The following is a 263,871-nucleotide window of genomic DNA, read 5'->3' on the forward strand; positions in this document are numbered from 1 at the left end:
CCGGAATTCCACTGGGTGGCGCCAGAATACCCTGCCACTGGCGTTCATATCAATGACAACATACACCGCTACTGGCGTTCGGATAAGCTCATATGAGTGGGCGCTCTATACCTGCTACTACCGTCTATATGTACCACATAGCCACACATATGAGTGCCCTCACACCCTGCCACCTATACATATTATAAAAGTGGCTGCTTATATGAGTGCATCAGTGTCTTTCCCTCATATGAACTTTGTAGCGCCTTGCCACTCATATGAGCTCGTCCCCTCATATGAGCTCGGCGCTCGCCCCCCTCATATGAGCTCGCCCCCCTCATATGAGCTTGCCCCCTCATATGAGCTCGCCCCCTCATATGAGCTCGCCCCTCATATGAGCTCGCTCCCTCATATGAGCTCGCTCCCTCATATGAGCTCATCGGCGTCTCACCCCTCATATGAGCTTATTAATATCCCACCCTTAATATGAATGCACCAGCATTCCACAGCTCCCATTAGCACATCTGGGAACTGGCATACTCTATTGCATGCCTGTGTTTCTTTGCATGTATAGGTGCACCCATGCCAGAGCAATTCTTCAGCTTATCATATCACTGAGACACAGGAACTGTACTCTGAAAGGACAGGAAACTGCACCAGCTGTGCAACCGAAACAGACAGAATGGGTGCCCATTAGTTCCATTTTTATTCACACAATGCGCAAAGAGAGAGCAAGAAACCCATGATAGAAAGTGCAAGGCTCAAGCCGATCTCCGCAATCGGCAATTGACTCCCCCCGGGGGTCACCTCCGGGCCGGTAATTGACTCCCCCCGGGGGTCGATCTCCGAGTTTTTGATCACCTGTGTATCTCCGAGTTTTTGACCACCTGTGTACCTCCAACTTTTTGATTGCCTGTGTATATTGTCAGCCTTCATTACCAGACTGCCTGTATCTATTACCGAGTTTTTGGACATCTGTGTGTATTACTGCTTTCATTGCCGAGTTTTTGATTGCTGGTGCCTGTTACCGGTCCTCATTACCAACTTTTTGACTGCCTCAATCCATCACTGAGTCTTTGTTCGCCTCCAGCCTTTGACACCGAGTTTTTTATCACTGATATTGGTAATATTAGATGAGTTAGTATGCCTGTACTAAACACCCTCTCCCTAGGAAGTCACCCTTCACAGCTGCATGTGTTGATGGAAATTGACCAAGCTGTTTGCTGGATCAGGTAGTAGCATGCAAGAGCTGTGGGTGTGCAAATCTGGAGGGCAGTAGCTGCAAAAGTGAGGGAGTAATGGGGTATGATATTCTGAAATGACATACCAAACACAGACATGGGATGAGAGTGTATCACATCCCAGACACCTAGATATATTCACAGAGGATGATTTAAATGCAATGCAGGAGAGAGCGCACAGAAATCAGGATTTCTGATGAAGATACAAGATATGTGTGGAAAGTGGAAGTTCTGAGAAAACACAACATGCATAAGTTCATGTGCAGACATTATATCAACAGGCTATTTGCTGCATCACAATTGAGTACTATTGGGGTGCTCAGATCGGAATTTGCAAGCTTATCGGTGATGAGATGCATATGGGGCACCATATGTCATTATTTCATGACATACAGTATCCTGACACAGCATATGCTCCGATTAGAATGCAAAAACATGGAATAGAACGGGGTATAACATAGCTATCCAACGCAGAAAAGACCTTGAAGAACGGTTGAGAATCAGTGGAGATGTGCAAGGTGAGCCAGAAGTGTGGTTTATGCTGAATGTACTCTGACCTCGCTTTTCACTGCAACCACACTTCTGGCTCACCTTGCACATCTCCACTGATTCTCAACCGTTCTTCAAGGTCTTTTCTGCGTTGGATAGCTATGTTATACCCCGTTCTATTCCATGTTTTTGCATTCTAATCGGAGCATATGCTGTGTCAGGATACTGTATGTCATGAAATAATGACATATGGTGCCCCATATGCATCTCATCACCGATAAGCTTGCAAATTCCGATCTGAGCACCCCAATAGTACTCAATTGTGATGCAGCAAATAGCCTGTTGATATAATGTCTGCACATGAACTTATGCATGTTGTGTTTTCTCAGAACTTCCACTTTCCACACATATCTTGTATCTTCATCAGAAATCCTGATTTCTGTGCGCTCTCTCCTGCATTGCATTTAAATCATCCTCTGTGAATATATCTAGGTGTCTGGGATGTGATACACTCTCATCCCATGTCTGTGTTTGGTATGTCATTTCAGAATATCATACCCCATTACTCCCTCACTTTTGCAGCTACTGCCCTCCAGATTTGCACACCCACAGCTCTTGCATGCTACTACCTGATCCAGCAAACAGCTTGGTCAATTTCCATCAACACATGCAGCTGTGAAGGGTGACTTCCTAGGGAGAGGGTGTTTAGTACAGGCATACTAACTCATCTAATATTACCAATATCAGTGATAAAAAACTCGGTGTCAAAGGCTGGAGGCGAACAAAGACTCAGTGATGGATTGAGGCAGTCAAAAAGTTGGTAATGAGGACCGGTAACAGGCACCAGCAATCAAAAACTCGGCAATGAAAGCAGTAATACACACAGATGTCCAAAAACTCGGTAATAGATACAGGCAGTCTGGTAATGAAGGCTGACAATATACACAGGCAATCAAAAAGTTGGAGGTACACAGGTGGTCAAAAACTCGGAGATACACAGGTGATCAAAAACTCGGAGATCGACCCCCGGGGGGAGTCAATTACCGGCCCGGAGGTGACCCCCGGGGGGAGTCAATTGCCGATTGCGGAGATCGGCTTGAGCCTTGCACTTTCTATCATGGGTTTCTTGCTCTCTCTTTGCGCATTGTGTGAATAAAAATGGAACTAATGGGCACCCATTCTGTCTGTTTCGGTTGCACAGCTGGTGCAGTTTCCTGTCCTTTCAGAGTACAGTTCCTGTGTCTCAGTGATATGATAAGCTGAAGAATTGCTCTGGCATGGGTGCACCTATACATGCAAAGAAACACAGGCATGCAATAGAGTATGCCAGTTCCCAGATGTGCTAATGGGAGCTGTGGAATGCTGGTGCATTCATATTAAGGGTGGGATATTAATAAGCTCATATGAGGGGTGAGACGCCGATGAGCTCATATGAGGGGGCGAGCTCATATGAGGGGGCAAGCTCATATGAGGGGGGCGAGCTCATATGAGGGGGGCGAGCGCCGAGCTCATATGAGGGGACGAGCTCATATGAGTGGCAAGGCGCTACAAAGTTCATATGAGGGAAAGACACTGATGCACTCATATAAGCAGCCACTTTTATAATATGTATAGGTGGCAGGGTGTGAGGGCACTCATATGTGTGGCTATGTGGTACATATAGACGGTAGTAGCAGGTATAGAGCGCCCACTCATATGAGCTTATCCGAACGCCAGTAGCGGTGTATGTTGTCATTGATATGAACGCCAGTGGCAGGGTATTCTGTCGGCATGCGCTGGGAATTCGAGGGCGCACTCCGAGAGCGGCTGGGGTGTCTCCAGACGCCCAGCCCGATCTGCTCGCCAACGGACTTTGAGGCGGCACTAGACGACACCCTAGGGGCCATCTCGGCAACCATTGAGGAGTGCGTCCCTCTCACAAAGGAGCAACCCTACGTGCGGCGCTGGTGGTCAAAGGAGCTCGAGGAGATGCGCAAAGAGAAGGAGCGTCTCTCGCGCAAGGCTCACAAGCACAGGGGGAAGGCAAACCACCCCGCAACAACGGAGTACCACCGATTCCGGAACCGCTACACGGATCGCATCCGGTTGGCAAAGCGGGAGCACTGGACGACGTGGATCAGCGGCATAGATGCGGACACCATCTGGATCGCAAATCGTTACCTGCGCAAGGGCATCACGGACGGTAGCGCTCCACGTGTCCCGTCGCTCAAGTCCACTTCAGCCGACGGAGCCCCCTGCCTGCTCCACACCAACGAGGAGAAGGCGGCGGTGTTCCACAAGACCTTCTTCCTTCCCCCCGCTCCGCCACCGTCACTCCCGGAACCCTACCCTCCCCCCAAGTTCAAGTACCGTCCGATCACCCGGGAGCAGCTCCGCCACGCGATTGACGCCACGCACTCATACAAAGCAGCGGGCCCTGACGGCATCCCGAACGAGGTGTACAAGAACTGTGCCGATGCTCTGATCCCCTTCCTCCTCCCGCTCTTCCAGGCGACCTTCGACCTCAATTACTATCCCCAGAGGTGGCGCGAGTCGATCACTGTCGTACTGAAGAAGCCCGGAAAGTCCGACTACGCCTTGCCGAAGGCTTGGCGTCCAATCGCCCTCCTCAACTGCATCTCAAAGCTCCTTACAAAATGCGTTGCCGACGTCCTGCGATACGAGGCAGAGACACGGGGACTCGTGGCGAACTACCAGTTTGGGGGCAGGCCAGGGAGGACGACCTCCGACTCGCTCCACCTGCTCACAAAGAAGGTGAAGGACGCATGGCGACGGGGGAAGGTGATCTCTGCGCTCTTCCTAGACATCAAGTCTGCGTACCCAGCAGCTTCCCCCGAGCGCCTCTACCACAACATGCGCATGCGTGGCGTCCCCGAGGAGTATGTTGAATGGTTGCGGGTGAAGCTAGCGGGACGCACAACCACCATGGTCTTCGACGATTTCACATCGGACCCCTTCCCGATTGAGAGCGGGATCGATCAGGGATGCTCGGGCTCCGTCATCTTCTACATCTTCTACAATTCCGACCTCGTCGACACCGCAATCATCGACAACCAGGAGCTGTCCCCCGGGTGTATGGACGACGTCTACGTGCTAGCCGAAGGGGACGACTTCGAGGACGAGGGAGGAGATGGTGCGCACGACAGGTTGGATGAGGTGATGACCAGGGCGGGAGGGGGCTTCCAGTGGTCGCGGGACCACAACTCGGAGTTCTCCGTGGACAAATTCGGTGTCCTCAACTTCACGCGTCGCAGCGGGGCGGGCGTGGGGCCCCCACTCCGTCTACGACGCGGCCGCCTTCGACGAGACGACTTCCTCATTCCGGCCGCACCGCACCACCGCTTCCTTGGCGTCATCCTCGACCCTCGCCTCTCCTTCTCCTTCCACCTTGCCATGGTCATCGCAAAAGGGGCTGCGCTCCTCAACCTCTTCCGGCGCCTCGCCAAAGCCCGGTACGGATTCACGCCGGAGATGATGCGCCGGCTCTACCTCTGCGCAGTTCTCCCCGCCCTTCTCTACGCTCTCGACGTCTGGTTTACCCCCATTAGGGCGGTGGGCTGGAAGACGACACGACACGGCTCGGTGGGTATGGCGGAGGAGCTGGGCAAGATCCACCGTCGCTTCCTGCTCTTGATGACGGGAGGCATGCGGTCAACCCCGACAGCGGCGATGGAAGCCCACATGGATATTCTCCCGTTCCCTCTTCTTGCTGATCTCTTTTGCCACCGTGCTGCAGTGCGACTACGTACACTCCCCTCCTCACACCCACTCTACACCCCCGTCAGACTAGCTACAAGCCGATACATTAAACGCCACAGAACCCCCCTTTACGAGCTCTTCGACGCGTACACTGATCACCTTCCAGACAGAGACTCCATGGAGACCATCACCCCCGTCCGTCACCACCCTCGGTGGCGGGCGCATCATAGGATCAGCGTCAAGACGTCGAAGAAGGAGGCAACAAAGGACGAGGAACGGTGGGCCGCGCGCTCAGGCATTCGAGTCTACTCGGACGGTTCCGAGGTCGACGGCGGAGTGGGGGCGGCCGCAGTGCTGATTGTCCCAGGCAAACGCCCACGCATCCTCCGATACTTCCTCGGCCCCTCGCACACACACACAGTCCCGGAGGCGGAGGCGGTCGGCACCATCCTCGCCCTCGCCCTAATCCGCCAGGTCTGTCACCATGAGAAGCGCGCGTCGATCGCACTCGACGCGAAGGGGACGGTCGAGTCCTCCCTCAAGTCTGACTCTGGTGCGGGGAAGTACTTGCACGACATTTTTCACGCGGATTGGAGAGCACTACGAGCACGACACCCGTCACTTCGCCTCACGCTACGGTGGGTCCCCGGCCACGTCAATATCGAGGGCAACGAACTCGCCGACGAGGCGGCAAAAGAAGCAGCTGGGGGCCGCGCGTCACCCGAAAAACACCTCCCTCCCTCCCTTCACGAGCCCCTACCCGTCAGTTCGTCAAAGACGAAGCAGGTGTTTCGTGACCACCTCAAGGAGAAGGCGACGAAGGCATGGAAGGCGACGAAACGCGGCGCGGCGATGCAAAATGTGGACAAGTCCCTACCGTCCCGGTCCTTCCTAAAACTCATCAAACACCTCCTGCGCCGCCACGCGGTCGCACTCTTCCAGCTACGCACCGGCCACATCGCACTCAGAAAGCATCTCGCCACTACCACCCGGAAGGGCGGCGCCGCATGTCCCGTTTGCACAGAGGCGGATGAATCCGTCCGGCATTTCCTTCTGGAATGCCGTGCCTTCGAGCCGTGCCGCACCATCCACTTCGCCCCACTCGGCCGCAATGGGCGCACCCTCAAAAAACTGCTCGGCACACCGGAGGGCCTCATCCCCCTCTTCGGCTACCTGGAGGAGACGGAGCGCCTCCGCACGGTCTTTGGATCCCTTGCTCCACCGGAAACCCTGGCCGAGGCCCTCGAGGCGGAGAAGAAAAAGGAGGAGGCCGCTGCCGAACGACGCTGATCCCGATGGTCTCCCAAGGTAGGAGCATCCCGTCCACCGGCTTCGGCCTCCACTCTCCCCGAAGGTGTCCGCGTCGTCGAGCTCCCCCCTCCCCCTCCCATCCTCTCCCGGCTCACGTAGGCCATCTCTTTTCACCTCTCTCTATGCTCCTATCATCTCCTCCCTCGATACTCTTTCTATCTACTTCTCTCTACTATGCACTATGCCCCCACCTCTTCGTCTCTGTCCCTGCATCACGGTCCCGCTCTCATACTGTACATATGATACTTACCTTACACACATCTCAACCAGCTGCCCTCCGCAAGGGGCCCATCCTAGGCTAGCGCGGGTATCGCCCCCGCATCTCTCCCGCCCCCCGGGGCATCTGTGTAGTTGATGTCTGCCCCCCGAGTCGTGAACCCAGCCTGATGACCCCGTGGCCCAAGTGTAGCCCTTTGGCAAAGCTGTGCGAGTGTGGCGTGTACCCTTTCTCCAATGGCCATACGAGCTTGTACGAGTTTGTTCTTTGTAGTCATTAACAACACTCGTACGAGAAAATAAATGTAACACTTTGCTAACATTCGTACGACAATGCCATGTGTCAATGCCTCCTATAATGATTGGCGGCTGCCATCGCAGTCGGCGTGCCACATGCCACTGCCTGGCGGCCCTAACGGTAGGATATTCTAAGAAAGTACAGGAGCAGCAGTACGCAGTTGAGTGCTCCGTGATACGCATGTTTGAAGACTCACGCACCATTTTTCGCGAAGATATTGGCGAGTCGCCGTGGGTCTCGTACGAGTCGGCGCTCTGTCGCCGTCGGCAACACTCGTACGAGTCCACCCGATCGGCGGTGGAATTTGACGTGCCCGCGCGCATTGCACCGGTCGAAGGTGTGTGCTCCGTGATACGCATGTTTGAAGACTCACGCACCATTTTTCGCGAAGATATTGGCGAGTCGCCGTGGGTCTCGTACGAGTCGGCGCTCTGTCGCCGTCGGCAACACTCGTACGAGTCCACCCGATCGGTGGTGGAATTTGACGTGCCCGCGCGCATTGCACCGGTCGAAGGTGTGTGCTCCGTGATACGCGTGTTTGAAGACTCACGCACCATTTTTCGCGAAGATATTGGCGAGTCGCCGTGGGTCTCGTACGAGTCGGCGCTCTGTCGCCGTCGGCAACACTCGTACGAGTCCACCCGATCGGTGGTGGAATTTGACGTGCCCGCGCGCATTGCACCGGTCGAAGGTGTGTGCTCCGTGATACGCGTGTTTGAAGACTCACGCACCATTTTTCGCGAAGATATTGGCGAGTCGCCGTGGGTCTCGTACGAGTCGGCGCTCTGTCGCCGTCGGCAACACTCGTACGAGTCCACCCGATCGGTGGTGGAATTTGACGTGCCCGCGCGCATTGCACCGGTCGAAGGTGTGTGCTCCGTGATACGCGTGTTTGAAGACTCACGCACCATTTTTCGCGAAGATATTGGCGAGTCGCCGTGGGTCTCGTACGAGTCGGCGCTCTGTCGCCGTCGGCAACACTCGTACGAGTCCACCCGATCGGTGGTGGAATTTGACGTGCCCGCGCGCATTGCACCGGTCGAAGGTGTGTGCTCCGTGATACGCGTGTTTGAAGACTCACGCACCATTTTTCGCGAAGATATTGGCGAGTCGCCGTGGGTCTCGTACGAGTCGGCGCTCTGTCGCCGTCGGCAACACTCGTACGAGTCCACCCGATCGGTGGTGGAATTTGACGTGCCCGCGCGCATTGCACCGGTCGAAGGTGTGTGCTCCGTGATACGCATGTTTGAAGACTCACGCACCATTTTTCGCGAAGATATTGGCGAGTCGCTGTGGGTCTCGTACGAGTCGGCGCTCTGTCGCCGTCGGCAACACTCGTACGAGTCCACCCGATCGGCGGTGGAATTTGACGTGCCCGCGCGCATTGCATCGGTCGAAGGTGTGTGCTCCGTGATACGCATGTTTGAAGACTCACGCACCATTTTTCGCGAAGATATTGGCGAGTCGCTGTGGGTCTCGTACGAGTCGGCGCTCTGTCGCCGTCGGCAACATTCGTACGAGGCCACCCGATTGGCGGTGTTCATACTCCACAGGTATTGGGGTGGTACCACCATGTTCTAACAGGACCTTCCAGGGTGTTTCGAATGTCGGTATCATTATGAATCATACCATAAACACACTTGCTCTCAGGTTTCAACTTTTTCGCACTTATGCCATTCCGCCAGCATTTGTTACCGAACTTGCAATGGTTGCGTATGTGGTTGAGTGGATTGTTTGTACAGCTTACACCGCCAATTCGAGCGGGTTGCCAGTGTTAGCGCACCAAGCCAAAAGATGTGCAAGACGCTGCATTCAAGTGACAACTTGGCCATTCTTTACATTATGGATGGGTCTCGATATTTATCCCTCGCCTGGTGGAAAATTGCCGCGCTCTCATCCACCAATTGCTGCCACATCGCCGCCTGCCCGTTGGCGTAGCACGTGTGCCCTGGCAGATGCTTGGTCGCCTTAGCCCGCTCCTTCCAGTCCCTTTGGTGGCCCGAAAATGAGAGCACAGTGCAGTGCATCTCCAAGTCCAGAGCCTTCAGTTCTTCGCTCCACCGCGCCCTGCGGTGGTAGCCGCGGAACCACATGGACTTTTTGCCTGTTTCGTATTAGACCTATGGCATAAATATAGCAGGTGTGACCTTACTGAGGGTGTCGTATAATGGTGAGCCACCAACGTTTCCGGTAAAAGTCCAGATCCAGGAAGGGTGCTTGTTGCGAGCCCCGCGCAGTGTCGCTTCAACAATAGCAGTGTTCACTCCGAGGTCCGCACGTGCAATCTTCCGGTAAATGGACAGATCCACTTCTCTCTGGGCAAGGTCTTCGGTGCTGTCGTGGTCGTAGAGCCGGGTAAGGGCTGCTCGGGACAAGGTGTAGATTCTGACGTGCTTGGTCACCGTTTGATCGGCGACACTAATCTCGTTAAAAGATCGAAGGGATGCGCGAGTCGAGTTGGCGTTGCGGACGCCGGTGGCATAGATATAGGATTTAGTGTCGATCCCACGGCGAATGGCGTCAATGCAATCGTTCATCTCTGCTTTCCGAAGCTGCCGTTCGTAGTCAAGCAATCTTGTGAGCCCGTGTGTCTTAAGGTGCTCCACTCCTAGCGTTGATGGGAGGAGAATTGGGTGGTGTTCTGGGGCGCTGGTGTCGATTGGAATGGCATCGGTAGTCATATCATTGGAAGAGTAGTTCTCGAGGGTGTCCCATTCCGCTCCCAGGTTTTGTGGACCATCATAGGCGTCAACGATGGGGTAAGCCTGTGGAGAGAGAAAGACAGCGGCCTCGCGGTTAAAAGCTCGAATGTCGGCATGTAACCTTTGCCGTTGTTCAGCAATATTCAGCTTTGCATTGTCGTCGGAACGACGGCGGAGATTTCGGACGAGGCGTGAAATTACAACTCTGCGCATTTTTGGTCAGTCGTAAGCAATGAAGTACATTCTGGATGCGCCCAGGAATAATGGTGACGGGAAACGTGGGGCGCCCTCAGCTACCGAGCGCCCCCCATCGCCGATGGGGAGCGCCCGCGGCGAAGGGTGGATTTCATCGTCGATAAGGACCGCGGGTGTGGTCTCGTGAAAAATGTGATTTTGGTTCTCACCTGCGGCGGTCAATACTGAGTCCCCGGCCTATCCAAGATATTTCCGCAGGATTGGCATCATCAGGTAAGCTCGATAGCATCAAGTCCGCCTGCGTGCCCGCCAATGTCGGCACTAAAAAAGGGTTACCAATGCGCGACCAGATGGTAGTGGTGTCTCTCACAGGTATTCTTGACCGGATTAAAGATATCCATGGCAGCTGGGTCTGTTTTTCGTGCTTCGTTGGCGTGGTTCAGCTCTTCCTCCCACTCGCGGCGCTCATCGGCGGTGATCACTTGGTCAATTTCGCAGAAAGCCTTGCATGCAGCTCGATATTCTTGAACTGCAGATTTCCACCTTCGAAAGAGTGTAGATGCTGACCAAGCAATAAGCCCATTGACCAGATATGCTTCGCACATTGGGGCTCACCCATTCGCGTAAGCTTGATCCAATTCGAATCATTCATGTGGTCGTCCAGGACTTCACGTCGGTGAGATGCAGCCATGCCGCGAGTGCTGTCCCTGATGAAGTTAAGCGGCTTCCACAGTGATTCCAAGGTTTCTCCTGCTTGCATTCCTGCGCCCTTGATGAAGTTGAGTGAATACCTAGCGAAGCATTCCGGTTGATGCCCGTGAACGTGAAACTGGCCAATGGCCCAAAGGAAGGTGGCCGCAGCTGGGAGCTCCAGGAAGCTTGAGGCCTCGAACCTCTTGAACATGTGAATGTGATATTGGCATATTACGTCGTAGATGATGAGGTACGTCGCAAAGAATGGGAAGAACTTCATTGCAAAGCTTAGCGAGTAGTCCATGTTCCGTTGACTGCAGATCATCAGCAAAATTTCACAGGAGAATAGGAGATCCCACACACGCTTCGCCCTTCTGAAAATCCACAACAGTATGGGGGATGAAGAACTCGTGACGCGAACACGCTGCTGCGCCAATTCCAGTGGCGTCCAAATGGTCCTTCCCGCCAGTGTTTTCTTGCGTTGCACGGTGCTCGTTGCATGTCGCGGGTCCTGGTGGAATCTTTGCATGGAAAGCGTCAGGGTGACGTTCAAATGATTGTGGAAACGGCACGCACTTCTTTTTTTCTAGCAATGGCCTCAGCCAGATGCGCCTGGTATGGTCCCGGCTTCACCGTGAATACTTCGCCCTCCGCCAGTGAGATGTCGTCTCCAGGGTTCTTCATCCTCATGTGCTGTGCGCAAAAGTTGCCGTCTGACGCTATTGATGCTGGATATTCGAGTCTGCATTTGAACGAATTAGAGATCCGTGAACGCAAACTCCAAAGAAAATGCACCTCTCTGGACTCTCAGCCCAGCCAGGGGGCGTATTGATTCCGGGCTTCGGACATGCTGGACACACGACGGCTAATGCTCCCAACGGCAAGTTATCGAACGTGCTGCTCAAAGAGTGACCGAATCCTCGGTGCATTCTCCACTTGAGCACTCGGTACTGCCTAGATACCCTGAGAAGGGCCTTGTATCCGAGCTGAAATTGTGCCGAAAGTGAGCAAATGTCTCAGAGCAAGGCGGGCGAAATATCCACTCACCCGGATCCGTCCGTAAAACACTCCATCTGTAGCCCGACACAACTTCATGTGATAGCTCCACGGGGATGTTTTGCATTGTCGGTTTGTAAGCAGGAAATCGTCAAGGCAGGCCAAGGTGAACGCTGTCTTAGGACGCTTGATGGACCCAGGGTAGTACCCAAGAGAAAGCAGTTGCATTGCCTCAGAGGCCGCGTTTTCGCATTGGCAGAAGGTAAAAGCAAGTTTGTGGATGCCGTTTGTATGAACCACAGTGAGGATGCGTTCGCTTGAAAATGGTGGTATATTGATTTGGGGATCCGCAGTAGGAGGAGTCGGTATAAAATCGTCCTGGGTGTCTTCGATGAGCTCTTCTTCCTCATCGTCCCAGTCTGGATCGTCCTGGTACTGGTTGACTGTTGCATCAACGTCTTCGTCGGGCTCATCATCTGCGATCAAAAATGATTAGCCAACACGTTTTATAACATTACGATAACCGCATACCGCGTCCGTTGAGATCAGTCTCGCACCACGAACTCATAGTTAATGCTGGACACGGCCGGCCACCGTGTCCACAGTGAACCTGAAGTCGAAGTTCAAATAATGATGCGCGGCGCCAACAGCATTGGTTCCCATCCCAGCGATCGATTCGGTGATGAACGAGGCGAGTGTGCTCAACGCGGCAGCAATTCGAACAGAAGAGAGGACGACAGAGACAGGTTCGACACCTCCACATAGGAGCCCCACCGCATCTGCAGAATGTTTGCGGTGTCACTGGCTGGTGGTTCTCAAGCAGCGTATGGAGCATTTGGGGGCTTGAGACGCGAACTCCTCATGGTAGATTCGTTGTTTCTATGGTGCGTAAAGTCAGCATAAACAATTGAAAGCTTGCAAATAGTAAACCTTGTATGTAGCCTTTTGGCATCTCTGCGAAATCTCGACGTACTCCGGTGGGTGCCAATTCAACGGTTGATCTTCACCGGTGTGCGATGCAAGCTCGGGAGGGACATCTACTGCCAAGATTGTTTCTTCATGCTGTGGTAATGGGGAGAATCCGTTTGAGAGAACCCTGGCTTCGGAACGAACTTCTCAGGAGATATGTTAACTGGCCTTCGTGAGGAACGGCCAGCTCTACTTGTTTTTTTGACGGAAGTTGTGATGCTCTCAAAAACAAGTTGGCTAGGCGTGAAATCGCCTGAGGGGTACATTGGGCCTGCCGGTGGCTGAAAGTGAACAAGTGTGTGTAGCAGAGATTCAATGTTCAGAGTTCAGGATATGTTAGACTTGGGCACGGGGCAGCGGCCGGGGTGCGTGCGCCAGCATGAGGCTCGGGGATCTCGGACATCAGGAATGGTCAATTAGCGCTCATGATCCCACAGCAAGGGATTGTTGAGCCCTTTCTGTGAAGGCGACGTGGGGCATCATTTAGAATGACTGATCTCTCGTAAGGTTTCATGCTTGGGGCTGATGCATTTTATCGGTGTTCGGTGCCGATGAACGTTCTCGGTGTTCGGTTCCCACCGCGGCGATGCTTGTGGAGACATGTTGTTTCCGAGTGCTGCACGGCGACCTGGAAATGCGCATTGGTCTCAACGGCGTCACTCATGGGCATTCATTGCCTGCACAGGAGCGTCTGCATTTCACTACATGAGTGAATAATATTAATATTAGACTGGGCACGGGAGTACCAAATTAAGGTGCTGGGAACTTGGGGGTTACGTATGATGGGAGCGAATTAAATCGGCACCGCTGTAACCACATCCAAGAGCACTGGAGGTCCTAGTGCACACCTCAGCAGCCGTCCAGGGCGGAGATCAGCCAGGTTCGCTCCCAGCACCATGTGAACAGCAAGTGCGCGCTTCAAAACACATGCAAACAGTGCGGTGGCAGCCAAACGCTGTTGATTGGTACGAGATGGTTGCACCACCCCTCCATCCTCATACCCCTCATCCCTGCCAATATTACCGTCCTAACCATTTTCGAACCCCGTGGCCGCAAGACATGGCGACTCCGGCCATTCCCCATCTACTCGATGCGCAGTACCAATCCTTTGATCTCACGGTGGCAGAAGCTGACGCGCTTGGCACCAATGAGCAGCTGGTTCAGTGGAAGAATTCAGACAGGACTGGACGACAGAAAATGGAAGTGAACGCTGCCGAGGCACTCCTGGGCGCACGGGGAGTCGACCCTGCCACCCCATACATCGGGGGGTTTGTGGCGAAGGCGAGTGTTGCTGTGTGTCGAGATTTCACTCTGTTGACTTCCTTTCAGAAAGTGAAACAATTCTTTTCGAACCGCACTGCGGACCGCACTGAGGGTTCTCCGGCGTGGTCGTCCCTGCGAGCATCCACCGCATACCAACTCTTTGCCAAAGAACACAGCGAGGAGATCAAGGCCGCTATGGTGGGATCTGGTCCTGGCGCCTGGCAGACAGCTGCAGGAGACCTCTGGGTGGAGCACGAAGAAGAGCAGGAAGAGTATCGTAAAAGGCATCTGAAGCGAAGGTGGCACCGTTGACGCCAAAGCAGCAAAAAGAGTATGTTTTGATTGTTCCACACCACGCAACACTCACTGGTTTCCATTAGAAATGCAGAAAAGCACCTGCGGACTTCTGTGGACGAGTTCGTGCAGCATGCGTGGAGGTCATTTGGTGCAGCAGTGTTTGTCGTCACGGCCCGACCGGGAGATATCCCAAACAAGATCAAGGCGCACATGTAAGCACCTCGCAGTTATACTGGTTGCGATTGAGGGCCTGATGGGGTGCAGTGTCGACACTACTCAGTTCATCGAAGGCGCACCCCGACTCACAGAGCACGAGTCTTTCAACACGTCGACAATGAACGCAATCGCAGAGACCTTCCAGAAGATTGTCTGCTTGGGTGAGGAGGGCGACCGGTGAGCCTGTTGTTGCATTATACGAGCACCTGTTAATGGTGGAAACAGCTCCCCACCAAGTTAACGGGCGTCCTGGCAGCAAGAGAAGAAGAGTAGAGCGGTCATTGGTTCGCTTCCAGTGGCTTCAAGGCCTCCCTCTCATCTTCGTAGAGGAGAATGGGAAGCAGCTCGGGGCCCCCCGAATCGGTGAAGTAGTTCTCGATTACATCCGCATTCACTTGAGTACGTGTGCAGTGTTTTTCATATCAGGCATCCCTAACGACGCAGCAGGCTTGGCCTCCGGATGCGGTTACCTCCTCCCTGACGTGCCGTGGACCACCATGGGTGCTTCGCTCTCAGATTTCTTCCCTCATCAGTGGGTCACCAAGGGGTTCGTCGACACCTTCAAGTGCGTTACTTCAATGTCAGTCAAGGTCCTTCGCGAATGGATTCACCACGTGATGGAGCTCGAAGGACCTGCGATCCAGCAGGCTGTCGAGTCTGGTGATTCGGACGCCCCACTACCCAAGACAAAGTTTGACGTGCCGGCAGGTCGATTCCATCTTCTTCGTGGCCGTAAACCCTCTGCTCGTGCTCGCACCTCTGTATCCTATGTTGCGCTCGACATCATGGATGGCAACATCGAAACTAGGCAGCCAGCTCGAGCAAACAAGCGGAGGCGCGCCACCGCCAAGGCGAAGAAGCCCCGACAACCGCCGAAGAGGACCACATCCAAAAGGAAGGCCAAGGGCAAAGTCCGCGAGGGTGAAGCCGATCCAGACGAAATGGACCAGCTCGCGGACGATGAAGAGGCTGAGGAAGATGCCTGGAAGAACACTCTCGACACCGACGACGGCAGCGAAGACGACACCAGCTCTGACGACTGCAACTCTATCTCCAACGCCACTGCTGAAGACGTCCCTGTGCAAGAGTCCATCCCTGAGCAGGACTACGAGGGTGATGAGTACATTGAAATTGACGATTTTGTGGAAGCTCCTTCGGCGACGATCACAAACTGCCCCCTCACCCCTACCCTGGATCCTCTTGAACGCGCACCTAGCAACAGGGAGGCTCCGATGGACGTCCGTGTCGGAGATGAGTTTCGCTACCTGACCCAGCTCTGCTCGGAACCGCAGTGGCGTGACATGCTCAATAGAGTCAGTTCGGCGGTAAGCACTACATTGTTTCTATGAATGTTCTACGCCGCAGCTGACATCGGATTTCAGTTCTCCTCCAGAGCAATTGTTCACCCGAGACGCCCCGTGGAGTGGGCATACTGGCGCAACCGCACGGGTTATGTCACTGGCCGGATGTACCGGAATCTGACCGCGTACGGCAAGGCTCTGAAGTGGATCAAAGCACAGGCCGCCATCCGCAACCACGACCAACAGTCCGTTCAACGCTTCTGCCTCGCAGTCGGCCTACTGCACCGCGACATAGCACTGCGTTCGACTTTGGGCCCGAGACGAGCCACCTTCTCCGGACGATGACTTCCTCACACAGGTTCACGCATTCCTCGGCTTTGGCGCCGAGATCCTGGTACCTGACGGACAGTTCGCCCGTCGCATCGAAGAGCTTATGGATGCAGCTCAGGCCTTCATGCCGGACGGGTGGAGGGTTGAGCCCGTCAACCCGCTGGAGCGAGTGAAGGGCTCGAGCAGCCAGCGCGTGAAGACCGGCACACCGGCCAGCAAGCGCGACACGACCGGCGATGGACTAGCGCCTGCGACCGGCGATGGGCAGGCGCCCGCTACCGGCGATGGATTGGCGCCTGACAGCGCCACTGGCGACAAACACGGAGGAGCGGCCAAATCGATACCAGACCGGCTGCCCCTTCCTCTTCCGCCAGTTCGCAAGAGTGCAACGTCGAAGTCAAAGCTCAGCACAAAGGTTTTACCTACAATATTTCCCATAAACACAAGCTCACATTTCGCTTTGCAGCATGCGCCGCTTCGCCGAAGTGGGCGTCCCATCCATCTCACCAAGGCAGCCGTTGCCGCGAATCTTCGTCTTGCAAGCGCCGATCACGACACTTGAGACGAATTATTGACACTGGTGCAGAAGAGGCCCTGGTGTGGCCAGGCCACCGCGCTGCCTCTCCCGTACTTTCATGCCATCTTTGAAATTTACCGAACTGCGCTTCGTCGCGCGCCATTTCTTCCATGAATCTTATTATTTTCCTGAAATCTTATCTTCTCCTTGCGCTACGCTTTTGCACGCCCTCCCCAGAATTCTATCCATGTCGTTTGGAGTACTTAGTTCCCGTTTTGCGACTTCCATTCGGACTACTGCTATCGAGCATGCACAAATTATTCTACAGACCATGATACGTTGTTCCCCATCTTTGTGAATTACAACGAATGCACTGCGGTTTCGCGAAGAATCCGCATAACTAAGTTTTGGACTGTCTCCGATGGCGCCACAACATCGTCCTCATCACCCCAAATACCAACCATGTCTCGACGGTTGTACCAAGAGATAGCGATTCTCGTACCCTCGACCTCGGGAACGCCATGTTCCACAACGTTGGCCAAGACCAGCACCCCAGTGCCCGGCCTGTACGGAACGGAGTACCCGAGACTTTGAAGTCCGATATATGCGCCGTGTCCGTAATTTCCAAGGGTGACGAGGAGATCGTACCAATGGCGGAAGCTATTCACATCGCAATGGTAGGGAGTTTTTGGTTGAAGATCATCTGCAGGGCGATCCCTGTGACTGGCCAAGGAATTCCCTCTGGTAAGTTCGCCTGGAGATACTCGCCCACTTGCTTATGCTGGCTGGGGACGAGAATACGTAAGATGGCATCCAATATTGCGCCAATTCGAGTGATCGTTTGCAACCAGCCTTGGACTTGGCCTCATAGAAGTCTCGCGACTCGCGAACTTCACCGGTCTGCAAGTGTGGCATATGAGGTTTCACGTAGTGTCGAAAAACGCTCACACGTACGAACACGTCCTTCATCTGCGGAACTATCCCAAAGATGCCGCAACCTCCGTCTGCGTTCGAATTGAAGAACCCCTTGAATTTACGCCAGGAAGACGTCTGCATTGTGGGCTTGTCAAGAAATGTTTTAAGCTTTTTGGTGGCATCAAACAGGTCATTCTGTGGGTTTTATCAGGGACATCACCCATTCGAGTCGAAAATGTACACACATGACGGGCTGCTGACAACAGATCGGGGAGTGCCCAGACAAGTGGAACCTGATCGGCGTCGACAATCACGCGCCGCTGTGGATTGCATGGGGAATCCCGCAATCCGTCACCGCAGGGACTGGAAACTCGCGCTGCAGACGCGCTTGCTCCGAGTCTCTCACTACTCCATGGCCCTTGGGCAGGACGTTGATGTGTTCTGCTATCGTCCAATCCATCGAATCTATTTCCCAGTCAACATTCATCTGCCTTGTCAATACCGCACATGCGCACATTTGTTGTGGATCGCCTCTTCTATAGAGTCAACCGCGTGGATGCAGTCTTCGAATATCTTCACGTCGAGCGCTTCGGGACAATCAATCTCAGCCCCCTTTGTGGGCCGTCCTTGCAGCCTGCGACAGATGCGTCGTCCAAGGGCAGACTTCATGGTGGTATAAACTGTTTCTCGAAGTTTCAAAGCCTCAGTGTCATCCATGTCGGTACAGTGTGACGGTGAAGTGAACGAATGCGAGTGCAGCCGTGGTTGGATGCGACGAGTTGATCTCGCTTTGATAGCAAGATCCACGAGATCCGTGCTTCCGGTCACGCGCTGCAACCGCAGCACCGTAACTTTGCATTGCAGCCCGCATTCGCAGCCAATGATGGATCGCATGAGGGATTCTCGAATTCGCGTACATATACAAGTACAGGTAGTCTGCAATGCGTGCTCGTATAGTATAAACATTGTCACGTCCCATCTCTGTCTTGGGCCTCACCACCACCGGCCGGCACTGGCAGAGCACCCGTCCCGCCCGCTTCCGCGCGAGGTTGTGGTCGACTTAGCGGCGGCAACGGCGGCGACGTGCTCGTCCACATTGCAGCTACGCATTACCGGTCGAAGATCTCGAGGCGCCCTCCTCGCTTTGGAATCCGAATGAAGACGCTACGGATGTCGATCGCGATGCCGTGCTCGACCTGGACGGCGGCAGTGGCAGCGCAGAGCCCGAAGGTGATGGCGCGGCCGAGATTGAGGAGTGTCTGCTGGATCCCACTGAACGGGCGAGCTGCCCCTGCATGCCCATGCGTACTGCGACGGCAGGTCAGCATGAACCGGTGATGTTTTGAAATTCATACCTGACGGTGCGAACGGCGAGCGTGAAAACATAGATCCAGCCGCCTGAAATCCACCGCCGTGCGAGAAGAGGATCCCGTCCAGCTGGCCACGCATCTCAGCGACTTTGAGCTCGAGCTCTCGCGTCCTCGCAGCCTGGTCCTCGAGGCGGTTGAGGAGGATGTTGTAATCCCCACGGGAAACAAAATCCGCGTGGTTGGATGGCGCAATCCCGGCAAGGCTGCGGAGCTCCTCCACCGGATCTGTGGGAGAACATGCGTTGGCGGAACGTTGCGAAAATCTCGACCTGTTCACAAGAATGAACGTAGATCGACTGCGATAAGGAAAACTTACCAGGAGGCGGTGGTGCCTGATTATGCGGAGCCAGTGACTCGGGTGTCGGTTGAGGGCGCGCTGCAACACCTGCAGCATGCCGACGCTTCTTCGCCGGTGGCTTGGCGGCCACAAGGCCTTCGCCATCCGCATCCTCTTGTGGATCTGACGCGCATTAGCCTGTGAACAGCATCAACCCGGAGACTCAACGGCCAAACTTACCAGGGTTTTCTGCGCTGATGGGAGGTGGGGGCGCCCGCGAATTGTATGGATAGTTTTTCTGGCACGTCACGCAACGTTAGAATCTGGAGTTGGGAATGAAATCGAAGTGCTCACCCTTATGTAAACCTCATCGGGAAGGTTTTGGACAGGTTCCATATCGTCTCTGTGGAGTGAGTACGCGTCCGGGTTGCCGCGACCTTCTGTCTCTTTATCGCCAGAGCTTCCTCGGAATGCTTGTGATGTTCGCGCCACCACTCCTTGAACCAAGTCGGAACCAATGTTGTGTTCCCATCATAGCCCACACCGTCGATACGGGAATGGGGTTAGGGTAAATGTGCGGATTCGCCCATTGCACGGCGGCCTTATAGGCGCCGTAGCCTGGAGCGAAACCCTTCTTACTAGGCGAGAACTTGGAGAGATCGCACCCGACCGAGCCCCCTTTGCATCAATGGCAATTCCCCCCACTCACGGGGAAGAAGATGCAGTCGACGTCGGCCTCTCGGCAGTTCCTGCATCGCCAGTCATAGGGGTCCTTGTCGGTCTGTGCGGTAACGTGGTTAGACCAGTCTCAAGCAGCAGCGCATCCGACTGACCGGCCGTGGTGCCCGTGCGCACGGATAGAATCCTGGTGGGGGGTTGAATGGAGGAAAGAAATCTTCAGGTGGAACGTATGGCTCTGAGGTGTTCGAACGTTTTGCAGGATCGTCGGACGCCTCGCCAGCGGTGCCCAGACTTCCCTTACCAGTGGCAGACGCCTTCGACCGCGTCTGCCGCTGGTCAACATCTGACATCTCCGGGGAAGAGGCGCCGTTCGTAGCTGAGTTAAAGCATCAGCAGAATATCGCAGCATACGTTGCGCAGCTCAGAAGCACCCACATTCCTCTGAGGTGTTCGCAGGCGCCTCCCGATGCTTCCGCTTCTTCGTCTTTCTCCTTCGTCGCTTTTGGGGCGTAGGCTCGCTGCTACATCGCTCGTGGGACATGCTTGTTTGTCTGTATGAAAATGTAAGCACAATGCGCGATGAAAGACTGCCTCTATTGAACTGCTCACCACACGGGGGTTCAGGATCAACTATAATATCTTCCGCGTCCATGGATTCGTCGCCAGTCAATGCCTTTCGAGCTGCAGTGGCAAAGGTCGGCGGTATGCAGGACATGGGAAACGAGATTCGCACCGGAGATCGCCGATCGCGATTCGGCTGGTGGTTTCGAAAGGCGGTCGGCTGGAGGAATCACCGTGGACGAGGAGGTGACGGCAGCCTTGGACGAGGACGCCACGGCAGCCTTGGAGGAGGAGGGGACGGCAGCCTTCGATGAGGACGCGACGGTAGTTCGCGGTGTAACTGGCGACTGTTGAACGCCAAGCAATACGGAGACTGGAAAAAACTCACTGCATTCAATCCAGCTCTTTTTCTCCATGTCCTTCCACTCCAGGACGGGGACATCACCTTGATCGTTTGCCTCCAAACCAAAGTCGAAGCCGTATGCTTCCGCCGCCTCTGCGTTGCTGCTGAATTGTCGGATGTCCCAGAGACAGGGGACGTACGAGGAGTCGTGGAAACCCCTCTCCATCTCGTAGCAAGCGTAGAGGGCTCTGCTCGGAACGCTCTTGAAGCGTAAGCGTCCTTCGTAGAACACCCTGTGGACCTCACCAATGGCGAACTCCAACCATGGTGCCCATGTTGCGATGTTGGGGCAGTGGGGTGACGGGTTCTTCAACAACGCATAGTGTACTTGAGACGCCGCTTGAGCGAGTTCATGTTGTGTGACGGGGGGTCGTTGTGTTAGAGACATGGCAGGAGAGAGGGTGGAGAAACTGTCGGCGTCAATCGTCATCCCACCCGCCGTCTCATCGCCGATGATCTTCGTGGGAATCGATCGCGCCATGGGCATCAACTGGCACTCGGGCGCTTTGATGGCGTCGTGCTCAGAGCCGTATTACCGTCATTCAACGTCTCTGTTCTGCCCAAATGGAACCTCAAGGTCTCGCATTTATAGGTAAGCTTTGGCCAAACTTTTACGCATTTGTTCGCCTAAAGAACGTTTCAGCAGGTCCAACATCTGCATTAGGTGGTGGCATCGCACGCGTCGTTGGGAAGCGCCGTAACGTTGCTCATCGAGCATAGATCCGTTGCGGATTCCGAGCAACCAGGTTCTGGCCCACTCTCGGTTTGGGACTCGAAGACAATGCCGTCAACCGCCGCCAAACTTTTCATCCCTTCGCCGACTTGCACGTCGAACAACTCCTTAGCCGCGACTTCCACTCGGCTCCCAACCCACTTCCGTGGCAACCCGGCGCAAATTTGGACTATTCCCCGCACAAGCCGGATGCACCTGCTGATATCCCCCGTTGGGTTGCTCTCGTGGACCACTATTCGGCAACCACGGCCGTCACCCTGCCTCACATCACCACCTTTGGCCCAGAAACTCTTTCCGTGATCCATCCAGGGGCGCCATCCTCTCGGCTGCCTATATGGTTTGTAGAACTCTGGGTTTTGCTATCTGACGTTTACAGCATGCGTCGGGGATATCTACGCTCAAGAACGTGGGTGCTCCACATGTGCGACACTGGCGCGTGGCCTGTTGCGGAGTGCGAGGACGTCCTTCGCCACTTATCTTTCCTACCGGCCACAGACCACGTGTGGCGACACGCCGCACCCCGTCTCGCCTCGTCCAATCAATGGATCAACTCAGATGTCCTCGACCTCGTCGCAATTATGCTCAACTCCGAGATTCGTGAAACGCCTCTTCGAGGTGTCGCGTTCGTCCTTTCCCCCGGCGTTTCGGGCTACTCGGCGAAGAAGCTCGCGGAGAGGTTCTCGCGTTGGATTGTTCGCCGCGTCTTCCAAAAGGATGCGACGCTGTACATACCTTGGCACTTAGACTCCCATTGGATCACCGTCGTCTTTGACATCGCTCTTGGCATCATCAGGTATGCCGACTCAAAGCCGTTGTATAGCACCACCTTGCTTCCAAGCGCAAAGCGCAAGATGGGGAAGGTTTCGGCAGCCATCGACAGGGCGACTGGCAGGCCGGTCCGCATGTGGAAGTTCGACAGCAAGTCAATCGCTGCGAAGAGCAGAAAGACGACCATTCTTGCGGCGTCGCTGCGGCTTTTACCATTGCGCATCAGATATTCCCAGACCGCAGTCCGTGGCAGCCAGGCTTCCCGATCAGCTGCGGCTCAGCCTCCTTTTGCAGCTCTTGGCCGTGCGCCTCAGGTGCGTTCACTTTCTACCAACCCATCAAGTTCATGATACTCACGGCTGCCCCAAATACAGACGAACGAAGTGCATTCTAATTACGAGAGCATCTGGGAATGCTCCGACTTACCGCCTTCCACCAATGCGCCAACTCACTACCCTGCATCAGCCGCGTCGAACTCGCGTCTTGGACTCTCCTCACCGCCTCCACCAGCGCTTTCCCAAAATCTGCCCACGCACACAGACCTCAGCCCCCCACCACTGCTGTCCAGGGAGCTCGCCTCGAAGGACACAGACAACCAGCCAACGAACCATGGGGCAGCCCCACCACCGAAACATTCCACAAGTGCTCCCTTCTCCTCATCCCGCGGGGCGCCCCGACTCTAGCGACGCTCGAATGCCCGCCCTGCCATTCAGCGGACCCTCAACATCGACGCTCGACCGCCCGCCGTCTGCAAAGCTCTGGAGGCCCACGCCTGCGAGCCTAGATCATCCGTTCACGCCATTCAGCAGGTCTGTCCCGGCGAAGCTCGAACGGCCACCGCCACCATTCAGCAGCCTCTCATCGGCAACGCCCGACCGCCCAACGGCCTCGCTGGAAAGGCTTACGCCTGTGAAAGTTGAAAGACCGCCACCGCCGTTTGGTGCAGCCGCGGCTGTAGCACTCGACCGCACGCCCACGCCGTTCGGGAGGCCGCGCCGGTGCGGCTCCAGCGACCGCCACCGCCGTTGGATGCATACGCCTGCATCACTCGACCGCCCCACCCCGTTCGGGAGGGCTGCGTCGGTGAAGACCAACCCGCGCCGCTCAGCAGCACCTCCCCGGCGACGCTCGACCGCCTATCCACGCCGTTCGGGAGGGCCGCGCGGTGCGGCTCCAGCGACCGCCACCGCGTTGGATGCATATGCGCCGCATACTCGACCGCCCACCCACGCCGTTCGGAGGGCCGTCGGGAAGACAACCGCCGCCGCCAGCAGCACCCCCCGGCGACGCTCGCCGCCTTCCACGCCTTCGGGAGGCCGCGCCGGTGCGGCTCCAGCGACCGCCACTGCCGTTGGGTGCGTCCGCACCTGCAGAACTCGACCCTCCGCCCGCACCCTTTGGGAGAGCCCCACCGACTGCCTTGCGGTCGTTGGCGTGGTCTACTCTAGAGCGCTTCTCAACGAGCAGTATGCAGGACGCACTGCTGAATATCGAAGCACCACCTGCGCCGTTTAGAGAGCCGGCCATCAAGACGCGGCAGTTTTCATAGGGCTCTTTTATGCCCAGGTTGCGACGCGCGTCAGCTCACTTGGAGTCAGCACAGATGTAGGCGGTACGACCGCGAGCTTAAGCCGTACAAAAGAATCCCGATGAAGATTACTTGTTCCACGTTTCATGTATTTTACAAACCCTCTCACACTGCGCATCCTGCTCTTGACCGAGAATGACACCGTTTGCCATCGCGTGATAGATGTTTTGCAAGAAGCCCATCATAAACTCCGAAAGGCGGCCAATGGTAACAAGAGTAGTGTAGTGGTACCTTCCCAGAGCCAACTGGAAAGACTTGGCGATGTAGGCCGGAAAGTCTATCGGCGATCAAAGCCTACGCCGACCGCCCCTGACTCCATCGGCGGTGGTAGGCGCCCATTAGCCGACCGGCGTTACACCAACGCCGTTGAGAACCACTGGTCCTCCGCGCATTGGGGGATTTATTCAAAATTACTTCCTACCCCTGCACTCCCTCGTCAGTCCTCTAGTAGGGCGGTGTTCAATTCAATGCAGAAATGGGTTGAAAGAGTGCAAGAATTCAAAGATCACATATATTACTGCCGTCCATGTAGGAACGGTCGGTATCGCTCATCAAGAAATAACAGGCATCGAGTACAAGGGAGAGGTGGCGACAAAAGGGAGTGTTGGAAGAGGAGTGGCATAGGGAAACTCGCAAGTATCTGACGTGGCAGTGGATTGACAGGGGGTAAACTCAGCGCGATTGAAACTCCACGAAACATTGTCCAAGCAACTCATCTCGTAAAAACAGCTGATGAGTCCGGTTTTTAACACACCGCGTCCAGCACGTACAAGAGCTGAGCGATGACACTGTACGCTCGAGGTTGCACACTGCGGCCAACCTAGTGGTCTGCTTTCCCACCAGCGGTGCCGGATACATGTGAGGATGCTGCGAAATAACATATAAAGTCTGCACTCACCAGTGCCGAGATACAATTCGCCACTCTCCCTCGTGATTACCCACTCTTCAGACGCGCCGCGCTGTGGGTAGCGAGGCCCTCCTGGGACCATACCTACAACGCCGTGGCCCCTGAATGACTCCGCCGATGCACGCGAGTAGCGCGAGATGCCGGGGAGACGTGGAAAGGAGGACGGCGAGAGCCGTGAACCAGACCCCTGGCCGACGCCCGGCTCCAACGCCGACGCAACCGTCTGTGCCGCCATCAAGTTCGCTGACCCCGATGTGTCAGAGATGGGCAACACCAGAGACGCCGAGTGCGTTGAAGTTGAGGAAGAGGCCACGTGGGAGGCCTGAGCGGGATCCGAGACAGACGTGCCGAACGTCTCTGAGGCTGGCGGGACCGGGACCCCACAAGCGCGCCCAGCAGCCGCATCTCCGGTCGACGGGACCTCCGTGGAAGAGCTTTCTGGGATGGCAGCAGAAGGGGTGGGTGCTGACGCGTAAGTCTTCGGGAATCCAGTGGACCAGTGGGTGCATCCAGATGAGTTTGTTGTGGTGGGGGACATGGGGGGACGGGTGGCTGAGCGTGCGAAGCCAATGTCTGGATAAGGCCCTCGGTTTGTCGAAGGGCTGTATGCAAAGGTATCAGCGACGGGGATGAAATCCGCAGGACCAATATGGTGGAACCCACCACGAGAGGCCAGCTCATATTCGTCCTTGAACCCATCAATCTGAGTGTACACATAGGTGGCGCGGTCCCGGAGGTCGACGACAGATTCTTGAAGGTCCTCGAGCAAGAGGATCACTCTACCGTATACACAACAATGGCCATAGGGCCGCTCGTCGTCGGAGCCAGTCGGGGAACTACGTCGACTCACGGGTTCAAGAGGCAGTGGTTGACCGAGCGGCGAGGTGCCGGGGGGCCCATACCTGGGCTGGTAGGAGTGGGATGGGGGAACCGGGAGGGGCTGGCGGGAAGCCATCGGAGTTTGCTGTGTCGAGGTGTCGTAGGCGAATGGGATGGGCCGGCTATGAGCAGCAGGAAGAGGAGGTGGGGGAGCCGCCCGATCGCGGTTGCGCTCAGCGCCGATGGCAGGGGAGTCGGGCCCAGGGTCAGCCGGAGTCACGCTCACAGTGATTGTGAAAGGCATTGAGGGACGCCCAATGGAGGCGATTGACGAAGCCTGCATTGCGGTGACTACGAAGAGCTATGGGAAGTGGACGACATGGAGGGAAAAGAGAAACTCACAGATGGCAGCGAGGAGCAAGAAGCAGCGGGGTGGATGGATGCTCACTCGAGCCCAGTCACCCTTAAGTACGTGGCCCAGCTTCGGCACCTGTCTTGCTTCGGTGTCATGAGCAGCGTCCGCTCAGCGTGCGGTTTCTGAAGATGGCAGTATTGATTCCTGAAACCACGCACCTTCAACAGGATTGCTTCCATGACGGGCACCTTCCAATCAGGTATAGCCCTCAACACATAATCCCCGCTTTGTCTTTCTTGAAAGCAGCATGCTCCCAGGGGAGCAAAGCCCCCATCCGATACTGAGAAGTGGAGAACAGCCCTACACATGAAAGATAGAATGCAAAAATTCATGAGAGCTATCAGCGTGTGAAGAAATACGGTGGCGGGGCCCGCTCGCTGTCACCAACGACAACTGACGATGCGCTGAGAAGGTCCATCTGCATCCGATGCGATTCCAGGAAGCATACCATTTGAGCATCTGTCTAGCTGCAAACTTGTACCAAAATTTAGACATCTACAGGGCCCACTGGAGATCATGTCCGATAAGAGCCTGCGGGAGGCTAACAAGAGTCTGTGGTGAAATAGCGGACTGGTACGGGGACTTAGGAAATGGCAGCGCCGTCGAACATAGGGTGGGGTGGAGAACGGCACAGTCAATCATATAGCCGATTAACAGGAGACTTCGCTGTGAGAAGGGAAATGCAGTGCCCACAAACGGTAACCACGAGTGCACACGGCCAGCAGGCCCCGTACCTGAAACCTTGTTGCAGCTCACGGTCGGCAAAACCTTGACCAATGCAATGACGCATTAATCAAAGCCACATTTGGGCCCTCAGAAAAAATCATCAGGTTGGGGCAATACACAGTGGCGATGCCGACGCAGTCGAAGGACCGCTGATAACATCACAAGTTCGGAACTGCAGTGAGCGTATTGTTGTTCCTCTGCCCATCGCACAATGAACGCATCAACTAATATTTATCAGGTTTCCCGTTTCGCCTCGTACGAGCATTGCCCACACCTACATTCTCGTACGAACGCAGGTCTGTTCTACACACACCATCGCAGATTACGCACGGAATTGAATGCGTCTTTTATCTCTTCGCTCCGCGTGCGTTTTCGCATTCAATGAACTCATCAACTGGTATTTATCAGGTTTTCCATTTCGCCTCGTACGAGCATTGCCCACACCTACATTCTCGTACGAACGCAGGTCTGTTCTACACACACCATCGCAGATTACGCACAGAATTGAATGCGTCTTTTATCTCTTCGCTCCGCGTGCGTTTTCGCATTCAATGAACTCATCAACTGGTATTTATCAGGTTTTCCATTTCGCCTCGTACGAGCATTGCCCACACCTACATTCTCGTACGAACGCAGGTCTGTTCTACACACACCATCGCAGATTACGCACGGAATTGAATGCGTCTTTTATCTCTTCGCTCCGCGTGCGTTTTCGCATTCAATGAACTCATCAACTGGTATTTATCAGGTTTTCCATTTCGCCTCGTACGAGCATTGCCCACACCTACATTCTCGTACGAACGCAGGTCTGTTCTACAAACACCATCGCAGATTACGCACGGAATTGAATGCGTCTTTTATCTCTTCGCTCCGCGTGCGTTTTCGCATTCAATGAAAGTACCAGCTGATATTTATCAGGTTTTCAGTTTCACCTCGTACGATTGAACACTTAACGAATGCACCAGCGGTGTGGAGCCACAACACTGCCGACGCATCTGTAGGACTTACATCGAAAGGAGGGCCCCTGTGGCTTTGCATAATAACATGACAGTGACGGTCCTGATGCCATCATGACACATCAACGCTTTATTGGAAGATGAAGCCCCACATATTTGGTGGGATGGATTTAATTCGTACGAGCTTCTACAATTGGTACACAGAGTGCACTCGTACGAACTCGCATCACTGTTACAGATGCGGTACGCGGCACGTCGCATAGGCGTCGCCAAAGGCAACAGCACTGCCACTGAGTGGCCTGATCGCGTAGATTTAGACTTTGTACTGTACGCCTACCATAGGGCTCTGCCCTCGAGGGCGTTAAACGAGGACGACAAAAAAAAAAAAAAAAAAAAAAGACCGAAGGGCCGAGGGCGGTTGAAGAAAAGGCGGAGCGGGGGCGGGGACTTCGGTTTCGACAGGGAGGTGTACCGTGGGGACTACCCCGGGGAGGGATTGCTGCACGACATCGACACGCAGTGGGGCACGATGCCCTGGGGCGGCGCGATGGAGGTCTGTGGGTGGGGGAGCGATTGAGGCGCGTTTGGGTCGTGCTTCTCGTCTCGCTTCTTGTTTACCGGGGGCAGTGGGGGGGGGGGGGGGGGGGGGGGGCACAAATTACAATACTATATGAACAGGCCTACTCGTACAACATTTCGGGGTCCTCACGCAGGCAGTCCGCATCACCGTGGACGAAGAGGCGAACATCGGCCCACCAATCCCAAGGGAAGTCGTCATCGGCCCTCCATCTCCACGAACGCCCGAGCCAGCTCTGGTTGAGCGCAATCACCTTTGCGAGAGTCTCGCCGCCACATTCCTGTGTACAGAGGGCGACCATGCGCGGCAGGCCAGTCAGCTCCGCCTGAAAGATGTCCGTGATGTAGTAGAGGTTCAGCGCCTCGAGGTAGTAGCCCACCCTCATGCACGTCATCAGCAGCTCCACGATCGAGGTTTCCCTCTGGTCGACGTGCAGGAGCAGTGTGCGCAAGTTGCGGAGAGGGCGGAGCTGGCGAGCGATATCCTCCTAGATCCGTCACTTAGCTATGGGGTTTACGAAGGTCTGGCGCGTCGGATGAAGAGACGTACGAAAGCCCGCTTCGACTGACAACCCTTGCAATGGAGCGGCATACGATAGAGACCGAGGACGCGGAGCAGCGGGCACCCGCTCACCACGTAGGCGAGCAGTGCGCCCTCTGCTGAGTCGACCGTGTAGCCGAGCCCGAGAGACGTGAGCGACGCAAGGGGGCATTGGCGGAGGATTCGCTGCAGCTCCGCGGGCGGAAGCGCCACGTCTTTTCTGTGACAGCCAGCTCTCTGCTCGATGATATCATACTCCCACGTGGGCGGCCATTCGCGGAGAGAGAGGGTGCGGAGGGCGGGAGGGAGGCGTGACCAAAGGCCGTCTGCGGAGACGGGGTGCGTGACGAAGAGCTCTTCAAGCTCCGGCCAGGGAAAGGGGGCATCCGCCCAACTCTGGGGCCAGATAGGGTCGTTTTCGCCGCTTTGGAGGACGGAGAACTGGAGGTTGAGGGAGCGGAGGCGGGGCATGCGAGCGAGCGTCTCGATGATGGGGCGACCGATGGTTTCGGCCGGGGGAGGGAAGCCGTAGAGCCTAAGAGAGCGAAGTTGGGGCCAGTCGTGATTGCCCATGTCCCGCAGCGGTGCGTTCTCCACCGGGAGCTCCAGGACGTTCAGCGTCGCGTGAAAGGGAAGAACTATGGATTTGAGCAGGATGGCTTCGGACGTGTATTCTCGAGGTTCTTGACGCAAGTCGTCAAGAATGTGCCTGAATTCGGTGAGGCGTCCTTGAATTGTGAACCGTTCAGACCCCTGGCTGTGGCCGAGCGGATGGCAAAGAGTGCCCTTGACTTGCAAATGACGTAGCGTGGGGGTGTCGAGGATGGCGAGTATGATGGGCAAAGGAAGACCACAGACTTGGGGATCGAGCATCGACGGATCCAGTGCTGCACACATCGCGGTTAACGATGATCGAGTGGAGAGAGGGCATCCTCGAGGTAGCAAATCGCAAAGCTGCTGCTAGTGCCTGCTCTTCGACGATCCCGTTCTTTTGTTGAGCGGGAACGGACGGCCAGCCGTGGTGGCTCTCTATGCGCTCCACGCTGAAGAAGCCGGCACCGAGACTGAGCACGCTGCAGGGGGACGGGTGGGCGATGAATAAATTCGGCACAGAGTCGAGACTTACCGTACAAACGGCCAGAGTGATTGCGGAAGGAACCGGTCAGACCACCGGTAGATGAGGGGGAGCTCTCTGAACAAGAGGGGCATGCAGAGATCGCGCAACCACTTGCAAGTCCGCGAGAGGGGAAGGAGTTCGGAGGCACGGGCATCGCCGCGTTCGGATTGACGAACGTAAAACAAGACATCGATGAGGACATCGTTGTTCAAGGTGCGCAACGTTCCGTGCATAGGGGAGTGGTCTGACTAGTAGTAGGGGAGGGAGAGAGAGGAGAGAGAGAGATACATAAGCCGTCTACGCTAAGTAATACAAAGCTCCGGTCACATGGATTACCTAAGCGACCGCGACGGCTCGACCACAAACTCGAGCATGGTGACTATAAAGGTAAGTGGAGTAGTCGGACACGCAACCGAGGACGTATGTGCAGTAAACATGTGTAGAAGTACATAGTCGGAAACGTGGTCGTTAAAGACGGCAGCAGAACAAAGGAGTGACATAGTAAGGGGGTCGACGAGATGGACCAAGGAGTGACCCTACGGAATACCAGTGATTTGGACTGACATACTATGGCGTCGAAGAAATGGACGAAGAGGGGATGGGGAAAAGGCCGCAGGTATGGGGGTTTGCGAAATAGAGCTACACACCGAAACTGCTTTCACCCTGAGCCCAAACGTTTCAAAGTAGATTATGCCGTGATTTCAGGCTGGCCAAACCTGGAATACCGCTGCATAGTCACCGAAAAGGCGAGTAGAGCGTGGATGGAGAGACAGGGGTAACGAGGTTGGTGAATGCGGATACAGCCTGCGTGCAGAACAGAAGGGAGGGGGGTCGACGTTGCCAGCAAGGAGGAGACTAACGAAGACTCCAGTGGCCGGATTGTCGGTCCGGGCCACGCGTCTGGCTGGGTGCCGGGCGGGCCGCCCCATCGCCAACTGCACATGATCTTGCCCTCGCATCCCTCGATAAGGCCTCTCCTCGCCCCCATTCTTCTGAGACCTGGCACGGCGTGGGCTCCAGTGGGATCTAGGTCTTCGACTGAGCGTGGGTCTGAGGCGGACGACGACGAGGGCGTCATGACGGAGGTGGAGATCGAGGTGTAGTAGCAGTGGCGTGCGAGGTGTATGGGGAAGCGGACTGAGCTCCCTCCCCACGAGACTCTAGGACGAGGACGGGCAGTGAAGCCCGTTTTGGCGATGAATCTGCGGGCGAATTGGAGGAGAGGAGCATTAGTAGATTGTAATCACAACCCATCACCCACTAGTGAAGTACTTAAAAGCCACTGCAGCCACACCGCTACACCAACCTCTCCCTGACCATCTCGCACGCCCGCGCACGGTCGTCCATGACGCTCGACGCCCCCACCCACGCCATCTCCTTCTCGATCTCCGCCCCGACCCGATCGAACATATCCTTCGGGAACCCGCCCCGCGCGCTCTCCGCCGCGCTCACGTTCTCCCACCCCGCGCTCTCGAGGCTGACGATGTGCCCCGTCTGGCGCGAGCGCCGGTGGACGCCCTGCGAGACCGGCCGACGGAGGGCGTCGTAGATCTCGAGCGCCTCGGGCAGCGTCGCGCGCGAGACCCCGGGCTGGGAGAGGATCGTCGCGAGAATGAAGCCGTCCTATGGGCAGCGGTCAGCGTCAGAGAAGGGGATGGGGGGACGCGGAGCGAGAAGAACTTGCCTCGATGGCCTGACCGGCGCCGGACCCTTGGTTGGGCGTCATGGCGTGGGCCTGCGGTGTAAAGCAGATGGTCAGCATCACGGTGGGAGAGGGGCTGACCCGAGCGGCAGCACGTACCGCATCCCCAAGAAGCGCGACGCGACCCTTCACGTAGGTCGGCAGATAGCGAACCGTGTTCACCGCCCAGACTGACGGCTTCTCGATATTCTGAGATGAAACGAGCAGGGCGTGGTCGACATCAGCAGAGGCGGGTGCGCAAGAAGTCGTGGCGACTTGCCTTGGCGAGCAGTTGAACATCAGAGTCCCAGGTCGCATATTGCGCGGCGACTTCCTCTTGCGTCACTGGCGCACTCCACGGGCCTTCGTATGACTTTCCCTCACCATCAGGGATCCCGACGAATGCAGCTACGTTGATGAACTCTCCGCGCGAGACCGCGTAGGACATGAGGCTCTGATAGCGGCCGCGTCAGAGGATCCGACATAGCTATCAAATGGAATCGCTCACCTTGTGCTTGCCCACGTACTGAGGGGCCGCCCGTGATCGTTAATGACAAGTGCAACAATACCGCGGTGACACACTCACAATTATCGCGACGTGTCCGAGGTCCAACTTGGTGTTTTGAACCTGACCTGCGGGCACAAGGCCGCGGTACACGACCATTCCGGACCAGACAGGGTCGATCATCTCCCGCAACTCTTCCGCACGGACGCCCTCGGCTTCGTTCGCGAGCCCGGTGTACATGGTGTGTCGGACCGCAGACCGAATGCCGTCGCTTCCGAGAAGCAGGTCGCAGGTCGCCGTAGTACCGTCTTTGAAGGTGAGAGTGATCGGTTCGTCAATGAAGGCGGGCTCGGAGTAGGAGACAAGGCGTTTGGAAAAGTGAACGACCTTGTCCTTGTCCTTGACGTTGTCCACGAGGACCTTGTGGAGCTGAGATCGGTGGAAGGCGAACACTAGAGATACGGTGTGATCAGGAGGCAGTTCAAGCGCAGGAGGGTATAAAGTGCTCACTGTCGGCAGAGAAAGAATGAACGAACGGAGCGCCTTCCTCGTCACCCTTGTGATAGCGTAGGTGCAACGCGAGACCCGATGCAAGGGTAAGATACGAATGAACCGTCTCTGTAGCTGCCTCAAGTGCGCACCTTCCTTGTTCAGAGTGCCAGTCGCCTCGAGCAGCTGGTCCTCCAAGCCGATGTACCTGAGCACTTGCCAGACGCGAGGCCACATGGCGACGCCGGCCCCGATCTCGCCGAATTCGTGGGCGGCTTCGTATATGTCGATCTCATGGTCCGGGCAGTACTTTTGCAGGAAAATTGCGAGCAAAAGACCACCGAAGCCAGAGCCACTGCGTTCGAATAGTGAGCATGGATCATCTGGGTGCAGGCGGAAGGTAGCATACGCGATGGCGATACGGAGCTTCTGCGGGTTTTCGGAGGCAACCATGTTGTTGAGCGTTGTCGAGGTGGACGGTGAGGAAGTATGTGTTGAGTATGCTGAGAAGTTGGGTGTCCGTCCCGCTGGCCTTCATGCTTTATGCAAACGCAACGTCCGCTACTGCCCGTCCGCTTTTCCGGTGCTGATGAACTGCAGAGGAAAAAAGCGAGAAGGCGGCGGCGGAGGAATGTGAGCGTTGTGCAATCCTGCAGCGGGCAGGCTGTCGGGGCGTCAGCATCACTCATCTGCTTAGTGCAGGCGTTGAGTGCGCGGCATTGGTGGACACCGCAGAAGCAGAAGTCGCGCCCGCTGCTCGCGACGCTCGAGTCCGTCATGCCTCGTCCTTGCTCAGAGCGCGATGTCATCGGAGCGAAGCGAGACGCGTGGGAGCTCGTTCTGGGAAAGGGGGCGGAAGACACACCTTAACCCTAGACTCTTTGTCGCTGCGCACTGCGAGGTCGGCGCACATTCCTCTCCATTCTGCCACAACGAGTATCAGAGAGAGGTGAAGGCCACTATACTGCTGTGGTACCGGTATGCTCACAGATCTGTAGTACCCTGGACGACTTGTCCTCGTCTGCACCCCGCGTTCTTCCACGGTCAAACTCAACCGCTACTCGCACTCTCTCCCCGCCTGGCCATGTCCTCCGAAGCCCCTCGAGATGCGCACCAACGTCATCCGCCTTGCATGGCTACAACTTCTCGATGAGATCGTACCAAATTCGCTCGTCGACCCATACCTCGGAGCGCCGTTGGATCTGTCGAAAATCGAGATGAGAAGAGAATGGGGATGGTTCAACAGGTGCGTGCTCATATCTATCGCAGAACTACTGTCACCCTGACGGTGTGATCTATGCTCTTCCCATTGTAGAGCTAGACTCCAATCCACTCCTTGCTGAGGTGAACTCTAAGCTCCGGATATCGTGCTGCACAACGGTCGTGCGCGCAACGCCGGTTTCGAAGCGTACGCTCTCTGTCTGTCACCTTTCCGCAACTCGTCTCACGTGTAGTTCTTTCGTTCCTTCTCCTACGATAGTCCGCAACAAGTCGATGGATCAGTGGACATCCAGTATCACCGCTGCGGGGCATGGACGCGCTTTTCAAAACGATAGAGCCTGGCGACCTCGCGGCACTATCCCGCATGCGACTTGTCCCGTTTCGCAAAATGACCGAGGGATCGTCCGATGCGGGTTCGAGACACAGCCTTGAATAGAGAAGAGCAGAGAGCTTGCCGGACGGTGTGGTATGTAGTCATCTGCTGTTGTTCTGCCCGAAGTGATACGCATGCCCTTCCCCGGATAGTCCCCTACTGCCGTTTCGTGCCCGACTACCGTCACGATCCAGACAAACAAGATCTTGCTCGGGGAGGATGGGATGCGTCCGACCCAGACTCGAAGTAGCTCCAGCGAGTCAAAGACAAGAACATCAAATATACATCGCTTCCAAGGAATGAACGATGCCTAGTCGTATTAAAGTGTCGCATAACACCTTGTTTCTCGGTGTATAACCCGATCTATGGTGGTATTTTGCGCTGCCGTCGATCTCACCCGCATATTGTCACATCTGCACGTCGATGTGAATCAATCTGTATGCTACATACATAACCCAATCGTACGGCTCAACGGGCTTACAGTATGACTACACTGCTGGACCCTCACTGTATTGTACAAACGATCGCAAGGATTAAAGAGAAGATCGAAAGAGGCACTGAATCGCTACAGGTGTACCTGGTGCCCGTAGAACTCGTGTCAGTGTCGAACGAAACCATGTTGATGACGACGCAGACTTACCAAAAGTTCCGAATATTTGTGGGCGGTTCGGTCAAGCCATCTCCCTTTAGTGACGTTGCAAGTCTTGCTGGAGACACTCCTATTGCAGGCCATCAGTACGTTGCACAACCAACTTGCCAGTAACCTACTTACCAAAGCCTCATCCTTGACGACTGCGTATCCAACATCGATGTTGGGCGGATCCGAAATATCGAAGCCACTTTTCGACCGGCTCCCGGCCAGTGCCATCCCATTCTTGTGCTTTTGCACAACAAAAACGAAGGAGAGCGTCACGTCGTCTGGCACTACGCCAGGGAACAGCCGAGCGAGGATATTTGCGATACCAGAATCCTTCATGGAAGGCGTCTTACCGAGGGTCACCTGAAGGAGGGTGACGCGCTTGCCCGACTCTGATACCGCGAAGGCGTCAAAGCTTGCGTGAATTTTTTCCAACGGAACATGGAGCTCGTTACGAGTCTTGCTGATCGTGATGACCGACGTGGAATTGTCGAAGTAGCGAGGTTTTAGAGATTCCAGCGTGAACTTCTTCGTCGTGCTCAACATCTGGCAGGTGACATTCCGACCCGTCGCCAAGGTCCGCACAATGGTCATCGGCTCGAAGAAGTAGCCGGCGACGGCGTTGACAGCCGAGTACAGTTCCATCATGTCGTCTCGACGATGCGCCCTGAACTCGAGGAACTTCTCCACAGCCGCTTGCTTGAGCACAGGGGTAGGAACGTAGTGCGTGCAGGCTGGGCCGATGTTCGTCACTGGATTCTGCACGTTGTCCTTGAGCTCCAGCACGAAGTACCTGTGAAACCCAGAGGGAGGATCGACAAGGCCAGCTGGGTTTTGCAAGAATGCGACGAGACTGTTGACAGCTGCTAGGTCGGCAAGCTTGAGTTCGGGGAGTCCATGTTCTGGCCCTCCCAAGTCCGCCAGCAAGTCGCCTGAAATCCGCTGTACAAGGCGCGTGCATGAGCTGGGACACGGCCCAAGGATGGAGGAGAGCTCCAATGGAGTGTAGTACTCTGGGCCGCCAAAACTGACAAGACGTGAGCGTCCAAACATAGCAGGACTGTTAGTCACTCACGTCGACGCAAGAAATCTCAAGTCAACATCGCTCCAAACCTTCATGACATAGAATAGCGCACGCTTGTACTTCGCGAACTTCTTCCACAGGTCTGGCCGAGGGGAGGTGGCAAGGATGATGCGTATGGAGGCCGGCAATGTTATGACGACCTCGGGATCGACGACTGCATCAAGCAGAACTAGACTATTCCTCGGGATTCGGTAGATGCTGGAGGGTTCGATTGGCCGAACACCATTTCCCTCGAAGAGTATGAAGCAATTTTTGCTGATGCAGAACAAAATGGGGTTGTCGATCCTGTCGAACAGCCCTCGAAGCAGGGCATACATCAAAAAGAGAGATTTGCCTATCGGACGAGTGGTTAGCATCAGTCCTAAAAATGGCGCGGAACTGCGTGCCGATTCTGGGCTGCCCAAATATGACAAAATTCTCGGAAGAGCTCATGATGCACTTCCAAGCGGCTACGTACTCCTCACGAACGATGATGCTGCTGGGCGTCTTCTCATACCACGGGATAAGGGAGGCGATATCCTGACGAATACGAGATCCGTCGGCTTCAAAGGGATCCTGTTGGGGTTGCTGGCGGACCCGGAGGTGAAGTTCGGTCGCCCAGCTGTACGGGGTGACTGGAATGCATCACCGTGCCTCCGATTAGCCGTCAAACACCCCGCAGCAGCGGAACGGCTCACTTGGTGGAAGAATATAAACAACGAACACGACCACGTCCTCTCCCAGATCGGAGATATGCGCCTCGATTGAGTCACCCGGGTTCAGGAACTCACACAGCGCCTCGAGTCCCTGGTGTTTGATGTCGTCACTCAGCTGCACAATGCCAGGTGCTCCTAAGTATGGCTTGCGGAGCTAGCGGGCTTGTCAGTTCTCCGAGTGCAAGGAATAGATATGAGTAGAGTACCTTCTTCAACGATGCTCGTTCCCTCACCATCCGAGGTTCGCGCGCCAGAAACGCATCCAAGATCGAAAACACTTGAGCAGTGCGCGAGACGCCAAGGGAGATGAGCGCAACATCCCTGCCAGCTTCATACCTGTAAACCAATATGTTCTCCACGGTTATCGTTATCAGCAATGGGAATAAGCGGTAAATTAACTGCATACAGAAAGGTCCATCGCATCGTTCATGGGATTATCTTCCGGCGCAGCGAGAGAGAGAGAGAGAGGCGCTCATCCCTGAGTGCGGACGCGGAGGGTCATAGCACGTGCTTATGACGCCAGAGCGTGACTGAACCTTGTGTCCTTTCGTCCTCCCACATCGCGTCCATGGACGTACGCGTTGTTTCGACCCTCCCGCCTCCGCAGTGCTTTGGCACGGGGCGCATCCAGACAGGTCGTGGACGGCTGCCTCGTGCTCAGGAGGGCCCCTGCTACCAAGCTACTGTCACGCCCATCTCGTCTTTCCCGCTTGACTCTTTATGATTCGGCCTTGACACATGGCTTGGAATGTTGTTGGGCTCGTCGAGACAAGAGGAAAACAGGGATGACTCAGGTGCGTGTTCCTAGACGTGGCGGAGATGACTCCTGCTTAACGGTACTGCGTGCACTCCCAATGCAGAAACCCACTCCAATTCGCCACAAGTATTCGTTCCTGCTCGTATACACCGATACATGACTGCTCATGACCGATCATTTGGGTCGTGAACGCAATGTTCAGTCTATGCGTGTGCGTCGTTCTCATTTCGCCTTCCGTGACGCGTTTTACGCGTGGTTTCTGCGTTCAAAAAGCTGCGACAAACGATGCGCTTGTGGACGTCTCGCGCACGGCTCAGCGCGGTGAATTCCTTAGACACCACCTGTTCAAATCGGACCTTACCGCCGTCTGTCCTCTCGGGTGCAGACGTGTGGGTGGGCGCGTGGATTTTGTTCCAGTGTGCACAACACCTCAAACACTAGGTGTGAGTCCTCGCCCTGACGATTCTTTGGGTTAGCTAACATGCATACCCATAGATGGAAGATCGTCGATTTGACTCTGTGATTTTGTGACCGGTGGAAGCTCCTGGTGGTCTACATGACAGACGATGACGAAGAGCGCTCAGAAATAGACGTAGGGTCCTCGCGAATTCAAACGGAGCTGCACAACATAACACGCGAATATTCAGTTCATCGTCAGCCACTTGGTCTCACGCGGCGAGGCCGTCAGCTTTGCGGCGGCCGTCATGAACCCGGACGACGAAGGTCAGCAGCACGAAGGGCCATGGAGCGCCGCTGCGAGAGTCACAGAAGAAGTCACCGCGCATTTCTCGACACGAGCACCGACGTCCAGGCCATCGCCAAGGTTAGCAGCTCATCCTTCTCATGCGCACCTCCACGCCGACTCGGCTCCACTGTAGCACATAGAGGACTAGGGGCACACGCCATGACTCAAGTGTCCGGCGCCGGTCAGATTGTCGAGGTGGGTACCTTTCGCCTCGGTTCTCACTTGCCATGATCCTGGGGTAACGCGCGCGCTTCCCGCAGGACGTCCAGCGGTGCTCGCGTTAAATGCCTCAAGAGCTCGGAGATGTCGTGGGTGGGGCATTGGGACCGCATATGGGCGAACGTGCGAGATCGTTGGTGGAGTTCCACATAGGGTTGGATGACGTCTGCCTGTGCGTTCCTAAATATGCATTCTCGCGATGACGGTTGGCAGGTGAGACTGAGGTTACTTAGGGGCTGCCCACGGGTTCTAGTTTGCACTCCGACAACCAGTTTCTGCTGGCGCACCAGTCTGGTATTCGTCGTCACCATCTGCTGTTCCATCATGTCGTTGGAAGATGTGCCAATGTCGGATGCAACACAGATGGTATGCACTACTGGTCATGTCCTCGTACACTTTCACTCTGCTTATCACGTTCATTATGAAGCCCGTCCTCGTCTTCAAACACCTCCCTAATGGAACCATCGAGATCGCCCTCCTTCGTATCCCACCTTCGGAGAAAGTCACTGGAATGCTCGACGCTTTCTGGGCAAACCATTCCTATATACCGGTGGTGGGCGCATCCATTCGAAAGGTAACGTGGCACTTTAATCTGCTCGGCGTATTGCGTGAAGGAATCAAGTCCACCAGCTCCATAAGGCGCTCTCAGTCGGGTGGGACAACGCGTTGTATCTTGAGCAGACCATCAAATCCGAGGGGCTGGAACACGTATGCGCCCCATTGCACCCGGACGACCTCGTACGTCCATACATATCGAATTTGCCACCAAACGAGGCCGTCTTCATAGTCGATATACCCTCTACGCACTGTAAGCCACCTCGTCCAACACGGCTATCCTGAGTGCTTACCTGTGGCAGATGTCTCCGCCCCAGTCAGTATCGAAAGTCCAGCATCTCAAAACTGGGAGACCGCCATTCATCTCATGGTGCGTGTCAGGAAGGTGGATCCCTTCGAAGCGTTTGGGGGGTCCGGGGTGCGTGTTCGTCAGGACGTTCTCTCCGTCATGCAGCACACGATGTTCGATAAACCTGGGAGCCTAATCGTCCGCGAGGAGTACGTGAAACTGTGGGAGTCGATCATGTCACATCCGAAGGACAATTTCATCGTGTTTGGGCACCCGGGCATCGGTACGTGATGCAAAGTCATGCGATGAAGCGAGGCTCATAGGTTGTCTTACAGGGAAAACGCTGTTCCTCTACTACGCGCTTCTGCGAGGACTACGCGCGGGCCTCACCATTCTGTTCTGCGTCAGACCGAAGCGCTTCTTCCTTTTCGGAGACAAGGACGTCAAGGTCCTCGCATCGGACGATCTATCGGAGGTGCCGGAAAACGTTCTAGCACTCGTTGATGCCACGCTCGCCAAACCCCACGACTGGCTCGGCGAGATTCACTTCCGCGCCGTCCTCTCTACCTCCCGGAGACGAGCCTTGTGGAAGGACTTTGCGAAGTTTCGGAAGCCGCTCTTGTGGTGGGTCATGAGCTACTGGAGCTGGGAAGAAACAGGGTTGTTTGACGTCGGGTGAGTAGTTCGTTCTTCTCCCCTTGGTTAGACACTCACGTACCTCTAGTCGGACTCCTGAGGATGAAGCGTATTATTCTGCAGTTGAGCTCGCCTCTGTCTTTGGACCCTCACCTCGCGCGTTCATATCAAAACGTGTCCGCCGAGCCTCAGGCAACATACTCGAGGATATTCATGACGTTGGTTACCAGCTCCCTACAATACAGGTCGCCAACGATGCGTTGGTAGAAAGCTTTATGGGTTTCTTCGGTAATCCAGTCGGCATCGCCGAGGACATCTTTGGCTTCCATCGTTTCTTTCACCTGGCACTTCGGCACGACGCGAAGAACCCTCTGAGGGATATTGAAACTGCTTACATCTATCGCATTCCCACCCCACCCCTCTACGAACGCGCCGTCGCAGCGTTCGTGCGAGCCGATTTTCATGGCCAAGAGCACCGGCTCAAGACGATCTTCGACGTCCGCGCCTTTGATGCCTGGTGCGGGCTCTCACGCACCCCGGGCGAAGCCTCGAAAGCAACGTGATCGACGTTGCCGTCTAAGTCCGTACTTATCGATGTTGGCTATATGGTCATCCGGGATGATGCCTTCGTGCGTTTCTGCGGTATTTATGCGGCGTACTTATTGTCCTGCAGCAAGGTGTTCACCAGAAACTAAGGTTCGACCTAGCCTGTGTAGCTATACGTTTCCGCCGGTCCCAACGTGACTCTTTCCGGCGTACCATTGGTCCATTCTGTCAGCAAGCCTTGTTCGTTTCTGTTTGACGCGTTTCTGCATCGACCTCCACGTTCCGTTGTACCCTGTACTTCTTGTGTTCCCTGCTCCGTAAATTTCTCAGTCGTGTACAATATGAATCTGGCGTAGCGATAAAGCCAATGGACCACTTTGGGCGCGTTCTAGGAGTAGCGCAGGCTCGTTTCATCTATAATGACGAGATCCGCCTGGCCCCCATTTTTTGTAGTGATGAAAGGTCGGTGGCGCTGGATGGTTGGTTGCGTTGGAGGTCTTGCTCGCCCGTAATCCATAACCACGACTCTGATCCGAAAGCTATTTTGCAGCTTGTGCTCGTGTTCCTGAGGAGTACGACTGCAGCGTCTTCGTCTCCAGCGTGCTTGCTCTAATCATGAAGCTTCGTATCTCCGTAATCCCATTTTTGCTCTCGCCCACGTACGGTCGTGTTCCTCGGTGAGCGACCCCCACCGCCCTCATGTGTTCAGGTTATACTTGTTGCGCGCGTAGTAGGTCGACTGGTAGACGACCGAACATCAGTTCCTCCAAACGCATGTCGGGGGATAGCCGTGTGAGGAACCACCGCCGCCCCGGACAGTACCGGAACGAATCTGGAAGAGCAAAGCGAGAGAGCAGTGTATTCACAGTTATTAGCATGCATGATGAATATCGATACAGATGGTATGAACGCAAAGCGGTGGTATGCGAGACAACGAGCCCGCGCGGACGCCGCTGTCTCATGATGCCGACCCCTCCTCCACTTTCGCCTTCTTCTCCGAGTGCGCGTCGTCTTCGGCACCATCTTATGCTTTTCGCTTCCACGAGGGCAACGAAGCGCTTGCCATGGGCGGGGGCGCGGCGCGGTTCGCGTCCGTGTTCTTTTTCTTCTTCACGAGCCCGGTGAGATCGTTCGCCTCCGTTTGGACCCCACTCGGCGCTGCTGCAGATGACCCGGCGCTGAGCTCGCCTGGGCCGCCAGCTCGGGCGCGGACGCTGCCGACTCGTTCGGTGACGTTTTCAGCTCCTTCACCTATCGCGTTCCCTGTAAGCGTCATGCAACCACGACATGCGGAGAGACGGACCTTCAGAGCCAGGTCTTCACGCAGACCCTTGAGCTCCTTCTCTGCCTCCATCTGGCTCTTCGACATGCGCGAGACCGCGTCGTTGTCCTCCAGGGGAGCACCCGTCGCTTTGCCTTTGCCCTTGCCACCGCTGGCACCCGCCACGCGCGCCCTCGGACTTGACGAGACCCTGCCCGCTGAGCGCGACGCGCAGCTCCGCGAGCCGAGCCTCCTGTCGAGCGCGCGTTCGGTGTGGACGATGGAGTCCCCGAGGCGGCCTGCGGTGAGGTCGAGGACGATGCTCAGCTTGTAGTGCGCCTCTGCGATCTGGCGCGAGGACAGCGGGAGCAGGGGGTCCTTCAGCGCGAGCCCAGCCTCGTAGTCTGAGATCGCCTGTTCGAATTTTTCTGCGGGGGCGTGAATATCGGAGTGGAGGGGGCGGCGGTGGGGGCGGAAACGCGCACCTGTCTCGAGCGAGACGTCGCCGAGCGTGATGAAGACCTCGGCGAGCTTGAGATTGAGCTCATCGGACGGGTCCGGCCGCTTCTCGAATCCTCGGGCTCCGCGTCGTCGTCGTCCTCCTCCTCGACCGCCTTCTACGCAGCGCCGAATAGGTCCACCGCCTCATCCTCGCCGTCGCCCGAGAATGATAGAAAAGCACCACTGTTGCTCGCGTCTGAGGATTGGGACAGGGGCGAATATATGCGCACAAGAAAAGGCAGTCGGCGATGGGCCGCAAGACGCGAGGGGCAAGTTCGGTCACGCACCTTTGTCGTCCTCCACCGGCTCGTCGGGGTCCTGCTTGCCCAGCACGCCGGCCTGGGAGATGGCGTACTCCAGCAGTGCCTTTCCATACGCGAAGTACAGGTCCTCGCCGTGCTTCTTTGTGCTGCAGGGCGGGAGTGGTCAGGACCGGGGACGACGCGCTCCCGACGCCGAACTAGCGCGTCACTCACACGAGCTCCAGGGCGGACGTGTAATGCTCCACCGCCTGCTCGTATTTCTTGAGCGCGAAGGCGCGTTTGGCGTGTTCGACCGTCTCGTCGAGTGTCAAATCCTTCTCCGCAGCCGGCGCAGAGGCGGCGGGCTTGTCCGAGTCCCTGCGTTTCGGGAGAAGGGGGGCGGGTGTCAGCGAAGCGGTGTGCAGCATAGACCGAGCACGACGCAAGACATGGTGACGCAGGAGGGCGACGGGGTGTGTGAGTGGTGGTGACCGTGGTGGGCTGAGGCTGAGGGCAGGACGGCGACGCGCAGGACCGACGCAGCCGCCCGCGCTGGCCACCGCCAGAGGTGGCCCTTCGCCCCGGGCTTTCAAGTCCGCCCTAATCAGGCATTGCGCATGCGAACTGGACTTTTGCTGATATTTACAGCATCGGTGTGCTTACAGATCTGCAGCAACCTGGACGATTTGTTCTTGGCTTCCGCACCGCGCGTTCTTCCACCGTCAAACCCGACTGCTACTCCAATCCCCTCCCCGCCTGGCCAAGTTCGCCGAAACCCTGGGCTCGTGCCAAATACGCTGGTCGACCTGTTGGATCTGTCGAGATGAGAGGAGAATGGGAATGGTTCAACAGGTGCGTGCTCATACATGTATACCATGGCAGAACTACTGTCCTCTCTTCCAATTGTAGAGCCGGGCTCGCATCCAAAGAGACTGCCTCCCTGCCGAGATGAACTCTCAGCTCCAAATATCACACTCTCTGTCTGCCACCGTTGCGCAACGCGTCTCATGTGTGTCCGTAACAAGTTGATGGGTTAGTGGACATCTAGTATCACAGCTGCAGGGCATGAACGCGTCTTTCAAAGCGATGGAGCACGGGGACCTCGCGGCACTACCCCGCATACGACTTGTTCCCCTTAGCAAAATGACCAGGGGGTCGGTCGATGTGGGTGCGAGACACATCCTCGAATAGAGAAGAGCAGAGGGCTTGCCGGACGATACGGTAAGTGGTCATCTGCTGCTGTTCTGTTCAAAGTCATACACATACCCTTCCCATAGCTCCCCTACGACCTTCCATGCTCGACTGTCGTCAAGGTCGAATCTTGGGCTGGACGGAGCGTCGATGCGTCCGACTCAGACTCGAAGTAGTCCCAACGAGTCAAAGATAAGGACATTGAATGCACATCGCTTCCAAGAAATGGATAGACGTGCGTGCTTCTGTACAAGCGTCGTGCTCAAGTGGTCTGACACCCCACCCGTGCACAGAACGGCCTCATGGCCGCCACATTCCTCATGGGCCCGTCGCACCTCGGCGCACTCGCGGTATAGGATTAATACAGGATGCCTTCCCGCAGGACGTCCAGCCTTCACTGAGCAACTCAACATCCTCGAGCGGCTAGACGGTCTCAATCGCGGACAGCGTGAGCTGTGTGCGGCGCGTTTGAGGACCGCGAGATGGAGGCACCGCCTGGTCTTATTTAAATGTCGTAGAAAACCTTTGTTTGCCGGCGCATAACCCGGTCAAGTGGTTGTGGTGTTTCGTCTGCTTACCGTCACATCCGCATGTCAGGGTGAATCAATCGAGCACTGTATGCTACACACATAACCTAGTTGTATGGCTCAACGGGCTTACAATATTCGTGTTGTACAAACTTGAGAAAACGATCGCAATGAGAAGATCGAGAGAGAGGTACTGAATCCCTACAGGTGTGACTGGCGCTAGAGGACTCGTGTCAGTGTCAAACAAAGCTATGTTGATGACGACGCAGACCTACCAAAAGTTCCGAATATTTGTGGGCGGTTCGGTCAAGCCATCTCCCTTTAGTGACGTTCCATGTCTTGCTGAAGACACTCCTATTGCAGGCCATCAGTACGTTGCACAACCAACTTCGCAGTAGCCTACTTACCAAAGCCTCATCCTCGACGACCACGTATCCAACATCAATGTTGGGCGGATCCGAAATATCGAAGCCACTTTTCGACCGGCTCCCGGCCAGTGCCATCCCATTCTTGTGCTTTTGCACAACAAAAACGAAGGAGAGCGTCACGTCGTCTGGCACTACACCAGGGAACAGCCGAGCGAGGATATTTGCGATACCAGAATCCTTCATGGAAGGCCTCTTACCGAGGGTCACCTGAAGGAGGGTGACGCGCTTGCCCGACTCTGATACCGCGAAGGCGTCAAAGCTTGCGTCAATTTTTTCCAACGGAACATGGAGCTCGTTACGAGTCTTGCTGATCGTGATGACCGACGTGGAATTGTCGAAGTAGCGAGGTTTTAGAGATTCCAGCGTGAACTTCGTCTCGCTCAACATCTGGCAGGTGACATTCCGACCCGTCGCCAGGGTCCGCACAATGGCCATCGGCTCGAAGAAGTAGCCAGCGACGGCGTTGACAGCCGAGTACATTCCCATCATGTCGTCTCGACGCTGCGCCCTGAACTCGAGGAACTTTTCCACAGCCGCTTGCTTGAGCACAGGGGTAGGAATGGAGTGCGTGCAGGCTGAGTCGATGTTCGTCACTGGATTCCACACGTTGTCCTTGAGCTCCAGCACGAAGTACCTGTGAAACACAGAGGGAGGATCGACAAGGCCAGCTGGGTTTTGCAAGAATGTGACGAGGCTCCTAACAGCTGCTAGGTTGGCAAGCTTGAGTTCGGGGAGTGCCTGGTCCGGCCCTCCCAAGTCCGCCAGCAAGTCGCCTGAAGTCCGCTGTACAAGGCGTGTGCATGAACGGGGACACGGCCCAAAGATGGAGGAGAGCTCCAATGGAGTGTAGTACTCTGGCGGCCAACTGACAAGACGTGAGCGTCCAAACATAGCAGGACTGTTAGTCACTCACATCGATGCAAGAAATCTCAAGTCAACATCGCTCCAAACCTTCATGACATAGAATAGCGCACGCTTGTACTTCGCGAACTTCTTCCACAGGTCTGGCCGAGGGGAGGCGGCAAGGATGATGCGTATGGAGTTATCGAAGTACGTGAACAGGTGTTCGGGATTTTCGTATGAATCGAGCAGAACTAGAGTACCCCTTGGTATGCGACCGACATTCAAGACGTCGAATTGTCGGACTCCATTCTCCTCGAAAAGGCAGTATTCGCCACCAAAGATGCAGAACAAGATGGGTTGGCCGATCCTGTCGAACAGCCCTCGAAGCAGAGCATACATCAGAAAGAGAGATTTGCCTGTCGGACGAGCGGTTAGCATTAGTCCTAAAAATGGCGCGGAACTGCGTGCCGATTCTGGGCTGCCCAAATATGACAAAATTCTCGGAAGAGCTCATGATGCACTTCCAAGCGGCTACGTACTCCTCACGAACGATGATGCTGCTGGGCGTCTTCTCATACCACGGGATAAGGGAGGCGATATCCTGACGAATACGAGATCCGTCGGCTTCAAAGGGATCCTGTTGGGGCTGCTGGCGGACCCGGAGGTGAAGTTCGGTCGCCCAGCTGTACGGGGTGACTGGAGTGTGTCACCGTGCCTCCGATTAGCCGTCAAACACCCCGCAGCAGCGGAACGGCTCACTTGGTGGAAGAATGTAAACAACGAACACGCCCACGTCCTCTCCCGGATCGGGGACATGCGCCTCGATTGAATCACCCGGGTTCAGGAACTCACACAGCGCCTCGAGTCCCTGGCGTTTGATGTCGACCTTCAGCTGAGCCGTGCCGATCAACCCTGAGTATGGCTTGCGGAGCTGGCGGACTTGTTAGTCCACCGGATGCAATGAGTAAATGAAGGCAGTGTACCTTCTTCAACGATGCTCGTTCCCTCGCAATATCAGGTTCGTCCGCCAAAAATGCGTCCAAGATCGAAGACACTTGGGCAGTGCACGAGACCCTAAGGCAGATGGACTCTACAGCTCCACCAGATTCATGTCTGATAGCACAGATACGCTTCGCAGTTGTCGTTCTCAGCAACGGGAACACGCGGGAAAGTGTTTGCATACAGAAAGGTCCATCGCATTGTTCATGGGATTATCTTCCGGCGCAGCGAGAGAGAGAGAGAGAGAGAGAGGCGCTCATCCCTGAGTGTGGACGTGGAGGGTCATAGCACGTGCTTATGACGCCGGAGCGCGACTGAACCTTGTGTCCTTTCGTCCCACATCGCGTCCACGTGCGTACGCATTGCTTCGACCCACCCACCCCAGTGCTTTGGAACGGGGACAACCCGACGGGTCGCGAACAGCTCCCTCGCGCTGAGGAGTAGGCCGCTATGACCGTCTCGTCTTCCTCCGCCGACACCTTCAACGCAGAACGTTAAAAGAAACTGGTGTGGTTTGCAATATAGACGGTTATTGATTTGCCTGTTTCCTCTTTTGTTAAGTGGTACTGAACACATCCAAATGATCGTTTGACCATTGAGAAAGCCCACAATGCAGGGTCGGCAGCAGCAGCAACCTGACTGGAAGAGGAAAGCGAGACAGCAGTGTATTCAGTCATTAGGATGCGTGATGAATATCGATACAGATGGTATGAGCGCAAAGCGGTGGTATGCGAGACAACGAGCCCTCGCGGACGCCGCTGTCTCATGATACCGACCCCTCCTCCACTTTCGCCTTCTTCTCCGAGTGCGCGTCGCTCTCGGCACCGTCTTCTGCTTTCCGCTTCCCCGAGGACAATGAAGCGCTTGCAACGGGCGGGGGCGCGGCGCCGTTCGCGTCCGTGTTCTTCTTTTTCTTCTTCACGAGCCCGGTGAGGTCGTTCACCTCCGTTTTGACTGCACTCGGCGCTGCTGCAGATGACCGGGCGTTGAGCTCCTTGTCGAGCGCCTGGGCTGCCAGCTCGGGCGCGGACGCTGCCGACTCGTTCGGTGACGTTTTCAGCTCCTCCACCTTCAGAGCCAGGTCTTCACGCAAGCCGTTGAGCTCCTTCTCCTCCGCCTCCATCTGGCTCTTCGACATGCGCGAGACCGCGTCGTCGCCCTCCAAGGGAGCGCCCGTCGCTTTGCCCTTGCCCTTGCCGCCGCTGGCACCCGCCGCGCCCTCGGACTTGACGAGACCCTGGCCGCTGAGCGCGACGCGCAGCTCCGCGAGCCGCGCCTCGACGCTGTCGAGCGCGCGCTCCGCGTGGACGATGGAGTCCCCGAGGCGGCCCGCGGTGAGGTCGAGGACGATGCTCAGCTTGTAGTGCGCCTCTGCGATCTGGCGCGAGGACAGCGGGAGCAGGGGGTCCTTCAGCGCGAGGCCGGCCTCGTAGTCTGAGATCGCCTGTTCGAATTTTTCTGCGGGACGCGCGAGAGGACGTGAATATCGGGGTAGAGGGGGCGGCGGTGGGGGCGGAAACGCGCACCTGTCTCGAGCGAGACGTCGCCGAGCGTGATGAAGACCTCGGCGAGCTTGAGCTTGAGCTCGTCGGACGGGTCCGGCTGCTTCTCGAAGATGGCGCGTGCGAGGTCGAGGACCTCCCACGCGGCGTTGAAGTCGTCCTCGGGCTCTGCGTCGTCGTCGTCGTCGTCGTCTTCCTCGTCCTCTTCCGCCGCAGCGTCGGCCTCCTCGACAGCCTTCTGTGCAGCGCCGAAGAGGTCCACCGCCTCGTCCTCAGCATCGCCCGAGAACGACAGAAACGCGCCACTATTGCTCGCGTCTGAAAATGGGGACGGCACCGCATAGGGAGGCGAATGTATGCGCGCAAGAAAAGGCAGTTGGCGATGAGCCGCAAGACGCGGAGGGCAAGTTCGGGCACGCACCTTTGTCGTCCTCCACCGGCTCGTCGGGGTCCTGCTTGCCCAGCACGCCGGCCTGGGAAATGGCGTGCTCCAGCAATGCCTTTCCATACGCGAAGTACAGGTCCGCGGTCTCGAGCGCGTCCTCGCCGTGCTTCTTTGTGCTGCAGGGCGGGAGTGGTCAGGCCTTAGGACCGGGGACGACGCGCTCCCGACGCCGAGCTAGCGTGTCACTCACACGAGCTCCAGGGCGGACGCGTAGTGCTCCACCGCTTGCTCGTATTTCTTGAGCGCGAAGGCGCGTTTGGCGTGCTCGACCGTCTCGTCAAGTGTCAAATCCTTCTCCGCAGTGGGGGCAGAGGCGGCAGGCATGTCCGAGTCCCTGCGTTTCGGGGAAGAGGGGCGGGCGTCAGCGAAGCGGTGTGCAGCACAGACCGAGCACGACGCACGACATGGTGACGCAGGCGGGCGGCGGGGTGCGTGAGTGGTGGTGACCGTGGTGGGCTGAGCAGGCAAGACGCGCGGGCGGGTGGCGGGTGCCTCAGCCGGGACGCGTCCAAGACCGACGCAGCCGCCCGCGCTAGCGCCACCGCCCCCCAGTCTCGCGTCCTCACCGCCCACGTCGTCATCGCTGTCCCTCCCCTCCGCCGTCCCGCTCGCTGTTTCCCTCCGACCCCTCACCGTTGCAACCAGTCTCACTCCTGACCGCCCATGTCCGCAATTGGCAGCGTGTTCCTGGGCGATGTCCAGCGGCTCCGGCACCTCTCGACCTCGACCCCGCCCTCCTCACCGCCCCCGCACGGCGCCCCTGCTGCTCACACCTTCTCGGACGCGGACCTCGACATGGACGAGCGCGCCGAAGTCGGCGCCCGCCCCGCCGTGATTCCCGCGCACGCAAGCATGGTCGCGACCGCGGCCATCTCACCTGCGCTCGCGCTCGAGCTGCGCCTGCGCTGGCTCGAGACGCTCCTCTTCGGCGCGAAGCACGACGCGGGGGAGGCGGCGGGCGCGCAGCGCTCGGAGAAGGACAAGGAGAAGCTCAAGGATGGGGAGACCCTCGCCCGCCGCGCGGACGACCTCCAGCGCCGGATGAACGGCGTCGCGCAGAGCAGCGACGCCCTGAAGCGGTTCATGGACCGATGTGAGTGCCTGTGCCTTTCTTCCCTGTCCGTGGTTCGTAGCTCGCGATGGGGAGAGTGGATGCTGTACGGAGACGTTTCTTCCCGGGCACGTCGTGCATGTCGCACATTTGCATTGTCGTCCCGCAGGTGTACGGCATGCATATAGCCAGCTGTGGGCTGTAAGGATGTTCCGGGGATGCATGGTATCGAATGCTTTGTTATCGTTACTAGTATTACAACGCCTCCGTGGCCTTGTGGTTCGAGCGGACTACAAGGTGGCGGACGATTGCTTGTTTGGATCGATAGCCAGTTGGCATGGGATATCGCTCTGGTGCTACGGGGACAGATGTCGAGCCCGATACAGAAAAGACGTCGTACTTGTAACCTCATCGACGAGATCGCATGCGCATGGGCGGCATCGTTTCGTAAGGCTGTCATTTGCTTTCTTGATACATGACAATGCAACTTTCCCTCGCTCTTTCTCCGGAGACCTTCTGTCTGTTACCACCTGCGGTACGGTCTGGATCACAGCTGGTGGCCTGCGCATGCCAACTCGGGCTGTGTCTGTTGGCCGGTGAAGGGACCTCTAGATGAGAGCGAGACCGATGCATGTCATGTCTTGGGAAATGCGGCGAATTGCCACGGTGTTCCGCTCTTCTCGGTCGGCATGACGGAGTATCCGTCCGTCCGCCGCCGTGGCCAGTCATATGTCGGCTTGCCTTTCTGTCGTCGAATGAGCAAGTCGACATCAGTTCGGGATGCGTGGAAAACTGCGGCACATCATGTTGTTAGTATCTAAGATGCCCCATTCTGCGGTACCTGGGAGTGTAGTGGATTGTGCATGCCATCGTGCTGCTGTTCTCTTATACACGACTTCTATCCACGCAAATATTGTGTGTTCGCGATAACGCATGGGGTTTTCTCTGTTTGCACTCATCACATTCGCCTATGCTCGAGCCAATCCTAGTTGGGCGATCTAAATGGCCATGCGTAGACGATATCCCTACTCGCTGTCCGGTAGTTGATTTTCATCTATTGATACTAACGATATTCATGACAGATGAACAGTACGCGCACATGCTAACACCTGCGTTCGCATTGGCTGGAACTGTGAATCCCCCTACATACGACAACATGACATCCACGGAGTTGGAGGCCTTTCTTGCCGAAATGGAACCCGACATTCGCTCCGCAGAACGAGACCTGCGCGAGATTAATGCACTCGAAACAAAGGGAGTTACTGGAGCCGGGAAACTCGGCGATTACGAGGCGCTCCAGCCGAGACTGGAGGGATTGCTGAAAGCGCACGACGAAGACTTGCACACCGCGGCCGACCTGGAGAGACGGATAGCGCTTCTCATGGACCACTATGCTACTAGTGTGCGTCTGAGTACTGCCCAAACCTTACCGGAAACTGACCATCGTGCAGGTTGACACCCTTTCGGAGCTTTTCGTGTCCTGGGACGAAACGATCAGGGAGACGGAAGATGAGATTAATGAGCTCGACAAAGACCTGGATGAACGCCGTAAGCTGGGATACGAATGAGACGTCAGGAATGACACGGCGCTGCTGTGAGCTTGTTCGCTTTGATTTCCTTCGCCGCGCTCAAACATCCACAGCTTCCTGTATGCAACATGTCCTGTCAGCCGAGCAAGCCGCCATTCCTTACCTACGATTTACGCGTGGGAGTGAATCGCAGTGGAGCACCAATGGCGAACGCTCTCAACGCCAAGCTTCTCGTGTCAGACCGTCGGCAGGATCCTGCACCCGCTCCCCGTCGCAAGTAGTCCGCGGCCACGCCATGACGATCGCTGCGCACCACCATCAAGATCGCACCCCGCCGTGTTTCCCGTCCCCTCTGCGGCTCCATCATCGAGGTCCGGCTAGCGTGGTGGCAATTGGCCAGGTACGAACCCGCAAACGGTCGCGTTACGGACGCTCACCCGCTCTGCCTCCACAGTCGTCGCTCCCCTATCCGCGCGACAGAGCCCTAGACGGAGCACGGCGAACTCTAATCCACAATCTTGATGTGAAGCAATGCTGCTCCTGGTGCTTTTGTCCCGCTGTGACCCCCGTTCTCACGTCCGACGGACCGGAGATTGGCTGTTAGACGTGCTGGGAGTGCGTCTCGTGGACTGCTTCGGGTCGTTCGTGCATGGCGGGAGCTGCCGTAATCCCGTCAGGTCGCGCGCCCGAGTCGTCCGAGTCCTTCCAAGCAGGCCTCACTGAGTTCAATGAGGCGGTGCTCTCAGGCCGGCACAAGTCGCCGTTGTCGTGTCACGAGGCGCCCGTCCCAGCCGAGGGATAGAGTGTATATGGCCGGCACTGCGTGTGGCGAGAAAGGGATTGCGTGGATGTCTCTGTCTTGGAGGATGGGTGTCTGGTGCTCGCGGGAGCATGTGCAGGCCATGTGCAATGCACCGCCCGACCTATACCGGTCCGCCCGTGCTGGAGCGTATCCCGCATGCCGGCCCCGGCGCTGCTGTGTACGGCTCTTGGCCGGGCCCGCGAGGGCGCTCGCGTGCACGCAGGACGGAGGCAATGCGCTGGCGGCAATCGCCCTGGATCTTTGCAGAGGCGCCACGATCGAATGTCGTTGGGAAGAGCTGTGGCGAGAGGCAGCGCAGGCCGGCGTTTGGTCATCGAGCCATGCAGACATCGGGGGCTCGATACATATACTCCCCCTCGGACCCGTGCTCCTCCCACCACAATCCCCGACATGCTCCCCACCGACGACGACCGCCCCGCGACGACCAAGAACAACAACACACGGACACGGACGACGATGGGCCGCAGCAAGCGCGAGGTGCGTGGTGACCGGATATCCCTCCGACGACGCACTTACGCTTTGATGCAGTCGAGGCGGCCATTTGGCCGGCCCAAGACCCCACCTGGTCCGCAGGAGACCTTCGAGGGCTCCTTCCAAATCAACCCGGCCCAGACGCCGGAACCTGGCAGTTCGCATCACGCCCCGTCGCCCGCCCCTCCCGCCGCGGTCCAACGATCCATCTCCGCGCCCGTGCGCGGTACGTCACGGCGGCGGAGCGACGGCGCGGGCGCGGGCGCGGGCTCAAGTGCCGCCGCGCGACCGTCGCCAGTCGAGGAACGCCGCGCGAGCCAAGGGAGCGCCTCGCGCCCTGCACTGGTCGGCCGCATCGAGGTGGAGCGCGCCGAGGCCGCCCCGTCGCGGGCGGCGCGCCCCCCGCACCGGCCCTCCAACAGCCACCCAAGCATGCCAACGATGCTCGCCGCGGGAGGGGACTTCAGCAACCGCCGCCGCAGCAACTCGTCCACGGTGCTCTCGGGGCTGGCTTCTGTCAACGGGGTCCCGGGCTCTTGGCCAAGTCCGCAAGGGCGCCACGCGCAAGGCTTCTCTGGTTCTCTCCACTGGGGAGGGGTCGGAGGAGACACGCTGCTCTCCCCCGTCTCCTACACGCCCGGTACGAACTCGAGTGGGTCGATGTCGGTGGGGCGCGGGGGCACGGGCTACGGCGGACTGCCCTCGCCAACCCAGTCGTCGCTCACTCGTCTCACGTACTCCGGATCCTCACGATCTCGCTGCCGCTCTACTACGACCGTCGACACGGCTCTGGAGAATGCTCGCCACTGATGGACAACTCCTCTTGGGGCTGCCGTCGCCCTCCGCGCCCCACACACCGCTCTCACAACGCGGCACAAGCGTCCCTCCAAGCGTCATCTCTGATAGCTCGCCGTATTTGGACCTGCCGTTTGGTGATTTCTCGCCATCTGTCGCTCCAGCCGTCAATCAGCCCGGTGAGTGTCACGTTTCACGTCGCGACACCCCCGCGGCGAGGGCGTTGGTACCAGTATTGACACCGCTTGCCGCGCAGAGCCCCCATTGGACCTGTCGCCATTGAACCCACCGCTCGAGGTCTTCACTTCGGACGAACAATGGGCGACACACCGCGATGGCTGGCTCGCGGTCGGACGCCGGCACGCACGGGCTGTACCAGGCGCCGGCGGTCGCGCACTCAGGTACGCACCGCGCCGCGCCCGCGCCCGCCGAGGCCCGTCACGGATGTCGCTCACGCCCGCGCGCCGCCTCCGCCTCGCCTCCGCCTCCGCGTCGACGTCGACGTCCTCAGTGCCCGAGCTCGGCGCGTTCTACTTCCCGTCGGAGACGCAGGGCGGCGAGCCGTCGTACGCGTTCGGCGGTGCAAGCACGAGCGCCGGGCCCCCGCACAGCGCGCCGCCCGGGGTCGCGGGGGCGGCGACGAGGAGATCGACTTCGGCTTTGGCGACTTTGGCTTCGCGCTGGACCGCGGCTTTCCCTTCGACGGCGCTCCCGGGCTCGACTCCCTGGCGCTCCCGCCCATCCCCGGTCCGCCGTTCATGCACCAACCTCAGCCGCCGCACGCGCACCGGGACCCAATCCAGACGTACGCCCCGCCGTCGCGCCCCTCTCCCGTGCACGTGTCCACGTCGACTCGGCCGTCCCCTGGGCCTGGTGCTCGCTCCTCCGGCCGGCCGACTCGCGCCGCGCCGCGCCCCCACCCTAGTTGACTTGCCTCTGCGGGCCCGCTCGCCCCGGTTCCCGAACGTCCCTCGGCCTGTAGTCGACCTCGCCGCAACGCCCGACTGCTCCCGTTTCTCGCGCCTCGTCCCTCGCTCTGCGGCTCGCGTTCCCGCTTACCCTGTTTTCCCGCTTCCCTGTTCTGTCGAAAAGGACGCTTCCGGTTCAAGCCGTCTTCCCGCTCTCGCCGGGCCCTGCGCCGCCCCCTCTGCTCGGTCCCGCGCCTGCGTCTTTATTGCCTTCGTGTATATCTCTTATTCTCCGCCCCCGCTCTGCACCCTTAATGCTTCGCTTTGACTCCCCCTTCTTCTCCTTCTTCCTTCGTCCATATCTATCCCGCGGACGACGCCCCGCGACCGGACACACCTCTCTGTAGATACACCCTTGTCCTCGTTCACGCTCCGCCCACGACCGCACGAACTCTGGCCACGCACCCTCACACGTACCACACCGATACCCGCACCGATACCCCCCACGGCGTACTGCCTCGCAGGCGGGCTTGCTCCCAGTACTGTACCAACCCCCGCTGTAGATAACACCCCCGCTCCCTGCCTCGATCTCCGGCCTCACGCGAAACGAAAATATATACCTTGTAGATAATACCGCGGCCGCGTGCGGGGGATCATGGCCCCGGAAGGCGGCGACAAAAGTTTCAGAACGAGTATGGACTAATAGCGAACCACACGGCTATAGTAACTGTACAGTACGGTCACTAATTCGGCTCTTATTTCTCATGGCGCGCACATCGTAACATCGCGAATTTATCTCGCCGGCTGCACCTCGATCGGTCCTCGTGTTCCAAGTACGTGGCTGAAAGAGGCAGGGCCGGAGATGCCGGGGGCTGCGCGCGGTCGAACTATGCGGAGGACGGGGTTCCATCCTTCTGCTTCTGCGCATTGTGGTTTTGCCTCCCGGTGCGCCCCGGAGCTGCCGGGCATGGGTCGCGAGTCCGCCGCGAGAGGAGGGTGCGGGCTGTGGTCATGCGTGCCATGATGCTTTGTGTTCGTGTGCGCGAATTTCACATCGTACGTACGTTGTTCCGCGGTGCGTGAGCTCGAGAGCCCGGATCTGAACTGACGCGATGTCTAAGTACATGATAAGTGGATGACGTTCCGTAAGGAAATACGGAACTACGGACGCTCCGTAGTTCTCTAGACCGCTCGAAAGGGCAGTTCCGCCGAGATGCCGACGAGAAAGTGATACCCGAGGATCTCACTGTGGCTGCTGGAATAACAAGCGCCCAAAAGTCTGTGGAGGGGTCGGCACCCCCCTCGCAGAGCAAACAAGCCTCCCGAAAAGCTGTAGAGGCCTCTTGAAGGCCTATTTCGGACGGGAGGTAGTGATGTGGACCATTATTGGCGCCGACAAATCGACGACTGGACCTCAACGGACCTCCATGAGGTCTGGCTAAGGTCTCCGCGCGGTGGAGGCACTCCGTTGACGCCGGCTTGACGCCAGAGATCCCTCTCGTCGCTTAGCCTCGCTTAAAGCTCCGGAATTGCATTTACGGTCTAGTAAGAGCGGTCTGGCTTACGGACGTCATCCAGTGTCGGCTGCGGTAACGCGTTGAAGACTCCGGACGGGTGGGCATGCTGAGACTCTCTTGTACGGCGTTTTACGTTCTGAATCAAGTCATATCACTGCGCTGCTTCCTTTGCATTCTCCAAGTCTCGGCCTCACAGGCGTCCCCAGTAGACGGTGTTGCTGGATCCTTCCTCCCTCTCCCCCTCCCGGCCCCCTACTCGTAGAACGGCGCGGTCGCGGCCTCGAACCTCCGGTGCTTGTACCGCTTCTTGCCCTCGCCCATCCCAAACTCGCCCACGACGTGCCCCTCCGCGCCCTCGCTCCGCAGCACATACTTGTACGTCACGAGCCCCTCGAGCCCCACCGGCCCGCGCGCGTGGATGCGCCCGGTGCTGATCCCGACCTCCGTCCCGAACCCGTACCGGAAGCCGTCGGCGAAGCGCGTGCTCGCGTTCACGAACGTGCCCGCGGAGTCGACCCCGCGCACGAACGCGGACGCCGCCGCCGCGTCCTCCGCGACGACGCTGTCCGTGTGGTGCGACGAGTGCGCGTTCACGTGCGCGATCGCGGCCGCGAGCGAGCGCACGACGCGCACGGAGAGCGTGAGGGACAGGTGCTCGGTCGCGTACGCGTCCGCGGGCGCGGGGCGCGCGTGCGACGCGAGGTTCGCCGGGGCGGGCGCGAGCGCGTGCAGCGCGGCGAGCGAGGGCGCGTCGCAGAGCAGGGTGACGTCCGCGGCGAGGAGCGCGCGCGCGACGGCGGGCCAGATCGTGCCCACCGTGCTCTCGTGCAGGAGGAGCGTCTCGGCGGCGTTGCACGCCGCGGGGTAGTCGACCTGCGGGCGGGTGAGCGTTCGCGAAAGGCTTCCGGGGCGCGGGGGCCGTACCTTGGAGTCCACGACGACTCTGACCGCCTTCTTCAGGTCGGCTGAGGCGTCGATGTAGACGGCGCAGAGACCGTCGGCGTGCCCCATGACGGGGATGCGGGTGTTGTGTTGTATGTTGCGTACGAGGCTGTTGCTCCCGCGGGGGATGACGAGATCGATGTATTGGTCGAGCGCGAGGAGCGCGGAGACTTCTGCGCGGGTCTGGATCGCTTGGATGTACGTTGGTGGGAGCTGCGTCTTGGAGAGTGCTGTCTGGATGGCTTTCGAGAGCAGCTGGGTGGTTTCGTTGGATTCCTTCCCGCCCTTCAGGATGGCAGCGTTCCCTTTCCGAGAGTATCAGACGACGCGGAACAAAACACAGCGGCTTTCCTCACCGGATTTGATGGCCAAAGACGCGATGTTGACGACGACCTCTGGCCGAGCTTCGAAGATGACGAGGAGTGCGCCAATCGGGCACGACACCCGGTACAACTTCAGACCATCGTCCAGCTCAGACGCGTATGAGACGTTTCCCGTCGGATCAGGAAGAGCGGCGACGTCGGTGACGCCCTGGAGCATAGAGTCCCATTTGTCGCCTTTGGTGAGATCGAGGCGTTTGAGAAGGGCTGCGGACATCCGCCCTGCGTCCACCTCCGCCTGCGCAGCCTGACCAGGTTTCAGTCCCCACAGCCTCAAAGTGCACGGACAAACACTCACCTCGACATCTAGTCTGTTTGCGGCCAAAATGGCTTCCTTGGCCGCCTCGAGCTCCTTGCGGATCTCGTGAAGCGCTTGGACGCGCTCGGCAGTTGGGATCAGCTGCGACGCCTCAAAGGCCGCCTTCGCCGCCTTTGCGATGGATACTGCTGTTTCCTCTGAGTTCATAGTGGGAGTTGAACGTGCCGTGCTGCACAAGGGTTGAGTCCAAGCTCAAGAGCGTTGAACTTGACTCAGAGAACAAAACTTACGTCATCGATCTTGGATCTTATCTTATCTCACAGTTATTTCAGACAGATTCAGAGAGGCCCAGGCTGTTGCTTTACGAACTGTTATACTGGGTCAGCATCAACTAGAATAAGACACGCAGATGTTGCGCACCACATACGCCGATTGCCCAGACTGACCAGAGGGTGAAGGAAGACACGATAAGTTCGTGTTACAATGAGAGATACAAATGATACAATAAGGTGCATACATTGACGGCGACGGCGACGCATTCTAGAGGGGGGACAATCGCACATATAACTTACTGCAGGAGACCCGCGACCTCGTCCAGCCTGGCCTCTACCACCGCAATATCACCCATGAGCCGCTTGTACCGCCGCTCCATGTTGTCCAGGTCCCCGTACGACAGATCCCCGTCGACCCTGATCGACCGCGACTCCGACAACCCGCTCCTGTCGACGCCCCCGGTGCTGGTGCTCGACGCCGTCCCCGCCGTGCGCGGCGTCTTCAGCGTCTCCGTGAACGACGGCGAGAGCGAGCGCCGATCCGCGCGCAGCCTGCTCTGCCCGCTCGCGAGGAAGTAGGAGCCCGTCGGGGTCGCGCTCCGCCGCGAGAGCATCGACATCGCCGACCCGGGCCGCGGCGTCGGGCTCGGGCTCGGGGGCGCGTCCGAGTCGAACTCGGAGCTGGTGTCCTCGAGGAGGATCTCCTGCGTGAGGCCCGTCGCGTTCGCGCTCGCGCCCGTCGCGTTCGCCTGCGCCGCGGCGTCGAGCGCGCGCGACGACATGGAGAGGATCGACGCCCCGAGCATGCTCTCCGAGTTCGAGTGCGAGTGCGAGTGCGAGTGCGATTGCTGGGACGGCTGCTCCGAGCGGAACGACACGCCCGCGTCGCCGACGACGGCGACGGAGCGGTCGAAGCGGAGCTCCTTGAGCACGCTCGCGGCGCCCGAGCCCGTGCCGGAGCGCGAGCGCGAGCCGGAGCGCGGGTGGGCGAGGAGCACGCGCGGCTTGCGCCCGCTCTCGAGCACCTTCTTGCGCGCGCTCATCCCGACGCAGTCCACGAGCTGCTTCATCGCCTCCCGGTCGGACACGACGCGCCGCTGCGCCGTGCGCCGCACCGTGCTCGCGCGCGGCAGCGTCTGGAACGGGGTGAGCGCCGACGGCCGCACGGGCGTCGCGAACGGGTAGCGCGGGCCGACGGGCGTGCGCTGCACCTGCGCGGAGAGCTCGCCGAGCGGGGCGAAGAGGTGCGCGAGCGGGCGCGGGGTGCTGAGGTTCGCGCGGTGTGGGGGGCTTGTGCTCGTGGAGGGGTGGTCGAAGGCGTCTTTTGGGGGGCCCCAGGAGAAGCCGATGAAGGCGGCCAGGGGCTGCTCGCGGAGGATGGAACGGGTAGATCCATGAGAAGGAGTCATTTGGACGCCGGGGGAGACGCCTGGAGACCCGCTGGGGGCAGTCATAGGCGATGACGACTGGAAGAACATCGAGAAGGCGAAGGGTCGGGACTGGGATTCCTCGTGAGAAGCATTCTCGGCGGGGGCCGAGGGGACAACTGGAGTCGCGTAGGTGAACTGAGGCACGTGTAGGTCATCCGGCTTGGTCTCTGCAAGACAGAGTCAGTGACAAGAACATCGGAGAAGATGAGAACGCACTTAGGTGCAAGTCCTCAAACGCTCCCTCAGAGAAAAACGAATGGCTTTGGATTTCTTTGACATTGCATCGTCCCAAGCGCAGCTCAGGAGATGTTAACAGCCTGATGGTGAGATGTCAACGACTAGTCTGAAGAACCCCGTAGTCATCCCACCTGCGAAGCAGATCTTGGAGCTTGACTGACACGGGAGCAGACGCGTCAAATTTGAGGCTTCTCTGATAGGCACGGTATACACCTCGATCAATTATCGGACACAATGCAGACGAAGCACGACGACGTACATGGTGCTCTACGATTCGCGCATATGTATGCCGGATCTCTCTTGAGAAAAACGGTGCAACACCGTAAGCCATTTCGTAGATCATGGCACCCATGCTCCACCAGTCGGTCTCTCGACCGTATCCTCTCCCCTTGCGCGACTTGGAGGCAGACAAGCTTTCTTCATCGTCCATCTCCAGCGCAACAAGTGCCTCTTCGTGGGCTTGCAGGATCTCTGGGGAGATGTAGTCGCAGGTGCCGCACGGCACTTGACAGTGCTCGGGAGATATTGCTTGGCTCCCGTCCGCAGCGGGAGGAAGTAGTGGCGCGGTGGACCCGAAGTCGATGAGGCGGACATAGCCGGAGCTGTCGAGCACGAAGTTGTGCGGCTTGACATCACTATTGGATCAATGAGCGGAAGCGGCTGGGGGGAGGGGAGGGGAATGCGGACCGATGCGCAAAGCCCTGGGAATGGCACCAAGAGATCGCGCTCACTATCTGGGGAATCCACCACTTCAAGTCTGACTCGATAATCTTGCCGTCGTGAGGACTCGACTCCAGCACGTCCCACAGCGTCCCGCCTTCGATGTACTCCATGACGAGGTTGAGGTGCGTCGGGGTCTGGAAGGCGCAGAGGAGATGAGGAGCCCACCGAGACTCCATCTTACGAGCTTTGAGAAGGATATCTCGCTCGAATTGAGGGGAGCATTGCTGCAGACAGTCAGCAGGATAGAATCTACCTTAGGATATGTGATCACGCACCTCTCGAGTTCTCAGCGCAAAACGCTTTTCAGTCGACTTGCGGACATAGACACGGCCGTCGAACTTGCACGTAACGACGTCTATCTATTGAAGAAAGCGACAGGTCAATGAGAGCTCCCAGGTAAATCAAAGCAAGTAAGGGGAGCATATGTTGATGAAGTGGTCAGGATTCAAGACCGGAGATAAGTCGAGGCGTGCACTCTCTTTATGACCATTTCATGATGAGGGGAGACGCATATATGAGGAGAGGATGCACAGGAGGACAGATATGAGCATATAAAAATAAAAATAAAACTTACCACACCATACTGGCCGTATTCCAGTGTCCCGACAAGATCAAGGTCTTTGTCTGTGAACCGGAACTCATCCACTCGGATGGTTTTGGCTGAGCAGTCAGCCGTGCACACCAAGAAATCATCGCCCAAGATGCTCACCAGTCTTTCCAATCACGCTCTGCCCATGCATCAGCTGGTCCATCGCCACGGCCTCTCCGTCTTCTCCGTCGTTTGCGCCAATGAGAGAGCTGAGGCGACTCTTGCGTTCGTGCCATGGTAGAGACATTCGATCGGCATCAGGATAGAGAGCGCATATAGCAGCAAGCCTAAAGCATATACAAGAAGCAAGCCTCGGCGAAGAACGGCAAGGAGCGTAGAAAGATGGTGGATAGCAAGTCGCGAGGTGAGGTTGCGAGTCGGGCGCGAGGTGCCCAGTGCCCAGGCCCCACGCGTCGCGCTCCTGCGCGCCGATCACGTGCTCGTATCGGGTTACCTGGTAACCTCGTGACAGGTCAAATATTCTCTTGTTCTCGCTTCTCCACTACCGCGACAGGACGCATGAAAATGCATAGGAGCTGTTTGTTTTTGATGTTTGCAACCATCCTATTTCTCTCAAATGTGCTCGTATCACCTTTACCTCCGACCTTGCTGACTGACAGACCGCCTTGGAAGGATTTCCAGCAGGCCTGTTACTCCATCGACAGACGGACCAGGGACGGTGGCATCTTTTCGTGCGTCTACAGCGTGTTTGCTTGTGGCCGTGGTCACGGCGGTGCGTATCGGCGCGAATCGCTCTTCTGGACTCAGAGATGATTCGATACCAGAGGGCATGGGCGGAGGGCTGAGCTGTATTCGGGCTATCGGATTTCACACAGGTAAGCCGAGATGCTATCTTACGTACCATCGCTCACTTTCTCCGACAGACAGCGGACGGGCACTTTCGACTGTGCTGGAGATATTGTATGGAATCTTCACGAGCGCTCATGCTGCTCTCGCGGAAAACCTGGTCTCCTACACACTTCACTCCCTCAAAACTCCTCATACGGTTCAAACATAGAGATAACGGCTCGTGGACCTCCGCAGACTTGTTCATTCTTGCATGACAGAAACGACGTCAAGCGTCATTGGCCCGCCCAGAGTCCATCAATCATCCGGCTTCCGTCGCAGCCTCGAGGACTGCCTGCCAGCTCAAGCGCCCTGCGAGAACCTGTTGGCCTCATGGCATGTCCACACACGAGTTGCCCACTCGGCGACTATCCATACAGCGTAATTCCCTTTTTGGCCACATGTCAGGGGAATGTTTTGGAGCCATTTACACTGCAACAGGTCTTCCAGCGATCAGCACTCCTCCCGGACTTCGGCCGCTCTAAAAATGTGACTTTCGCGACCTGCGTCATGCAGCGCGCTGCGTTCGTTCAGTCGCAAACCCACTTCCTTCCATGGCCGGTCCTAAACAGACACCTTCTGGTCGCCTGGCAGTGGTGCCTCGCGTGGAGTCCATCGTCCCCTCCGCATCCAATCCCATGGTACGCACATCGTTCCGCACGCCGCGCTCCTCTACTCATTGCAGTTCAGTCTGCGCGACGACGCGTATCCTCGCGGGGTTCCGCCTCCGAAGGCATGCTCGTTCACTGGGGCGAGAGGATCTTTGGAAATCCAAAGCACTCCGTACGTTCATGTGCTCTTGCGCGTCGCGTTTACTTGCGCGCGCGATGTACTGTCGCCCTCACTGACATCCCTCCAGGCCACATCGAGCTCTGCTCATTCGCGTTCCGCGACCTCGCGCCCGTCGCGCGCGATAGCCCAGGCATCGCAGTCTGTTCCGCCGCTCACCGCGCGGTCGCGGTCGCTCCCCACGCAAATTGTCGCGGCGGATGCAGCTCCTGGCCATCCGCGCGCAGACCAGGCCACGCGAAGGACGGCGGCGTCATGCCCGTCCACTCCGTCGGTGCCCGCCACGGCTTCTCAGCCAGATCCCCCCACGCCGATTGCCCGTCCTTCTCCCGCTTCCGCCCGGCCCGCGCACGCGGCTGCCACGCTGCCAGCAGAGCGCCCGCGGCCCTCCCCGTCCACAACCCCTCCTCCACCAAAGCGGCAGAACGTCGAGCGGGAGGAAGCCTGTAAAGTCAAGTCCCTTTACGACCTCTCGGGAGACGACGGCACTCTCGACTGGGAGCTCGCCTTGCTTGAGGATCAGCGCGGGCGGTGAGTCCGCATGTTCGTGGGCCAGACTGCGTCTGCCGTGTGTCGATTCCCAAAAGGTTCCGTGCTAGGCACCGTCCGCGTACTGGGAGATGTGGCTAGCATCTTCCCGGCATGCCTTCCTGTTTTTACTCCACTCTCCCGACCATCCTCCGTCACGTCTCCCCTCGCCGTTCCATCTACGCTCTGCGGTATCGCACTACTGTACATAGTTCATCGCGCTCAGGACTTTGCTCGGACTTGTCGTCGGACTGTCATTAGCTGTCATAGTCCTTACACAGCTCGCTTTCCTGCATCTCCGTCTATCACCGTCGAACACTTTCGGTCCGTCCAGCGCGCTATCTCTCATCATGAGCCCACCATCACCGTAATCTGTACCAATCTTCGAGGCACGAGAAGGTTTCGCAGAAAGAACCTTTACCGCCATCCTGACCTGCGCAACGTGGTGGATCAACAACGCGGGCGTCTTCCGGTTCTTCTCTATCTCATCTCGAATCAGCGCGCCGATCGGAGACGATGACTAGTCTGGCCACCGTACAGCCACCGCGCTCGAGCAGAAGCCGCGACGGTCGCCGGGGCATCGATCGTGCGATCGTTCGATCGCTGCACGGCGAAACCCTCCTTGCCGTCGGTCTCGTCGGACTTTAGCGAGGCGTGGTGCCGCGTGCATCGTCGCGCTGGATGGGCGCGACTCGCGAGGTTTCGCTACCTCATGAGAGCCACGTGGTGGCCACGTTTGACGCAGGACAGAGGTTTGACCAGCGCTTTTCTTCATCAGTACTATATACATCACTATTACACATGGCGTGGAGTGAAAAGAGAGGAAAAAGTAGTGTACAAGCATCATCGACGAATGTACTTCTTTCAAGGCGATTTTTGTGATCGCACCGCAAAATAGCGCATTTCGATGCCACGTGAGCAGGCGTTCAGTAGGACATGACATCATCTTCACACGGCCATGGGATCGCCAGCGCGTCAGCACCGGCGCTCAAGGACACAGGCTTTTCCCTTCGTTCCGCCATCCTGGTGCGATCGGAGGTTTGCGGTGTCACCAGGTCTGTTCGAATACCTCTGTGGAATCTGGTGTCTTTGCCTCATTTCTTCACGTAGCACGCTCCTCTGAACGTCAAGTTGGCACTCATGACGGTGTCAACGCCGTCCTCAGGGGCAGCACGATTCAACTGAGGTGGAACCCTTCGTTGATCCTCATTTGGACGACCTCCAGAAAGCGCCGATGAGTTGTCTTGAACACCGCTGTGACAAACGCCTTCACGAGCCAATCATCATCAAGATCGCCCTTCCACCTTCCCACCTCCTGCTCAGCCACGTCGAGTGGATGAGCAAGCGCACTTCAACTGGGCGGCGATGCTAGGTTCGGAACTTGATGGTGCCAAGGACCATCGCTCTTTCCGGGCGCACTGCATCTGCCAGTCAGAACCTCCTACCGATCTGCAAAGTAGCCGTGCTAACAGTCCACGCAGCACAGCATGAGCGAGCGCTTCGCTAGGCTGTTTCCCCCTTTGGCATCAGCTTCTTCAGTACCCAAGGAGCCCCATCAGTGCTGAGTCGTCACATTTCCGGAGGTAACATTGAAGCGATGCAGGGCAAGTACTCAGGCCACAGTATGGGGGTGTTCCCTGCCAACGAACAGTATTTAGACAGGGCGACGGCCTTCGGGGCAGACCACCTCCGCGGTTCCCTGGTCTTCACTTCTCTCCCTCCCTCTTTCAAGGGACTTCCTTCCGGTGGGATTCCATTGGGATACTTCGCACGCGCCCGCCACTCAGTATACTTTGCAGCTATTCTACTTGCTGCAGTTACAGTTTTGCACTTTCAAGATGAAGTTTTGCACTAGTTTCATTTCCTGCATCCTTTCGACCGCGGCCCTCATCAGCGCCACCCCAATGGACCGTCTCCCGGGCATCAAGATGTTAACGAAGATGTCTTCGCGCTCCCCCGACGGTGCCGTATATTGTGCGTCCACCCTTATTCTCCATGACGTCGTGTTCTTATGACCATGGTAGTCCTCAACAACGACCCCGATGATGTTATGATCATCACCGCGAGCATTGACCGAAGTGGCTCTCTGGTATGTGAAATCCCCAAATGCCCTCTTATTAGTTGGTCAAACCTTGCTTTGCAGAGGTTGGATCGTGCCGTCGCTGCTGGTGGCCGTGGGCTTCACGGGAATAGCACGAATGGCATGATGGGGAACGATCCTCTCTTCTCCCAAGGCGCTATTGATGTCTCAATCAAGAAGAACGTGCTCGGGAACGTGAATGTGCGTCTCTCTGCTCCTCATGGTCTCCCGAAGATGCTCAAGGTGGTCATCACAGCCTGGCTCCAACACTGTGTCCCTCTTCCACATCGATCCGCGCAAGCCGACGAACATCACCCCTATCGGCTACCCCGTCTCAAGCGAGGGCGAGTTCCCCATCTCCGTCGCGTTCAACAGCGACGGCTCCCGCCTCTGCGTCCTGAACGGCGGGGCCGTCGACGGCGTCCACTGCTACACTGTCGATACCCAGAAGGGCCTCCTCCCGCTCCCGAACACGCTCCGCCCCATCGGCATCAACCAGACGACGCCCGCGTTCGCCGGCGCGACGCTCTCGCACGTCCTCTTCTCCGCGGACGACAGGACGCTCTTCGCGTCCTACAAGGGCCTCGACGCGAGCCGGCCCGGGTTCGTCGCCGCGTGGGCCGTCGCCGCGGACGGCGCGCTCTCCGCGCGCTACAGGACGATCCCGCTCCCGAACGGCGGCGTCGTCGGGTTCGGGATGGCGACCGTGCGCGGGCGGGACGCGCTCGTCGTCACCGACCCCGGCGTGGGCGTGCACGTGCTCGACCTCTCGGGCGCGAACCGCAGCTCGCTCGTCGCGCCCCCGGGGGAGACGGCGTCGTGCTGGGCGGCGTACTCGGAGCTCACGGGCTCGTACTACGCGACGGACGCGGGCGCGGCGGTCGTCCACGAGATCGCGGTCGACGGCGACCTGAACGCGAAGGTCATCGGCAACTTCAACCTCACCGCCATGGCGGGCCCGCTTGACTCGCAGACTGCTGTTGTCCGCAACAAGGCGTGAGTTTTTGGGCGTCTTGTGAGACGGTCGATGGGAGACTGACTGCTTGCTTCTTAGTTACCTGTATGTGCTCGCTCCCGGTGCCGGTGCCGTCGAGGTCCTTGCCCTTGAGGGTGTTGGTAAGGCCAAGCTCATGCGTTCTGTGGACATCATCGGCACTGCTCAAGCCGCCGGCTTGACTATCCGTGAGCAATTCCGATCCTTGCAGGTTTTCCGTTTGTTTAACTGACCGGATCTACAGAGAAATTCAACCTCCAGGGCATGGCCACTTATTACACGGCTGCTAACTAGGTGCATGATTCGATCGTGGTCTCTCCTGCGTACTGTTGCTCGCATACTGGACGCTCTTCTCGTTCAGTTCAATTTAGTATGTTGTGAGCTCCCAGGCGCTTGTATCAACCGTCTGGGAACCGCGGTGGTATTATTGAACGCTTGGTGGCTGGGCTATTTTGCGAAGCGAAGCAAATGTCACGCGTCCGAATGCATCTGGGAGCGTCGCGCAGCCCAACGGGTCGCTCCCCGCTCCCTCGCGCTCAGGTGCGCCTCCCGGAGATCGTCAACTTTGCTGTGACGTCTCCCCTCCGGGGGTAAAGCCAAATCTCCTTAGGACAACGAGATGATCGCTCTGAGTAAGTCGTTAGGTTTACGCCATCAGGCTAGCACCGTCCTCGGACTTATTACTGACCAAACCACTCAGCCCCATGTCTCTTCTCATCCGGAACGTTGTACGTACAAGTGGTGCGCAGATTCCTATGAAATATCCTTCAAATTCGCCGGAGGCTTGAAACGTGTAGCATGACTACCCGGGGTGTTGTCCTCTGGTGACTCTTCCGGTGATATCATGTCTGTGCCGTCTGGCGCAGGACGAGCGGTTCTGAGGCATGTGAGCCGCAAAGCCAAGATCGGCTTTAACGCTTCTTGACAGTCAGGATCAGAGAAGACTACCCAGACGGTGTTGGCCGCCGCACGAACTCCCTACCGGATTGATTCGGCTTCCCACCCGGCCGAGATGCACCTTGTGCGATTCGGGCGGACTTCGTGGCGCTCCGACGCCCTCGCGAGGCCATGCTCGCGCCCATGGGGTATAAAGAACCTCCCGAACGCCATCCAAACAGCAGCATCCTCTCCGCCGCCCACAAAACACGACCTTCGCCAGATGAAGTCCGTGTCCGCCACCCTCGCGCTCGCAATCGCCGCGCTCGCCGCCTCCGGTGCGTCTCCTCTCTCGCTCGCGCACACCCCGACCACGAACTGACCGCACACCTGCAACCTCCTTTTCCCACAGCTGCCGCGGGCCCCATCGAAGGTCGGGACATCATCACCAAGACGTTCACGTTTGACGGAACGACGACGGTCGAGACGATCACGTTCGACCCGCCGGGCTCTTTTCCCACCGGGGACGTCGCGGCGCTCGCGGCGCGCGACGTGATCACCACGACGGTCACCTTCGACGGGACGACGATCGTGGAGACGATCACCTTCGACCCTCCGGGGTCGTTCCCTACGGGGGCGCTCTGAGCGGGATGTCGATGTCGGAGGGGCAGTGGTTCAGGCTACAAGGCTAAGAAGGACAGGAGAGTGTAGGGTCTTAGAGTACTTGCGGGTTTGAGCAGGGTTGAGTCCAATGATGCCCGCGGAATGTTCGCGCATGAAATGTTCCACACATTGAGAACGGGCGGGCGGATTTGAAAGAGCGGCAAAAAGCTAGATATTAGAGCGGTGGTGGATTCTACTGTCCCGAATACAATGCTCGCCTGCGGCAGCACCCGTAAGTCATAAGGTAAAAGATCAAAGCAGTGCCGACCAGTCACTGGCTCCAGAGCTTCGTGATCGCAATCGTGAGGGGAAGCTCCTTGACGCGGAGCCAGTGCCAAAAGTCTGGTCCGATCCACCACCAGAAGGCGCCGAAGGCAGCCCCGCCAAGGTGGGCGTAGTGGTCGAGGAACCTGATGGGGGCATCAACAACCCGTCTACGCAGCAGGGGTCTCAGAGGGTACTCACCGCCATCCGCGGAGGACGCCAATGACGTCGAGCGCGACCATACCACAGACGCCAGTGGACATGGTGAAGGGCATCATCGGCAACAGCAGCAGGTAAATCTCCGAGTTCGGGTACGCGAGCGCAGTCATCGTCACGAGCGCATAGATCGCGCCCGAGGCGCCGAGGGAACCGGGTATCACGTCGCTTCCAGCCGCCGCGCGCGCGGATTCCGCGCCGCGTCTGCCGGCCAGTCTCGACCGGAGGCTAGAAAAGGCGGAAGTGGACGTGGACGTGGTTTCGGAGGCAGCGGTCTTGAGGCTCTTGAACACGCGCGCGAACGCGAAGCGTGTGTGCCCGACGTGGGACACCAAACTGGAGAACAATCCAGCTGTAAAGGGGTCAGCTTAGTGCTGGGAGCTCGCGGTCGCGATACTGACCTGAGATGAAGAGCGATAGGAGATGCCACTTGGATGACACTTCAGGTAGGGTGATACCGCCCTTGGTCTGGTTGGCCTTAGCCTGCTCCCATAGGTAGTAGGCGGCTGATGCGCCGAAGCTCCCAAGAACGAAGCAGTTGGCGGCGAGATGGAGGAAGCTTTCATGGCTGAGATACGAGCTGGTAAGTACTGGACGACGAAGAACCCTGGGTTCAAGTCGAGGGGAATCACAAAACTCACCTGAATGTGCTCGTGAGCATCGTGTACGACTTGCCTGACAGCGGAACGTGCACGAAAGCTCGGCGCATTAGCGCATTCCAACGCGGGACACGCCAGGCCAAGAACACGGCGACATTGACCGCCCCAATCGTCCAAGCCATACGCTTCCCTTCGGAGGCGTTGAGAATAGGCTGGAAGAGTTGCACATAGCCGTAAGAGATCAATGCTTTGACAGATTTAGGGAAGCCCTCGATGTCAGCCTTGAGCTTCGCCAAACCAGCAATCAAAACCTGTGGAAGCGCATATATCAGGGCGACAAAGACATCTGGCACCAAGATACCACTCACTTTGCCAAAGGCGCGATACTTCTGCGCAGCGATGGAATCCGAGGAGACGTTTTCCGACTGAAGCAGGACTTCCAAAGGTTTGTTGCGCAGCTTGATGAGCCACTCCGCCATCTCCAGGTTGGTAAGTTGCGCGCCGATGACAAGCGCGGTTACACTTCCGGCGATGGTGAACTAGAGGCATTGGGTGTGAGCACGCTGAGGTGACGGAACACGAGGAATGGCGGAAGCAGAGATACACGAGTGGTGAGGCTTCCTGCATGCCGTTCCTCCTTCTCCGCTCTCTAACGTGCAGCCGTGTGCGCCATGTCTTTCCAAGGGCCGATAAAACCCGTACGGTTCATCATAGAGAGTACTCACCAGCACCTGGTTGCGTATGTGTGAAGCCTCGCGCACGGCATCGGCGAAAGCTGGCAACGGCTGGGTTTTCGTGAGCTCTTTCCTGAACACAGGGACCGGGGGAGTGCTATGAGAAGTTGTGCGAGGAAAGCGAGGATGTGCGGTGAAGGAAAATGGGCGGCGCGGTGAGCGGCATGCTCGAGGAAGTGAGCGTAGAGTCCAAAGCATGCGTGCGTCTCCAGTGAGCAGAGGCGCGCAAGCTGCACCTCTTTACTCCTTCCCTCGACCTTGCGCCGACCGCTTGCGTATCCCCTCGGCCACGACGAGGGCACGCGTTCTACTACCATGTTCTTCTTCGTCTTCTTTCAACGCCCGCCTCCCACACAGACTGCTCCAGGGAAGCCCATTCTGATCACCCCGAAGGTCGCGAACGACTTGCGCACCGAAGACTTTCCGGGCGGAGAAGAGCTCTACTACGCGTGGTCGCTTGCCGGCCCCTCCCTGGACTCTGGCGCGGAACCGTACCCGTCGCTCGCCGCACCTCAAAAGCTCACAACGTGGAGGGCGGGAAACTACAAGGAGCTCCCCGTGCCGTTCCCACCCCGGGCCCACGATGGGCAGTCGTACCGGCTCCTGCTCACGACACGCCCCCATCCGCGCGCGCATATAATCAACCTGGCCGCGCGAGACGTCGGCTCGCGGCCGATGCCCGTCATGTCGATGCCGATCCGGCTCGACGGGCGTGCGCGGCCTGGCCAAGCGGAGAAGCAGCAGGAGATTGAGCGAGTGTACCGCGTGCCTCTGGGGCCGGACAAAGACGGGTTCTTGAAGATCCGCGAGCAGACGTCGTATGACCTGGACAAGGTATGTGTGTGTTCCCCGCGCCTGCGCGTCCGCCCGGCATGCTAATTGTGTAGGTCGGAGAGTAGAAAGTGTGGGATAGCGGCATCGGCCTCAGTTCTTGGCTCGTCGAGCTCGCGCATATAGCACCTGGAGAGGATGGACATTCCTTAGTGCAGCACGCGCGTGATGTCCTCCTGTCTCCGCACAAGCGAAATATCGTCGAGTTGGGTACGTCGTTTCGGGACTCTGACAATGTTATACTGACACTCTCCCAGGTGCGGGGACAGGGATAGTTTCCCTCACTCTCGGCGCGCTCAGATCTGCGCGTACAACAGATGATGAAGGTATTGTTTTGACAACAGATCTAGGTTCGTGCCTCCGTAACAAAATCGTCGTATTTGTGCTGAAATAAAGTACAGAGTCAGCGCTTCCGCTTCTCACTCTCAATGTCGCTGCCAACGACATGCTGTTCTCAGCGGGAACCCGACCACGGCCTTTACCGCTCGACTGGGACAACGACCTTCCCGAAGATGTACGTGCCATTGAGGGCGGTTTTGATGCGATCATCATGGCCGATGTGACATACAACACGTCCTCGTTTCCTGCCCTCGTCAAAACACTCTCCTCCTTGTTGCAACTCAGTCCTCTGGAACGGCGGCCCACGCTGATACTTGGGTACAAGGAGCGCGATCCCGATGAACGGGTGCTTTGGAATATGGCGAGGGATGTTGGGGTGATGCTCGAGAGAGTCGGCGAGAGAGCCGGAGCTGGGAGAGAACCAGTGGAGATCTGGGTGGGGAGGTGCGAGAAGCCAACATGAGTTTAGTAGATATCGAGTATTGACTTGTACTCACAGACTTGAGTGAGAATGCGTACGCGTGACCGTGTGTGATCGGAATGTGACCCCTTGTGTGACAAATCGTGTTTCGACGCGTCGTGCGCGACGCCGACGTGTTTGAGTTCACATTGCTTGCTACCCATCCACCATGGTCCGTGTTCCGCTCACCCAACGCCCACGCGATTTCGCGTACCTCCTCTTCTTTGCTGTAAGCACATATGTCTCCTGCGCGAGGTTCAAATTCTGACCTGCAATAGATCCACATCCCAGCCACATTGTTGATCGACCTCCAGTCCATCTACCCCAAAGCATGGGTTCCTGCAGCCATTGCTGCCTTGCCCAGATATTACGTGGATATGTCGGGAGATCCGCTCATCGGTAGCGCAATGGGATATTTTGGGCCCTCCCAGCAGCAGACATATGAGTGGTTGAGAGCCTTCATGTTTCTGGAAGCGTATGTGATGCCTTTCTAAATGCCTGCACAGTTCCACTAATGTCCCTCGAATCATACAGTGTTTTCCAACTTCCTACGTTTGTGCTGGGAATACGTGGTCTTTGGAAAGGTATGTACCTTTTGCGCATCCCCTCTGCTTCATCAGCTTAGCGGCTCCCGTCAAGGCTCCACCTCCATATATACACTCCTCCTGGTATACGCCGCTTCAACAGCAACAACCACCATCCCTTGCATCACCACCGTACTTTCTCTCCCCTCCGCTCCTGTTCCCATGCCAGGCGGAGTGTCCCTTACGTCAGAGCAACGGGTGCTGCTGCTCTCGAGCTATGTTCCCTTCTTCCTCGTCCCGTTCGTCATGGCCATCGACATGGCGATCCGGATACACAAGCGGCCTGCGCTCAGCACTGCTTCCCGGGAAGCAAACAAGAAGAAGTAGACCGACTTCAACTTCTACTCTCGATTCTTACCCTTGCCTACTCACCCACGCGACGTCAAGATGTACCATAGTGGTATATAGATACATGTGATGAGGCGCTCGCTGACGAATTTCATGAATAAGACACGAACTTGCTTTGAAGTTTTGCGAACCTCCGCGGTGAGGACGTTTCCGTCGTGAGGTGTGAGCGCCTTGCGCGCGCATTGACTATTCCCCTCCAGGACGAGCTCCCACGCACCCCGCTTCGCTCCGCGGTCGTGGTCGCAGCAAGGGGCTGAGCAAGCATGACATCATGTCTAGCGGATCCCGCGAGCAGCGGATGTGGCCCCTGCTTCTGCGGTGTCCGCCAATGCCGTACCATCAACGCCTGCGTCATGCGGATCAGCGACGCCGATACCGCGACAGCGTCTTGTCGTACCCTGGCTGCAGAGACGCGCTTTTGGTGGCACAGCGCTCACACGCCCCCGCGCCTGCCTTCTTGTTCTTTCTCCTCTACAGTTCATCAGCACCGGAAGGAACGGACGCGCAGTAGCAAACATCATCGGCATAAATGCATGAATGTCGGCGGGACGGACACCCAACTCAACATACTCAATACATACTTCCTCACCGTCCATCCCAACGCTCAACAACATGGTTCCCTCCGAAACCCCGCAGAAGCTCCGTATTGCCATCGCGTATGTTACCTTCCGCCTGCACCCAGATGATCCATGCTCACTATTCGAATGTAGTGGCTCAGGCTTCGGTGGTCTTTTGCTCGCAATCTTCCTGCAAAAGTACTGCCCCGACCACGAGATCGACATATACGAAGCCGCCCACGAATTCGGCGGGATTGGAGCCGGCGTCGCCGTGTGGCCTCGCTTCTGGCAAGTGCTCAGGTACATCGGCTTGGAGGACCAGCTGCTCGAGGCGACTGGCACTCTGAACAAGGAAGGTGCGCGCGTTAAGCAGCTACAGAGACGATTCGTTCGTATCTCACCCTTGCATCGGGTCTAGCGTTGCACCTACGCTATCACAAGGGTGACGAGGAAGGCGCTCCGCTCGTTCATTCTTTCTCTGCCGACAGTGAGCACTTTATACCCTCCTGCTCTCGAACTGCCTCCTGATCACGGCGTATCTCTAGTGTTCACCTTCCACCGGTCTCAGCTCCACAAGGTCCTCGTGGACAACGTCAAGGACAAGGACAAGATCGTTCACTTTTCCAAACGCCTTGTCTCCTACTCCGAGCCCGCCTCCGTTGATGAACCGATCACGCTCACCTTCAAAGACGGTACCACGGCGACCTGCGACCTGCTTCTCGGAAGCGACGGCATTCGGTCTGCGGTTCGACACACCATGTACACCGAGCTCGCGAACGAAGCCGAGGGCGCCCGTGCGGAAGAGCTGCGGGAGATGATCGATCCTGTCTGGTCCGGGGTGGTTGTGTACCGCGGCCTTGTGCCCGTAGATCAGCTCCAAAACACCAAGCTGGACCTCGGACACGTCGCGATAATTGTGAGTGTGTCACCGCAGTATTGTTACACTTGTCATTGACGATCACGGGCGGCTCCTCAGTACGCAGGCAAACACAAGGTGAGCGATTCCATTTGATAACCATGTCGAATCCTCTGACGGGGCTACTGCCAGTACCTCACCTCCTACGCGGTCTCGCGCGGAGAATTTATCAATGTGGCCGCACTCGTCGGGATCCCTGATGGGGAAGGGAAGCCGTACGAAGGCCCGTGGAGTGCTCCAGTGACGCAAGAGGAGGTCGCTGCGCAATATGCGACTTGGGACTCTGACGTGCAACAGCTCGTCAAGGTACGCCGCCATGATATCTCACACACCCGCCTCTTCTGAGGTCCGCCACGCCCTGCTCGTTTCATCTCAGCACATCGAGAAGCCGTCCATCTGGGCGGTGAACACGGTTCGCTACCTGCCGACCTACGTGAAAGGCCGCGTCGCGCTTCTCGGGGATGCGGTGTGTGCTGCTGCTCGGGTCGGCCCCCCTCCCACCGTGATGCTGACCATCTACTTACGCCGCAGGCCCACGCCATGACGCCCAACCAAGGGTCCGGCGCCGGTCAGGCCATCGAGGCAAGCTCTTCTCGCTCCATGTTCCCCCATCCCCCTCTCCGACGCTGACCGCTGTCTGTAGGACGGTTTCATTCTCGCGACGATCCTCTCCCAGCCCGGGGTCTCGCGCGCGACGCTGCCCGAAGCGCTCGAGGTCTACGACGCCCTCCGTCGGCCGGTCTCGCAGGACGTCCACCGGCGCTCGCGCCAGACGGGGCACACGATCAACCTCGAGCGCGCGGGGTGGGAGAACGTGAGCGCGGCGGAGAGCGCGCGGGGCGGGTTCCCGAAGGAGATGCTCGACCGGGTCGGGGCGGCGATCGAGGAGGAGATGGCGTGGGTGGGGGCGTCGAGCATCATGGACGACCATGCGCGGGCGTGCGAGATGGTCAGAGAGAGGTTGGTGTAGCGCCGTGCACGACCGCAGCGCGAGTCGTCGCTCCAATAACTCGATAGAAGTTTCGCACCGAACTAGGGGATGCGTGCTTTGTATATAATCCTCGTCCAATTCGCCCGCTAATTCATCACCAGAACAGGCTTCACTGCCCGTCCTCGTAGAGCCCCGTGGTGAGGGATCCCTCAGCCGGCTTCCTCACATACCCCGTGCGCCACTATACCTCGATCTCCACCTCCGTCACGATACCCTCGTTGTCGTCCGCCTCAGACCCACACACGGTCGAGGACTCCGCCCACTCGAGCTCCCACTCGAGCTCGCGCTGCGCCAGCGCCTCCAGGTCGGCCATCGCCCCCCACACGCCCTCCCCGTCGCCAGCTGCTCGAGCGCGTCCGGTCCGTCCGAGGCTGGCCAGGCGTGCCTCGCGGGCAGCTTCGGTCTCGGGGCGGCTGCCGAGGCGCCGCCGCGCCCCAGGTTCCTTGAGGGCAGCGCGCCGGCGGCCACAGCGCCCCTGCGTGGGCCCCGCGGGGACGCGGAGGCACGAGCGGCGCGCCTCGCGCTCGTGTCGGAGTCCATGTCGGGTTCGTCGGGGTCGTGGTAGTAGTAGAAGGCGGAGTCGTGTAGTTCTTGGCGGGTGACCGTCCAGTGCAGTGTGCAGACGATCTGAGCGCGCCGCGCTCGGCGCACAGATGCTCTGCGGGGCATGGTGGTTGAATGGAGGAGAAAAGAGACGCTTGCGTTGTAAGAAGTTAGCAGGCATGACGACGGCGAGGATAGTGAACTTGACGTACTTTACTGATGGAAGGGGAGGGACTCTGGATGCAAATTGAGGGTGAGGTGCGTCGAAGCATGGCTGAACCGCGCACTTTTAAGTAAGTATGGGGACACGGGGAAAGTCTTTCCGATGATATGGATGGCCATTGTCTTCTGGACGGAGACCACAAGTGTCCCAACTCGCTGTGGTGCGTCCGAGGGTATGTTTTCAATCCTAGTCTGAGCACGACCATGGTCGCTGCGCGGACCTTGCGCGGTACCTATTGCCCTTGATCGAGATGCACTGACCGAGATCTCATTGTCCTGGGACGGCCTCGGGCCCAAGCACGATCGCGCACAACGATCTGGCACGTAAGTGGAAGATGCCGGGAAGTAGCGCTCAGACGGCGTCCGGATCCGGTAGGCTCGATCATCCAGCCGTTCTCGTCGTGACCTCCTCTAACGGCTGGTCAAACTCGTAGGGGAGCCTCGCAGGAGACCCATAAAAGGCAATCACGTGATGTGCATGCCCTCCTCTCGCTCCACTCCCCCGCCCAAACGGGCATGTTGGGGCACGCCGCCCTCCCCAAGCCCCACGCGCGAGCTCGCGCGCGAGCCCAGGGTGTGCGCGAGTGCGCGGCTAGTCGCGCGGAGTGTCGCGCGCGCGTCGCGCCGCTCCTGTAGACCCAATGCCTCGCTCTCCTGGGCGATGTTCGTCCTGATTCCGACACAACCTCACAAGCGTCCTCTGGTGTGCACAAGTATGGCCTTGGGATATACCACCCATTCTGTCAGTGACAGTTCTCGTCAAATGTACATGCAGCACCGGCTACTACTATCCCAGCTTCACCGTGTTCCTTTTCCCTCATCAACTTGGATGTCTATGTACAAATATTCCTCATACATCGACACACTACGATCTCCTATGCTACGTTTTGAGCCGTCACGTACTGCAGCGCGACGAGTCGGGCGTCCATGTTCCATCTCTGGCGGCCCACCGCCAGGGAACTCTGCTCCCCGCACATCTGCCCGACGTTTACATCCTACACCCGCGCCGGGGGCGCAGTCCATGTCTGTCCGTAGAGCACCTAGATCATTGTACATCGCACCTTAACAGAATTAATACCACACTTTCAGTCATTTCAGTGTTCTATTGCCGCACTGCAGCCTGAGGGACCCGTCAGTGAGGCAAGCATTAGGTCTGCAGGAGCGGCGCGACGCGCGCGCGACTAGCCGCGCACTCGCGCACACCCTGGGCTCGCGCGCGAGCTCGCGCGTGGGGCTTGGGGAGGGCGGCGTGCCCCAACATGCCCGTTTGGGCGGGGGAGTGGAGCGAGAGGAGGGCATGCACATCACGTGATTGCCTTTTATGGGTCTCCTGCGAGGCTCCCCTACGAGTTTGACCAGCCGTTAGAGGAGGTCACGACGAGAACGGCTGGATGATCGAGCCTAGGATCCGGCACTGCTCGTCCTATGCCGCGTGATCCGACGTGGCTCCTTCCCAATCCGTCTCCCCCGTCGACCCTTCCATTGGACGTTGTCGCTGCCAGTCCGCCGATTGTTTTCTGGTGAGGTGTCCTATTGCCATACAGAAGTCCGAGCTGAACAAATTGGTCCAGTTGAAAGCACGGAGCCGCCCAGCCTCACGTATACTCAACACGCATCCTGCTCATGGCAAGTCGCTCGGTCAGGTCTCTCCATTCTCCAGCGATATGTTTTGATGGTTTGTACCAGCTGCGGACCCCATTTGTGCTCACAGAGAACCGGAAGGTGACCCATCGAGTCCATCCGCTCCCACGATATGGCTGATCGAACCCTGTGCCGCGAAATAAACCACCGATTTTGATGCCGCGTGCAGACGCCCACTTCCCTCTCGGACGAACAATGGGCATACCCTCGCACATCGTAATCAACGCCGAAGCCGCGTTCCCTCCCAAGGGCGTACTACATAAAGCGTATGCGCAGTAAAGCCCTTCGCACCAGATCTCCTGAGGACCTCCCCCGCTCCCGCAAAGAGAACATGACCCCCCAACCCCACCCCTGGCAGTCGCCTTACTCCACCATGCCGACCGCAGCATACAAAGTGAGTGCCACTGTGCCATCAATTCTGGCCACTTGTTGACCCATGCTGTGGTACTACCACAGTGGCTGCCCAAGCCCGCGGTCCTTGGGCCGCGTCGTCTTAACACCCGTCTCACCACCCTGCCCGCTCCGCACGACTCTGGAGAGTTCCACACCCACGGCGGCTCTCAGCCACTGACCTGGCGCGACTCTTGTCTCCCTTCCCTTCGCGCGCCATCGATGGCACGTGTGTCTGAAGGGCCGGGCCTTCCGTCTCCTGAGTCAGAAGTCACCGCGAGCACGTACACCGGCGCCATCACCGGAACAACCTACTACCAAGCCACCCAGGTCTCGCTCGCTACCTCCACCCGCAAGTCCGGTCCCCTGCGCCGCGGCACGCCTCACCCGGGCGCGCTCATCGCGAACGAGGTCGACGCGCCCGAGGGCTACTGGCTCGACAGCTTCGACGCCCCCGTCGTCGCCCTCGAGGACCTCACGGCCATCACGACGGCCCCCCTGCGCCCGGCGCTCGCTCTGCCGGCTCCAACCACCCCCTTCGCCAGCGTGCGCGCGCGCCCCGCGAAGGCCCCGAAGGGACCCCGTCTCCAGCGCTCGCGCTCCTCGAGCGGCTCGAGCGCGACCTCCGTCTTCTGGACGCCGGACTCCTCTCCCCTGTGCTCGCCTGTCGCGACCACCCCGACTTCGTTGGCGGACGGCCGCGCAGTCGCCTGCCCCACCACCTGCCCGGCGCCCGGCGCCATCCACCTCCCTCGTGCCGCGCCGTCGCGCCGCTCGCCTTGCGCGACATCGAACGTGCGCCGCAGCACCCCGGGCTACGAGGTCGTCGCGGGGCCCATTGCGGTCCGGGTCCCGATCGAGTTCGCGGCACCGCACCCGCGCCGCCTCCCGCCCGCATGGCTCTTTGATTAGTGGGCTAGTGGGCGTGGGTGTATAGGCCCATTGTCCCCCGTCCGTGTACTCTATCCATGCTGTCTCTTTGTTATCATCTCACATATCAATTATGCGTTATTTGCGCTTTATCTGTCCGTACGATGGAGATCGTGGTCCACATAATACCCGGATGCATTCCACTCGTCCAGTGATGCACACAGCCGGACCGGCAGTTGAAGTTGTCATTGTCGCTACAACTAGCCATGCTCCTACATACCACCATATCATTTCCGACCCACGAGCTCGTTGTTGCCTCGGTACAGATCTAGACTCCAGACACCCTGCCTCTGACCACTCCCGCCAGACTGAAGCGTCCAGAGCCCAGACCATGGCCGAATCGAAAGCCACCCTGTCCTGGGATCGCGTGCTCAAGCATCCAAGTCTCCTGGTAGCGGGAGGACTCAGTCCATCGGGCCGCTGGCAGGAGGCCGGCGCTACAATGCCTTGGCAGACAGTGGTTGGTAGACGGTGACGACACGGCAAGACGGGCGCCCCGTCCCAACTACTAAGCGCAGATCCCGGTATGTACACGTAAATAGACCCGCGCCGCCCCGGATTTGGTGTCCACCTCAGCGTGCCCTTGGCAATGAAGCCTCGGAGCTGAGTTGGACGAGCCGAATCCGAGCCGCGACTCGGCACGCCGTCCATCCTCCCCGCCCGCCGAGTCCTACACGGGCACAAGCTATAGCAAGACGGCCCGTTTCCACGTGGTTCGAGGGAGACCGCCGACTGGCAAATGAAGAAGCGACGGGGCGAGCGCAGCGTGGGCAAACCTTTGCTGCTATTTACACTTGTTGGCGCGCCGAACCCTCCCCGTCGAGCAACACTCGGGCGAAGAGACCCTCCCCCGTCCCCTCCCTCGCGGGGTGGACATAGGCAGAGAACGAGTCGACCGGCGAGGCTCAACGCGACCAAGCGCACGACCGCCGCGGCTACCGAGGGATTGCTCGGCAGACCTTGCCGATGTCAGGATCGGAATGGCACCTCGCCGCCGCATGCGGTCCGGCCAAACGAGTCCTCCATCCCTAAGCGAGGGCAGACAAAGGATGTCGTAACGGCGGCCGCGCAGTCCAATGGGAAAGGTGACTCGAAACCCTTGCGCCATCAGGCGCACGTTGTTCACTTTACGTCCAAGCGGCACTGTACCATATGTGCTATGTGCCCAAATTCAACTCTCTGGTCCCGGAGTCACCCTGAAGACAATGGTCTCCTCGAGAAGCCTGGGACCGCCCGCCCGCCCGACAGATGCGTGCATGGCTCGGCGTTTTTACGGCTCGTTACCTGGCACGCCTCGTCCGCTTGAAGAGTGTGAAGGGTCCGCCGGACGCCGGTCACGAGCGGGACTCGAGACACCTTCCGCGTTGCAAGTGAACTTCGGTGAGGTGTCCTCGTCGCACGTCCACCTCCCTCGCCCAGGGTTTCCGTCGGTGTGGACGAAGAGCCTCGTACAAAGGAGCGGACGGGCTGGCGTAAGGTCGCTGGACTGTACTGTCCAGCTGCAGGAAATCATCATGCACGATAGAAGTCCGGACGACCGCGCGCGCGTCCCCACGCACACCTGGTCGCCCCTGCTCTGCCGCTGGCACACGAACAGCACCACGACAACGGAGCTCGTGACGCAAAAAGACCACTCACCGCGTGCTGGGTATCCTTTGCGTCTCGACGTCGATTGCGAGATCGTGGGGCCGACGGGCCATGCGTGCAACGAGCTGAACTATACAATTACGCCGGGTATCCTCTCTGTGCGAGATGCGTACGCTAGGTACTACTGGAATCGATGCGTGGGATGTGCATCCACCAACCCAACCCTCTCCCTCTCCCGCGCTCCCGACTCCCTTCCAACGCTCGAACCCCGTCCCCGAGCCATCCCCGGACGTCTGCGCCGCGTCCCTATCCCAGACTTCTCCCTAGCTGTTCGAACCGTAACCGAAAACTGAAAGCAGTAGCAATGTGCGTATGCGCGCGAGGGGAAAGGAGCCATGGAGGCAAGTGAACCAGAACTATCGGGGAATGAGCGCGAGATGGGTCGGAGAATACATATAAACCGGAAAGGAGAGACTGAGGCTAGGTACTAAGAGACGAAGTCGTGGGGAAAAGAGCGTGACGGACGGAAGATGCATAGGCTAGGAGGAAGATACGAGGATGGAATGAAGACGAGACGCGTCAATGGGGACGTATCGCGGGACGGTGAGGCGCGACATGCAACCAACATGCAGCTGCGAAGAGCCCGATGCTCATATGAGCGACTGCTGCTGCTTCGATGCGTCCTGGCCACCGAGCCCGAGCCCGAACGGCCCACCGCCGAACGCGCCCATGGGCACGCCGGTAGGGTTTGTGCCTAGGGAGCCCAAACCACCGAACGACCCTGACGTCGCACCCGGAGCACTGCCCATAGGCGAGCTCATGAACGACGGGGTGGTCCCAGAGCCGAAGTTTCCTGTCAGGGCAGGCATCGAACCCGGGCTGGACGTCGCGGAGAACATGGTAGCGCGGAAGGGGTTCGCGCCGCCGAGCGTGCCTGTGGTTTGTGGGCGAAGGCCGACACCAAGTGACGAGGACGTGCCGAAGGAGCCCATGCCTGTTGGCTGGGAGTTGAGTCCCGGGAAGGAGGAGCCTCCTGAGGGAGCTCCGGTGGAGGTCGTGCTGGTAGTGGGTGGGGACGTTGGTGCACTTCCAGGGGTCGATGGTGCGGATGGAATGGGGGCAAGGACTCCAGGAGCGCGGCTCCGAAGGACGAGGAAGGTTTGAAAGCCTTCAGTCCACTAAATCCGGTCTGCTGGCGCGGAATTGGGGAGGTGCTGGAAGCCGAAGAGAAGGAGATGGATGGTGCGCCGCTCGCCGATGTTGCACCCGTGGGCTGGGATGATACGGAAGAGAAAAGTGTGTCCGAGAACGCGGAGCTCGTGATTGTGCTGGACGTCGGCTGAGAAGTGAGTGGACGTGTGAGTGACGATCCTGGGTTGGACGCGTTGGGCTTCGAGTCAAATGCAAACGATGACGCGATGCTTGAGATAACAGACGAAGACCCATTCACCCGGTACCAAGCGGCTGCGAGGTGCTGAAGCTGCTGTTGAAACCGCCGAATGCGCCAGTCTGTTGGGGCTGTTGCGCCTGCGCCTGCTGTGGTGCCTGCTGTTGCTGCGGCTGGTTGACTCCCATTGCAAGCTCCATAAGGGTGGGCACCCTCGGAACAGGCGGCGGAGGAGTGACGATCTGACCGAACGGATTCCTCGATCCGGTTTGATGCGTTTTCACACCTCCAGTGAGTGGTGGTGACGAAGACGTACCAGGGCCGGACAGCGGCGCGGTTGCTGAACGTGGTGGCACTGAGGTTCCATTGGTCATAGAGGGGAGCTGAGCAAAGGGCTGTGCGATGGACGGTGTTGGTGCGGCTGGAACGTTAGGTGCGTTGAGGAAGGGGAACGCCGGCTGACTGGGGTTGATAGCAGATAATGGCTGGGTCATGCCGGAGGGTTGGAATGGGCTGTTTCCCTGCACTTGCATCGGATTCTGCGGTTGTGGTGACGGCGAAGGCTGGGGCTGCATGGGGAAAGGGTTCGTGTTCTGCTGGGCGCCACCCATCTGCTGCGCTCCGAAGGGCGTAGCCGTGTTTTGTGGGAGAAGCATGCTCTGACGGAACGGGTTAGCACCAGTCATCTGGGGCTGAAGCATGCCAGTTGCTTGCGGCGCGAGGAAGGAGCCGAACGATGGATGTTGCTGAGGTTGCTGCTGCATCCCCATTCCGAACGGATTTGTACTACCCATCGGCATAACGGTGTGCTGCGGCATCAGGAAACCCGTCGCCTGCGGGTGCATTTGCATGCCCATTTGCATCTGCGGTTGACCGAAGGCTTGGGCCCCCAGCATCGCACCCGTCATCATGGGCTGCTGAAACGGGTTCTGCATTGCTTGCTGCTGGAAATACGAGGATGTTGGGCTATATGCGTGTCAGTTGTTGTTGATGGAGAAGCGACAATGGGTGATCACCTGTTGGTCTGTGGGTTGAACATCGTTTGCTGTTCTCCCTCGATTGCACTGAAGAAGTCGATCATCGCCTTCTGGCCAGGAGTCTTGTCACCACCACTCGAGGAGCTCGCTTCAGCGGCTGGGACTGCTGCTGGTGACGCTGGAAGATGATCCGTGTAAGACGAGGCAACGTCACATTAGACAGGCCACATACGCCGTTCTACAGGCTTGGGTGACGGCTTGATGCCTAACTTAGCGTTGCGCTCCGCAGAATCCTTCTGAGTCTTGTACTCTATCCGGTTTTGCTCGAAGTTAGAGTCATTCAGGTACTCTTCGAGTGAGCTTGCAAGGGAGACCGGCGCCTTCATCGAGATGAGAAGACGTGGAACTAGGGCGGCAGAGAAGACATACATGTCGTAGGTTGGGGATCGGGACGTTCAGTAGATTTTGCAGCTTCTTCGCCACGCCAAGGAACTCCACGACATGTTCCGTCTGCCTGCAGAAGTGCTTGTAGATGCTAAGGGCCTCTTGCGCGTCGATTCGCGACATCTCGAAGTAATGCTCGAGGACGTTGATGACACCCTCGTTGCATGCCTGGAAACAGATCAATAGATCTTTCACGAGCATGCGTAACGACGTGATGTTCAGCTCGTCTTCAAGGTCGTCCAGATAGAACTGTAAGGAATCGTGATCAGTGACAACTTTAGGAAGCGGGCATAGAAATGGATGCAGTAAACGTGCCCATATCACCGTTCGTACAAACGACGAGTGCATAACGCACCATACTCCGCCCAACAACCACCGCAGTGTATACATTCAACACGCATAGATCGACGCGATGACCGATGCTATGCACCATGAAGTTGTCGTCCGTACGTGCAGCGCGCATACGCAGCCGTTCCACAACGCAACGACGCGACCTCTCGAACCTTTGGTATGTCACGTCGCCAGGAACGGCGTTGGCTGTGACTGAATCCACGGCGCTAATCAGCGCATATATGCGCTGCAGAGGGCCGCCAGACCGCGCAATGGGACGACGCATGCAAAGTTCGCACCCTGATGGGAACGGTACTCACTCGGCATTCAACCAAGCCATCCACCATCCTCTGCACGATCTTCGTCTCGCGCAAGAGACCCTTCTCAACCGTCATCACCCGCAGCTTGCGCCCGGCCATGGTCTTGCTTCGCGAGAGGTTGCCATTCGAAGGCGGCGGCTGAGGCGAAGCTTTTCCACGTTTGCGAGAGCTGCCGTGGTCCGCATCCTCGTCAATGGCTGCGGAGTTGCGCATGTCACGGTTGTTCTCCGATTGGACACGAATGGCGTCATGCTTGAGCTCGCGGTAGGCGCGTATTCTGAGGTCGAGATACTTTGAGTAGTTCTGGAGGTTCTGGGGGGTGGAGTAGCCCTCCCATTGGGCCGTCGACACGTTGCGAAGCTTCAGCACGTCGGAGGATGAGAGATACTTGAGGATGTTGTCGGTGGCTCCGTTGCGGATCATGGTGTGAAGAACGATGAGTGCTTTGAACACGACCTGGAGAGAGAAACATTACAGGAGTTCGATGTCGACAGACGACAGACTCACAATGACGTTTGGTTCGCGGAAGCGAGGCGAAAGCGCATTGCAGACATCGTGAACCGCACCGTCCTCAGACCATGTCGCCGCAATGATTGGGTCGAGGTACTGAGAGATACGCCACGGTAAGCGGGGTAATGGTGGGAGACAACGGAGGACACACTTTAGCTTTCGGGGGTGCGGCTTTAGGCTTGCATGCGAGCTTGACCGTCTTCTCGAAGCTCGTCATGACTGAGGGACAAGAGGGGGAGTGGAGCAGGATAGTGTACACGGCGGTGGAGAGCCAGACGCGCTCAAGCGGCACTGGCTCACCAAGCGCCAGCGTGCACGAAGCGCCGTATTCCGAATCGGGCAGGTGGGCCGTTGGGTCCCCGGACCGCGGCGGGCTCGGCGGCGTGGAACGTGGCTGCGGAACGGCACGCGGCAATGCTCGAGACGGCATTGAAGCACTGTTAGATTTGGATCTCGTAACTCCCTGCATAACGTTTTGCACGCGCGTGCCAAGCTCGGGCAGGAACAGCTTGGGAACAGCTTATAGTAACCCTTATTACCTCCTTCTCTCTTACCACCCTCACCTCCGCGGTGTGCTCTCTGCCCCCGCTGTGTGGACCACATCCTCCATGTCCTTCCTTCCGTAAGCTGGCCTGTTCTGAGTGCTATATCGACCACATATACTCACTCCTCCGGCAGACGATACAAATCCGCTCGTTACTTCGCCGCAGCTGGAGCCGCCATCTTCGTTGTCGCGACCCTCTACTACATCCAGCCCGGGTCCCTCTCTCGCCCTCTCAATCGCGAATCCTCTTGGAGCTCTGGATCAAGTCCTTGGCAGCATCACAACGACGCCGCTTCATCAGCTCTATGGGACTCGCGAGCAAAGCAAGTCGTGGGATCATTCCGTCACAGCTACGGGGGCTACCTGAGGTACGCTGCGGGCTTCGATGAGCTCAAACCATTGAGTTTGCGGGCGATTAACAAGTGAGTACATGTGCTCGAGGTTCGCATTTACTCACCTTGATGTTCGGCATCAGCTTCAATGGTTGGAATGTGTCCATGTACGATTCACTGGATACCATGCTTCTCATGGGGCTGCACGAGGAGTTTTCCGACGCGCTATCCGTCATTGAAGACGCGGATTTCAGTGAGGTGAGTGTCTCTTCCGCTCCTGTGCAGCCCCATTACCTCCCCATCGCCATCCTCGAGTCTCTCCACGCTGTTGGATGCTGCGCGCGTGCGCAGCACTCCACTTCGTCCCAGAGTGCTCGGGCTGCGGCCACAAATAATCTTGCTGCGCAGTCGCTGGAGTGCGATCCCTCGGCCCACTAGTAAGATAACTAGCGCGCGTTGCGGCCACACAAATTCCATCCGTTCACTCTTCTCTGCCAGCGGATCAGGACCCACGCCTGTGCTGCGTTCTCACTAGCCGCACCTCGTTTGGCGTGCGCCCGCGAATAGCTATGACCGCTCTCCCTAGCTTCGCGTGTCTGCGCAGGCTCGTAGCTTGGCTCTGATACACTGTTTCTCTCCCAGATTAGACACTTCAGGAACGGGACGGTTCAATCTCAATTTGCACCCTTCTTCGAGACCGTGATCCGTTATCTTGGTGGCTTGCTCTCAGCATACGCGCTATCTGGAGAGCCTATTTTGCTCGCGAAGGCTGACGAGCTTGCAACGGCCCTCGAGCCAGCTTTCGACACTAAGAGGGGTCTTCCGGTGTTTGGGGTGCATACAGGAACGTAAGTGATACGCATCATGGGTCTTGTCGTCTTGGCTCATGCTTCTATCAGCGGTTCTACGACAAAAGGTATCTCTGGCATTCTGGCCGAGATCGCCACGTGTCAAATGGAGTGGTCATACCTCGCGCATGTCACGGGAAGCAGCGTGCATTACAGCAAGGCGGACACTGTCATTAATACCCTGGCGGAGGCCATGGCTGGACAGCAGGGCGGTATGTTTACGACAAACTGGAACCTGGGAATAGGCCGTGCTATGGGAGGCAAGGCAAATTCGCACCGGTGTGTAGTTGTTTGCTCACGGTGATCACCATAGCGTCGCGTTCTGTCGGCGCGGCAGCTGACAGTGCTCACGAATACTTGCTGAAGCAATATCTGCTCACCGGAAAGCAAGATGTTGCTAGCCTCGAGATGTGTACGCGACTCACTTATGGCTTCCTTTCTCCCGCTAACGTTCACCCAGATCTGCTAACCATCAACGAGGTCTTCACTCGTTTGATGTACGTCACCCCCAACCGCGACCTCCTGTATGTGACCGACACCAACGGCGAGGACTTCACCCCAACCCACCATTTCGAGCACCTCTCTTGCTTTTTCCCCGGTCTCCTCGCCCTCGGCGCGCACACCCTCCCTCTCAACCTGTCCATCATCGACCCCGACAAGCTCGGGCCCGAAGCGCAGCGCGCGTACTACCGCCTCAAGCCCTTCGACTTGTCCTCGCTTCACATGGCCGCCGCCGAGGGTCTCGCGACGAGCTGTTGGCTCACCTACGCGGACATGCCCTCCGGCCTTGGGCCCGAGATCGCGCAAATGGACAAGCATTCGCGCCCTTGGCTTGACGCCGTCGAAGAGTGGCACGCTGCTGGCGAGTCCGGCCCGATGCCTGGATTGAGTGAGAAAGTGCCAATGCAACTCGCTCGCTCGTCAAAGGCGCCCCTCGAACCATGGGACTACGCCATCCGCCGCCCCGAGTACTTCCTTCGCCCCGAGGTAAGCTTGTCATCGACGCTGCCGTGGGCTCGTCTCGTGTGCATGTAGGCGCCGCACTGTGCCTGGCGCATGGCGACCACAACTACACCACCCGCGGGTGGCCTCAGGCTAGATGGGGTGTAGAACAGGATGGCGCTAATGGTGCCTGTACTTTCCAGACGATCGAGTCTCTCTACATCATGTGGCGGGTAACGGGTGACCCCGTCTGGCGGGAGCGCGGGTGGGCGATCTACGAGGCGATTGAGGAGCAGTGTCGCACTCCAGTAGGGTACGCAAGTCTTGAGACCGTCGCCACGAACCCCGGGAAGAAAATTGACGACCAGCCAAGGTAATTTAAGTTCTCCATCCTCTCTCACGTCCCCTTCGCACTTCGCTGACGTCGTTCCCCGTCGCTAGCTACTTCCTCGCGGAGACGCTCAAGTATCTCTATTTGCTCTTCGTGAACGACGACCCGGTCCCTCTGGACAAGTTTGTCTTCAACACCGAAGCGCATCCATTCCCGATCTTCCATGGAACGAGTGGGAGAAGTTCAAGTTCAGCGAGCCGGCCTCGCGGCGAGGCGACTCCGCTGTCTGAACCTCTTCCCCGTTGCCATCCATCATTCCCCGCGGCTTGGCGGTGCGCCCCACAGGTCTCCGCACGCATGCTTACTAGACATCGCTATCTTGATCTTGCTTACTGGGACTATCATATCGTGTACAGAGTTATTATCTCAAATCTCACGTCGTTAGTTGCTCTGTACATCATGCTGTGATCTTCCGTGGATCTTCACTCTATGAGTTTTACCATTCATCCATGATCAAGTGTCAGCGCTCGCAGATCGTACAGCCGTGAGTCACCTATGCTGCATAATTTCATGTACCCACTCACGGGACATCTACGAGATTTCGGAGCTAGGACCGTGTGTACTCCGGTCTTGGCCGTGTAAAAGGCGCTTTAACGAGGTCCGTAGCTTGCACAGCCCATGACACCGGACCTCTTCTGCATCTGAAACCTCTGGACATGTCATGCAAGGAACGCGCGGCTCCTTGGTCTCCTTGAGCTCACGCGACCGGATGAGTTCCAGGCCAAGGAGAACCGGGGAGCACCCCGCAGAAGGTTGAGCCAGATTCGATGTTGAAGGCACGATGACAGTGAGCGTCCAGTAGCCTTGTGCTAGTGCATGCACATGATACTACGAGCGTGATGGGACCTGTCCCGCCACGGCGCTATTCTTCTCGGCGGAAGAGCGGGAGTCAGATGAACGTCTTGGGTCGGTGAGGTGATAGGATATGTGCATGCGCACAGATCAAGACGGCTTGTCGTGTACCGGACTGTCTGGCGAACCCCCGATGTTCTACAAAGACTTTGTTCAGCAGCTCGAACTTGAAATGCAGAACGTCGGTGAATATCGACATGGCAGGAGAGACACCGGCGCGGGTTCCCCGGTGGAGGCCCGGGTCAGCTGAGGGCCGGCCCGACGGGCGGGAACGCCATGGGCGCGGGCGTCGAAAGGACGAGATCAGCTTGACCTCCGGCGCCACACTCGAATAAGTATGGCCAGTCCGTCCGGCGGGGGTCCCATCTCTCTCCCCCGCCCCCGCATTTCCCAATGGCCAACCTGAAGCAGGACGAGTTCGTCGGCTCCCTCGACTGTGGGACAACGTGCGCGCCTCCCCTCTCTTCGTCGCGCGCGCGGTGCTGATCTCGCCGTCCCCGTAGCTCGACGCGCTTCCTCATCTTCGACAAGTACGCGAACATCGTCGCGCAACACCAGATCGAGTACCCGCAGTACTACCCGGAGCCCGGGTGCGTCTCTTGCCGCTCGCTGTATGCGTGCGCTCACAGGCTGTCGTCCCGCGTAGATGGCACGAGCAGGATCCCGATGAGCTGATGGAAAGCTGCGATGTATGCATCACCGAAGCGTGCAAGTCCCTTGAGGCGACCGGATTCGCGAAGGAGAGGGTGAAGGTCATTGGTGCGTCCGTCTCCCGCTCTCACTCGGCGCGGCGCGCAGACGGGACGTTGCCTGACGCGCCATTTGCCTTCTCCCCCATCTCCCCGTTGTGCCTGGGCCGTCTTCCGCGCCCTCCCCCGTTGCTCTGTACGTGCCGGCATGCGCTCCCACAGGTATCACGAACCAGCGCGAGAGCGCGGTCGCGTGGAGCCGCTCGACGGGCAAGCCCCTCTGCCGACTCATCGTCTGGGACGACTCGCGCACGAAGAACACCGTCGTCCACTTCGAGAACAAGCTCCAGAACGTCGGCATCGAGACCGAGCCCGGCGTGTTCAAGAAGGGCAAGGACGGCATCGAGGCGCTCCGCCAGCTGTGAGTCCTACCCTTCAGCTCGCCCATGCGGCGCGCTGCCTTCGACTCCCTCGCGCTGACGGCGGCGGGTCGCGTGACAGATGCGGGCTGCCATCTCGACGTACTTCTCCGCGATCAAGCTTCGGTGGATGGTGGACCACCACGAGAGCGTGAAGAAGGCGTTCGACGCGGACGACCTGATGTTTGGCACCGTCGAATCTTGGATCGTCTATGTGCGTGCGCGCGCCCCGGCTTGGCGGCGAGACGCGCAATCTAATCTCCTCGCCTCCGCAGCGCTTGACCGGGAAGAGCCTGCACATCACCGATGTCACGAACGCGTCGCGCACGCTCCTCCTCAACCTCAAGACGCTCGCCTGGGACCCGATCCTGATCAAGTTCTTCGAGCTCAAGGACTCTATCCTCCCCAAGATCGTCTCGACTTCTCAGGTGTACGGCGAGGTTTCCAGCGGCTCCCTCAGGGGCGTGAAGATCGCCGGTATGGCCGGCGACCAGCAGGCGGCGCTCGTCGGCAACAAGTGCTTCAAGCAGGGCGAGGCCAAGTGCACATACGGCACTGGCGCGTTCCTCCTCTTCTGCACGGGCGATGACATCGTCTTCAGCGACCACGGGCTCCTCTCGACGGTTGCGTACCAGGATGGTGAGACCGGAAAGCCGGTGTATGCGCTCGAGGGCAGTAGTGAGTAGATTTTGCGTTCGCTAGCTGGTTGCGTGCGCTGACATGTGTTTATAGTCTCGGTGGCCGGTAGCGCCATCAAGTGGTAAGTGCTCGGATGAGGCATATAATCAACCTTGTTAAGACAGCTTTTATCTTTATCAGGCTCCGTGATTCCATGATGCTTGTTCCCTCAGCACAAGAGGTGAACAACATGGCCGCGTCAGTCCCCGACACTGGAGGAGTCTACTTCGTGACCGCGTTCTCCGGTCTCCTTGCGCCCTACTGGGACCCAGGAGCAGCCGGTCTGCTCATCGGTGAGCAGTACCCCCTTTGAAGTTGCGTCGGCACGTATGCTAACCCCCGCGCAGGTCTCTCCTCGTACACGACGCCCGCACACATCGCGCTCGCCACGCTCGAGGCGAACGCGTTCCAGACGCGCGCGATCCTCGAGAGCATGAAGCTCGACTCCAAGGCGGACCTCAAGCACCTCAAGGTCGACGGCGGGATGACGAACGGCGACATGGTCATGAAGGTCCTCGCCGACATCGGCGGCTTCACCGTCATCCGGCCCGAGATGCGCGAGTGCGTTCCCTTCCCCGTCCTCTGCCTGGCGCGCGTGTGCTTACCCCTTTCGTCACAGGTCGACGGCGCTCGGCTCCGCGCTCCTCGCTGGGTCCGCGGTGCGCCTGCACGGGTGGAACATCAGCGAGCCCGAGACGCTCGCGGAGGTGAACACGAAGGGGAGCCTGAACTTCACGCCCAGCATGGCCGAGGCGGAGCGCGAGAAGCGTTGGAAGGGCTGGAAGCGTGCGATCGAGCGGTCCAAGGGGTGGGAGGAGGGCGTCGATGAGTCTTGAGCGGCATGTATGTGAGATGTGCGGCGATCACTGCGTCGTGAGGAAGAACAAGCAGACACTCGTGTATTGGTACGATTGGCTTTAACCTACTTGTGGAATAGTGTTAGAAAACTGAATAGATTGAGATTATTATCGCAATTGTCGGTGAAACGTCAGCATCCAGTCTTTCTTGTCGCATCCTCTTTGTAGCATTCCACCTAGCTCGGCACCTTTTCTCAAAATCGATCTTCGTTTTGCGGTGTTGCGAAACCTCGATTTCGTACCGGAACACGGAACATACCATAGCGGCACCAAAGCGCTCACTCACGAAGCATTGCGGGCATCAGATATTCATTCATAGGCACAAGAGTTTAGATTGTTCGCCGACGAAGCCTATACGTACTCGATCGTCCACCCGCTTCCGTCGTTCCTCCTCAAGCCTGCAACTCCGCACGGCCAGATCTAACCGCCCTAGCACATACAACTACACCCGCGTCACGCTCCACTCCATGACACAGTAAACAGTACGGCTCGTCTCAGTCTGGTGCCACACCGGCGGCTCGACCATCCGCGCTTCCACCTCCACCGTGCCCTTCGCGAACACCCCTCCGTCCCACAGCGCCGTCCAGCTCTCCACGTTGTGGAAGAACATCGTGACGTCCTCGCCCGACGGGCTGCGCTGCGTGTGCACGCCGCTCTCCCGCTGCGCGGCCTGCTTCCCGAGCAGCATCGAGCCGGGCTCCGCGGACAGGAGCGGCGCGAGGGCGCGCGCGAGCAGGGCCTGCTCTTCCTCCGCGGGGAAGAGGTGGAAGACGTTGCAGACGCTCACGGCGGACACGCGCCCGTGGAGGGGCGTGAGCGTCGTGAGCGTCTCCAGCGCCGGGGCGGGGCCGGTGGGCGCGGAGGCGAGCGTGGCGACAGGGCCGGGGGCGAGGAAGCCGGCGTCGAAGGCGTCCCCGGGAACGAAGGGGACGGGGAAGGTTTCGGGGGTGGAAGCGAAGAGCTTGTGGCCCAGCGCCCAAAAGTCTGTCGCGCGCGGCGCGGTGAGCGGCGGGTGCGGGAGGGCGGCACGCTGCGAACGAACCTGGGGTTATGTCGGTCGCGATGATGTTCTGGATGGGGTACCCGTCGTCGACGGCCTTCCTGACGTCGTTCCCGACTGTAGAGTGGGGTCAGGACGGGGTGCGTATGTCGACGCGGAGCATGTACGCACAGCAGCATCCGATATCCAACCAGATGGCGTCTTCACGCGTCTTGCCGAGTTCGAGGAGCCGGCCGTACGCCGGAAGCCCACCCAGGTTCAACCTACAGGCATTTTGTCAGAGACGTCTGTGCAAAGAGGACCCAATAAGCCAACGGCGAACTTGGTGAAGGCGAATACAACGATGCACGGGTACGGATGGACCTGTGAACATCTGGGTCAACGTCTGCGACGTCGTACGAGACAAGTGACAAACCACAAGCGCCTCGCGCTGCACGTCAAGAACGTGCTGCTTGAGTGCTTCGTCAGTCTGAATCCCAGTCTTGGCTTTCAGAAACTCGCGCTCCGTCTCGTCGAGGTTCAAGGAGCGAAAGTCGGCATTTGCCACCCAAGAATCACGAATAGGAGTCGGAGCAGCGGTAGACATCGTGAGGTGGGCTGTTGAGGGCTTGGGGGTCGTAGCCAAATGCCCCTGTTAAAAGGCTGGCGAGAGCGTCAAGACCACGCTTCTACGAGGCCTATCTTTCTTCTGCAAAGGTATGTGGCGTTAATGCGAGACGCCACTCGGTCAAGTGCTGAAAGCGAGACGGGCGTCTCAAACCTACTAGCATCGGAATCGGACGAAAGGTGCTTGCAACGAAACGAATAAAAGGAGGAATGGCGTCATTTATGATTGGTTTAATGACGCACCACAACTTCGAAAAACAGAGTTGTGTCTGGTATGGCGGATCAGTACGGGCACGCTACATGGACGTCCTCGAAGACTGCACGCATCCCGCCCGGGTCTGATTCCCGTCGACGGGTCCTCTCGCCCGTCAGCGCGCCGGCATCCCAGGTGCCGAACTGTACATGAGCGGGGTGAGACGGAGAGTGAAACGAGCCATCCTTCTTCGTGTACTCTGTGAACGGGGTTTTAGACTAGACCCAAAGCATCGCGAGCGCTCCGTACCTTGGGTCAGAGTGCGGACCTCGACACCGTCCACGCTCCAGATGATGCGCGTTGGACTCCAATCGACGGTGTAAGAATGTGTGGCTTGAACGATCTTGGTACCTCGTGGGTATGGCTACACCTAGCTGAAGGTGCCATACAGTGACTCGTCCGCGGATGAAACAGGCGCAAAGAAGTTCGTCCGCCAATGCTCCGGGTCGCCGCCGGCCAGTTCAACGTCGATCTCGTCCCTTTCATCCGCTGAATCAGAAGGGTCTTGCGATGCATGAAGAAGACTACGCACCCAATAGGATTGCCGCAGTCACCACACCAGCCACATCGGCCCAGACAGCACGTACGTGACCTTGTCGTACTGGCGGGCAAACCCAGCTTACATAACACCGCACGCATATATGTACCGGGAAGGACGTGCGTAAAGGTGGAATGGAACGTAGATCCCTCCGCGATACAGCTATTGGTGTTCTCTTTGGTGGCGATCTTGCTTCCAGGTTTGTCGAGAAACAAGCTCAAGCCATCAGATCCAAAAGCATAGGAGTCAGGTGAGTCGAGCAGTGGTTACCAAGCTCGAAGGAAGTCGTTCGTCAGAGTTGAGTCGGAGAAAGACCAAGACGTGGGCGTGCAGGAGGTTCCGGCAGAAGCGCGAGCACCGAGAGTGGTGAACAGAGTCTGTGGCCGTTCCTTGACTGATCAGAAGGGCATTTGCAGGTATCGCCATCACGAGGAAGACGATCGCCAGCGACTTCGCGACAGGAAGACATTGTGAGAGGGTAGCTTGAAACGACAGAAACAGATGGGCTGGGTGATCAGATCTCAGAGGGCGCGCTGCCAAGTAGCTGTAGCTCGAACTGAAAGGAAGTCGAGGAGGAGGTTGAACGTTGAGGACGTAGGAGACTCAACCCTCATTGTCAACAGACACGATCCCGTGACTGAATGTGAACGCGGGCTGTCTCACATCATCTCCGGCCTCGACCGCGCGAACCCCCTGATCCCGTCACGTACTTACACCAATTTGGAACGAGTTCGTGTGACAATAATGTGGACGCAGTATCGAGGGCCCATCGTATGCTATGGTGCATTCATCTAGACGCACTCTTTTCAGCTTATTAATCGTCACGTGGGGCAATAGCAGAGCGATTTTTGGGCATGGTCCTGGAGCTGAAAACGGCCAATAGCGGGTGTCTACACATGTATAGGATGTCAAATTGGACCAAATAAAAGGGTCTGAACATCATCATCGACGTACTCCAGCCTCAAGGTGAATGGCACTCCCTTATTGAGGGCAACCAAGTAGGCTTCAACAGTGCACAGACCGACTGGAAGCCATCAATAATATTGTCAAACTGTCCTGCAAGGATTGCTAACCATACTATCTATGCATCTGCTTTGGAACTCGGCAGCAAGGTGAGGAGGATGTACTAATCCTGATTAGATTGTCAGTATTAGATATTGGCGCTTACCGCATCACATGATTGCATTAGTCATCCATCAGCACGTGTGGCAATAGTGAGAAGATGAACTTCCTCAAAACTGGAATTTCGACAAACCCTCTTGGGATTGTTCAGACAGCGAAAAGGAGCGATTGGCTAGAGAACTAAGAAATTGGATGTTTATTAAACGCTCCCGAAGCGCTGTACAAAAGTAGTGGTGTCTAGATGAACTGCACCATAAGAAAGCGGAATTGAACTACTCTTAAACAGCAAGCTCGTTTTCAGCGTGCTATATAGCAACGTAGAGTGGTACTATAGTGTAGCGGTTATCACTTGGGATTCTGATAAATGTTCCCAAAACCCAGGTTCGATTCCTGGTAGTACCTTCTGAAACTCTTTCCAAAGTTCCGCTTATTTCATTCAAAATGAGCGGAACTTGTTGCCTTTTCTGGCGAATTAACCGCAGACGCGGTGGTGCGATTTCCCGTCAGAAATACGGGTCGCCGTGCGAGTACCGAGTGCTGCGATTAGGGGTATTTATGGTCGGAGGGGGAATAAAGGAGAGAAATAGCCGCCGCTGATTGGCTCGACGCACCCATGACCAATAGGCGCCCTCCCCAAGCCTGTCAAGCCTAGTACAACGACCATGAGCTGTACCGTATGAACACTGCAGTTGTCGCCTCAGCCCTGCCCCCGCCTCGTGCGTCACTCCATTTCCTCCCTTGGATAAACGCGACTCATGCAGGCCGGTCAATTGTCGTCATTTCACCTTTCCGGTGCATGTCTCTTCGTTCTAAAGACAATTAGCTCTCAGTTAAAGCTCATTGTCGTACTTACCAGCAGCTCACCAGACTCGTAGTATGCTCAAATCCATTCCGTGCCCACTAATCATGCCGTTCCTCTCATAACAAAAACACGCAGTTTCAGAGAGGGTCGCTCGTACCGAGCCGTTCGCAGATTGCTGACACGCATCCACGCACCAAAATCTGTCCATTTTCTCGAAGAAACAGGTATGTTTGATTCAGAACATCCTTCATGAAACACACCATACGTGTCCAGTATTTGCCGCCCAATACAATAACTAAGGATTCGTGATAGCATTGAGACTACAACTTCATTCTGAAACGTTCCCCTAGATCTGCTACCCGCCAAAGCTCACGTACGAACTACGTAGCGGTGGGAGTATGCAAGTCGCTCCGGCTCGGGCGGAAGGCAGGCTCCTCTTCCACGCGGTTCGATTGAGTCCCGAAGTCCCGAAGGTGCACCGGCTGAGTAGTCGGGGTGACGGACTTGGACTTGAGTCGGCGAGACAGCAAGACCGCGCGGAGGTTCTCCCTCCTGACAGCGATGTAGTGCCCTCGCTCCACCATGCTGCGCTCGCATGTCGTGCGTTCTGCAGAACTTTCTGTGCGTCTTGCTCTTCTGTGCGTATGACATCATGAAACCAAGCTTTCTAATTTGGAGAGCGCCATTTCACTGAATTGCGCTCATCTACATTCTCGTCTGCTTCCCGACCAAACAGAATATCAAGTCCATGAATCGTTCAAGAGTCATGGTAATCTGAGAATAGCAGGTTGTCAGGCATCTCTTCGCCCATCGCGACCGACAAGCGCCCTCTACACAATGGTCTTGTACTTTTTCTACCACGCCACTCATACCTCCTTCTGGGCCCTGGCTGTACAATGGAAACGTTCCTAAAAGATCCCGTACTGCCATCGCCGATTCCCAAAAACGAATATCGGAGCAGTCAAGGTATGAGAGCCAGACTCGTATGCCTCGTTGTAGTGGCTAACTCGTGCAAATTCAGAAGCGTTCACTTCACGTCTCGCAAACAACACGTCGAAAAGCAAACGACAAAATACTCGCGCTCATTCTTCGCGTGGAGGAAAACGCCACTGTCTCTGGGGCTGTCCTGACTTCTCTCAGTAATTAAACCGTCAAACGCTCGCCGCGTTCCTCGCCTCCTGCTCTTGGACCCGCCGCTCTCCGAACTCGGTCTCATGGCGGGCGTTCGCCACAGCCCCGACGAGTCTCGTCTGCGCCCTGCATTCTTGCATGCACAGACATTGAGACACGAGGCTGCAGAGTTCGTCCGCTTTGGTCTGGGCATGTATGGCGCCGCGTTGCGTTTCGCGTATAAAACCCCGCTGCTCTTCTGCTCGAGGTCCCTCATCTCATTCACGGGAGTACTACCTCGTCCTACATGGCCCCCATTCAGAATTCCCACTTCCAGGCTAGCGTTGCGGCTCGTCATAACAAGAGGGTCAAGATCGAAGAACGCACTCCGCCTCAGTGCTCTCTACCATGGTACCCCTCAAATGTGTCCGACGTCACGACACAGGACAAGCTCTTTAAGAAGGGCCGATACTCGACGTCCTCACCCGAGTCAAGCGCTCCTGTAATGCACTTCCAGTGGTTATGCTCGTCTCCCTGGGGCTGACGTAGCTTCGTCGCACACGTCCTTGGAGCAGCTCACTCCACCAGACTACCCTGACCGCGCTCGTCAACATCGGGGTCGTTCGGCTGGAATCAAGCAAGAACACGGCTCCCACTTCTCGATTCTTGCCAGCTCTCGGACGTCTTCGCCGTTGCCGTTCCTATCCCACCACCACGGAAGTTCCTATACTGCGAGCAGCCATAGTTCCACGGCGTGGGCGCAGAGCTCGCAAGCCTCAACCCGCGGCTCAACCAAGCGGAAGGACCGTTCTGTCGATAGGCTCAAGGGTTTCCTCAAAGGGAGGTCTCGCACGCCCTCTTGGCCAGTAAACCCCGCTGCGCACCACTGGAGGCCGGCTGCTCACCGACGCACGACGCCCTATTCACCTGTTGAACCCGCCCCACACGGTATGTATCTGGCACGGCCCTGGCCTCAAGAAGCACTGAGGCACCATCGTCAACATCACCACGACTCGTTCTCGGGCTATTCTACTGGCAGGTATCCACCCTACGGGGGGCCACCCAGCTCCTGGGATCCTTACTGCATGCAACTACCAGAGCCGCGGCAACACTACTACCGCGTCGCACCGTCTTCGTATGTGCCGCCGGCAGTTCCAGCCCCTTTCCATACCAGGCCGGTCGTCGTCTCTTCGCCAGGCTACCCCCAACCCATGCATCGGATGTCGCAGAGGCACGCGCCTCCCGGGGGAAGGGCTCACCACTGATTCAGCGGCCTCGCCCGCCTCTGGACATTAACATTGGACCTTGTGGGCCGGACTCGTGCTGCCGCTTAGTTCCGTGTTTCTCGCGCTCGCAGTGCATTTGTAACCTATCTGCATGTATCATATATCTGTGGACGCTGCTTCGACGCGCATCAATGTATTGCATTCTGATCTTTTCACGTCTCGATATATCGGGGGCGAGAGGGGAGGGGCATGCTACAAAGTGAGTATCAGACTCGAAACCCAGCAACGCTCGCGTCGTTGAGGCATCTTTCTACGAATGCGCCGAATGCCATAGACTGGTCAAAGTATAGATGACGCAAAATCGCTACCCTCACTCACTTCCTGATGGCGCCAGCTGCACATCGTGGACACGAGGAGGCAGTATGTATTCCCACTGTGAACGACGACAGGCTAACGTACAGGACATGCGGCCGAGAAACAAAGCAAGGATTAGTGGACGCGAGCGCTAATAAATACGGTATCCGCAAGACAGTAAGGAGCACCCATCGAGAAACAGAAACCATACGCGGAACGAACGTCAGCGGGCAAAGCAGAGCCATCGCGCGCAAAGTCAGCCACAGAGCATGCATGTAGGTGTGTATAATACGTATGTGTACAGAAGACAGCGGCAGAGCCGATTGGGACGGTCCGAGAGAGGAGAGCGACAGTCCGATCTACACCGCGCGCGAGGCAGTCTATACCGCCTCGCTCATCTCGACAGGCAGCTGGCTGTACCCCGAACGGTCGCGCGAGCGCGAGCCGCGGACGAGGGTGCGAACGCCAGACCACGCCTCCCCGAGCGCTGCGGACGCGCTGTCGAGAATGGTCTCGCGAGGGATGACCTCCCCGGGCATGACGCTGCTGGCGGGCCTCGTCCACCACTTGAGGAGGAGAGAGCTCGAGACGACGGAGACGGAGGAGAAAGCCATGGCGGCGGCGGCGGTCATTGGGGGTAGAGAGACGCCGAGGGGGAGGAAGAGGCCCATGGCGAGGGGTATGCCGAGGACGTTGTAGAAGCACGCCCAGAGCAAGTTCCGGCGGATCGTCGAGAAGATCGCGGCCGAAAGGTGCAGCGCGGCGACGACGTCAAGCAGGTCCGAGCGCATAAGCACGATATCCGCCGCCTCGATGGCAACCGAGGTACCGGAGCCCAGCGCAATACCCACAGACGCGGCGACTAGCGAGGGCGAGTCGTTGATGCCGTCACCGACCTAGGAGGGAATCAACACATGCGGGCACTGAAAGAGGGGGAAACCGTACCATGGCTACGCCGCCGCCGTGCTTCTCCATGAGCTCGGTCACGACTGATGCCTTGCCCTTCGGACTCATGCTCGACCATACGTTCTGTGTGTGGATACCGACCTGCTTCGCGACCGCAAGTGCAGTGCCCTTCGAGTCGCCGGTCATCATGTTCACGGTGATACCCATATCTTGCAGCGCACGGATCGCGTGGATTGAGGAAGCGCGTGGCTTGTCCGAGAGCGCGATAGCCATTATCGGCGAAGGAGGCTTGCCGGAAGGGGCGAGGCCAACAAAAATCGACGTGCGTCCGAGCGTGGACTCTGTTTCATCGAATGCGGCGAGTGCAGACGGTAGGCTGGCATCCGAAGACTGCAGAACGAAGCGTGCGTTGCCAACGTAAACGTCCTGGCGGCCCTTCCCGTGCGGGAGCGAAATGGTCGCCTTGACGCCTGCGCCCGTGACGCTCTCGAATTGGTCGATCGCGACGTCGGGGACGGCAACGACGGCCTTTCCGAGTAGATCCTTCCCGTACACGGCGACAGCCTTCGCAAGCGGATGCTCTGAACGGGCCTCAGTGGCCGCAACCATCGCAATGAGCTCTGCGCGGGTGACGTTGCCCAGAACCTTGGTGCTGAGAGGCGCGTCGTCCAGGTTGTGGGCGCTGGACAGGCCGTCGAGGTCGGAGTGGTCTGCGGCGGGAGCCCACGTGACAGACGAGACCGTGAGCTTGCCTTCGGTGACAGTGCCGGTCTTGTCGAGACAGATGTGCTTGATCATACGACTGGCTTCGAGCGCCCGACCACCCTTGATCAGGATACCGTTCTTCGCGCCCATACCGGTGCCGACCATGATCGCAGTCGGAGTGCTGAGGCCGAGCGCGCACGGGCATGCGACGACGACAACGGAAATGCAGAGCTGAAGACAGACTGCGAGTTTTGACGCGCCGTGGGCATGAAAGAGCGAGGGTAGATCGCTATCAGGAACGAGGTGCGAAACTGCAAGCCAGCCGAGGAACGTGATCGCCGAGAGACAGATTACGGTGGGGACGAAGTAACCTGCGACCTTGTCCGTGAACGCTTGGATGGGAGCCTTCGATGTCTGCGCCTCTTCGACGAGCTTGACGATCTGGGAGAGGGCAGTGTCCTTACCGGCGCGAGTAACGACCATGTCGAAAGTGCCGAGGCCATTGAGGGTGCCACCAATGACCGGGTCGCCCTGTTGCTTCAGAACGGGAATGGGTTCGCCAGTGACAGCGCTCTCGTCGATGGTCGAAGTCCCGCGCAGGACGGTGCCGTCAGCCGGGATCTTCTCTCCAGGAACAAGTTTGACGGTATCGCCGACCTGGAGCAACTCGGTGGCGATCTTCTTCTCCTGTGTGCATGCGGGAGGGTCGGCGTAGATGGTGGCCATGGAGGGTGCGAGCGCCATGAGATCAGTCAGCGCAGCGCTTGTCTTGCCCTTCGCGCGGTTTTCGAGGTATCGACCGAGGGAGACGAACATGATGAGCATGGTGCTGGTGTCGAAGAAGACCATGGGGTGGTATTCTAGAGTGCGGTCGAACGCCATGAAGCACATCGCGCCGAGGGAGTAGATGTAGGCAGCGGAAGACCCAAGGGAGATGAGCACGTCCATGGTCGCACTCCCATGCTTCAGTGATTTGTAAGCGTTCTTGAAGAACCGCTGGCCAACCCAGAACATAGCGGGAGTGGTGAGGATGAGCGCAATGAGGTCGCCGACATACACGCCGCGGCAGATCTGGTGTTCGACGAAGGGGTATAGGAAAGGGATTTTGGGAGCAATCATGGTGAAGAAGAAGACAGGGATGGCGAAAATGAGACTCCACTTGAAGCGAGTCCACCACTCCTGTATCTCTTTTGTCCGGGCGAGAGATCGTAGTTGAGTCGAGTCTTCCTGGTCCGAGACCATGGCATCGAACCCCATGTCTTCTATCCGCTCCACGAGCTCTCGAGGTCCGACCATACTGCGGTCAAAGGTGACTTGACATAACTCAGTGGCCAAGGACACAGAGACCGCCGAAACTCCTGGCATGGCGCTGAGCTGGGTTTCTACCGTAGATGTACATGACGAGCACGTCATGCCATATATGCGGAGGCTGATGGTGTCGGCGCCTGCCGGTGGGATGTGAGTAGCGTCGAATCCAATGTCTGATATTTCCTGTGCATTTGTTAGCAAGACAGAACGCGTGCAATGCACAACTAGCCACAGAAAGGGAACGAATCAGAAGGACGGCAGGACTACTGAGTCAATGTCGATGCCAGCTTCTCGTCGGCCCCCATCCTCTACCTTCCGCAGTGGTGGATATATACGCAGAAAAGACCGAAGCACCGCGTAGAGTACTACTGTGACCGGGCCGATTGCGGAGCAGACCGTCTACAGACGAATTCTGACGCCGCTTAAATGTCTCAATGCGACCATCGCTTGAATAGGAAATGGCTGCGTAACCCCTTCGAGCATCCAGAAATAGACGGCGGCGAGGAGAAGACACGTAGCAAGCGGGAGTGTAGGGGGGAGAACAGAACGTGGAGAAGGGAGACGAGCTACTCACGGAAACAATCTTCTCGGCGTCCCAGATATTTGGATCGTACTCCACCACGCCGCGCTCAGCCAAGAGCGCCACTTTCACGGAATGGATGCCGGCTTGCGTACGGAGCATGCCTTCTATTGACTATACGCGCACTGAGAAGAGGCACCTTCGCGAGTGGGAGCGAACGTACCTCTACGCATGCACCACAAGTCATACCCTCTATCCTCAGTTCGCACTTCTCGGACACCAGGCCCTCGGCTACAAGAGGCTCGTTTTCTCCCAATGGCAGCTCGACCTTGCCGGGTGTCCGGGGTGTTCGGGGAGTACGAAGAAGGTTGAGGGCGGCATTGATACCGGCCATGACGGGGGTAATGGGAGAGCGGGGAATGGACATCGCGAGGGCGGCGAGGGGCGAATGATAAATACGACAAGGGAACCAGGAAAGCGCCTGCGCTAGGAAGGGGTGGTCGGCGGAGGGCCAATCGCGATGACAGAGCGGGGGTTGCGCGAGATCGCACCGTCGGGGTGGGGGAAGAGTAAGCACCGGTCAAGCCCTTCAAGGCGCTGCTCTCCTCCCACGGCTGCTCTTCGGCGCTCCGAGCCTCCGACGGCCCGTCCCAGGTGTGGCTCCCAACCATCGCCGTGATCGCAGCGACTCCGATCGCTGCACCTGCTCTGCACCTCGTCTTCCGTCCTTTCCCCAGCTTTACATGCTCTTTCCACAGCTATCACGGACTTCGGATGGGCCAGGGATTCAGGTTAGTTCCGCTGATCGCGGGAGCATGTTGGCTGCGCTTCCACGCTTGTCGGCGCAGAAACCGCTCACGAGGCGCAGTTTTGACCGGGCGTCCCCTTTGATTGTCTGGCTTCAAAGGTCGATAAGAACCCGCCGACGAGCCCGCGTAAGCCGCCGCACATAGACTCCTGCGATATCGATCAGACGAGTTCCAATCTACGATACATCCTTTCGTCCGTCATCTCCAGAGGCCCGCGGCAATAAACGGCCCGGGAATAAACGCTTCATGGCGATTTCCTTCGACCATTGACGCCCTTGCTCAACTTCTGGCCACCTCGTCCCCAAACCTATCGGTTTTCCGTCATGTCTCTCTTCGAGGTTCCCGGATGGAGCGTTCCCGACGCCCCGGTCGCCCAAGCCGGCAGCAAAAAGCGCAAAAGGCCTGCGCCTGTCAAGGACAACGACGGCGACGGTGTCGACGAGGCGCAGAGGATGCGCGATGCGCAGAAGAACATCGAGAAGCTTATGAAGAGCCTTGGTGCTGGCATGGAGGCTCTGGATGGAGATGACGCGGTGCGTCCGAACAAGAAGAAGCGAGAGGGGAAGGAGAAGGAGAAGAGCAACACTGCGAAGGGCGAGAAGGGGAAGGAGACGGACATGGCAAGCGGAAGCAGAAAGGAGGTCAAATGGAAAACGGCAACCCCTCAGAAACGCGAGGAGCGGGGAAGGACGCAGGATAAAAAGCCGAAGAAGGACGGCAAGAGTGCGGTCGTCCGTGCGGAGAGCAAGGGTCGCAACGAAGACCACGACGCGCCCTCTGATCCTCATGGACAACCATCCCCGGTTGCTCAGAAGGCGAGCAAAAAGAAGAATAAGAAAGAGCGTAAGGCGTATGCACAGTCTGCAGATGCCCGCTCGGAAGCAGGTTCTGTCAAGGGCGATGTCTCCACCACACCCCTGCAAAAATGAAGAGGGGCACAGACGCAGATGCATCTGCTGGTCTTACTGCGCTCCAAGCGAAGATGAAAAGCAATTTGGGCGGTGCGCGATTTAGGTGCGTCCTCGCGGTTGTGTACTACGCTCCGTCTGCTTACTGTTGTCCTAGATGGATCAACGAAACACTCTACAAAACCAGCAGCCTGGAAGCTCACGAGCTCATGTCCAAAGACCCCGCCATCTTTGCTGATGTATGTCCAATTCCTGCTTCTTCGGCTGTCTTGTAACACCCACATACCCCCACAGTATCATACCGGCTTCCGCCATCAAGTTGACTCGTGGCCTACGAACCCAGTGTCGTATTACATCGATGCCCTCTCCTCATACCCTCCCAAAACCGTCGTAGCGGACCTCGGCTGTGGTGATGCGGCTCTCGCACGCGCGCTTGTCCCCAAGGGGTACACCATTTTGTCGTTCGATCTCGTCTCAGACGATGCGTACGTCATCGAAGCGGACACATGTTCCCGCGTACCGCTTCCTGGCTCTGAGGAAAGCGGGGAGCAAAGAGAGGGTCAAGTTGTGGACGTCGTAGTCTGCGCTCTCAGTCTCATGGGTACAAACTGGGTGGGCTGTATGCGCGAGGCATGGCGGGTTCTACGTGCTGGGTACGTCTTCCATACGATCTTTATAAAGCCCACTACCTTACATTTTGGGGTACAGCGGAGAACTCAAGGTCGCTGAGGTAGCTAGTCGTTTCACTAGCATTGACGACTTTGTCGCTGTTGTCTCTGCGTGTGGGTTCAAACTTGTGTCAAAGGTGCGATTTCCCTCTCCGCTCATACACCCTCGTCGCGTCCACATTAACAAACACGACACATGCCCAGGACGACAAAAACACGCATTTCACGCTGTTTGAGTTCAAGAAGGTTCACCGCGACGCCATCTCTGATAAGCAATGGAGCAAGTTCATGGAGCGGGGGAGCGTCCTCAAGCCTTGCGAGTACAAACGGCGGTGACACGGACAAATATACGATACGTTTGTAACAGGTCTGGCACTTCCGTCAATGTTATTAACGAATCATTGCAACGTTTGTGTTCTGTTGAGATGAACAAGATACTGAAGATTGACTCAACATTTACCAGGACAGTCATCGGTAGATGATCGGTCGTAAGTGCGGGTTATTGTCGCGGTTTGTCCTTGTGCTTATTCAAGTACTCCTCACAGAAGTCTCCACCGATGAATTCTCGGGATCAGCCTGTTGTTACCGAGGAGAAGGCCCGAGATCATGGGGATATCGACCACCTACGTGCCGCTGAAAGTGGCATCCTGTCTCACAACTGGTCTGCAAATGAATTGCTGGAGCCTTGTCACGCTGCGGTTGCACGCCCTTGCCCATGAAGCTCGTCGACCACTGCGACGACGCGGCGATGTATCAACGCCGCCTGTATCGCTTTCCGACGGATCACGCGTGGGCGCATGTCGATGGGGTCACGCTCATCGAAGACGCCGCGCGTTTCACGACACCGTTCGCGGGAACATGGAGGGCTTGAGATGGAGCTGGCGATCGCTGAGGCGAACGGCTTAGACTCCGAGTCCCGGATGAAGGAGGAGCTGGAGGCGGTGATTGCGGCGTGCGAGGCAAGCACTTTTGTGGAGGCGAAGAAGCTGGCGGAGAGCACCATACCTGACAGGCGTTCGTGAATTGTACTCCGGTGTCGATCTTGGCTGAGTCCAGCGGGGAGGAGGGGATGGTGAACCTTGTAATATACGGCAAACCTGACTTCTGACATCCAATACGTAACTTGTACTACCCCTGCTATATTCAATCTCCCTGTTCGACGGCGACTTCGGAAGTTCCTTCATTCCTCATAGATCTGGAGTCCGAAGGTAATTGAAGTTTGCTCTCGCCGCGTCTTCTAAACACGTTCAGTCAATCATTCATATCCCATGTACGGAGCATAGGTGCGGCGTTTCTACATGGGTTCGGACACACGGTGGGCGAGTGTTCTCCTGCATCTAAGGGCTGACCTGAGTGCTCTTCACGGGTGCCGCCGGCGGGCGCTTTCTCTGTGGGGCATGCATGATTTCGCGTGTACCGCTACTAAGTATGACGGCGCGTCCGCAAACGTGAACGCGCCATCGTTCTCGGTGATGGATGCATTGAGGTCTTGGTAGTATGCTTCAACGCGCTGCTCAGTACTCAGTACTCAGTGCTGCTGCAGGCCTGGAAGTCGAACTCGCGCAGCGCCACCAGCGCTAGCGTTTGTATCGCGCCGCGCCGCGCCGCGTCGAGCCTTCGACTCCGGTCGCACGTCTTTCGTCTCTCCTTCATGCTCATCTCCCGCTTTTACCATGTTTCGCACTAGCACCCACGTAGCAAGAAATGTGACTCGTCACCTTACGGGCGCTAGCTTGCGCGGATTGGCATCCGTCGTTTCCCAAGAGAGCGACATCGTCATTGTCGGAGGTGGGCCCGCAGGACTCGCCCTTGCGAGCGCGCTCAGTATGTCCTTTGTTCCTCGAATTGTTGTTATGGTTTTCTTTAACATGCACATTAGATTCGGATAGGCTGCTTCGCGACACCCTCCGCGTGACACTTGTTGAAGCTAGTGACCTCGACAAGGTCCGGAATTGGACACAAGGACAGGATGCGTTCTCAAACCGCGTGAGCTCAATTACGAACGCGTCGCAGGGGTTTCTTTCTGGTGCGTATGCATCTTATACACCCATGCTACTGGCTGAACACTTGGAGGAAGACATCGGCGCGTGGGCACATGTTGAAGACGGGCGTACATGTTCTATCGAGGAGATGCAGGTGGGTGCTACTCATGCCGTCCTCGCTTTCTGTGGAAGCTTATATGTCATGCTACGAAAGGTCTGGGATGGTATTTCGGATGCGCGCATCACATTTTCATCCCACGACGGACTGCCTGGTGCGGGTCCATCATCACAAATGGCACGACTCACAGAGAACCTGAACCTGCAACGCGCTCTCCTCCGGCACCTTGACAGCTCCTCCGCGATTCAGGTTGTTGAAAAAGTCAAAGTTCAGTCAATAGAACATGAACAGCGTGAGGGAGGCGGCTGGCCGTTGGTGCATCTTTCGGACGGTCGGACATTGCGCGCGCGATTGTTGGTACGTCACTCCCTGCTTTATGCGCTGCACTCTGTACAAACATGGCCAAGGTTGGCGCAGACGGTTTCAACTCCCCAGTGCGTGCATATGCTGGCATTCAGTCATACGGTTGGGCGTACGACACTACGGCTATTGTGGCCACCATGAACCACCATCCGCGCACCCTGCTTCAAGCCCCGAACACAACTGCATACCAGCGGTTCCTACCAACTGGTCCCATCGCGTTCTTGCCTCTTTCATCGACGGCGTCGTCTCTGGTCTGGTCCACCAAACCACATCTTGCCAAGGCACTTCTTGCCAGCGACCCAGCGATTCTGGCCAGCATGATCAACTCTGCTTTCCGACTGCCAGAGGTCTCGCTCCGGTACCTGCACACACTCATCGTGGAGTCCCTCGAGGGTGGCAAGCCAATCGATGCACGCCAAATCGCGGAGGAGATTGCGTGGAGGGAACGCTCGCACGGCATCGACGCACATTCCGCCTACTCGCTCTCCGGGGACGCCGTCGGGGTCCCTCCCGCAGATGCCGACGCGCTGCCCCCTTTGGTGACCGGTATCCAGTCCGGGACCGCGGCGTCCTTCCCCCTTCGGTTCAACCACGCAGACGAGTATCTCGGCGACGGGCGCGGCGCGCGCACTGTCCTCATCGGGGACGCCGCACACACTATCCACCCGCTTGCGGGCCAGGGTCTCAACCTCGGTCTCGGCGACGTGGAAGCGTTGTTCCGGTGCATCCACAAGACCGTCCTCAATGGCGGAGACATCGGTGAGCCCGCTTTCGTCCTCTCCATTCCTCACGGCGAGCGCTGACGCCTGCCGGCCAGGGTCTCGCACTGCGCTCCTCCCATATGCGCGCGAACGCTACTTCGAGAACCACAAAGTGATGTCCGCATGCGACAAGCTGCACAAGCTGTATGCGTCCACGGCGGAGCCTGTGGTGTGGGCGCGCTCGGTTGGCTTGGAGGTGCTCGACCAGCTCGACTCGGTCAAGGCGGCGGTCATGCTGAACGCCGGGAGCTACGCCCGCCAGACCAACGTCTCGGGTGCTCAGCTTGGGGCGAATGTGATCGCAGAGGGGCTCATGGGCTTTGGGAAAAGCCTCAGTACCGCACGGGCGGTAGCAGAGGGTGCAGCGGGCGTTGTGGGTGTTGGAGTTCGGGGTTTACTGCAGAACCTCGGAGGTCCTCGACAGTAATAGTTTGCTTAGCTTGTGTTGTCAAGCAATCGATAGAGTTCCGTCGAACGACTTGGGCATGCGATGTTGAACATGTTATAACCGTCGTCTTTGAGACGACCATGAAACATTAGGGATCTCGGTCTACTAAATACAAATGAATGGCTCCTTCCGTACTCAAAGTCCCGGAGAGCACTGATGATACTGTATGGAGAAGAGGAAGGGATATGCGATGTTGACCTTGAATAGCAAGGTGGTATGTGCCGAATAAGGAGAGTATTTGTTATGAGGTGATGTGTTATGAGGTGATGTGTTATGAGGTGATGTGTTATGAGGTGATGAGGGTGACTTATTGCCAGATGAGCTTCCCGTTTTCATCGACAGAGGCAGACATGCCTCCGCTGGCGGTGTTTCGCGAAGACTTGGACTGTTCCGCCATTCGAGCCTGCTCGAGTTCACGCTTGTGCTTTGCAAGCGTGGCGAGCCGCTGAGCTTCTGCGTCAGCCTTCGCCGACTTTTCTGCATCCTTCTTCGCCGCACGCTGTCGCTGCTTCTTCGTGACCGATTCGGAGGCCGTCTGCGCGGTCGGTGTCTGCTGCGACGGGGCCCTGGTGACCTCTGCATGCAGCGTCAACATTCCACTCGTGTCCCAAGGGAGATGCGGGCACTCACTTGTCCGACCCCGGCTCTTGACGACGCCCCAGCCCCCATCGTCCTCGCCGTCCGCGTCGTTCGCGGTCCCTCGTGAGTCGACGTCTTCGTAGTCCGCCCATGAGAAGCCGGTTGCTGGCTGCTCGTCCGGCCGCGGCTTGATGCGCATCACTCGCGAGATCTGGGGGTAGTCAGGCTCTTCCAGCAAGCTGCGCACGCCGGACACGTTAGTCCGTCGGTCCCCACAGCGCTGCAGACAACGCAAGACGTACTCCTCGACCCCCGTTTTCCAGGGCTTGGGCAGCAGCTTCTCGGCGAGCGTCCGCCTGTTCTCCGTCACCGGCTCCCCGCCCTCCTCCTCCGTGCGCTCCGTGACGGGCGACGAGTTCCCGGTACCGGTGACGGACGTCGTGACTCCCGCGTCGCTGGTGTTAACGTCGAGCTGGGGCACGCCCGGGGCGCCCTTCTGCGTCCGCTGCACCCGCGCCTCGACCTTCGTCCACCCGTCCTCGTCGACGGACGCCGCGGCGCGCTTGGGCTTCCCGCGGCCGGTGGCGGCGGCGGACGTCTCGGGGGCGGTCGCAGAGGACTCTGATTGCGCGTCGTCGGCCGCAGGCGCGGAGCCCGCCTTCTTCGCCTTCTTCTTCTTCTTAGGCTTCGCCCGTTCGGACTGGGCGGGGGGCGCGACGTCGAAGCTGCCTGGGAGGACGGGAGGGAAGGATACCACGCCGGGCTCGGGCGCCGCGGCCGCCTTCTCGCTGGGCTGGGTCTGCGCACTGGAGCCCGCGTCGACGGGGGCGGCCTTCTTCTTCGACTTGGACTTCTTGGAAGAGGAGGAGGAGGGGCCTGCGGGGGCGGTGGGCTCCTGGGCTGCGCCGGTGGGCTTGTTGAGGTGGGTGAAGCCGTAGACGGCGGTGCCGGCGAGAATCAGGGTAGCAACAGGGATGAGGCTTTGCGCGGAACCCATGGGGAAGAAGAGCAGGAGGTGGAGGGGAGAATGAGAGTGTGTACTGGGCAGAGACAAGACGGACGAGGCCAAGCACAGGCGCAATTACTGACGTGTATTCCAGGCGCAAGCAATACGGTGCCTGGCATTATGTATCAGCTTGCCGAGACGCGTCAATAGACCCAAATAGCGCGTCCGTAAATAGGCAGTACTGAAGGAGCTTGACACCCAACCATGTCAGCACCCCACATGTGCTTCTATATCTCTGTTCCATTCCCCACAGGTCCTATGAGAAACGTTCGCCAAGAGTATCGAACCGGAGAAACGTAGCCCGCACAACATACATAAGTACTTAAGTCACCGCGCTCAAAAACCGAAGAAGTTGCGACAACCTGAACGTAACCCTCCATTCAAGATTGGACAAGGCAGCACGCATATACCCGCGACTCCGGTAACATTATTGCGACGATGTAGAATGGCAACTCGGCCGGGGCACATACAACCGCAGCGATTTAAGTCTATGTTAGTGAACTCGTCCAACCTTCCGCCACGGCCTATGTTCTGTAGTCTCCGTTGATCCTGACATATTCCTACAGCGACATAAGCACTAAAGTTGCAACAAAACAGGGGTGTACTCACGTAGCTGAAGTCACAGGTCCAGTACTGGGCACTCTCCATCCCAAGACCTAACTCGACTTTGACTTCCAAATCGCTCTGCTGGATAATCTCCGAAGCGCGAGTCTCGTTGACCTTCTCTGGCTCGCCATTGACTAGCAGAGCGAGAGGGGGAGTACCGTCGACGGGAATGAATGAGACATTGACGCGAGTAGGGTCGATGGGCTTGGAGAGGGAGATAGAACCCGCTGCTGAGAGTATACGACCCCAGCTACGCATGTTTATCAGTAATCTCTTGCGTGGTACGAACGCTGAGGCTCACTTGGCGTCTTCTCCGAACAAAGCTGTCTTGACAAGAGCGGAGGTAGAGATCCTCGAGGCAACAGCATGCGCGTCCTCGTACGTGGGCGCACCATCCACCGTGACGGTGACGAACTTGGTCGCACCCTCACCGTCGCGCACAACCAGCTGGGCCAGATCCGCCGCGAACATCGTGAGCTCCTGCTTGAACATCTCGAACGCTTCCGGATCCGTCGCCTCGTCAATTTCGGCTTCGTTTGCTGAGGTTGCTGCGCCGTTCGCCATGAGCACGATGGTATCGTTCGTGGACATCTCGCCGTCCACGCTAATCGAGTTGAAGCTGCGGTCGACTGCATACGTGAGCGCGTTTTGAAGACTTCGAGGGGAGACGGCCGCGTCCGTGAAGATGGCCCCGAGGAGAGTCGCGTGAAGCTGGCCGCTAGGAGGACCCATGTTGGGATGGATCATACCAGCACCCTTGTCCATGCCAGCCAGGCGATACTCCTTTCCGCGAATGGTAAAAGAGCGGGCGCGCAATTTGGGGAAGGTGTCCGTGGTCATGAAGCCTAGCGCGGCGCGCTCCCATGCTTCGAACGTCGAGCCAAGCGTCGTCGCGGCAGCACGGACGCCATCAAGGATCTTCGCGATGGGGAGAGTTTGGCCAATAACACCAGTGGACATGACCAGGGTCTCGCTATGGGGTTTGGGGCCAGAGAGGAGTTTGTCGGTCGCACCTGACATCGCCCATGCGTCGTCCATCCCCTGCTTGCCCGTCACAGCGTTCGCGCAACCACTATTGACGACCAGCGCACGGGCGCGCCCCAAAGTACTTTGCAAGACTTCTTGAGAGACAAGAACCGGAGCGGCTTTGAACGCGTTGCGGGTGAAACATGCTGCAGTGCTCGTGGGACGAGGAGAGGTGGAGAGTATAACACTGAGGTCGAGGGCACCCGTCTTCTTCACCCCACAGTGGAGACCTGTAAGAGAGTAGCCTTGCGGAAACGCACTATCGGGGATGGGGACATGGAGATGGGTTTTGGAAGGAATGGCTTTGGTGACGATGGTGGTTGTGGTGGAAGAGAACCGTTTCCACACGGCAGGGAGCCTGCCTCCGCCGAAGTTCATGGTGACCACTAAACGGTGACGAGGAAGGCGGTCCGATTATGTACCGGCAGCAGACGAGTAAGGTCGAGTTTGTGAGGGATTTATATTTCCTGCGGTCCAAGCTTGTACAAGTGCAACAACTTGAACAAGCAAAGTGGAACTGGCTACATACGAGCAGACCAATACTCCGAGGATTCCTTCGCTCTCCCACCGCTCCGTTACTCGCGTACGTCGTTGATGGGGGACGCCTGAGTGCAACGCTGGACGTTGCGTCGGTGGTGAGGAGGAAGAACTGCGAAAACAACTTTTCAGCACCAGGCTGGCGTCTAAATACACGTGCGACAACAAGCGCCTATCGGAAATTGCCGCCATAAGCGCTGAAGCTTGCCGTGCCCAGCTTTGCGAGCAGTCCACAACAGCAAGTACACGACATCCGACACCGGCTGACCAGCAAAACGATGGGCTCCACAAGGTGAGTTTATGATCCTATGATGCCGGAGGGAGGTACACATGGTCTGGGGTGCTTTGGGAGGATGCGGGAGGGTTGGGTTGGGATGGATGCGTGCAGGAGGAATTGGATGACGGCGCTCTTCGAAACGTTGGACCTCTTTCGAACACATTCCTGCGCAGAGGCCTAGACGGTATGCTTATGCTACGCTCGTCGCCTTGCAGACTTTACTCCAAGGGCCGCATTCTTGGCCACAAGCGGTCGAAGCGCAACTCCCGTCCCAACACCTCCCTCCTCCAGATTGAGGGTGTCGCAAACAAGGAGGATGCTCAGTACTACCTCGGAAAGGTGCGTTGCTCAGTGGCTCTTGAGTTCACGTGATCCCAACCTATGTTCTCGTGCAGCGAGTCGCCTTCGTCTACCGGGCAAAGACGGAGGTCCGCGGTTCCAAGGTCCGTGTGATCTGGGGGTACGTTTATTTCCTCGTGCTGCTCTCCGCACTTTTATTGACCGTCCTTCCAGGCGTGTCACCCGCCCGCACGGCAACTCTGGTGTCGTAAAAGGCAAGTTCAGCTCGAACCTGCCCCCACACTCGTTTGGCGCGAGCGTCCGGGTGGTAAGTATTCTTTCGATTTCAGCTGCTGTTGATCTGCTGACGGGTGCGCTTGTAGATGATGTTCCCTTCCAACATCTAAACGCTCTTGTCCTATCTCGTCTCGTTGCCGGCGTTGCTGTTACACCCTCATGTATTGCAAACACTATGACATGCTCATGACTGCATGCATTTCCGCACTGTACTCCTTCGCGTGAATGTTCCCTGGGTGAACTATCGGAGCACTGCATGTGCGTTTGGCCTGGATCCTCTCATGCGCTTCGGTGGGTTCTGTCACTGGGGGTGACATGGATGAGCGCTCACCATACGCTCATGAAGCGTCGACGTCGGTTGGTGCTTCGGTGTTCTGCGCTCGGATTCGGAAGTCATCTTTCCGCCTCAAAGCATGCAATTAATGCGGCCACCCCAAAGTTGGGGCAAAGAACATCTGGGGAACATCTGGAGGCGCCGATCGGGGCAGTCTGGCATTGACTGCAGGAAAGATACCCCAGTGTTGTTACGTAATCCCCATGTGTTGGGGATTCCGGCCTCGTCGAGGGCAAGCTTTTAGCTGGCCATCTCTCTTGCCTCCTTCCCCCGACCTTTCCACTTTTCCGTCTGTGTCTTTCCTGTAGTCATGTCCACTTACGATCACTCCAAAGTCGCCCACTTCATAGGTGAGTCTCCGCATCTCCATCACCGATGAGTACCGCGTGACATCCATCACAGGCGGTAATTCCCTCGAAAACGCCCCGTCCGGCGCAGTCACCGACTTCGTCAAGCAGCACGGCGGGCATACAGTCATTACGAAGGTGTGTATCTCCTTGCGCTGCTGCATTTATCCGCATTTTCCGAAGTGGGGCACCGAGGTTGTCGCAGTCGGATACGTAACGGGGTGGACGCGTCGCGTGTGTCACACAAGTGGACGCGTCCATCTGACGGTCTCTCTCGCCCTCGCCCTCGACTCGCGTCGTCGGAGTGCGATGGACGCACGCTGAAACTCGTGCTGAGCTCGCTGTATGCGCGTGTTTCGGCTATATGCGCAGGCTTACGCGTCCAGTCTTCGCGCAACACGCGTCGGTGCATGAGGAGGGCATACACGTGCCAGAACTTCGCGATCCTTTGGGTTCTTAGGTATTGAAGCTGACGAAATTGCTCGACAGGTCCTCATTGCCAACAACGGTCAGTCGGCTTCTTTCATCCTGGTATATCATCTTGTTGACCATCTCAAAGGTATCGCCGCCGTCAAGGAGATTCGTTCAATTAGGCAATGGAGTTACGAGACATTCGGTACGGAGCGCGCCGTTGAGTTTACTGTCATGGCTACTCCGGAAGATCTGAAGGTCAACGCGGAGTACATTCGCATGGCCGACCGGTATGTCGAAGTGCCGGGAGGCTCCAACAACAACAACTACGCGAATGTGGACCTCATCGTTGACGTCGCGGAGCGTGCCGGCGTCCACGCCGTCTGGGCCGGCTGGGGCCACGCGTCGGAGAATCCAAAGCTTCCTGAAACTCTTACAGCCAACAAAATTGTGTTCATCGGTCCTCCTGGCAGCGCGATGCGGAGTCTAGGCGACAAAATCTCCAGCACTATCGTGGCGCAGAGCGCACAGGTACCCACTATGGCCTGGTCTGGCACTGGCATCACGAAGACGCAGCTCTCCGACGCAGGGTTCGTGACTGTCGCCGACGACGTGTACCGTGCGGCATGCGTGACGACTTGGGAGGAAGGTCTTGCGCGCGCGGAAGAGATCGGCTTCCCGGTTATGATCAAGGCTTCTGAGGGCGGCGGAGGGAAGGGTATCAGGAAGGTTGAAGCCGTGGAGACGTTCAAGAACGCGTACCATGCGGTGGAGGGCGAGATTCCAGGTGCGTGTTACCTCTCTTGCTGTCGCCATTCCTTCTGAGTTTTACCACAGGATCTCCAATCTTTATCATGAAGCTTGCTGGGCAGGCTCGTCATCTGGAGGTTCAGCTCCTTGCTGACCAGTATGGCAATGCTATCTCCCTGTTCGGTCGTGACTGCTCGGTTCAGCGCCGCCACCAGAAGATCATCGAGGAGGCCCCGGTCACCATTGCAGGTCCCGAGACTTTTGAGAAGATGGAACGCGCTGCGGTTAGGTTGGCGAAGTTGGTCGGTTATGTTAGCGCTGGAACTGTGGAGTGTAGGTTGATGATCGACCACCACGCGCGCAATGGTCTGACATATTTCTAGACCTTTACAGTCACGCAGAAGATGTTTTCTACTTCTTGGAACTCAACCCTCGTCTCCAAGTCGAGCACCCGACGACTGAGATGGTGTCTGGCGTCAACCTTCCTGCTGCCCAGTTACAGATCGCTATGGGTATCCCGCTCCACCGCATTCGCCATATCCGTCAGCTGTACGGCGTCGCTCACAGCGGTTCCTCTGAGATTGACTTCGACATGATCGACCCGGAGGCAAGCAGCCTTCAGCGCAGGCCTCGCCCCAAGGGTCACGTCATCGCTGTCCGCATCACGGCCGAGAACCCTGACGCTGGCTTCAAGCCCTCTTCTGGTTCGCTGCAAGAGCTCAACTTCCGTTCGAACACCAACGTTTGGGGCTACTTTTCCGTCAACAGCGCCGGTGGTCTCCACGAGTTCGCCGATTCTCAGTTCGGTCACATCTTCGCGTATGGTGAAGATCGTGCCGAGTCGAGGAAGAACATGGTCGTCGCCCTGAAGGAACTCAGCATCCGTGGTGACTTCCGTACCACAGTCGAGTACCTCATCAAGCTCCTGCAGCTCCGAGCGTTCGAGGAGAACACGATCACCACAGGCTGGCTCGACTCGCTCATCAGTGACAAGCTCACCGCGGAACGCCCTGACACTACTCTGGCCGTGATCTGCGGAGCAGTTACGAAGGCCTGGATGACTTCGGAAGATTGTTGGACCGAGTACAAGCGCATCCTCGACAAGGGTCAAGTCCCCTCTCGTGACGTCCTCAAGACTGTCTTCGGGATCGATTTCATCTACGACAACGTCCGGTACTCCTTCACAGCCACGCGCTCTTCGCTTACTCTCTGGACGCTGTACTTGAACGGCGGTCGGACGATGGTCGGGGCGCGAGGCTTGGCTGATGGCGGCCTACTGGTTCTGCTTGACGGCAAGAGCCACTCTGTCTACTGGAGAGAGGAAGTCGGAGCGTTGCGTTTGATGGTCGACTCGAAGACGTGCTTGATCGAGCAGGAGAACGATCCAACCCAACTGCGGAGTCCTAGTCCTGGAAAGCTTGTGCGCTTTCTTGTGGAGAGCGGCGACCACATCAACGCCGGCGAGCAGTACGCCGAGATCGAGGTGCGCAGCGTCCTAGATATCGCGTATACAATCCTAATACCTATTTTGAATAGGTCATGAAGATGTACATGCCTCTGGTCGCTTCGGAGGACGGCATCGTCCAGTTTGTCAAGCAGCCGGGTGTCAGCCTTGAACCGGGCGACATTCTGGGTATCCTCACCCTCGACGACCCTGCCCGCGTGAAGCATGCGAAGCCTTTCGAAGGTCTCCTCCCTTCCTTGGGCGTGCCGAGCGTTGTCGGGAACAAGCCCCACCAGCGGATGCAGTTCGACTTGGACGTCCTCAATAACATCCTCGACGGCTATGACAACCAGGCTGTTATGACCTCGACCCTCAAGGATCTCCTCGAAGTTCTCCACAACCCCGAGCTGCCCTTCTCCGAGACCTCGGCCATCTTGGCCTCGCTCTCTGGCCGCATGCCGGCGAAGCTAGAGGACGGCGTCCGTGCGGCCATTGACCTAGCCAAGAGCAAGGGTGACGCCGCGGAGTTCCCTGCGAATCGTCTCAACAAGCTCGTCATTCACTACATGGAAGACAACATCCGCCCTCAAGATCGCACCATGTTCCGCTCTCAGCTGGCGACGCTCATCTCCGCGATTGAACGGTACCAAGGCGGACTGAAGGCCCACGAGACCGACGTCATCGCGAGTCTGCTATCTCGCTACGAGGAGACCGAGAAGCTCTTCGGCGGTAGCATCGAAGCGCGCGTTCTGGCTCTCCGCGAGCAGCACAAGGACAAGCTCGATCAAGTCGCGTCGCTCGTTCTCAGTCACATCATGGCTCAACGAAAGGGTCGTCTCATTATAGCCATCCTGGAGCATGTCAAGAGCAGCGGTCTGACGGTGACCGACCCCAATTCGCGTCTCTATCAAATTCTACAGGGTCTCGCCGCGCTCGAGGCTAGGTATGTTGGGTGGTAGAAGGGTTCTTTGTGTCTGGTCCTGACGCTGTTGCTTTGCAGATCTTCCACTCAGGTGTCTCTCAAGGCACGCGAGGTGCTCATCTCATGCCAGATGCCGTCGTACGAAGAGCGACGTTCGCAGATGGAGGCGATCCTCAAGGCGTCGACCACCAATAGCTACTATGGTGAAGCTGGCTCTTCTGCAAGGTTTGTTTCCGTCAGTAGGAGGCTTTTAAAATGCTTGATGCTGAACTTTTTGCAGGGCGCTCTCTATGGAAGTCCTCAGGGAACTCATCGACTCACGCTACACTGTCTACGACGTGCTTCCCACGTTCTGGAACCAGTCGGATCCCGAGATCATCCATGGTGAGCGAGGTCTGACATTGACATGACGATGTACTGATCCACTCGGTAGCTGCACTGGAGGTCTACGTTCGTCGCGCGTACAAGGCGTACACGCTTCTCTCGGTTGACTACGAGGAAGGCGATGGCGTGCACAATGGGGAGTCTCCCGACATTGTGACGTGGCGCTTCAACCTTGGCCAGTCGAACTCCCCACCTTCGACACCTCGTCTTGGGCGAGAGTAAGCAATTCCCAAACGCGCTTTAGGCTCCCGCTGATCCCGTTGCAGTGAACCCCCTCGTAGACAAGCGTCTGTTAGTGACCTCACCTACCTGATCAACACGCATCAAAAGCAGCCGCTTCGTACTGGCGCGATCGCATCGTTCATGAACCTCGAGGCTCTCAAGAGTGGCTTCGATAAGGTAGCTGCGACGTTGCCTGTTTTCGACCCCCTGGAGTACCAGCAGCGCTACGGCGTCAACAACCAGCCCCCCAACGTCCTGAACCTGGCCCTGCGTATCTTCAACGAGGCCGATGACTTCTCCGAGGACGTCTGGTATGAGAAGGTCTTGGAGCTCGTCAACAGCCGTCGTGAAGTCCTCACTCGTCGTGGCGTCCGTCGTATCTCCATCCTCATATGCCGGCCCGGCCAGTACCCCATCTACTACACTCTCCGCGAGATGGGTGGCAGCTGGAATGAAGAGCAAGCTATCCGTCATATCGAGCCCGCCCTCGCCTTCCAGCTCGAGCTCAGCCGCTTGTCGCACTATAGGCTCACTCCTTGCTTCACTGACAACAAGCAGCTCCACATCTACCACGCCGTCGCTCGCGAGAACCAGCTGGACAATCGCTTCTTCATCCGTGCCCTCGTTCGTCCTGGTCGCATCCGTGGTAGCATGAACACCGCCAGGTACCTCGTCACAGAGACGGACCGCCTCTTCACTACTGTTCTCGACGCGCTCGAAGTCGTCTCGGTCGAGCACCGCACCGCAGACTGCAATCACATCTTCATGAACTTCATCTACAACCTCCCCGTCACCTATGAAGATGTCCTCGAGGCTATCTCCGGATTCATTGAGCGTCATGGCAAGAGACTCTGGCGCCTTCACGTCACTGGTTCGGAGATCCGCGTCGTTCTCGAAGACCAGGACGGAAACGTCACTCCGATCCGCTGCATCATCGAGAACGTCTCTGGGTTCATCGTCAACTTCCATGGCTACCAGGAAATCACCACCGACAAGGGCACTACCATTCTGAAGTCCATCGGCGAACGTGGCCCCCTCCACCTCCAGCCTGTCCACCAGTCCTACCCCACGAAGGAGTCTCTCCAGCCCAAGCGTTATCAGGCTCACAACATCGGCACCACTTACGTCTATGACTTCCCGGAGCTCTTCTCGAAGGCGCTCAGCAACGTGTGGACCAAGGCCCATGTCATCAACTCCCAGTTGACGCCCCCGAAGCAAATCTTCGAGTCGAAGGAGCTTGTTCTCGACGAGCACGACCAGCTCCAGGAGGTTAACCGTATGCCTGGGAACAACACTGTCGGCATGGTCGGATGGGTCTTCACGCTCAGGACACCGGAATGCCCTGACGGTCGTCGCACCGTGGTCATCGCGAACGATATCACGTACAAGATCGGCTCCTTCGGTCCCGCTGAAGACCAGTTCTTCTATCTCGCCTCTCAGTACGCCCGCGAGCAGGGTCTTCCACGCATCTACCTCTCTGCCAACTCCGGTGCACGCATCGGTCTCGCTGAGGAAGTCATGAACCTGTTCTCTGTCGCGTGGAATGATCCGGAACGCCCCGAGAAGGGCTTCGAGTATCTCTACCTCACTCACGAAAACTTCCTCAAGGTTCAGGAGAAGGCGTCTGCTGCCATCCGCACCACCGAGGTCGAGCAGGATGGCGAACTCCGCCACAAGATCACCGACATCATCGGCCTTCAAGACGGCCTTGGGGTCGAGTGTTTGAAGGGGTCTGGTCTCATCGCTGGCGAGACGTCTCGTGCCTACGACGACATCTTCACGATCACCCTCGTCACCGCTCGCTCCGTCGGTATTGGCGCCTACCTCGTGCGCCTTGGCGAGCGTGCCGTCCAGGTCGAGGGCCAGCCGATCATCCTCACGGGTGCTCCGGCGCTCAACAAGGTCCTCGGCCGTGAAGTCTACGCGTCCAACCTCCAGCTCGGCGGTACTCAGATCATGCACAAGAACGGTGTCTCTCATCTCACCGCTGGCAGTGATCTCGAGGGTGCAACTCACATCCTTGAGTGGCTGTCGTACATCCCCGAGTACAAAGGAGCCCCGCTTCCGACCCTCAACCTCGATGATACATGGGACCGCGACATTGGTTACGTTCCCCCCAAGGGTCCGTACGACCCGCGCTGGTTCATCGAGGGGAAGAAGGACGAGCCCACCAACGACTGGCTTCCTGGCTTCTTCGACCGCGGCTCCTTCCAGGAGACCCTCAGCGGCTGGGCGCAGACTGTCGTTGTGGGCCGCGCTCGCCTCGGTGGTATCCCCATGGGAGTCATAGCCGTCGAGACCCGCACTATCGAACGCATCGTCCCCGCCGATCCCGCGAACCCCTCGTCCTTCGAGCAGCGTATCATGGAGGCTGGTCAAGTGTGGTACCCCAACTCGGCTTACAAGACTGCCCAGGCGATCTTCGACTTCAACCGCGAGGGCCTTCCGCTCATCATCTTCGCCAACTGGCGCGGTTTCTCCGGCGGTCAACAGGACATGTACGACGAGATTCTCAAGCAGGGTTCCAAGATTGTGGACGGCCTTTCGAGCTACAAGCAGCCTGTCTTTGTCTACATCGTTCCTCAAGGCGAGCTTCGTGGTGGTGCGTGGGTCGTGCTCGACCCTTCGATCAACTCGGAGCAGATGGAGATGTACGCCGACATGGAAGCGCGCGCCGGCGTTCTTGAGCCTGAGGGTATCGTCGAAATCAAGATGCGCCGCGACAAGATCTTGAAGCTCATGGAGCGCCTCGACTCGACGTACGCCAGCCTCAAGAAGGACAGCATCGACCCTTCGAAGACCGCCGAGGAACGTTCTGCGGCTGCCGACGCCCTCGCCAGGAGGGAGCAGCTCCTCCAGCCGAACTACAAGCAGATCGCGCTGCTCTACGCGGACCTTCACGAGTGCGTCTGCCCTTCGCTCATATGACAAGTTTTACTAACGTCGTTGACAGCCGGACGGGTCGCATGGAGGCCAAGGGCTGCGCCAAGCCCATGAACTGGAAAGACGCGCGCCGTCGCTTCTACTGGGCGGTGCGAGCCAAGGTCGCTCGCTCTGCGGCCATGGCCCAGCTGGTGGAGGCCAGCCCGGAGTCCACCTTCGAATACCGCTCCCACCTGCTCGAGACGATCGCCGGCATCGAGAACGAGACCGAGACGCGCCCCATCGCGGAGGCGCTGGAGAAGCTCGACTTGACCAACACCCTGACACAGCTCAAGGCCGACCACCTCGCTCGTCGCTTGATGGAGCTCGCCAGCGAGGACAAGAAGGCGACCATCAACAGCCTCGCGCGCCTCATCGACGGCCTTGGAGACGACGAGAGGCTTGCCCTCATTGCTGCCCTGCAGAACAACCGCTCCCCTGGTACGTTGAACGATGTGTTCTCATTGTATGCGATGTGCTGATGGACGTATTCGCAGGTCCTCCCTCTTACGCCTCTCCTTGAGCCGCCTCGACCATAGATTTTCATCCCACCGTTCTGTAGCACTATCGCCCTGCACCTGTTTCCACAGCTCTTCACGCTTTGCACGAATGCCCGACCCCCAATACCATTACCATACGATATCATGAATGTAGACTGATGTTACGAACTAGATTACTCAATGTATGCTTTGCGTTCATCGCCTCTGGGTGGCACAATGGTCTGCTTGTCTTCTTGACAGCTGCTGGCCGAACTGTAACGACGCGAAGGGAATGGAGCGGGCAGAGAAGGGGGTTGACGGTGGGTGCACAGCGTGCCACTGTACATAGCCTGGCCGCTCAGCCGCTCGATGTCATGTAGCTCTGGCGCTTATCCGCCCCGCCACGTGTCGGGAGTAGGGCGGCCTCCCGCCTCGCGCTGCCCGACGACCGCTGCCTTGTTCTCCTCCTCCTGTCACTGTCCGCGTCGGCGAGCCGACCTTTTGTGCTTGTTGCTCGTTTGGCCCCTTCCCAGCCGCTAGACTCTCGTAGCTCCTGCTATACGGCATCGGGTCGCGCCCTACCTACTGGTCAACAGCCATCTGCCCATCCGCCCGCCCTGGAACTGGGACGGCTTCCTCGTAGAGACAATGGTGCTTGAGGAGGCTTCTTCTACAGGTCTGTGGAGCGCTGTCGTGCTGGACCACAGTTTCGCTGACATGACTTTCTCAGGTAATCGAGCCCGCGCTGCGGTAAGACTACCGAATCCGCTATGGTTGCGGACTGGCGAACGGCGTGATTCGCATGGCCTGTCCGACCACAGCGAACGTCAACCGCCCCTTATCTGCGCCCGACGCGCTTGATGTCCGCTTCGATCCGCGCCCTCCGTTGCCGTCACTGGGCGCGCTCCCCGCGGGCAGGCCTCCTCGTCGCCGGACCTCTGCCGGCCGCCCCCCGGCGCAAGTTGCCCTTCTGGCACGAGTTCCTCGATCGAACTGGATCTAGCACGCCTCTCCCTGCTCCACCACTGCCAGGCCGTCGGCACAATCCGCCCGCACACGCGGGTCCCGCCCGTAAACCAACCCGATCCGTCCAACGCCCATGGCTCGCATGGCTGATCCCGGCGTGCCTTCCGGCGGACGTCCCGCGCACTCCGCGCATTTTTTTCAATACCCGCGGCGTCCCCAGGGAAGCTGTGCGAGTCTGTCGCTTCTTCTCTCATCAGTTGTCGGTCGGCCACTCAACCTGATCCAGTAGCGACTGATTCCGGGGCGTGTGTGCGCGCGTCCGGCCTCCGCCGCTGTGCACACTGCTCGGCCTGAGCTCAGATTCCTGCAGGAGTGGCCTGTAGACCAGGTGATGGTTCCGGCGGTCATATAAATGTCGCCTCCCCCCCCACCACAGCTCTCCCCAGAGCCTCCCCTCCCCTCCCCCACTCACTCATCCAAGTCGTCTGCCATGGGCGAGCGCGGTCCGAACTATCACAAGAGCCTCAAAAACATCTTGGGGGCTGACAATGTATGTCCGCGACGCGACCATCGCGTTCGTGACCACCGCTGATCCGATCCCTACCCACGCTCCTCAGGCCCCCGTCTACAGGAAGCAATGGGGACCTAGAGCCTCTGGCGCTGATAGGCCTGAAAGCGTCGGGATGGAGATACAGTTTCAAGTGACGCTCAACAACCCCCCGCCCGACGCGCCTCCAGGGGCGGGCGTCGTTGCCGAGTGAGTACAATGCACCTTGTCCCACAAGCGCCCTTAAATTAACGACCTGCTTCTCCCCCTCCCCCTCTCTCTCCTTCTCTTTCCCTCTCTCGCGCCTCTACCTACCTCCCGGTTACTCGATCTTCACCGTGTTTTTGCTGCCAGCAGAGGTCAAGGTCCAGTACGCACTGGCCGCACACGCCGTCGAGCACCCGGGCCCACCTCTGGTGTCCGACCGGCGAACAAGGCCAGGCGGGCCGAATCCGAAAGGCTCCCACACCCAGTGACGGACCCCATCGACCCCCTCTCTCTCCCAGAGTTCCCCTCAGCCTCGTCACTCCCAGCTTCCTTGCCTGCTCCTTTCGGGCATTCGACTTCTGGCGACTTGTCCAGACATCCCTCAGCAGAATCCCCGTACGGGCGCATGGACTCGCACAGCCCCGGCGGTTCGGGATACGACTATAGTCAGGCACTTTTGCAGCTAAAGACCGAGGTACGTTTCTTACCACCGGACCATCCCCCAACCCTCCCTCATGTCTTCGTCGAACCAGCAATTCTCCCCCATGCGCGAGAGCGCCGAGTGGTCGCCCCCCCACTCTTACAGCCCGGAATACAACGCATCCCCGGAACCGCCGTACCCCGGGCAGGACGCGCTGGGTCTGGAGACCGGGGGGATGCATGCCGCCGCGCCCCCGCAGTTCTACGGCGGTGGCGCGCACCTCCAGCAACAACAGGCTCCGTTCCCCATGTGGGCGCCGACGGGACAAGTGCCGTGGGAGGACCGCATCACCGCGGGCGCGGGAGCCTCGGCCAACGAGTTCTTAGACGCCTCGATGCTCGACCCCCTTGCCATGTCCTCCTCTTTCAACGGCATGCCCCCATTCGTTTTTCCAGTCGTGGACCCGCTGCAGCAGCCATTCCGCGGATCCTCTGCCTCTGCCTCTCCGGGGTACTCACAGGCTCCCAGCACCTCCCCCGAATATTCCTCTGGCGCCTCCCCCGCGTATTCCTCTGGCTCCTCGCCTATGTATCCCTCTGGCCCTTCCCTCCCGGGCCCATCTGCGTACCCCCAGTACTCGGACCCTCGTGAAGCACAGGCCCGCGCTCAAAGGCAACGCTACTCGAACCCTCCCAACTGGGGGCCGTACAACGGCTAGGCCGCTCGGACCCGCCGCGTGCGCCGCCCGCCCGCGTGCTCTCTGATACCCCTCTCCCTCTCGTTTCCTCGGTTCTTGCTTTCTCCTGTGACTCGGCTGTCTCTCCTGTGGATATCGTGACGCGTGTGGACAAGGTCCGGAAGGCGAAGTGCAGGGACGGTTGCCGTCGGTCGACGCGTTTGCGGCGTGCGCGTATCTTTATGACCTACCTTCCTTCCTTCCACACGGACGCTGTACGCTACTAATGTCCCATCTACTTCTGTATAGTCTGCTCGATGACCCCCTGATGCTGTTGTTGTTACACTACTCTGACTCTGACGATCCGTGATGTACATACCTACACGACCCGCGCCCCGCAATAATCACCGTTACCTCCCTCACCAGACTGCGCTCGGGCAGCGGCCACGGGCCTTCCTCCAACAGCCCCAGCGAAGGCTCGCCGTCCCGCTCCTCCACGCCGCTCCGCCACGCCGTCCGCCGCGACCTTGGCCATCATCCGCCCCCGCGAGCCGCGCCCCACGGCCGCCCGCGGCCGCCTGCACGTAAAGGAAGGCGCGGTGCGCGTCGGTGCGCGCGCGCGCGTTCCACGCCGCGTGCGCAGTCGTCGGGGGCGCGAGCCAGCCTCGCGCACGCCCGGGGCGGCGGTGGCGCGCGCTCAAGCGCTCATTGCGCGCGAGCCGGGAGACGGAGTGTGTATGATAGTGCGCATGCTTGGGAACTCACTCTGCTCTTTGCCGACGCTGCCTCCCCTAGGCACGGCTCCATCCCTTCCGTTTGTTCGGTATCGGTACGAGGCTCCGGTGTAAGTATCCGCATCCAGGGCCGTGGCCGCTTTGTGTGGAGGCAGGGAGGCCGTGTCAAAGGTAGACCGGGAGAGAGAAAGCTATGGGCGACGAAGCCTGTTCTCCGGCTACCCGTGCTTTTACGTGCGACGCCTCGTGTGTACTCGGGGCTCCCTCTCGAAGGGCGCAGAAGCGTCGAAGGCTTCAGAGCACCACACGCCGACCGTATATTGTAGCACACAAAACCGCAGAAGCTTGGTTGCGGAGCGGTCAGGTGGGCGCTGCCGAGTCCATCGGGATCGAGCGCCAGTTCGTGTAGTAAACATCACATAGGAGGAGCACAGTACTAGCAGCGGCCCGCGCCACTCACGAGGGCGTGCCCAGTCTGCTCCCGCACGTGCACCGTCCCCTCCACCAGGTCGTGCCGTGCGCGCGCGGGGCGGGGGTGATTCCATGGTTCGCGCTGTGGCATGGGGTCCTGTCCCGGATCGGCCGAGTCCTGTGTCGAGTGGCCAGGGCACGACCAGTGCCGGAGGAAGGACGGCACTGAGACATACCGCAACCGGGCGGCCTTCTTCGCAATGGAAGACGGCCGCGGAGCCTCGAGGCCAGGGGAAGTCGTCCGCATCGGGCGGGCGCGGGGCGGGCGGTGCGCGGTCGGTGCGCCACCGTGGACGAAAGCGGACACCGACGCGGGCGAGCGGGCGGGCGGGCGGGCGGACGAGTCAGCGCGACGGGGCACGCGGCTTGGGCGAGGCAGCGGGGCGCGGCGCTGGCCGCGTTTCAGGCTCATCAGACGGGCCTTTGCGTGGAGGTTCTTGATGTCGGTGAGCTTCGTGCCCGCCGCACTGCGCAGTGGCGGGCCTCTCGCGCTGCCCTCGCCTGTTGCGGACGGCCGTCGAGGCGATCCGAACCCAGAAGACGAGGAGGGGGTTGGCCGGCTTATCTGATCGTGTCCGGTCCGCGGAGTGGCACATCTACGCGGGTTTGGCGGACGTGCGTAGGGATCGATCGACACCCGCCCGCGCGAGCCTTCGCACCGCCTGGCTCCGGCGAGTCGCGTCGGTAGGCAGGTGTGCGGGAAGTTGTGGAGGGCGTGCATTGTCTGAAGACAGCCCGGGTGTGGTCTGTCACTGGAGAGACGCCAGCCTGTACGTCACGTAGGAGCGACGGCATGTCTAGTGAACATTACTATCACGACCCCAGTGATGAGAAATGTGAGCGCCCGCGAGATCAAACCATGAGAATCTCAACCATTACTGCTGCGATAGTCTTCGGATTTTGTACACATGCTGGCAGTGTCGTAAAAAAGCGATTTGCAAAATTTCAGAGGAAACGGGTACGTATTGCGCCCCCAGTGGGCGAACCGGCCGCGGACCCTAGTTATGAGAAATTTCGCCGAGGCTCAGTCACGGCACGGGTCACGCAGCCGACATCAACTCCGCTCGGCTAGCCCGTCGGACGCGTCCAGTGATGACAGCATCCTCCCTGACGGCAACGTCGGAGACTGAAATTCACTCACGTTCTGTGGCCGAAGTCACGCTTGAACCGACCCAAAGTGCGTTTTCGCCCCCCTCCCGCAGATATTGTGCCGGAGAATTCGAATTAAGGCAGCCATCGTTCATCCAACACCCCTCGCGCAGCTTCAACCTAAGCGCTGTTCATGGGATCGTAGCCGACGGGTATCAAATCCTCGACTTTTCTCATTCGAGAGATGTTTGCCAAAGATCGGGCTTGTTTCTGCACGGAACGACGTCGTTCTTTTTGAAAACGAAAGTTAACACATACTCCTACCAACATGTGAATTTTCAACATTATCGGACGAGGGACGGGACCGTCAGACCAGATTTCTCAACACTGGGGCCTTTCTCATCACTGGGGTCGTGATAGTAGTGGCACAATCGACGCTTCCCGGAGACCAAGCGCTTACCGGGGGGATGCACGCAGATGTGCACGTCGAAAAATGTCGGCACACAATTGTCGGTCGACGGAGACGCGCGCGCGCGCATCTCCGCCCGACTGCGCAGCGCGGGCGGACGTACGGACGGCAGTGCCTGGACGCGGGAAGTGTATCGAGATGACGTACTCCCTCTGCCCGCGCCGGCTCAGCGCGCGGCTCGACCACTGGGACTGCCCCGAGCGACGGGCCGGCTGGAGCCTGGGGTTCTAGTTCCTGAAAATAGGCGGGGCAGTGGGATGGACCTCCCTTATCAGTGGGAGGGCGTGGACGTGTCGAAAAATTGTGCTCTGGCACCGCCCAAAGCCTGAGTATGACGTCCAAACTGTCGCCAGTCTTATTCTGGGACCCGGAGAGTGAGTCGAGCGCAGAGTCGAGGTCAGCGCAAGAATCTGGCCCAAGTCTGAATTTGAGCAGCAGTGGGGCGGAGGTGAGCGGGCGAGCGCTGGACGGAGTGGGGTTGCGTGGGTCCCCCTTTGGCCTTGTTTGTTCCGATGCCCGTTGTGGCTTGGACCGCCACCGGGCCGCCGGCGGGCGCGTCGGCCCAGGTCGGCCCCTGTCCATGTGGCGCCTCCTCGGATGTGGCGTCGTCCTGAGAAAAAAAGACGGGCGGAAGCGCCTGTCCGCCGTCGCGCGCGCTTGGCGGCCTCGGACGCATCGACCGCCGACCAACACGACCCTCCCGATTCTTCCAACTTTGCGCATGCTCAACCCACGCCTCTCGATGATCGACCACAATCACTGCCAGCTCGGCGGACGGTCGGCCCCTCGCAGTGCCGGCGAACCCCTCATATTCCAACATCATATTCAATTCCCTTGCATTCACTCATCAACCGGACGCGGTACGACCGGTTCGGATTCTAAAAGCTCTACCGTGACTCTGATTACCTGGTTTTAGAAATGAGGGTCGGTGCGTTGTCGTTGCCACTGCCGATACTGCTTCCGTTTAGACATTGCTTTATTGTAGATGACATTGCATCGGGCACCATATCCTGGCCTCCGAAGCACAGTAGCTGCAGTGACCAGGCCCTTCGCAGCTACTGCATGCACGGCAGATAATTGCATCGAAGACCTCGAATGGTAACCGTTTTCTCCGGCTAGAACAACATCATTGCTTCATGAGTCTTTGCAGTTGTCCCACGACCCAGACACAGAGTGAAGTCATAGGCCACAAAGGCCAAGATGGTCAATGCAACACCCTGGCGTCTGCTTAAAGCCATGAAATGAGCTACGTTGAGGAGGTGTGGATACTCGATCCTCCTCTCCTTCGTTCTCTGATTAACGCTCTTGTCGATTTCCCCCGTCGCCCGTCATGCAGCCCAGCTCATCACGCACCGGATGGCAGCCGGTCGAGGCTGTTCGCCGCGGGAAGCACGCGGCTCCAGACAATCCTCGCAGTTCTCACAAGTCCCGGGGAAAATCTGGCAAGAGGGCGCGCGAAATCTCCGAGAACATCAGTCCAACGCCGTCTCCGAACGCGTCTCCCAAGCGGCTGAAGCGGAATCACGTCGTTCGAGCAAATGAAGTCGAAGTAAGCACTAGCCACAAGTTTCAACCACCGCGTTGCTGACGTTTACCGACCAGGGCCCTCTCCGTGCCCTTCCTCTCGCCGGAAACCACCAAGAACCCCTTGTTGACCCTCTGTTCACGTTTCCTCAAGGGACTCCGCCTCGGGCTCCTAACGAGGCGTTCATGTTTGGTGTCGGCCAGCCCTCGCATCCGCATCCGGAACCCCCGGTCCTCGTACCTCAAACCCTCCAATCTGCCCATCCGGACCACATCACGATCCCCGCTCTGAGACCGAGTCGGCTCCCCTGCCGGCATGCACCGAGTCCGCTCATGCAGATACTGTTGGACGAGCTCAGACGAGCGGAAGCAGCGCACCACGCTGCGCTGTCCAATGTCAATTACTACAACCACGCACACATCTGGGAGCACCCCGAGCACCGTGCCCGCGTCACCGAGCGAGAGGCCCCACCGGCGGACGACATGCCTCAGCGCCAGCCTCTCCCCGCCTCTGAGGCCGTCGCGGTCCACGAGCACCGCCCGCCGCCGCCGACTGCGCGCGCGGTGGCACCCGCCGTCGTGTCCCTTTCAACCAGACCGTCCACGTCCCAGACAACGCTTCCTCCACTCGAGGCTGCCGGCGCGGTACACGATAACCGCGCGGTCGCCTCGACTCGACTCCCTCCCACTGTCAGCCCCCCTCGTATGTTTGTCCAGTCGCACACGGCCGCGTCTGCGCGCGGACGGGTTGCGGGTCTGCCCGCCAGGGCGAGGGCGCCGACTCCTGCCGCCGCGCCCCTGCAACCAGGCCACCTCGACACCAGGGTGTCGTTACACCTGCTTCCGCTGGGCCGCCGAGGCCTTCCAGGGCCGCCGTGGGACCGTTCAACGCTGCTGCTTCGGCTGGTGACTGGGCTCACGAGCACGACACGGTCGCCCCCGGGGCTCCCGCTATCAGGACCCCTCGTGCCCTCGTCCGACCGTATGCAGCGGCGGACCCCGCGTACATGCCCACATGGAATTGCATGGCTGGACCTCGCACCACGGCTTCAGAGGAGGAGGAGGAGCTGGAGGAGCTGGAGCTGGACCAGTTGCCCGACGAAGTGTCGGAAAGGCAGTGGGACGAGGTCCTGACGCAGGCCAGGTTCAACGAACAGGTGGCTCGGAAGGAGAGGGGCGTGCGCAGGCGGCACAGGCGACGCGGATGAAGACGGATGCGGTGCCCGGTTCTCCTGCGCGGGCGCATAGCGGGCGTGTGCGTGTTGACGGGTTCGGCGCACTCCATGCTCACCGCGGAGGGGACGTGTATCGCTCGGTGGATGCTCTGAATCGTGCTCCCACCTCGATGCTGAATTGCGCATTCGCGACAAGTCTTCAACGAGGCCCCTGGGTTCCCTGTTCTCTCTCTCACTCCTCTTTCATCGATGCTCATTAAATCTTTCTCTCACCCCCGCCGCATCTTCATTTCCAAATTCCGACTCTACATGGCCTCTTTCTGCTAAGGACTTGCCAACGGACGCTCGAGTGCTTGAAGCGTAGTTGTATAATGCGCTGTGTCTCTTGCATCTTGTAGCGTACGTTGCCGACACACTCGTTCAGTTTACTCCCATACGACCACACTCCTTATTTGTACCTTTCCCCCTCATTTCCTCGAACTGGGCAGAGTGCACTTAGGAACGATGCAATCCGATATCGCCGCGGGGCCCTAGTGTTTGTTATCCGTTCAGCTCATGGCGTTCGACCCCCATGCCTTTCTGCACGGTGTTCCTCAGTCTCGATCTCGACGAGGCTCGCACACCGGGCTCGTAGGAACTCGTGCGGATCGGGAGAGGCGACGGCGCGGATAATGCATTGACAAGGGTAGAATACATGGGCATGCGCGCATACCAGAACAAAAACGACATCCGTGGCGAAGAATCCGGTTTCGACAATGGGCGGCGTGTGTTGATGACCCGGGGGGTGGAGGGAAAAAGCAAAGTTGCCCCAGCGGTGGTCCACGGCTGCACTCACCGAGCCTTCGCGGGCTCGATTTCGTTGACGGAGGGCGGACGCCGAGGAAGAGAGGTGGAAGTGGAGGAGGAGGAGGAGGAGCGGGAAAAGGGGCGGACGCGCGTTGTGTGACGGATATCGACTGGTAGAGTGTCCCGGGTACGTCGCCAAGAAATTGAAGGGGTTGATTTGCCACGAAACGACGCGCCGACGACCGTTGGTGAAGAGCGAATAGGCGAAAATACCGTCAACGGGCAGGGTTGTAGACATGTCCTTGCTCCGGCACCTGACCACGCTGACTTCTGCGAAGACTCCGCTGTTCCCGCACTTGAAACTGCTTGTCACCGCTGCATCCCTGGGTCCCAGTCTTGCGCTCTGATCACTTGTGACGCCACCTCTACATGCAGGAGGCGGGCAGCGACGTACCTGTGCACCCGGAAACCACGAGTGTCCTATCCGAGCGAGTTACGCCTTTCATATCGGGAAGCAACCACCATATAGCAGCACTACAGATACATTTTCGCCTTGTAGAATTCCAGCTGTGGTTCTGACATGAATCTTCCAAGTTGAAAGTGCAAGTAGATGATTTAGAACTCACGCAAGACTCTTTCTTGAAGCTTGTCAGAGCAGCCTACTCAAACATGGGATGGTGTCTATCCTACATTACTGTTTGTTTTTGATGCAGAAGATGAAGGTGAACGGGGATGGACTTGGGGTGGGAGCGAGATAGAAAGTGTAGGACAAGACTTTCAATGCTGGTGGCCCGCGCTCGCAACGGATATAGCGCCCGTTACTACGAGGCGCCCCTTGAGGCTCAACGTCCATGACCGTCGATATCTTCCCTCTTCCCAGCTCAAACCCACGCATGAGGTATGGAAGAAATACCGCGAGATCACCTGCAGCGTGTGCTATACGCTTTGGAGGCCTCGAAGATGGTGCGCCACACTCTGCCAACATAAGTACCGACTTGTCAACTAACATCGATGTTTGGAGCAGCGAACGAGCTTTTTCCCTCTTCCGTCGACTGCTGTTGTGAAGCAGAAAGCATCCTATTTTAATAGAAGGGCATGGAAGTCTCTTTTAGGGGACATCCCCTCAAGCACCCCGACAATGAGAGCGTACACAACACGACGGCTTTTGTTACGCATAGTATTGCTGGAAACTTCAGCCGCATAGGTAAGAACGAGAACCTTGTAATTCCGCACACAACTGAAATCTCCCCTGTTGTTTTTATCGTGCCACCTAGACAATGGGAACCTCCTTGTGCACAACAACGTTCCCGTCAGGGTCTACAACGAACCGCCGGGCTTGAAGCTCTCTTCAAGAGCGCAATGGCGCCTCTGTTTGCGCATCTTCCCACTTTCACATCCCCATCCCCATCCAGTCTCGAGCACATTATGGCCTCGTCCGGCAGGCCCGAAGACCCCAACGAGTCTCCTAGAACCCTTGCAAGCTCCGAGAAACCGACCACCTCTTCTGTTCCACATCGTCCTCGAATCTCGCAGAATGCCGCTGCGTCATCTTCAACGCCTGCGCCCACCGTCCCATTTCGCCTACAGAGCAAGCGTGCCCGCGATGAAGAGGAGACATCGGAACATCGGAACATCAGACGGCGCATAGATCGTCCTCAAAATCTCTCTGGACAGGAGTTGAACAGTCAAAGATTACATCCTATACCACAACAGGGGTATATACCACCACCAACGGTATGTGTCTTACTTCCCTTGTTAGCCGATGCATTGCTTACCTTGGGCCTTTTTCTAGGGATCATCTTTCGGCACTGTGCTGGCACAATCGTATCCCGCAGTTTACTCCGGGTCGGTCTCTCCAATACAATCTGATATAAGACCTTCCGCGTCATACCGTCCGATGCTACCGTCCTCATCTATGCATCGTGGAGCCCCTCAAGGTCCCGTGGGATACAGACCTTACGAAAGGTTTGGTTTGGGACCGCGAGACAGACTTTCGCGAGATCCCAACGCGTATAGCATGCAAGCCAGAGTAGAAACGGAGCACGGAGCACCCAGTGCAAGCTACACCCAGGTGCGCTAGTTTCCTAGACTAAGATTGTCGACCTCATCAGTCCGTCATCTGTCTCACAGGTCCAAGACTCGTACCCCAATGCCAACAACCCCAGTGTGCCTTTCATGGCATCGGCAGCTGGAACCTCTTCGCGCGGTCGTGGTTCTAACGCGCGCGACCCTTCCGGCGTACAGTCTCGGAATGTGCGCGTCGACGAACAGTACTCTTCCACGCGCCAGTCTATTGATCCTTACCGTCCGCCGGCTCAAAACCACACGTGGCCTCATTTTCAGCACCATGACCTTCGTTCAATACCTCAGTCAGCGAACGCTTCGAGCCCCGCTACGAACCTGACGGGTTATTATGCCCAAACCGAAGGTTACAGAGATTGGTCCCAGCTTCCTCCCCATACGCAAGCGTCTTCTCATAGCAGCCATCTTCCTCACTCGCTCCACCAGAACGACGATCGCTTCCGGCCTACCTTTACGCCCGCCTCTACCTCGGTCGCCCCACCGCAATCTGCACGCAAACGTACCACTCGACCCACTACTGCACACCCTCGGCCGCGTGTTGCACCGAATACATCCAGTTACCTCCACCCGTCGGCGGCTCACCAGACCGCAACACAGAACACCGAGAGCGCCGCTCCAGCGCCGCCTGCACCTGTGGGTAAGCAAGATGTCGACTCAAAACGTCCCGAGCGTTGGCGTTCCGCCGCGCAACTTCCCACACGGACCGAAGACGGGTGGTGTCTCAACCAACGCAACGGGATTCCCATGTTCGTCTTCCAAATCCCGGGGTACCGTCATCCTCCGCCGCCAGACAGCGGAAATAATGGCGGCGGCAGGATGTACACGCCGACTGGCGCAGAGCCTGAATCATCTACGCTGAAGGGCGAAAACCAGGCTGGAAGCTGGAACATGAATATGAATATCCTCCAGCAGCGGAAGAGGTGGATGAAGACGATCGCACTCACGAGCATCCTCCCAGCTCAACTGCCCCAGGAGCCACATCGTCTTCTTCCGATTTCGGTGCTCGGCCTGTATCTTCTGCTGCTCATTCCGGCGCAGCCCACGCGAGACAAACATTTTCTCAAACAATTTCTCCGTTTTCTGCTGGTGTCTGCACAGACGCTCACATCCCCTACAGTGACTCGCCGTCGGCACGCGATCCCGGCCCTGGCCCGGCGCCTTCCTCTTCAACTTTCGCCCCACCATCTGCGGTTCTACAAGAGCCCTCCGAACTGTTGCCAATCTCCCTGATAGAACAAATATCCCGCGAGTCCCCAGCCCCGCCCGCTCAACTCGCAACGCTCCAATCGGATTCTGGGACAGGCTCGGCGGAGAATTTCGCTCACGCTGGCGTTTGGGACAGCATTGAAATCCTATACAGACAGCTTGTGGACGGTTCAGGGGATGTGCCAAATAGCCACGAGTCTCCGGGTCGTCGCCAGGACACGTACGACGAGCCCTCACAGGAAGATACGACGCTCACCGTCGATCACTCTGAGGTTCTCGATTGGTTCGAAGAGAGGTTCCTTGACATCCCGTCAGTCGGCGGTGTCGTGGCCGGTCCTAGCACTGCTGCAGAGACGGGGCGCCCTGTCGCCTCTGGCGCAGAGAGCTCAGCCAATGCGACCAACCACGGCGGAAGAGTGGAGACGCAGCGCGCTACTGAGAAACGCGGCAAACCGTACGATGATCCCAAGCGAAAGCGCAAGCGCAAGCAGGATGACTCGAGCTGACCGCGTACTATGGCCTCAGATGTCTTCGACATAGGTATGTTATGTGTCTAGCCTCAGAGTCGACCGCGCATTCGCCTCGCATGTAGAAATGTGCTTCGTCCTGTATCAATACCTGCTCATGTATTTCTTGCTGCATGTAGTCTTCGAGCGAATATTGTAACGTATGCACACCTGGGGGCTTCTGACCGTATATATGTACTCCGGCGACGATGTCCATGGGTGAAAAACATGCGCGCGGGCGCTTGCCAAACGGCGTTTCGGCGGTCGCTCGACGCCCGCGTTGACTAGTTCTGCCTGCCTTCACCTTCAATCTGGACTACGATTTCCCATTCACCCCATGTCCTCGCCATGCATGTGGACGACACAACAAACCCCCGGAGCGACAGTCAAGACCTATGGCTTTTGGGTGCACTGACGCGACTTGGACGCTGGAGCTGCGAGTGAACGAATTAGAGCTTGGATGTCCTCCAATGCGTTGCGCAAGTGAGCGGGATGACACTTCCGCCATCAGCCCATAGTCTCACCTTTCACCCGCTAGACCCCCCCAGAAGCACGCGGCATTGGGCGTAAGCCTCGCACCTCTAAGAACGTGCTATTGTGTAGCAGAAGACTTCTTCGGGAATTGGTCCGTTGCCTCGACAATATGCTCCCCTCCTGCTCTTCAACAACGATGGCGGACGGCTTTTTTGCCCACCTGGCTGCAGCTTGAACGGCGGAGGTGAGAAAGGCTTATTGTTATCTTGCGTGCGCTTCAACGTCCCGGTCATTGTTTTAGTGACCCCCTAGACAACGTCGCTTCCCTTCCCATAACAACGTCCCCATCCGCCTCGGCCGCGTCCACAACGGACTGCTGGGCGCAAAGTGCCTATCAAAACCATGGTGACGCTTGTCCTCTGCACGATTCTGCACCCCACGATCCCCTTTCGGTCCTCAAGCACTTCATGGCCTCATCCATGAGAGGAGACACCAGCAAGCTTTCCAAGGCCCTTGAAAACTCCGGGCATCCCGGCACCCCTTCTGCCACGCATCGCTCACGGCCGCGTCCCGATGCCGCCACGGCCACCGCTCCCACCACGGCAACTCGCAAAAAGCGCCAGCGCTCACCCGATCCTGACGAGGCGTTGGTACACCGATCTAATGGACAACGCACGGCCCCTGCTCCTCGGTCCGTCGCCGTTAGACGACCAGGAGTTCATATAACGCGTCCAACACAGCAAATACCAGTATGTGTTCGTCGTCCTGTGAGATGGATTGGTCACTCAACGTGGACTCTACTTGAAGGATCCCTCGCATCAGCCTACGCTCGAGTCACCCTATAACGCCTACTCCGATCTGAGCTCACATCCCCATTCTTCATCCATTCCACCTATCCTTCTTGAGATCCCTCGAACTTCGGGACATGTTCCGGGGAGCCACGCTGGGTACAGTCCTTACGCAAGCCCCGCCCAAAGACTGCAGAGCAGGTTATTGGAAGACCCCAACACGTCGAACATTTCAGCAGGTCGATATAGTGATGTTGTCTCACATCATCCTCAGGTGCGCCCTCTTTTGCGATACCCACCAGTGTTGGCGATCTCATCGCTTCCATGTGCGGTTCACAGGTTCAAAGGCATTCCCGTGCATTATCAGCGCCGGATATTCTTCATCCTCTCAACTGGTCGGCCCCTGTCTCACCGGGTCCTTCGTCCGGTGGAAGTTCTTATGGACCCCCTACGCCGGACGCGCAGTGGCACACTTCAATAACGGTGCTCGGTTCTCCCGCCGCGCCTCCCTTCAATCATCGGCTTTATGACGATCCGACTTACACCGAACCATCCCACCATCCACGAATGTCCAACGAGGTTCACTCTCCATCTGAACGATTCGTCAACTTTGAGGTTGGCCTAAGCTCCTCTAGATGTTTGATATCGGAGCCGGATTCGAGAGTCTATCCGGAGACTCCTCAAAGCCTGAGACCAAATATCGGCGTTCGTTCATTGCTTCCATCCTCGCATCTTTCAGTACCCCCTGCCTATGTGCCGATCCATCATTCGCATCGCCGGGCTCTCTCCCATCCAGGTTCCATTTCTCTATCTGGGTCCTTTAATGCCATTGCGCCGCTGGACGGCTCCTTGTACACCCCTTCTCAGGCCAGTGTTCCGTATCCCCCACAACCACCACCCCATCATGTCGATAATCACTCCCAGTCCACCACATCCCATCTCTCTCATCGACCAACAATGCAGGGTGTCACCCACATCCACCCGCCCAGGTTGTCTCAGCAGTCACCCCTTTTGTCACATACTCCAAGCAACATGTCATCACTAGCGGTCCCCGACGAGACTTCTCCTCAGGGCGCCGATGGCCCGCCTGCACACGCGAGAACACTGCCCACCAATGCGGGGCATCCGGCACCTCCCTCCATAATCCCCCTGAGTCCGAGCGAGCCTTCCCCCTTCCACACGCTGCAGCTTCTCAATTACGAGAATGGGTCGGCGCCGCCGCCAGTGAGGAAGACAAGCGGACAGTTTGTAGTCTGGTCACACTCAGAAGCTCAGAAAGACAAACGGGGACTGGCCCAGTGTCAGCTGGACCCTTTTGATATCAAGACAGGCCGAAGCGTTCGGAAATTCGAGATTCCGCGCACTCGCAAGCCAGCCAACACAGCGGCGAAGGATTCGGCAGCCAACAACTCGACCCAGGGCGAGACAACCAACGAGTCGAGCACGAACGCACAGTCGGCTTCCACTTCCACTTCTCGGCCGGCGGTCTCTACTTTGAACGTGGGGCGCGCGCCAGCCCCCTCTTCCGTCGGTGGTCATCCCTCTCATCCGCGAACATCTCTGCCACCCTCTGTGGCTCTTGCTACTGTGTACCCCATCGACACCGCCGGACTCTCGGCATATCTACCCACATGGGATCCCAGCCTCGCGCCGGAGTTTCACTCTCGAGCCCCCGCTCAGCCGGTGGCGTCTTCATCGGCCTTTCCGCGGGTGCTTGACGCGCTCTCTTCGCTTCAAAGAGACCTCGCTGGAGCCCCCCTCGCCTCGTTCCCTACGCTCTCCGCGTTGTCCGATGAACACTCGGAGAGCTACCTAGTCCACGGCGGTGTGTCCAGACAAGAAATCGAGAAGATGACAAGATTCGATGACCTTCGCCTGCTGCGCCCCTCGCAAGAAAACGTCACCGATGTTAATGTCACACACGGTCCTCAAACGATTCCCCCAGTCGTTGAAAACGCGGTTCGCGCTCAGATGCATGGTGCCGTCACGTCCGGCAACGGGACGAAGTCGCTTGCGAACGTGCCCTCTACTTCCGGTGCGGGGGCTACAGACTCCGCGTCCGCCGGTGAAGGACCTTCTACCGACGTTTCCAGCAACGGCGGTAGGGTGCGCGCCCAAAAGTCACAAACGAAGGCACCCAGATCGACACCATACTCGGATCGGAATCGCAAGCGCAGGCAGGACGATCCACGCTGAACTTATGCCACGGCCCCCGGATACACAGGATGATGTGGTATGGGCCTCTTCACCCGTCCCGCTCTTCTTTTACATGGCTTCGGTGCTATGCGCGGTACATAAGGCACACGTCGACATATACAATAATGCCCGCACCAGCGGCAGGCATTTGTGATAACGCACATATAAACTTCTTGTGTTGTATCTCCTCATGTATCTTCAGCTTTCCTGTGACTAGCATCTTTCCGACATAGATCAGTGGCTAGATTTAATACATCGCGCTCGGGGGAGTGACAACCACAAGCATGAGCGACGGGAGGTCCGTCTCTCGAGTCACGAAAGGGTTTGAAATGGAATTTCAGCCATGTTCCGTCATATGTTCCGCCACGTTCGTCGTGCCACGATGTGCTTTCGCGGTCTTGTCTGGAAGAATCTGCAAGTCGAGCGTAAACGTAGCGCCCATGCAAGCGCCCCTCGCGTGGCAGGAGCGAAGCTTCAACGTCAACATCAACTTGTTCTTGAACTCGGACCACGGCATACGCAAGATGCTCCTTGCGGGTCGTCACCATACGCGAGGCCATCAGGACGTAAACCTAGTACTGCATCCAAGAGGTGTGTGCCCTACGAGCGGACGACAGTCCGGACCCCAACGCCACAACTTCGCCGGCACAGGGGGTGACTGCTGCGGTGAGCAGTAGAACTGATACTCTACCAAGCGTACACAGTCTCATCTTACCATCTCCTGGTCTTCTTTGATGACATGCAATATGGTTTCGTCTGTGCTCAAGGCTCAGAGATCCTTTGGCATCGCGTTATTGTCAAACATCAGATAGCACCTGGCCCGAGCACCCTCCCCTCCTCTCCACAGAGATGGCGTACACAACGCAGCTTTTGTTGCGGTCTCCTTGGAGTGGTAACTTTGGCTGAGGATAAGTTGTCCTCCTTGTTGACTCAACGTTCCCAGTCATTGTTTTCATGGCGCCTCCCAGACAACAAGCGCCTCATTCTGGACAACAACGTGTCCATCCGCCCTGACCTCGTCCACACCGAGACGTCAAGGCCAAATTACTCTTCAAAGGGGCTGGGACACTGTAACGACGCCGTCCACTTTCTCCCTACCACCTCATGCCCCAGTCTCAGAAAGAGCGGATCCAAGAGTCCGCGAGAGCGCTCCCGGAACCCGGAACACCTCCCCTCCGCAGTCCAATGCAACGACCGCCCCTACCACGTTCACAGCCCTAATATGCGCCATGGTGCTCCCAAGCGACCACGTAGCTCGAACGAAGATTCTGAGCCCCGTCCCAACAAACGGCGCAAGAGCGCTGCCAACGAGCCCACCGCGCCACAACCAAGGGAGTCACGTCCTGTACAGCAGCAGGTAAGTCCAACCGTCCCTGCAGCTACTTTGAAGCACTTAATCAACGCGGAATGCCAACCTAGATCCTTTCACCACTCGCGCCACCTTCCCTGATGCTTGCTACGGGGGCAGTCCAACATAATCAGTATCCGTCACACATGCGAACTTTCTCTTCGCAAATGTCAAATATCCCAATTCCGTTCTCCCAACCGAACAACGACGTGTTCGACGACCAATTTTTGCGACCGGTTCGTCGATTCTTTAGAGTCACCTTACCGTCAGAGACCTCATCTCCTTCTCCCTGAACTACAGGACTACCGGCCTCGTCAATATGGTTCCACGCCGTCCACAGGCCACGTCTCGACACCTTGGTTGACTCCTGACCGCGCTTCACGGCGAGGGAGCAGTGCGGAAGTTCCTACCCCGGATACAACGTACCCTTCGCCCTCTGGTACGAGCAGTCACAACCCCGCTCCCTTGCACAGTCGCAGTTTCGTCCCGCACAACACTATGGTTCCCCTGCGCCCAACGCTTTGCGGCTGCTTGATCATCCCCTAGAGCCGGATCCACGACATCACCGTGCGGGAGGACTTCCTAATGCTTCAAGACTAGAGTACGAACGAATGAGATGGGAAGAACAAATTCGAGCCGCCCACCAACCTGACCTCTGCCCGTCATGGTGCGTCACCGGCATCCCCGGATTGACCAGACCTCTGACTCCAATGCCCATCCAGCATCCGGGTTTCCCTGAGGGTGCCGAGCACGGGATGGGACACCCACTCATGCATCCGATGGCACCCGTCTTCCGCGGTGACGGATGGTATCAAGCTCTCCCTCAAGACTACCCAGATCCATCTGCCTTTGGACCTCAGCCGCCGTTTATCTCAGCCGCTTATCCTCCCCCCAACGCCGCTCCCCATTCGGTGCCATACCGACAACAGAGACGGATGGAACCACCGACTGGGGCAACGCTCCTGCGACGAGACGTCTATCCGGTTCCGGTTGGTCACCCATACGCGCGCGAATATGCTGTTCGCAGGGAAAGACAGAGGCAGCCTACGCCTGGGCCTTCCACTAGGCCTTCAAACCATTCCCCTCTGCCAATGCCCTCAATCCTCACTTTCCCGGCGGAGCAGTGGACGACACCGAATGCTGAAGACGCTTCTCTGCCGCCCGGTTCCGCGGTGACACCGCACACCGAGGTCGGAAGTCCGGTACAGTCGATCTCCACAAGTTCGCGGCGGCAGACAGCGCAGCGAACCTCCGTCCCTCCGCAAGGTGGCCGTACGCCTGCTTCGCGCGTTTCCGAGTCCTACGATCCGGGCTTTCCGCAGTCGGGTTCGAGAACCGCAGGTCGGTGCGTCGACGCGAGCGAGGCCGAGCCGACCCCAAACCCGTATCCGCCGGGAGGACAGCTGCTCGATTTCGGGCCGCCCGCCAGACATCGAGGTCAAACTCTCCAACCAGCCGCCCAGAGACAGAGACGCAGGCGCAAAACGGCGCAGCGCTCGGTCGACCTGGGATCTGCGCCTCCGAACGAACCCTCCTCGTCTACCCGGGCCGCTCAGCCATGCCCCTCCACCTCACGCACGCATCAGGCGGTGGCCTCGTCCTCCACTGCGGCAGGCTACGGTCAGGACGCCTCAGCAGCATGGCCGACGGAATCACCCCCCGAGCGTGGCGCCGCCGAATTGCCCTCACAGTCCTCCTCCACTGCTCCACCCGCCGCCGCGCCTCTCCAAGCCCAACGCACAGCTCCCTCGTACCTCCTGCCAGAGCCTGAGCCATGGTGGCAACAGGTGTTCCCGTCGCTAGATGTTGTCGACCACGACTGGGTATACTCAACGCTTCTCCACAAGCAGTGCTTCCTGATCGAGACCTGCTTTACGTGCCCCGGCGGCATAGCCGATGGGCCCAACGGAGCGTGGGCTGCGCTCCTTCTAAATCCGCCGCCGCGGCCCCCCGCCGCGCCCCCCGCCCGCTCAAGTGCTCGCGCCGTTTCGGGCCACCCCGGTGCAGCTGCACACGACGCGAGACCCATCGCTGGCCCCAGCACCGCCCCAGACCCCATCGGTTCCGCCTCCGCCGGCGCAGGCAGCGCTGCCTACGACGACGCTACCGCCCACGGCGGCAGAGTGAACAAGGCGCGAACCAAGAAGCCCGGCGGAAAACCGTACGACAAGCGCAAGCAGGACGGTCCGGACGGCTGAGCGCGTGTCGTGCCATGGCCCCCGGCTATACGGGACGTCGTGGCAGGACCTCACTTCCCTCTGCTCGCCTTGCGCTGCATAGGGCTTCAAAAACCGTGCCTCCGCCTGGTGCGTGAGGTATACGGAGACTAGGTATGTCGTCTCTCCCGGGCTCGACGAGTGCGGGCACTCGTCAGAGTTAACGCATGTACCGGACCTCCTGTATGATGTCTGAAGTGTTCCCCCTTGTATCGCTAGCTCCTCATGTATCATTAGTTTGTCCGTGTAATGCATCGCGAACGCTTCCGAAGATCGCTGAGGCCTGATACTCGTGAACCGACTCGACCACGAAGCATACCATTCACAAGGCGAATACCGTTGTTCGCGCAGAATGGGCAGCCTGTCGTGGCAACACCAGCCTCGTCACCACGAAGATCGTCATGCAAGACTTCGGACGGCAACCACGCTGCACCCTTGTCTGCGTCGCCCTAGCTCGACAACAACCACGCCCTCCCCAGGGAGACAACGTACCACCGACGCACAACGCACGGGCGCACGCACGCATCCACAAGTCTTTCTAACTATCATTAACGTTACACAACAAGCCGGCGCGCGCGAGCACAGAGTCGAGGAGCGGAGAGCGGGAGCCGGGAGGGAATACAAAGCGAGCCAAACCGACCGGGGGGGACTAGACGCGGCCGAGGGGACGGGGGCGGGCATTACACGAATGCGCGCGGCCGGGCCTGCCAGCGGGGGCGGGGGCGGGGGCAGCGGAGGGGATTAAATGCCTCCGGCGGCGGGCTCGGCCGCGCGACGAGGCATGGTATACCGTATGGGGACGCTAACGCTAACTAACACTGGCAACGGGTGACGACATGGCCGCGGCGGGGTGGGTGTGAGGGGCGAGGGGGCACCGGGGGAGCACGGCCAGGGTGGCGTGGGTGTGGCAGCGGCGATGGTGGTACTGGGAATAAGAAGACAGCGGAAACGTGTTCGCAGAGGAAGAAACGGGCACGGAAGGAGAGGCATGGAGAGCGCAGCAGCGCCATCGCGGAACGTCAAACCAATAGTGAGACAGGAGGAAGATAGCGACGGACGGATACGACGTGTAGGCGAGGGTGTGGGTGTGAGAAAGCGGGCGCGGACCATCGCGAAACAGAGGAAAACGATAAAACAGGGAGATCGTGAACGTGAACGTCGGGGAGGCGTGAACGAGGGTGGGCGTGACGAAGGCAAGGACGAGGAAGGACTATGTAGATAAATACATACGCACAGAACGAGCACGGCGGGCGCGGACGTTCAGTCGCGCGCGACCCAGTCCGTACTTCGCGAGACGAGCTCGATCGAGCTGTCGATCGTCCAGAACAGCCGCTCAATCGCGCTCCGCCCGCTCCAGCTCTTTTGATCGCGGAGCACTTTGGCCTAGAAGGGAGAGAAAGAGGAAAGGTCAGCCAAAGAGTAGGACCAAGGAACGCACGGAACCCGAAACAGACCTGCTGCGCCCCAAAGTTGCGCTGGTCGAGAGCGAAGTCTCGGCCTGTTCGTCGAGCGCCTCGGCGAGGATCTGCATGTCCTGCATGATGCTCTGGAGTGCGCGCACCGTGCTGAGCGTGAGCACCTCCTTCCGGTTCCGCCCCGAGCCCATCTGCCCGTCGCGCGTCGGCGGCGGCAGGCTCTGCGTCATGTTCTGGAGCACCGTGTGGAGGATCCGACGGGTCTCGGCCATGAGTTTCTGCGCCTGTGGGATGTTCCGCCGGGACACGAGTACGAGCATGCGAGTGATCATGTCCGACGCGAGGAGCTCCATCCGCCGGCGCACAATGACCGGGTCCGAGCCGTTCGGCGCCGGCGTGCGTGGGCGTGAACCGGTGTTGGGGAGGAGCGTGACGGTGAGCAGGACGGGGTGAGCGAGGCGGGAGACGTGCTTGGCAGCGTTGGGGTCGAAGAACGCGCCGTCGACCTCGAACACTGGGACTTCGTCGATCATCCGGTCCATCATGCCATCTGCGAGGTCAGGCAGGTCCCCGATCGAGAGCGCGTCGAGGCCCATGCGCTGGTTGAAGACGTCGGTCGCGTTCATCGCCCGTGGCGCATGCCCGTTGCCCATCGGCGACGTCGCGAGCGGGCTGAGCGCGGCAACGTCCGAGTTGTCGAGCTCGAGCTCGACGAGCATCTCCTTGCGCTCACCGTAGCGCAGCTCGCCGACCTCGACATCCACGTCGCGCCCGTCCGAGGAGAGGATGGCGAGCGGGCCACCCGAGATCTTGCGGATCCGGAACCGGTTTCCGTCGACGATTTTCAGGTGGAGCTTCATGCTCATGAGCCCGATCGACATCATCCCGCCAATGCAGCCTGCGAGGCAGTCCCGGAGATCGTACCAGTCCTTCACGAACGTGTACGTCCCGCTCGTGTGGTTCGAGATCAGCCAGAGCGAGGCTGGATCGTGGGAGCGCCCGTAGCCGAACGAGTGGATTGGCACGTTGGCAGCCTCCGCGCGGGCGAGGACGAGGTCCATTTGCGCTCGCCGAGTGGTCTCCGACGAGTCCGAGACGAGCACGAAACCCGTAACCGGGTTGCGCGACTTGCGTTGGAGTACGATGTCGAGACCTGCGGACAAGAACCCATCAGACAGGCGCCCGTTGCTAGCGACGGAAAAACTTACCGTTGTTGACAGCCGTGACGACGTCCGTCTTCTCTTCTTGCGAGCCGCGGACGAGGAACTCGTCGTCGAACTCATCCCTGCGGCCGATGTCCTCCATGAAGCGCTGGAGACGCTGCCGGCTCTGTGGCTTGCCAATGTTGAGGAACGGTGTGCGGCGCACGCGCCCGCCGACGCCAACCTCGAACGTCACGAGCGAGAGCCTGTCCTTGGGGCTCAGGGACGCGAGTATGAAGTCGAGGGAGGTCTTGATGACGCGGATCTTTAGCGCCGCCGTGCTCGGCGTTGAATATGGCCCGGGGACGGAGATAACGAGCACGAGGTCCGTCGGGGCGTGGGGGAGCGGCTGAAGCGAATTTGACGGGCCCGCGGACATGTGAGGCGCAACGAGCGATTGTGGGGTCCTGTACCGGCTCAGCTCGTCGTCCTCCTCGAGCGTGGACAGTTTCTGGTGAAGGCCCGCACGAGGACCGGCGGAACCGTACGACGTGTTAGACGACGTTGTCGATCGTGCTGAGCCAGCTAGCAGGCTATCGGCTGTACTGACCGTGGTGCCCGTGGTGCTGCCGCTGAGCATGCGCATCGCCTTCTGGTTGCCGCCGAACTCCTCACTGAGCATCCGAGCCGCCTTCGCGCTGCCGCCGAACTCCTCCAAGTCTGGCGAGCGTGCGTACTCGGGCTGCTGCTGCTGCACCGGCGCGTGTTGTTGCTGGTAGATCGCCACCAGAGCCTGGATGTGCGCCTTCCATGTCTCCAGCGACGACCGATCTTTGAAGATAAGGATGAACGAGTCCAGTCGCTCGTCTTCCATGTCGATCGTGAGGCTGAGTTCGCCTGTCACTGAGGTGTCCGTGACCTGTCGGATGTGACGGATGTAGATGCGCCCTTTCAACCGGAGGACACCACGTTGAGAGCTGCCGCCGTTGATGGACCCAGAGCCGGTGCCGTCGCCGAACGCGGACGCCGCGCTCGCCGACGACAGGAGGCGACCCAGCGAGCGCTTCTTCTCCTCGACGACACAGATGATCGCCTCCTTGAAGAGGTAGACGAAAAACTCGCGAACGAGCGCGTCTCGCCGGACAGAGAGCAGATCGTACATCTGCAGCGGCCCGAGCCCGGACAGCGGATGTCCCTTCCAGTCGATAATCCGGTTCCGCAGGTCCTCCGTGATCGCGCTGAACGGCGAGTCCTCGTCTTGAAGGATGATCTCGCGCTCCATGGACGATAAGAGCGGGTCGCGCGAGGTCGAGGGTGACATCTGATGTGACCGACCGGACTGCGACTGTTGATCCATAGGGATAGAGTTGGCGTGCGGTGACGTCGGGAAGTCGCCCGGTTGTGGCCCCGAATGCACTGAGTGATTGCTGCCGTCGCGGTATGCACCGCCGTTCTTCTGGGGCGGCGCGAACGTGTCTTGCTGGTGCATTACTGAGCCCGGGACGTGAGTGTTCGCACGCTTTCCTGGGAGCTCGACCACGACGAGGCACGTCAACGGTTGGTTCGCCTCCGGTGTTCGTGTGATCGTGGGGAACTCGGACTGCACATGAATAGAGGGCGCGACGACGTAGTGAGACTGGTCGTGCTGAGCCATCGATGCCTTGTGGTCGATCTGATCATCTTCCGTTGGATCGAAGGGCTTCTGTGGGGTGGCGCCGCGGTTGTAGGACCGGGCCGATTGGGGGGTGTCGCGACCGGGATAGACAGAAGGCTGGTTGGAGCTGCCCATGCCCGTGAGGGCGGCCAGCTCTGCAAAAGGTGAGAAGAGCCCCTCAAGCGACAGATTGCAAGTGACGCACTGTTGGATTTCCCTCCGTCCCCATCACCGACCTTCATTGGCCTTCTGCATACACCGCACACTCCAAGGTTGGACTTGCGGATCACACCCCCGCCGCGCTGGGGTCCGGGTGGAGGGCCATAGACCGCGGTAAAGCACGCCTGCGAGAGATCACGTTAGCGGGTGAGAACAGGTCATACGACATTGCCCGATAAGATTCAAGCTCGAAAGGGGCGCGGTCGCCACGGGTGCGTGAAAGGTGGGCAACAACGGGCGCAGCGGCAGAGAAACCGGCTTACGCCGAGGGATCAAGCGACGAGAACGATCCATAATGCGCAGGCTGAACGAGAGCCGTGAAAATAGACTAGCGCGTCGCGCGACCGCGGTTACCGGATAAGGAAGGTGAAGCGATGTTGGAGCAGCCTCGAGCGCGTGCGATGGGAATTCCGTTGGGCGTTGGGATGTGGGAGAGACGTCCTCAGCTCCGCAATGTTCGTGTTCGCCTAGCCGCAGTCGTGAAGCGGGCGCGAGAGCTGAAACACTCTCGCGACCACCACACGACGCAGACACGGGCATCAAAGCCGCATATACGGATGGTGGTAGCGCATAGAACGACGCCATCCGTGAGGATCAACCTCGGACAAGACGCAGCCATCCGCGAAATAGGAGAGGTCGCAGGCCCCAGATGTATACGTGGATGCTCGAGGCACATAGATGAAGTTCGAAGTCGCATGCGTGCGGCCCCGAAGCGCGCATATATGCAGACCCTGGCCGCATATAAGCCGTGAAAAATGTTGGAGGTAGCCGGCAACAACGCGGGGTTCCTCGTGATGCCTGGGGAATCACGGAAACTGTGCGACGCGGGGCCTTGAGACGCGATGGGGGTATATGCGCGTCGACATGGTGTGATGCGGAATAGAAGACAAGGGAGGGGCCCCCAACGCGCTTAGAGGGGCTGTAGAGAGCGTCCTCGGCCGCTCTGGGTCCAAGGAGCTGCGGGCGATACGGTCGCAACCCCAGGAGCGCGCGCGTGGGAAGGGTTGAGGGAGGACGCATTCGCGCACCGAGGATGAGGGCGGGGAGATCGCGGGGAGCCCGAGCGGGGAAGAAGGTGCAAAGGGGTGGAAGGCGGGGCGGAAGAGACTCACCTCGTGCAGAGCGTGTCCACATTCTGGGACGATGTGGGGCTTCTCTCCGGGTAGCCTGAAAGACGAGCTGAGGGGTTCGAGGCAGACGGGGCACTCGTCCTCCTCGTCGGGACTGGAGTGGCTGGAGACGACGGGGAGCGGGGCGGCGACCATGGAGGCGTAGGGGTGGAGAGACGCAGTGTCTGGGGTAGAGGTGTAGGAGGGGGGCTTGGCAGAAGAGTTGGCGGAGTAGGCGGAGTGGAGGGAGGCGGTGGAGGCGGCGCGACCGGGGGAGCGTTGGAAGACGGAGCGGACGGAGGCGGCGAAGGAGCCGGCCTTGTTGGTGGGGAGGGGAGACCTCGGGGAGAGGAGGGGGGGAGGGGGAGGGAGGTGATGGGGGTCTGGATGATGAAGCGGGGAGTGATGTCGGGCTGGGGTGGTATTCGAGGACTTCGTATTCCAGCCTGTCGAGAATTCCGACCTCATGCGAGCCGCGCGCACGGGGCGGCGGAAGGAGGACGAGAAAGGCGGACGAACAGGAGCGAGGGGCGATCCTGGTCGAGTTTGAGGGGCGCGGGACGAGTCGCGCGTCAGACGGCGCCCGCCAGCTGTAAATTATGGCCCTCGCCGATCGAGATCTGCCTTGTATCTCGCCATGTCTCCATCCTGCCCCCGCCCCGCCCTCCCGACTGCCCGCCCTTCTCTCGAGAAACGGGCCTCTCGAGCGAGCACAGAGCCAGCCAGGTGCAGAACATCCCCCACTCCCGGCCGCCTCCCCGGGAAATCGGCCTCCCCGGCCGGCCGGCCGCCGAAGGGTCCCGTGCGCACGTCTTCGTGAATTCCTGCTTCGCGCCGAACATCTTCCCTCGCCGCCGGCTGTACGACACCAACCGCAACATGCCGCCGCCGTGTCCGTGCAAAAAGCGACCGCATCTTGCGCGCGCAGCAGAGCCCATCGCGCTCGCCGCTGCTTCGATTCCGAGTCGGTCGATCGAGTGCCAAACGAACTGCCGCCCCCTCGCTGGCCGATCATCCTACACTCTCCAAATCCGATCTTTCCGCCCATGTCCTTCCAAGTCACGCCCACGCCTGACGTTTGTCTTGGTGGCGCGTGCAACGTTGACTGTCTGGACCGACCGACGCTCTACCTCTCACGCCTACGATCCAACTGAGTCCCCGACGCAACAGTTCCTACCGAGAATACACTCAGGGCGAGCACATGCGTCATATGTATCAGGAAGGCCACCTGCTGGGTCTCTGCCATCACGGACTCGCTAAGGCCCCATGGCCATTTTCTCTAGAAATCCTAAATCTCTGGCAGTCTGATCCCGAGCTCTCCCGACTCCAATCCAGCTCGCGACGGTCCAGCGGCACTCCCCGGCCGGCCCCCAAGCCTCCCCAGAGTCTCCCAGAGTCCAGAGGAGTCCAGCGACTCCTCCAGGCTCCCGCTTCGGCGGAGGGTGTGATCTGCCTATGCGTGTCAGATCAGACCTGACAATCTGACTGATCGCTCTCTCAGGCACGTCCTTCCCCATCTTATCATATGCTTTCTCCACCGACACAGGCTCGCGAGCAGCCCTGCCAGGAACCTCGCTCGTTCCCAGCATCACGCCCGCCGACGCAGCATGCACTCCGTCGGTATCAACGTGCGCGTCCAAACCGTGCTTCCCTGGTGCCACGCGTCCGCCCACGAAGACCGCGTAGCGCTCCAGAGCGGTCCGCCATCTGTGTACGAGTGATGCGTACATTGTCGCCGTCCCGGCAGTCGTCCCGGCTCATATCTTCCTCCGAGCTCCGCTGCCAGTCTTCGTGGCGCAAGTCAAAGCTACTCCCGCTACGCCGCCGTCAATGTCAATGTCGGTCTCACTTGGGCTCAAGGTCCATCTCAACCGCTGCGAGCGGTGCCGGGAGATCTGTCCAGGTATGTCCCGGCTTGAATGCGTCTCCCGCGAAGTGGCAACCTGTTTCCTTCCTGCGCATTACTTACTTGTGCGCGTGTGTTACGTTAGCGACCCAAGGTTTCATTCCGCAATCTAGCCTACCAGTACGGAGGTGCGTGAGAGCGTGCCTGGGGCACAAACGCGTCTCCGTCCGCCATACGGAGCACCTGCGACACACGTGAGTAACAGTGTATGTCAACCTAAATCCTGACGAACACCTGCTCTCCGACAAGTCATGCGATCGATCGCCTCCGCCATCCTGCGTCGCCCTGTTGCTCTGTTGTCAAGGTTTTTCTTGCTCGTGTACCCGAGCACCCCGCAAAGTGAAAAGCAACGTCCAAGAGCAGGATCGCGACCCAAGGCACCATCCGCGCGCTAGCCCGGGTACCTCCGCCTTGGCTCTTCCTCGCCGACCTTCCAGTCTTCTGGCACGAACCAGGAACTCCCGGCCCAGCAGCGCATTCGCCCCGGCGATCCAATCCTGCGCCACAGAACACACGGTTCGCGAAGGCCGACTTTGCACGCGAACCTCGAGCTCGAAGGCTCGCCTGCGAGTTAGCCACGCCGAACCTCCATCGATCGCCACCCTCGGGCCCGCTTGTCGCACGCCCCGCGTGCAGTCCCCCTGGCCCATCCGTCGCCACGGACTTCTGTGCAGAACGACTCGAAGCCCGTCGCGGGGCCGGCTGCGCGTGTTCGCCCTCGGGATGTCTCGCGTGCCATCCACGCTCGCCCCGGGGCGCGCGAAGCTTTCACAAGCGTCGGGTACACACATAAGTGTATGGCTTTCTTATCCCCGGTCCCGAGTGCATCCGAGCTCACCGACGCCCCGCGCAGACGTACATACTTGCACCGAATTGGCGTCCAAGGAGCCCGGGCGCCGCCGGGTCGATGCCGGGCCGCCATAGCCGCCCACGATGCCGCCGGTGCCGCCGGCATTCACTGGCTTCCCTTCCAAGTCCTCACACCCGCAGCACCCATGCGCCTCACGCCGGTCAAGAGTCGATTCCATTTTAATTTAATGCGCTGCGACACCCGCTCGCGACAGGTGAAACGTCCTTAGGGCCGACGCTCTTCGCCGCGCATCCATTCCAGTTCGCGCACCACCCCACTCCAACGAGCGGTATACGTCCGTCAAACCTCGCATCGGTGGCAGGAGGCATGTCTGAGGGATTATCACCGCCGATATTAATGTAGTACTGGTTCCGGCCATGTCGCCTCTTGAGTCTGGACCCTCCTTGCCACTCACCTAACATACACCGCGGACACAGACAGCGCCACGCCACCGTGCCTTTTGCAACGACTGGCGCGCTGCCATCCCGCTCACTGCTTCCCTCCGCCAAACCCCGTTGGCTCCCGGAAGCCGCGGTGTGTTCTTCGGGGAGCGCCATGCATCGTGGTGTCCGGAGTCCCCAGTGAAGACGGCCCTCCGATCGTGTGGTCTGTCTGTACACACGATTCGAACGAGGACACTCTGCTTCCATTGGGGAGACATACTCACCGGAGTGGCATGCGTGCATGTGCCTGTGCTCCGGGGCGGACGTTTGAACATCCAGATCCGTATTCCGAGATGTCTGCGAGATACGCTACTAGGTCCGTCACATGTAGTGCCATTTGATTAAAATCAAGTACACACCGTCGAGACGGTGTAAAAGCTGTATCATACAAGCTGGTGCTGCGCATTCAGTGCGCCACGAACATGAGTCCTCGAGCCTCGAGGCTGCCCTCTGAGCGCTTGCGCGCTGGGGCGACGTATAGATCTAGATTGCACGAGATCACATGACGTTATGAGATGAGTCAGAGTTCTCCTCACCCTACCCTAGTACGAGTTGTGAGTTCAATTCACACCATCTACCCAACCTTCGCTCTCACGATCTTTTCTACTTGTACTTTATGGAGAAGTAAAGGGACAAGATGCCGTCTAGGTATCTGCTCGTTAGAGCTTCCGGGATTTTGCCGGCAGTATGCCACCCCCGCAGGGGCCGTCAGAGTGCGCATGTACGGATCCGGTACGTGACTCACATATCTATGGATAATTATGTCCTTCTTTTGCCCCTTTTGGTCTGTCTCGTCCCCGTCATCGCCGAGACGAGGTGCAGAAATTCCCAGCGTCCACTTTGAGGCAAGATGCATAGCAAACTTCTTGCATCGCCGTCGCTTCACACGTCGAAGCTCTAGTCTCTTTCGCTCACTTATAAACATGCGACATTTCCGTCATTCTCCTCTACTTTCGCCACGACGAGTCGTCCACTCCTACCACCTCAGTTCAACATGTATGGCAGGTTCCCCACTCGCCCAGCCCACGGTCATTCAGAGACCCGGATTTTGCACATTCGTGAGGGAAAATGGCGTGAGCCTCGCATATTATTCAGTCGAAACGAATTAATACCAGCCTTAGGAAACGATGGAATATCACTTCGGCGAAGACTGGGGCATAGCCAAGCAAGAGGCTATTGGGCCATCGACAGCCTCTCTGAAAGAGGCGACGGGCCAATTTCCAGTGCCTAATTCAACTCATATTACGACCCCGCCGCCGACTGCGCCGTAAACCACATGTCCCGCCGCCACCCAGACAAAGATTCCCTATCTCACCCCCGCAACCTCCGGAGGAGGCGGTCGGCGTAGAGCGTGGCGACTCGAAGATGCGTCACCCGCCTCCGACGGTCGCGCGTATGGCCTCCCCCCGTGTCCTGCATCGTCATTTCGAACTCATACGCGACACGACAACTTTGCTTACTCTTACGACCTCTTCTGGGCTGCCTTCTCGTCACCCGATTTCGCGGAAGGTCCCTCCACACTACCGCCTGACGCACTGTACAGCTGCCTTCCAGTGCCACGAACAGACTGCCTCCCCGTCCCCTCAATCCCAGCTTTGGACGGGGCCTGATTGCAACTCCTCGGGTCAACAGGGCGCGTCGGCCAGATTCCATACGACTATGGTCATGTATCAGCGGCGAGGAGCCTGGGTGATTACGAGCGTTGGTGGGAGAGCAGCCATGGCACTACGATGATGATCGAGACTCTATCCGCGCGCGCTTCAATGGGACCTAGATATCCCTCTTCTGGGGCTCAGGACGATGTTCTCGACACATGACATTGGGAGTCGTCCCGAAGGACTATCGAATGGACGACTCCCGGAAGACGCTCCAAGTATGTCGCGACGACCAGCAATCCATGTGCTGTGATCCACAGGACACAATGCTTGTTCCTGATGGAGGCAGTAAGTCGTTTCTTCCTAACGGCTTATGAAGTACAATGGTCATGTATACGTTGAGGATTTCATGTCATGTTGTCTTGAACGTGCCGGGCTGTTGATCATGCAGAAATGTTGTGGGAAGTGCGCCCATAGCAGTGCTAAGCGCCTGTTACATCGACGATCCGAGTTTGCTCCGCGCCACCATCATCACTCGCGCTCTGCACTTTCCTACAGGGTCGTACTGGCGACCTGAGAAATACCGAGTCAAGTCCTGCCGGCCGCTTTGGCTCCATCGTCTCCTGAATTTCTGTAGCCAACTTACCGAAGCGCTCCCATCATGGGTCATCTCACCACAGTCGCGACGTCAGTCCCAGGCGCCTCACGCTTGTACCCCCACTGACCGATCCTTTCACAGATGGTGAGCAACCTCCTGGTGTGCTCGGTCGAGGCTAAGTCCGAGACGCAGTTCACTCAACCAGTGGGCTTTGGATTTCGAAGTATGCTTCTGGTCTTTGGCGCGTTGATTCGATGTGCTTAGAGGCGGCCAGGGCAACCTCCGGCGCATCTTGGAGAGTATCCGAATCGCGAAGGAACGAGGAGCGACCTTACGAGTCGGCCCAGAACTTGAGATCACGTATGTGTACAGCTTTTTATCCTTTATTTCCTAATATCGTGCAGTGGATATGGATGCATGGACCATTTCCTCGAAGGTAAGTTTGGACTGCATTTTCAGGGCCCGGAAGTACGCCGCTGACAACGATCTGTCTCCAGGAGATACAACCCTTCACTCTTGGGAAGTCCTCGCAGCAATCCTGAAATCCGAAGAGGCCCAGGATATCGTGTGTGACATTGGCATGTAAGTTCTCTCTCCCGTATCTGCATCTATGGCGCTGAACACCGGTATTCCCACAGGCCAGTGGTGCACAAGAACGTCATTTACAACTGCCGAATTATCATCCATAACTCGAAGATCCTGCTGATCCGCCCAAAGATGTGGATGGCGAACGATGGGAACTATCGCGAGCTTAGATGGTTCACCCCCTGGACGAAGCACAGGCAGGTTGAAGACCACTATCTTCCACGGATGATACACGGTATCACGGGCAGGTGAGCACCATAGACAAGTCTCATGAAACAGCACTGACAGCACTCTCTTACAGACTAAGGTGGCTTTCGGCGACGCCGTCGTGAGCACCGTCGACACCTGTATCGGTGTGGAGCTCTGTGAAGAGCTATTCACTCCCGCGAGGTGCGCATCGTCTTTGCTATACGATTCGCCAAGCTCAATATTCGCAGTCCCCATATCTTGATGGGCCTCGATGGCGTCGAGATCTTCACCAACTCCAGCGGCAGCCACCACGAGCTCCGCAAGCTCTACCGTCGCGTCGAGCTCATGAAAGAAGCAACCATGAAGGCAGCCCCTCTCCTTCTCCCCTCATCCCCTAACGGACTAAACCAGACTTCCTTACAGCTCGGCGGCATTTACCTCTATGCGAACCAACAGGGCTGCGACGGCGACCGGCTCTACTACGACGGCTGCGCGATGATCGTCGTCAACGGCCGCGTCGTCGCCCAGGGTTCCCAGTTCTCGCTCACCGACGTCGAGGTTGTGACCGCGACGGTCGACCTCGAGGACGTCCGCGCGCACCGCGCCACGAGCAGCCGGAGCAACCAGGCCGCCGCCGCGGAGCGCTACCACCGGGTCGAGGTCGACTTTGCGCTCTCGGGCGCACGGGAGGAGGGGGATGACGTCCGCGCGTTCGCCGAACTCGTCCCGAGCGCGGCGCCGGAGGTGCGGTACCACCGCCCGGAGGAGGAGATCGCGTGAGTGTGCGCGGGTGCAGGGGCGTCGGTGGACTGTGCTGATGGACGGCGGGCAGTCTTGGGCCGGCGTGCTGGCTGTGGGATTATCTCCGGCGGTCACGCACGCAGGGGTACTTTGTTCCGCTCAGCGGGGGGATCGACAGCTGCGCGACGTCGGTCATCGTGTACTCCATGGCGCGCTTGGTCGCGCAAGCTGCGTGCACTGGAGGTGCGTCTTATGATCTGCATTTCTCGCTTCACTGACGCTTTCTCAGACCAGCAAGTGATCTCGGATGCTCGCCGGATTGCTGGGGAGCCAGAGGATTCGGCGTACATCCCTGCAGACCCTCGCGAGTTCACGAACCGCATCTTCCACACGTGCTACATGGGCACCGAGAACTCTAGCCCCGAAACTCGCAAGCGCGCCAAAGACCTCGCAGAGGCCATCGGCAGGCACGTCCCGTCTAGCCCTGGCGTCCAGGCTCCAGATATCTGACCACATGCGCCGTTCCCGTCCGTAGCTACCACATCGACCTCAACATGGACACGCTCGTGACCGCGATCCGCGAGCTCTTCGCCTTCGTCACCGGGGTGAAGCCCCGCTTCCGCGTGCACGGCGGGACCGCGGCGGAGAACCTCGCGCTGCAGAACATCCAAGCGCGCCTGCGCATGGTCGTCGCGTACCTCTTCGCACAGCTCATGCCGTGGGTCCGCGGCCGGCAGGGCGGGCTGCTCGTCCTCGGGAGCGCCAACGTTGACGAGAGGTGCGTGCGTTCGTACACTCGCGCAGGGGGCAGTGGGGCGCTGACTGTGCCCGCAGCTTGCGCGGGTACTTCACCAAGTACGACTGCTCGTCGGGTGAGTGCGGCTGCTTTCGTGCGTCCGGTGCTCGACTGACCTGATGTGCAGCGGACGTGAACCCGATCGGCGCGATCAGTAAGACGGACCTCAAGAAGTTCATTGCGTACGCGCGGGACGCTTTCGAGCTGCCCGTTCTGAACGAGTGCGTTCGCTTGACGATTCCTTCTGCGTTTGTTGCCTAACTCCCTACATCTGCAGTTTCCTCGAGGCGGTCCCGACCGCCGAGCTCGAGCCTATCACCGAGACCTACGTGCAAGCCGACGAGGTGCCCCTCCCTCATCCTCGAGTCTCATCGCACTTAATCTCACCAGGTTTGCAGGCTGACATGGGCATGACTTACGACGAGCTCTCCGTCTTCGGCCGCCTGCGCAAAGTCGAGAAGGCCGGCCCGTGGAGCATGTTCACGAAGCTCATGCACGAGTGGGGTTCCTTCCTCTCCCCGCAGCAGGTACGTCTCGCCTCGTCGCCTCTTCCTGGTCCCCGCTGACGCTGAAACGACTCCACACACAGGTCGCGGAAAAGGTCAAGCTGTTTTTCTTCGAGTATGCGCGCAACCGGCACAAGATGACGACCCTTACGCCGTCCTACCACGCGGAGCAATACAGCCCAGACGACAACAGTGCGCTCCCTCTTCTAGTGGCGTTTTGGTTAGATGTGCTGATGCGGTCGTTCTGGGGACAGGGTTCGACCTCCGTCCGTTCTTGTACCCGTCCCGCTTCCCGTGGCAATTCAAGAAGATCGACGAGGCTGCGGCGCGTTGGCCAGATCGGTCGACGGTGTCTATCAAGCAAGCACAGGAGGCGCATGTTGTGCACTGATGTCTCTCGGGTGGCAGCAGGAAATATGACAGAAATGAGATAGAAATACAAGTGGGGTGTAGGTTACAGACTAACAGACAGACTACTTGACGAGAATCCTCCAATAGAACACAGTAAAACGCACGGATGGATGTACGACAAGGATGCAAGATAAATAGGGCGTACGTGGTCTATGTGCGAACGAGGAACCTGGAGAGGGCGCCCTGGATGACAATCTTCTTCATGATCGTCGGTTCTGGTGCTGCGTAGACATGAGTCTGGGTAAATGTAGGGCATTGGACACAGGACTCACGATCTTCGAGGTTCTCCTCCTTGACCTTCCTCTTCACGCTATCCATGACATCGCTCACAGCGGAGCGATCCAGGTCGTTCCTCGCCTTCATAAGCGCCTCCACGAACTGAATCGACGGCCCGTGCACCTTAGCGAATGACCAATAGGACAGGAAGACGAGACTCTTGGACGCTTCGAGCATCGCGAGCACTTGGTCGAGCACCTCCATCTGCGGCTCGAGCTCCTTCATCTTCTTGTAGGTGCCAAAGAACTTGTACGCGTCATCGATGTCCTGCCGCATCCGATCCGTCGCCGCCGGCATGTTCAACTTCGGGCCGTTAGCGAGCGAAGTGAGATAGGTGACGAGGTACGTGTCGAGGAGGTCCTCCACGAGCACTTCAAACAGGGACTCGTTCAAGTACGTCTGGTAGTCGGCCATGTAGTCTCGCATCGTCTCGATGATCTGCGCATGCGTGCCTTCATACCAGGCCGGAGTGAAGAGTGTCTTGACCGCCGGCTTGAGGTCATTGAAGATGATGTTGATCAGCGTCTGTGTGTATTTCTTCGCGACGTCCAGGTACCCGTCGAGCGCGTCGTTCAGCTTATCGTGGATTGTTGCCCGGTACTTGTCGGATACGAGAGGCTCGAGCCGCGCGGAGAGCGTTTCGGTGAAGTCCGCGGACTTGATTTGGTCGTTCGCCAGCGCGATGCAGTACTCGACGAGCCCACCGGGGACCTCCTCCGGCTTGTCCGCGTGCTTCTTGTACTCTGTGTCCACAAGCTTCACCCAGCGGTCCTGAACCGTGCGCATCACCCGGTTCACCTCCTCCACTGCCCGAGCGAGCACAAGACCTTGATTCGAGTCGAGCGCCAAGTCGATCTGTTGGTTGACCATGTCGAGGAAGATGACGGTGCCCGCGGTGGTGTAGAGCCCGTCGGGACTCAGCTCCGGTGGCTCCTCACGGGCGGTGAACGCGGCGACTTCGTCGCGCATGAGGTTCCCGGACCATTCGTCCAGCTTCCTGACAATGAGTTGAAGGTAGTCTTCGATGAGGGTCTGCTCCTTTCCTTCGAGGAGTGGGGGTTCAAGCCATTCAGAGGGTATGTTCAGCTCGCGCATGCTCTTCTTGTACTCCTTGACCCAAGCGTGCAGGGTGAGTAGGGCGCTGGCCTCCGGCTCCGACTTGACGAGTCGTGTGAGGGAGTTGTTGAGAGCTTTGTGATACTGCTTCACGAAGGTCGTCCAGACTTCGTACGAAGGGGGAAAACAGGGCACGACGTCGCTCTCGATGCGGATGAGGTCTTTGTAGATGAAGACGAGGTCCTCCAGGAATCCCGAGGGATTCCGGTCGTTCGCTTCATACACCTCGTCGAACTTCGCCTGTATGGAGTCCGAGATGCACTTCATGACTTTCGACCGATAGTGCTTGATGACACGGGCATTGGCTTGCATTGACCTGAACTTGGCCGCCGCATCAATCTTCGCCGCCTTCTTGACCAGCTTGATGGCGATGGCCTGAAAGCATTCACAGGTTGGCGACCATATCCGCTCCAAAAATCAAGCAAACGCACTTTTTCATCCTCACGAGCCTCCGACTCGACCACCTTCATGAGCTTCACGATGACCTCCGGGTTTCCTGCGCGCACGATAGGTAGAACGTTCTTGGCAAGGTCAAGGATATATTCTTCGAACATTTCGAGAAGAGCATTCAGTCGTTCGAACCAACGATTCAGAGTATTTCGAGTGTCGACGGATGATTTCTTCGCTTGGTGCATGGTCTGATTCCTGAACGCCTCAAGGCGGTTGAGTTGGAAGTGGATACGAAGGAGGTTTTCGGCAGGACCAAGGACGTCGTTGCGGTCTTCGAGGAGCATCTGCTCGAGCACGTCGATCTTCGAACTCATTTCGAGGAGATTGTGGACCGTCTCCTCCGTCTGCTCGAAGTTCCGGTGTACCATCGAGACCTGGTCCCCAAGTCTCAGCACGGATCGGTCTACGGGCGGGGAGATACGCACTCTGCTAATCTGGTCGAATGTCGACACGACATACGAGGGATCGCTGCACAACCTCTCTGCCGTTTCCATCTCATCCTTGATTGCTTGCACGTTACTCCGAGTCCCAAAGAGCTTCCGGAGTCCGTCGCGGGTGGCATCCAGTTGCTCTTTCACGCCGCCCCGAAGGCGTGCGTCGATAGAGGCTTTCTCTTTCTCGAGCTTTTTCCTGAAAGCAACGACCTTCGCGAGGTCGTCTGGTGACTGTAGATATTCGCCTACCGCCTGGGCGGCAGAGATCGTCGGGGCTGCCATAGTCGTGGCCATGGTGGAGACGGATGGGGAGGGTCGCGGAGATGGAGGAAATTCTTGCGAGGAATATGGGGTGCGGGTTTATGTGCAACGCAGAGACATCGCGCCTGCTCTATTGTTTCGAAGACCGGTATACGAGAGTCAAACGAGACGTACGTACGCTCTGGTCGGGAGGTAGGAGTGCAGTACCACAAGACAAGCCGGGGGCGGGTGAATGCGCTGGTCGGGGAGGTCGGGGGTGGTGGCAGGAAGCAAGCTGTGAGCACTTCCCGGCGTGCTCTGGTTACCGACCTCGGGGTTCTCGTCCCTGTCTCCTAGTTCGACAGCGCCTCCATCTACGCTTTCTACATAACCAGCATACTGTACCTGCACGTAGCTCAACCACACGTGTACTCCAAATTCTGGCTGTGTATCGTCTTTCACGGTATGTATGCGAGACTCATGGTCTGCCTAGCCTGGTGATTGCTCGTCTATACTTTGTTATACGCGCCCTTTGTAGCCAAAAGCAAGAGGGACGACCTGCCACACTTTGAATGTAAGTTTACCGCCCCGTCAGTCGCACACAAGCTAACATTAGCAACACTCGTATACTAGGTTCATTGCAGTCGGAACACCGATATGCTCTCGTGACTCGACTCGACTAACCTTGGCCGCTTCGTCTGTGAATAGCAGGGACTTCCCGTAATCTGGGTTCCCTGAGAACGACGTGTATGGAAGTAGCGAAGAGGCCAGATGTGTGTCTCTCTTATCACCCCAATGCTGAACTCCAAGGACAGTATCGCTCATATTGAGGCGGACCCACGGACTGTCGCTCCCAACACCACGGGCGACATACTGAAGCCTCGACTTGAAGACGTTTTCTCTCAGGACAGGCCCAAACCGCTTAGATCCAGTTTTCTGCGACTGTATGCATGCCTGTTTGTGGCTTACCTCTGTTCCGCTACCAATGGCTTCGACGCCAACACCTTCGGTTAGTATGTTAACGCGTAACCATTCTCTCGTTACTTACATAGACTCTGCAGGAGGCCTATCTGCCACAAAGACCTTCGTTTCGTACTTCGGGATCACTGCTGAAAATCAAGGCATTGTGGCTGCGCTTTACGTCGTTGGTAACGTCGCCGGGTGCCTCTTCGCCGGGCCTTGCGCAGACCGTTATGGCCGCCGCTTCGGGATGACCGTGGGGTCCCTCATTTGTGTCGTCGGGGCCGTGATGCAAACCACAGCGCGGAACCTCAGTACCCTCATGGGCGGCCGATTCATCTTGGGGCTTGGCGCTGCGGTCGTCCAAACCGCTGGACCCGCCTACGTCGTTGAAATGGCCTATCCCAAGTACCGCGGAGTGCTCACTGGAGCATATCAAACTTGCTTCTTCCTCGGAACCATCGTCTCCACCTGGCTGGAGTATGGACTCAACTTCGTGGAGAGTCAACCCCAGTGGACGTGGCGTCTCCCCCTGGCAGTGCAAGCTTTGCCTTCAGTGTTGGTGTTGATGTTCGTATGGTTCATACCCGAAACGCCCCGATGGTGAGACCGACGGTCCGGGTTAGATTGGTAGGCGCTGACTCCTCTACAGGCACATTGCTCATAGCAATATCGAAGAAGCGAGGAATGTCCTTATCAAGTACCATGGCGATGGCGACCCCAACTCCCCCATCGTGGCCCTAGAGCTCGAGGAGATGCTCGAAGTGATATCTGCTGAGGGGTCTGATAGGCGCTGGTGGGACTTCCGACGCCTCTTCGACTCGCGCTCTGCCCGATACCGCACCTTCCTCATTAGCTGCATGGCGTTCTTCGGGCAATGGGACCTTCCACCTACGAGCTATTATTTCCCTCTTATGGGTAAGTTCGCCTTTCGTTCTTACACCAGCATAACTGATGCCTTGCTACACACTCAGCCCAGACAGCGGGGATCACTAGCGAACGCACGCAGCTCCTTCTCAACGCTCTGCAAACACCCATCATGATGGCCGCCGCGCTGTTTGGCCTTCGCTGGGTGGACCGCCTCGGACGCCGCAAGCTTCTCATCGGATCGAGCACCGGCATGGCCCTCTCCGTGGCCGTGATCACCGCCTGCACCGCGCAGCAAGCAGGACGACCCGTTGTCGGCGGGGCAGGGATCGCCTTCGTCTACGTCTTCCTCGTCGTCTTCGCGTTCGCGTGGACACCTGCGCAGTCGCTCTACCCGACCGAGGTCCTCGCATTCAACACGCGCGCCAAGGGCCTCGCGTTCATGAACCTGCTTGTCAACGTTGCGAACGTATTCAACACATACGTCCCGCCCGTCGCGATCGCGCGTGCGAGCTGGCGGTTCTACATCTTCTATGTCTTATGGGACGCGCTGGGGGCGATCGTGATATACCTGACATTTGTAGAGACGAAGGGCCGAAATCTAGAGGAGATCGACGAGATATTTGAGGCCGAAAACCCAAAGGAAGCAAGCCTGCGGCGAGTATGTGCGCCTGCATCCAAGACGGTAGGAGGTGGGGGTGCATAGACGACGGAAGGTATATAGGGGTAGGTCTCAAAACACACGAGAGGTGACCAGTGTCTCTTGGATTCGGGGTAGCGGAAGTTCCAGTACTTGTATGCTATGGTGCAAGAGTTCGATTTAGACTAAAAACACAATTCATCACAGCAAGATGATACAGCCAGATTACGTTCAGCTTCTCGGACGATCAGAAAGTGCTGCCCTCTGGGGGCTGGGGAAGCTTGCGATTGTTGAACGAAGCCATCTCCCTGGATACCGGAACACATAAACACACCGCAATCTCAAAATAGAAGTCGCAGGACGTACTTTCTAATCTCAACCAGTAAAGTCTCCAAGCTATAGTTTCGGTGCCAATGCGCGAGGACGGGCAGCTTGGAAGGGTCAACCTTACCGTCCGTTTGGCTCACGAACGGGAGATTGACACGGGAAATGAACTGGATGATGGGAGGTTGGTCGGGGTAGCTGTCGCCGCAAGTGATCTTAAGACTGTAGATGCGGTTCTCATGCACAGTCTAGCGGCACGGACGGCATGCGAACGAGAGGCGCAGAGTCAGTCACGATAACATCGATCGCAGGAGCAGAGGCGGGAGAAAGGGTGCGCACATGTCCTGGCCCGATAATCGTGCCGTTCCAATGGCTCATCATAATATCGTCCCCGTCCTCGAGACCATAGGAGCAGGAGCCATCGCCGATGCCCTTTTCGCCTTTCTCGAGCTCCTCGAGCAGACGGAAATTGCGGGGAACTGCAATCCATGTCAGTCCCGCGCGCACAGACACGCCGCGGTGGGAACTTACCCTTGGCCATCGTGATGGGGAGAGAGGGAGAGGTGTATGTGGCTCGCGGTGAGGCAGCGAACGCGTGGTGGGAGAACCAAATCGAGGGTATCTCCGGGAACGCACGGGCCGTCATCGCCTTGTGCGCAATGCCCAAGCGACCGTCCCGCGCTTACATACATACCCGCAGTCGACTAGCCTGCCTTGGTCCTCTACCTCCCCCTCTCCGGAGCCTGTCTCCTACATCCTCCCCCTTCTCCGACGCATACACCCACACCATGTTTCGCGGCGGCGCCCCCAATCCTTACGACGACATCGTTGGTGAGCCATATACCGGCGCGCTCGGACTTGCGTGCGCTCCGGCTGACCGTCTATTAAGCTAAGACGACGGATGAGAACCTCACGGGTGAGAACTGGGAGCTCATCCTCAACTTGTGCGACAAGATCCAAGAGGAGGGCGAGCAGGGGTATGTCTGATCCCCTTATGCCCGTCGCCTGTCGTCGTAATCGTGCTCCACGACAGTGCCCGTAATGTGATCGCAGCCGTGCTCAAGCGGTTAGCCCATCGCAACCCCAACGTCCAGCTATACACCCTCACCCTCACCGAGTCGCTTTCCAAGAACTGTGGCCTCGAAATCAACCGAGAAATCTCTTCTCGCGCATTTACACAGGGCTTGGAGAAGCTCATAACTGATCGGGTATGTGGAATACATCCAGCCGCAGTGATATCCTTGCTCAAGTGTCATCCCTACAGACAACCCATGACAAGGTGAAGAAACGCGCGCTGGGCTTGGTGGCCGTATGGTCTGCAGAGTTTGAGAAGGACGCCTCCTTGGGAATCATGGAGGAGTGCTATGAGAGCCTCAAAAGCAAAGGTGCGTACCGCCCTATGGCATCAACGCGAGTCTCACTCATGAGCATGTGTATCGTTTCACAGGATTCAAGTTTGAGACTCCGACCGAGCCTCCACCGCCGGACGTAGATGATGAAGTGCGCCGTCGCGAGGAAGAGGAGCTGCAGCGTGTTCTCGAACTTTCGATGCACGACAAGGGCGGACGCTCTCAGTGGGATTCATTCACACTCGCCTCCTCGAGCGGTGCAGGTGGATCCGGCGCAGGCACTTCCTCCGCTGCTCCCGGTTCGGCGCGTCCCTCACAAAGTTCTCAACCGCCAACCTATGGCGGGTACGTCCCATCATCGGCACCCACTGCTGTTTCTAGCATGTCTGCGCCAACTCCGGCAGAGCCGTCTCCGTCCACCGTGTCGAGCGCCACGGCAACAACTCCATCCCCGGTTTCCACGCACTCCACGGATAGCGGCATTCCCATTGTGACAAGAGTTCGCGCGCTTCATACTTTCGAGCCGACAGAGGCTGGTGAGCTCGCATTTGACAAAGGAGACGTCATCAAGGTCGTAGACCGCAACTACAAGGATTGGTGGCGGGGTCAACTGAAGGGCCGGACGGGTATCTTCCCTGTGAACTATGTTGTACGTATGAGTATGTGTCTTTCTGTCATGAGACTTATCTTTCTCTCGTAGGAACCTTTGCCGGAGCCCACTGCTGCCGAGATTGCCCGTGAGGCAGAGCAAGAGGCATCAGTGTTCTCACAGGCGGCGAACGTGGACCGTCTGCTGATGATGCTACGCACCATGGATCCTGCCCAGGACAATCTAGCGGACAACGAGGAGATCCAGGTTCGTTGCTCTCGAAATGACCCTCTGCCGTGATGGTTACCTTACCTCTCTAGGAACTTTACCGTTCTTGTATGACACTACGACCGAGGATCGTCAAACTCATTGACAAGTACAGCCAGAAGCGGGGTATATATATCTTCGTTGGTCCGTGTATGCAATCGCTGACTTGGAGTACATATAGCCGATCTTGTCTCTATGAACGAGACGTTTGTCAAGGCCAGGACGATTTTCGATCGCATGATGGAAGAGAGCCTTGCTCGCCACACAGGAGGTACGCCTTACAACCATCTTCTCGATAGTCTCAAGGCTCATTCATGAACAGCCTATGATACTCGGCCTCCCTACGCACAGCAACCGAGTCAGCCATACATCGCTCGGCCCGATTCACGCACTCACCAAGACTACATGGCCCCGGGTGGCGTGCCCCCCGGTGCGCCCCAGGGATATGGATGGACCCAGTCTCCGTACGAACAGCCTGGATACAACCCTCATCAACCCCAACCCAGTGCCTACCCGCACAGTCCCGAACAACCATACGGCGGCCAGCCGCAGCCGTACGGAGATCCCAACGCCTATCGTGGGCGCGTCCAGTCGACATACGGCCCCCAGCGCAGCAAGGGTACCCTAGTTCATCTCCTTACGGGGCGCCGGTGGAGCCTCACGGCTTCCCCGCACCGTCCGCTCAGCAACAGGCCTTAGGTGTACCACAGCACGGACCCCAACCTGGCCACCCCGGTCCACAGCCCGGCCAGATGCCTCAAATCGGTCACCCAGCAATGCAGTCTGCTCCTCACTTGGCCGCGGAACCTGCGCCGCAGCCCACGCTTCTTCCGGAGCAGCAGCAACAACCCCCACATATGTACGGTCAGCAGCCTGTCGCCGCGCCTGAGCCACAAGCCCAGTTTCAGCCTCAGCCTCAAGTGCAGCCCCAGGTGCAGTCCCAGCCCCAACCGCAAATGCAGCCACAGCCGCAGGCCCAACTGGATCCCCAAGTCCAGTCGATTCAGCCCCAAGTGCAGGCTCAGCCCCAGCCCCAACCCGCTCAGCAGGAGCCGGTGCAGCAGCTGCAGATCCAAGTACAGCCCATCCAGCAAGGCCAGCCGCAGGCATCGGCCGCCCCGGCTCAGCAGCAGCAGCAGCAGCAGCAGCAGCAACAACCGTCTGGTCCCCCGTACATCTTCGACCCGAATGCGACCTACCCCGACCCAAACGCACAGGCCTGGGTGCAGTACTACGCGCAAGGCGGCACGGACCCGACCGGTGCCGTCTACTTCATCTCTGTCCCAGGCGTGAAGGAGGGCCCTCCACCCACATCGCAGCCGCTGCCGCAGTCGCGGGCGGCGTCGATGGACTCCGCCCCGTCCGAGGCTCAGACGGTCGTGCAGACGCAGCCACTGCACATCAACAAAGCCGAGCACCCCCAGCAGCAGCAGCAACAGCCACAACATATGCACGCGACCGCGTACGGCTCGTCGCCGTACTCTCCGCAGAGCCCTGTGTCACCCGGGGTGATTGTAGGCGAGGGCCCGCCGGTCGCCGGGCAGGCGTACTACGGGCTCACAAACCAGTTCAGCACGCTGGATATCGGAGCGGATGGTACCCAGGGCGTGAGCGGTCACCCTGGGCCACAGGGAGTCGGTGCGACGGCGTGATTGGAATATTGAGGAATGCGAGCTTCGATGAGACGTTCTCGAACGCATTCGTTGTAGGAGATGTACACGCGCTTAGTGTTGTGAATGCATGTTTTCTTCAAGTTGAAGAATCTACGTTTACAGTCGGAACTTGGGTTCATATCCGGCCATCAGTTTCTGCTTGGTATGGGGGTATCTTACACAGAACACACTAGATTACAAAGAAAAAAGCGTAGTACTCTGTCTACAATGCCCCGAGTGAGGATCGAACTCACGACCTCAGGATTACCGGTCTAAGGGACCGTCATACTTGCGTATGAGACCTGCGCTCTAACCAACTGAGCCATCAAGGCATGTCATGCAACCGGGATGTATGTTATCAATCAAGGTTTTGCTACACGGCTGGTGACTGGTCTGGGGCTGCAACCCCACCTACGGTTTACGGTGCTGACCAGGTCTTGCCACTCGGCGCTCATATCCTCTACTCTGTCCTTGAGTCTTTCTTTGCTTGCTTTGCTCCAATAGCTCTTTCACTTAATGAACTGACGATCAATTGGTCACAACACGACCACCGATCGCTGCTGGAGCCTCGTGTACCTGTGAAGTCATAGCCCTGCAAGCGTACAACCCCCCACTCTCCCCTCCTATCCTCTTCTCTCATCTCCCACGCCATCCCAATGGCGCCCCAAGTGGATCTGGTGCTGGTCTTCCGCTCTTCTCCTGGCAGGGTCTTGTCGAAACCACAAGCACGCGAGAATGCGCGACAAGCCACCCAGCAGTACACGAGGCTTCTTGATGTCCTCAAGGGCGGCCGTCTACGCGTGGTTGGGAAGCGTGGAGAGCAGGAGGGACAGCTTCTTGTGCTGATACAGTGTCCGGAGAGCACGCTGGGACGGCTTGCACAGCGCGAACGGTACGTCTTCGCTCGCTGTCTGGATTCCTTGAACGTTGTGAGTACTTTCACGGGCAGCCTTTCTTCGCCCGTGTGGCTGCCACGAGACCGGAAAGTGGTGCAGGCACGCCCCCTGAACTCTTGCGCCACTTCCAGCTTCGTTCATTGTATTTGCCCATGTACTGCGAGATCATGGATGCAAAGTCGGTCAATACTGCATACATGCTCATATTGCATGCGCACAGCTGTGGACTAATCCGCATGCTCATGCATAGACTGAGGCATGACCAACAATATGTATATATGCAGCATGGAGTCATGCGCCATGCACTTTCATCTGTATACTGTGCCGGAGCCGTGGTTGCAACTACAGAGTATTTCCCGTGTACCCGTGTTTCGTGTGACACCTTTCCTCCGCTGGCTTGCATGCTGAGATTATCCCGACAGGTGTTCCGACTTCCTCTCAGGGCTCCTTGTAACAAACATCACCAGCGGACGAGACCTCGCGGACGAACCTCTCAGCGTCGCCGACCGGCTGCGCATCGTCCATGACTACGTTACCTCTACCGAAGCAGACGGCGGTCTCGGCGTCGCACCCGGTTCTGCTGCCTGGGACCGCGTGGAATCGGTCATGGTCCTTCACGATCACGAATTCAACGAGAAATGGATACACGCTTGGACACGACAGCAACTTGGCTTCCTCAAAATCCACCAAATACGAGAGCAAGTGGGTGGTCTCTGACGTCTTCTTCTGCTTTGTATCCTAATTACCCGCAGTTTGGCGAAGCCGTGGCGCTGTATTTCCATTTCCTGTCGTTCTACACGAAACACCTCCTGGTCATCTCGGGCGTCGGCATTGTGTCGTTCTGCTTCGCCCCGCAGTACTCTACTGTCTACTCGTCGATACTCCTCCTTTGGTCACTTGTCTTTGTCGAAGGATGGCGCATACAGCAAAGGAAACTCTCTGTCCGATGGGGCACTAAAGGCTCCTTCCGCGTGGAAAAGCGTAGGGCACAACATCATAACCTCTCATGGTGGCAGAAAGATCTTAGGGCGTTGGCAAGCCTCCCAGTCATGCTGTTCTTTGCCTCAGTGCTTGTCCTTATTCTCACTGGAATCTTCATATTCGAAGCTTTCGTCACCCACCTCTACAACGGTCCTGGACACCAGCTGATTGTAGGTCGTGTGACGTCATATCTCAGACACATACTGACGCTTTTCGCAGGGTGTTAGCCCCACTATCATATTCGCCGCTCTAGTCCCACAAATTCTTGGTGTCTACCATTCATATGCGGTGTCATTGACAAACTGGGAGAACCATGCTCACCAGTCCACGCACGAAGCGTCCCTGACGGTCAAGACGTTCAGCCTCTCGGCCATCGTCGCATATCTTGGTATCGCCCTGTCCGCTTTCGTCTACGTGCCTTTCGGCGAGGAGATGATGGTCCTCGTACAGCACTACCTCTTCCACAGCGACCCCAAGTCGAAAGTCTGGCTCGCCCGGATGTTTTCTGCACTCCCTGCCAACATCACTGCTGCCTTCAACAGCACCAAGCCCGCATCCAGCGGGCCACCTTCGAACTCGTTCTGGGAGAGTGACAGCGTCAGCGCCCGGACGAAGCTTAACCCGAAGCGCCTCCAGGATCAGATGTTCGCGTTCATGGTGACACAGCAGATCGTCAACACCTTCCTCGAGATTGGACTGCCCTTTGTGCTACGTGCGGTGAGGTCACTGCGCAGCGGCAAAGGCCTGTCACTAGCAACGCCCGCCGCCGGAGCCTCCAATGGAAATGGCAACGGCGGGAAGAAAAAACGGGTCATGTTCGAAGATCAGCCCGCGGACTCTCAGGGAGAGGTCGAGGATGAAGAACGCGAGTTCATGGACACCGTCAAGAAGGAGGTCGCGCTCCCGCCGTACAACCTCTTTACGGACTACAGTGAGATGGTGACCCAGTTCGGGTACATCGCGCTTTGGTCGACGATCTGGCCACTCGCTTCAGGTGCGCACGCTGCCACCCCCAGCCAGACACGGACTGACCCTTCGCGCCGCACAGTGATGTCGCTGCTCAACAACTGGCTCGAGTTGCGCTCGGACGCGTTCAAGATCACCGTGCACGTCCGCCGGCCCATCCCGACCCGCGCGGACACGATCGGGCCGTGGCTGGACACGCTCACGTTCCTCACCTGGCTCGCGGCGCTCACCAACTCCGCGCTCGTCTACCTCTTCCGGCCGGGCGACCAGTGCAAGCCGGTGGGCTCCTCGCTCTCTCGCTTGAGCGGCACTGACAGGGACACGGCTGCGGAGCAACAGCTGCTCGTCTCCGCGCTGCTCGTCGCGTTCAGCGCGTCGCACGGGTACATCCTCGTCCGGATGCTCGTCCGGCACGCGCTCGAGCGCGTCCTCTGGCGCGGGAGCGCGGAGGAGCGCGAGGCGGAGAAGGTCGAGACCGCGGTCAAAGCGGAGTACCTGCGGAGCCTCGGCGTCGCCGAGGTCGTCAACGCGGACGAGCGGGCCGCTGGCGCGCGGAGCGCGGGGCTCGACGCCGAGGGTCCGCCGTCGCCGTTCTGGGCGCGCGACGAGGGCTTGGACGAGCTCAGCCGTGGAACCAAGGACACGTGAACAAAGAGCCATAGCGTGGGCATTGAAAGTGGGTGGGTGGATGATGCGCTAGAGGACGAACGCGGTGTGCGTGAGATCGCGATGGGAACATGGACGAGCGTGTGGTGTGGTAGTGGTGCTCGGATGTACTTATTGTACAAACTTTTGAGATATTGGGATGCGGAGTGCTATTTCCCCTGAAGACACTATGGACGTTTACAACTTACAGGTCATCAAACGTACATACTGACGAACGGCGAACGGCGGCGCCAGCGCATAGAATCCACCCACAGATCGTCACGAAGACAGGCGGGACGAAGGCTTACGGGATTCCTCAGTTCTGAGGCCAGTTATCGTCATCACCCCCAGTAAGCCTGGGTGAAAGCCTCCAACTCTTCGTCGCATACCACCAATGACACCTGGCACCGTGACCCTTCGCAATCCACTTCTCCATCCCCGCCCGCCACGTATATACACACCCCACTGTCTCTGACCACTATCCCGCGCTGTGCACTACATATGCGGGGGATGAGCCTCTCGCGAAACGCAGTCTCCCTTCGTCCTCTGACCGACGCACGGATATGGCCAAGTACGACGCTTGGGGTGCAAGCCTTCTTCTGGTCGTTGCGATGACACATAGATGATAGAGTAGTGGCAAAGGATCGTACTTGTTGTTTACAACTGGCTGCCTCGCCGACCAATGCGCTATGGCAACGATGGATGAGCGGGAGCCTAAGTGTAGGTGGTCACAGTAACGCTTCAGAAGAGCCCTGGAGGAAGAGATTGGGACATGAAATGGAATGTATACATGCAATGGACGGATGGGCAGAAAACGTGATACGGGAGAGAGCGACAGCACGACATACAGTGTGACAAAAACACGTGAGGAGTGCGAAGATAGCACCGGGAAGAGAGCAAAGGAGCTATTCGGGGGATCAGGACTTGAATGCAGCAAGGGATCTGAAATGTTAACTCACGTTCACAGGTCCTACGAGTCATAGAACGGGTCCCACTCATAGACCGGCCACCATACGGGCGGGCTCCCCATCATGTCTGTCACCTCGTCCACCGCAGCCTGCGACGGTAGCGTACGGAACGCCCGGTTCGTGAATGTGAACAACGAGAGGACGAGTTCCGGCATGTGTGTGCCCTTGGTCAAGTCCAGCCCGTAGAGCTCCGGGATCTTCTTCGTCGCGGTGCCATGGATCTGGCAAGAGACGAGGCGAACCTCTTTCGCCGTCTTCTCGTCCACTCCGAGAAGCTTGCGGGCGATGATGGGATACAACTCGAAAAAGGTAGCCTGGGATATGCGCCCCAGGGTGGGCATCTCAGCGACTAGCCTCTTCCTGACGTTGTCTCTGACCAAGTAACCATAGACCCAGAGGCGGCGCGGGTTAGTGTGTGGCGGGTGCGGTAGACAATCGACGCGAGGGAGGGGCTCTGGAGTCGATGGGGGAGGGAGAGCCGTGTGGTCAGCCTTGGGAGTGGTAGAGCCGTCGGAATCTTCGTCGGAGAGCTAGTAGGGTGGTCAGGTGTCAGACAGTGATCAGAAGGCAGGACACGCACATGAAGACAATCAAGATCGGAGGCGAGCTGCTGCTCTGGGGAGTGCAGTACGAGACGCAGATCTTCGTCCACATACCAGCTGCGGGCCATGGTGGGTACCGGTTGGGTTACGGTGTATGAGCTACTGGTAGGTTAGCGCCGGGGCATGTCGTACTTGCGGAGATTCAATGTGGCATCGGAGCTGAAAGCTGAATGGCCCTCCGCTCACTGCGTTCCATTGATCGATCGTGATTTGTGAACCTGTTCGTCCACCAGTTCTTTACGATGCGCGCCTCATCTTCTCGGAAACAGCGCCGTAGGATTTCCCGCCGAAGGTCCCCTGGAACTAAGGGGAAAGATCAGGAGGACAACACTGATAACGAAGCTGAACCCCAAGGAAGCCGAGACGAGATTGAACTCATCGGCAGCCTCGAAACTAGATCTGCGCATGTTCTCGCGCCCGCCCGCCCGGATTGGTACCCCAAGAGCCTGTTGGACGCGGAGAGCAGCATCGCCGTTGACCTTGCAGTTGCGTCTACCAATCATACAAATGAAGGCTTGTTATACCCTGTGTTCGGAACATTCATCGAAGCACATTTCAACTCGCGTCTTCAGGGAAATGACCACGTTGTTCGGGGGTATCCCCAGCTAGCTGCCACCAATGTGAAAGACCCAAACTGGTTTCTATCTTCTATGGTAGATGATGATGTATGTGTGCTGTCTTTTTCGCGTGAGGTTATTGCATATTCTCACACGCACATTACAGAGCACACCCCGGAACCGCCGCATTCCTGATTTTTCGAGCATGGCTATTTTCCCGCATTTTACGTCGATACCTGGCGTCGGTGTCGAACATAGTGTCAAAGCTCCGGGGCCTAAACTCTGTATCGTGGAGGTCAAACCTGGGCGTATCTTTCCCCCTGACGACATGGACAACATTCCTTGGAAATTCTCTGCTGTATTGGCGCATGCCCATTTGCAGAACCTCGCAGCGGCGCACTTCATTTTCAAAGAAGACAAACATACTACAGTCGTTCCGAGTTTTGCGGGGTGCGGTTCACTTTGGTCGTATTGTGAATACACCCGAGAACGCGATTACACCCCTCTTGGACCGCCTCTCCCTCGAGACCCCAAGGCAGAGAGACGCTACACCGAGTTTCTCGCCGTTGAAACTCCTGAACCAGACTCCGACAAAGAGGTCTCACAGGGTACCCCTCGCGATTCTGCGCCATATTATGTTCAAGACCGTTTCAACCAGAAAGCCTACGTCCCCGGCTCCTCTGCAGATGAGAGCGACTCCGGAGACGTTGGTATCGCCAAATCAAGGTCCCGCAGACCACCCGCCCGCCATTCCACATCCCAAAAGTCCAAGCAGGACTCGAAATTATCCTGGCTCGGAACGAACCTTAGGTTTCCAGAGTTCTTCATTCGCTTCTGTCCGTCAGGTAAAGAATTTCTCAACCTCCTGGACACAGAAGGGAACACGCTTCTGGCGATGGACGAGATCGTCAAACGCATCCGCGAACGGCACTCCGCACTTCCCGACAACCACCCTCATCACCTCTCCTTCAAGGACGACCCGTACGATCCCGATGGTCGACCTGACGAAGCCCGCCGGGTAGAACCAACAATGAAACAGCCTTCACGCAACACGTTGCGCCAGCAGTTGGACTTGATATGCGCAGACAGCAGCGATGAGGTCGGTCCGGAGAGTGGGGGTGCTGGCCAGGGAGCGGGGCACGGGGAGAGCTCGCGGTCGAGGGCGGTCAAGGAGAGCCACGCCAAATCCGAGTCCAGCGCGGCGGCCGTGCAGAAGAAGAAGGGGGACGCGTGGGATCTCTTCTCCCGGGATGACGACGTCGTTTTCGCCCGCGCTGGGCCGGTGCACCAGAGGATCGACGACGGGATCGAGCCAGTCGAGCGTGCTCCCTCGGACCAGGACAAGCGATCGGACAACGGTAGTCAGCGGGCGAACGCCGACCTAGCGGAGTCGGGCAGTGAGGACTCTGTGCGAGCTTCTTCGGACGAGGGTTCCCAATCACCATCGGACGAAGGTTCTCAATCGTCATCCGACGAAGATGCGGTACAGAACGTACAGACGGATCAACAAACAGAGGGTCAGTCAGGCGAAGAAAGTTCTGAGCCGGGGCAGGACAGCACCGATTCCGAATCATCGGTGGATCCTTTGGACGTCCTCCCGCCGCCGCGCCCCGCGATCCAGGCGCGCCCGTCACGGAGGCGCTGAGCGCAAAGTACTAGTGATGGTATGTCCATCATGCTCGGGGGGCACTCTTCGATACTGACTGAGACCCCGATCGTAGAGGAACGAACGAGGTCATTTGAGAACTTGGGTTCGCATTAGCAAGGGCATAGAGTGGGCTAGTATCAAGTTAATTCAGTTTTGACAAGATGGTGAAGATGCACAGGGTTGTCTTAACCGCCCAGTTGTCTAGAGTATCGGACGTGAAGGCACGCATCCGCCTATGTCCAAATATTGACCGGTATTATCTGTGGATTAGGCCGACGAAGTAAACATAATGCAACTACAGCAGAGCTCCATCACATCGCGATCGAGTGCAGAAGACCGTTCTGCACGAACCGCCGCGCGTTGCCACCCGCCTGCGTATACTTGTTCATAAACGTCTCGTCTCCGTGCGCTGCATCACCCATCAGCCGCACGACCGGGTCTACAGTCAAGGCGGGCACGCACCTAGATGGATCCCCTTCGTCTTCTGCCACAGCTCGTACACCGACGCGGCTTCGCTCACGGTTAGCGAGTCCGGCACGGGGAGGTTAACGAGACCCTTGGCATAGCCGACGAGGTCGGGGTCGCGGCGCACGTAGGGATTTGATGGGCCGACGTGGGTGGTTCCGAGCGCATCCGAGATCTCTATGGGGGTCGCGAATCTAGCATCTGTGGTGGAGATGGCTCCTAGGACTGCGCCCCGAGCCTGAGAACGCAAGTTAGCCTAAGCTGGGTACGGAGACCCGAGATGCACTTACGAATGACCGCTTTCCTGACGCGAACTCGAGGATCGTGCGGGGGAGCGTCATGTGATGGCCCATGACGGTCTTAAAGTACGGGTCGCGGTAGAGCGACATGCAGTACAGCGCCTGGAAGTCGTCGACTGCGAGGAGCACAGGGAAGCTTGAGGGAAGATGAGCAATACGGCACGTTTGCACGGGCAGCGAACACGTACTTCTTCTGCAAAGCCAGTTCCTCCAGCACGGCACTCAGGACAGTGGGCGCGTTCGACGGGGTCTCCGTGCCATACTGAATAAGTTGCATCAAAGGAGACGACTTGTCAACCGTGCGCCCCTCGAGCGCGTACGATTGCTCTAACGTGAGCTGTTGCAGGAGAGTTTCGTTGACGTCCTTGAAACGCTTGAGGAACTGATGTGCAAAGTCCGGCTGGTCATACGTCATTGTACGGCGGTTATATGCGTAAGATGAGCTGGAGTCCAACTGGCTGATGGCTGAATGACCCGAGTCGCACCCTGAGTATATGCACTTGGCAAGCAGAACGTCAACCTACCTCGGGGAATGTACAGCGTGATCCATTGCTTCTGGAGTGCGTACTGCGTTGCTTGTAGAAGCAAGTAGCTTTTGCCGCAGCCCGACTTCCCGCCTTGTACGCGGGTCAGCCGCAGGTGTGTGAAAATAGAGGGAGGGACGTACTAATCACCAGACGTGTGCTTTGACTTGACGTACTCGCAGCCTTGTCCAGTCTGTCCAGCATTGACAGCGTCGACTCTCGGACGACAGAGCACTTGGTCGCTAGCAGCATGTGGTCGACTAGCACGTTGGTGGGGACACCGAACGCTCCAAGTGATCGCGTGTGAGGGAATGTCATAGCAAGATTCGCAACTTTGGGCGTGAGGAGGTCCTGCGTACGAGGTAAAGGCATGAGTGGAGAGAGAAACGCGGTCGACATACGGCCTGGAACTCGGGGAGAGTGATAGGTATGCGCTTGTTGTCGCGCACGATGGGGTTCTCCGTAATCTTCGCGTCCGTCATGGCGCGGAAAGCCTGGAAGAGACGTCAAGCCCCACGGAAGCTGCAAGCGTAGCGCGACGTACCCCGGCATCCCGAGCACCCCTCGTTTCCCGCTCCGTTTTGCTGTTCTTCTTGAAGGTTGCTGCGAGCGCGACATCTCGGTAAGAGATAATACGTACTGGACCGCAGCATAGAGCATATACGCACACTTCTTCTTCTGTGCCACCTTCGTGGACCCCTTCGCCGCGTAGCCTCTGGTCTGGCCGAGCAAGGCGCCGGTGACGAGAGGTGTTGAGCGACCGGCGCGTGCCGCGGCGAGGAGAGACATGGCCGGATAGAGGTCTTCAGTAGCACTGGGGGGACGTCCAGAGAGAGCAAGCGGGGTGAACGAGGGGCCTGCGGGACGGCGGCGCGTGCGGAGGAGAGGGAGAGCTGGAGCAGGCGGCACCTGGGGGCCGGCGCGCTGGACGCGTCGTATTGGCGCCCGTGCAACTTGCGCGGCTGACGTAAGCGAATGCTCAGCTGAGAATTTTGGCGATGGACGAGCAGAAAAGCTCTCTGGACCGCTCTCCTCAATACTCTCATGGGCCGTCTTCGCCGTTCTCGCACTCATCACGCTCAACGCGATGTCCATCGTGCCGCACGGACAAGGGTACGCTTGTCCTACCACCGCCCGAAGACTTGACTTGTCGGAGCTCATGGTATCCTGTGGCTTGTAGGCGCGGACGCGGGACTTGGATCAGATACAGCTTATTGACTTGGACCCTAAGGTGCAAGGCTTGCCCTCGTAGAATGTGCCGAGACTCATGGGGGTTCCGGACCAGAACCGTGCGCGACTCGAAGCGCAACCCCTAGATTATGAAAAGCCCGGGTTGGCGCAGCACTACTGCGTAGAATGTGCAAAGTAAGCCTGTCGGTTCTGTCATGCGTCCCCGTTTTCTGAGGGGAGGGTGTGCAGATATTTTGAGACCGATCACGCGCTGCAGTCTCATTGGCGAAGCAAGGTGCACAAGCGGCGGTGTAAAGCCCTCAAGGAACCTGCTTACACCATCGAGGAGTCGGAGCGAGCCGCCGGACTTGGTCGCGAAGGAAAACGCCCCTCCACGTCCGAGCAGTCGACGACCATGGAGCAGGACATAGCTCCGTGACTGAATGCATTGACTCGGTGCGATTAACTTATTGAATCATCTGTACTGTTACCATTCATTATATCATCGCGAAGTCGTCCTCTGCATACGCTGCGTGTCAGATGGACATCACCCAACGTACACACAATATTGCGGATGGTACCCTTCACACCAGTAAGGCAAACCAAAGCTTTTTAGACGTTTTCATTAACCTTATCATAATTTCTCAAGAGACCGTGGCAAAGCATACGTAAAGCATAAAAGGACTAGAAAGCATAAAGCAGAAGAGCATACAAAAGAGCGAGCATAGACTAGACAACGCGACCTTTTCGAAACCGTGCAGCAAACCACCAACCAGCAAACCCTCAGCAGTCGCTCCCCCTCTGCCAGGTCTTGGCCACCGGCTTCAGCATCTGGTCCAAGTCCGTCTCCGTCCAAGGCCGGATATCGAACCGCCGCTCGTTGAAGTAAACGAGAACGTCGGAGATCCAGTTCAGCGTCGTCACGCGTTTGCTTTTGTCGATGCGCAGGGGCCAGTCGGTGTCCAGCGCGAACCGGTAGAAGTGCGCGAGTTCAACAGGGTTCAGGCTGCCCGCCACGACCGAGCCGCGGTAGTCCTCATCTCGGGCGTAGAAGATGGGGCCCTTCCTCGTGCGCAGAATTCGGTGGAAGGAATCAAACTCTAGGCTCAGCTTGATCCCCACCTCATTCCACCGGAGGTCGTGGGGTTCAGTCACGACGACAAGGGCGTACTTCCATTTCCCTTTGGTGTGGTGTTGGACAACGCGGACCGGGCAGCGGGATCCGACTTGGACCTCGGTGTGGATGTGGGCCAGGTATTGGGGTGGGATGGTGGGTGGGCCTTGGGCATGGTCGTTGGAGTGGCCTTGAGCATGGCCGTGGCCGTGGCAGTGACCATGACCGTTGGGGTGGACGGTTGGTTGGTTTTGGGGGTGGGGGTGGACATGGACAGCCATGGGCATCGGCGGCGGCACGAGGGCTGGTGCCAGAGAGCCCCTCGGGGGGACTACTATGAAGGCGGAAAAGGGGGGCCGCAGAGCTAATTATCCAGTCAGTTAGGTGCGCATTCAGACGGTATCCAGCTGATGAGAGATGCTTACTTGGAGCGTGGTTCACAGAGGAGGGGTGCATAGTGGCGATGTAGATGATGGACACGATGCGGATGGGCGATGGGCAGAAGCACGCTGTGGGCCTCCCGAGGAGACACTGCAATTTATACCTTGCCCAACCATTTGACCGACTGTTTTCTTTTTGCAGCACTCGGCCATCAGCAATCAACAAAGGCACGTGCACTGAAGGTGCGGTTCATCTCCCGCTGCGTCGATTGTCCTAATGTGCCTGTTAGTAAGGTCTCTATTTGCCCTCCGCTGTGCCCATTCTTGGAGGACAATGGCCAGCCGATCCGCTACTAAGCGCGGCTGTCCGTCTGAGCGACTCCTCAGCCCAATGCCTCTTCGACTTCGACCAACGGCTGCCCCCTCCTCACAAGCCGTCCAGCTGCTCAGTGCCGCTTCTCTGCTTCCTAAAGACACCCCACTCGACTAGGCCAACACTCGCGCCCGGTCCCCGACGCGCCGTTCAACATGCGCGTCCTCTGTCCAACCACCCGGGCTTAGTCACCCAACAATCGGGAACCCGGTCCAGCGGACGCCCGCACCGAATGCTTCAAACGCAATCTCGTACCCGCCGGCTCTGCTCGGTTTCGCCGTTCACAGGCGCGGCTGTCCGCTGCATTGTGCCCGGCGACACGGCCTCGCATGCGAGCCAGGTCCCCGGGCTACGGCACGCGTTCCCCATGCACCTCGCCATCCAATCGCACCCCGCCTCGAGGTAGACACGGGCTGCGAGAACGGAGCCCGCTGTGTCCGTCCGCCATCTCAACCACCCTTGCCAGCCTGTTCGGGACTGGCTATGTCGCACCCGCCCGCCCGCCCCCGCCGGTCTCTCTCCTTCCTTCCTTCCTTCCTTCCTTCCTTCCTTCCTTCCTTCCTTCCTCAGCCGTCCGCAGTCGCTTTCCTCAAGTCTGCTGCAAGGCATGGACGAACTCTCGAAGTTGCGGACGCGAACGAGAGGCATCCGGGAGGGCCATGAGGTCCTGTGCACCGACCCTCCTGGGACTGGACCGCCTAGCCGGTCCCCCCTACACATGGGTCCTCGCCTTTACTCGCACGATACCCCCATTGTCCCCCCGCCCGTCGCATCTGACATTCGCTGATATGCTTCCGACCTACCGCGCACTTACTCCGCCGTTGCCGCCGCCGCGACAAGGGCCAGGTCCAGCCCCTCTAGGCTATCCCCTCCTCGTCCTTTGTACGCCTCCTCCGACGTCGAAAATTTCACTTCACTGAGTCCCAGGTCGCGTCTACGGCGGCCGCGGCCAGGGCACCTATTCGTCCGTCCTGCTTCTCTTCGCTTGAAAGGCGCCGCTGATGATCGGGTTTCGAACAGGTCAGCCGCGACTTGAAAACTGCAGAGCGCTGGGTACCCGCCTCTGCGCAAGCGGGTAGGCTTGGAGCGGTCGGGGCGGTCGGGGCGATTCCTGACCACCCTGACCGTCGGATAGCGCCCATTTCGCAATGAGCGAACGCGTCCGGGCGACATGTGCCGACTCATTTTTCGACGCTGAAGCACAATGCGTGCACGGTGCGTGCCTGCGAACGAGGTGAAAAATGCCATGCCAGCAATGTGACCGTTTTTGGCGTGATCGGGAAGCGGGTGGACCGGAGCGTCCGACCACGAACGGCACAAACTCTCGGTGAATACCCGGCGGTCCTCCGAAAGACAATGGCTCGCTGATTCAGACCCAGACCACGAGTACTTGACGGTTTTTCTCGGCCTCACACGCAGCCTGCCACCGCCCTCTCCCCGGCGCCCGTCCAACGCCGTTCAACACGGCCGGACCTCGGAGAGCAACACCGGCCCGCTTGGACACCGTTCGATGAACTCCCGTACACGGTGGGTGGCTATATGCTCTCTACCAGCCTTACGGCCCTCGCATGTACCGACCTGCAGACCGCAAGCTCCTGGTGCGAATCCGCACCCCGCTTCGACGTCGTCCTAAACCCACGAACCCTGCGCTCTGGACGGCGACTTGCGTCCCCGAGTCGCAGAGTTGCGCACACTCAACCCCACCAACACGTGTTTCCCAACCACCACTGGACCCACTCACGGCTAACAACTCCGATATGAACCCACATCAGCATTGTCTCAGATCGACGACGAACACCGTGACCAAGGCTATCAGTTGAGCGGGCGCAGCGTGATCCTTTGATCCTTCCTCTTCTTGCTCTGCTCGCAAACGTATCCGTTGTGTACATAGCCAATGTGACATTGAACGCGTCTTCTATGCTATCGACCTGAGCCGGCGAAGGCCTCTCAGGAATTTGATTTGGACGATGGCGTCTACCGTCCGTCCTCTCAGCCGTGCGTGCCCACAGGCCACCGACTTTCCACGCCGCCCGTTCCGGGAACATACACATTGACGGATTCCGTCCAACGCGCAATTCCACTCTCACCGGCGATCGCGATCCACGATCAGGCGGCAGTGGCCGGACGGCTTGGCTTCGCGCCACAAAGGCATCGGAGATCGAAACAGAGGCTGATTGCAACATACGGTGACGCACACGGACGTCGTGGCATGCATGTCTTGTACGCATGCGTGTATATCTGTTTCCACGTGCCACGCCCCTCTTACGAAAACCTCAACTCTCCGCAATCTTTGGTCTTCGCGCGCCGGCGGCGCGGCACGGCTTCGCGGGCGAAGCTCAGGCGTGCGCATGCGCGCTGCGAGATCTCCGGGCGGCGGGCGTGCGCATGAGCTCGGGGCTCGGTTCCTCGATCGAGCCCGACTCGGGCGATTCTTTTGTTGTGCGTCGCCGGCGCAAGCACGCGCTGTTTGGAGCCTTGTGGACGCGTATGTTCCCCGGGGATTCGCGCGAGGCACGCGGGAATATACATGTGAAAATGTTTCGTAGCGTTCAGACGACCCCCCGCGCGCCCGCGCTCGGGACGCGGACGGCTGGGCCGAGCGAGTGTCCATGTCAGTGTCTACGGTGCAAGGTATGCGATGCGATCGGGCAGGAGGGCGGAGTGAGGAACGTTGTGGTGTGTGGTGTATGTGTGTGTGGTGTGGGCTCGGGGTAAACGTATGCGACGGTGTGTGAGATGAGGAGGGTATAGGACAGAGAGCGAGAGAGCGCAATAGATTACACGAGGAGCATTAAGATTAATCGGTAGGCCGGCGGTGGCGGGAGCTACGGGTGCGCTTGTGTGGACGACGAGAATTACGTATGTACACGAATGCATTCCGCGCCAGCCTTCGATAGCAGCGAGGAGCGCACGGCCCCGCGCCAGCCAGAGAGCCCCACTCCGGCTGTGCAGGCCGCTTCGCCCGCCGAATGCCAAGAGGAGATGAGACGAGAGCGCGCACTAGTCCGAGTCGGATAGGTGCAGCATCGACACCGAACCCGTCTCCGACGCGTCCTCGCTCATCAGGTGGGAGTCCCCGACGCGGAGCGTCCCACCGGCCTGCGCGCTCCGGAAGAGCAGGTCCTCCCACTTGTCTGCCTTCTCCTTCTCGGACAGCTTCTGCCGCGGGCTCTCCGACATCTCCCGGAACGTCAACGGTGACCGTTTCTGCGACGCCGACTGCGGTGACGACATCCGCCCTGGGTACTGCACCGTTGACGGCCGCGCGGTGGACGCGTAGCTCAACGCGCCAGTCGAAGGCCGCCGAGAGAGATCCGTCGTGTCAACGTATACAGCCGGCACCACCCGCGGCGTCGGTGGGGAGCGCGGGAGGCTCATCGACGTCGACTGCGTCCGCGAGGGAACCTCCACGGCCGGCGGGGGTACCCCACGGCGGGAGCTGCGTTTCGGCCGCGGGGCGGTGTGTCCTGGACGCCGAACTCCGTAAGAGGAAGCGGGTTGGCGGGGGGCATCAGGCTGTCGATCGTCTCCTCCACGTTGAAGCTGGGAGCAATCGGAGAAGTGGACATCGACCCGGCGGTGGCGGAGCGTCGGGGAGGGAGAGGGAGGGACAATACGTTCTGGACGGCTGACGTGGTGAACCTCCGTGGGGGGTCGTCGGCAGGGGCCGAATGAGAGCGACTTGCAGACTTGGAAAGCGGAGACTCAACGACCTTGGGCAGGGGGCGGGCGAACAGCTCTGACGAAGCCTTCATTATGTTGCGAGACAGTTCGCTGGGAGGCAGGATGTGCTGGCCGATATGCTTGGGCACGGGAGGAATATCATCTCCGCAGGATGAGAAAGACGATTTGGTGGATGGTGCTCGATGGCTGTGGAAGAAGCCGACGCCCGTCATGTCTGGTGATGATGTCGTGGTTGGTCTGTGCCCGGAGATGCTGGCTCTGGTTTTCGGCGCATTCCCAGTAGTCGACGGGCGAGATGACGAGGAGCCGCTGGTGTGGGGTCGCGAGCCAGCCGGCGGCGTCTTGGGCGGTGTCGCAAGGCTAGGTCGAACCCCAGACATCGACGCGCGCGACTGCATGAATCTGCGTAGCAGCACCCCGTTCTCGCTGACCTGCTCTACCATTGGGGTTGGGCTCGGAATGTCCATGGTCCTCGTCGGGGATGGCGACCCGGCGTTGATTGGAAGAGCGGGGACTGGGGGAGGTGGCTCCAGTGGCTGTTGGTATTTGTCGCGCAAGCCTCCGGTGCTGATGCGCTGACGAGTTTCCACCACTTCGCGCCTGGCGATGTCTCCCCATCCTTGCCTTTCGTCTTCGCACGGTCACCCGCGTCGTCCTGAGGTGATGCGCTGTTCTTTATTTCCGGGCTGTACTTGACGGGCGAGTCCCGCGGACTGCGTCCTTCGTGGACAGCCGTATCGAGGACGATCGGCCTCCGCGCGGACGTTGACATGCGCGAGCCGCGTCCATGCCCCACATTCGACCCGTCGTATGGCGCCCACTCCTCCGCACTCGACTGCGCGCCGAGAGCGACGCGCAACTCCTTTTCGCTCTCCCTTAACTCCAGTTCTCGCTTGATTTGACCCGCGACCTTCTTCAATGAGCCCGAGACTTTCCGTGTCAGACCACGTGCACCACCGGAGGAAGTGCGCGCTTTATGCTGGTGCGCAGGCGGCGAACGAGGACTGGTCCGTTCAAGTCGTCCTCTGAACCGCCCACCGCCACCAATCGACCGGAATTGCCTCCAAAGACGGTATAATATGCACCGACACCTTCCTCGCTCCGATCGTCGCGATTCGCGCCTTCACTAGCGGACTCATAGCGGCGGCGAGAGAAAGGTGGGGTCGGGGTTTGCTCGCTGTAGGACGCGGTCTCGGCCAACTCTTCTCGTCTTTGCGCTTGCTGCTTGTATGCAAGGGCGACAGCACTGGCCGGTGTGAGCGCGGCAGCCGTCGATGTACGCCGTGAGGATGGCGACTCTCCTGTGCGCGAAGAGTTGACGGAGCGGGTGGTGGAGGAGGGGGGTGGAGAGTACATGGCGAAGACGGTGTCTCCATAAACGACCGTGGGCTTGCTCGAAGCGTAGGCAGACGCCGAGCGCGGGTCATCGGACGCCGAGCGGACCTGCGCTGCAACGGGCGCGGCGGGATTCGACCGTGCGCTTGGCCGCCGACGAAGCACGGCGCGCGGCTTCCCGTTGGGTTGAGGGGCGCCGTCGGAGGGGAACGGGCGACGGTCCGGTGACGACGACGTGCGACCGTGGCCGGGCGCTGAGGACGAGCGAAGACCTGACGTGCTCACACTGAGCGAGAGCTTCTCACGGGAGGCCGTTGCGCTTCGCGAGAGCGGCGGACGGGAGACGTTGGGCTCGCTTGGACGGTGCGACGCAGAGTGCGCGCGGCTGGACGAGGCTTCGTTGGACCACTCGGAGTCAGAGGTAGGGAAACGGATCCGGACGGCGTCTGCTTCTGCTTCGCGGGCTTGCTCATAAGGCGCTTGATGTCGAGGTGTCCGCTGGCGTCCCGGTCGGAGGAAAACCCTGAGGTTTTGAGGGGATTGGCGGTGAAGGACCGCGAGGTGTGCAGTGGACGGGGGGACGTAGGGATGGGACTTGGGAGTGCCGCGAACGAGAGCTAGAGGTAGAGGATATGCCGGGAGCAGCCGGCGGGCTAGAAGAGAGAGAATACTCCCGGGAGCGGCTGCGGTGAGAAGGCTGGCCGATGTCGGACAGTGCGCTGGAGCTCAGGAGGGACTCGGGAGGGACTGGGGAGCCCGCAGAGAGGTAGGAGTGGAGAGGAAGGGGGAAGAAAAGTCGCCAACGTCGGACAGCCAGGAGGTCTGTGGGAGCGAGGCAGTCTCTGGCGGCATGCGCCGAGAAGTCTTCTGGAGCAAAGGTGGGAGATAGGACGCAGTCTTGGATGATGACATGTGCACCCGTGCAGAGTCCATAGCATATACCGGCTTGGTAGGCCGTGCAAAGTCGTACTGCGCCGACATGACTGCGGCGGGAAGGGCAAGTACATTGAGGACCGGTGCACATGCGATGAGGTGGGTATATGCGGACTTACTTTTAGTAGACAAGACGTACGTCAGAGGCAACAAGTGGTCGAGACGTAGAAGCACGGCTAGCAAAGCCTGTAGGGATGGAGGTGAGCGGGAAAGCGGGGCGCGAGGGAGAAAAGACTGACATAGTTGCACCGCAAATGAAGGACGTCAGACTGAACGGCACAGGCTCGGCCAGAACACGACCGCGTGGGGGTGGGGTGCGACGGTGTCGTGAAAGAATCAGCACGTGTGGGCGTCGTGCTGGAGGGGGTCGGGAGGACAAGGTCGGGGAGAGTCGGGGCCGGGGCGACAGGGAGAGGAAAAAGAGAGAGGAAGAGAAAAGACGGTCGTGAGGCGAGGGAGAGTAGTTACAAACGAGTGGTGGTCCGCTGTCGCGCCCGTGTCGTCGGCCTCGTCGTTGGTGGCTTTGGCGAAACCGGCGGCTCCGCTGTTGGTGCCTTCCCCTGGCAAAATTGATTCCCTCCCACACCCGCTAATTCCACATCGCGTGCCGGACGCCCGCGCTGCCCGGGGTCCTCGGGTCGTCTGAGTCTCTGATTCTCCGCAGGCTGCGCATGCGACCCGCTGCGACCATGGCTGCGATTGGTGCCACGGCCGACGGCGACGGTAGGGATGGACAGGAGGGATGGTTCCAGCGTAGGAGGCCGGCTTCTTCATCGTCGCCGACCCTGCGCTTCGCGAGTTCGCCGTTGCACATGATCTGTCCATTGCCGACGTCTTCGCGGGCCTTCTCCCGGTCTTTTCTCGGCCGGTGACGTCGCTAACGGGGTGCCTGAGGTCTCACTCCGGCCTCATTAAACTTGCTCTCCGCCCAGCGCAACGGCGCGCGCTGATGGACCGGCCCCTCGAGGCTCGTCTCCTCTAAAAATCGGGATATTCGCCGCGCTGCTCGTCCCTGGTCTCTACGCCGCCGCGGATCCGGTGGTTATACCGTTCCATCAAAACTCCCTCGTCATACCATGAGTCACTGACTGTTCACTGGGTTCTAGAGACCTTTGACATGTGGGACAAGGTCGCGATGGTTTGAGGGGCGCTTCGGCTACTACGTACTGCCCCCAGCGTCATGCGAAACACGCTCCGTCTGAGAATTATGAAGATCCCGCCGGACCATATGATTACACCACAGTGGTGATGAAGAGGTGGCCATTCTCGACGAGTCGAATGCATCCAACCAAGGATCGTCCGAGACTTGCATGACGATAGACGAAGACACATGCACGCCTCAGTCCCGTCTGTCTTCGTGAAGATCTGTGAGTGTATGCACAAGTACAGCCTGCCATCGCCAGTATAAAGTACGTTTAATGACCTAAAGTTGTGGTCACCCATACCGTCTTTAGGATAAACAGAGGACTGGCTCTCCGCCCTGACGTGCGCGCAGTCGTCCAGAAAATCCGGTCCCGGACGCCGCGCCACGCGGGCCCTTGGCTTCGGCACCACGCGTCCTTGGTTCCGCGGCTGAGCTCGTCCAAGCCTCTCGTCCCCTATGGTGCAGTCCATTTGACCACCACTACTTTTGTACAGCGCTTCGGGAGCGCTCAATAAGCACCCAATTTCTTAGTTCTCTAGCCAATCACCCCCTTTTCGTTGTCTGAACAAATCCCCAAGAGGGTTTGTCGAAATTCTGAGTTTGAAGGATTTTCATCTCCCCGCTATTGCCACACGTGCTGATAGATGACTAATACAGTCATGTGATGTAATAAGCGCCTCTCTCTAAGACTTCTTTTGTGCGATTGCTACAGTGACCAGTTCAGTCAGGACCAGTACACGCTCATCAATTTGCTACTGAGCAGAGATAGTACAATTGGATACATAAATAGCGTGACTATCAGTGCTCGCAGGACAATTTGGCAATCTGGGCTTCTAGCAGGTTCGTCCCTACTGCACATTAATGATGACCTCAAGGCTCAGACAAGTGAGGCAGATTCCTATTTGTACTGGATATCACTACACAAATTTCTCATTTCGTCCAGAAATATGTTCTATACATGCGTACGAGCCCATTATTGGCCATCTTCAGCTTCTGGACTACATATTCAAGTGTCTCGAAAATCAAGTCTGGCTATTGCCACCACGTGACTGATTATGTAAGCTGTGCGAAAGTAGTGGCGGCCACTGAATGGACTGCACCATACAGTGACGGTCAAAAGTAATGCACACCCTGGCTCTGGCGTCTAGTGCGCTTCATGGCGGGCTCGAATCTCGTCCGTTTGAGACGATTTCTGTATGTACGGGTAGATATTCTGAATGCGAACCTGTGGGTACTTGTTTGAGAAGATTCGGACTAGTATTGAGCGAGATAGGAGGCAAACTCTGTGAGCCACCCTGTCACAGCTGTCACAACTGTGGGCAGGGGGCGACAATGCATGTCTGTAGAAGCAGAACAGCAGAGAGTTGAGAGCTGCGATTTATTTGAGGCTTATTAGGAGTCTGAATGATGCTCTGTGTATGAATTTCAGGCTGCAGAAACTTCTGGTTGGGTCATGTTTGAGCAAACATGGTTTTGAGCTGCCTCAACTCAAATCCGACCATTTGTTCGCACAGGCTCGGTCTGACTGCTACTGCAACAGTATGGAATATTTTTAACATGCTCATAGACGTGATTGATGCAAAAAACCAGAGGAGAAAAGGTGCAGATGTGGTTGTAGAAGGTGCACTGTGGTATTGATCAATGTCACACACATCACAAATCGATGTCTAGAACAGGACAAAGGACCCTGTGAGGCACGAAACTGCTGTGAGAACTCCCCATAAAGAAAGGCTTTCAGATAAGGCACGCAAGGTTGGCCGCTATGGCTTCGTTGCATGGGTACATACTCAGGAAGTTGTCTGATGTGACATGATCATATTCAATGATTGCCCTGCCTCCATTGTTTTGCCTTCCTGGCTGTCTGTATGCTGGAATTTTAGCTTGAGCACATTTCAGAGACTTATAAAGTTGATACAGACAAATACCAAGCACGAATTGCGAAAAACACGGCGAACCTGGGACGGGGGATACTTGGTGAAGCCGCACATGTCACATCAGGCAACTTCCTGAGTATGTACCCATGCAACGAAGCCATAGCGGCCAACCTTGCGTGCCTTATCTGAAAGCCTTTCTTTATGGGGAGTTCTCACAGCAGTTTCGTGCCTCACAGGGTCCTTTGTCCTGTTCTAGACATCGATTTGTGATGTGTGTGACATTGATCAATACCACAGTGCACCTTCTACAACCACATCTGCACCTTTTCTCCTCTGGTTTTTTGCATCAATCACGTCTATGAGCATGTTAAAAATATTCCATACTGTTGCAGTAGCAGTCAGACCGAGCCTGTGCGAACAAATGGTCGGATTTGAGTTGAGGCAGCTCAAAACCATGTTTGCTCAAACATGACCCAACCAGAAGTTTCTGCAGCCTGAAATTCATACACAGAGCATCATTCAGACTCCTAATAAGCCTCAAATAAATCGCAGCTCTCAACTCTCTGCTGTTCTGCTTCTACAGACATGCATTGTCGCCCCCTGCCCACAGTTGTGACAGCTGTGACAGGGTGGCTCACAGAGTTTGCCTCCTATCTCGCTCAATACTAGTCCGAATCTTCTCAAACAAGTACCCACAGGTTCGCATTCAGAATATCTACCCGTACATACAGAAATCGTCTCAAACGGACGAGATTCGAGCCCGCCATGAAGCGCACTAGACGCCAGAGCCAGGGTGTGCATTACTTTTGACCGTCACTGTACCTCGAGCTCACTCGGAGCATACTCAGGGACCCCGGGCCCGGGGGGCAGCAGCAAATCAGGTTGCCTTCGAGGCCATGCGTCAGCTCAATATTCAATATTCAGCTCTCGACTCACATTCAATCTCCGCAAGTACGAGGCGGCGAGGCCGGACTTACTCCGGCGCTACCCTACCCAAGCTCGTAGCTACTAGCGCTCACCCCTCAGACGGTAACCCAACTGGCAACCACTATGACCCGCAGGTGGTACGTGGACGAAGATTTGCGGCTCATACTGCACTCCCCAGAGCAGCAGCTCGCCTCCGATCTTGATCGTCTTCATGTGCGTGTCCTGCCTTCTGACCACCGTCTGACGCCTGACCACCCTGCTAGCTCTCCGACGAAGATTCCGACGGCTCTACCACTCCCAAGGCTGGCGACAAGCCTCTCCCTCCCCCATCGAGCCCAGAGCCCCTCCCTCGCGTCAATTGTCTACCGTACCCGCCACACGTCAACCCGCGCCGCCTCTGGGTCTATGGTTACTTGGTCAGAGACAACGTCAGGAATAGGCTGGTCGCGGAGATGCCCACCATGGGGCGCATATTCCCGGACAGTTTTGTCGAGGTGTACCCCGTCATTGCACGCAAGCTCCTCGGAGTGGACGAGAAGACGGCGAAAGAGGTCCGCCTCGTCACTTGCCAGATACATAGCAGCGCGACGAGGAAGATCCCGGAGCTCTTCGGGCTGGACGTGACCAAGGGCAAACACATGCCGGAACTCGTGCTCTCGTTGTTCACATTCACGAACCGGGCGTTCCGCACGCTACCGTCGCAGGCTGCGGTGGACGAGGTGACGGATATGATGGGGAGCCCGCCCGTATGGTGGCCGGTCTATGAGTGGGACCCATTCTATGACTAGGACGATTTCGCAATTCGGATTTCCTAGTTCCCTGAGTAGTTCCTTCGCTCTCTTCCCCGCACTCTTCACGTGGTTTGGTCACCCTGCATGTCGTGCTATATACGCTCTCTCCCGTACCGTGTGCTCTAGTCCATTTGTCTAATAAAGTCTCGCTTTCTTCCGAGCACTTTTACGAAGTTCTGCTGTGATTTACACTCGCGATCTTCCACCGCCAGCACCTTACTAGCCTTTGTGGGACATCATTCCCTGATCATCTCAGCCACTAATTCACAACAATCTCTGCTGGGTTGTATCCTAGGGTTTCAAACAATACATACATTTGTGCACGATGGGAGACGATTAGAGGAGCCACTACCCATCGTTGCCACCCCGTGGTCGCTGTCACCAAATCTTTCGAAACGCAGGATTAATCTCAGCTAAACGGCGTTGAAGGCGGTCTGATTTGCGGTTATAACATAGCCCAATCGGATACAGGTTCAAGGCTCGGGTTGGTATATCATACTCTTTTGGTCTCTGCATAAACAACTCTACCCCTTGGAGCGCCCGGGACCCAGGCTAGCAGCCAACCACAATGTCGAGTATGGGTGCTGCAGACATACAGACCCCCTTTCCCTCACCCGTTCACTGACTCGAGTCCGATCTCAGCCAGGTCCATGTAGGCATATTACATAACGTCCACCCATTAACTTGATGCCTGACCCACCCTCCAGCTCTCGGACGACGAATCCGACGGTCTACCACTCCCAAGGCGAACCAACCGACCCTGCGAAGGCAGGTACAACGACCAGACGAAGGTTGAACCCCAAGCGTCATGCGTGGTGTGTGCGCGGGCGCATCCGCACGTCTATCAGAGGACGAAGGGAGACAGCGTTTCGCGAGACGTTCGTATCTTGCATATGTAGTGCACAGCGCGGAACAGTGGCCAGAGACAGTGAGGTGTATATGTGTATGCGTATGGTACGTACGTGACGGACGGGCGGGGATATGTGAATGTGGTAGCAGCAGCATCCGGCGACGGAACAGTCCTCGAGGCAAGGCGGGCGGGCGGAGAAGCGTAGACGTAGACGGGCGTGAGTGGGCGTGGGGGCGATTACTGGCGTAGATAGCGGGGGCCGCGCGTAAGAGTCCGAGAGAGATGGAACGGCAATGCAGGGCGTGGAGGGTGTGGGGGAGAAGATGCGCGGGTGGGGATCGTCGTCGGAGGGGGGCGGAACAGTGTTCATAATACAGCCTCACGGACGATACGTAGGGACATCTAGATGAGTCACAACGGAAAGGTATGGCATAACGAAGAAGGGAGAAAGGAAACCAACGTACAGCCCAGAACTAAGAGGACGGACCTCAGTACTCCTTTCGCCTCTGCTGCTGCTGGTATACAGCGAGAGGCAGGTCCTCGTCCTCGCTCGCGCGTCCTGGGACTGCGTGAGCACTCATTACCTTCTTCACCTTCCCGTTCATTCCAGCCATGGGCGGTGAAGGCTGGGCCGTCGCCGATAGTGATCGTCCGGGTGACTTGCCCCCACCTTGGTTCCCACCATACGGCTGTGGGGAATACCGGTTGGCCTGAGGGGGTGATCGTGGTCGCCGCGAGCCCGATGACGGTAGTGAGGAAGGAGGTGAGTTCTGTCGTGGAGGCGGGGAGGTCGGCGCGTGGTTCGTGGACATGTTTTGCTGCTGCCAGCCCTGCTCGACCGCAACGGGTGGCATCGCGCCCGGCGGCAACTGGGGAGCACCGGTAGCGACCAAAGGGTATTGTTGTGGTGCGAGCTGAGGCGGTTCGTGACCGACCTCGAAATACTGGCTGGATGCGGAGCCTGGAGAGCCGGCATTGCGTGGTTGCGGCTGGACCAATTGGACTGAGTATGGCTGCTGCTGAGAGGGTGGTGACCGCTGCATTGGATGGGGAGGAGCCGAGGATGTTCGCGCCGGGGGCGGTCCGCCGTTGGGTTGCTGCTCACCGTACGCGCCATAGCCTTGTTCTATCGCGCGATGTTGCATCTCGTATTGCGGGCCGCGTACGGGAGTCTCGGCGCGTCGCTGTCCATTCGGCGCTGGCTTTGTTAGGCTACCCTTGCGTGAGCTCTCCTTCTTCTCCTTCTCCGCGCGTGCCCGCTCCTCCTGATCTCGCTTCTCCTTCTCTGCCCGTTCTTTGTCAGCAGCTGACGGGGTGGGCTGTGGAGCTGCAGCGCCCGCATTGGCTTGCTGTCCCTGTTGCTGGGGCTGCTGCCCGTTCTGGCCAGTCTTGTTGATGACGCCCAAGTACCAGAACATGAGGTTGCTAATAAGCACTTGCTCGTAGAGCGGCCGCCGGGGATTGGCGAGCTTGATATGACTCAGACGGTAGATCGCGCGCTCAACATGGATGGGGTAGCGCGCGTAGTTCCCGAGTTGAGGCGAGGGCGGAGGGACGTAGTTCTTCGACGACTTGGACGCACCAAGCAATGCGGCAGCGGCCTCGCGACCTGCGGCGTTGGCTGCCAACGGAGGCTCGTCCTGCTTCTTCTTCGATCCAAAGAGCGACCCAAAGAAACCAGGATCCTTTTCTTTTTCACGCTCTCCGCCCTTGTCCTTCTCCTTCTTCTTCCCGCTCTTGTCACCTCCCCACTTGAACAATCCCTTGTTGCCTTTCTCTCGTCGATGCTCAGAGGGACTCGGTGATGCCGGCGCTTGGTAGGAGGGGCCGCTCTGGAGAGGAGGTCGCTGTACGCCGTCCAACGCTGAAGGTGAAGTAGAGGCCGACAAGTCCAGAACGGATGATGAAGGAGAGGATGGAGAGGGAGTGCGTTGCGGCATCGGGTAGTCCGAGGTCGGCGGCGCCAGCGCCCTTTGTGGTTGTGGATGGTGAAGGGGTACTTCCTCCTCCGGCTCCTCGTGGACCTCCTGCGGTTCCTCTACTAGTTCTGTCACGATTTCGGGGCTCCGTGAGATGGGAGGCGAGAGATTGACGAACTCGCGCTCGGCGTCCTCCCCGGCGGCCGCATACGCGTCGTAGATGGCGGTCTCGACACTGTAGGACTCGGGCCTAGGCAGCGGCGGGACATCTGGTATGTCATCTTTCGAGCGTGGGACACGACGAATCGTTTCGCCCTCGCCGTGATCGCTGGACGACATATCGCTGGAAGACCGGGGCTCCATCGTGTTGGCACGAGTGGAAGTGAGAGATTTACGGCGACTCCGAGTAGCGGTGAAGCGATGTGCACCCTCGCCCGTTCCCGCTTTTCGAATCTTCGTCCGGGCACTTCGCCGCAGGATCTGGTTTGGTGGTGGGACGATGATAGGAGAATCCGCCTCGTCGCCAGGATCTCTGAGATCATCCATCTGGTCGATGACTGCGGCGACACGGTTGGCGCAAAGCGTGACAGAGACGGCGAGGTGCACACATACCAGAAGGGGCGATGCTCAGGCTCAGGCTCCTCCGCAACATACTCCGAAGTTTGGATGAGTCGTCGCTCGTGGAGGCCTCCTCCGCGAGTTCTTCTAGTTTCTGGAGGTCACTGATCGTGAGCTGGGGCATGTTAAGAAAGCTGGTCCGGTTTCGACGTAGGGGGACGACCGGCTCCTCCTCGTTCTCGCCGACGCCGTCGTGGGGGGAAGGCTTATACTGGCGGCTGAGCATGGACCGCTTGCGGCCAAGGCCGCCGATGGAGGCGGATGAATTGGAGCGGGTGGGGGGCGAGCCATCAGGGGGAGAGCGAGCGTGCTCCTTGAGGAACTCCTTGAACTCTTTCGGTGCGAGCTCGGGATGGAGACTTGCTGGGACCCAGAAGAGAGAGAAAGGGTCATCCTGGGCGGCGGCGGAGCTAGTCTCAGAGAGGAGGCTTTCATGGGAGCTGCTGCTGGACTCTTCGGTGGGCGACCAGTATGCAGCCTGGCCGTTGGCGGCGTCGTTGGGAAGATCGGGGTCGAGGATGAGGGAGCCGGGGCCGCCCTGAGCGGTGGACCGCCGCCTGATGTCGCGGAGGGCTTCGACCTCGCGCTCGATCTCGAGCTGGGAGGGCTGCATGAGGAGGAGGGAGAGCAGGCGGCGTCGTGGCGGTCGTTGAGGAGGGCAGGACCGACGACGAAGGCGGAGAGCACGAGATCCTCGACTGCAGCCCCGCCAGGCTCCGAGTCCTCGGCCCTCGCCGTCCGCATACGTGCCTGGCCCGGACCGGCGCCTACCCTTTCAGGGCTTCCGCCGGCCACGCCCCGCCGGCCGAGTCTTCAGTACTTCAGCCCTGTGCACCTTTTTGTCATCTTCCACTACGCATCGACTCCTCCTCGTCTCTACGCGGCATTCTCTCCACTAGATACATACCGTGTATACCGGGCCCTGACCACGACAACTAGTGGGGACTTGTGACTCACGCGCCTGCGGACGTCATGCTGTTGCTTGCTGTAACAATGTTCCACGTGCTCCATGTGTTCAAATATGACCGGCCTTTGTCATCTTGCAAATGGCAAAGTAGCACATTGACATCGCCCCTTTTCATACCAGCAACTTGTCCTTGGAGGCATTACATCGCCAAATAGAAAGCGCCCACTGCGAGAAATGGGGCGACGTGACATTTCGGCGGCTTTCGCTCACCCTTTCTCCGGGCGAGAGCCACGGCTCTGAACGGGTTATCCCTCATTGAGCCGTCGCCCTGCTGCGCATGCTGGAGGCAAGAAGGTTGATGGATGTTCCTATTCCTAGAGCGCGGCACAGGGTCACGCACTTATTTCTGTCAGCAACACGCCCCCCAGCGTCAGCTTCCGCAAAGGATGAGAATTAGTATAAGTACAGCTAGAAGAGCCTAGAACAGAGCCTGATGAGCTGGTCAGAAGGCGAATACAGGATGAACTCTAACAGGAAAGCCACGTTCACAGCCATTCCAAGACCGGCCACCACACTTAAGGCCTTAAGGGTGGGCTCCCCATGATGTCCGTCATCTCTTCCACCGCCTCCTGCGACGGCAGCTTGTGGAACTCCGGGATCTTTTCCACAGCCTCTTGAACCATCTGGCAGACCAAAAGCCGCACGTCCGTCTTCTGATCACTCACTTTGAGGACTTGGCAGGCGACGTACGGGAGCGCCTTCGCGAAGTACTCTGGAGGGATAGGTTCCAGGGCGGGAAACTCCACTATAAGCCTATTCCGCACAGCGGTTGAGATGACGTAGCCGTATACCCATGCACGGCGCGGCTTGGTGTAAGGGGGGTAGGGCGTGCAGTCGACGGGGGCGGGGGGTTCTGGGCTCGGTTCGGAAGGTAATGGCGTTTGGTTTGCCTTGGGAGCGGTAGACCCGTCGGAATCGTCGTTTGAAAGCTGGAGGGTGGGTCAGCCATCAAGAATGGTTGGAAATCAATATGCGTACATGGAAATGACTTTGATGAACGGGGGAGGGAAATAGGGTTTGTATGTCTGCATCCGTTCTCGACATCGTGGTCGGGTACCAGACAGTGCGTCCCATGGAGTAGAACCGTTTTCGCGGAGACCAAAAAAGTCATCGCGGTTTCAAGTAACAGATTAACATATCAATCGAACTCCGCTGAGGCGCTCCAAGCTTCGATAACTTCCTCGACTTTGCACTCTTATAACCGCAAATGAGAGTTGCCTTCAACGCCGTTTAGAGACTCCTGCCTTTGGGAATACTGGGGCGGCAACGAGGGGTAGCTGGAGGTGTAAACTCAAGCGTGATGACAGATGCTGTGGCGAAACAGCAATGACATGGGTGACAAAAACACGTGAGGAGTGCGAAGGGAGCAAAAGAGCTACCCGGGCAATCAGGACTTGAATGCGGCAAAGGATCTGAACTGGCAACTCACGTTCACAGATCCCATAGCCAGACCGGCCACCACACGGGCGGGCTCCCCATCATATCCGTCACCTCGTCCACCGCAGCCTGCGACGGTAGCGTGCGGAACGCCCGCTTCGTGAATGTGAACAGCGAGAGCACGAGCCGCGGCATATGGTTGGTCAGGTCCATCCTGTAGAGCTCCGGGATCTTCCTCGTCGCGCTGACATGGACCTGGCAAGCGACGAGGCGGACCTCATTCGCCGTCTTCTCGTTCACTCCGAGAAGCTTGCGTGCGATGACGGGGTACACCTCGAAAAAGTTGTCTAGCGATATGCGCCCTAGGGTGGGCATCTCCGCGACTAGCCTCTTCCTGACGTTGTCTGCGATCAAGTGGCCGTAAACCCAGAGGCAGCGCGGGTTAGTGTGAGGCGGGTACGGTAGACAATTGACGCGAGGGAGGGTCGATGGGTGAGGGAGAGGCGTGTGGTCAGCCTTGGGAGTGGCGGAGCCGGCGGAATCAAGGGGCTCTGGGCTCGATGGGAGAGAGAGAGACGTGTGTCTGGCTTTGGGAGGGGTAGCGCCGCTTAATTCTTCGTCCGAAAGCTAGAGCCACGGGGTAGTCAGGCATTGCACGATGGTTAGAAGGAAGGCACGCACATGAAAACCATTGATATCGGAGCCGAGCTGTTGAGCTGGCGAGTGGAAGATGAGCTGCAGGTGGTCGTCTACGTACTAGCTGAGGGGCATGTTCGTTGCTGACGACCTGGCGGGATCCGAGGTACCAGCTCGCACTCCACGAAAAAGTCCTCTGCCAGGTGAATGCAAGTCGGAAAATGGGAGATCAAACAAAGGCGTCCATAGTCGTTTCGGCGCCTGTACCCATCCGCCTGCCTCGGCCCTCAGACGCTCGAAACGCTCGAGCCTCGCACCCGACATGCGAATCCGCACGGGAATAGTATATGCCAAGGCAAGAAGAAGAAAAACAGCATTTGGGAACTGGCATTGGAGTCTACACCTAATTTATCGGTGTTCGTCCGGGGCTAGAGGGGACACGAAGTACCGCCAAGAGCTGTATCGTCGACCACCGACGGGCTCGTGGACGGAGATCACCAAAATGCTCAGGGCAAGGAGCTAAAAACCGGTTGGACGGCTTGGACGAATTCACCAAGCTTTGTTTGTGACATGTTTCCTACCTTGCGGCGACGTTTCCGTGGTCGGTGTTATGGTCCAGCGATATTGCGTGGAAACTACTACAGGTCGTCGGGGTCGCGTTCTATCCACGCCAGTGACCACGCACGACTGGTGATAGTCGGGCCTGCAAACAGAGAGTAAGCAGCGCTATGCAAGAACAACGCGAGATGGTGGCAACATCCCGGCATCTTATTTGAACGCAGATTCTCGCTGATACTTGCCCGATACGTGGGATCTCAGACCACTGTGGACTCGATCGATTCAGCCGCCACGCAAGGCTAGGGGGAACTAACGCACGCCCGGTATGTGACCGACCACACGCGGAACCGTACCATCCTTGAACAACGTGCGCGACACGCTCATGCCTGTGGGTCTGCCAGATGATACGATGCGATATCCAGATGGTAACAACGGAAGGAACAGACACCGGGGTACAAAACAAGAACCGTGGCAGGAGCTTGTGCATGAGGAGAGGAAGATATGCGGCAGTGGTCGTCGAGTGGTCAAGGGCAACACAGCGCCTCGCTGGATATGTAAAGCCACGTGAGCAGGCTGCCCCAATCCCGACTCTGCCACTCACACTTCGACTCCAACCACCACCACTCGCCCACCCACACCCCGCCGTATCCTGCACACTCTCACAAATGGCATCTAAGGCCGCATACAAACGTGTACGTGCCTATCTCGTCGGGAATTCGAAACCGATGCTGACGGCTACCCTAGCTTAGCAAGGAATACATCACCATGCAGAAGGAGCCTCCTCCGTTCGTTTGGGCTGCCCCAGATGAGAAGGACATCCTCACTTGTACGCTTCACGCATATATATGGTCTAAGTTACGCCTGCTGACCGGATCGCTTCAGGGAACTACATCATAGTGCGTCCGTTTCACCCATGTCTTTATCTGAGCCACTCAGAATGACCTCAACTCTCTAGCGAGGACCTCCCGATTCACCTTTTGCTGGCGGGGAGTACCACGGCATGCTGATGTTTCCCTCCGAGTATCCGTTCAAGCCCCCAGGCATCAAGGTACGCCGCATCGTTCTATACTCTATGATGTCACACCCAAATCTGGCCCAGATGTTGACGCCATCTGGCCGGTTCTCGCCCGACAAGAAGATCTGCTTCTCCATGTCGGACTTCCACCCGGGATCGGTGAGTAGCGCACTCTTGGCATTTTGCGCCTGAACACGCTCTCATTCACCCGATTAGTGGAATCCGGCATGGAGCGTTGCAACGATGTATGTCTATCCTTCTCGCGATATCATCCGACTCGTCTTCTGAGATATATCTTGTTGCGGTGCTGCGGTACATCAGATTAACAGGGTTATTGTCTTTCATGCTCTCGGATGAGATGACGACAGGCTCCGTCAACACCACCGAGGCGGAGAAACGGATATATGCTGCACGAAGTCATGCCTGGAATCTGAAGCAGAAGCGGTTCAAGGAGGCTTTCCCTGAGGTGAGTCCGCCCCGCTTCTTTATGTACACCCACACCTCCTGTTTCGTCGTCGACCATATGTAGTATGGCGTGGCGTCGGGGAACAAAGGATGCCGTTCCCGCGGCTATCCGTCCTGCCCCCTCGTCTCAGTCGTCGCAGGCGAATCGGAGGCGCTCGGGCGATTTCCCTCCTTCGCCATCTTACACCATCATAAGGCGTACAATTTACTCACAGTTTCGCTCGCAGTACTGCACACCTACCCTCCGTGACGTTCCAAACATGGCCGAGAAAGAGCGCGGAGCATCCAAATCCCCACCTCCCCCACCACCGGTTGTGGCCCCAGCCCCCAACCCTGCACCCGTTCTTACCTCTACACCTGCCGGCGGTAGTGCGGTGAAGCGCTCTTCGAACGGCTCGGGCCCAGACGCTGCGGCGGCGCGCGGGTGGATCGGCTCCGTTTGGCACGTCGTTTGGGATAAGTGGCGCTGGGGCGCCATCCTGGTCCTCGCGCTCGTCGTCTCACGCATGTCGACGAGCAATTGACCGAGGCCGTTGCGGGCGGCGTCGGCCGACTGGCTGTAGGCATGGATGGCACTGCAGTGTGGCCGTGTGCGGCGTGGTACAGCTGAGTTTCTGGCCCTGTCCTCTGTTTCCCCTTATGTGGCGTGTAGGTCTGCCCCGACCGACGTCCCAAACATCCCTACCTCCACCCCACTTTCTTCCGCAGCGCCTCTCCCACCCTCACTGGTATTAATCTATTCTGTTGGACCCTGTTGAATACACACGTTCCTTAACGTCTCGGTTCCTCAATCTTCCTTGGATGCCTCGTTGGTCATCGGCCCCCTTCATTCGTTCTGTCTAGGTGGTACCTCTTGCGTGTAGTGTATCGGTAGAATGCATGGTTGGAAGCCTCAAACGTGTAGTCTGCCAATGTTGGCCTCAAGGATCCGCGCGTGTGTTCGCGCGTACTTCCGGTCGCGTTTGCTTGCACGTATAGTAGCACATTCGCGGGCTCTGCCGCAGCTTATGCTTGCAATCATACACATGCAAACATCGAAGCAACTTTGTTCCGTCATCACCGGCCCTGGACTTAACAACTACACCTACGGACACACAGAAATCAAGAATACATCCGGGCTCCCAGTCATCTCAAACCTCGAGGAAGCTGTCTGACCGCCATCTGGTGCAGCACTGCGACAAACGGCCAGAGGCCCGGCGCGTCCCTAGAGAGGTCGAAGCGAGGTCAGCCCCAGCCCCCTCCCACTCATCCAGGGTGTCTACTCACCTGTCTGCCGCCTCCAGCTCCCGCCGCCGGAGGACGAACCGCTGCTCGCACACCCACCGCCGCCCGTCCCCGTTGTCCCCGTCCCCTTCGTCCGCCCGTCGCTCTCGCGCCCTCTCTTTCCCCTTCCCTGTGTCCTCTCCCCTTCCCTTGCCCTTGCGCCTCTCCGGGCTCCCCGGGCTCGAATAGGTAATGATCAGCACGGCCTCCTCCCGCTGGAGCGCGACGACGTCGTAGTCGAGTGGCATCCCCACATCGTCGGCTGCACCTCCACCCCCCTCGCCGCCCGCACAACGCACGTGCGGCTCGAGCACCTGTGCGCTGTCAAGCCCCAGAAGAGCGGCGACGACCGCCGCGCGACCCACGTGGGCGGCGGAGGAGGCGGAGGCAGGAGAGCGCACGGAGAGAAGCGCGGTGGAGGCGTATGCGTGCGCGAGCGATGCGCGGTCGGTGAAGAAAGCGGCGGCGTAGCTGCACGGGGAGGAGACGCGAGTCGTTAGCACTAGGGATCAGAGAAGGGACGAGGCGGGGCATACCGCTGTATGAAGTCGAGCGCTGCATCGGTCAGTACTTCGTCTCTAGCCACGGAGCCTTCGGTGTGGTTCGCGATGGGGATAGGTGTGTGGGGCGGGGGTAAGACAGACGGAGTGATGGTAGGAGAGCGCAAACGTGAGGATCCTGCGCAGGTCCCGAGGTCGTCACTTGTATGCGCTTGAGGACTGGTTGGGCGGGACTGGGGATCTCGGGAAGACGAAGTCAACTTCGATTTGTTGAGGGATCGCATCGCCGTGGTTGTAAGCGGGGTATTACCGATACTCTGGGAATCGCCCTCATCGGCGAGGTCGATGATAGCCAGAGGAGTGATAGACATGCGTGAACGAGACGCAGGTTTCGCCGGTGGATGAGCAGTCCGCTTGAACTTTTCAATTCCAAAGGGCTGAGGAGGTGGGGCGGCATCACTGGACGATGGGTCGGCAGGGAGCACCTTGAATTTCTTCATGGGATTGAAAGCCTCAGTGGGGACCGGCTCGCCTTCTCCTTGAGCAGCCTCCATTAGCGGCGGGGGTCGTAGGGTGTCGGACATGACGGCGACAGGGCTTGTCCTGCGAAGGGTAGTACATCAACTCCAGCGCTGCAGCATAAGTGCAACTATAGTCCAACGTACCAATCAATGACCATGCCATCTTCACGCGTGAAAACGCGCGTTGGGCGGAGCCCCAGCTTCTGAAGTTTCCCCATCTCAGCTTGCGCGAGAGCTTTGCGTGCCACCTGGAAGCCTGGTTTCGAGTTCTTGCATGCTTCGGGGACAGGCGCGATGCGCATGGAACCTGCGGTGATCAGGATGGGATTGAGTGAGAGTAGCGGAGAGGGACTGCGTTCTCTCTTGATCCCTAGCGACGGCATGGATACAAAGCTTGCAGGGACGGCAGGAGGTAAGGTCGCTACCTCGCGCTCTGAGGGCTCGTTCCGCTGAGGGGTAGGATGGGGTGTTTGGAGGGCAGAAGCAAGCGAAGGGGCGGTCGTGATCGAGGATGAACCGGACGCTGGAGGGAAGGGGCGGGACTGGAGAGGATCCGCATTGGGGGGTGGAAGAGGGAACGCCCTCGAGCTTCCCGGGATGGAAGCGTTGGCCATAGGCTGCCGCGACAGATGTCCTCCCCGAAAGGTGCTGAACATTGCATGGCTCCCATTGCCTCGCTTGCGAATCTTGTGTGCAGGACGAGAGGAGGCAATCACTGGAGGCGCACCACTCACTTGCCGCTTTCCTAGCAGCTCATTGGGCTGAGTGTCTTCCTGCGGTTGTGGACCAGATCCACCGGCTTTGCCAAAATGCGACCGTCTGCCACGCCCGCGAAAGCCTCGTCCGCCATTCGCAGACATGCCCCGTTGGGAGATCCAAAGGAAGGATTGGGCCCGTTCAGAGTGGAATGAGCAGCATACAAGAGCACGGAGGTTTTGGTAATGCTGCGCGGGATGAGGGCGAGAGTCTATGGACGAGCGCGTCGACTTGGGAGCCTTGAAAGGAGCATTGCCTCCGAGGAAAGCGGAATCCCTTCTAATGTGTGACCGAGAGTGACTGTTCGCGTCTATGCTGTCACGTAGTGCCGAACGCTGTCGACCTGCGACCCCGGCCCACCCCACGCGCTTCGCGTTTGCCTCCTACGCTGACCGCGCCAACACTCTGCTAATACCTCAGCACTACCCCCTAACGTGCTGCGAAACTCAAATCCGTCGCATATACCCACTCGAGCGACGTCAATTCTGAGCTAGCAAGACGAGAACAGGTGGATTAGTCGGCTAGTTTGCGTAGCGAATGTAGGAGTGTGGACAACTTTTCATGCGAATTCTGTCTTGGAACATAGTAAGCTCCATATTCTATTTGACATCAGGGCCGCGGTTTATATGTAGTAGAATGGTATTAGGACCCTCCCCCAGTATCACCCGTGAGTCTCATCTCGAATGCAATTGGGTGCATACATCCCGCTCATGGCTGTGCTAGATGGAACACGTTCAAGTCGTGCGACGGCATACTGGAGGAGCTCAAAGCCGACATTATCTGCTTTCAAGGTACGATCTTCAGCACCGATCACGAAAGAGCGCCCTGACATGGACCTCGCGTGGCCACTGTCCAGAGATGAAGTCATCGCGAGCGACGCTCCCGCGTGACGTGGGCGTGCCCGACCCATACCACGCTCTACTCTCCTTCCCCACGAATAAAGGCGGGTACAGTGGAGTCGCAGTGTATACCGACTCGCGCAAGGTCGTACCTTTGAAAGCCGAGGAGGGCCTCTCGGGCAGGCTCCAACCGAAGCCGCCGCTCTCGGAGGAAGAGCGAATATCACCCTCATACCCCTATCCGCACAGCATGGACCTCTTCGCGGATGAAAACGGCGGAGTGCCCTCCTCGTTCGACAACCTCGACAGCGAGGGCCGCGGCCTCGTCGTCGACTTCGGGCTCTTCGTTCTTATCAACGTCTATTGCCCCAACGAGACTTCAGACGCACGCCTGTCGTTCAAGATGAACTACCACCTGCTGTTGCAGGAGCGAGTCCGCAAGTTGGTGGAGGAGGAGCATCGGGAGGTCATCGTCCTCGGCGATATCAATTCGTGCGCGGCGCCTATCGACTCAGCCGAAGGCCAGTTGCCTAGTGTGAGCGAAAACTTCTATGTGCACCCCGCGAGAGCGTGGTTTCACAAGTGGCTTAGTCCTAATGGACCTATGACGGACATTATCCGCGAGCTGCATCCGACACGCAAGGGCATGTATACCTGTACGTTCCTCATCACCACCTCTCCTCTTCCAGTCTCACTTTGGCACCGTCAGGTTGGAATAACAAACTTCAGGGACGCGAGACAAACTACGGTGCTCGAATAGACTATATCCTCGTCACCAAGGGGCTCCTCCCATGGATTTCCGGAGGCGACATCCAGCCTTCGCTCAAAGGCTCAGACCACTGCCCAATATATATCGACCTGCACGAGCAGATCACTCTCGACTCGGGAGAAGTCCTGACGTTGCGCGACGCCATGAAGCAGCACGCGGACCTCAAAGAACCCCCTCGGCTTGTCGCAAAGTTCTGGCCCGAGTTCGCTGGGAAGCAGACCGTGCTCTCCGCGTTCTTCGGCAAACAAGTCGTCTCAACCACAGCGAAGACGGATCCCAGCCCCACCCCGCCCCTCTCACAGTCCCCGTCGTCCTCGCAGACCCCAGCACCCACCGCCTCCAGCGCGTCTCCCACCCCCGCCCCCGCCCCCGCCCCCGCCCTGCGTACACAGCCCGCCGAGCCCCCAGCGAAGAAGTTCAAGCCGTCACAGACGACGCGCGCGATCTCCGCCCCGTCGGTGAGCAAGCGCAAGCCCGCCGCGCTCGCCGCGAGCTCCTCCGCGCCGACGAAGAAGCGGAAGCAGGGCATGGGCCAGGCAAGCCTCGCGTCCTTCTTCGCCAAGCCCCCCGCCTCGAGCTCGAAGCACTCCCCATCGCAGTCGCAGTCTCACTCGCAACCCGAGGTGATCCAGGTCGACGACAGTGACGACGACCGCCCCGCGTCCTCCCAGCCCCAGCTGCCGCCTGCAGACGACGACACGGACCAGCTCGACGCAGACCGCCGCCTCGCCTGCGAGCTCGCCGCCGACTCCTCGCCGTCCTCCCAGTCGTCGTCACAAACACCAGGCGCCGGCGCCGACAAAGACGCGTGGTCGGCGCTTTTCGCGAAGGTGCCCCCGCCGCTGTGCACGGTGCACCATGAGCCCGCACGGCTCTGGACGGTGAACAAGCAGGGCCCGAACAAGGGCAAGCGCTTCTACCTGTGCGCGCGCCCGGTCGGGCCTGGGTTCGACAAGGGCCGGGGGGAGCGGCTGCGGGAGGAGGTCGACCCGCAGTATCGGTGCAGCTACTTCAAGTGGGCGAGCGAGGTGCGGAGGGAGGCGTTGAAGGAGAAAGGCACGGGGAAGGGGAAGGGGTAGTAATTTAGAGAGGAGCGGGGGACGTTGGATCCGCACTTCGCTTGCTGTCTCACCATCATTATAGCGATGTAGTGTAATCTCGAGCTTGTATACAACGGCGAAACAACGTACACATGGAGAGCGATGTGACATGCAAGGAAGAGTCCGAAATAGAAGAGATTGCCAGCAAAGTCTCGCAACAACAACGAAATGAGTATGCAATAAAGTTACGCCGTCTGGTTCGTTTTCGCCTGCTTCTTCGCCGTGCCGATAGCCGTGTTGTTGACCTGGAGAAAACCGTGAGCAAGACGCAAGGAGAGCGCTAACAACAGGCACGGACCTTCGTCGCAAAGCGGAGAGAACAGAGAGACTCGTTGAGGTGGGTGGCCAGTGGTGAGAGGTTGAGGAACATGAGCGTCTTCGAGTTCCCGCTCAGTGAGTTTTGGAGGAGATACGTGAGCTGCAATCTCTGCGTCAGCACTATCCGAGGGTACCAAGACAACACTGCGCGCACCTTGGAGTTCCGGTACGGGATGTGCTTGTCCCCCTTCCCCTCGCCTTTCTCGCCCAGTGCAGCGATCACGTCTCCGAGCGCGCTCAGGCTCTTGTTGATGCTCTGCGTCTCCTTCAGGCGGTCCTTGTCCGCGCCGGCACCGCTCTTCTCGAGGCGCTCCGAGCCGGCGAGGTCGACGAGGTTGAGGCTGCCCTCGCACGACTCGCCCGTGAGCGCGTTCTCGCCGCGGATCCGGAGGGTGAAGACAGAGTGCGAGCGCGAGGAGCGCTCGTTCATGAGTGTCGCCGCGACCGTGCGGCGGCCCTGGGCGACGGAGAGCAGGGTGCGGACCTGCGAGGGGGAGGAGAGTTTGACGACATTGACGTCGGTGACCGTCGTCCGCCCAGTCTTCGTGTCATGTTTGATGTCGTGCTTCTTCTTGTCGAACTCGCCCTTGCCGAGGAGGTCGTTGATCGTCTCGTTGTACTGGAGGGGGCGGTGAGCTGGTAGCAGGAGGGGACGAACGGACGACGTACGATCTCAAGGAACTGGCCTTCCATCTTGTACTGCCATCCCTTCGTCTTGAGCTCCTCGGCAACTCGGAAGACTTGCTCAACTGCTCTTGGGATCATACCAGCTGCGGCTTCGGACTGTGGGCAGGTCAACGAGGGCTGAAGAGAAAGAAAGAAACTACTTACAGAACCACCCTCCATCGTAAAGGACTTGCCAGATCCGGTTTGACCGTACGCGAAGACGCACACGTTGTATCCATCGGTGCAACTCTGAGCCAGTTGAGAGATCTCTTCGAATACCTCTCCCTGTGTGGAGTGAGGTTCGAAGACCTAGATAATGTCGAGTGTCAGATATGTCTGAAATTTCTCAGAAAGCAAGAGCACTCACCCTGTCGAAAGAGAACTGCCACTCTTCCTTGCGCTCCTGTCCTGTTGCACTTTCGCTCGACGCCTTGACAACGATCTCCTTGTGGTCCAGCCTGTCCGGGTAGGCCAATTGGGCCATCGCTTCCTCGCGGAGATCCGCCTCCTTCTCCGGGTCTGGACTGGCAGTTCCCTCAAAGTCGACGTCCGACGACGTAGACGCAACCAGGGTCGCAGGGAGGATGTCTGAGCGGAGGACAGGCCGCACGCGGCAGAACACCCGGATGTTCCCCTTGAGCTCCTGGACCATGTTGTGCAGCTTCCTCCGCACGCTCTCGCCCTCGCGCGCCTCCCGCTCGAGCTCCTCGACGCGCTTCGTCGCGCGTTCGAGCTGCACCGCAAGGTCCGCGCGCGAGCCCGCCGTGCGGTTGTACTCGGCCTGGAACGCCGCCTTCTCCGCTTGCATCGCGCCGATCTGCGCCGTGAGGGAGAGCTGCGCCGTCGCCTGCTGGGACACGGTCGCCTTGAGGCCCTTGACCGTCTCGCGCTCGCGCTCGAGGTCGCTCTGGGCGAGCCGGAGGTCCTCGTTCAGCTCCCGGAGCTCGCGGTCCTTCTTGCGGAGGTCGGCCTGGAGCTCCGAGATCTCGCGCTCGTGCCGCTGCCGGAGCGCGTTGAGCTCGTCCGAGGCGATGTAGAGCTCGTTGCGCTGCGCGATCTCCTGTGTCCGGGAGCTGGTGAGCTCGCGGGAGAGGGCCTCGTGCGAGGCCTGGAGGTCGGAGCGTTTGGCGCGCTCTTGGGCGAGGTCGGCGTTGAAGCGAGCGGCGTCGGCGGCTTGCGCTGCTTGTATGCCAGCGATTTGTTCTTGTATCGATTGAAGTTGGTCTCCTTGAACGTTTGCCCGGGTGCTGCAAGAAATCGGTCAGCCCATCGAAGATGAACAAGGAGAGGGAGCGCGAGGAGTTGAAGTGGTCGGCAGTATGTATAAAAAGACCAAATGTGAATCAACATTGCATATACCCCACTGAAGCGGACACGGACACCTCATGCACCCAATGCTGCCACCCACCGGCAAATAAATCGCACCCTCGGCCCACTCCAACCACTGTCACGAATCGAACACTCACCTGCCAATTCTCGATGTCGGCCTCGCAGGTGGCCTTACAGGTGCAGTCTTCGGTGGTGCACTGGTTGACCTGGTCCTTCTCGTCGAGGCCACGGTCGTCGAAGAAGTCAGCGGGGGCGCCCTCGGCTTCGTGAGAGGCGGGGGACCCTTCCCTAGCTTGGACGCGGCCGTGCCATTGGGCAGCGCCTTGACCGGTCGGAGCGGCTGATTGGCGTTCGGGCCCTCCGCAATGGCTGCGAGCTTGCGCGGTTGGAGGTCGAGACCGATGTTCTCCTGCGCCTTGCGCTTGAGCGAGTTTGAGGTGCCGGCGGGGGGCATCGTCTGGGTTGTGGTGGCGGCGTTGGCGGCGTCGGCAGTTTGAGAGACGGAGTTTGAGGCAAAGAGTGTCGAGCGGATCGTGATGGACGGTGCTGAGAGCTGACCAGGGCGGTCTGGTGAGGAGGAGCGCAACCGTGGGAGGCGGGACATGGCGGCTCGTTAGCGAGATCTGAGGCAGCGGGAGCGCCTTCAAACCAACCAGGCCCGCGAGCGCCCGTGTATCCAGTCGCGTCTGTCATGTGACCGTTCCAATCTCCTGCTGTTAACTGCTAGAACGCAGTTCACTTCCCAGTCCCTGGTATAACATATGCTTCTTATCTTGGATGCCTAAAGTATGCTGTGATGTCCAAGATGCAGGACCGATCTCCAAGAAGTCGTGTAGAATACTCGACAGCGGATACACGGGGAGACAACGAATCAAGGGCCTACACAATTTTGCTCCCGTAGGTCCTCCATACACCAGTTACCCTTGATCTCGAGCCATCCACACACCCTCTCACTAGAACCCCCCATACCTGTCCAGGTAGTCTTGCGCGCCGCCTTGGAATTCGAGCATGTTTAAGTCTGGGAACCTGTCTGCCAGTCTGGGCGCGACGCGAGCGGCAGATGCCCACAAGAGGGGCAAACACGAATTGCATCGCGGGCGAGCGCTGGTGTGCGTATAGTGCCTGGGATCGTCCTATGAGTTTACGCATGGAGACGTCGATCATAGAATCCATACAAACAATCATGACACCTACCAGTATTCTTACAGCTGTTCCGTCCGCTGCGCCAGGGTAGCCCGCAGCTCCTTCTGACACAAAATCCAATCATACTTCGCCTCCAGCCGCTTCTCCACCTCCACCTCCACCGCGACCGCGAGGACCCTGAACTTGTGGTACAGATCCCGCCACTCTCCGCACTCGTCCTCCACCGACACCCTCTGGTGGCTGAACGGCCCGACCGTCCTCCAGCGCGACGTCGCCGGGTCGGGCTCCGGCTCATCGTCCCAGTGGTCCCAGAGCGCCGCGAGCTCCACCCCGTCTCCCCCATCGTACGAATAATCCCTGGAGGAGTGACACAAGACGGACAGTAGCATCCACCGGTGGACACGAAGTGTCCGGTACGTCCTTTCCCACGCCTGCGAAACCTCGAGGCTCAAGTGACTGAAGCGCGGGACCCCGCGCGCGTTCCGTGCGCGGCACAGACGATACAGCGCCCAGAGCACAGGGTAGGGGCCGAGCGTGGTGCGCCGCCACGGGGCTTTGTAGTAGACGCCGAGTTTGCGGAGAGAGGTAGCGCAAGATGGGGGAGCGTCCGGGTCGCTGGCGAGCGAGCATAAGGCCTCTAGAGCCTGGAGACTAGACAGCGTGCACCGGCCGAAGGAGAGCGAGCGCATGCATGGGAACGCGGTGAAGATGCGTCGCCACAGTTCCAAGGGGATGCCTTGATCTGGCATTGGGGTCGTGATGCAAAGTTCTGTCAAGGGAAGATCCGCCTTCAAATCGCACAACGACACGAAGGGGCAGAGCAGGTATGGTCCTTCGTCTCGACTGAAGCCGCTTAAGGAGCTGGTGAGGCCCAGGATGAAAGTGGCCCTGGCGGGAGAACTTGCCATCCCTGTACTAGAGTAGCCCGTGCTGCTGACTGAAAGCCTTTTCACCTTCGAAAGAAAGGCTTGGCGAACCCCGGAAGGCAGCACAGCGTCGATATCGATCAGGGGGTCGTCGTTTTCTCGAAAGAGGGGAATATGGATGGTGAGGCTGTGAAGAGAGTCTCCGCATTTCAGGGCGCGGAGGAACGGAAGAGCGAACTCCCGAGGGGCTTGCAGACATAGATTCTGGAGATGAAGGAGCTGAACTGCTTCGACGGCATCGCCAATATCTTCATCCTCCATGGTAGGTATGATGGAAGAAACAAGCAGATCGTGGGTATACTCCACCAGGATACGGAGACTTCGGAGGCGCTCTGTATGCCTGAGAAGGAAAAGCAGGGATCTGAGTGCTGGACCGGCTGTGTTATCTATGTTACTCGAACGCTCGGTGAGCTTGAGAGTGGTGAGCTGGGACCAAGCGCTGGGCGTCGATGGCAAGACAATACCGGGGGAGCATTGGAGCCTGTAAAGCGGAGGATGGAGTATGGCAGAGAGCTTCAATACGGGTATGGGAGTCTCTGGCTCTAGCCCAACCCCCTCGTACAATTCCAATCTCGTTGGCTTGATGTTGATCGCCCGCAGAGCTGGAAGTGGGATGGTGAAGAGAGGCTCCAACGAGCTGAGATCGCGGATATAGAAGTCTCTGCATGTGGAGATAGATCGAATTCTGTCGGCATGCTGGAGGAGGAGGGGCATGGCCAAGACGTTCAATTCGGCGCGATCGTTCATGAAGAGGTCGACAGTGCACGAGGCGGAGCGCTCAAATAGGAGGCGGAGCACGTCGAGGTCCTTCTTGACCGCGATACTTCTCCAAAGGGATGGGGCTTGAAGACCTATGTCGCGCCAGAGCCGACAAACGAGCATGAGTTTGACCCACTCCATTTTGGCATGCAGAGAGTACTTGAGGTTCCATCCTGAGTGCATGGCCAGTCCGGTGAGAGCGAAGATCTCGACTATCACGTCTACAGGAACGCGATGGACGGCTGGCGAAGGAGTATCCATGTCAGCTGCAGCAGGCAATCAGTATGCCATCAATCATATGTAAGCAGGAATGAACTCACAACTGGGGGTCGTCGCTGCGGGTTGTGGTCCAGTGTATGTTGTGGTTCAAGGAAGGGTTGGCAGGCTCTGGAGCGCCCGTCGTGTTTCGATTGTTACGAGCGCTGTATAGGGGCTTCGCCGCAAACGCCCAACTCCATGAGCGCTTGAGCAAGGATAACGAAATGCGCGTCATCGTAACAACTCTTGAACAACTCACACAGACGTACACAGAACTGCATCTTCGCATTACAAACAAGGACGATATACATCACTATATGCGCAACTTCCGGAACACAGACCCAGGGAGGGCTTCGTTCGTCAGTGGTACGTACGTAGCAGAGCGGGCGCGAGCAACGGGCAGAGCTACAACAGACGGCACGACGTGCGACAGCCGGACGGGACACAGCAGAACTCGACAGGACGCGACGGAGCACGGCACAACAAAACGGAACACAACAGAAACGAGAGCTAGAACGAAATCGGTCTGGGCCTCTGAGACACACAGGCCAGATCCGCGAGGCGCGACGGTGCGATCGGCGGGGACCGACGCGCCGCACCTCGAATCACATATCCACTCCAAAGTCCATGACACGACGACCGGATCCATGTCGAACGCTCAAGCGGCGCCGGGAGACTTGCGGTCCTTGCGCTTGCGCTCGGGACTCGCGGCAGGGGTCTTGGTCGCCCTCCGCCTCTTGCTGGGCCCAGCAACCGGGGAGTCCGCCTGCTGCATCCCGCTGGGGCTCCCGGCCGGGGAAGCGTCGAGGCTGGGGCTGGTCTTGCGCTTCTTGTCCTTCTTGTCCATATGGCGACGAACGGAATCGTAGCTCTGGCCCTCCAGATCCTTCCGAATCACAGGGGGCAAGAAGGTAAAGTTGTGGACGGGAGCAGGTGCGGTAGGAGGCCGCGGCGGTGGCGATGGCGAGTGTTCGACATCAACGGGAGAGATCCCTGGGGCGGGTGAGAGCGAGAGCGAAGGCTGTGAAACAAGGATTCGCGGAGGAAGCAGCTGCGGTGGCAGGAGTCGAATGCATGAAGGCCCTTCGTGCATAAACTGTCGAGAGCACTTGGTCAGTAAATGTTCACGCAGGAAAGGGAAGAACATACTTCGCATTGCAGACGCTGATCGTGCGGGTCGAGCGAGTAGTTTGCCCGCATCGCGGCCCAGGGGAAGTCTAGTCCCTGAGTGTAAGCATGCTTGTCAGTAACCACGCCTTGCACATCCAAGCGACGAGCACGCACCATGTTCCAATGGGCATCCAAACTGCCATCATGCTGGGATGAGCGTTCGTGCGCCACCGAACCTGCACCGCCGGCGACATCTCCTTCGATCCTTTCCAAGTTTGCACGAATTGTCCCGCGGTAAGGAGTCTTGGGTACCTCTTCGACGCGTTGCCCGAGGTTCTCCGCGGGAGTTGCGACTTGACCACAGTAGGTCTCGACACTGAGCGCTTGTGTCCACCGCTGAGCGCTTGCGGCGAGCGGCTGGTCAACACCCGGCTGGAAATTGCACCAGTGATCAGGACGTCGATAATAAGATGATAGTAACAAGAGAACGTACCAAGGTGAAGATGCGCGCGTCCTTCGAATCGAACTGCGGCTTGGAAGACCCCCCGGCTCTGCCCTTGCCCTTGCCCTTGGCCAAGCCTTCAGCGGGGATTTCTTCGGCGGTGTCATAGGACCTGAACGGAGCGGGGACCTCGAGATAACGCGGCTGATATGAAGACGAACCCGGGGCATCGCAGCGGGGGTTCCAACGGAAACGGGGGGAAGTCGACCGCTTCCGATCTTGCGCACCGTCAAGGGTGACACCGGCGACGTTCACAGGCTCGTCAAGGCCATAACCAGGAGTTCCACCAGTGTTCCCGCCGTCGGTGTTCGGTGTACCGTATGGTGAAGAGGATGCGAGGGTTAGAGCAGGAAGGTTGAAGAAGAAGTCGGGGATCGGGAGGGTTGGGAGGGTTGAGTGGCGCGGGGTCGTTGAGGGGGATTGAGCAACGATGCCTTCGAAAGGAGACGACGAATTGAACGCGGAGGGAATATAGATGCCCTGGAACTCGTAATTCGAGGCATTGTTTTGGCGAGGCGAAAGATAGCCGACGTTCAATGGACAAAAGGCGGTCGCATTGCCGAGCGCATCCATTGGCGCGTTGCCGTCAACGATCCCGAACAACGTTGCCCCATTCTGGTCGAGAGGGTCATCCGGAGCTTGTTGAGGCGTTCTGTGGGAATGAGGATGCTCCACGCAGTCGTACGAAGGAGTCGTGGTGGTGACCTTGTGTCCGGTATAAAGATGCGCCCATATTAGAGTATAAAGCAAGGGACTTACGAGATCATTTGAAGCACCGAGAGAAGAATTCGAGCCGGAGGCAGAAACGATACAGTTCCCTTGTGACGACGGATACGACATTGTGTCCGATGAGGCGAACAGAGCGAGAAAGAGGGAGGGCGGTGTGCGCGCGCGCCTCTGGCGCCGTAGGAGGTAAACTTCAGCGCCTACATTCTGAACCCAGCAACAGCACAATCGAATTCCGAGACCATAAGGGCTCAATTTATTGGCCCTCAACGGCCCGAGGCGAGAGAGCGCTGCCACGAGGACGGCATGAAGCGCACGACGGCACGTGAGTTGTACGTTGACTGCCGTCACCTGCAACTCAAGCCGTATCTCAGCCTGGCCGTGAATCCAGTGTATCTGGAAGGCGCCTTGAACTCTCAAGGCGGACGATGGAGCGTTCATACCACGAAGGTGTGATGTCGTTGGACAGCGGCTTCTGTGAAACCCTCAAGCTAAACGTTGAGAGACGGCCAGTTAGCTCGGGACCCATATGCGCTGTGGAAGGCATAGGGATGGCCTAGTAGAAGAAAATGTGACTGTCAGTCGAGGATGGATGTGTTATGCAGACTCACTCTAGTTGAGCGTTTGGCCGCTGACTAATCCAACGTCCAGCAAACGTGTGGCGCTGGTCGTAGAGTAAGCGCCAGGGATGCCCCTGGCTTCGTAGAGATTGTTACCCCGCAGGGCGTGCCACGAAGAGCGCAAACAATCGTACGTTGGTATCGAAACGGTATTTGGAAAAGTTCCGCGGCTCTACGAGGGTGGGGGAATAAGGGGGGACGGCATGAGTGCAAGGGCCACCCGTGCAAGTCCGAGAGAAGCTCACCGCGTTGTCCAGAGAACTCCGAGCGTGAAGTGGCAAGCATGAAACACCAGAAAAGTGCTATTGCACGCGAGGAGGCCCCATCGCCAGGGGCTACCTTGGTTGCTCTCCGATAAGCAAGGTGCAAATGGCGCTTGAGGCCCAGGGTTCCTGCTGTGGTTACGGAGGGTCAAACCTTGCCAATGACAACAAAGTAGCGGAGCTCACCCGTCTGTCTCCTTGGAAGCAATGAGAAAGGTCGAGGGCCGGAGGAAGCCCCTGCCTGTGGACGATCAGTCGCAGGCGTTGGAGAAAGAACAACAAAGTCGCAAGCGAACCTAGGCGGTGGCGATGTCCACGTCACATCATCCAGACGTCGTCGGTACCACCTTGTTCTCCTCTAGTGCGCATATAGCGGCGTCGACTGGCAACGGGGAAGAGTGCGAGTAGGAGAGAGAGTTGTGGGAGTGGGAACGAGCGAGGACCGCAACGTTGTTGTCTGTGTCCAGATCGGGCTGATGGGGAAACCAGCTGCCGTCTGAGCTGATGGCGTGATCAATGTGAATGGGCACCGGGGCGCCCGTCTATCAGATCCCCATCATCGCCCACAACAAGCCAACTGCTCGATCTGGACAACAACGATCGGATGCGGATGGGAAACCCACTGGCGCCTACAGCGACACGCTCTAGAACCCCCGCGACGCCACACAGGCGGTGACGTAAGCGCGACAAGCACTGAGCGCCGTCACTGGCCGTGACGCATTGGGCACGGATCCACAGTCAATGTCGCAATGGCTAACTTGACAGAATCCTCACTGTGTACAAATGGCACAACGCTGTTCAAACAGACCCAAGCCTCGTCCGGCGCGATACGTGAGCAGATATGATCAGATGATTTGCGCGATCGGACGCCATTCGTAGAAAAACATTGGCCCATATTAGCCACCAAATCCCCTATCTTCTTCGATGCGCTAAACTACAACAATTACGCCTGGCTACAGCAAAGACTCTTCCATAGAGCCAAAAACCTCGGCTACGAAGCTAGGCACCTTGCTGCTGGAGAGCTACTCCAAGAGAGGGGACTCGTCGACGTTAAGGATGGTCCAGGTGAAGAAGCGAATCGCCTCGATAAAACCTTCTCCGCGCAGAGCTAGAGCAGGCGTTCCGTCAGTGAGTGGAGATGGTCGGGAGAGCACTGGTGGCGAACCTTCATTGATGGTGTGACCCCCGTTGAACGAGTCTCCGTTGTTGATGTGCCCGTACCGGAAGATATGCTTCGTGAGCTTCCAGTAATGCTTTGTGTCTGCGCGCACAACATTAATCAACGCACTCCTCTGCTGACTACCAGCACGAGCACGAAAACGCACCTGTGTTGCCCGTCGACATCGACGGCGCGATGAACGTCTTCTTGTCGTACCCCGTCCGGTTCGACGCCCCCAGCACCCCCACGATCGTCCCCGACAGCAGCCTGAACGGCCCGCTCTCGCCCATCGGCGTCAAAGGTGCGGGCTCCAGCGCGGTCCCCCACGCGTCCTCGATGCGCATCGCGCCGGCCTCCTCGCCCGCGCCCGCGATCACTGTGCGCCCGAACGCGTCGAGCGCGAGGCCGAAGCGCGCGGCGACGGGCGCGGCGACGCTCGCGATGCGCGCCTGCAGTTCTGCGATCGAGCTGTGGATGCTCAGTCGGTGGTTGACGATTACTTCCGCGCGCTCCGGGAGCGCGTTCGTCTTCACGCCGCCGCGGACGACATCGACGGCCTGCGTGGTGCCCGCGAGGGGGCCGTACAGCCGGTCGGTGTCCGCGAGGTAGGCTTCGAGCTCGTGCAGGGCCTTGTCCGATTTGTGGGAGCGCCGGATGAGCGCGCGGAAGTGCGAGGGCAGGTCGGGGTCGTGCGCGGCGCGGCATTGGAGCTGTTGGTAGTAGATGCCGGACCGGTTGAGCGAAGGAACGTGCGGGTTGTCTTCGAGCTGCTTGATCATGGCAGCGAGCATGCCGATGCTCTGACAATCACGATGAGAGGACGAATGGTCACGGAGGCGCTTGAACGTACGGTGTGTTCAGGAGGGATGCTAGAGTGTCCTCCTGGCGCTGATATCTCGAAACGAACGTCGAATTTTCCCTTCTCAGCGACACCAGGGGTAGACATGATCACGTCATCAGTGACGGAATAACCACCTAGTTCAACCAGGTCAATGTCGGACTAAGAAGAAGCATGACTTCAACTGACCTCCTTCATCTACCAGAATAGAGAACGCATATTCTCCGTAGGTCGAAAGCAGATAATCACGAATGGCAGTGGCCCCCTACCGCGGGTTAGTACGGCCATGGGTCGATCCGGGAACACTCACGGAAATACCACCACGCTCTTCGTCAATACCATACGCAAGGACGATGGTGCGAGTGGGCTTGAATCCAGCCTGGAGCAGTTCCTCCACAGCCGTTCTGAGGACAGATCAATGAGTAATCCGTGAGTCATCGTCCGCTCAGCTGTTGGCTCACAGGGTGCCAACGAGCCCTGGCTTATCGTCGCAGCTACCACGACCCCAGATGTATTCACCTATAGCGCATTTATTCAGAATGCGCGATCCTTCTACGGCCAGCGGCCAGCGGGTACTCACCATCAAAGTGGCCGGAAAAAGGAGGCTGCAACCACTTGTCCAAAGTCGTGGGCTCCACAGGGACGACGTCTTGGTGGGCAGTGAGCAACGCGGGCTTCAGGGATTCGTCGCTACCCTGCCAGTGGTACACCAGGGCGAACTTGTTGACGTGGGTCTTGCGGAGGTTGGCGTGGCTGTCGTCGGGGTTCGCTCTCGCCTCCACCGCAACGTAGACAACCGAGAGACTCACACCAGAGGGAAACGCGTCTCGAGGTACGCGTGCAGCTCCCCAAAGATCTCCCACCGCTCGTCCTGCCCCGGCGGCTTGAGGTCGTCGTACGCGATCGTCCTGCCCCAGCCAGACGCATGTGTCAACAATGACGCGCGCAGCAGCGTTCAGACGACGACTGCAACTCACGGGACCCGGATCGCGCCCCCGAGCGACTCGTACGCCTTCAGCCTGAACGCGTCCATCGCGTACTCCGCCTCCAACGCGTCGAGGAGCGCGCCGTGCCGTACTGGCGCGATCGCGCCCGTCTGCGGGCACACCTCCGCCGCGTAGTCTTCGTGCGCGCCGCCGCCGCCGCACGAGCTAAAGCCGCGCCCGCGCGCGAAGAGGAAGCAGAGCGACAGGACGAGCGCGGAGATGGCCGCGAGCGTGAGGTAGTGCGCGCGGTGCCGCTGCGTCCGGAGGCCGCGCTCCGCGTCGCGGCGCGAGTCTTCCTGGAGGAGCTTGAGGTCGTCGTACAAGGGGTATCGAATGGCGTGCACCGGGTGCGCCTTCTCCGAGACCGCCGGGAGTGGAGGGGGCAAAGCCGCCGTCGTACGCCGGCCGAAGGTGCGGAGGACGCGGTGGACGAGCCTGTCTTCGGGACGCATCTTGTCCTGGTCTTCAGTCGTCTCGTCGGTCCCCGCACGAGTTGGGGGTATAGACGAGCGCGTCGTCGTCGTCGTGGAGGAGAGAGATAAGAGGAGAGGTCTGCGACCGTGAGAGGGGATCCATATCGTTGATTCGCTCGACCTGCACGGTCTCCCGCTTCAGCCGTTCCTCCCGCCGGGCGCTATGCAGCGTCATCGGCAGCGCGTGCGCGCGTGATGTTGACGCGCCGAGTCGCGTTTACCCCAGACCACCACATCCTCCTCCTCCTCCTACTCGTCGGACATGGCTTTACCCACGCGCGGACGCGTCATCATCGAGACGACCGTGGGGGAGATTGACATGGAGCTATGGTCGAAGGTATGTGTTCACGAGCCATGCCTCTCCCTCACTTCATTCCCGTTGCAGGAAACTCCCAAAGCATGTCGAAACTTCATCACTCTGGCCATGGAAGGCTACTATGACGGCAATATCTTCCACCGGTGGGTGTCATGCACCAATATATGCTTACCGTTCTCACCTTCTTCCACAGTGTCGTGCCTGACTTCTTGGTGCAAACAGGAGATAGGACAGGGACGGGTGGAGGCGGAGAGTCGTTCTATGGAGGTTCGTGCCACCATAATGCCAGTGTGACCTTGTGCTGACAACCCTGTCGCTTTTTAGAGCCGTTCGACGATGAGATTCATCCCCGCTTGCGGTTCGTACACCGTGGGTTGGTTGGAATGGCGAATAACGGCACTAAGAACTCCAACGACTCTCAGTTCTTCATCACGCTGAGTGAGTTCATGCACACGATCACGAGTATTTCATGCAGACAGTGACTGTTGGGGGTAGACCGAGCCGACGAGTTAAATGGCAAGCACACGCTGTTTGCGCGGGTCATTGGGGATACGTTCTTCAGTGAGCACGCATGCAACAGCAAGGTGGCTCGTTTGTGCTGACTAGCAGGCAGACGTACTCAAGATCGGTGAAATGGGTATGTCTGCACCCTCTTGAAGCGTCCTAAAGATTGAGGTCCTTCCCACTAGAGCTTGACGGCAATGAACGACCTCTTTAGTACGTCATTGTTCCACACCCTGCTATTGCGCTCTTGCTCACTGACCGTATGAAGTCCGCCTAAGATCAAGAAAATACGGATTGTAGATAACCCGTACGAAGACATCGTTCCCCGAATCACTGCCGAGGAGAAGCGAGCGCAACAGAAGGCACGAGAGCAAGCGCAACGAGAACGAGAAGAGGAGCAGCGACGTCGTGGTGCGAAGAAGTACGTCCTCGCCATGTTTCCACGGGACCCACGATGCTCACCCCGTCCCTGACCTGTCCTCTAGGGACGTCAAGTTGCTGAGCTTTGGTGGTGACGAAGAAGCGGAGGAGGAGCCTGTTGTCTTCAAGAAGAAGCCAATCGTCCGTCCAGACTGTGCGTTTAAGCCTTTACACGCATTTGCGCCCTTCAGCTCAACATGCCTCCACATTTTGCAGTGATAGACGCAGCGGATACTGCTGTGCCAATACCAGGAGTGCCTGCTCCCGCCGCGTCAAAAGCGTCAAAACGCGATCAGCCTAAAGACGACGCCGATGATCCTCCGCGCGTGAGTGCCCCTGCTCCCCACCACTTCCTCACGTGCTCACTCTCCCCATCACCCAGGCCGAGAAGAAGAGCTCGAAGAGGGACAAGGACGAGAGCGACATCACGAAGATCCGCGAGCAGCACGAGCGCGAGAAGGCTGCCGCGAGCACCTCGCGGCAGTCCGAGATCGCGAAGATGGAGGCGGACATCCGCCGGCTCACGCGCCGGCCGGGCGACGGCTCGGACGACGACGGGCCCGCGGCGAAGAAGCCGAAGCGGTCCTTCCTCGAGGAGGAGATGGCCAAGTACGCGAAGGGCCGCGGCGCGCACGCGAAGAAGCGCAAGGGCCGCAAGGACGAGGGCGACGTGCTTGCGGCGCTGAGCAGCTTCCGGACGAAGCTCAAGGGCGCGACGGCTGAGGAGGGGGCGCCGGGTGAGGGGGAGGGGGAGGAGGGAGAGGAGGGAGAGGATAAGCCGGCGGGCGGGGAGGAGGCGGGGATGGAGGTGGACGACGACGTGGGGTTCTTGGGGCACTTGCTGCAGTTCCCCAAGGGGAATGACGAGGAGGTGGCGAAGGCGGAGCGCGACTACGAAGTCATCGACCCGCGGCAACGTGGGGCACGCGCGAAGGAGGAAGAGCTGGAGCGCAAGCGGGCACAAAAAGCGAGGGACGTGGCAGGCGGACGAGGGTACCGGAGGTAGTGATATGTTTGTTTTGGACTACTACTGTGTTCATACATCCCTCCATATTCTGTTTCTACCATTTCTCTCAGATGTACAAATGAGAATTCCGCACCCGCTCATCCAGGTCCGCCCACAGTCGCGCGAGCGGTCGGTCGGTGCCCTTTGCTAGCGGCTGTACAAGCCTCCAGAGCTCTTGCGCGACCTCCTCCTTGCCCCCGTCCGCATCGACGGCGATCCAGCGCGAGCCGTCGCCCATCTCGACGCCGATCCGCTCGAAGACGTGCTCGACGCGCTCCTGCATGTCTGCCTTCTCGTAGCGCTCTTCACCGAAGCCGCCGCGCGCGCGCTGCGCCTCGGGGGTGACGGCGAGGAAGAGAGTGAGGTCGGGCGCGGGGAGCGCGACGTCCGGCGCGCGGCACCACTCGAACGACATCCCCGGCTTGTTCTTCGCGGCGGAGAAGGCGATGCCGGAGAACGCGTAGCGGTCGCAGACGACGGTCTCGCCGGCGTCGAGCGCGTCGGTGATCGATTTGCTGGAGGGGCGGGGGCGGATGGGTGAGGGAGAAACGTGCTGAGAGACGAGGGACGCACGAGAGCTCCCATCGGTTGGCGGAAAAGAGGAGGTGGATCGCGCGGTCGTCCATCTCGGTCTCCGAGCGCAGGTACGAGTCGATCATTTTACCGATGGGCGTCGTGCGGTCTGGAGAGCCATGGATGGCCGGTACGGAGTTCAGAAAGCGCCTCGCGAGCGTTCGACGGGGCACTTACTCACCGGGGAACTTCATCACGCGCACGGGGATGCCTTCGCCTTTGAGGCGTTCCTCGAGCAGAGCCACCTGTGTGCTTTTCCCCGACCTATCGAGGCCTTCAATCACAATGAATGCACCGCGCGTCTTGCGTCCAGACATTATCGGACGCGGTTGAGTGTGTGGGTGATGGGAGCAGAGGGCAAGTGGAGGAGCAGGTGCCTTTGACTTGGACGCGTACGCACGCGCAGGCGAACGCGTCCCGGGCCGCGCCACCCGCCCGCTCGCCTCCCGTTCAACCCCTGCTCTCCGTCGTTGCCCAATCCCACGTCAAGCCCCATTCCCCCAGAGCGTCGTCTACGTCCGAATTGCGTCCACGCCATGCCGCCCGCTGCCGCAGGGCCTTCGAAGCCCTCCCCTGCCCCCGCCCCCACCGCGCGCAAGCTGCGCCAGCCTTCGGCGCAGTACCAGAACATCAACGGGTACATCGACCCTTACTTGCCTCAAAGGAAGTTCATGCAGCCCAATTTCCACGAGATCGCGCGCAAGGGCGACGCCGCGACCGCCGCGGAGCGTCGCGAGCTCCGCGACGCCGTCCAGCGCCGGCAGGTCGTCGAGGACATGATGGAGCTCAGAGGCTCGTTCTTCCCGGGGTACGTCCCCTCTCTTTGTGCCGTCCACACTCTTCCTCTCTCATTCACGATGTACGCTCGTGCTCGTGCGGCGTAGGATGGATGCGATCCGGCGGGACAACGAACGGGGAGAGACCATAGACAGCCTCCGGACGCGCATAGCGGGCCTACAGAAGCAGCACACGGAGGAGGTCCGGACGCTGTACGAGTGGCACGCGCAGGACTACCACGACGAGATGGCCGACATCTCCCGCGCCCACCCGGACATCGTCGACCAGCCCGTAGACGTGCGTGCCCGCCCGCGTGCCCCGTCCGTCGGCTGAACCTGAGCACGCGCCGGCCCCAGGCGTTCTACAGGACCGCGCGCGCCGCGCACGACCTCCGGGTGGAGTTCGACAACGAGCTCGACGCGCACTACCACGCGCACCTCCGGACGGTCGCCGTGCTCCGCAGGCGGCTGCATGTCAAGGAGAAGGTCGCGCTCGAGGCGCAGATGAAGCAGGACCAGCGGTTCCCGCAGACGATCGAGGAGTTCGGCACGCTCAAGCATGAGCTCCAGGTGCGTCTCTGATGCTTGCCCAGTGTCTCCTTCGACGTTCATGTCCTGCAGGTGCGCACTGCGAAGTTCCTGGTTGGGGACGACACCATCAAGGAGCGCTTTAGGGATCAATATGGGTGGGCGTGGCGAGACGTGGAGAGGCTTGTGAACACGTTCAAATCCGATGACGACTGGGCCGACCACCTGCGTGTCCTCCTCCACACGGACAATGCTCTCCAAGAAGCAGGGGATCCGTAGCTCCGGGTCTCAGGTTTCTACTCGTGTATGAACCCGTGGGAAGACAGACCCGCAAATACCGTTGTGACACATTGAGATAATGAAGTGGTGATACGACATGAGCAGCATTCGCGGAAGAACTTAGGCTGTACGAAGCCCAACCTAGTATGCGGAGATCTATCCCAATCAACGACCACATAACTGAGATAAAGGTTTCGCTTCGTAGTGAAATAAACAGAGCCACCAGGGCTGGCCTGACCATGGGTGGGTCGCTTGGTTTTGAGCGAGTCTATGGCGTTGCGTTGTCGCAGTGTCACAGGGCGTCAAAGAAGGCTATAACATCGACATCAACACAACAACGTCCTTTCTTTTCATATCAGGTGTCTCGCTACCCCCGACTCCAACCTTTGACAGATTCCACAGGGCGAACTCTGGACTCGCATGGGAGGCCCTGGTGGGTTTGAAGTTCCACCGCCAGTACGTCCTCACCTGGTCGCAACTGGCTGCGGTACGTGAGTCTCCTCTCCATTACCACGATTTCGTTGCCCATGGTTGACACGCGTGCATTTTTTTCCTCAGCACGACCTGCGGGTGGGTAGGCTGATGTTGCAGCTGATGTGACCCGGCCTTTGCCAATCAAACGCCTGTATACCTCGGCATTCAAGCAATTCTGAGGCATCCCATGCATTCTAAGGAATCCCCACGCGCTGTACACCTTTGCTGACAGTTTGCGGCGGCCTTTGCCAAGCCATGAATTCTTCGGACTAGATCAATCGACGAACTCAACGAACATGTCGACGACGGGGACCGAGAGCGGGGTAGAGGAGAAACTAGCGGAAAATAGTAATTAACGGGGTGGATATGGTGACGACGAAGCGGGGATGAAGCATGGGGAAGAATAGGTGACAAGAAATTCGACGTGCACTAGCGCGCCTCAAGTACATCGAGACCGAATGGAGCCTATCAATGCCCCGATAGAGGCGATCCAGATCCTGTGATATTCAAGTTAACAAGCCGTGGTCGCAAGTCACAGTTGGCGTCGTCCTCACTCACCACAGCACACTCAGCAGTTCGCGCCCCTCACCGGGTTCACGTACCCGGCGACCCCCTCGTCCGAGTAGCCCAGCGACGCGATCGCGTTGTTCCTCTCGGCCGCGTTGGTCGTGTAGAAGTGGTCGACCGCGGACGGCGAGTACATCCGGTAGAGCGGCACGCTCCCGCACTGCGCGCTCGGGTAGACGTACGCGGCGACGCCCTCGCTCGCGTACCCGAGCGCGGCCGCGGCGTTGTCGCGCTCCTGCGCGTTCGTCGTGTAGAAGTGGTCCGTGCCGCCCGCGCTGTAGAGGCGGTAGAGCGGGACGGCGCCGGAGACCGCGGCGGGGAAGACCTGGGCGGCGGTCCCCTCGTTGCTGTATCCGAGGGAGGCGACGGCGTTGTCGCGCTCCTGTGCGTTGGTGGTGTAGAAGTGGTCCGTGGCGGAGGGGCTGTACGCGCGGAAGAGCGGGACGGTACTGTCGCAGCACACGGGCGGAGTGGGGGGCGTGGTCTGGAGGAGAGGGGCGTGAGCAGGAGCAGTTGGAGATGGGCGTGAAGGCCGATACACTCACGACAGGTGGAGCAGTGCTGGATTGCGTGGACGAGGGAATCGAGCTGCTTGAATGCGTCGACGGTTGAATAGTACTGGTGTAGTATGTGGAAGACGGAGGCGTGCTGTTGCAGTCCGTGGAAGACGGGGCTTCACTGCTCGAGGGGTAAGAGGGGTAGACATTGCTGGAGGTGTCCGGGAAAGTGGGGATGGCATGCACAGAGAGGGCGAGGGCCGACAGGACAAGGGTGGCGAAAGAAGACTTCATGATGACTGGGATGGATACGTCTGGGGATGCTAGTGTGACTGATGGCTGAGTGAGGTCTCCGCGACCGGGTGAGCCTTTTATCTCGTGGGGAGACGCGGGGACCCGGGAGACATACGTGCCGTGTCTCTAAATGAAACCATTCGTGATGCCTCGTATACCACTGGAAGCGTGTCGGCCTGGAAGGCAGAAAAATTAATTAGAGAGATGGCAAGAATGACAGTGCAGAATTTACGAGTACCGCTTGAACGGGCATCGAGAACACATGAGCGCATGCTCCAAACAGAACCAGTACTCGTCACTGTCCAATTTAGGCATTGACGGCCAGTATGAAATGAGGAGATGCCCACTTTTGCTTTCCTTGGTCCCTTGCCCACGCGTTGGCGCTGCCACAAGTCACGGTCAAGAGGACGGGCTTTTTCCACCGACTGCAATCAGCACAGACGTAGCTGAGCTTGACGTATCTCACGTCTATTGGGGAATGGCACTGACCCGACCTCGCACCGGAGACATGCACCACAGCTTCGCCTAGCGAGACGGCAAGAATGAATGTCGAGTGACATCGAAAACCACACGGCGACGTGAGCTCCAAACTGTAATACTTTCCAATACCGTTCCGGGATGGAATGACGAGGCACTCACTTTCGCATTCCTTGGCCCAAGCCTGCTTCGGCGCCTGCTGTCACGTCATGTCTTTGCCAATCCCCACTCTCGCTCTTCCACCACCTGGGGCTGTCCGGAGTGGTGACGCAAAGATTCCAAGGAAGGCGGCGAGGGTGCGGATGCTCCGGAAACCTTCAAAAAAGGAAGGACGCCGATGTTCTGAGGAGAAACGTGGGTAAAGACTGCAATGGAGATGACAGGATAGCTGGGTTCCGGTGGGCGCGGCTGTGGGGCGGTGGGGGTAATTCACGGTGTTTTACCAGCACTAGTCCGACCGTTCGGATGACCGCAGTACCAGCGAATACGAGGCGGGAGCAGAAGTTTAGCTTGCTTGTGGCTCTTGTGAGGTGTATTATCTGGAATGTGGGAGGTGTAATGAAGCTGCAAAAACCTATCACACTGAGCGGCTGACAGACGGCATGAGAGGGAAATTTGAAGCAGAGCTTCATGTGTTGTGAAATAGTGATGATACAGCACGATAGCAATACGAAAACGCACGTCTATAACCCAGCGACGATTCCCAGCAAGCGCAAGCCAAGCAAGCCCACCACCACTCGCTTTATCACCTCTTCTCTCCGCCCCTTTCCGAGGGGGTCGTCGTCGTCATCGTCTCCAGCGGGCTTGTCCTTGAGGAGGATGTCCCACGTCCGCCTCCACGCAAAAGCGGCGAGGCGCCACGGTTCGTCCGACTTCGCTTTCTCGAACACTCGCCTGCCGAACTCCCGCATCTCTCCAGACTCGAACTTCCCGTGCGTGAGGGAGAGCACGCGTTTCGAGGGCTCGAGCGTTCTCCGTGCGGGTCCGAAGATGTCGGGGATGTCCATGGACGGGAAGGGGAAGGGTATCAAGACTGAATGTTCGCTGGAATACAACACGGGTTAGCGACGAATTCGGGAGTGGAACACAACGGTGCATGTGAAAACAACAGGACATATGAAGCAGACAACGCATATTCAGGCAACAAGCGACGATGGGTTTGGGCAGACTGCTGTGTATGCATATTGTGGGTTCGCCTCACGCCCAGGCTCAGGGGAGCGAAACCAACAACAATGTGCACTCACCTCGTATCTGGGAAAGGTGGATCACCCCTTTGACGGTCGCCCTGGTCTTCCTCCGGGCCTCCCTCCATCCGCGGGCCGATAACTCTCTCAAAGAGCTCGACAGCAGCCCGGCGCGTGCGCTCCTGCTTCGACACGGACTGGTCCGCGACCCACTTGCGCGTCGCCATGATCGCCCACTCCCTGTTCGTCGTCTCCATGAATTCCCTCGTCTGCGCCTGGAACTCGACCGACTGCTGCATCCCGACGAGCTGCTTCCGGACCTCGTCCGCGTCCCGCGTCCACCAGAGGTACCACCCCTCGCGCCACATCTTAGGCCCCCGGCGCGTGTCGCCGGGCCCGAGCCCGTCGTGGTCCGCGTCGTCGTCGCCGTCGTGCTCGCGCCGGCCGCGCCACCGGCCGAGCATCGCGTCGAGCAGGCCGTCGTGCCGCTGGCCCTCGGGCGGGAGCGGCCAGTCCGCGGGGGACCACGCGAGCTTGCGGCGGATGGAGACGTGCGAGTGGGCCCCGCGGCGCTCGACGGTCTCGGTGCGGTGGATGCTCTTGATGTGCCCGAGCTCGTGCGGGAAGACGCGCCGGAAGCAGATCGAGCGGCAGCGCGGGGGCGCGCCGTCGAGGCGGCCGCCGACGGACTGCGTGCAGTAGGTGAAGCAGCGCTGGTCGGTCTCGTCGCCGAGGCCGCCTGACGGGCGAAAGGCGTGCGGTGTGAGGCGAGGGTGTGCGGGAGAGACGAGAGTGCGCACCTTCTGGGGCCCGTCGGATCTGGATGCTTGGGATCCGGTCCCAAATTAATTCGGGGCCATTTGGGTTTCCTGGCGGCATCCTGAGAAGAAAAGGCAGAACAGGGAGGAAGAAAGAACGAGCGACGGGGAGGAGGGATTAACAGGTGAATGCAGGCCGAGTCTGAGTGCGGAGGAGGCAGGCGGTTACGTAGTGCGCGCTCCAGCCACCAGCAACAAGCGGCGACCGAATGTTTCTGGCCACAAGCAAATCTCCGCCCGAACCGCGCGGCTACTTAGGCCCAAAACTTCGCGGATGCACCTCCTCATCCAACGCTGTCGGAAGGACCGCTATCGCAGCTCACGCACAGGGGGCCTCGCGCCCCCCTCCCTGGCTGTGGGGAAAGTCCCCGGAGAAGCAGACCCACGCCCCCGTCCACCTTGGAAAGCCCTCGCCCCCAAGCACGGCGACACGGACGACGGGCGGCCGGACGCTCTGCCCCGCCGCTCCTTCCTCTCGAGCGGCGGGCTCGCGCCGGCCAGGTCTGCCGCCGGCGGTGCGCTCTGCGGCGGCGCGGAGATATGAGCGCCGCTGCCTCGCCCGAGCGTGCCGTCGCGCGACGGTTGCTCATAGACACAGTTATGCGGTCGCGGGTCCGCCCCCGTTCGCGGGGGCCTCGCGAACACAATGGGGCTTACTCTCTGTCAGCGTTGTCCCCCTTCATACATGCTATTTTTTGCTCTTTGAACGCTCGCTCGTTCGCCGCGATCCGCGCTCTTGTTGGGATGGGTCGCTGGGCAATGGTTCAGGTGAGTATTGTTCCGTTCCGACCTTTCGATTCTCTATGATGCCATTCTTTGGAATTTCTTCAGGGAGATATACCTTCCTCTAAGGAGGGAGGGCGTGCTCCAGAACTTGACACCCTGACCATTTTGTCGCGTAACTGGCAATGTCGCTGACTATCATTCGCAGGTACACACCTGGGTGTAGTGGTCGCCCAAGTTTTGGGGATTCGGGGCGTGGAGAGTTGGTCGATGACGTACGACAAGCCAGTATGTCGGAATCTGTAACATTTCCTTTGTCCCTGCCGACGTTCCAAATATACAAGATATCGGATGATTTTTGCTCTGCTGGATCACTTCATATTTAGAACGCATCTAGGTGAGCTGCTCTTATGTAGGCGAAGTAGTTTCGAGCGAGACCTCAGTGTTGGTATGTACATGTGGACTCTCTACATGTTTATTCCGCTGAAGGTATTTCATTCCAGGCTGAGACCGACTGTCTAATGTCTAACAGGACAAACAGCCTGCGCTCGGACCTCGTATTCACAGACCACTCACCACAAGCCAGAAACAAAACACGCTTGCCACTCACTCTCCCTAAATCACCCGCGCCCCCTCCCTCTCCCTTCAACCCGTACAGCACCCGCCCGCCGACCGCCGACCGCGCACCAACCTCTAGCCACCCCGGAACCCATATTCGAACCGGCCTCCTGCCACCTCCATCATCGCAGCCAGCCCATCCACAACCATGTCCACCAACGAAAGCAAGCCTCACCGTCACACCCGGGGCACACGAAGACGGGGGGCCCCCATCGCCACCCGCACCACCCGTGCGCACGGCGAGGGCCGACGTCGATTCCAACACAAGCCAACCGCCCCTTCCGTCCAGCTGACGCGCGCCGGGAGCTCGACCGACCTCGAGTGGGTGTGGGGTTCGGGGCTGTGGGCGGTCCTGGTCGCGTGCTGGGCGTGGCTTTAGCCTTCGGGTGCCCGTGCTGCTGGAGCCTGGGACGGTCGGCACGGTGCGGATACACGAAAGGCGGGTTGACTCAAATGCTCGGTCCGGTAGAATGTATAGAAAGGCACTCGCAGGGCATGACATCCATACGTACGCAGAGTAGTCGACTCTCCTGTCAGTACTGTCTACGTCCTCGCACCCAATACAATGCAATCGTCCGAATGACCTTCGCACCACACGCGCGCGCACGACCACCGAAGTCTTAGTCAGGAAAGGAATCGATTACGGTCGCGTGCAGGCTAGTCTATGGACAAGAGCGGAAGCGGGGGCTGTAACGGTACGTGGGCGTGTGTGTACGAGGCGCAGTGTCACAAGTTGAGGGTGCGGTCGGTCTGAGAGCAGTACGAGCGGCAGAGCGGGATTAGGTGGAGGCGGAGGCGGGTAGGCTGCACGGGCCAGAGAGGCAATGCAACAGAACGGGGCGGGTCGGGCGGCGAGGGGGTGCAGAGCGGATGTCTAAGCGGGGACGATGGAGAGGATGGCGGCGATCGATGTGCAGGCGCGAGGGCGGACAAGACGCGAGGCGCAAGATAGAAGATGGTTGGATCGATGTGTAAGGCAGGTGGGCGGATAAGTACTGATAGCGATATGTAACGACGTGCGACGGTGGGGTGCAAGGACGGGGGCGGGAGCCCGATGGGGCCGAACGGCCGACGCAGGGGGAGGCGTCAATAATGGGATAGGCATATGTTACCAGGGACGAGACGAGGGTGAGAAGAGGCGGGAAAGTTACGATGATACATGAGCAAAGACGAGAAAGATCGACAAACTGTGAGGCGATGACGTATGTACACGAGAGACGGAAAAAGTGACAAGGATGATGGGAAAACGGTGGATGTGCGGCAAGTGGTCCTCCTTCCTCTAACGTCTACGATGACTTCCTCCTCGTAAGACTCGGGGCCAGCATCTCCGCGACCCCGACTGCGATGGTACTCCGCTCGCGCGAGTCCCACTGAACGCGCATGTTCTCCAGCGTCGGCATGGGCGACGTTTCCGGCGTAGGCAAATCAGCGTCAGCCGCCCGTGCGGTTGGGGTGAGGTGTAGGACCCCGAGCGCCTTGGACGCCTCGTTCGCCATCATGGAGGCATTGAGCCGGCCAGAGGCAGACATCTTCGCGATCGTGTGAGGCTCCAGCTCGAACGGACTGGGCGGCACGAGTGAAGGGCTGGGCAGGGCCTCGAGCGTCAACTTGTGCCGTAGCAGAGGGTTCAACGAGAGCGGGGTGGATGGCATCGACGAGTCGGGCGTGAGGACCGCGTGGATGCTCGAAGGTATGATGTGGGCGGTTACGTCGGTCTCGAGGGATAGGGGCAAGACAGAGGGGTCCGCTTCTCCAGGTAGCGTAACGGCTTGTCGTCTGGGAGAGGGGTAGAGCACAGACAGCGGAGGGGTCCGGCCAGGTCCGCTGGACTGCGGCGGAGACGATGGAAAGCCAATGTGTGCTTCCGCCGGAGGGACAACAGGAAGGGGGGCGCAATCCGCATGGGGGACCGCAACGATGGCAGGGAAGTATGACCCTGGCTCGGCCTCCATGTATATGCGGGGGCATGAACCTGCTAGCTCCGGCCCCGACTTGAGACCTTCCAAAACGCCGTCGCCTTCACAATCGCAGGGTGGGGAAGGAAGCGAGCTGTTGAACGTGCTCGTGCTCGGCGCGTCGCTCTCCGCGTCTGTGTCGGTGTATCCGTCCGTTTCAGGTTCAGTGTCCGACTCGGTCGAGCTGGAAGAGGCCGAGAGCTGAGGGCGAGACAGGGCTATCCGTGAAGACTGCATAGAGAAGGTTTGGGCGACTGAGGATGAGGTGGAGATGAAAGGGGAGGGGTGAGAGGGCTCTGGAATCTGGGTCACAGAGCCGAGGTGGCGGACGTCTGGGCTCAGATCAGCACTGGCGGACATTCCCACCCCACCGCCCAGTTCCGTGCTCGCGTTGGGACTTACGCAGTCATGCACTGAAGGCGACGACTCCGTTACAGACTCCGGGCCAGCGTTGACCGGTACAAAGGTCATGTTGAACTTGCGCCTTGGGGGAGGCGGGACACTGGGCTGAATGATGGGAGAAGGTATTGACGGAGCTTCCTCGACGGGCAGCAAAGGGAGGAAGGTAAAGCCGAGTCTCTTCGGGGGTGGATTCGACGGAGGTGGGAAAGTCGGGATGAGCGCTGGAGGCGCGATCTTGAGCTCTGGGGGCTCGAGGTGAGGACGAGCAGAGGGACGCGACTCCGGCGAAGCGGTCGGGGTGGGTGTTTGAGGATGCGGCTCGGGAGGAGGGGCGGGGTAAGGCTCTGGGGAGTCCGGGAGGAGAGGGAGGAGGCGGATGGGGACCGCGTCCAAGTAAGGAAGGATCTGCGGGTCGACGGAAGGTTCGGACCGGTTCTTCCACTTAGAGGGGGTGTGCGAGGGGGCAGTCGCAAAGCGGGAGAGGGGGAAGGGCGGCTTGTTGGACGAGGATGGTGAGGAAGTGGTGAACGGCTGGCGAGAGGTGGGCTGGGGTGGGGAAAAGGGGAGGCCGACTCTGAGCTGTTTCAGCTCGAGAATATCCCTGCAACGCGACGGGCGGTCAGCGAGGTTCGGGGGACGGTCAGAGGGGGCGCCCCCAGCGTAGAGACAAGAGGATAGGTCAGAGGCGAGTGCGGTGTTGAAGCAAGTGAAGGCCGATGCCGCGTCCGTCATGGATGACGTCGGTCGCAAGTGCCCAACACAGGCATCACGCCCCTAGACCCGTATCACACGTCTCTGCGGGCGGGGACGTAGCGCGCGGTCGAGCCAGAACCGAGCAGGTGGAGGAGAGGGTGGGGACACCAAGTGGGGAGCGGACACTCACTGGTAGGATAGCTTCGGAGTCATAGACGAGGGCGTCCTATCCCATTCATCAGCGATGAACACCTCCTCAAGCTCCTCTTCTGGGCAGAACACAACGGTCTTCTTCTCGCAGCTGCTGACCGAGGAGTCGCTGTCGCTGACGAGCGATGGCGAGGTTCGTCCTGAATTGCATGGGCTAGGAGCGGCACTGCGTTCGGGGGTGATCGGAGGGGTGCACTTGAGGCAGCTCTTGAGTGCGCGCCTCTGGCGGAGGGTGGGACGCACTTCGGCCATGTGGGAGTCTTGGCGGAAGGCGAGGACGGGTGTGGGGGCGGGGAGAGAGAAGTGCGGGGAAGAGAAAGCGGTGAGGGGACGTTATGAGCAGCGCATCGAGCGCATCGTGTCGGCGGTGGCTCGGAACGATCTCCTGGGCGGTTGCCTCCCCTGCCCCCTCTCCCGACTCCCGCTGGAAAAATGCCCTCCCCGCCACGTGATTCGTGTGTTTACGGAACGCCGTCCCCTTCCGCCCTTGCCGATTGGCTACCCCGCCCGCGCCTCCTCACTGTGGCTGACCCCGCTGTGGCGGCCCGCCAGCCGCACCTCTACCGCCCTCCTCTCACTCTTGCCGCACTCCGTCCTCGTCCCCCTTGGGGCACCGGATGGTCCCGCGCAGCTCCTACAGCCAGCCCATGGTCAACCTGACGTACAGCGCTGCGTTGCGTGCCCCCGGCGCATCTCACGCCCCCGCGTCTGCGGTCGTGTGACGTTTGCTACACGTCTTCACGTCCCGTGTTCTTTTGCTCCGCCCGCCGCGACATTTTTGCTCCCGCTTCAATCGCGCGAGTGGCGCGCCCTGTGGACCACGCACCACTGCCATTCACCGCTCCGTCTTATGACCGTGCACGCTCGGATCCCGGATCCCAGCTTTGCACCTCGCTGTGGTTGACATGCCGGCGGGCACGCGAACAAGACGTGTTTCGTTCAAGCGTCTGTTGTATGTTCAGTTTCATCTCGCTGTGTTGTAGCATTTCTCACATGGTTACGATTCGCAGCAGCGTTGTGAAACTTGCCCTGGTCTTTGAATGTTATTCGGCCATCCGATTACATATCGACGTGCCATCCAAAACGTGCTTCTCTATAGGCAGGCTGCAGTCTGAACGCTTCGGCATGGAGGCGAGCCGGCGACATGTCGCCATTACTTCCACGCACAACATGACCTGTGGCTGAATGCCCATATCCGTTCGCCGTGCTTCTCTCAACAAATCAGTCAGCTCAGCGCATGAGAGTGAGTGCAACGTGCATGGCTTACTTTCAACTGTTTAGCGTCCTATCATTCGCAAGTGTGGCCCGCCTGATCTTCCATAGGCAAGCGTTCAATGTCATTTATAGCCTCTTCGGCGGCTCGCGGCGTTATGAAGAGGGGGCGTTCGGGCGACTCGGTGCACTAGGCTCTGTCAGGGCCGTCGTCAGGCGCACTATCAGATGCCGTGTCTGTGCCACCATGGACGGGAGATTTTTCCGTCGGAGTCGTATGTTGTACTGGAATGGGGCTCAACAGACCGTCATTTCCAGACGGTGGCCGAACGCTTGAGTCCTGACGCAACCAACCTTTAGCCACGCAACATATAACCTATCAGAAGTCCTGTCTCTCTCTCACTCGGATCTCCAGCCCTCTACACTCAGCACAGCCTCCGTGCGTTGCCCCTCGGCGCACCCTTCCGATCCCCCCGAACTTGCCCACGGCCTTCCAGATCTCGGTCGCACCCAGACGACCTTCCAAGTCGGAGCCCACCTGCCGCGCTGAGCACGCTCCCATCACCATCGAGGACGGGTGCCAGGTGCCTCGTTCGGATTTCCGCTCGAGATGTGCCTGTCTATCTGCCCCGCCGTCCCTGGCCTGACGTCGGGCTGGAAGCCTGCATGAACTTCTGTTGCGCCCCAAGCAGGACCGAAGACTCCTCGGCCCGTGCCCGCTCCGGTATCCGCGCTGTGGGCAGTGCGCATCATCTACGGTTTTAGGCCATCTCGGCCTCATCGTGTTCGGATCAGGGTATGTACACCTCTATGCACAAGAGGATGATGAACAACGGACACGGGGTATGGCGTGCCTTGCCCGAGCTCGTGAGCACCTTATGTACCTCCGCCAAACGCCGCGAGGAACCTCGTCGGCCGGCTTCACGGCCCAGCCCCGCGCGTCACAACCCCGGAGTGACACCCTCCGCCTCGCCGCCCGGCCGGCGGCTGGCACCATCGATCCGTCGGGGCAGCAGCATCGGCCGGTGGAGGCCCGGCCGGCGCAGAGCCCTCCGAGCTTATATGTCGTCCTCCACGTCCCGGCCGTCCTTCTCGCCCTTCTCCAAGACACACCATGTTTCACCGGACCTTCTAGATTCCTGGCCGGGGTTTCTGCGTCGTGCGAGGCCGGGCTAGTGTCTCCCCCCCCACCCCCACTTAGAACGTGACCTCGCGCGCTCCGCCGCGCCCTCAACAAGCCACTTGGAGCTAGAGTTTCACGGGCGGCACGCCATGGAGCCCACCTCGCTCCCGGCTTCCCGGCTTCCAGAACGCCCCTAAAGTCTTCCAACGCACGCACGCGCACTCCGGAGTCCGAGCGCAAGCGGGCGAAGCAGCACCGGAGACTCAGCAAGCGGGCGCACTATAGCCTGCTGGCAGCCTGCCACCGCTTGGCTCGTTCACGTCGTCCAGGAACGGCGGGCACTCTCCATGTTCTTGCCATCGCTCCGCGCCCTGCCTTTCCGGGCCGGCGATTCGTGACGTTGCCTTTATTTATCGAAGACGACGCTCTGGAGCGCACCTCGCCACACGGAGGACACCGAAGGCGCGTCCGGTCTCCGCGGAGGAGACGATAAGCGGGTCAGCCAGCGCCGGCCGCGGGCACGGTGCTCGTCGAGTCGTCTTGCGCTCTACGCTGCGTGTTCTCGTCCTCGGGGCTCCCCGGTGCCTCGGCGTCCGGAGAGCTGCACAGCATGCGCGGACGCGAGTTGTCGACATCGTGCCTCGAGGACGGGGGCTGCATTGAATTGACTGCTGTCAAGCAGGTGAGTGCTTGGCCCGACGCGCGTTTGACTCACTCGGACTCGCTCCGAGTCCTGGTATCCAGATAGCTGGCTGGGGCTATGACTCGCCCCTCTTGTTGGCATATGATTCCAACGTCCGGATGTCTCAAAAGTTCTAGTGCAGCGTTACTCGCGCTTCCCAGCAGAGTCAACTCCATATTGCAAGAGTGACGTCAGAGATTTGGCTTGTTCCTGCACACGACCCGAATTACCGCACCTGGTTGGGTAATGTCCAAATTCGCGAGGCCTGAGAGAGTATCTCACAGTCATGCATTCATCACCCAAACTTCGGATTATGACAAAAAATCTAGGCGCAGCCCCACAGCTGCTTCAAGACCCGCGGTATGTACAGATGCGAGAAGACACGTGGCACACGAACACATTGCGCCGCAGCCGTCTGCGCACGAGAAGCCCCCTCACCGTCCAGCTCACCGCCGTCTCCGGAGTCCGCAGCTCGACGGCCGTTCAAGCGTTCAGTTAACGTTCCTATGTACTTCTTCGACCTGCACTCGGCGTGCCCTCGCCGACACAACGTTCAATCAGCGCATCACCAACGCATCACCTTCGACCCTCGTCCTTCTCTCGCCGCCGTGCCCCCGACGTTCTGCTCGGCCTCGCCCACGCCCTCGCAGCTGATTCCTGACCTGCGCCCGCCTTCGCGGCTCCCACGTCGCGCTCGCCGCCGCGTCCCCGTGGCTCGCGAGCCGGCGGCACGTCCGCCCCCAGCGGGCTTCTGCGTGGTACGTACGTACGGGCTTCTGAACCCTCCTCGATCCCGCGCTGACGTGTCCGTTCGCACCGCCGCTGCTGTGCGACCGTCAATAGATTGATAGGCCTTCGGTCAGACGTCGCGAACTTGGCCTGCGGGCATCGCCGTGCGTGCTGCGCGAGTACAAGGCGGTCTACCACACTTCGGGTTCTGTGGACGTCGGAGCTGCGAGAACGTGGCGTGGCGAACGCAGTCCGCCCAACCAACGACTCATGGCTTCATATTCCTTCCCTGGGGACAAGGATGTGTCTAGACTCCGCCAAGGATCTTTTCATTATGCTGACGTTCCTAGATACCGGAATCTGATCCAAGGATCTGTCAAGGGTCTGTGAAGAACCGCTGCGTTCTGGAGACACCCCCCGTCCCCGAAATCTGCGGTGAGGACTCATACTGTTCGAACTGTGTTCTTTTTTTTTGGTCGTCCTCGTTCAACGCCCTCGAGGGCAGAGCGCTGAGTTGTTGGCTGCGGGCGGTTTATATGGTGCTGCGCACATGCCACAGAGGTTGAATACCGAGGAGTCAGACGCACGTGGTGCTCGTTCGGGATCCGGCAAGTAGGCAATGAGGATAAAGTCATCCAGGCCCAGCACAGCTCCCTGCAGTCCGCCCACGCCCTTCGGGCTCGACCGTCAGCAATCTCCGTCAGACGACAGTCGCAATGCGGCGTTCGCGCCGGACCTCGTACGCCCCACGAACCGATGGTCGTCGGCGTAAGTACGTTGCGTACGTTATTGTCCCTTCAAAAATGGCAACACACCCGAGCCGCACCAACGCGGGTGCTCGTCTGCCTTCCATTCCCAAGCAGCTTGTCAAAAGCATGCGGCGCGCGCCGGCGACGACGTCTGTCGGGCACCTCCGGCTCGCGCCGTCTCCAGCTGCCCCCGTCCGTCCGTGGCCGTGCAGAGGCTCGTCGCGCCTCACGCGGACGGACCGGGTTCACGAAGGCTTCGGGCCCACTGGACAATGAACGGCCGGCGCGCGGCGTCGCCCGGACCAGACATCGACATCACGGCTTCCCTGCCTGGCCCACGCCTACGTCCACAGTACGTCCTCGCGGCTACTCTCCACCCACCCGGCTCTCGCGCTCCCCCCCCGGCAGGCCGCGGCAGACCGCGTGAGCGCGCCCGCCTCGACACCCGTGCGACCGGCGCGGGGGCACCCCACCGCGACTCGCCGCGTTCGGCCGCGGTTCCTACGCTGCTTCGCGCTCCCCAGGGGCAAGAACGGCGGCGGCGCGGCCGCAGCAGCAGCAGCAGCGCACGTCTGCGCGGCGTGCGGGAGACGGAGGGCCAGAACGTGTCGCGGGCGCACTTCGTGCGCAGACGTGGCTCGGTGTCCACTATCCAAGTAGTAGTCTGTCAACGGTCTCTGGCGAGCCGGATGCCAGATGGGCGCGGGCGCGGTTAGTGCGCAGGCCCCGCGCGCGACGTTCGTCTCGGAGCGCCTGCGCACAATCCGGATACTGAAGCTTGAAGAGTCGTTGTGTGCACGCGAAGCCGGCAGGGGCCTCGCTTCGTCCAGACCACAGAGCCCGCTCGTCTCAGTCTGCGCACCCGCGGCCCATTCTTGAGCTCGCACCACGGTGTCCACAGAAGCCCGCGCCCAGCCCGTGCTCGACGTCTCCGCCGACGCCGACTCCCGAGCCCCGTCCTCCGCCGGCTCTTAGACACTCGCGCCTCGGAACGGACTAGCTCGCGGCTCGACGTACGCGCGCGTCCGTCTGATCAATGTCGTCTCGCCCCCACACCCACACCCACACCCGCACCCGCACGCCGTATCGTCGGCCTTCTCAGTTCTATGTATGTACTGCGCGCGCCATCACGCTCCCCCCGCCGACGCTGCCGTCATCCCGCTCCCGGAGGGTCATGCGCAGATGGCAGAATCCGCGACCAGGCCCATGTCCAGAGATCAGAGATGGGAGATGGGGGGGGCGCGGGATCGGACGGGCGCGTAGATTGCACTTGCGGCGCTAGCGGGGGGGAGTCCCGGGCCCGCGAGGTACGCGCGGCCGCGGCGAGCCCGAGCCCGAGGCGCGACGCCGCCGCGCCGCGCCGCGCGGCCCTCAAGATCTCACCCCGCGCGATGGGCAAGCGGGGTGCGTACGTACTGGTGACTTGCTCGTGGCCGCCTTGAGTACTTGATCAGGTCGACGGTCACGAGCAATGCATGGACGCGCGACGCAGTTGGCCGCGTGCAGCGTTCTGTGGTCTGCGGTCGGCCTGTTGAACTTTGAGCGTCCGCGCGAGACCGAGACGGCCACGGGCCGGTGCCTCCCCCCAGAGGCTGCCAAGCCTGCGGCTCCCATTGATATTGAATATTGAATATTGAACTCGCCAGCAAATCGTGCGCGCGAGTCGGTGCCTCGATCCCGCCCTCTCGCGAGATAGCGGCGAGACACCAGCCTTGGGTCCCACATCGCCTGAACGCGGATGGCAACGCACGCTCCGAGGCTCTTCCGCGGCGACGGGGCTCCCTCCCCCTCCCACTCGCGTGCGGTGTCTTAATTGTGAACTTCCGGACGAGAGAGCGTTCGCCGCGCGGCGCGGCGCGCGATGTGCACATCCTGATTAGCTGCGAGTGGCCCAAGGCTCGAGAACTTGCTTACTTGACCTCGGAGGCTCGCCGACATCGCTCCCGTATATAAGCGCTTCAGTGGGCGTCCGCACGCGGGCTCGCGCACCCGACGCTTTTACGCAGCGCAGCGTGCTGCGCACTCTGGGGACTCGGACTAGCTTGGTGTGCGTTCCCAAGGCCAAGTCCCCTCCAGGCCCTGCTCGCAGCACTACCTCACCGTGGCTGACGCACCGGTGTGCTCTCGGGCCGCCGCCTCGGCGAGCGCGCGCCGCAGGTATGCAAGTACCAGCACAGCAAGAGCTGGGGCAGCCGGAAACGCAAGGTACACACTCCACAGAGTTAGCAGTATGCAGAGGGGCAGGGCCTGCACATATCCGTAGGTGGATGGCACACACACACACTCCCATGTGTGCGCCACCCGACGACACAGAGTGTAACCACACGAACCACGGATCTCGAAAGTCGACAACTGAACGCCAGTAAGTAGGTGGCGCCAAACGCTGACCGGCGCCGCGCCGCACCACGCGCCGACCCGCGCACAGGGCCCGCGGACTCCGTGCGACGGCCGATCGTCGACGAACGAGCGAGCCCCGCGGCCGGCGCGATCGGCGACGGCGCACCGTGGCGTCGTCAGTGGAACTCGACCAGCGCGAGGATCCCGCAGGCGATGTCCCGAGCTCGAACCTCCGTCCCGTCAGCGTTTGAAGGTGGGAGAGCGGGTGCGCGCCGCCTCGGCTCGCCTTTCGCCATTCATGTTCGCCTCGGGGGTCCACACTCGAGAAGGGGCGGGGCGGGAACGCGGCCAGAGCGCGACCGCGAACTCACCGTGCTGTATTGCGGTCGCGGAGGCGCCGACGCGCGCGCGCGCGCTTGTTCTCTTCCGAGTGCTTTGTGGAGATGGGCGCGCGCGCCTAGCTAGGTGTCCTCAGGGGCTTGTTTTCTGCTGCAAGGTGCCCGCGAAAGCCGGGGGAGGCGGTGAAGCCGCGAAGCGGTGCCGCAGAACTAGTACGAAGTCCTATTGAACGTCACTAGTACTGCGCGGGTATGTGCGCATACTTGGAAGACGGCGACGGTGGAATGGACCACACCGCACGGAAATGAGCCTGGAGCGCGCGCACGCACCAGAGGGCACGGAAGACGCGGCAGGGCGCGTAGATGGTTTCTAGTACTGCACGTACGTAGCATGCTGGAAAAACACTTGAGCACTTGGAAGGCGCGGCCGTACAGGAATTCCAGGCCACCCACACATAGCGCCCGCCGCGTGCGCGTGCGGTCGGATATCCAGACGTCCGCTCGTACGTCTACGAGGAAGCTCTCCGCCGACCCTTTTCAACCGTCACGCGTCCGCGCCGTGTCCTAGAATATGCATGCGGCTGGACTAGAACTCGTCGCGCGCCGTCGCTCCGATCGCGACTGAGCCGTGAGTCCCGCCCCCGACCAAACACCGACCGGAATAAAAGCCTCGCACACGCGCACGCACTCCGTACTACGCGTCACGGTTCGGCAGCTCATGAGGACGTGGCGGCCCGCACGCACGACGCGTTCCAGGGAACGACGTGCGGTCCCCCAGAAATTAGAATATTCCCCGCGGATAAACTGAAAATTTCGTCCCCAGGACCCAGCCCGAGACCGATCGCTGGGAGGCTTCTGTGGCTCGCGAACCTGAGACCGCGCGTCGTATGGCAGGTCCACTGGGACTGTTCAGGTATCTGCTGGGCACGTGGACGGCGCACGCATGGGTGGGGGACGAAGGGATAACGGCCATGTGCGTCTGTATTTCGGGCGCCGGCTTCAAAGCCGCGGTGCTACGTAGGCTGCTGTGAGTCCGTGGTGTGCGCGACTGGCGGGGGCGAGGATGTGGGAGGGGGTGGGGGGCATGAGCGAGGGGGCGTTACAGAGGCAAGTCCGAGGGGTACACGCTATTTACAGACAAGGCCGACATCGCCGTTCCCTCCGGGCCCGCTGGGGGGCGGAGAGGCCGGCGACACCTCCGACGAATTGGGTGAACGAATGCAAGGATAGTGGGGGCACAGCGAACAGAAAGGGCAGGCAAGCAAGCAGAAAGCGTCCTCGACAACGGGTGGCAGCGTGCAGAAGAAGTGTGGAAAAAGCGGCTGCGTTGCATCTAGCATATGTAGGGAGACAAAGCAAGGCGAGCGTCATTTCTACCGGCGAGAGGCGCGACTAAGGAGGGTGTGGGGTCTACGTGTAAGAAGCCATTACGGCGGTCGACCGTACGAGAGTCTAAGGTAGATGGTACAGAAACAATGTTGGGAACCGAAATGAGACAGATGTTGCGACGGCGAACTGCAAGAATGAGGTAATGCTACGTGTGTGAATGCGGGGCGAGAGAGATGCAAGATGAGACAAATGGAGCAGAAAGCAATAGCACAACTCGAGAACGGGCGGCGCGGGGGCAGAGTGGGGACGTGGGGGTGTGACGGCACCGCCGACACCGCAGCGCGCGAGCTGTGAACGGTAACGGACACGAGCGATTACGGCGAGGGCGGTAAAGTATGCGCGCGGGTGTGTCGCGCCGCGTGGTCGTAATGGACGTGGAAGTCCTGACTCGTGGGCGCGACGCCGCGCGGGCATATCCCTGTCGTTGTCCCAGGCGATCCGGGGCATGCTAGTAATACATCGGAGGCTGTTGGCAAGACGATGTCGAGCGGCGATATGGTGGTCGGGATGGTGGTACAGCGGGTATTCGTCCCGCATAGACTGCGGGCAATTGTTCCAAGTCCGAACTGAGTGGGTGTGGTGTGGAGACGAGGCGGGGGACCTGTCCTTGGATCCTGTCCTCCACGGAGAGAGCGGGTCCGCAGGCGGTTTAACTGCCGACCATCGAATAGCGCGCGCTTTCTTTTGCGCGGGCGACGGCGGCCCAGTACGGCGCCTGCTTTGCCTGGAGACCGCGGAGGAGACCGACGAGCATGGAGCGGATCTTGGGAGAGTAGCGCGCAAGGACCGTTGGAGATGGCTCCTCAGCGAGGAGACCCTCAAGTAGGGTCCGGAGTGTAGAGGGCACGTCGAAGAGGTCACTATATCGGGAAACACAATGAGTGAGGCCATTCCACGAGGAGTGGATGAAATAGGAACACAAGATGCCGGAAGTGTATAGGGTTGAGAAGATAAGGGGACCGCGGGGAAAAGGCTGGAGAGACACGGACCAATCGGCATGCGGAGCGTCAGGTTTGTGAATGGAGCGCCAGGCACCGCAGCCCGAGTCGCCGGGGAGCGCGGGTACGGCGCGACTTACTGTGCGTCACGAGCCCAGGATAGGCAGGTAGTGGTGCGGGAAGACGAACAGAGAAGGGGGGGAAGGGAAAACAAATGGTATTGAAGGGTAGGGAACAAAAGAAAAAGGGAGCGAAAAAATGCAGGAGACAGGAAACTGACCTCATGTCGACACCCATCCTCCAGAACGCATGCGCCGTCGAGTCGAACTGACTCGTGACGAGCATGAACGCGTCGCTGACGTCCGAGTCCGAGGCAGATTCGTGGGACCAGAGAGCGAGAACGTCCTGGAGCTGCTTGGTGAGGCTGAGCAGGCGCGAGACCGCGCGCTGAACATCGGCCTCGGGGCGAGGGAGGGGGGAGGGGAGCGGGGTGGTGGGGGAGTTGGAGGACGAGGTGGAAGAGACGGTGCAGGTTGAGTCCGCAGAGGCGGGCCGGCGCGCCGTCTGGGGAGGATGAGCGCGAGCGCGAAAGCATGAGGAGGGAGGGAACGTACGTTCACGCTGATGTGCGTCGGCTTGGGAAGCTTGCGGGGCCAGGAGATGGGAGACATGGGCTGACCGAGGACGAAGGAGGAGGGATGGACGGGGACCTGCATGCTGGAGCGTCGGGGTGGGGAGGGCGGGGAGGGCGGGAGAGGGCTGGGGGACTTATAAGGCGATAAGGGCCATGAGTGCAGAGGAGAGGGCTCCGTCGCGAACGGGGCTCTGGCGCTGGCCGACCGGGATGCCAAGTTCGGCAGCGTACCCGGCGGCTTTCTTCCCCCGCCACAACGGTTCGCTGCTTCCCATATTATGTAATTCTCCAGTGCACCGGAATCTGTCACCCCGCATGGCCGTCCACCCTCGCCCGCGCTCATCGTCGATCCGCCTCAGCGCGTCTCCGTCCACCCGCCCCCACCACCCTCGGACGCTCGAACACGGGAGGCGGGGAGTGCACGGCGCGCGGGGCGGGGCGGGCAGCGGACGCCGGCGGGGCTGGGGTGGCCTGCGCAGTGCGGGCAGCGAGCCGGGCAGGCGTTCTCGAAGAGCAAGCCCGTCGGCGCAACTAATCTCAGATCTCTGACTGAGGCCAGGTTTCAGTTCAACGCACGCGCTTCGCCGCCCCTGGGCCCGATTCAGTCGTCGTCCACACGCCCATAATTGTGCTCGCGCCCCTGTCCCCGGCCCGGCCAGCCTCCCTCCCACGTCCGAGATATCCTCAGCGCTCCCCGTCCGGTGCACACTGCACACTCCTTCCAGCGCCGCCTCCCTCCTCCCTCAGCCTCCGCCCCTGCAATCTCGAATTTCGTCGCGTACCCCCGACCGCATCATGCAGTACTCGTCTCGTCCTAGCCTCGCCCAGCACGCCCTTTCCCCGTCCGCAGGCATCACGATCATGATACCGGAGAGCATCGCCGTCGAATCGATGCTCGTGCACTCTACCCCGAAAAGGCAGCCCGATGCGCCTCGAGTTCTCGCCGACTCCGAGCCCGAGTCCGAGTCCGGGCGAGTCACGCTCGTCTTCCCCGCGCCGTGCCCGGCCCCGGACCCGCCGCCGCCGCCGCCCGTCCGCCCGCCCGGCCATGCTTCGCACGCCTGCCACCCTCGCGCGCGTGGTCCCCCCGGACGTCGAAAACGCCGCGGCTGCTGCTCCTCCGCACCTCACCTCCGCTGCAGGCCTCCATACCGCCGAATCCCACCACACCACCCGCCGCGAGCACCCGGGGGGCAGGCACGCCCGACCACCCACGAGGCACGCGCGCACGCTGCCCTGCGCCCGCGTCGCCGTTGCCTAGCCAATGCGCGCGTGAGAACTCTGGGTGAGTCTCCGCAGTCCTTTTGCGCACTGCGTGCCGAGCTGCTGCCGCGCGCCACGTCTGTACGTCTGCCCAGCCTGCGTGGACGGGCACGGGATGGCGGGGTACGTACGCGCGGCAGCGCACAGTCGGCATGCTGCTTCACCGAAGTAAAGTTGGGTGAGTGAAGCAGCAGGCAGGAGGACCGCGCGGTTTGCTGACGGCGACGACGCTCGCGCTCAGTCATCGCAAACGCTTCGTGGCGCCTACTTACATGTATGCAACGCTACCCACACGTACCCGAAAGAGGACGGTGTGCGTCATGCGCGACGCGTTCGGACGGGGGTTCGGTGGGCTCGGCGTCGCGCTCGGCGAGCCCCAACGTTACTACTTTCTGTCTGCTCTTACGTCCATTGGCCCATCATCCTGGGTGTCGCGCACTAACCCTCACTCGCCGCCGCAGACGGATCGTGGGGGTGATGAGCCTGTCACCCTCCGACCTCCCCCGCACCTGCGCTGCATCATCGTCAATGTCGCGCCGTCGCGCCGTCGCGACGACCCTGAGCACCCAAAGTTGCAGGTGCGTTTCGCCGCGCTGCCCGCGGCGCGGGCGCTAACCGTCCCCGCCCATTTAGAGCATTGGATTCAGCGGGCGAGCTGCAGAGCGGGGGCTAGCCCGCTCCGAGCCCGCGACGTGCTTGACGACGATGTCCATGATGATGTGCGCCCGCGAGCCTTTGAACAATCGCCGGCTGGCGCGGCCCCGCGGGGATACGAAGAGCAAACCCCGGCGGGCGCGCATCAGCGCGCAGTGGGCCGGGAGATCTCCATCGTCGACAATTGCGGCCACAGGAAATGCGAATTCACTCCGGACTGCGAGTGCGCCGGAGAGAGGGCTGGCAGTGCTACGGTCCGTCGTCCCCTGCGGTTGCGCCGTCCTCCTTTTCACTGATGGCGACGTCGACATGCGTGCGACGGACAGGGTGCGTGCGGAGCACTGGCGCGCACCGGAGCGGGTGGTGCGCCGCGGCAATCCTCGCAAGTGATAACGGGGAACGGGCTCGGGCGGACTCCTCGAGCACAGGGCTCTCCTCGTGCGGACCGCGCGGACCGTGAAGGAGGATGCGCATAGGGATTGCTGTGAACAGGACAGAAATGAGACGTAGAGGGACCGCCACTGCAACTCGATTCGCGTCTCGTGTTCGCGGTGCAAGCGTCTGCGATCGAGACGCACATGGAACTTCTCCTATGCGCGTTCCGCACCTGCGTGGTCTACGGTCTGCTGTGCGGACGCAGATCTGGCTAGGAGATGCCACTTATCCACACATGAACAGACGCCAGTACCAACCCCATCAGACACATCTGTGTAAAACACAAGCACATACTCCCCAACGCGCGCGCTCCGAGCCTCAAGTGTTCGGTGAAATGGGACGGGATGCAAACATTCATCGCCCGTCTACTAGCCAGGCGGCTGCACCCGCCACGATTCTGCGCAGGCGCCGCGTCGGGGTTCGAGGCAGACGTTCCACGACGCGCCGCCACCTCGCAAACGCACGCGCTCGGCGCCTCGAAGGCGGCGAGCCCGCGTGCTCGGGATCGGGCGGGAGCTGGTGAAAGACGTCTCAGTCGGCAGCCGATAGCAGTGGCGACTCTGTGCGCGCCTTCGCTCCGAGGTGACCGGCCACGCGCACTCGCAGAACAGGACGCGCGAAGCCCCGGCTGCACCGCGGCTTCGACGGAGAACGTTCGCGCGACGCCTCGACGCGCGCACCCGAGCGCGCGTGCGCCGTGGCGAGGGTCCGGAGCTTGCGCGCCCCCCGGCGAAAGCCTCTGCACGCGACCAGACGTTGCAAGCGGGTGTTCGCAGGCGCTTCGTGCCCGTCGGCTCGCGACGTGCTGACGCTCCCTCCGCACCGGGTCGGGACTTCGCATTCGATTCCTCGGCGACGCGGTCACGGACGCTCGCGACGCGTCGTGCGCCCCGGTCGCGCTTTCCCCGGTCACGCTCGCCACGGTCGACGGTCCGCGCGCGGGTCCGTCCGCGTTTCAATATTCAATATTCAACGTCGACCGGAGACAGCTGGGGACCAGGGAAGCGCGACGCGAGGTTATTGGGAGCTTAAAACCCGGCGGCCGGTCGGTAGTCGTGACGGCGGGTTGCCAGGACCCGCGCCCGCCGCCGCCCGCCGCGGTCGCCCGGATTGAGAGCGAGGGGCGGGGCCCGCCGCGTATGTACCGTCGGACTAGGCCCAGACTTGGGCCCAGACGCCTGCGCCGCGAAAGAACGCATCCTCGAGTGCATCACATTCGAGCGTTGTGCTCTCGCTTGGCCCGCCTCACGCCGGGAGTTCAATATTCAATAGAAAGTGGTGTTTCCCGACGTCGGCCGCGGGGTGCGCGTGCCTTGGGTCGTGCATGCACGTCTGGCGTCGGCTCTGTGCGTGCGGGCGTGACTGCGGAACCCCCCAAGAACATCGTGTTTCGCGACCACAAGAGCCTCGCGGGTCGGCAAGCTTGGACGGCGTCGTTCTGGAAGGCCGGTGACGTGCGATAATAACGCCGTCGAGCACCGTGGGCTCGACATTTTGGGGACGAAGCTCGTCACTCGCTGTTGTGCTCCGTTCGTCGCCCTCCGTGGGCACGGTCTCTGCGAACCGTGTTCGCGGGTCGTTGGCGAGGATCGGCGGAAGGCTGGGACTGCGGAGGCGCTGAGGACATATTCATGGATGCCACCGACTGAGCAATCTCGAATGCCGTCGTCGTTCTCGTTGGATGTTCAAGCACCGCGCGTCGCGCCACTGCAGGTGCCGCAGACCCTGGCAGACCCGACCGGCGACGACTCGCGCCGCGCCAGCTGGGACGTCCACGACCGCAAGGAGCGGCTTTTTTCTTCTTTTTTTTGTCGTCCTTGTTTAACGTCCTCGAGGGCAGAGCCCTATGGTAGGCGTACAGTACACAAGCTAAATCTACGCGATCAGAGTGGGTTCTCGACACGGGGGGGGGGGGGGGGGGGGGGGGAAGCGTCAGCTACACAAATGCCCCGGAGGGCGGCAAGGAGCGGCTGACCGCAGGCGGCTGGCTCGACGTTTCACCAGCGATGATACAATGCAGATATCGAGCTGGAGAGCTGGGGATTGAGCGCATGCGTGGCGCCCCGCGCGGGGTGCCGGGACCATCGGGGGCGAACGTCCGTTGCGCTTCCACCCCAGGCCCGGACGAGCGGGCTGCGATCCAGGGAAGAGAGGGTCCGGTGTCGGGATGTGTAGCCACCAATTCGACATCAGAGCGCGAAGCTTCGTTGGACTTTACCGAGCCAAGTGATATCTGCTGAAAATGGCTAGGGCGAGAAGCCTGCGTCCCGTTGTCAGCACAGTACGTCCATTGTTCGTCAAGTATAGCAGGTTGAAGAATGGGGCGTACGCGGGGCGGGAAGCGGGTGTTCCATCAGGTGTGTTACGAACTGTTTACGACCTGTTCGGGGAGTTCCGCCGGCGAACGAGTGCTGCTAGGTGCTGCTGCAGGCGAGGCGCTTTGAGACCGTCCGAGTACGTACGCAGGGTACTTAGCACGGTACGGGGACAAATGAGTGGATCGAGCATACTGAATCAAGTTGGAACCTTTGCCACGAGCTCCGACCGTGTCGGGTGAGTTTGTTTGATATTGAACTCATGTTGCATCTTGGTTTCAGTGTCTCAAGATCTCGTGATAAGTCGGCGACATGCGTTGCTTATTATAACCCGCAGGACGCAGGTGACCGTGCGCACGCGGGTCAGCACATATGCACGTTGACTGAAATCGGATTGTGTTTCAGCCAGTTGCACAGACAGAAGCGCCGTGTGTTCTCCACGTGACCATCTCATCAATGGCGAATGGACATCCCTCCAACATCCCTCTGCACGGACTTGTCGTCCGACGCTGGACTAACTCTCGACGATCTTCACCCGCTGGCAACGCTACTGACGACTTGTCACACTCAATCGGACATCCTGCATCCCACAACGCTTCCTTGCTTCTGGAACATCTACTCAAGCCACAATTTGTCACATGCAGCAGAGACCTGTGCGCGTGCATCCCAGCAGTTGTGAGTAGCTCCCCTACCTGCTTTGCGCCATCTGTTCGAAAATGAGGCTGGGGGAGGTCATGTCGGAAGTGTATGCGTACGCATATCAGTGCACGCACTACGAAGAGTGCGAGTCTTCGGAGATGCTACAGCCGAACTGCTTTCGCATTGCTGGTCAAATTCCCTGTACCCTGACCTCCTATCATCCTTAGAACAACCTAACTCCGCTACTCGAGCCGTGACCGGCCCCTCAGTTGCCATGGCGCGGCGTGAAGGACTCTTCCCAACGGGTTCTATAGGACGTTCCGGGATTCCGGTGCCCCGTACGGGCTCTTTCGAGGGCCTTACCGCTCACCCCCTCCTTTCACCGTCTCCAACGTCTTCAAACTTCTCGTCAGCGGCGCCTCCAGCATCCGGTAGTTCTTCATCCGCATTGGGAGACCCAGCACCAGCTGTACCACCGAAGTACGTTCCGTATACTCCCCGACAGCGCGGTGCCCCTCTTCCTGCTACCACCACACCCGCAACTGGGACTACTTCGCAGCCTACGCACCCCGATCGCGATGCGGCCAACCGTCTTCAGCTCATGAACCTGAAGGCTGCGGCACAAAAGGCAGGTCTGGATGCAGCGAGCACGGGCTGGATGATACTGGAGCGGTTCGCGCTGGAGGTGGATCGTGCAGCGGAGTGGAATGATCTTTGGAATGCGGTTACGGACGGCAAGGTGCGTTTGCAAACCTCCAATCTCGCATTCGTATACCGACGGTTTTGCGATTGTTTCAGGCCACACTTCTTTTGCCCAAAGATCCGCATCCTTCGAACGTTTCCGTTACCCCTGAATTCATCAAAGATCACATTGCTTTCTGCGATGCTGGAGCGGGTTCTAGAGTCACCAGCGTGATCACTCTGTCCGGACTGAGAGGGTCTATCACCGAGTACGCCGTTGAATGTTGCCTTGTACGAGATAGCGTGCTAATAGATGATACGTGCCTCCTCCGGCGTGATGCGACTTCAGTAACGTACTGACGATCCGATCGACCCTGCCTCCCTCATCGAAGCCCTTCCAAGCCCTCCTCTCGCCCGCGACACGCGCCTCCGCATTCACCTCGCTCGCGCCGCTTCCCAAACCGCTCTCACCGCCCCCGCACGACCCCGCAGACGCACACCCTCGACGCAACTCAAAGAGCGCCCCGTCCTACCCCGCATTCCCAGTACACGCGCACGCGTCGAGCCTCCCACTCCCCCCGCGCCCCGCGTCCCTCGCGAAAGGGCCGCCGCTGCCCCCACGGCCCACGGCGCGCCCCGCGCCCCTCGCCACCCCGTCCCCCGCCGCCGTCGGCCCGCGGCTCTCGAACCCGTTCGCGTCGCTCTTCGGGCGCGCGACGCCCGCGCCCGCGAGCCCCCCCGCGAGCCCGACCGCGGCGGCGGCGGCGCTGCCCCCAGCGGAGTCTCCCTCCGCTCCGCCCGCGACGGCGTCCGCGCCGGGCCCGGCGGAGCACGCGGCGCCGCTGAGCGTGCCGGCGTACGTGCTCGCGGGGCGCGTGCAGCGCGCGCAGGTGCTCCGCGAGATCTCGGGCGCGCTCCGCGGGGAGGTGGAGGCCGCGCTCGCGGCGGCGGACGTGCCGGCGTTCGCGCGGGAGCGGGTGCTCGAGCGGACGTGGTGGATGGCCCCGGTTGCGTATGGGAGCGCGGGGGCTGCGCCTGCTGCTGCCGCTGTTACTTCGGGGACGCGTCGCGTGTCTGGACATGGACGTGGCGCGGGCGGGTCGGACGGATCGGCGTGGGAGATGGCGGTGGATCTGTTGGATGCGGTCGACGGCGGAGGGATCGACGAGGTCGCGAGGAGGGTGCAGGAGTTTATGTATGACTTGGAGGAGGAGCTGGAGAAGGGATATGACGAAGAGCAGGCAAGGGAGAAGGAGAAAGGGAGGATGTGGACCCGTCGGGGGCAGCGCGGGAGCGGGAGCGAAGGAGAACCTGAGGGCGAGAAGGAGTCGCTACATGAGACGGAGGAGCAGGTCTCGAAGCACGACGACGATGAAGACACGCCGAAGTCGAGATGGGTGAACAGCATAATGGAGGCCGTGGAGAAAACCGTATGTTCATTGTTTTATGACAGGTGAGTTGAGCATGGTATGCGAAGGTGTCGATTTCTGATATCGCATCCAGGCTCTTCTTGCCCCGAGGGACAGATGACGGGTCCCACGATGAGGCTCTGTCTAGTCGCATCGCTGCAGTTAATCTCTTGGACCTCGGCCTGGCTCACCTCGGCGTCGAGGTGGGTTTGGCCGGAAGAGAGGTCGATTCCTTGATCAAGGCCTGTGGCAAGAGTGAGTTCACAAAGACATCTTCGTTGGAAATTGGCTTAAACGTCTTTACCAGCTCTGATGCAACTGGATGCTGCCTGTCGTTCACCCGCTGACAAAGCGGCTACGCTGGTAGCAGTACACAAGATTCTCGTCGGTGCGTTGTCCATGCGCCTGTGAGTTGGACCCCGTCTCACGACTGCTGCAGAGGGATTGTCCAGGCTGCCACCTTTGCGGCTCAAGTCCGAGGATGAGATTTTGGATGACAAGACCCCAATGGCCAGTTCATTTGGCCAGGACGTCCACCCCGAAGACGAGGATCTAGAAGCCGACCGCGCGGTGTCTCCCCCTCCGGCAGTCGTCGTCTCGCCCATCGAGGAGTCCGACCGGCCTCTCGAGCCAGCCGCAGAGAACGCCTCGCTGCTCAGCGACGACTCCGCGCGCTCTGCGTCCCCTATCCTCACTGTCTCGCCTCCTCCGGAAACGCCCTCGACGGCCTCAGCGCCGACTCCTGTGTCCGGCGATATCATCCTCCCGCTGATGATATTCGCAGTCGTGAAGGCGAACCCGCCACACTTAGTGTCGCACCTCCTTTACACGCAGCGCTTCCGGCGAGAAAAGGCTGCCGGAGGGGAAGAAGGCTATTGTCTCATCAACCTCATGGCCGTCGCGGAATTCTTGGAGAACGTCGACCTCGCTGCCCTCGGGCTCGGAGATAGTGAGAAGATGGTGATCAGGTATGTTTTGCGGCTACAGGAAGTTGGCGGACGCAGCCGCAGTGCAGTCTGTGCCCATGGATACGCGCCTCGACGACTTATTTCTCCTCATGCATCCGCACAATAAGCAGCCGCTAACCCTTCTCGTACGCGACAGCACCGCGGAGCTCACTCCCATCCCCTTCTCGCGCCCCGGCTCGGACGGCGGCTCCCCCCGGGTCTCAGCCTCGAGCCTGCGCGGGCGCGTCGAGCAGCAAGTCGACGCGCTCGCCGGGTCCGCGAACAAGGTGCTCACCGGCGTCGTCGACACCTCCTTCGGCGTCCTCCGCGCGCTCCTCCCCGGCCAGACGCTCACCGTCCCCGGGGCCGCCCCCGCACCGCACCTAGAGGGCGTCGCGACCCCGCCGATCGACGGCACGCAGGGCGCCGCGCCGTGGAACGCGCCGCAGCCGCGGTTCGGGCTCCTCCGGCGCGACACGGGCTTCTCGATCGCGAGCATCGCGGCGTCGCTGCCCGGGCGCGCGAAGACGCCCGCGCCGGGCGAGGAGGGCCAGCAGATGGTCGACGTGCCCAGCCGGCCGGGGTCGAGCCGGTCGATGGGGCCAGGCGGGGAAGAGGAGGAGGATGAGGAGAGCGAGGACGGGGAGGAGGACGACGACGACGACGAATACGAGGAGGAGGACGGGCACGACGCGCGGAGCATCCGGAGCTTCGAGAGCATGATGAGCCGGCGGAGCCGGCAGGCGAGGCGGCGCAAGTCGACGGGGGCCGCCTCTGGGACGGGTGCGAGCGGGAGGAAGAGCCTCGCGGACCGGCTGGCGAGCGTGCCGGGGCTTGGGAGGCTGTCGCACGGCGCCCAGGGCGAGGTGGCGAAGGTGCGTGGCCGCGATGCTTGGGTGGTCTGTGTGATGCTGATGAGAGCTGTGCGAAGGCGTCCCCTCCGACGTCGCGGCCCACTTCGCTGCTCGTGCCCTCGTACGCGGCGCCGAAGGTTATCGAGTCGCCCATTCAGTCGCGCTCACAGTCTCCAATCTCCATTCGTATTGCGCCGCCGAACAGCCGATTCATGACGTGTGCGGAGGATGACCTGAGGGTGTCTGAGGTGGGCGAGCTCCTCAGGGAGTATAGAAGGCTGGTTGAGACGGTGCGTGCGATGGGTGGGTTTGGTGAGTAGACGCACAGGTGAAATCAGCTCAGCTTTATCGGAATAGATGTGTATATGTATACAATCACAGGGGTATTTGCTGCTCTGCACGGGTGAACTCTGCGTACACTTGCTCGACCCGAGGCCTGCACTTTAACAGTGCTGTTCCCGCCAGCCGTACACCGGTGGATCTTCAAGTTTTTCACCCAGTGTCATCCTTCGTTAGCCCCGACGACACCCACTCTACTTCACGTTTGTGCGAGGGCAGGATGATTTCGTTCGGAGCCGATCCATTCTCAACATGGGTGACCCAGGTCCCCGATTGCTTGAAAGTGGCAACGCGCTCGAAGGAGGGGTCATGCACTTGACGGCAGTGAACGTTGGGCCCCGCCCGGGCTCTCCGATGAGTCCACCATCCGCCATCCACCGCCTTCGTTGGGCAACAAGCCACGGCTCACGTTTGGGGCGAAAATGACCCGTGCTGTGGAACGTGAACGTCCTACAAGCGAACCAAAACCGTTTAGAACGGTGAACGAATCGAGGCGGCAGGGCGTTGAACGTTGAAAGTTGAACAAGGGCCAACGTGGGCATCTCTGGGGCTCGCCGTCGCACTCGTTCGGAGATGCAGTCTCAAACTCCCACTCATCATTCGTCTCCTTCCTGCCCATACACACTTGTACATCAAACGCTTTCTCGTCCGCTTCATTTCGCTGTTTCGGCAATCCAGCAACAAACCCATTCGTTTTTCCGCCCTCGTCGACACCCTGTCGCCGTCCGTCCACCGCTCCTCGCTCAAGAGGGAATGCACTGCGAGTAGACTGCGCCAAGTCAGACAACCGCGCCCGCGAACCAACGGCCGCGCGAGACACTCACAGTCGTTCGAATAGACGCATTTGGAGCCAGCTGCACGCCCGCGTCAGCACCGCGCCGCACACGCCGACGCAGACAAAAAAACCCACCAGCACAGGTCGTCGACCCAGCGTAGCCGATGCCGCCGCATTGCCCGTACACGGGAACGGTCGTCCCAGTACCCCCCGAGGATGCGGAGGTGGTCGTGGTGGTCGGCGCCGTCGTCGTCCCCCCAGAGCCGGATGAAGTGCACTGTCGAGTCAGTCAATACGTCGGGCCGCCGGACGGCGAGTGGGCGCGCACCGTGGTGGACGTGAGGAGCGCGAGCTTCCACGGGAGCGTGTTGTAGTCCCCGCTCGAGCCCGTCGGCAGGCCCTGGTACAGGTACTGGCTCGGGCCGCAGTCGGGGAGCGTCATCGTCTGGTCGACGTTCGTGCGCACGGCCTCGCCGTGGCTGATGTCCTGCGTCCAGGCGGTGCCGGAGAACTGCACGTTCTTGGAGCCCGCGAACGGGTTCGACTCCGTCGCGGCGAGCGCCGTCCAGGAGCCGCTCAGGCTCGAGGCCGTCCAGGAGCGGAAGTAGCGGTGGCCGGTGCTCCCGATGCACTCGACGATGAGCAGGTACTGGCTCCCGACCTTGTACACGTTCGAGGCCTCGAACAGGTTGTTCTTGTTCGAGTCCGAGAGCGCGATCACGACGTTGCCCATCCCGTTCGGGAAGTTGGCAACGGTGGTCTGGGCGCGGTACAGGTGCCCGTTGTCGTCCGAGGAGAAGTGGTAGCAGTTGCTGGAGTCGCAGATGACCCACATGTCGACCCAGAAGCCGCTGCCGATGTTCGAGCTGATCACGCTCGGGTGCTGCTGAAGAAGTGCTTCGGGGAGGACCAGCCGGACGGGTTCGTGATGTCGGAGTTGGTCGAGTACGCGGCGTTGCCGTCCTGGTAGATGAGGTACCACAGCTTCTGCGTCGACATGTAGAACACCTGTGCGTGTGGGCCCGGCGGCCAGGTCAGCGTCCTGCTCGTCCCCCGAGGCTGCTCAGCGTACCTGGGGCGCCGCGCGGTACCCGCTGCTGATCGGGGTCGCGTCGAGGTAGTGGAACGTCGCGCTCTGGGCGCTGTTGAAGTTGGTGAACGTGAGGTAGACCATCTGCGCCAGTCGGAGGTAAGCACTCATCCCCCGCTCGTCCCGCGTCCGCCGCGCACTCACGTTGTACCCGGCGGCGGTCGCCGTGCTGGCGAAGACGTGGTACGCGCCGTTGTAGTATATGATCGAGGGGTCCTTGAGCGCGGCGATGCCCTTCCCGTCGCTCTTGGGCTGGATGAGGATGCCGCTCGACGTCCACTTGAAGCTGCTGATCGCGCGCGAGGAGAGCGTCGCGTTCGTCGCGAGCGCGCTCGCGTCGACGCTCGCGGCGAACACGGAGGACACCGCGGCGACGAGGAGGAGGACGAGAGACCTGAACATGTCGGCGTCGGTGGCGAGGACCTGTTTCTGGGCGGGTTGAGGTCCCCTCTGCGCCCTGCCGACCGAGTCTTATATCCCAGTGCCAGGGGTGCGAGGCTCGACCTCTCTCGCCTGGGGCCGTGAAAAAGCCGAGCGTTGGCCGAGGGTGATGTGCCAGCTGCCGTTCCCTGGCGACGTCCGCCTCTCTTTCATCCGTGGTTTCTGCGCCAGAGTCCATGGTGCGCGCCGCACGTGCGGGAGGAGCAGTCGGTCCCGGCGGCGGTATTAGTGCGAGCATCTGCCGGATTTTTTACCAGACGGGGCGCGCGGCGAGCGAGAAGAGAAGGAGGGGCGCACCAGAGCCCGCAGGCGCCGTGGATCGCCGCGGGGGGCGGTGCCGTCCTGGGGGAGGGTTTGCTCGTGACGCAGTCAGCTGTAGGGCGACGCGCAGGGAAGCCGGGCAGCTCACGCGTGCGCACGTCTAACCGGCCTTCTTCGGCCTCTGTTGACCAGGATTAGGGCGGGGTTCCGGAGGCACAGGCCCGCGTAGTCCTGGTTACATCTGCACGGGTTCGCGCCTGAACATTCAGCGACGCCTGTCGCGGTCCGCGTGGGTCCGGACGGGTCCGGGCGCGCCCTGCCATGTCCTCCGACTATCCGCCAGGAGGATGGCTTGGGGCCCCGGAGGGTAACGGCATCGGAGTTTTTTGTGAAGCTCTGGGGATGAGCTCAATGAAATTCATCTAACAAGGCACCTCTCACGCAAGAAGGACGCACTGTTCGGGAGATGCCGCACTACGGCTTTCCTGATACACACTAGGACGGAACAGGGATAATAATATCGAGCGTCGCAGAGGCAAGGAGAGGCTGAGGAGGCTCAGAGACACGGAGAGGAGTGCGGGGAGAGGATAGAAAGAGAGGGGGGAGCACCGTAGACGGAGAGCCGTGAGCATCGACTACTACAATACAGGGCGGCGAGATACAGAGCGTGTGGATAGATGGGAGGGAATGTCTTCGTACGTGACCTCCGTGGGTCATAGCACTTATGCGAGAGGAGCTTGGAGAGCGCAAAGGGGAGAAGGCGCATCCTACGCCGGATATATACAAGTCGTGTATCGCGCCTCAACCCACCCGGGTTGGGCAAAGCAGTCCGACTGCTCGCCGCGGCGGGGGCGGCGGGGGCGACCTCGTGTTTGATTTGCGCCACACCCATCGAGCGTGTGCGCCCGCCCCACCCATCGAGCGTGTGCGCCCGCCCCACCCGCCCCGCCTCGGCGACCAGCTCACCGGGAGCAGCGCACAGAAACGAGGGCGAGGCCCACAAGGAACCGCGGCACGCCGCCCTCGCAGCGAAACAAGTCAGGCAGCACCGGGCGGCGTGCGGGGGTTTGGTGTCCTCAGGAGCTCGGCCGTCCGCCTCATCCGTCGACGTCCATCCCGACCTCGCGCTCCTCCTGCTTTATCCGCTTCGCCGGCACCCCGTTCGCCGCGCCCGCGAGGCCCGCGAGCGCCGTCGCCGCGAGCACCGCCGCGTCGCCCTCGTCCGCGTCGCTCCGCCGCTTCTCCCCGCGCGCCCCGCCGTGCCGGTCGCGGTCGAGGTACAGGTACTCGCCCTCCGCCGCGAACCCGAGCAGCGCGCTCTTGGGCGTCGCGAGCCGCGAGCCCGCGTCCGAGTGGCCGCTCGAGAGTGAGAGCCGGTCGAGGTTCACCCCTGCAGGCGAGGGCGCGTCGAACGGCGGCGGGGCGAGGTTGAGCGGCCCGGGGAACGGCGGGAGGCCCGTCAGGGAGCTCGCGCTCGAGGAACGGGGGAGAGGGAAGAACGGGCTGGAGTAGCCCGATTGCGAGGCGGTCCCGGGAGTAGTGGGCGTGAGGGGCGCATAGGGGGAGAGCGGGGACGACGGTGTGCGCGAGCGGTGGTCGCGTGCGTGGAGGGGGAAGGGAGGGAGCTGGTTCTCGCGGAAGTTGAGCATCGGGTCCGTGTCGGCGTCGCCTTCTGCGTTGGGATTTTGACCACGTTGGAGGCCGACAACGCGCAGGCGCTCAACCCAGCTGAAAGTGAGATTCGTATCAGTGAGAGACAGTTATGAAAAAGGAAAAACACAAACATGTCAGCGCGCTCCAAGCTGTCCTTGAAGACGGCAGTCACACCACGCAGCATGTCCAGACTCTCCGTCGCGAGCGTCATGATTTTCTGTGCGGCCTGGTTCGCAGCGTCGACCGTTGGCGGCGCCCCGCCCGTAGCGGTGCTCGTCTGCCTCGAATGCGTTCTTGTCGGTCCCCGCGCAGGCGAAGTGGCGCGGGACGCGGGCCGCGATCGCGGTGCGGGTCCCGCTTCTCCGGGACCGTAGCTGTACGGCGCGTTCCCTCTATGCCTTCCCCTCGACGAAGACGAGGAGGTGGCAGAGCTCTCGCCTCGCACGTCGTGCCCTTGCCCTGAAGACGCCGCTGGGGGAGGGCCCGTGCCTTCGAGTCCAGTGTTGGCAGCGACGGCCCATCTCCGCGGAAGACACAGGATGAACGAGCGCACGCGTGACCGCGCCGGCTCCGGGAGCGCACCGCCCGCATACCGACTGACGACCTCGACGACCTGACGGATGGTGTCGACGACGTCGCGCTTCGCCGTCTGCAGCGTGCGCAGATGTTGGGCCGATATCGGGGTGCCGTGCGGGGTGCCTTCGGGCTGGAGAGAGACGATGAAGTTGCGGAGGACGAGTATCTGAGCGTCTATCTGCGTTGTGGCATACTGTTTCGAGGGCAGACGATCAGACGCGTGTGCCGCGAGCAGAGAAAGGTCACGCGCACCTGCAGCCATTGCAGGCAGTACCGCAACCGCCGCATGCTCTCTTCGCTCAACGCAGCACTAATACCGCCGGCTTCCAGGAATACAGCTTGCCACCGGCTGCGCTGTGCGACCTGCTGGCTCTCGTGTGCGTCCGCCTGCTGGGTGAGCGTCGAGGCTGGTGGCAGCGTCGGCCGCTCCGGCTGTGAGCCCGTTGAGGAATGTGGGGTAGGGGTCCGACTTTGCATGAAGCTCGCGTGTGGCGATGGTGTGGTCGACGTCGCTAGCGATCAAAACCCAAAGCACGATTCAGCCCATTTACCCCCGCCGCAGACAGAGTGTGCGCGCACGATGCGCAGCTTGAAGGACTCACATGGTCTCGACCGCATATCGTCCTCTTCCCTCGACCAACGGTCGCTCGACGAGCTATCTGTGCGGCTCATCGACGGTTCTCTCGACTCCCATGGTCTCCTAGGATCCGGCGCGTCCACCGAGTCGGACCGTGCATCGCGGCTCGGCGGTCGGCGGGTATAGCTGCCCAGCTGAATAAAGAAAACACATCAGCGAGACGCTCGACGTCCACACGCAGATGCCGAACGAGCGACCCTGCAGAGACTGTCCCGCACTGGGGAAGGGGCGCACGAGGAGGCGTATGATCGCCCCTGTCTGCCGTTACCCCGCACCGAAACAGGTAGAGGCATTCATCGTGCGGTATTGGGATGAACGTGCCCTCCCGCAGAGCGCGCCCCAGGCGGTTGGCCGGACAGTCGGCCGACGTCATCGCACGACTGCGTTTTCCCGAGTGGGAGAATCCGCGAGCGTTTGCGTGGAGGCGCATGGCGCGAGGCGAGCGTCGCAGCAGGCCAGATGACACCCCCAGAGAATGTCTCTGCGCGCGGGACAAGACGCCGTGGGGCGACAGGTACGTATCGTACGCAAGAGGCGTGGGATGGAACGAAGGGGCGCGAGGAGAGGAGAGGAGAGGGGACTCACCCTGTCGAGCTGCCTCGACGCGAACTCGTCGAGCTGTGCGACGGGCAGGCGGTCCATCACCGGGCGAGAGATGGACTTGACGGAGGACTCCATCATCTCCGCGCCGTACTGCACAACGATCAACATCCGTCCGAGCGCACGAACGGCCGGGTCCCCGACGCACCTTGACCACGCGCGAGCTCGCCTTGCTGTGCTCGTACGCGCGCAGCGCCGTGGTCACGATCGGCAGGCTCGTCATCCGCGACGACAGGCTCTTCCACTCCGCGTCCTCGCCCCGCCCGTCTGCGGCGGCCATCTCGGCGTCGTCGTCCGCACCGTCGGCGCGGGGCCGGGTCGCGCCGCGGAGAGCCCGGCCGCGGAGGCGCTGCTCGTCGCGCGCGTCCTCGTCCACGAGCTGCGGCGAGGGCAGGGACGGGCTCGACGCCACCGAGGTCACGGACAGGGCGGGGGTCGTCTGGAACGCTGCACGTGCGATGCGCAAGTCAGCGTGCGGGGTCCTCCCTTGCCGAAGACGAAGACGAAGAGAACGACGGGGAAGGGAGTGGCACGACGGACACCGGACTCACAGGTCGAGGGCGAGGAGGCGTTCGCGCCGCTGCGCATGTCGCCGAGCGCACGGACGGCGATCCGCACGGACTCGTCCTGGTCGGCGAGGGCCATCGTTCGTCTCGTCTCGTCGGGGAGGGGGTGTTGATGGGCGCTTGGTCGGCCGCACTTTTCTCCTTGATCTCTTCGCTTCTCTGCGGGGGGGCGGTCAGTCAGGGCCGTGCGAGGCTGGGAGCGTCCAGGGTGCGGGCAGGCGTCGGTTGAGGAGCGGCCGGGAGTCGGGAGCGGAGGAGAGCGGGGCGGGAGGTCGGGCAGGCGGGTGGGGGCGGGCGATGGGGAGGGAGAGGAAGGAGGCGCGGAGGAGGATGGGCAGGCGTTGGGGAAGAGGAGGAAGCACATGAATTCACCCACGCGATCGCTGCTTTCACGTGCCCTCGCACGCCAATACATATCTTATCGAGCCGCCCGCGCCCGCCACCCGCTCTTCTCGCTTTTTCTCGTTCTCCCACCCGCGCTCGGTCAGCCCAAACGCGTCTCGGTCTGCCTCGATCAGCTGCCCGGCGATTCGCGGCGGGCGTAGAGCACGACAAGATGCACGGATGCCCGGATATCACCCCGGTGTCGCCAGTGCCGCAGCGAACGGCAAAACTCGCACAGCGGCCGTGCGATCCAGTGGCTCCTTCCAGGGCGCCGTTGCAAATCGATACGCCATCCGTTGGGGACCCCTTGCCATCTCCGTTCTCGTGCGAGATAAGTAAGACGGCCGAAAAACACGGGCGCAGCGACTTGTGCCCACGTGCATGCCACACGCGTTCCCATCCGAGTTAAAAACAAGACTGCCATTCGATGACAACTCCAATAAAACGGCTCTACGCTACTCGCAGGTCGTACACTACAGCGTGGAGACGAGAGCCCCTCAAGGTTGTACAAGCCGGCGACGCATACATACACTCATAATAACACATCCGGACGAGGCACGGGACACGACCGACAGCGTACTCTGTGTGCATACAATATCCAACAGTCCGTCCACCCACGCGCGCGCGTTCTTCGCGGCCTGGGCGGCAGCCAAACGTAGACCAGATACCGACACCACAACGACACGAGACAGCAACACAGACAACATGGGTGAGCACGACGGGAAAGGGAAACGCAAGTGCGAGAGGGGGACGAGGGGAGCATAACAGCGATTGCGACGAGCCAGAGTGGGGGGTTTAGAGGAGGACGTATATGTAGCGAGACCGCCGTGAGACGGAGGGAGAGGAAAGAGCTATTCACATTTTTCAACTCGCCGCAATCGTCCACGGGCCGCCAATAAGCAGGACCTTGCTTATGGGGCCAAGAGGCAGGGTATATCAACAACTGCACCCAACGCTCACTCGCGTATGGGGGACGCCGACGCCGGTGGTGCGACGTGCCACACCGGCGCGGTAGGGCCCTCCTTCGCGCTCTTCTCCTGCCGCGCGAGCGGAACTGCGGCCGCCCCCTCGCTTGGTTCCGCCATGACGGTGTCTGACGACGTCGCCGCTTGAGGGTCCGATGGCTGACCTCCACCCTCTGCGGCGCGCATCTCCTCCAACCCGCGCTGCACGCCCGCCATCATCCTGTTCGTCCGCTCCAGCATGTCCTCCAGACGCTTGCGCTCCTCCGCCAGTATCCGGTAGTGGTGGTCGAGTTCCGCGACGCTCGGCACGTGCGCCACGCCCTCCACCATCACAGGGGGAGGTCCGCTGTGGTAAAACGAGGGGCCGACATGTCCGACGGCGAACGGGGCCGGGGGTCCTGATCCGGGAACGTGCAGCGGCGGGGGGATACCATAGGCCGCGCCAGGTGGTGGGGCGGTGAGCGCATGGATAGCGAGTGGGGATTGCGTCCGACTCGGCGAGCCGCCACCTTGTGCGGAGCCTGAGCGGATATAACTGCTCGGGGGCGGGGGCGGGACGTTACCGTATTGCGAGTTCATAAGACTCGTTACGACGTCGGGGCCTAGCGCAGCGATCAGAGTAGGGAGCGCTTGGCTCGGGTGGGCATGAGGGAAGGGGTTTCCACGCGGGGCGCCAGGTCCGTAGCGTTCCAGGTCTTGCTGCGACATACCAGCCTCCATGCCCTGCATCATTGTCTCCCCCCACTGACCCGCCTGGGTCATGCCGTTGTTGTCCCGGGAACCTACACGCGCCGAGGTACGAGCGGTTGTCCGACGTGCCTTCCTCGGTTTGCCATCGTTGTCGTCGTCTTCGTCCCCGTCTTGGTCCTGGTTACGTGCCTTCGACGCACGAGGGCGACGAGCGCGCTTCTTCGGCTGCTCCTCTTCGCTCTCCGTCTGTGCACCGGTCGAACCAGAGGGAAGCGCGCGACCAACGCTAGCAAGCACCTCTGCCGCGGCTTGGTCCGTCATGCGGTCTTGCGGTGTGGGGGAACTGGGAGCACCGGGGGCGGCAGGTACGCGTTTCCTGCGCTTGATGACTGTCTTCTTCATCGAGTTCGGACGGTGGGTGCCGTGAAGTTTGAAGTAGAGACCTACACGTGGCGGGAGGAGGAAGAGAACGCGTCAGTACGGGCTCTCAGCGACGAATGCTCGACACAGCGGATCACAGGCGCCGTGCTGACGTGAAAATAGGACCGTGTCTGACTTCGACGAAAACCACGCTTGGTACGTGACCACGCGTAGCTCACCAGACCCAATGGGAGATCAGACGCGTACACGCTATCTGATAAGATATCAATTGCACATAAACGCCACGAGATCTGATCTCGGCGATGGCGCCCAATCTCGAATGGGGTGTGGACAAAGGACGAATGCCGACCGTGTGCGGCGCGGCGAGGAACGACGAACGCGAAGATAATGATCAAAGCAAGGACGTACCGCAAGCGTTACAAATGTTGTTCCCCACATCGTCTCTCCGCCATAGTGGAGTAGTGCTGGTGTGGCAGTTGGCGCAACTGAGCGCACCGACTTGGCTCCTGACCCTCGACCGATTGTTACCGGCCAGTGCGCTGATAACGGGCGACGACTCGGCACCGGACGTTTCAGCTCCGGCTTCCGCGGCGGAGGTATCTGCCTTTTGTGTCGGGGTCTGACCGTTTGCCGCCTCGAGTGAGCCTGCTTGAATCGCGTTGTTATAAGTGGGGCACCCATCGCAAGCAGATGTGCCTCCAGTGCCATCACATCGCCATCTCCAGGACACGTACCACCTGGGTGCTTCAAAGCAGGAGTCCGAGTGACGTCCGCGACCTGACCCTTGAGAGACGGCGATGCAGCGGGCGTTGGCATGGTGGAAGGGGACGCGGTTCTACGTCGGGTCTGGTCCTGGCCTTGTGTCTGGTTCGGGTTCTGGGCCTGGGACTGGAGCGGACTAGATGTGCCTTGCTTTGCGTTCGGATGAGTAGCAGACTGCAATGTGGAGGTGCGACCGAGAGAAAGAGGACGCGGGACGTGCTTTGTCCTGAAGTAGAGGCCTGAGGGAGGAGAGATCAGTCAAGACGGCCCAAGAGGAGAGGAGGGGGCGATGATATCAGGGCGGGGGTCGTGCCATGAGCATAAGTGCAGGCACGTCGCAGAGAGGCGCGTCCAGAGGGAATGGGGGACCGGACGAAAGAACATGCGCGTCCTCGACTCATGATACGTCGAGTGAGGGGCCGGTGTCGCGTCAAAACGCGGCAAGGAGGGGGAGGGGGACCCAATCCGCATGTCTGCGAGCGAACATGCGCTCGACGCATAGATGCAGCGAGGTATCGATATGATTGCCTCCGAAGCTGCAACGGACGCGTTGGACACGTGGCGCAGGAGGAAAATCAAGCCCGCCTTCCTCGTCTGGGTATTAAAACGAGAAGCCGCATATCCGCGGTGACGATAACACGTCGCATACACAAATGAAGGCCAATACTCACCGCACGCGTTGCAGATTGACTTTCCGTCGTCACCACGCCTCCACTGGGGGGTGGTGACGGTACCACAGTTGGTGCACGCTAGCTCGGATGTGGCGGGCGGGCTGTTCTGGTCTGCAGCGGAATCTGCAGACTCTGTTGCACGTTCGTTCAAGGAAGGGTCGAGGGGAAACGGGGAACCTGGGTTGCGTGGCTGAGAGGTGGGGAGAGGGGAAGGTGCGTCGAGAGGAGACGCGTCGTCGTTCCTGGAGTGATCGGAAGCAGGAGGGGTGTGAATGTGGCCGTTGAACTGTAACCGAGACATTGTCGAGAGCGCAGGGCCATGCACACTGACTGGAGGGGGCTCGAGCACGAGCGGAGGCATTAAGAGATGTGATTAAGCGGAGGTAGGGTTGAAGGGAAGATATTAGTCAGGCGTCCAGAAGAGAGGAGGCCTTGCGAGTATAGAGCAGAAGACGAGGACGAGGTGGCAGGGATGTTGTGGCCGACGGCGGATTGGAGGCGTCGAGGGCGGCCAGCCGGGGAGTGATGAAAGTAAAGAGGGAAAGTGCCAGGAGGGCGGGACGTCTTGATAAAATCCCAGATAACGCACAATCGCCCCCGCCGACCAATCAGAGCGCGCACATTAGGGGGCCGTGCGTGGCGGCGTCTATCGTCCAGATTCGGCGGCAAGCTCCCCGCCTCTCTGATCATATCTTATCTCCCGCTCCAGGCCAATCGCACGTCAGGGTTTCTGCGCTCGCCCGGCCCTGCCAGTGCCCAGCGGTGTACGCGCACCTCGCCCTCTCTCTCTCTCCTCAGCGGGGACAAGACCCGGGGTCGCACGCTCGCGGCCCCGTCGGAGACGGCGAACATCGAAGCTCCGAAACGGATGGGGAAGATCTTATCTCCTCTCGCCCACGGGAGCGCAGCCAGTCGGGGGTCGCCAACGAGGGCCGAGAGCGATGGGCAATTTCCCCGCATCATGACGCGCCCCGCTCGCCCAATCCCGAGGCAGGGTCCGATGCTCTGGAAGCAATCGTCCGGCGCAGCCACCGGCGTCCTTCTTGCTCTGGTCTTATCTACCCGGAGTCTGCGCCTGCCACCGCCCAACCCACCGTTCATTCCACTTGTGACTTGAAAGTTGGGACGATCCTGCCTCCTCTTGCTAAGCACCCCGCGCTACAGCTGGGGAGAACGACGGACGCATGGATCAAAACGCACAGCACTAGTCTTTTTCGCGGACGCTCCCAAATCCGGGGTCGGCCCGTCGTCTTCGCCGCTCGTCCACCGTTGCAATTGGCTGCCTGTTTCCTCCGCGGTAGCTCCCATCCCGCTGGAATACAGATAATGCACTTTCGCGCGCGGGGGCTCTCAGGCGGATATCCACCAACCGAGTTCTCCTCTTCTCACTGGCCTGCCGCTGCGCATCAGTTCGCAGGAATGAAAGAGGTGACTGAGAACGGACTGTCCAAGTTGGTCCACTACGCCCAGCCCAGCTCACCGCACATCCAGGCACTCGTTGATCACGCAGCCATGGCATCTGTCGCACTCGATGGCGCCGCGCCGCTTGGGACCTAACCGACGACTCGTACCCCGGTGGCGAAGCTACAGGTCCGGCCGCCACAAAACGCAAACGGGATGGTGCCCGTGAGTGAGCGGGCTTGTACTGAATGGGGGTTTCACACGGCTTGCATTCCGAATGCCATTTGTTCCTTGTTTTGTTCCCATCTGTCGAACTTAAGATCCTATTGCGTATGCTATAGTCTCGAGATATTTCACTGTCCACGGGACATGGATGTCAGCGACGACGGCACGGTCAACAAATGTCATCCTTATGAGCCGAATGAAACATGTGATGATTCGGACTGATGTGGACCAGTGGTTTGTCTTGTCGAGTACTCTCGTGACCTCAAGTGGTCGCAAGCATGTGGTTCGAGGCCATCATCATCTACAGGCGACTCGATAGCTGAGTATCGCGCGAGGCGAGTCAAGACGGACTGCAATGAAAGAGTTTCGGGTAAGTACTTACTACTGGTAGATTTCAGCCAGCACGAGGGACTCTCTCTCTGTCCGTGTGAAGCAGCCCCACGCTCTACGGGACTGTACAAGAGCGTGCTGTCGCTACTGCTGAGCAGCATTTACAGAGATATTCTGTACCATATTGATCAACCAAATACTCGCCTGACACTGGGATACTTACTTACTGGATACACCTTCGTGCAGATAATCTGCACGTACGCAATGGGACTATGTCCATTAGAAACCGATGGACCTTCAGTTATAGTACTGCGTCCACTGAGAAAGAAGAGCGACATCAAGCTTAAGGCGCCCGTGTCGGTGCTTGTACCGGGCGTCTATACCACGTGCGATCAGACGCGGGTGGCTTCTCGTCGCCAGAGGGCAGTTTGCACCATACATCCCGGCACCTCAACCTCAAGACACCATGGTGAGTCTATGCCTGTTTTCTGCACGCCAGAAGGTCTTTCAGGCAGTTGAGACACGATGTCGCGTTTGAACGGGCTAATTTGGTGGACTTTGGAGGATGGATGGACTCGACCCCATCTGGATGACGGCGGATGGGCATTGGCTTGGGCGGCCCTTCTGGCGTGCTTGTCCCGATCTCTGCGAACGGTTGCTGACCCCACCTTCTCCTCTGTAGACCAAAGGTTCGTCGCTGCTGCGATTGGAGATGAAGGGGACTTCGGACTGATCGTCGGACTCGTGTGTAATGGTGCATAGGTACCACCTCCTTCGGGTGCGTATCCCCGTCACTTGCGCTGCGTCGCGCCTATCTCATCCCTCCTCCGCTCACAGTAAGCGGCACACCAAGTCCCACACCCTCTGCCGTCGGTGTGGCAACCGCGCGTTCCACAAGCAGCACAAGGGTGAGTTTTTTTCACTTGCAGCCTCATACATCCCCCATATCCTATCGTCCTTCGTCCCCCCTGCCCCGCATGCTCACACACGGCACGTAGATTGCGCGCAGTGCGGCTACCCCAGGGCGAAACTCCGGTCGTACGAGTGGGGCCAGAAGGCCAAGCGCAGAAAGACCACCGGCACTGGTCGCATGCGTTACCTCAAGACCGTTTCAAGGCGATTCAAGAACGGCTTCAGGTTTGTCTTTAACGTCGTCATTTCCTCCATGGTGCACGCTGACATCAAATCACGCTAGGGAGAACACGAAGGCCGTCAAGCGGACCAAGACGACGGCGGAGGCCTGAACATGTCATCATTTACTGCACGACCGACTGTACCTCACTCGCCTCCATCGCATCGCTTTGTCCGTATATGACGTACCCCCTGTATACTGCCACCCAAAGACCGGCGCGCGCCGGCGTCCACTGCACAAAATACATGAGCCATGCCATGCCCCCATTATGCATGCATATCCTGAATTCTATACTATGGAAGCGACTGTCAGGTCCTCAAGTTGCGAGAGTTTCGGGCGTTAATGAGGCGGCTCGCTGCATCGGGAAGAGATATCAACTCATTCCCATTCCGACATGTCTCCATCCACCTCATCTTCGCCTAGTAGTTGTCCAGAAACGTTTGCCTGGTGTCCGGCTTGGAGCAGGATATCCGCCAGCGTCATACTGTTCCCCTCGTAAATCTCCTCGTCCTCCTTTTCCTCTTCCACCGTTCTGCGGTGACCGCTTCCGATGTCCATCTGTCCCTCATCCTCGTCAACCTCCGCTGCGCTCTCCAGACGCAGACTGGGCAGCCGCGGCACCGGCACCCGCTCATAGCGCTCGATGTCAAACGACGCGCGAGGCCCGCTCCGCTTGATGCCCGACAGCAGCGCGCCGCGCGTCCCGCGGTCGCCAGGCGTCCGCTGCGGAGCCACGCCGAAGTGGACCGCGAGGCTGCTCTGGTCCGGGTCCCCCTCGCCCTCGTGCCCATCCCCGTCGGCCGAGTCGTTCGCGTCTGACGAGTCCGACGATCGATCCTGCACGGAGTTGACGATCTGCGTGGGGTGAGCGTGGGGCGCACGTGTGAGGGAACGAGGCGGGGGAGTCGAACGCACCCGCCAGATCTCGGCGTCGTCGCCGCGCCCGAACGTCGTCGACCGCCGGGTGTGCGCGGCGGACGCGCGGCGCGAGAGCCTTCGTGCGGAGGCCTTCGAGGCCGTGCCTCCGTCGGGGGCCGTGAGGCGGACCTGCTTGGACGGGACGCGGTTGGGCGGCGGGTGTCTTGTCCCTGCCGGGTGGTGTGGTTTGGCGGCCGTCGACTGCGAGGGCGCCGGGGCCGGCTTCGGGAGGCGAGAGGGTGCCGGGGCAGGTCGTGCGGGGTCGTGCTCGGTGAAGGGCAGCGGCTCTGCGGCGAACGGTGGGAGCAGGGCGGTGCGGATGTGCGCGATGCGCTCCTCGACCGCGTTCTCTGGCGGTGCCCTTGCGAGGCCGAACTGGGCGAGCGAGGACGCATCGGGGGGCTTCTGCGGTGGGGGGCAAGACGGGAACGTGACGTGGGTCCGCGGTGGGGCGTGGGCGGCGCTCACCTTGGGCTCGACGCCGGGCCCTGCTCTCCTGTCCCACAGGCGCGAGTCGAGATGAACGGCTTCGCGTTTCGCTACTACGCCGTCGGATGGGCGGGGTGCTTCGTTGCCCTGCGCCTTCTGCAGACGCTGCTGGAGCTGTGTTCGGAGGTTCTGTGCGCTGAGCAACGCGCTCTGCAGAGAGCGCTGCACCCTCTCGATGTCGGCGAGCCTCTCGGAGATCGCATGCGGCCTCGACGTTGAGGCGCCGTCTCCAGGCTCATCTCCGTCCGGAATCTTGGATGGTTTTGCCGTCTGCAAGAGCGGCATTGAGAGCGAGTGGACGTAAGCCGGATGGTGGGCAGCTGCGATTGGGAGCGGGACAGGCGGCTGAGAGCCTGTCTACGGACGCCCCCATCAGCAAACGTCTCGACCCAGCAAGGCAGCCAGACGAGAAGAACCCACCTGCGACGATTCGGCTAATCCACTCCCATTCTGTTCGGCCCCTATCTCATCTTCCACGCCGCTCGAGCTCGAGGAAATGGAGGCTTCTGCGATACCAGAAGCTTCCGAGAGCCCGGCGAGTTCTGTGACGAGCAGCAGGGCTGCACGGCCTCCCTCGCCCTTCCACGCACCCCCAAGAAGGTCCCGCCACCGGGAGTCGCGCAAGGCGAGGAGTCTATCTGTGGTCAGGCTGTCGTATTTAGAGCTCGCCGAAGCAAGTTGAGGGTCCGCAATGCGCGCCTAAACCACGATCTCATGAGTATCGCCCGCAGGATGCGTGGAGGGGGGCGTAGGGGGGCGTACAAGGCCCGAGGGTAACGCACGCGGATCACAGAGAGGTCGTGTTGCTGCCGCAAGAGGGCCGCCGCGGATCTCTCCCATTTCGCTCTGGACGTCTGGGCGGCAGAGAGCTGGCGAGCGTATCCCCGCGGGAGTGTAGAAAGCTCGAACTGCACAAGGAGGACGCATCCGAGCACGGGACGCGAGGAGATGGCGTGGGTCAGCACAAGACGGAGATTAAGTGGTGATGAAGGTTCTCTCACCTGTCCATCAGCAGGAGTCGAGGCGGATTGCAGTGTGGAAGGCGGGTTGGTTGTGGTCTGACTCAAAGCACGTGCCTTTGCCGTCCTCGTCGTGCACTTGAACACGGCATGGGTGGAGAGTGCAAGTATGAGCCGTTCAAATCTGGGATCTCCCTGTGAGTCGTTCATACAGACGATAATGCGAATATATGCGCACCGTTCGCCGCTGCACTCATCGAGAATGGATTTGCGGACGACGACGTCCTTCCACCACCACGCCAAAGCTCCGTCCTGAGCTCCGTGTGCCGGCCGCTTCCCCTTGACGTCGCCGCCGCCGTGCGTCGAGCCGGCGTGAGTTACGACACTCCGCAAGGCATCTAGATACTTCGCAAGCGCGATCCTAAACGCGGCGGAATCGGACGGCTGCGCGCACGGGTAGGTAGGCAGGATCTAATGATCTCATAAAAGGGTGGGCTTGCGTGAGCGACAGCAGACCACAGGGAGGGGAGACGCAAGGCTCACCGCCTTCGCATGCTCCCTGGCGCCTTCTATCTTGCCGACGAGGAAGAAGACAATGTCTTCCATCGCTTTGGCGCGCTCGCGCATGCCGCGGCTGGTAGAGAACAACCGATCATCGTACGCCGCCGCGTCCGTGTCTCGCAGAGGAAAATTAAGCAGGTGGAGATGGAGGATGATGAGCAAAGCATGCGGGATTGCTTGCTCTGCAATCATCAAATCGTGTGCTGGTGGACGTTGGGTACCCTCGTGGGTGTCGACGTCATCAGCAAAGGGCGTATCTTCTTGCCACGCATCGGGGCGTCTGACCGCGCTTGGCGCTTCCTGATAAGGACTTGCCGTCTTTTGTCTGCTGGACGGCTGATGGTAATACATGACAATCAATTATCTGCTCTACTATTGCTTGCAGATCATGGCATATGGGAGATGGACCAACGTCTGCAAGACGAGGGTTTGACATGTATGGTAACGTATGGTGGGGTGGGAATACTGGTAGGCACATTATATATATTGCACATCCCTGAGGCACGGTGTTGTACATTCCGTGCACATCCTCGACACGGGGCTCGAGCATGCGCACAGGCGGGCGTGGGGGCGATAGGCGAGTGCGCGGCGCGGGGTGGAGACCCAGACGTCGACGAAGGCGAGGTTCGGGTGGGGCGGGAGGTGGTCCGCGTCCGAGAGTCGAGACGTCGTTCTCGCGGCCCTCGAAAACGAGGTGGCGGACACGGGGGAGGCGGAGCCGGACGCGCCGTCCTCGTGCTCGTCGTCGCGGGGGCCCATCTCCGTGTGGTCGCGGAACTCGAGGTAGGTGAGCGCGGCACGGTGCGCGCGGAGCACGCCCGGCTGGACGCGCGTGACGAGCAGGAGGACGAGCGCGGCGAGGCGCGGGAGCGCCCAGCGGTCGAAGCGCGGCGGGGGCGGGGGCGGGGCGTGCCGTCGGTGTGCGCGGAGGCGGCGGTCGAGTCGGGGCGGGGGCGGTCGGAAACGGAGAATAGTCCGAGTCCAAGACTTACCATGATCTGATTGCACTCATGATAGATGGAAGTGGGGGCCATTGCGCGCGATCAGCGCCCGCGCAGACAATAGGGCAAACAAGACGCTTCGGCGCGAGCTGCGCGTCTACTGAACGTCTCCCGCAACCGCCATCGTCGCTCCCGATGCCACTCGCCTCACAGTCAGGTATATGAAGAGCACATACCTGGTGCGATATCTCCCTCTCCCTCTCCTCCTCTCATCTGATCATGGTCAAGTTCCCCAGCCTCTCACAGACTGCACGTGTATGCAACGCCTGGGGCGAGTCGGACACGGCGACCGGGTTCCACCACACCCGGTCCCCGGGTGGCAGGTGGTTCAGAGAATGGGATCAGGCGCACATCGGTACGTAGCCCATTCATTCAAATGTGTCTAGCTGAGGTCCAATCGTGCGATCAGGCTGCCCTTGGTGCCTCCGGTCGGACTCACGGCAAGCACCCTGCTCCGGTCGAGCCTCTCGAAGGAGAGCCACATCCCGCCCCTGCCGCTCAGCCAATGCACCAGGTCCTCGTGCCGATGGTCCTCGTCGCCCCCTCGTCGTGCATTCTCTGAATGTAGAACAGCGAGAGTTTGAGTGAGGTCGACCCGACCAAGCCACGAGCTCGTAAAGGGCTCCTCAACGGCGCCCGCCCGCCTGCCCCGGGCCAGTTGATACTCAAGGTAAGCGTCGGTTTTTTACCATACATCTTAATTGACAGTTGCATATTGTTAGCAGGCTTACAAGGCCTTGTACGGCAACCCGGCGGCTGCGATCTGCGGCGATGCGGGTGGGTTACTCACTCGGAACTTGGAAGCAGCCGGGCCAGAAGTCCGTTGCGGAGGGGACGGCCATGGACGCCAACAGCTTCAGGCTGTACTCCGTCGTCGCTACTGCTGCTTTGGTGAGCTCCTCGGTCACGTCTTCGGGCGTCTTCTGACGTATTTTGCAGGTTCGCTTCCGATGCAGACTGTCCCCCGACCACAGGCGATCAGATGCTCGAAGAGAGTGACAGCAAAGAGGAGACCTGGGACACCGAGGAGCCTGTCGGCGACGCGTCAGGCGACGATTGACAGGTATGTATGGTATGCACTTGTCTACGGCAGCACTCGCTCACCGTCTCATTTTACAGATGTAATCATGTATGTTCAAAGTGCGGAAAGCTCGTGATTCACTTTCGTTCTTGTGTCTCCACATCTCCAGTAGTCTCGTATTATATTTTCCATGATCCGATAGGTTCTTCTGAATGATTAATGCGTGTTTTAATCGACCACTATCCAACCAGCGGCAACCTGTGTGCTACAAAATGCGGTCTTACATCCCAACATATGACAAGGGTCTAAAATCATTGTGTCAGATTACCATGTCGCCCCTTGTGTATGGTCGGACAACTACAATGCGTGCAGCCAGGTATTGCCATTGTCTCCCTCGTGTATTGCCATCGGCCCCCTCATGTATTACATTGTGCGGCGGGAGAAGACAATTGTCCGACCAACCGGCGTCTAGAAGGCGGTAGATTGCCATGCCAGACGACCGATGGCCGTCTACGGCTACCACCCTGTCATACGTGATCTGTCTTGCGATTACTTACCATGCAATACGGCCGTTGATCACGCACTGCGATGCATTATCTTCGAATCCCCCGTTTTGCTGATGGTGCGATGCTCGGCGACTCTTTTTATTATTATTATTATTTTCGACCTATCCCCGCATGTCACAAAGGGTGCACATGTAACTACACGGCTAAGGTACTATCCCGCGTTCGTTTGACGCCCGCGTGGGCACGGGACCGCGCCCGTAGGCAGCTGCGGAACTACGACGTCATCACACTGGGTGCCGTCCCTGTAGCCTAGGGATACCAGTCATATTTTTGACACTGTAGCCCAGGGATACCGCTCGGGTGGACTCATATGAGTGGGCGCTTTGTAGCCTCTGTTCCCACTCATATGAGTGCACAGCCACCTGTGTAAGCCGCCTTTCACTGCCTGTCTATAGCATTGTTACTATGCCACTACTATTACTGCTTTATTATCATGTAGCCCAGGCTGCTGCTCATATTAGCCTGTCGCTTAGGCTACCGCTCATATGAGCATGTTACTTAGGCTGCCACTTGTATGAGCATGTTGTTTGGGCTCCCACTCATATGAGCCTGTCACTTAGGCTACCACTTGTATAAGCCTGTTGCTTAGGCTGCCACTCATATTGGCACAGCGCTTATCCCGTGTATTGCCACTGTGGCTACTATAAATTTATATATGTTATAGCCTGCTGCACCTGTATGGTTACAAGCTTTGGTGTGCACCCACTACAGATCCTTAGCATATGAGAGTCGTCCACCATCATTAGCTTTATATACCATTCCCGCACCTACTGTCTCGCTTTGCGATTGCCTCCTAGCTCCTCCCTGTCACCTCTCCTACCCGTCTCCCCCGCTATCATGAGCCTCCCCGAGGTCAAGTGTGTCCCTCTAATCCGACCTGACTTCCTGCTCGTCTCCGACTTGCCCGACCTCCATGCTCCTGCGCTCCGTGACTGTAACATATACATATATACAAACACGTTCTCACCCTTGCTTATGGTTACTAGT

General features: G+C 59.2%; 75 protein-coding genes and 2 non-coding genes across 77 annotated transcripts; 37 read left to right on the forward strand and 40 right to left on the reverse strand.

Moving 5' to 3' along the window:
- Positions 1–7,413: 7,413 nt before the first annotated feature.
- BXZ73DRAFT_104287 (uncharacterized protein) lies at positions 7,414–8,855 on the forward strand (the record flags this gene model as incomplete). The annotated part of the gene is made up of 9 exons (XM_048015830.1): positions 7,414–7,570; positions 7,625–7,747; positions 7,802–7,924; positions 7,979–8,101; positions 8,156–8,278; positions 8,333–8,455; positions 8,510–8,632; positions 8,687–8,786; positions 8,828–8,855. 9 exons carry the CDS (start codon positions 7,414–7,416, stop codon positions 8,853–8,855), a joined length of 1,023 nt encoding a protein of 340 aa, XP_047874811.1.
- A 213-nt stretch (positions 8,856–9,068) lies between these two features.
- Positions 9,069–12,387, reverse strand: BXZ73DRAFT_104288 (uncharacterized protein; the record flags this gene model as incomplete). Its single annotated transcript, XM_048015831.1, has 9 exons — positions 9,069–9,337; positions 9,386–9,998; positions 10,514–10,692; positions 10,746–11,137; positions 11,187–11,344; positions 11,400–11,565; positions 11,619–11,809; positions 11,871–12,295; positions 12,351–12,387. 9 exons carry the CDS (start codon positions 12,385–12,387, stop codon positions 9,069–9,071), a joined length of 2,430 nt encoding a protein of 809 aa, XP_047874812.1.
- Positions 12,388–13,847: 1,460 nt separating this feature from the next.
- BXZ73DRAFT_104289 (uncharacterized protein) lies at positions 13,848–16,757 on the forward strand (the record flags this gene model as incomplete). The annotated part of the gene is made up of 10 exons (XM_048015832.1): positions 13,848–14,060; positions 14,118–14,323; positions 14,375–14,382; positions 14,440–14,560; positions 14,613–14,741; positions 14,821–14,963; positions 15,012–15,889; positions 15,947–16,135; positions 16,224–16,610; positions 16,662–16,757. 10 exons carry the CDS (start codon positions 13,848–13,850, stop codon positions 16,755–16,757), a joined length of 2,370 nt encoding a protein of 789 aa, XP_047874813.1.
- A 314-nt stretch (positions 16,758–17,071) lies between these two features.
- Positions 17,072–21,307, reverse strand: BXZ73DRAFT_79820 (uncharacterized protein; the record flags this gene model as incomplete). Its single annotated transcript, XM_048023165.1, has 16 exons — positions 17,072–17,372; positions 17,485–17,612; positions 17,667–17,822; positions 17,873–17,947; positions 18,034–18,092; positions 18,143–18,261; positions 18,741–18,918; positions 18,983–19,222; positions 19,314–19,457; positions 19,515–19,572; positions 19,819–19,923; positions 19,984–20,055; positions 20,108–20,331; positions 20,391–20,506; positions 20,570–20,636; positions 20,689–21,307. 16 exons carry the CDS (start codon positions 21,305–21,307, stop codon positions 17,072–17,074), a joined length of 2,661 nt encoding a protein of 886 aa, XP_047874814.1.
- A 764-nt stretch (positions 21,308–22,071) lies between these two features.
- Positions 22,072–23,969, forward strand: BXZ73DRAFT_79821 (uncharacterized protein; the record flags this gene model as incomplete). The annotated part of the gene is made up of 5 exons (XM_048023166.1): positions 22,072–22,445; positions 22,473–22,662; positions 22,715–22,734; positions 23,134–23,775; positions 23,888–23,969. The coding sequence occupies 5 exons, from the start codon at positions 22,072–22,074 to the stop codon at positions 23,967–23,969; spliced, it is 1,308 nt and encodes a 435-aa protein (XP_047874815.1).
- Positions 23,970–24,828: 859 nt separating this feature from the next.
- On the reverse strand, positions 24,829–26,644 carry BXZ73DRAFT_79822 (uncharacterized protein; the record flags this gene model as incomplete). Its single annotated transcript, XM_048023167.1, has 5 exons — positions 24,829–24,875; positions 24,907–26,095; positions 26,183–26,224; positions 26,308–26,449; positions 26,598–26,644. The coding sequence occupies 5 exons, from the start codon at positions 26,642–26,644 to the stop codon at positions 24,829–24,831; spliced, it is 1,467 nt and encodes a 488-aa protein (XP_047874816.1).
- Positions 26,645–28,511: 1,867 nt separating this feature from the next.
- Positions 28,512–29,845, reverse strand: BXZ73DRAFT_104293 (uncharacterized protein; the record flags this gene model as incomplete). Its single annotated transcript, XM_048015833.1, has 2 exons — positions 28,512–28,895; positions 28,958–29,845. The coding sequence occupies 2 exons, from the start codon at positions 29,843–29,845 to the stop codon at positions 28,512–28,514; spliced, it is 1,272 nt and encodes a 423-aa protein (XP_047874817.1).
- A 1,516-nt stretch (positions 29,846–31,361) lies between these two features.
- On the reverse strand, positions 31,362–33,193 carry BXZ73DRAFT_91712 (FAD/NAD-P-binding domain-containing protein; the record flags this gene model as incomplete). The annotated part of the gene is made up of 6 exons (XM_048026082.1): positions 31,362–31,688; positions 31,750–31,800; positions 31,867–31,956; positions 32,045–32,200; positions 32,333–32,703; positions 32,788–33,193. The coding sequence occupies 6 exons, from the start codon at positions 33,191–33,193 to the stop codon at positions 31,362–31,364; spliced, it is 1,401 nt and encodes a 466-aa protein (XP_047874818.1).
- Positions 33,194–35,020: 1,827 nt separating this feature from the next.
- Positions 35,021–37,180, reverse strand: BXZ73DRAFT_104295 (uncharacterized protein; the record flags this gene model as incomplete). The annotated part of the gene is made up of 7 exons (XM_048015834.1): positions 35,021–35,053; positions 35,107–35,998; positions 36,047–36,389; positions 36,520–36,669; positions 36,733–36,904; positions 36,957–37,103; positions 37,157–37,180. 7 exons carry the CDS (start codon positions 37,178–37,180, stop codon positions 35,021–35,023), a joined length of 1,761 nt encoding a protein of 586 aa, XP_047874819.1.
- A 1,673-nt stretch (positions 37,181–38,853) lies between these two features.
- On the forward strand, positions 38,854–40,514 carry BXZ73DRAFT_104296 (uncharacterized protein; the record flags this gene model as incomplete). The annotated part of the gene is made up of 7 exons (XM_048015835.1): positions 38,854–39,045; positions 39,102–39,279; positions 39,329–39,396; positions 39,460–39,598; positions 39,651–39,990; positions 40,040–40,127; positions 40,182–40,514. 7 exons carry the CDS (start codon positions 38,854–38,856, stop codon positions 40,512–40,514), a joined length of 1,338 nt encoding a protein of 445 aa, XP_047874820.1.
- Positions 40,515–41,607: 1,093 nt separating this feature from the next.
- Positions 41,608–42,929, reverse strand: BXZ73DRAFT_79826 (uncharacterized protein; the record flags this gene model as incomplete). Its single annotated transcript, XM_048023168.1, has 5 exons — positions 41,608–41,748; positions 41,801–42,186; positions 42,244–42,375; positions 42,547–42,668; positions 42,736–42,929. The coding sequence occupies 5 exons, from the start codon at positions 42,927–42,929 to the stop codon at positions 41,608–41,610; spliced, it is 975 nt and encodes a 324-aa protein (XP_047874821.1).
- Positions 42,930–47,252: 4,323 nt separating this feature from the next.
- BXZ73DRAFT_91713 (uncharacterized protein) lies at positions 47,253–49,017 on the reverse strand (the record flags this gene model as incomplete). Its single annotated transcript, XM_048026083.1, has 5 exons — positions 47,253–47,947; positions 48,016–48,309; positions 48,413–48,552; positions 48,627–48,709; positions 49,003–49,017. The coding sequence occupies 5 exons, from the start codon at positions 49,015–49,017 to the stop codon at positions 47,253–47,255; spliced, it is 1,227 nt and encodes a 408-aa protein (XP_047874822.1).
- An 82-nt stretch (positions 49,018–49,099) lies between these two features.
- Positions 49,100–51,055, forward strand: BXZ73DRAFT_104299 (uncharacterized protein; the record flags this gene model as incomplete). The annotated part of the gene is made up of 3 exons (XM_048015836.1): positions 49,100–49,529; positions 50,570–50,889; positions 50,939–51,055. 3 exons carry the CDS (start codon positions 49,100–49,102, stop codon positions 51,053–51,055), a joined length of 867 nt encoding a protein of 288 aa, XP_047874823.1.
- A 1,174-nt stretch (positions 51,056–52,229) lies between these two features.
- BXZ73DRAFT_104300 (uncharacterized protein) lies at positions 52,230–53,120 on the forward strand (the record flags this gene model as incomplete). Its single annotated transcript, XM_048015837.1, has 3 exons — positions 52,230–52,316; positions 52,368–52,536; positions 52,609–53,120. 3 exons carry the CDS (start codon positions 52,230–52,232, stop codon positions 53,118–53,120), a joined length of 768 nt encoding a protein of 255 aa, XP_047874824.1.
- A 2,662-nt stretch (positions 53,121–55,782) lies between these two features.
- Positions 55,783–57,318, reverse strand: BXZ73DRAFT_51735 (gamma-glutamyl phosphate reductase; the record flags this gene model as incomplete). Its single annotated transcript, XM_048020686.1, has 4 exons — positions 55,783–56,403; positions 56,455–56,777; positions 56,829–57,099; positions 57,151–57,318. The coding sequence occupies 4 exons, from the start codon at positions 57,316–57,318 to the stop codon at positions 55,783–55,785; spliced, it is 1,383 nt and encodes a 460-aa protein (XP_047874825.1).
- Positions 57,319–57,679: 361 nt separating this feature from the next.
- BXZ73DRAFT_51698 (kinase-like protein) lies at positions 57,680–60,609 on the reverse strand (the record flags this gene model as incomplete). Its single annotated transcript, XM_048020682.1, has 8 exons — positions 57,680–58,980; positions 59,030–59,130; positions 59,182–59,243; positions 59,310–59,685; positions 59,738–59,997; positions 60,049–60,132; positions 60,348–60,433; positions 60,483–60,609. 8 exons carry the CDS (start codon positions 60,607–60,609, stop codon positions 57,680–57,682), a joined length of 2,397 nt encoding a protein of 798 aa, XP_047874826.1.
- A 3,844-nt stretch (positions 60,610–64,453) lies between these two features.
- Positions 64,454–65,893, forward strand: BXZ73DRAFT_51631 (uncharacterized protein; the record flags this gene model as incomplete). Its single annotated transcript, XM_048020670.1, has 6 exons — positions 64,454–64,499; positions 64,550–64,614; positions 64,669–64,806; positions 64,862–65,601; positions 65,660–65,787; positions 65,844–65,893. 6 exons carry the CDS (start codon positions 64,454–64,456, stop codon positions 65,891–65,893), a joined length of 1,167 nt encoding a protein of 388 aa, XP_047874827.1.
- Positions 65,894–66,758: 865 nt separating this feature from the next.
- BXZ73DRAFT_104305 (uncharacterized protein) lies at positions 66,759–67,120 on the forward strand (the record flags this gene model as incomplete). Its single annotated transcript, XM_048015838.1, has 2 exons — positions 66,759–66,813; positions 66,888–67,120. 2 exons carry the CDS (start codon positions 66,759–66,761, stop codon positions 67,118–67,120), a joined length of 288 nt encoding a protein of 95 aa, XP_047874828.1.
- Positions 67,121–67,409: 289 nt separating this feature from the next.
- On the reverse strand, positions 67,410–69,149 carry BXZ73DRAFT_51640 (uncharacterized protein; the record flags this gene model as incomplete). Its single annotated transcript, XM_048020674.1, has 6 exons — positions 67,410–67,548; positions 67,604–67,970; positions 68,020–68,186; positions 68,260–68,528; positions 68,586–68,756; positions 68,943–69,149. The coding sequence occupies 6 exons, from the start codon at positions 69,147–69,149 to the stop codon at positions 67,410–67,412; spliced, it is 1,320 nt and encodes a 439-aa protein (XP_047874829.1).
- Positions 69,150–69,266: 117 nt separating this feature from the next.
- On the forward strand, positions 69,267–70,630 carry BXZ73DRAFT_104307 (putative methyltransferase-domain-containing protein; the record flags this gene model as incomplete). Its single annotated transcript, XM_048015839.1, has 5 exons — positions 69,267–69,785; positions 69,851–69,992; positions 70,040–70,132; positions 70,184–70,565; positions 70,621–70,630. The coding sequence occupies 5 exons, from the start codon at positions 69,267–69,269 to the stop codon at positions 70,628–70,630; spliced, it is 1,146 nt and encodes a 381-aa protein (XP_047874830.1).
- Positions 70,631–70,750: 120 nt separating this feature from the next.
- On the forward strand, positions 70,751–71,492 carry BXZ73DRAFT_91720 (transmembrane protein 6/97; the record flags this gene model as incomplete). The annotated part of the gene is made up of 4 exons (XM_048026084.1): positions 70,751–70,810; positions 70,860–71,056; positions 71,116–71,165; positions 71,221–71,492. 4 exons carry the CDS (start codon positions 70,751–70,753, stop codon positions 71,490–71,492), a joined length of 579 nt encoding a protein of 192 aa, XP_047874831.1.
- Positions 71,493–72,125: 633 nt separating this feature from the next.
- BXZ73DRAFT_79833 (FAD/NAD(P)-binding domain-containing protein) lies at positions 72,126–73,956 on the forward strand (the record flags this gene model as incomplete). Its single annotated transcript, XM_048023169.1, has 7 exons — positions 72,126–72,169; positions 72,224–72,426; positions 72,616–72,986; positions 73,047–73,064; positions 73,119–73,292; positions 73,363–73,452; positions 73,630–73,956. 7 exons carry the CDS (start codon positions 72,126–72,128, stop codon positions 73,954–73,956), a joined length of 1,227 nt encoding a protein of 408 aa, XP_047874832.1.
- A 2,800-nt stretch (positions 73,957–76,756) lies between these two features.
- BXZ73DRAFT_79835 (uncharacterized protein) lies at positions 76,757–77,685 on the forward strand (the record flags this gene model as incomplete). The annotated part of the gene is made up of 2 exons (XM_048023170.1): positions 76,757–76,777; positions 76,840–77,685. The coding sequence occupies 2 exons, from the start codon at positions 76,757–76,759 to the stop codon at positions 77,683–77,685; spliced, it is 867 nt and encodes a 288-aa protein (XP_047874833.1).
- Positions 77,686–79,940: 2,255 nt separating this feature from the next.
- On the reverse strand, positions 79,941–83,475 carry BXZ73DRAFT_91721 (ANTH-domain-containing protein; the record flags this gene model as incomplete). Its single annotated transcript, XM_048026085.1, has 10 exons — positions 79,941–80,143; positions 80,165–80,349; positions 80,418–80,711; positions 80,741–81,643; positions 81,694–81,832; positions 81,887–82,034; positions 82,084–82,347; positions 82,749–83,204; positions 83,256–83,354; positions 83,410–83,475. The coding sequence occupies 10 exons, from the start codon at positions 83,473–83,475 to the stop codon at positions 79,941–79,943; spliced, it is 2,757 nt and encodes a 918-aa protein (XP_047874834.1).
- A 391-nt stretch (positions 83,476–83,866) lies between these two features.
- Positions 83,867–87,117, forward strand: BXZ73DRAFT_104312 (seven-hairpin glycosidase; the record flags this gene model as incomplete). The annotated part of the gene is made up of 10 exons (XM_048015840.1): positions 83,867–83,880; positions 83,937–84,224; positions 84,278–84,392; positions 84,777–84,982; positions 85,034–85,194; positions 85,296–85,394; positions 85,443–85,969; positions 86,128–86,297; positions 86,366–86,487; positions 87,104–87,117. 10 exons carry the CDS (start codon positions 83,867–83,869, stop codon positions 87,115–87,117), a joined length of 1,716 nt encoding a protein of 571 aa, XP_047874835.1.
- Positions 87,118–87,560: 443 nt separating this feature from the next.
- BXZ73DRAFT_91723 (glycerol kinase) lies at positions 87,561–89,789 on the forward strand (the record flags this gene model as incomplete). The annotated part of the gene is made up of 10 exons (XM_048026086.1): positions 87,561–87,613; positions 87,671–87,757; positions 87,814–87,926; positions 88,079–88,277; positions 88,426–88,489; positions 88,551–88,953; positions 89,008–89,035; positions 89,095–89,246; positions 89,301–89,514; positions 89,573–89,789. 10 exons carry the CDS (start codon positions 87,561–87,563, stop codon positions 89,787–89,789), a joined length of 1,530 nt encoding a protein of 509 aa, XP_047874836.1.
- A 463-nt stretch (positions 89,790–90,252) lies between these two features.
- Positions 90,253–91,396, reverse strand: BXZ73DRAFT_91724 (uncharacterized protein; the record flags this gene model as incomplete). The annotated part of the gene is made up of 5 exons (XM_048026087.1): positions 90,253–90,794; positions 90,853–90,927; positions 90,982–91,073; positions 91,133–91,173; positions 91,226–91,396. The coding sequence occupies 5 exons, from the start codon at positions 91,394–91,396 to the stop codon at positions 90,253–90,255; spliced, it is 921 nt and encodes a 306-aa protein (XP_047874837.1).
- Positions 91,397–93,653: 2,257 nt separating this feature from the next.
- BXZ73DRAFT_t156 lies at positions 93,654–93,731 on the forward strand. Its single transcript has one exon. It is a non-coding gene; the product is annotated as a tRNA-Gln (tRNA).
- A 3,470-nt stretch (positions 93,732–97,201) lies between these two features.
- Positions 97,202–100,654, reverse strand: BXZ73DRAFT_51633 (copper P-type ATPase CtaA; the record flags this gene model as incomplete). The annotated part of the gene is made up of 4 exons (XM_048020671.1): positions 97,202–97,717; positions 97,767–99,923; positions 100,315–100,434; positions 100,484–100,654. 4 exons carry the CDS (start codon positions 100,652–100,654, stop codon positions 97,202–97,204), a joined length of 2,964 nt encoding a protein of 987 aa, XP_047874838.1.
- Positions 100,655–101,392: 738 nt separating this feature from the next.
- Positions 101,393–102,981, forward strand: BXZ73DRAFT_91726 (methyltransferase-domain-containing protein; the record flags this gene model as incomplete). Its single annotated transcript, XM_048026088.1, has 7 exons — positions 101,393–101,800; positions 101,882–101,971; positions 102,001–102,083; positions 102,135–102,216; positions 102,272–102,630; positions 102,686–102,782; positions 102,850–102,981. 7 exons carry the CDS (start codon positions 101,393–101,395, stop codon positions 102,979–102,981), a joined length of 1,251 nt encoding a protein of 416 aa, XP_047874839.1.
- A 1,337-nt stretch (positions 102,982–104,318) lies between these two features.
- On the forward strand, positions 104,319–106,296 carry BXZ73DRAFT_51635 (ubiquinone biosynthesis hydrox; the record flags this gene model as incomplete). The annotated part of the gene is made up of 6 exons (XM_048020672.1): positions 104,319–104,469; positions 104,525–104,671; positions 104,723–104,781; positions 104,842–105,102; positions 105,153–105,867; positions 105,926–106,296. The coding sequence occupies 6 exons, from the start codon at positions 104,319–104,321 to the stop codon at positions 106,294–106,296; spliced, it is 1,704 nt and encodes a 567-aa protein (XP_047874840.1).
- A 328-nt stretch (positions 106,297–106,624) lies between these two features.
- Positions 106,625–107,893, reverse strand: BXZ73DRAFT_104319 (uncharacterized protein; the record flags this gene model as incomplete). The annotated part of the gene is made up of 3 exons (XM_048015841.1): positions 106,625–106,893; positions 106,948–107,135; positions 107,199–107,893. The coding sequence occupies 3 exons, from the start codon at positions 107,891–107,893 to the stop codon at positions 106,625–106,627; spliced, it is 1,152 nt and encodes a 383-aa protein (XP_047874841.1).
- Positions 107,894–108,426: 533 nt separating this feature from the next.
- On the reverse strand, positions 108,427–109,912 carry BXZ73DRAFT_104320 (arginine biosynthesis bifunctional protein ArgJ beta chain; the record flags this gene model as incomplete). Its single annotated transcript, XM_048015842.1, has 3 exons — positions 108,427–108,462; positions 108,512–108,758; positions 108,810–109,912. 3 exons carry the CDS (start codon positions 109,910–109,912, stop codon positions 108,427–108,429), a joined length of 1,386 nt encoding a protein of 461 aa, XP_047874842.1.
- A 437-nt stretch (positions 109,913–110,349) lies between these two features.
- On the forward strand, positions 110,350–111,034 carry BXZ73DRAFT_104321 (60S ribosomal protein L33-A-like protein; the record flags this gene model as incomplete). Its single annotated transcript, XM_048015843.1, has 5 exons — positions 110,350–110,363; positions 110,564–110,687; positions 110,744–110,808; positions 110,862–110,955; positions 111,011–111,034. 5 exons carry the CDS (start codon positions 110,350–110,352, stop codon positions 111,032–111,034), a joined length of 321 nt encoding a protein of 106 aa, XP_047874843.1.
- A 534-nt stretch (positions 111,035–111,568) lies between these two features.
- BXZ73DRAFT_104322 (acetyl CoA carboxylase) lies at positions 111,569–119,183 on the forward strand (the record flags this gene model as incomplete). Its single annotated transcript, XM_048015844.1, has 13 exons — positions 111,569–111,608; positions 111,661–111,743; positions 112,095–112,113; positions 112,165–112,803; positions 112,854–113,099; positions 113,150–114,249; positions 114,303–115,153; positions 115,211–115,357; positions 115,413–115,516; positions 115,566–115,734; positions 115,783–118,641; positions 118,692–119,101; positions 119,158–119,183. The coding sequence occupies 13 exons, from the start codon at positions 111,569–111,571 to the stop codon at positions 119,181–119,183; spliced, it is 6,693 nt and encodes a 2,230-aa protein (XP_047874844.1).
- A 1,412-nt stretch (positions 119,184–120,595) lies between these two features.
- BXZ73DRAFT_104323 (uncharacterized protein) lies at positions 120,596–121,998 on the forward strand (the record flags this gene model as incomplete). The annotated part of the gene is made up of 4 exons (XM_048015845.1): positions 120,596–120,655; positions 120,723–120,862; positions 121,235–121,334; positions 121,393–121,998. The coding sequence occupies 4 exons, from the start codon at positions 120,596–120,598 to the stop codon at positions 121,996–121,998; spliced, it is 906 nt and encodes a 301-aa protein (XP_047874845.1).
- Positions 121,999–126,049: 4,051 nt separating this feature from the next.
- BXZ73DRAFT_104324 (uncharacterized protein) lies at positions 126,050–127,451 on the forward strand (the record flags this gene model as incomplete). Its single annotated transcript, XM_048015846.1, has 3 exons — positions 126,050–126,268; positions 126,322–127,225; positions 127,297–127,451. The coding sequence occupies 3 exons, from the start codon at positions 126,050–126,052 to the stop codon at positions 127,449–127,451; spliced, it is 1,278 nt and encodes a 425-aa protein (XP_047874846.1).
- A 2,178-nt stretch (positions 127,452–129,629) lies between these two features.
- On the forward strand, positions 129,630–131,998 carry BXZ73DRAFT_79846 (uncharacterized protein; the record flags this gene model as incomplete). Its single annotated transcript, XM_048023171.1, has 3 exons — positions 129,630–129,938; positions 130,335–131,296; positions 131,404–131,998. The coding sequence occupies 3 exons, from the start codon at positions 129,630–129,632 to the stop codon at positions 131,996–131,998; spliced, it is 1,866 nt and encodes a 621-aa protein (XP_047874847.1).
- A 2,294-nt stretch (positions 131,999–134,292) lies between these two features.
- Positions 134,293–135,456, forward strand: BXZ73DRAFT_79847 (uncharacterized protein; the record flags this gene model as incomplete). Its single annotated transcript, XM_048023172.1, has 1 exon — positions 134,293–135,456. One exon carries the CDS (start codon positions 134,293–134,295, stop codon positions 135,454–135,456), a length of 1,164 nt encoding a protein of 387 aa, XP_047874848.1.
- Positions 135,457–137,514: 2,058 nt separating this feature from the next.
- Positions 137,515–139,002, forward strand: BXZ73DRAFT_79848 (uncharacterized protein; the record flags this gene model as incomplete). Its single annotated transcript, XM_048023173.1, has 1 exon — positions 137,515–139,002. One exon carries the CDS (start codon positions 137,515–137,517, stop codon positions 139,000–139,002), a length of 1,488 nt encoding a protein of 495 aa, XP_047874849.1.
- A 1,278-nt stretch (positions 139,003–140,280) lies between these two features.
- On the reverse strand, positions 140,281–144,715 carry BXZ73DRAFT_91732 (Pleckstrin homology domain-containing protein; the record flags this gene model as incomplete). The annotated part of the gene is made up of 5 exons (XM_048026089.1): positions 140,281–140,403; positions 140,471–141,588; positions 141,644–143,386; positions 143,437–143,575; positions 144,563–144,715. 5 exons carry the CDS (start codon positions 144,713–144,715, stop codon positions 140,281–140,283), a joined length of 3,276 nt encoding a protein of 1,091 aa, XP_047874850.1.
- Positions 144,716–150,014: 5,299 nt separating this feature from the next.
- On the forward strand, positions 150,015–153,159 carry BXZ73DRAFT_51687 (glutamine-dependent NAD(+) synthetase with GAT domain-containing protein; the record flags this gene model as incomplete). The annotated part of the gene is made up of 17 exons (XM_048020680.1): positions 150,015–150,040; positions 150,144–150,174; positions 150,226–150,311; positions 150,356–150,387; positions 150,449–150,533; positions 150,590–150,784; positions 150,825–150,926; positions 150,974–151,501; positions 151,558–151,709; positions 151,756–151,942; positions 152,002–152,244; positions 152,301–152,338; positions 152,390–152,483; positions 152,540–152,606; positions 152,661–152,789; positions 152,852–152,960; positions 153,023–153,159. The coding sequence occupies 17 exons, from the start codon at positions 150,015–150,017 to the stop codon at positions 153,157–153,159; spliced, it is 2,241 nt and encodes a 746-aa protein (XP_047874851.1).
- Positions 153,160–153,329: 170 nt separating this feature from the next.
- Positions 153,330–155,737, reverse strand: BXZ73DRAFT_51639 (exocyst complex component sec6; the record flags this gene model as incomplete). The annotated part of the gene is made up of 4 exons (XM_048020673.1): positions 153,330–153,400; positions 153,452–154,946; positions 155,003–155,395; positions 155,447–155,737. The coding sequence occupies 4 exons, from the start codon at positions 155,735–155,737 to the stop codon at positions 153,330–153,332; spliced, it is 2,250 nt and encodes a 749-aa protein (XP_047874852.1).
- Positions 155,738–156,490: 753 nt separating this feature from the next.
- BXZ73DRAFT_104330 (general substrate transporter) lies at positions 156,491–158,351 on the forward strand (the record flags this gene model as incomplete). Its single annotated transcript, XM_048015847.1, has 5 exons — positions 156,491–156,704; positions 156,757–157,258; positions 157,308–157,573; positions 157,630–158,183; positions 158,301–158,351. 5 exons carry the CDS (start codon positions 156,491–156,493, stop codon positions 158,349–158,351), a joined length of 1,587 nt encoding a protein of 528 aa, XP_047874853.1.
- Positions 158,352–158,409: 58 nt separating this feature from the next.
- Positions 158,410–159,027, reverse strand: BXZ73DRAFT_104331 (UBC-like protein; the record flags this gene model as incomplete). The annotated part of the gene is made up of 4 exons (XM_048015848.1): positions 158,410–158,470; positions 158,529–158,734; positions 158,826–158,965; positions 159,018–159,027. The coding sequence occupies 4 exons, from the start codon at positions 159,025–159,027 to the stop codon at positions 158,410–158,412; spliced, it is 417 nt and encodes a 138-aa protein (XP_047874854.1).
- A 247-nt stretch (positions 159,028–159,274) lies between these two features.
- BXZ73DRAFT_51654 (uncharacterized protein) lies at positions 159,275–161,009 on the forward strand (the record flags this gene model as incomplete). The annotated part of the gene is made up of 8 exons (XM_048020675.1): positions 159,275–159,317; positions 159,376–159,463; positions 159,520–159,694; positions 159,751–159,871; positions 159,934–160,484; positions 160,536–160,691; positions 160,745–160,817; positions 160,873–161,009. 8 exons carry the CDS (start codon positions 159,275–159,277, stop codon positions 161,007–161,009), a joined length of 1,344 nt encoding a protein of 447 aa, XP_047874855.1.
- Positions 161,010–162,572: 1,563 nt separating this feature from the next.
- On the reverse strand, positions 162,573–162,675 carry BXZ73DRAFT_t157. Its single transcript has one exon. It is a non-coding gene; the product is annotated as a tRNA-Met (tRNA).
- A 324-nt stretch (positions 162,676–162,999) lies between these two features.
- Positions 163,000–165,834, forward strand: BXZ73DRAFT_79854 (DUF590-domain-containing protein; the record flags this gene model as incomplete). The annotated part of the gene is made up of 5 exons (XM_048023174.1): positions 163,000–163,235; positions 163,662–163,941; positions 163,992–164,390; positions 164,440–165,214; positions 165,269–165,834. The coding sequence occupies 5 exons, from the start codon at positions 163,000–163,002 to the stop codon at positions 165,832–165,834; spliced, it is 2,256 nt and encodes a 751-aa protein (XP_047874856.1).
- A 967-nt stretch (positions 165,835–166,801) lies between these two features.
- BXZ73DRAFT_79855 (uncharacterized protein) lies at positions 166,802–167,469 on the reverse strand (the record flags this gene model as incomplete). Its single annotated transcript, XM_048023175.1, has 2 exons — positions 166,802–167,329; positions 167,380–167,469. 2 exons carry the CDS (start codon positions 167,467–167,469, stop codon positions 166,802–166,804), a joined length of 618 nt encoding a protein of 205 aa, XP_047874857.1.
- Positions 167,470–168,163: 694 nt separating this feature from the next.
- BXZ73DRAFT_79856 (uncharacterized protein) lies at positions 168,164–169,603 on the forward strand (the record flags this gene model as incomplete). The annotated part of the gene is made up of 1 exon (XM_048023176.1): positions 168,164–169,603. One exon carries the CDS (start codon positions 168,164–168,166, stop codon positions 169,601–169,603), a length of 1,440 nt encoding a protein of 479 aa, XP_047874858.1.
- Positions 169,604–169,917: 314 nt separating this feature from the next.
- On the reverse strand, positions 169,918–171,683 carry BXZ73DRAFT_91738 (mitochondrial ribosomal death-associated protein 3-domain-containing protein; the record flags this gene model as incomplete). The annotated part of the gene is made up of 9 exons (XM_048026090.1): positions 169,918–170,015; positions 170,069–170,309; positions 170,362–170,506; positions 170,559–170,835; positions 170,895–170,987; positions 171,038–171,245; positions 171,296–171,388; positions 171,439–171,497; positions 171,563–171,683. The coding sequence occupies 9 exons, from the start codon at positions 171,681–171,683 to the stop codon at positions 169,918–169,920; spliced, it is 1,335 nt and encodes a 444-aa protein (XP_047874859.1).
- A 255-nt stretch (positions 171,684–171,938) lies between these two features.
- On the forward strand, positions 171,939–172,503 carry BXZ73DRAFT_51689 (uncharacterized protein; the record flags this gene model as incomplete). Its single annotated transcript, XM_048020681.1, has 4 exons — positions 171,939–172,007; positions 172,075–172,125; positions 172,180–172,259; positions 172,314–172,503. The coding sequence occupies 4 exons, from the start codon at positions 171,939–171,941 to the stop codon at positions 172,501–172,503; spliced, it is 390 nt and encodes a 129-aa protein (XP_047874860.1).
- Positions 172,504–172,847: 344 nt separating this feature from the next.
- Positions 172,848–173,465, reverse strand: BXZ73DRAFT_104336 (uncharacterized protein; the record flags this gene model as incomplete). The annotated part of the gene is made up of 1 exon (XM_048015849.1): positions 172,848–173,465. One exon carries the CDS (start codon positions 173,463–173,465, stop codon positions 172,848–172,850), a length of 618 nt encoding a protein of 205 aa, XP_047874861.1.
- A 3,466-nt stretch (positions 173,466–176,931) lies between these two features.
- Positions 176,932–179,931, reverse strand: BXZ73DRAFT_91740 (uncharacterized protein; the record flags this gene model as incomplete). Its single annotated transcript, XM_048026091.1, has 7 exons — positions 176,932–177,370; positions 177,412–177,620; positions 177,645–178,182; positions 178,206–178,594; positions 178,615–179,358; positions 179,382–179,567; positions 179,893–179,931. 7 exons carry the CDS (start codon positions 179,929–179,931, stop codon positions 176,932–176,934), a joined length of 2,544 nt encoding a protein of 847 aa, XP_047874862.1.
- Positions 179,932–183,951: 4,020 nt separating this feature from the next.
- BXZ73DRAFT_79860 (uncharacterized protein) lies at positions 183,952–184,616 on the forward strand (the record flags this gene model as incomplete). The annotated part of the gene is made up of 2 exons (XM_048023177.1): positions 183,952–184,041; positions 184,092–184,616. 2 exons carry the CDS (start codon positions 183,952–183,954, stop codon positions 184,614–184,616), a joined length of 615 nt encoding a protein of 204 aa, XP_047874863.1.
- Positions 184,617–185,957: 1,341 nt separating this feature from the next.
- Positions 185,958–188,619, reverse strand: BXZ73DRAFT_51713 (uncharacterized protein; the record flags this gene model as incomplete). The annotated part of the gene is made up of 2 exons (XM_048020683.1): positions 185,958–187,945; positions 188,001–188,619. 2 exons carry the CDS (start codon positions 188,617–188,619, stop codon positions 185,958–185,960), a joined length of 2,607 nt encoding a protein of 868 aa, XP_047874864.1.
- An 869-nt stretch (positions 188,620–189,488) lies between these two features.
- BXZ73DRAFT_79862 (uncharacterized protein) lies at positions 189,489–191,310 on the reverse strand (the record flags this gene model as incomplete). The annotated part of the gene is made up of 6 exons (XM_048023178.1): positions 189,489–189,596; positions 189,639–189,902; positions 190,426–190,977; positions 191,032–191,085; positions 191,108–191,182; positions 191,254–191,310. 6 exons carry the CDS (start codon positions 191,308–191,310, stop codon positions 189,489–189,491), a joined length of 1,110 nt encoding a protein of 369 aa, XP_047874865.1.
- Positions 191,311–192,209: 899 nt separating this feature from the next.
- BXZ73DRAFT_104342 (UBC-like protein) lies at positions 192,210–193,548 on the forward strand (the record flags this gene model as incomplete). Its single annotated transcript, XM_048015850.1, has 8 exons — positions 192,210–192,236; positions 192,289–192,370; positions 192,427–192,440; positions 192,500–192,592; positions 192,644–192,718; positions 192,776–192,804; positions 192,881–193,025; positions 193,252–193,548. 8 exons carry the CDS (start codon positions 192,210–192,212, stop codon positions 193,546–193,548), a joined length of 762 nt encoding a protein of 253 aa, XP_047874866.1.
- A 601-nt stretch (positions 193,549–194,149) lies between these two features.
- Positions 194,150–195,922, reverse strand: BXZ73DRAFT_104343 (uncharacterized protein; the record flags this gene model as incomplete). The annotated part of the gene is made up of 4 exons (XM_048015851.1): positions 194,150–194,228; positions 194,291–194,758; positions 194,824–195,390; positions 195,453–195,922. 4 exons carry the CDS (start codon positions 195,920–195,922, stop codon positions 194,150–194,152), a joined length of 1,584 nt encoding a protein of 527 aa, XP_047874867.1.
- A 703-nt stretch (positions 195,923–196,625) lies between these two features.
- On the forward strand, positions 196,626–198,751 carry BXZ73DRAFT_51678 (DNase I-like protein; the record flags this gene model as incomplete). The annotated part of the gene is made up of 5 exons (XM_048020678.1): positions 196,626–196,649; positions 196,700–196,731; positions 196,788–196,855; positions 196,921–197,559; positions 197,613–198,751. 5 exons carry the CDS (start codon positions 196,626–196,628, stop codon positions 198,749–198,751), a joined length of 1,902 nt encoding a protein of 633 aa, XP_047874868.1.
- Positions 198,752–198,957: 206 nt separating this feature from the next.
- On the reverse strand, positions 198,958–201,539 carry BXZ73DRAFT_51680 (kinesin-domain-containing protein; the record flags this gene model as incomplete). The annotated part of the gene is made up of 7 exons (XM_048020679.1): positions 198,958–199,017; positions 199,071–199,190; positions 199,245–199,709; positions 199,760–199,873; positions 199,922–200,065; positions 200,124–201,003; positions 201,223–201,539. The coding sequence occupies 7 exons, from the start codon at positions 201,537–201,539 to the stop codon at positions 198,958–198,960; spliced, it is 2,100 nt and encodes a 699-aa protein (XP_047874869.1).
- A 748-nt stretch (positions 201,540–202,287) lies between these two features.
- Positions 202,288–204,174, reverse strand: BXZ73DRAFT_104346 (uncharacterized protein; the record flags this gene model as incomplete). Its single annotated transcript, XM_048015852.1, has 1 exon — positions 202,288–204,174. The coding sequence occupies one exon, from the start codon at positions 204,172–204,174 to the stop codon at positions 202,288–202,290; it is 1,887 nt and encodes a 628-aa protein (XP_047874870.1).
- Positions 204,175–204,829: 655 nt separating this feature from the next.
- Positions 204,830–206,623, reverse strand: BXZ73DRAFT_104347 (uncharacterized protein; the record flags this gene model as incomplete). Its single annotated transcript, XM_048015853.1, has 5 exons — positions 204,830–205,267; positions 205,321–205,395; positions 205,456–205,713; positions 205,775–206,488; positions 206,543–206,623. The coding sequence occupies 5 exons, from the start codon at positions 206,621–206,623 to the stop codon at positions 204,830–204,832; spliced, it is 1,566 nt and encodes a 521-aa protein (XP_047874871.1).
- A 1,791-nt stretch (positions 206,624–208,414) lies between these two features.
- Positions 208,415–210,827, reverse strand: BXZ73DRAFT_104348 (carboxypeptidase S; the record flags this gene model as incomplete). Its single annotated transcript, XM_048015854.1, has 10 exons — positions 208,415–208,500; positions 208,558–208,653; positions 208,718–209,351; positions 209,402–209,526; positions 209,579–209,654; positions 209,700–209,793; positions 209,851–209,908; positions 209,970–210,142; positions 210,199–210,297; positions 210,367–210,827. 10 exons carry the CDS (start codon positions 210,825–210,827, stop codon positions 208,415–208,417), a joined length of 1,902 nt encoding a protein of 633 aa, XP_047874872.1.
- A 283-nt stretch (positions 210,828–211,110) lies between these two features.
- Positions 211,111–213,094, forward strand: BXZ73DRAFT_51736 (cyclophilin-like protein; the record flags this gene model as incomplete). The annotated part of the gene is made up of 11 exons (XM_048020687.1): positions 211,111–211,185; positions 211,234–211,307; positions 211,358–211,431; positions 211,489–211,602; positions 211,660–211,725; positions 211,778–211,801; positions 211,854–211,881; positions 211,937–212,089; positions 212,154–212,242; positions 212,305–212,414; positions 212,477–213,094. 11 exons carry the CDS (start codon positions 211,111–211,113, stop codon positions 213,092–213,094), a joined length of 1,425 nt encoding a protein of 474 aa, XP_047874873.1.
- Positions 213,095–213,161: 67 nt separating this feature from the next.
- On the reverse strand, positions 213,162–213,984 carry BXZ73DRAFT_91748 (thymidylate kinase; the record flags this gene model as incomplete). The annotated part of the gene is made up of 3 exons (XM_048026092.1): positions 213,162–213,609; positions 213,668–213,776; positions 213,849–213,984. 3 exons carry the CDS (start codon positions 213,982–213,984, stop codon positions 213,162–213,164), a joined length of 693 nt encoding a protein of 230 aa, XP_047874874.1.
- Positions 213,985–214,338: 354 nt separating this feature from the next.
- Positions 214,339–215,250, forward strand: BXZ73DRAFT_51727 (uncharacterized protein; the record flags this gene model as incomplete). Its single annotated transcript, XM_048020685.1, has 4 exons — positions 214,339–214,475; positions 214,552–214,741; positions 214,801–215,013; positions 215,065–215,250. 4 exons carry the CDS (start codon positions 214,339–214,341, stop codon positions 215,248–215,250), a joined length of 726 nt encoding a protein of 241 aa, XP_047874875.1.
- Positions 215,251–216,292: 1,042 nt separating this feature from the next.
- On the reverse strand, positions 216,293–217,082 carry BXZ73DRAFT_91750 (uncharacterized protein; the record flags this gene model as incomplete). Its single annotated transcript, XM_048026093.1, has 2 exons — positions 216,293–216,775; positions 216,996–217,082. 2 exons carry the CDS (start codon positions 217,080–217,082, stop codon positions 216,293–216,295), a joined length of 570 nt encoding a protein of 189 aa, XP_047874876.1.
- Positions 217,083–218,242: 1,160 nt separating this feature from the next.
- On the reverse strand, positions 218,243–219,622 carry BXZ73DRAFT_104353 (uncharacterized protein; the record flags this gene model as incomplete). The annotated part of the gene is made up of 3 exons (XM_048015855.1): positions 218,243–218,603; positions 218,804–219,482; positions 219,544–219,622. 3 exons carry the CDS (start codon positions 219,620–219,622, stop codon positions 218,243–218,245), a joined length of 1,119 nt encoding a protein of 372 aa, XP_047874877.1.
- A 2,566-nt stretch (positions 219,623–222,188) lies between these two features.
- Positions 222,189–224,414, reverse strand: BXZ73DRAFT_91751 (uncharacterized protein; the record flags this gene model as incomplete). Its single annotated transcript, XM_048026094.1, has 2 exons — positions 222,189–223,860; positions 224,143–224,414. 2 exons carry the CDS (start codon positions 224,412–224,414, stop codon positions 222,189–222,191), a joined length of 1,944 nt encoding a protein of 647 aa, XP_047874878.1.
- Positions 224,415–233,370: 8,956 nt separating this feature from the next.
- BXZ73DRAFT_91752 (uncharacterized protein) lies at positions 233,371–234,375 on the reverse strand (the record flags this gene model as incomplete). The annotated part of the gene is made up of 3 exons (XM_048026095.1): positions 233,371–233,581; positions 233,940–234,223; positions 234,274–234,375. The coding sequence occupies 3 exons, from the start codon at positions 234,373–234,375 to the stop codon at positions 233,371–233,373; spliced, it is 597 nt and encodes a 198-aa protein (XP_047874879.1).
- Positions 234,376–239,873: 5,498 nt separating this feature from the next.
- On the forward strand, positions 239,874–243,810 carry BXZ73DRAFT_51674 (uncharacterized protein; the record flags this gene model as incomplete). The annotated part of the gene is made up of 8 exons (XM_048020677.1): positions 239,874–240,338; positions 240,398–240,549; positions 240,630–241,733; positions 241,784–241,944; positions 241,997–242,077; positions 242,129–242,657; positions 242,794–243,502; positions 243,556–243,810. The coding sequence occupies 8 exons, from the start codon at positions 239,874–239,876 to the stop codon at positions 243,808–243,810; spliced, it is 3,456 nt and encodes a 1,151-aa protein (XP_047874880.1).
- A 1,083-nt stretch (positions 243,811–244,893) lies between these two features.
- BXZ73DRAFT_91754 (glycosyl hydrolase family 62-domain-containing protein) lies at positions 244,894–246,096 on the reverse strand (the record flags this gene model as incomplete). The annotated part of the gene is made up of 4 exons (XM_048026096.1): positions 244,894–245,470; positions 245,515–245,612; positions 245,677–245,778; positions 245,839–246,096. 4 exons carry the CDS (start codon positions 246,094–246,096, stop codon positions 244,894–244,896), a joined length of 1,035 nt encoding a protein of 344 aa, XP_047874881.1.
- A 1,397-nt stretch (positions 246,097–247,493) lies between these two features.
- BXZ73DRAFT_51630 (Opi1-domain-containing protein) lies at positions 247,494–250,507 on the reverse strand (the record flags this gene model as incomplete). The annotated part of the gene is made up of 7 exons (XM_048020669.1): positions 247,494–248,124; positions 248,181–248,818; positions 248,878–249,106; positions 249,224–249,396; positions 249,848–249,955; positions 250,011–250,309; positions 250,414–250,507. The coding sequence occupies 7 exons, from the start codon at positions 250,505–250,507 to the stop codon at positions 247,494–247,496; spliced, it is 2,172 nt and encodes a 723-aa protein (XP_047874882.1).
- Positions 250,508–251,768: 1,261 nt separating this feature from the next.
- On the reverse strand, positions 251,769–254,582 carry BXZ73DRAFT_91756 (uncharacterized protein; the record flags this gene model as incomplete). Its single annotated transcript, XM_048026097.1, has 4 exons — positions 251,769–252,910; positions 253,257–253,544; positions 253,583–253,849; positions 254,282–254,582. 4 exons carry the CDS (start codon positions 254,580–254,582, stop codon positions 251,769–251,771), a joined length of 1,998 nt encoding a protein of 665 aa, XP_047874883.1.
- Positions 254,583–256,262: 1,680 nt separating this feature from the next.
- On the forward strand, positions 256,263–257,481 carry BXZ73DRAFT_104359 (ribosomal protein L37e-domain-containing protein; the record flags this gene model as incomplete). Its single annotated transcript, XM_048015856.1, has 6 exons — positions 256,263–256,277; positions 256,920–256,926; positions 257,000–257,015; positions 257,075–257,145; positions 257,236–257,374; positions 257,433–257,481. 6 exons carry the CDS (start codon positions 256,263–256,265, stop codon positions 257,479–257,481), a joined length of 297 nt encoding a protein of 98 aa, XP_047874884.1.
- A 266-nt stretch (positions 257,482–257,747) lies between these two features.
- On the reverse strand, positions 257,748–261,330 carry BXZ73DRAFT_104360 (uncharacterized protein; the record flags this gene model as incomplete). The annotated part of the gene is made up of 10 exons (XM_048015857.1): positions 257,748–258,224; positions 258,285–258,692; positions 258,756–259,133; positions 259,197–259,475; positions 259,559–259,684; positions 259,778–259,919; positions 259,974–260,206; positions 260,279–260,369; positions 260,853–261,118; positions 261,289–261,330. The coding sequence occupies 10 exons, from the start codon at positions 261,328–261,330 to the stop codon at positions 257,748–257,750; spliced, it is 2,442 nt and encodes an 813-aa protein (XP_047874885.1).
- Between the last annotated feature and the right edge of the window lie 2,541 nt (positions 261,331–263,871).

Source organism: Epithele typhae, assembly GCF_022376455.1.
Source record: "Epithele typhae strain CBS 203.58 chromosome Unknown BXZ73scaffold_50, whole genome shotgun sequence".
In the NCBI taxonomy this organism is placed as follows: domain Eukaryota; kingdom Fungi; phylum Basidiomycota; class Agaricomycetes; order Polyporales; family Epitheliaceae; genus Epithele; species Epithele typhae.